Source organism: Equus asinus, chromosome X, assembly GCF_041296235.1.
Source record: "Equus asinus isolate D_3611 breed Donkey chromosome X, EquAss-T2T_v2, whole genome shotgun sequence".
Lineage (NCBI taxonomy): Eukaryota > Metazoa > Chordata > Mammalia > Perissodactyla > Equidae > Equus > Equus asinus.
Window position 1 is genome coordinate 66,635,038 of NC_091820.1, and position 288,358 is coordinate 66,923,395.

The 288,358-nt window shown below is 36.1% G+C and overlaps 1 protein-coding gene across 1 annotated transcript; it reads left to right on the forward strand.

Annotated features, from left to right (window-relative positions):
• Window positions 1–28,928: 28,928 nt before the first annotated feature.
• CYLC1 (cylicin 1) lies at window positions 28,929–197,762 on the forward strand. Its single transcript, XM_070501762.1, has 7 exons — window positions 28,929–29,421; window positions 29,635–29,702; window positions 185,685–185,736; window positions 189,848–189,880; window positions 191,407–191,525; window positions 192,817–194,538; window positions 197,757–197,762. The coding sequence occupies exons 1-7, from the start codon at window positions 28,929–28,931 to the stop codon at window positions 197,760–197,762; spliced, it is 2,493 nt and encodes an 830-aa protein (XP_070357863.1).
• The last annotated feature ends 90,596 nt before the right edge of the window (window positions 197,763–288,358 follow it).

A 288,358-nucleotide genomic window follows, 5' to 3' on the forward strand; every position in this document is an offset into this window, starting at 1 on the left:
AAACCCAGAGCTGGTTCTTTGAAAAGATAAACAAAATTGACATACCCTTAGCTAGACTCACCAAGAAAAAAGAGAGAAGGCTCAAATAAGTAAAATCAGAAACAAAAGAGGAGAGATTACAATGGACACCTCAGAAATACAAAAGATAATAAGAGAATACTATGAAAAGCTATGTGCCAACAAATTGGATAATCTAGAAGAAATGGGTAAATTCTTAGAAGCATACAACCTTCCAAATCTGGACCAAGAAGATGTAGAAAATTTGAATAGACTGATCACCAATAAGGAGATCAAAACAGCAATCAAAAACCTCCCAAAAAATAAAAGTCCAGGATCAGATGGCTTCCCTGGTGAATTCTACCAACCATTCAAAGAAGACTTAATACTTATCCTTCTCAAACTCTTCCAAAAATTGAAGAGGGAGGGAGGCTTCCTAACTCCTTCTACGAAGCCAACATTATCCTGATACCAAAACCAGACAAGGACAAGACAAAAAAAGAAAATTACAGGCTAATATCACTGATGAACATTGATGCAAAACTCCTCAACAAAATACTAGCAAATCGAATACAACAATACATTAAAAAGATCATACATCATGATCAAGTGGGTTTCATTCCAGGGATGCAGGGATGATTCAACATCCACAAATCTATCAACGTGATACACCACATTAACAAAATGAAGAATAAAAATCACATGATCATCTCAATAGATGCAGAGAAAGCATTTGACAAGATACAGCATCCATTAATGATAAAAACTCTAAATAAAATAAGTACAGAAGGAATATACCTCAACACAATAAAGACCATATATGACAAACCCACCGCTAATATCATTCTCAATGGAGAAAAACTGAAAGCTATCCCTCTAAGAACAGGAACCAGACAAGGATACCCACTGTCAGAACTCACATTTATCATAGTATTGGAAATCCTAGCCAGAGCAATCAGGCAAGAAAATGAAATAAAAGGGATCCACATTGGAAAAGAAGAAATGAAACTGTCACTCTTTGCAGATGACATGATTTTATATCTAGAAAACCCTAAAGAGTCCACTAAAAAACTTTTAGAAATAATAAAGGAATATAGTCAAGTCACAGGATACAAAATCAATGTAAAAAAATTGGTTGTGTTTCTATACACTAACAACAAAGTAGCAGAAAGAGAAATTAAGAATACAATCCCATTTACAATTGCAACAAAAAGAATAAAATACCTAGGAATAAACTTAACGAAAGAGGTGAAAGATCTGTACACCGAAAACTGTAAAACATTGTTGAAAGAAATCGAAGAAGACACAAAGAAATGGAAACATATTCTGTGCTCTTGGATTGGAATAATTATCATCGTTAAAATGTCCATACTTCCTAAAGCAATCTATACATTCAATGCAATCCCTATCAAAGTTCCAACAACAGTTTTTACAGAAATAGAGCAAAGAATCCTAAAATTTACATGGAACAACAAAAGACCCCGAATAGCCAAAGGATTCCTGAGAAAAAAGAACAAAGCTGGAGGTATCACACTCCCTGATTTCAAATTATACTACAAAGCCATAGTAACCAAAACAGCATGGTGCTGGCACAAAAACAGACACACAGATCAATGGAACAAAATTGAGAGACCAGATGTAAACCCACATGTTTATGGAGAGCTAATATTCAACAAGGAGCCAAGAGCATATGATGGAGAAAGGAGAGTCTCTTCAATAAATGGTGTTGGGAAAACTGGACAGCCACATGCAAAAGAATGAAAGTAGACCATTCCCTTACACCATGCACAAAAATCAACTCAAAATGGATTAAAGACTTGAATGTAAGACCCAAAACCATGAGACTTCTAGAAGAAAACATATGCAGTACGCTCTATGACATTGGTCTGAGCAGCATATTTTCAAGTCCCATGTCTGACCGGGCAATGGAAACAAAAGAAAAAATGAACAAATGGGACTACATCAAACTAAAAAGCTTCTGCACAGCAAAGGAAACCATCAACAAAACGAAAAGACAATCTAACAATTGGGAGAAGATGTCTGCAAACCATATATCAGATAAGGGGTTAATATCCAAAATATAAAAAGTCCTCATACAGCTCAACAACAAAAACCCAACAATGCAATTAGAAAATGGGCAAAACATCTGAACAGAGATTTCTCCAAAGATATACAAGGTGGCCAACAGGCATATGAAAAGATGCTCAACATCATTAGCTATCAGGGAAATGCAAATCAAAACTACAATGAGTTATCACCTCATTCCAGTCAGAATGGCTAAAATTAACAAGTCAGGAAGCAACAAATGTTGGAGAGGGTGTGGAGAGAAGTGAACTCTTATTCACTGCTGGTGGCAGTGCAAACTGGTGCAGCCATTATGGAAAGCAGTATGGAGTATCCTCAGAAAATTAAGGATAGATCTACCATATGAGCCAGCTGTTCCGCTGCTGGGTATTTATCCAAAGAACTTGAAAACACAACGGCATAAAGATACTTGCACCCCTATGTTCATTGCAGCATTACACACAATAGCCAAGACATGGAAGCAACCTAGGTGCCCATCAAGGGACAAATGGATAAAGAAAATGTGGTATTTATACATGATGGACTACTACTCAGCCATAAGAAATGACGAAATCCGGCCATTTGTGACAACATGGATGTACCTTGAGCGAATTATACTGAGTGAAATAAGTCAGAGGGAGAAAGTCAAATACCATATGATCTCAATCACAAGCAGAAGATAAAAACGATGACAAAAAAAACACATAGCATAGGAGATTGGACTGGTGGTTACCATTGGAGAAGGGGTGAGGGGGGAGGGCAAAAGGGATGATTAGGCTCACATGTGAGGGGATGGACTATAATTAGTGTTCGGGTGGTGAACATGATGTAATGTATACAGAATTCAAAATATGATGTACAACCGAAAAAAATAAAAATAAAAAATAAATTTAAAAAAGATACTTTAAAAAATAATATGAACCTTAATTGAATTAAATGGAAAGTCATGCATTTATGTTAAAAAAGATTGATTTCACATAAACAGAATTGAGGAGATTTACCATAAAAGCATTGGGGAGTTTAGTTGACAACAAGCTCAATATGAACCAAACAACACATCATGGCCTCCCACAAAGCTCATGCTAACTTAGGCTACATAAGTAAAAGCATAGAGTTCAGATCAAATTTGGAATGTTGTACCACATTTTTTAAAAGGGCATTAATAAACGGAGGCAACTAGAGAGAGGTAGCTGTGTTGATAAAAAAAAAATCTAGACCTATATTGCATGAGGGACTGTGAAAACTGTCTTCAAATATTTGAAAGGCCTGGCATATGCAGAAGTGACTGGGATGTCTATACGAACTAGACTAGATGACGAAAAGAATGTTCCACTAATCTTTCAGCCTCTCTTCTGACTCAAAGAGTCTATGATCCTATATGTTAAGCAAATAGATAACAGGACTATCCTGACATGATATTTCCTCTTGGATATCTATTAAAATGAGCTATGTGTGGAAATATCTTAAAGAAATACACTCTTCCTACTGTGAAATTTGAAAGTATCTTCGGTTAAAAAAGTGCAAGTGAGAGAAGAAGAGAAGAAAAGAGATACTTTTATTTTAGTATCTTATACATAGTAATAGGCCTCAGAGGTCTTTCTCACTGCAGATTTCTAGGCAGTAAATGAATAATTAGTGGAGCATGTTTTTCATCATTAGGAGCCTATACTTCATTCAAATCAGTTGGACAGGTCATTCTCTACCATTTTTCATGTGAGAGATATAATAATAAGCTTAGATTAATTGCTGTATATGATATTCCCGCATTGTCACCATCGAAAAAAAGACTGCTAAGGGACAAATGGAAAAATGCCTGGCAATGTTATTCAAGCTTTCATAGACAAAAATCCTAACCCGGAACGAATATATCCATATTATTTACAAGAAAAAAACTTCAGTCAAAGAATAAGTATATATTATCTGTTGAAGCATACTATTTAAAAAAATCAATATAGATTTTTCACACCTCCTTCGCTTCCAGCCCAGATAATGAGTGCTGCTACTTTGCTCAGGGTTAATGGCCTGAACCCTATTGTTTCTTCCCTTTTTTGCTTTTTTTCTCAGTCCATTCCTGAACTTGAAGATTGTTCTGTCTCTAGAATTTTCCCCTTATTTCTGATTTTGACACTGCCCTTCTGAGACTGACCTTGACTTTCTTCCTTGGCTCAGATTGGATATACCTAGCCAACTATGTTTTTAGCTACTAGGAGTTGCCATCTATCCAATAAAGCCCAGCCACTGGTGTTCTAACCTAACAGCAGTCCATGTGGCCATCATTCCCCCTAGGTTTGCCCTGACACCTAGGAAAGACCGTGGGACAGAGATAACAAAAGTGTAAATGTATATATGTTACTCTCCAGCTAAAGGGACACCCTGTTTTAAACTGTACATAAGATTTATTTTAATCAGGTATGGTAAGAAGTGGCAGACACAGAAATGACTGCTGTGAAGAAGTTTTTATACTTAAAAACTTCCAGAAACAGGCGACATGTTATGCCACAAGGGGGGACACCCAGTGAAGCACCAGGGTCAGTCAGGAGGCAGAGGCAAGGGTAAAAACATGGGCAAGAATCTTTATTATGATTTCTATGGGAAGGAACTGGTAAAGCAGAGTAAGCAGGTTAAGGATTAGCTAGAATAATTTTAGTAGGCTCTGGTGCATAAGTGCTGTCCCTAGTTGTCTGGTACCTGTCCCTAAGGTGATTAGGGCAATTGAATAGAGGCTCAGAGTTTGAGAGCCCTATAAAGGAGTTGGTTGGGGTATGAGCTCTAGATTGATTGGTTTATATATGAAAGGCACACTCACCAATGAGTTGTTCACTATCTCTAAGAATTGGCTAACTCTTAGAGGGGCAGTACCTCCAGGATCCGCAAGGATGTCAAAGCATCAAAAACACATGTTTAATATGCACATCTGTAATTAAAAACATTGGATTTATTTTTCAATTGAGTAAGGGAGAACGTACACCACGGGGAAGGACGAGGTGTCTCAGTAAGAGAGTGTTAGAAAGAACATATTCTAGGATTTAGGCTTTGGTTGGGTAATTTGGGGAAGCGTTAAGGAAGTTTGCTCCAGACTAGATGCTAGCAGAAAGCATAAGAGGGGGAGATTCTATGACTGGGTATCAGTAAATCTTATCTATGGGGAAGGGAGAGACCAGGATGAAGAAAAAGCTGTAAATGGTAAAGAAGTAGCAGTCATTCATTTTGACTGAGAGAGGGGGTGCTTGGTATTTTGTGTGTGCACAGTGAACTTGTTTTTGTCTGCTCTTAAGCAAAACTGTGAAACAGGCTTGCTTTCTCTTATTTTATTGTGGTCTCAGAATGACCTTGTCTGAGGCTGAAATTCTGTGAAATTGTTTATATCTCATAGAAAATATCTCAGAAAAGTATAAATAGGGTGTGATTGCATTATACAAGACTTTGGTTTTCCTTATTATACCCTATCACCTTTCTTAATTTTAATTCAGTCCTTGTAGTTTGAACAGGTATTACTTTTATAGTAAGAATTATTATTTCTAAAATAAAACAAAAGTAAAACCAAAGCAATTGTGACCATGGGGTGGGAATATGTAATGAGATTTTTTTAAATTATGGTAACATTGGTTTATAACATTATATAAATTTCAGGTGCAGATAATTATATTTTGATTCCTGTGTATACTACATCATGTTCACTACCCAAAGACTAATGACAATCCATCACCACACACATGTGCCTAAGCACCCCTTTCACCCTCCACCCTCCTCGATTCCCCACTGGTAACTACCAATCCAATCTCAGTTTCTATGTGTTTGTTTGTCGTTGATTTTGTCTTCTACTTATGAGTGAGATGATATGGTATTTGACTTTCTCCCTCTAAATTATTTCACTTATCATAATGCCCTCAAGCTCCATCCATGTTGTCACAAATGGCTGGATTTTATCATTTCTTAGGGCTGAGAAGTATTCTATTATGTATATATACCACATCTTCTTTATCCATTCATCCCTTGATGGGCACCTAGGTTGCTTCCAAGTCATGGCTATTGTGAACAATGCTGCGATGAACATAGGGGTGCATATATCTGTATGCATTCGTGTTTTCATGTTCTTTTGATAAATATCTAGCAGTGGAATAGCTAGACCATATGGTAGACCTATTCTTAATTTTTTGAGGAATCTCCATACTGTTTTCCATAGCAGCAGCCCCAGTTTGCACTACCATCCAGAAGTGTGTGAGGATTCCCTTCTCTCCACATCCTCTTCAACACTCATTGTTTCCTGTCTTGTTAATTATAGCTATTCTGACTGGAGTGAGGTGATACCTCATTTTAGTTTTGATTTGCATTTCCCTGGTTGAGCATCCTTTCATGTGTCTGTTGGCCATCTGTATATCTTCCTTAGAGAAATGTCTATTCAGATCTTTTGCCCATTTTTTAATTGGGTTGTTAGTTTTTTGCTGTTGAGATGTATGAGTTCTTTATATATTTTGGATATTAACCCCTTATCAGATACATGGTTTGCAAATATCCTCTCCCAGTTGTTAGCTTGTCTTTTTGTTTTGTTGATGGTTTCCTTTGCTGTGCAGAAGCTTTTTAGTTTGATGTAGTCCCATTGGTTCATTTTTTTCTACTGTTTCCTTTGCCTGGTAGGACATGGCACTTGAAGATATGCTTAAAAAACCGATGTCAAAGAGCATACTGCCTATGTTTTTTTCTAGAAATTACGTGGAAGTAGGTCTTACATTCAAATCTTTTTTTCTTTTTAAAGATTTTATGTTTCCTTCTTCTCCCCAACCCCCCCCCCCCCGGTACATAGTTGTGCACCTTCAGTTGTGTGCCCCTCTAGCTGTGGCATGTGGGATGCCACCTCAGCATGGCCTGATGAGGGTGCCATATCCACGCCCAGGATTCGAACTGGTGAAACCCTGGGCCGCAGAAGCAGAGCGTGTGTACTTAACAACTCGGCCACGGGGCTGGCCTCTACATTCAAATCTTTAATCCATTTTGAGTTAATTTTTGTGTATGATGTAAGTTAATAGTCTATTTTCATTCTTTTGCATGTGGCTATGCAGTTTTCCCAGCCCCATTTATTGAACGGACTTTGCTTTCTCCGTTCTAAGTTCTTGGCTCCCTTGTTGAAAATTAGCTGTGCATAGATGTGTGGGTTTATTTCTGGGCTCTCGATTCTGTTCCATTGATCTGCGTGCCTGTTTTTGTGCCAGTACCATGCTGTTTTGGTTACTATAGCTTTATAGTATATTTTGAAATCAGGGAGTATGATACTTCTAACTTTGTTCTTGTTTTTCCTCAGGGTTCCTTTGGCTAGTTGGGGTCTTTTGCTATTCCCACAAATTTTAGGATTCTTTCTTCTATTTCTGTGAAAAATGTTATTGGATCTTTTATAGGGATGGCATTGAATCTGTAGATTGCTTTAGGAAGTAGCAACATTTTAACTATGTTAATACTTCCAATCTAAGAGTATGGAATATCTTTCCATTTCTTTGTGTCTTCTTCAATTTCTTTCAACAATTTTTATAGTTTTCAGTGTATAGATCTTTCACCCCTTTAGTTAAGTTTATTCCTAGGTATTTTATTCTTTTTGCTCCAATTGTAAATGGGATTGTATTCTTAATTTCTCTTTCTGCTACTTCGTTGTTAGTGTACAGAAACACAACTGATTTTTGTATGTTGAGTCTATATTCTGCAAATTTATGGTATTCATTTATTATTTCTAAAAGTTTTTTGGTGGATTCCTTACAGTTTTCTATATATATAATCATGTTGTCTGCAAATAGTGACAGTTACACTTCTTTCTTTCCAATTTGGATTCTTTTTATTTCGTTTTCTTGCCTGATTGCTCTAAGACTCTAATACGATGTTAAATAAGAGTGGTGAAAGTGGGCATCCTTGTCTGGTTCCTGTTCTTAGAGGGATAGCTTTCAGGTTTTCTCTATTGAAAATCATATTAGCTGTGAGTTTCTCATATGTGGTCTTCATTATGTTGAGGCACTTTCCTTCTATACCCATTGTATTCAGAGTTTTAATCATAAATGGATGCTGTATCTTGTCAAATTCTTTCTCTGCATGTATTGAGAGGGTCATGTGATTTTTATTCTTCATCGTGTTAAGGTGGTGTATCACATTGATTAATTTGCGGATATTGAACCATCCCTGCATCCCTGGAATAAATCCTACTTGATCATGGTGTATGATCCTTTTAATGTATTGTGTTATTGATATGCTAGTATTTTGTTGAGGATTTTTGCATCGATGTTCATCAGTGATCTGGACCTGCAATTTTCTTCTTTTGTGTTGTCCTTGTATGGTTTTGGTATCAGGGTATTGTTGGCTTCATAGAATGAGTTAGGATACTTCCCCTCTTCAATTTTTTGGAAGAGTTTGAGAAGGATAGGTATCATCTTCTTTGAATATTTGATAATTCACCAAGGAAGCCATCTGGTCCTAGACTTTTAGTTTTTGGGAGATTTTTGATTACTGTTTTGATCTCTTTACTGGTGATTGGTCTATTCAAATTCTCTATTTCTTTTTCATTCAGTTTTTGAAGGTTGTATGGTTCTAAGAATTTATCCATTTCTTCCAGATTATCCAATTTGTTGGCATATAGCTTTTCATAGCATTCTTTTATAATCTTTTGTATTTCTGAGGTGTTGTTCTAATTTCTTCTCTTTCATTTCTGGTTTTATTTATTTGAGTCTTCGCTCTTTTTTTCTTGTTGAGTCTATCTAATTGTTTGTCAATTTTGTTTATCTTTTCCAAGAACAAGCTCTTGGTTAAATTGCCTTTTACTATTTTTTTTAGTCTCTATTTCATTTATGTTTGCTCTGATTTTTATTATTTCCTTCCTTCTACTGATTTTGAGCTTTTTCTTCTTCTTTCTCCACTTCCTTTAGGTGCACTGTTAGATTGTTTATTTGAAATTTTTCTTGTTTGTTGAGGTAGGCCTGTATTGCTACAAACTTCTCTCTTAAAAATGCTTTTGCTGTAGTGCACAAATTTTTGCATGTCGTATTTTCATTTTCATTTGACTCCAGGTATTTTTTTTTTATTTCTCCTTTGATTTCTTCATTGACCAAATCGTTGTTCAGTAACATTTTGTTTAATCTCCTCAAACTTGTGGCTTTTCTGATTTTCTTCCTGTAGTTGATTTCTAATTTCATACATTTGTGATCAGAAAAGAGGCTTGGTCATATTTCAATCCTCTTAAATTTATTTAAACTTGTTTTGTGGCCTAATATGTGATCAATCCTGGAGAATGTTCCATGTGCATTTCAAAAAAACTGTGTATTTTGCAGTTTTTGGATGTAATGTTCTGTATATATCTACTAAGCCCATCTGGTCTACTGTGTCATTTGAGACCAATGTTTCCTTATTGATCTTCTGTTTGGATGACCTATCCATTGGTGTAAGTGGAGTGTTAAAGTCCCCTACTATTATTGTGTTGCTATTTCTCCTTTTATGTCTGATAATGATTGCTTTATGTATTTAGGTGCTCTTATGTTGGGTGCATAGAGATTTACAAGTGTTTTATCCTCTTGTTGGATTGTTCCCTTTATCATTATGGAGTGCCCTTCTTTGTTCTTGTTAAAGTTTTTGTTTTAAAGTCTATTTTTTTCTGATATAAATATGGTTACTCAGCTTTCTTTTCATTGCTCTTTGCATGGAGTATGTTCTTGCATCCATCACTTTCAGTTTGTGACTGTCTTTAGGTCTGAAGTGTGTCTCTTGTATGCAGTATATATATGGGTCTTGTTTTTTTACCCAATCAGCCACCCTATGTCTTTTTCCTTTGTGAGGAAGATTAGCCCTGAGCTAACATCTGCTGACAATCTTCCTCTTTTTGCTGAGGAAGATTGGCCCTGAGCTAACATCCATGCCCATCTTCCTCTACTTTATATGTGGGACGCCACAGCATGGCTTGGTAAGCAGTGCATAGGTCCACACCTGGGATCTGAATCCGTGAACCCTGGGCCACTGAAGCAGAATGTGCGAACTTAACTCCTGTGTCACCACACTGGCCCCTACACTATGTATTTTGATTGGACCATTCAGTCCCTTGACATTTAAAGTAGCTATTTATAAATACGTACTTAGTGCCACTTTGTTACCTTTTCTGGTTGTCTTACTAGTTCTTCTCTGTTCCTTTCTTCTTTTCTTACTCTCCTCACTTGTAGTTTGATGGCGTTCCTTAGCATTATGTTTGAGTTCTTTTCTGTTAATGTTTTGTGTATTTATTATAGGTTCCTGGTTTGTAATTGCTGTAAGGTTAATATATAATAATCTATGTATTTAACATTCTATGTAAAGGTGATGGTCTGTTCAGTTTGAGTTTGACTTCTTTCTAAAAGCTCTACTCTTTCACTCCTCTCCTCCCACATTCCCATCTAACCTCTTCTTTTGCGTGTGCATATCCACTATCATGGAAATAGAAAATTTTAGTAAAAGTGTCTTTTGACCTTCATATTACCTTCATAGTTGGTTGATCTGCTACTTTTACTGGTTTTTTTTTTTTTTTGCCTTTACCAGTTACATGATTTCCTCTTTTTAAAAAATAGTTTTCTTCTTCCTATCTGTGGCCTTCTCTTTCCCACTTAAATAAGTCCCTTTAGCATTTCTTTTAAGATTGGTTTCTTAGCAATAAACTTCTTAAATTTTCACTTATCTGGAAAACTCTTTATCTTTCCTTCCATCCTGAATGATAACCTTTCTGGGTAGAATATTCTTGGCTGTAGGTTTCTTCTTTTCAGCACTTTACATATATTGTGCCCCTCCCTTCTAGTCTTTAAGGCTTTTTCTGAGAGGTCAGCTGAGAGCCTACAGGGTTTCCTTTATATGTCACTTGTTGCCTTTCTTTTGCAGCTTTTAAGATTCTCTCTTTATCTTTAATTCTTGACATTTTAATTATAATGTGACTTGGTGTGGGCCTCTTTGGGTTTATCCTGTTTGGTGCTCTCTGTGCTTCCTGCACCTGGATGTGTGTTTCTTTCCTTAGGTTAGGAAAGTTTTCAGCTATTATTTCTTCAAATGGATTCTCTGCCTCTTTTGGTTTCTTTTCTCCTTCTGGGGCATCTATAATACAAATTTTAGTGTGCTTGATATTGTGTGAGAGTTCCCTTAGACTGTTTCTTGTTCTTTTTAATTCTCTTTTCTTTTATCTGTTCAGCCTGGGTGATTTCCTCCAGTCTTTCATCCAGCTCACTGATTCTTTCTTTTGTATCATCTATTCTGCTACTGAGCCCCTCTAGTGAATTTTTCATTTCCAGTATTGTATTCTTCATTTCTATTGGTTCTTTTTTATATTTTCCAATCCATTGTTGATGTTCTCACTGACTTTACCCCTTCTTCTCCCAACCTTAGTAAGCAGCCTCATGAATTTTTGTTTGAACTCTTTGTTAAGTAGATTGTTTATTGCTGTTTTATTTAGCTCTTCTTCTGGATTTTTGTCCTTTCTGTAACTTGGAATGTATTCCTTTCCTTTCTCATTTTGCTTTTTTCTTTGTGCTTATATCTATATATTAGGTTGTTCAACTACATCTATTCATCTTGGAGAGGGGGCCTTATGTAAGAGATGCCTTATGAGGCCCAGCAGTGTGCTTCTCTCTCTTCACCAGTTCCAGATGTTCCAGGAGTGCCCCTTGTGTGGGTTACATGTGTCCTTCTGTTGTCGCAGGATTATTCTTACTGCAGGTGCCCAGAGAGGCTAGGCTGTCCCCCTGGTCATCTGGTTGTAATGCTGAGCTATATGTGGCTGCTATCGACCCTTCAGTCACTTTATTGGGCATGGGGGGCCTTAGCACATTTGCCTGCAATGTCTAACAGCACATTCCTATTGAAGCTTTTTGTTTAGTGAATAGGACCCCAGCATGTCTGGTTGGTAGGCTCAGGGGCTTATAATTGCTGTAGGCATCTGGCCTGCAAGGCTCTTGTCAGCTCTTTCAGGATTGCAGCTGTGTGGGTCTTGCCTCAGGCACAGGAGCACCCAATTGTTTCAGGCTTTGGAAGGTAGAGCCGATTCCCTATGTAGCTGTCTGAGAAGCATAAGTCTTTTCCATCTGACAAGCCCCACCAACCCTAGGGCAAGACAATGTGTCAACACAGTCCTGTCCCATGTGCATGCTCTGACTCCCTGAATTAGACTCAATTGCCTCATTGCAGAAGCCCTACATGCTCCACCAATGCCCTACACACTCCATCCACCCCTTGTGCATGCCCTACCCCACAGAGGTGGACCCAAACACTTGGCTACAGAGGTTCCAGGCACCCAACCTATGCAGGCCCACATATTGCCTTAGGGCTTGCTGTTGGGTGGGGCCAGTCCCTAGGGCAGGCACTCTACCCTGCTTGAGTTGGATTAAATCAGTGCTCTAGTAGGTGGGACAGACCCTGGGTTAACAGGCCAGGGGAAGATCTCCAATGGTGTCTGCCAGTGCCTGTGTCAGCACACCTGTACTGGGTCACATTAATGGCCTCTGCCAGTGTATGATTCTCTGAAGAGGTCTCACTTCTCACTGAGATGCACCCAGAGCCTATCAGGGGAGTCACTTTTCACCAAAGGACTGTACACCTTTCTTTCTGGTGATTTTAGGTTGCTTTCCATAATGGGTGAATTTGTGCATGGGCCTTATAAGAGCTGGCTTTTGTCCCTTATGACTGATAGCTTTTCTGGGGCTATTCCCCACTGTTGTTAGTGCCAGCAAAGCCAGATATTATGAAACTCATCTCGGTTGTGCTGAGCCCAAAAATGTTTATAGTGGTAACACTCCCTGACTCAGCTCCCTCATTCCTCCAGGGAACGCTGTATACATTAGGATTGCTCCCAGCTGGCCACAAAGCACGGTGGCTTGCAAAGGTGGCATTTTTTATCTTTAGAAAGGAATTTCTCCCTCTTCCACCTCAGTCAAGACTGTGTCTTGTTGCAGGGCTTCTTTTTATCCAGTTTTAAGTTGTCTCTCATGGTTAACTGTCCTCAGAAGATTTATAAATTTGTTGTGTCCCTGGGAGGAGGTGAGTTCAGGGTCTGCCTATGCTGCCATCTTGACACCCCTGTAATGAGACTTTTCAGATGACTCCTCAACATACATAGTTTCTTGTATAGTAAGCTTGGATGAGATAGAATGTGGTAAGAGCAATTATAGGCCACGTTTTACAAAATGATCTTTTGGAGTGAATAGAGTATAATTTCTTATAAAGAAAATAATGTTGTAACACGATTCTTTCTTTTTCTCGCCTAGTGGAAGAAGAGATCAGAGGATTATGAGTATATATTCCACTTCTCAGTGACACCAAAGAAACCATTTCATTTATAGAAGTCAAGATTAGAAAAAAATTGCTTATCAAAAATATTTAATTATAAATAAATCATCTGCAATTGTGTTTCAGCAATAATATATCTTCTCTGTCTAAAAAGCCGAAAGTATAAATAAAAAATTGTCATTAAACTTACCTATGCCTTTTAGTTTTTGTGGAAAAGTGTGCCTTGATGTTCAAAATCAGGAAACAAGAAGAGGAATGATCATTTTTATTGAAACATGCGTGTTGGTGATTCACAAGAAGAATAATTGAAAAGAATTAGACACCAAGTGAATGTAATGGTCTGCTGGTTTTCTCAGGAAACCACGTTTATGAACAAAGGGAAAAATGAGGAAAAGGTGTCAATCACATGCTAGAACTCCAGAGTCTCATTGTAACACATCTCACAAGCTTTCACTGTATAAGAACTGATTCTGCTTTTACCTATGTCAGCCTCAAAACATGGTCCTCAAATATCCAGATTAGTTACATGCTCAAACTGAAGAAGTATCCAAAACCACTAGAAAGGTTCCTGCATAATAATACCATTTCACATTATGACAGTGCACGGTTTACAAAGATATATCCACATATATTCTTCTATACTTTTTGCACAGCAACTTTTCAAGGTAGAAGAAGAAGAAAGATTATCCTAAATTCTCAGTAAACAAAATAAGCTTGAGAACGTCCTCGCCATTTTCCCAAGGTAACCCAATTGTTAACTGGTAAAATGAACATTCAAATACAGGCTTTCTGATAGCATGCCCTGTGCTCTATTTACTTTACTACAGAGGAAAATTAGTTGATTCTGAGGATCTGCAGATAGATAGTTATAAAATGCATCAGAGTGGGCAGTATCTACTCTCTGGAGATTAAACACGCTTTGAAACAGCTTTAACTTTAACTTTTACTTGAGTTAATTAGCTCTATTCAACATTTTTAATGGGACATTCATTACAGTCCAGGAGATACTGGTCCCTTTGAGTATGCTACTTTCCAAGAGAGATCATTGCTAGTGGATTTGACATAAATTTATCACGTGTAAGCAAAACACCTAGGTGTGGAAAGGAAAGAAAAAAATTATAGTATGTTTATGAAACAATTGCTATGTACCTGGCACTTCACCAACTTTATATACATCTTTTTAATCCTTACAACAGCTATAGGTGGTGAGTACTCTTATTATCCCCTTTATGCAGATGAGGAAACTGAAACCTATGAAAGTCAGGTAATTTGCACTACATCAGACAGCTAGTAAATGCTAGAGTTAGGATTCAAACTAGAATTTATATGGCTCCATAAACAATGTTTTTCCCACTATACAATGATATATAAATGTAAGAACTTGTTTTTGCAAAGTACTGTTTTATTTTCCAAACTATTTTTATATATTTTCACATAAACAATGTCATTTGCATCCCTCTCCAACATTCCCAACAATTGCTTCCTAAAAATAGGCACAGAAGGCAATATCCTCAATTGACAGATTAGGAACTTAAGAGTTAGAGAAGTCAAGTGACCTGCCAAAGGCTCCACAGAGATACAGTTGATAGTGCCATGACTCAATATAAGTGTTCTGTGCTTTTGACATTTAAACCATGGTGACTAACAGAGGAAGATAATCAATAAAATAAAGTTAGGCACATTATATGAAATGGTAAAAAGGGAAAAGAAACATTAGAGTTAGAAAAACTATACATGACATCATCAACATAGATCAAAAGGGGCAATAATTTTTGAAGTTTTGGCATTGGATGAAATACAAAGGAAAGGAATATATTAATCACAAGTTTTTAAAAGCATAAGTAATTGAAAAATACTTTCATATTGTGAAAAGGATAAAGAGAAGGAAGGATATGGGTTTGGAAACAGGAAAGGAGAATAAGGTAACAGAGATACAAGGTAAGGGAGAAAAAAAATGGAGCAATATTGGCTCAAGGAGGAAAACCTAGGACTGGTGGTTTGAAGTTACTGGGTGGAGAGTGGCTTTTGTTCAAGAAAGAATATTTTAATAATGAAAATTGTGCAAAAGTATAGTCTTAATTGCCTAATTCAATAGCTTCTTCTGAGTATTCATCAAGCTGAAGCCCTTTTCATCTTTTCTCAATATCCTTGCAATTAATCCTGTCTTCTCTATTTTTCTCTGATATGGGATTTTTCTGGTTCTTCCTCTTCAGTGTATCAGGGCTCCAGACTCAGCTTCATCAATAACGTATGCTGTGATCTTGTACAAGTCATGTCTCTCTGGAATGAATTTCTTTAAAATTAGAATGTTGGAGTACATGATCTTTAAGGTCCTTTACAGTTCTAGAGAACCATAATTCTATAATCACCTCCTGTAACGTAATTTTTCACAATCTTAAATCAGCATTTACTAATAGACTTTCTTATCTCACACTGAAAGCTATCATTTGGTAAAAAGGATTGATTTTCAAATCTCTGTCTGTCACTTTTTCTTCCAAATCCCAGACATCTTTATGCCAACCTCTTCACCTGATGCCCCATAGACATCTCAAACAAACTCGTCTTCTCTGCAAATGTGCTCTTCCTTCTGTATCCCCTTATGTCCTTAGTAATATCATAATCATCTCCAGGTCAAGCCTTTTAAGATGAATACCTTAGCAACAGCTTCCATTCTCCCTAACGTGATGTCAATTAACAATCCTATCAAGTTTAACTATGAAAGTCTCTTGTATTCATCCCATTTATGTTTTGCCAGTGCCCTGGTTTAGGTACTCACATTTCCTAGTGTTCAAAACTTTTGCAACTTTTATAATCTACACTTTCCATCTCTCCCTCCACCTTGATCTCCAGCCCTTTCTTCCAAGCCACCCCTTGTTGCAGCCAGAGCTAACATCCTTTATCAGAGGCCTAATGATGTTGATGAATTAGCACTCACAAAACACTTAGAATGGTGCCTGTAGCATAGTTAAGTGCTGTGTAGGTATTGACTATTATTATTATGATTCCCCTTCACAAACAAACTTTGAGAACTTTCCTTGAAACAGAGAAAAATTTTATGTATCTTAAATTAGCATTTAAAGATCATTACAGTTTGATATCAACTTATCTTTCCAGTTGTATATTTCACTGAACAGGAAAAAATTTTAATCACCTGACTTTCACATATATTAATTTTAAGGGGAAATTGTCCAACCCATGGTCACTGCTTTGTTTTGGGTCAAGTGACCCTATCCTCCTCCTCCTCCTTCTATCATACCATAGCTATTTGTATCATATTTAGGCATGGATCGTACTATACAACCTCCATTCTGGCTATCAATCTATGTCATATGGCCTATCACAAAAATATAAACTGGACCAAAGTCTAGCTTTCTTTTTCTCAAGAAATGGAACGAATAAAGTTGGAAAGTATTTCCCAGTTAACAGTAAGAAGGGGTAAAAGTGACAATAAAGGGAGAAGTAAACAGGATTGGCCATGATGAGCCATATGAAAGATAAAGTTGAGTATGGGAAGAAACTAAGCAGAAGCAGAATTAGCTGATTGAGATGGAGAAAAAAAGAAGAGACCATTTATGCTGAGAGGAGATATGTCATAAGGACCCAGGACCAACTGGCCCCTTAGAGAATTTGAAACAGTAGCTAGATCCTAGAGCAGCTTCTGTTTTGATGACTTCTCCATTTCAGTCCACATGCAATCACCATCCTCTTATTCTTGAGCTAATTTAAATGTTTCCATTCCTTGTAACAAACACCCCGTTTCAATCCTACCTCTTTCACAAAGCTAACCCAGATTTATTTGCTCACATTGAATCTCTTCTTATACAACAGCTCCACAAGGACATTGTTTGTATCTGAAATACCATTAATCCTACTCACCGTTGTATGAAAGTGGCACATGTGTCAGTGTCCCTGATTAGATTGGGATAGACTTTTACTCACATGGTGTTCTTTTAAGAGCTGATGCTGGGTAAGTATTTGATTAATTGAAAGGCTGCAATGGAGTGAGTGAACTGGTAGTCACTGAGGTCTTCAAACACAGGCCAGAAAACTTCCTTTTGGAAAGTCCGTACAGGGTATTCCTGCATTAAGAGAGAGAGTAGGCACAGAAGCTTATGTACATTATAGTTTTATGTCAAAATTATCTGCTATACCTGTTTAATTTGGATATTTCTCTGCCCAACTCCAGAGATTCTGATTTCTTAACTCTGGGTTCAGGTCAGGAAGAAGAATTATAAGCAAGCATACCAGGCAATTCTGGACTTTAAAAATCTCTACATATGTATTCTAAAAAATATAGCTTATGCTTCTGATTGCATTAATTAAGAGAAGCTAAGTTTAACACTGTCAATAGCTGCTAACTTCTTAAGTGCTATTCTGGCCAAAAGCTAGTTAGTCAATGATAGCCAACTAACAAAATATCTTAAAGGTAAACTTTGTGCATGGCCTGTACTAGGATAATTGAAAGACAACAAGAAAAAAATACCCTGGAATGCTCACTCCTTCCTTCAAAGACATTCCCAATTTAATAAGACTTCTAAACTATTAAATCATGTGTCTCCATGATTGTCCTTATAGCAGATTTATAGACTTTCAGATTAAGCTCATACTGGACTTCTCATTCTGCCTGATATACTAAAGTAGAAAGAGAGAAATTTGATAATATCAAAAGAAAATAGCCCAAATTTGAATGAAAATTTCCCAGGGTATTCTGACAAAAATATGCATTTATTAAGAGACCAAATTACATGCTAATTCAATTGCCCTATCACCCTGAGCAAAGCTTTCTAGTCTTTACTGATCACTGACAACTTTGCCATGGAGTATGTTGTGCATTCATAAAAGGGATCTGCCTCCACCACTTGCTAATGAATATTTAACACTTGATATATTTTCTCTAAACCATAGTGCATTTTCTACCACTAGTCTACCTTTGAGAGTATTTCTCTCCACTAGTGAGAAATCTAGAAGTTGGCGTCATGATCCTTTATTGTGAGCACCACATAATCTTTCCTCTGATTGATACATGATTATCGATTCCACCAACCGCTCTCCTTGTGGGCCTTTCATGCCATTAGAAATAGCCACTTGAAGTTCCCATAGAATACAACTCATTGCTATTTGCATACTATGTCATCTGACCACCAGGCAAGAAGATTGGACATGACTTATTATAACACAATTTTACAATGACTACGAGCACCTTTGATGATTTTGAATACCATTGTCTCAACTCATTTTGGGGGGAATAAGGTAGCTGCCTCTCTGATATCTTTATTTCTTGGAGACAGCTGATCAGCCTCTTTCTATACTGTATGTTCCACATTAAGTCATTATCTGTGCTGTTCACTCCATTAATTCTGCTACTTTTATTAGCAAAGTTTTGGTGTCTGGTCCTGCAGTAGTGACAAGCATTCCTAGAAGCTAATCTGACAGATAATGACTCCATTAAGTGTTGAATACTAATTGGTTTACATCAGAGGCCTGAAATTAATTGATGTAAATAAATTAGCACCTGAGCATGTATCACCTCAGCTTTGGATTTTCAAAATACCAATGATTTTTAAAGCTTGCATCTTCAGTAAAATACAATGTGTAGAAACTTCATGAGTAATTAAAATGTGGCAATGAGTCAAAATATCAAACAAGAGGAACACAGATTTTTATATCCATTTCTAGGCAAAGTGGTGTTTGTATATGAATTATGTCTTAATAATAATAACATATAAAAGCTGGATTTCAATGACCCTCCAAAGAGCATATTTCTTCACAGCAATTGTTCCTGGAATTAATAACCACTCCTTTAATGCCTTAAAAACTCAAAGAATGTGACTTTCAGAACTAAAAGAAGGCCTAATTATTTGACACAATTTGGCAAAACTTTTATTTTATTCCAACCTCAAGATCAAGTCCAGGTATATTTTATTTTCACTATTGGCTTTAAATTTAAATCTGATAAGCAACATAAGCAAATATGTTTATGGCAGAAAACTTAGAAAATATAGAAATGTCTAAAATAATTTAAAATTTACCATAATACTATTTCACAGAGTTAATAATTTTGTGTATCTCCCTTCTGCTATCAATATTTTTTATAGTTAAAATCACATGGATATTCACTTTATATCTTGATTTTTTCTTATATGTGTGTTTCTTGATTTCACTAAAACCAAGGTTCATTCAAGTTGTAACATGTATCAGTATTTCACTTATTTTTATGGCTTAATAATATTTCATTGTGTGTATATACCGCAATTTGTTTATCCCTTCATCCATTGATGGACATTGGGGTTGTTACTGCTTTGTGGCCACAGTAAATAATGTTGCTATAAACATTCATGTACAAGTTTCTGTGTGAACATATGTTTTAATTTCTCCTGGGTATATACCTAGAAGTGGAATTGTTGGGTCATATAAGAATTCTGTTTAACTTTTTGAGAAAGAGGCAAACTGTTTTCCATAGCCCCTGTATCGCTTTACATTGTCACCATCAATGTATAAGTGTTTTTATGTCGTGCTTTATTGCTTGTTAATATTTGGGTTTCTTTTCCCATTACAGTCATTTTACTGGGTGTGAAGTGGTATCTCATAATGGTATTGATTTGCATTTCCTTATGACCAATGAGATTGAACATTTTTCTGTGTTCTTGTTGCACATTTTTATATCTTGTTTGCAGAAATGTGTATTCAATTCCTTTACCCATTTAGAATTGAATTGTTTGTCTACTTTATGTTGAATTGTAAGAGTTCTTTACATATTCTAGATGCCAAATTTTACCAGATGTATGATTTGCAGATATTTTTTCCCATTCTGTAGGTTACATTTTTATTTTATTTATTTATTTTGTGAGGAAGATTGGCCTGAGCTAGCATGTGTTGCCAATCTTCCCCTTTTGTTTTACTTGAGAAAGATTGTCCCTGAGCTAACATCCATGTCAATCTTCCTCTATTTTGTATGTGGGACACTGCCACAGCATGGCTTGATGAGCTGTGTATAGGTCTGCACCTGGGATCTGAACCCATGAACCCCATGCTGCCAAAGCAGAGTGCGTGAACTTAACCACTATGCCATCAGGCCAGCCCCCCTTTTTATTTTTTGATAATGTGCTCTGTTGCACAAAACTTTTTAATTTTGGTGAAGTCCAATTTATGTATTTTCTATTTTGTTGCTTGTGCCTTTGATATCAAATCTAAAACTCAATTTCAAAATCCGAAGTCATGATAATTTACCTCTATTTTTAAAAATAATTTTATAGTTTAACTCTTATATATGAGTTGTCACTACATTTTGAGTTAATCTTTGTATGGAATGAAGGAGGAGTCCAACTTCACTCTTCTGCATGTGGTTATCCAGCTATCCAATAGGATTTGTTGAAGAGACTATTCTTTCCCTATTGAATTGTCTTGGAATTCTTGTCATACATCAATTGTCCATGTATATTTGGGTTGATTTCTGGACTCTCACTTTTATTCCATTGGTCTATACACCTATACTTATGCCAATCTCATACTGTTATGATTTCTGTAACTTTGAGTAAGCATTGAAATTAAGAAGTATAAGTCTTTCAACTTTGTATTTCTTTTCCAATGTTGTTTTGGCTATTTGAGGACCCTTGCAATTCCATATGAATTTTAGGATTGCCTTTTCTTTTTCTGCTAAAAACACCATTAGAATTTTGATAATAAATGCATTGAGTTTGTAGAACTCTTTAAGGAGTATTGCCATATTAACAATATTAAGACTTCCAATCCATGAAGATAAATGGCTTTCCAATTCATTAGGACTTAAGTTTTTTTCAGCAATGTTTTGTAGTTTTTAGAGCAAACACTTTGACCTCCTTAGATTTATTCCTAGATATTTTATTCTTTTTGACGCTATTATAAATGGAATAATTTCCTTAATTTCTTTTTCAGATTATTCATTGCTGGTATATAGAAACATAACTTTTTTTTTGCTTGAAGAAGATTAACCCTGAGCTAACATTTGTGCCAATCTTCCTTCATCCTTTTTTTATGTGGGACAGCCCAACAGCATGACTGCTGAGTGGAGTAGGTCCATGCCCAGGATCTGAACCCGCAAACCCGGGTTGCTGAAGCAGAGCATGCAGAACTTCCACAACTCAGCCATGGGACTGGGCCCAAAACATAACTACTTTTTGTATGTGAATTTTGTGCCCTGCAACTTGTCGAATTCATTTATTATCTCTAGTTGTTTTCCTGTGGGTTTTGGGGCATTTTCTATATACAGAATTATGTCATCTCCAAATAGGGATAGTTTACTTCTTCCTTTCTAATTTGTATGACTTTTATTTCCTTGTTTTTTTTCTGCTGCCTAATTGCTCTGATTAGGACTTCCAGTACAACTTTGAATAGCAGTAGTAAAAGCAGACGTATTTGTCTTGTTTCTGATCTTTGTGCAAAAGCCTTCAATCTCTTACCATTGAGTGTGATGCTAGCTTTGGGTTTTTCAAAAATTTCATTTATCATACTAAGGAAGTACCTTTCTGAGTGTTTTTATCACTGAAAGAATGAGAGAGTGTTGAATTTTGTCTGATGCTTTTTGCATCTATTGAGATGTTCATTCTGGGTTTTTTTCCTTCGTTCTATTAATATGGTATATTACATGGATTGATTTTCTTATGTTTCTTATGTTGATATAATCTTGTATTCCTAGGAAAATTCCATTTTTTTTGGTAATTTTTGTGATTCTAGGAATTCTCCCATTTCATTTAGATTATCTAATGTCACAGATTTACTGTAATGTAACTTTTTTAAGGTCACTTTCATTTCTGATTTTAGTTGTTTGTCTTATCTCTTTTTTTCGTAGTCAGTCTGCCTAAAATTTTCTCAATTTGTTTATCTTTTCAGAAGACCAATATTTAGTATTGTTGATTCTCTTTATCATTTTTTCTGTTCTCTCTTTGCTTTTTAAATCTCTGCTTTAATCTTTTTCTTTCTCTTCCTTTTATTGCCTTTGTGTTTAGTTTGCATTTCTTTTTGTAGTTCCTCAAGTTGTAAAGTTAGTTTCTTGGTTTGAGATCTTTATTCCTTTTTAATGTAGTGATTTACGGCTATAAATTTATTTCAGAGCACTAATTTCTTGTATTGTATAAGTTGATATTTTGTGCTTTCATTTTGACTTGTGTCAAATTATTTTCTAATTTCTATAGTGATCTCTTTTTTGACACATTTGTTGTTTAAGGGTGTGTTGTTTAATTTCCACATAATTGTAAATTTTCCAGTTTTTCTTCTGTTACTGCTTTCTAGTTTAAATCCGTTATGGTTGAAGAGTATACTTTGTAAGATTTCAAACTTTTAAAATTTATTGAGGTTTGTTTTATGCCCTAAAATATGTTCTAGTTGGAGAAAGTTGCATGTGTACTTGAAATGAATACTTATTCTGCTGTTGTCAGGTGGAGTGTCCTGTATATGTCCATTGTCTCGTTACTTTATAATATTGTTCAAGTTATTTATTTTTTATTGATCTTCTGTCTAGATGTTTTATCCATCATTGAAAGTGATGTGTGAAAGTCTCCAAATATTATTGTATTCTCCCTTCAATTATGTTAATATTTGCTTCAATTTCTCCCTTCAATTATGTTAATGTTCGCTTCATATATATTGGGTCTAAGGCATTTGATGTAAAAATGTTTATACTTGTATATTCTTGATGAATTCTTCAAGTAATCAAAATATAATATTCTCTTTGTCTTGTGTAACAATTTTGTCTTATATTACTATAACCACACCAGCTTTATTTTGATTATTATTTGCATGAAATATCTTTTTCTGTCCTTTCACTTTCAACATATTTGTGTCTTTTAGTCTAAAGTTAGTTTCTTATAAGCAACATACATTTGGATTATGTTTTTTAAAATCCATTCTGTCAATCCTCTCTTTTAATTGGTAAGTGTAATCTATTTACATTTAAAGTAATTATCCATAATGAAGAATTCAGTTCTGCCACTTTACTGTTTGTTTCTATATGTCTAAATACTTTTTGTTTCCTCAATTCCTCCAATACTGACTTCCTTCATATTTGATTTTCTTGTAGTGTAAAATCTTTATTCCCTCTTTGTTTCTTTTCTATATATTTTAAATTAATTTTCTTAGTAGTTACCATGAGAATTACCATTAACATCCTAAATTTATAACAATCTAGTTGAATTGATACTAACTTAGCTTCAATAACATAATTTAACTCCTGTGCTCCTATCCACATTATCCTCTTTATTTTATTGTTGTTACAAATTATATTATACATTATATGTCCATTAGCACATATTTATAATTATTATTTTATTTTGTCTCTTAACTCATGTAGTAAATAAAAAGAGGAGTTAAAAACCAAAAATCCAATAATGCTAGCTTTTATATTAATCTATGTAGTTAGTTACCTTTAATAGAGATCTTTATATGGCTTTATATGGCTTTGAGTTACCATTTATTGTCTTTATGCTTCAACCTTAAGAATTCCCTTTTGCTTTCTTATAGGGAAGGTACACTAGCAACCCACTCTCTTAGCTTTTGTTTATCTGTGAAAGTCTTAATTTTCTCTTCATTTTTGAAGGATAGTTTTGCCAGATATAGAATTCTTGGTTGAGAGTTTTTCTTTTAGCACTCTGAATATATCATCCCACTACCTTTTGGCCTCCCTGGTTTTTGATGATACATTTGCTGTTAATCTTATCATGGATTCCATGTATGTGATGAATTCCTTTTCTCTTGATGCTTTCAAGACTTTCCCTTTGTTTTTGGCCTTCAACAGTTTGATTATAATGTGTCTCAGTGTGAATATCTTTAGATTTATCCTATTTGGAGTTCATTGAACTTCTTGGGTATATAGATTCATAACTTTAATCAAATTTGGGAAGTTTTCAGCCATTATATATTCAAATATTTTTTCTGACCCTTACTTTTTTCTCTTCTCCTTATGGGATTCTCATAACGCACATGTTGATGTACTTGATTGTGTCAGATTTGTACCTTTAGATTTTATTTTTCTTCATTCCTTTTTATTTCTTCTCCTCAGACTAGGTAAATTTCATTACACTGTTGAAAAGTTTGCTGTTCTTTTCTTTTACCTGCTCAAATCTGTTGAACTTCTGTAGTATTATTTTCATTTCACCTATTACTTTTTTCAGCTCCATAATTTCTATCTTTGTTATGATTTTCCATGCTTGTTCACACATTATTTTCTTGATTGCTTTTAATTATTTGTCCATGAGTTCCTCAGCTCTTTGAGTATATTTAAGACTGCAAATTTAAAATCTTTGTCTAGTAAGTCCAAAGTCTGTGCTTTCTCATGGATAGTTTCTGTTTATTTCTTTTTCCCTATGAAATAGTTACACTTTCTTGTTTCTTTGTATGCTTCAAATTTGTTTTTTATTGAGAGTTGACATTTTGAATATTGTAATGTGGTAACCCAGGAAATCAACTTCTCCCTCAGGATTGTTGTTTTTGCTTGTTGACTGCTGCAGTTTTCTATTTTTTCAGTGACATTTCCAAGCTATTTTTGCAAAGATTATAATCTTTGTCTTGTGTGGTTCAGTTTCTTTCTTTTTTTGGTGAGGAAGATTCACCCTGAGCTAACATCATTGCCAATCCTCTTTTTTTTTGTTTTTGCTTGAGGAAGACCTACCCTGAAGTAACATCCATGCCAATATTCCTCTACTTTGTACGTGGGATGCATCCACAGCATGGCCAGAGAGTGGAGTAGGTCTGTGTCCAGCATCCAAATCCATAAACCCAGGCCACTGAAGTGGAGCATGCAGAATTTTAACCACTAGACCATGAGGGCAGCCCCCCAAGTCTTGTGTGGTTATTGAAGTCTCTATTCCATTATCACCATTCAGTCTTTCTATATTTCTATAGAGGCACACGCTATAGAAATTTCCTTGAATACCTGGACCACATGAGAAAAGAAAAAATAAAGAATGCATGATCTCTTTAAATTCTTTCAATATATGCTACCTGGGGAATCATTTCACCCTGAGGAGATTAAAACAATGGTCATATTGTGCTGGTCCTTCAGTGACCACCAAGCATATCAATCACACAGCTGCAACTTTTTTAGGACAAAGTCCTTTTGCCTACCCTGGTACCAGAAAGCCACAACAGTAATGTGGTCTATCATTCCCGTGTCTGTCTACTATGGGGGAAGGGAGTGGTAATTGCTATGAAAATGACAAAATTCACTGCAATTTACCAGCTTCTTTATTTATCTAGGACTCTCCTGGATACTGGAAGTGTTCAGCTGGACTCCAAAGCTCTCAATATAGTTCTTTCTGACATTTTTTTGCCGAATAAATTGTTGCGGTGTAAAGTATTGAATCCTGGAGCTTCCAATCTGCCATCTTCTGTGACATCATTCTCAGAGTCATTTTTCTAAATTCACTTTGTTGTTGTTGTTGTTGAAATAGTACTTTAGTCTTCTGGAAGAAAAACAATGGTTATGTTCTTTCACAAGCAGCGTGTGGATTGCTGAGAGGGTGTAGGAGGTGCTCTTGTCCCACACCCTCTCTGTGTCCATGGCTGGGTTTTGGTGCATCTCTTGGCTTCAACCATTGACACTACTGCTGCCACCTCAGTTGTGAGTTGCTCTTATACAAATCATTTATATCTGAGACTCTGTACTGTGGAAATAGGGTGAATCTCAGAATCTTGAGAACTTTCAGAAACAATTTAAAGAATAAGAAACTGAGGAGGACATAGAGGCACAAAAGTAATGAAAATCCTGTTGCAAGAAGACTCCAACTACCATCACAGCTTTTTAGGATAGTAGAAAAGTCTTCTTTAACTTATCATTTTTCAGTATCCCATGCTGAATTTGAGAAATAATCTAAAGTGAAGAAGAATCTCTCATGGGAAAAAGACACAAGTGGAGTGAATCTTGACATAGGACATTTTTAAAAAATCTCAGAAAGATTTGCAGAGTCCAAGCTCTGAAACAAAAGTTTCATACAACTTCAGAGGAACTTACACCTAGTCTCCACTCTCAAGTCAGTAGGTTACAAAAATAATAGACAGAACTTCAATACACTAGCCCTCAAAATACAACTAGAAAGGGAAGTGAAGATGAAGGTATCAGAAAAAGAATGAATAGTGTCAAATAAAACATATCTACACCATATAAAGGCAAATGTAAGAATTCCATAAGCTGCCCCTATAAAGTATAAGCAAGCTAAGACAAAACAAAACTCCATCAATATACTACAGAAAAAGTTGGAGGTGAGCATAAGGAACAAAATTGAGCATAGGATGGAAAAGACTGATGAAAATCCAATGTGTAACCCGAGGAACAGAAGCGAATTCAAATTCCCAGTGAATGCTTAGTTAATAGAAGAACTTATTAAAACTATGAGCTAAACATAAAAGGTGCTCAAAAGCCAGATAAAAATCAACAGATAAGATCAAAAGGAAAGATTCAGAGCTAAGGAAATAATTTGACAACCATAAAACACAATTTGAAAATGAACAAACTAGAAAATGCAAGGGGCTCAGTAGAATTGTTAAAAATCAAATTAATGAAATGGAGGGGAATTCTGAGATAGTCACAGTGGATGCAGAGGATAAAGGCAGAGAAATTAAAGTAATTAGAGAAAAAATAATAGAGATGAAGAACAAAGATGATCTAGTACAGATAATGCTGAAGTAGAATAACTTTTACTCTACAAATGGAGGACAAAACGTATTAGAAGATATAACAGCAAAAAAAAAATTCTAAGCTAAGGGAAGAACTAAAGTTGTAAATGTAAAGACTGCACTCTGTTTTCCAGCATAGTCTTATAGAGACTGATTAAAAACAAATTATCTCCTGTTTATATTATTAAATTTTAAGGATAAGGAAGACAACCAAGAAAAGAAGGAGTCATGTGGAGAAGGAAAAAAACCTGGCTGATATGGGACTTCTCCACAAATACAGCTAATGTCAGAAGACAATGGGAAAATGTGACCCAAGAATACTAGCTAAGTTTTAGATCAAATGTACATTTAATAGCAGACATTCTAAAGCATGAGAGAACTCAGGGTATATAGCAACTGTGATTCTTTCTGATGGGAGAAAAAATTACTGAAAGATGAAAACCAACTAACTAAAGAAGAATGGAGAAGTTGTAAAAAAAGAATTGGTAGTAAACATTTATTCTATTTATTTAATCATAGACTTAAGAATAAACTAAGGGTTTATGGTTACAGAATAGAATGCAAATGTCGTATATTCTGATTAAGTTGTGAATGCCATACATTCTCATTAAGATATATAACAAGCATACCTCATTTTATTGAAGTTTTCAGATATTGTTGGTTTTTTTTTTTTTTTTTTTTTTGCAAATCGAAGGTCTGTGGTAACCCTGCATTGAGCAAGTTTATCAGCACCATTTTCCCAACAGTATTTGTTCACTTTCTGTCTGTGTTACATTTTGACAGTTCTTGCAATATTTCAGACTTTTTTATTATTATTCTATTTGTACTTGTGACCTATGATCAGGGATCTCTGATGTTACTCCTCTGATTGTTTTGGAGCACCATGAACCACACACAGAGAAGACGGCAAACTTAATTGATAAATGTTGTGTGTGTCCTGCCTGCTCCACTGACCAGCTGTTCCTCCATCTATCCAACCCTCATCAAACCTCTCCATTTCCTAAGACATATTGAAATTAGGCCAATTAATAACCCTACAATGGCCTCTAAGTGTTCGAGTGAAAGGAAGACTTACACATCTCTCACTTTAAATCAAAAGCTAGAAATGAATAAGCTCAGTGAGGAAAGCATGTCAAAAGCCAAGATAGTCACAAAACTAAGACCACTTGTGCCAGTTAGCTGAGCTGTGATTGCAAAGGAAAAGTTCTTGAAGGAAATTACAAGTGCTACTCCAGTGACTACACAAATGATAATAAAGTGAAACAGCCTTACTGCTGACATGGAGAAAGTTTTAGTAGTGTGGATAGAAGATCAAACCAGCCACAACATTCCTTTATGCCAAACTTAATCCAGAGCTAGGCCCTAACTCTCTCCAATTCTATGAAGGCTGATAGAGGTGAGGAAGCTGCAGAAGAAAAGTTTGAAACTAGTAGAGGTTGGTTCATGAGGTTTAAAGAAAGAAGCCATCTCCATAACATAAAAGTGCCAAGTGAGGCAGCAAGTGCTGATGTAGAGCTACAGCAAGTTATCCAGAAGATTTAGCTAAGAAAATTAATGAAGGTCGCTATGCTAAACAAGAGATTTTCAATGTAGATGAAACAGACTTATACTGGAAGAAGATACCATCTAGGACTTTCACAGCTAGAAAGGAGAAGTCAATGACTGGCTTCAAAGCTTCAAAAGACAGGCTGACTCTCTTGTTAGGAGCCAAGGTAGCTGATGACTTTAAGTTGAAGCCAATTCTCGTTTACAATTCCAAGAATCCTAATGCCCTTAAGAATTATGCTAAATCTACTCTGCCTGGGTTCTATAAATGGAATAAAAAGCTTGGATGACAGTACATCTGTTTACAACATGTTTTACTGATTATTTTAAGCCTACTGTTGAGACCTACTTCTCAGTAAAAGATTCCATTCAGTGTATTACTACTCATTGACAATGCACCTAATCACCCACGAGCTCTGATGGAGATGTACAATGAGATCAATATTCTTTTCATGCCCGTTAACATAACATTTACTCTGCAGCCCATGAATCAAGGAGTAATTTTAACTTTCAATTCTCATTATTTAAGAAATGCATTTCATAAGGCTACAGCTGCCATAGATAGTAATTCCTTTAATGGATCTGGGCAAAGTAAATTGAAAACCTTCTGGAAAGGATTCACCATTCTAGATGTCATTAAGAACATTCATAATTCATGGGAAGAGATCAAAATAACAACAGGAACAGGAGTTTGGAAGAAGTTGATTCCAACCCTCAAGGATGACTTTGAGGGGTTCAAGGCTTCAGTGGAGGAAGTAACTGCAGATGTGGCAGAAATAGCAAGAAAACAAGAATTAGAAGTTGAGCCTGGGGATGTGACTGAATTGCTGCAACCTCATGATGAAACTTTAATGGATGTGGAGTTGCCTGTTATGGATGAGCAAAGAAAGTGTTTTCTTGAGATGGAATCTACTCATGGTGAAGATTGTTTAAATTACAATGAAAGATTTAGAATATGACATAAACTCAGTTGATAAAACATTGGCAGGGTTTGAGAGGATTGACTCCAGTTTTGAAAGACATTCTACTGTGGATAAAATGCTTTCAAACAGCAGCACATGCTACAGAGAAATCATTCATTAAAGGAAGAGTCAACCAATGTGTCAAACTTTATTGTTGTCTTATTTTAAGAAATTACCACATCCACCCCAACCTTCAACAACTACTACCCTGATCAGTCAGCAGACATCACCACTGAGGTAAGTCCCTCCACTAGCAAAAAGATTATGACCCACTAGAAGCTTAGATGTTGGTTAGCATATTTTAGCAATACAGGATTTTTTAATTAAGGTATGTACTTGTTTAGACATAATGCTATTTCATACTTAATAGATTATATATAATGTAAACATAACTTTTATATGCACTGGAAAACCAAAATATCTGTGTGACTCAATTTATTGTGATATTCACTTAATTGCAGTGGTCTGGAACTGCAACTGCAATATCTATGAGATATGGCTGTTTAATTATAGATATTATATATATGTATACATATATATAACAAAAATCAAGAAACGGTGAAGGGGAGTATAGGAAATGCATGTTATAGGGCTATTTCCCTCATCTTTCAGTGCAGGGAGTCAATACATATTGTCTAGGATTAAGGCATAAAGGTTAATAATTCATGACTCCATAATCTTACCGTTTTTCACTCTACATGTTCTTTTATATTGGCTGTTCATCAAACATTCTATGCATCATCACACCTCTACGACTTTGCTTATATTGTTTCCCTATCCATAACGCTTTCTTCTTGCCTATCCAAAAATTATTTCCTGTCTTTAATGTCCCAGTTTCTCTGATTGCTTGTCACATTCAATGTTTTTACCAAACATTTGGAAAAAATAGAAATAAAAATGATAATAATAACTATTATACGCTTATTACATACTAAACACTGTGGCATATATGTTACTTCATTTCTCTCGAGTCTTTACAGGTAGGTATAAATACCATTATTTCTTAAAGGAGGAAACTGGGGCTCAGAGAGGGTAAGTGATCTGCCTAAGGTAACTTGCCACAAAAATAGGAGATAAGTTTCTGAGCAGAGAAATGAAAGCAGGTTTCTCTGATTCCAAAGGTAATTTTATTTTTGCTAAATTATGCTGATTTTCAGAGACTTAGTCATATAACTGATTTTAAGATGTCTTATTACCTTGCATACCTTGGTATGCGAATTTCCTTTGACTTTTTGTCTCTTACATATCCTCCCCTCACCTCAAATCCTAGAAAATAGCAGAATACTATGGTTAATAGATGCTACATAAATAAAATACGCAATAAATGGCTGAGGAAGGGCTTTGGTTTCATTGTGATTTTATTTTCAAACAAACAAAAAAAATCCAACTAGATTAAGAACTTATTCCTGGAAATAACTCAACTCAACAGATACAAAATTAATTGTCCTGTTGGGTAAGTATACTTTTTATGTGCTGTCAGATTGGATAATAAAAATTGTATATTGATGTTTCTTTCATCATTTGGTGAAATCAACTTTCACATTCACCTTTTGTTGTCTGCATAGAAAGAAGTTACAAAAATTTTCACAATGCCTTGTAACATTTTTTTCTTAAGCAAAATTACTATAAAAAGTAACTTGGTTGGGGGCTGGCCCTGTGGCTGAGTAGTTAAGTTCATGCGCTCTGCTGCAGGTGGCCCAGTGTTTTGTTGGTTCGAGTCCTGGGTGTGGAAATGGCACTGCTCATCAAACCATGCTGGGGCAGCGTCCCACATGCCATAACTAGAAGGACCCACAACGAAGAATATACAGCTATGTACCAGGGGGCTTTGGGGAGAAAAAGGAAAAAATAAAATCTTTAAAAAAAAAAGTAACTTAGTTGATCCAGAAATGGAGATTCTTAGTGATGAAAATATTCCAGTTGTGATTACAAGGTTTACTTGAAATCTTACTGGGTCAAGACAATATCTGGCATGTCAATTACTTTTAAGCTTTTCATCCAGGCTTTTTATATATACAAGTATTTTGATATATCTCCATGAATTTCTGCCTGTTGGGACAGTTAAAAATACAAAACAAGCAAACTGTGATTGTACAATACAGATTCCTAGGGAATATTACTTACAAACTGAGAAGTAAAAATAATAGGAAGAAGAATATGGTAAGACAATTGTATAAATACATATATCCCAAGAAATTTTAGTGGCAAAATATTTTTTCTTACTAAAATTAAACTGGAGTAAAAGGAGCAAGATATTCTTAGAGAAATGGCTGATTCTAAAGCTGGAAAAAGGAAATTCCAAAATGAGCCTAGAAGAGCTTATAGTGCCAGAGAGTTAGGAAGTTCATAAAAAAAAAAGGAATGGGGTCATGTCAAAGGGACACAGTACCGAATCTGAAAGATCTCTTAATGTCCAAAGCTGGAACAACTTGAGCAACAAAATTAATAATATAATATTAGATTACAACCCAAAGTACAAAATAAACATTCATGTTTATACTGATATAAATAAAAGGTTGCATAGATAAATGGAGTGAGACAAATCTTTTTCACAAATTAATTTCAAATAACAAATAGCTATACTTCCCTCTCCAGGATGTAGAGATTAATTCTCCTCCTCCCATGGTGGGTAGCACTTAGTAATTTGCTTCAAAATAATAGAGTATGATAAAGAAAAAATAGTAACATTACAGTGAAAAAACTTGGAAAATACTACTCTAACCAAGTGATCAAGGTTAACATCACCAATGGTGTTATGGGGATATCATGTATCTTCTGATGTGATGTGATAAAAAGGGCACTGCACTTCTGTGTCATTCTCAAAAATACATAAACCCTGTCTAATCATAAGGAAAGCAGACAAACTCAGACTGGGGAACATTATGCATGATATCAGACCAATACTCCTCAAAAATATCAAGGATCTTGAAAGACAAGGAAATATTGAGAAATTGCCACAGACCTAATGAGATAGGACAACTAAATGCATGGTATTATCCTAGATTGGTTCCTAGAATGGAAAAAGAACATTACAGGAAAAACTGGTAAAATCTGAATGAAGTCTGAACTTTGGTTGATAACAATGTATCAAAATTGTTTTCTTAGATTTGAGAAATGTACCACGGTAACATAAGTGGTTAACATTAGGGTAAAACTGGGTAAGACATGTGATGTTGGCAAGATAGTATCCCACAGACACACTGATTTGACAAACCATTCAGGGATAAAAGTGCCTTTATGAGGACTCTGTAGTCCAATTGAGAGGTCCCAGCACCCCAGTGAAGCACAAAGTTCAAGATCAACCATGTTTAAAAGCGTAAGAACAACAGTTTCGCTTTATCTGCATTACCCCTTTCCAAATCTGGCACAGAGAACCCCTGGTTAGCAACTTCTTCCATAGAAAACGGAGAGAACAAAGTGAAGGTCTGTCATCCCCCGACTTTTGAGGTACTTCCCAAGAGGCCAGCTTCTATTCTGCCGCACCCAGAACACTGAGGAAATTGGTGTGGCTGAGCCATTTGGGGGCAACTAACAACAAAGAACAAAAAGAGGAGCTCACAGCAACCAGTGCACATATCTCAACAACCTCCCTCTGCACCCCTGCAGCTGGCAATCCATATGCCTCTGAATCCATCACACATCATACTATACACTCCCCACAAACAGCACATAGATCTCACCAGCTGGCATGTATCTCAGCAGCCAGCTCAAGTCTGGGATTGGGAGGAGGTGTACAACTTTGACACTGCTCTTCCTGGAGAGAGAGAGAATTGGAGATTGCGACCACCATCCCAGCATTTCACTGCACTTCCCTAAGGAAAATTAATGGGAAACTCTTGGTGCTTGATCCAGCTATGCAGGGTAAGAAGAAGGCACACAATCCTAAGACATCTCCTTTAGGACAGAGTCAGAGCTTGCACCCAATACATACAGACATCAGGGCACTGCCCCAAGGAAAAGATGTAGTGGTTCTCAGCACATGGAATGGCTTTGTGGGTACAAGGGAAGGTAAAAAATCTTAAGAAATCCCCCAAGGAGAGAATGATAGGAATGGAAGTGATATGTTCATAGAAAATATTTGAGAGAACCCCAGAATTTTTAGCCAGGCTGTCTGGTGAAGGCATTTCACTCCCAAAGCCAGTCTGTAAAGACTGAGAGAGTGACCACTTCTTCTAAAGCACAAATAACAATACAAGGCTAAAATGAACTTGAAGAACCAGGGAAACATAATACCATCAATGGAACAAAACCTCCCGTAACCAAGCCTCCCCAAATGGAGATCTACAACTTGCCTGATAAAAAATTAAAAACAATTGTCTTGGGCCAGTCCTGTGGCCTAGTGGTTAAGTTTGACGCACTCCACATTGGTGGCCTGGGTTCAGTTGCTGGGCATGGACCTACACCACTCATGGGCAGCCCCACTGTGTCAGTGACCCACATATAAAATAGAGGAAGATTGGCACAGATGTTAGCTCAGGGAAAATCTTCCTCAGTAAAAAGAGGAAGAATGGCAACAGATTTTTATCTCAGGGCAAATCTTCATCAGCAAATAAACAAAAACAAAAAAACGATAATCTTAAAGATCTCTGTGAGCTACAAGAGAACACAGACAGATAACTAAACAAAGTCGGGAAAACAGTACATAACCAAAGTTAGAAGATCAACAAATGCATATAAACCATAAAAAAGAACCAAACAAATTCTGGAACTGAAGAATGTAAAGAGTAAATGGAAAAATTCAATAGAGAGATTCAACAGCAGAAACTATGAAGCAAAGGAAAGAATCAGCAAACTCAAAGACAGGCCATTTGAAATTATACAATCAGAGAAATAAAGAGAAAAAAGTATGCAAAAGACTGGTGAAAGCTTATGGGACTTATGAGATATTAACAAGTGAATTAATGTACATATTATGTGAGTCCCAGAAAAAGAAAAGAAAGAGAAAGAGCCGGAAAGCTTATTGAAAGAAATAATGGCTAAAAACTCTCAAATCTGGGGAGCAAGATGGACATCCAGATTTATGAAGCTCAAATGGGTTGAACACAAACAGGGTTTCATCAAGACATATTATAATTAAATTGTCAAAAGCAATGAGGAAATTTTTAAAGCAGCAAGCAGAAAGTGACTCATCACATATAAGGGGACCCCCATAAGTCTATAAAAGGATTAATCAGCAGAAACCTTGAAGACCAGAAGAGAGTGGGATAATATCAAATTGCAGATAGAAAAAAAATGCCAAAGAAAATACTATATCTGGCAAAACTGTCAGTTGAAATTGAAGGACAGACACTTTCCCAGTCAAACAAAAACAGAGCGAGTTCACCACCAATAGACCTACCTGACAAGAAGTGCTAGAAGTTCTCAGTCAAAAAAAGGGGCACTAGATAGTAACATTAAAGCATATGAAGGTATGAATCTCACTGGTGAAAGTGAATATATAGAAAATATGTAAAAATATAATACTGTCATGGTGGTGCAAAAATGACACTTAATCCTAGTATAAAAGTTAAAAGACAAAAGTATTAAGAATAACTTTAATGACAAAAATCTGTTGGTGTGTGCACAATATAAAAGATGCAAATTGTGACGACAATAACATAAAATTTGTGTTGGAGGGAGAAGTAAAAGTGTAGAGTTTTTTACTGTAATTGAAATTAACTTGTTATCAGTTTAATATCCTGTAATAATTATAATGTTTTATGTAAGTCACATAGTATCCACACAGAAAATCTATAAAGAATATATACAAAAGAAGAAGAGAGAGGAATCAAAGCATTAGCAATACAAAACCTCCAATGAATCCCATTTTTTGATTGGGTTGTTTGATTTTTTGTTGTTGAGTTGTGTGAGTTCTTTATATAGTATGGAGATTAACCCTTCGTCGGATGTATGACTTGCAAATATTTTTTCCCAATTAGTGGGTTGTTTTTTTTGTTTCTATCCTGTTTTCCCTTGCCTTGAAGAAGCTCTTTAGTCTGATGAAGTCCCATTTGTTTATTCTTTCTATTGTTTCCCTTGTCTTAGAAGACATGGTGTCCGAAAAGATCCTTTTAGTACTGATGATTGGATAAAGAAGATATGGTATACACACACACATACACACACATACACACACAATGGAATACTACTCAGCCATAAAAAAGCATAAAACCGTCCCATTCACAGCAACATGGATGGACCTTGAGGGTATTATGCTAAGTGAAATAAGCCAGATAGAAAAAGACAATCTCTATATGACTCCACTCATATATAGAAGCTAAACACATAGACAAAGAGAACAGATTAGTGGCTACCAGGGGAAAGGCGGGGTAGGGGGTGGGCACAAAAGGTGAAGTGGTGCACCTACAACATAGACTGACAAACAATAATGTACAACTGAAATTTTACAAGGTTGTAAGCTATCATAATTTCAATAAAATTTTTTTTAAAAAAGCCAATGAATCACAAAGAATCAGCAAGACAGGAAAAGGAAAAATAAACTATAAAACAATCAGAATACAATTAATAAAATGACAATAGTAAGTTCTTACTTTTCAATAATTACTTTACTGAAAATGGTTTAAATTCCTCAATCAGAAGATATGGAATAGCTGAATGGATAAAACAATAAAACAACTATATGTTGGCAGCTGGCCTGGTGGTGCAGTGGTTAACTGCACACATTCCACTCTGGCAGCCCAGGGTACAGACATGGCACCACTTGGCATGCCATGCTGTGGTAGGTGTCCCACATATACAGTAGAGGAAGATGGGCACAGATGTTAGCTCAGGGACAGTCTTCCTCAGCAAGAAGAGGAGGATTGGCAGCAGATGTTAGCTCAGGGTTAATCTTCCTCAAAAAAAAAAAAAAAACCCAATAATACAAAAAATCCCAATGACATTTTCTACAGAAATAGAAGAAACAATCCTAAAATTCATATGGAAGTACACAAGACCCCAAATAGCCAAAGTAATTTTGGGCAAGAAGAATAAAACTGAAGGCCTCATACTTCCTGATTTTAAATTATATTTCAAAGCTACCATAATTAAAAGATCATGCAACGGGCACAAAACAGACATTTAGAATAGACAGCCAGAAGTAAACCCATGCATGGAGGGTGCTGATCTTTGGTAAGGATACCAAGAACACAAAATAGGGAAAGTATAATGTCTTCAATAAATGGTGCTGGGAAAACTAGATATCCTCATGCAAAAGAATGAAATTGAACCCTTATCTTACAACATAAATAAAAATCAGCTCAAAATAGATTAAAGACTTAAATGCAAGACCAGAAACCATAAAACTCCTAAAAGAAAACAGAGGAAAAGATTCTTGACATTGGCCTTGCAACTGATTTCTTAGATATGACATCTAAAGGATAGATAACAAAAGCAAAAAAAAATGGACAAGTGGGATTATAGCAAACTTAAAAACAAAGGGAACAAACAACAGAGTAAAATAGCAATCTATGAAATGGAATAAAATATCTGCAAACAATATATCTGATAAAGGGTTCTTATCCAAAATATATAAGAAATATATCTATCATCTATGTATCTATCTTCTATCTGTGGAATTCCATGTAATTATAGTTAACAATACTGTATTATCTTCTCGAAATTTGCTAAGAAAGTAAATTTCAAGTCTTCTCAGCACAAAAACTTGAAAAGTATGTGAGGTGACGGATGCAATAATTAGCTTGATTGTGGTAATCATTTCATAATGTTATACATATATCAAATATATTATAAAACTAAAGTAATTATATCAGTGTCATACTGGCATAAGGATGACTTATAGACCTATGAAACAGAATAGACAGCCCAGAAATAAAACCATGCATTTATAGTCAACCAATTTTTCTTTACTGAGATATAATTGGCATGTAACATTTTATAAGTTTAAGGTATACAAACTGTTGATTTGATACATTTGTGTATTGCAATATGATTACCACAGTAGCGTTGGAGAAATTCTCTATCGTGTCACACAATTATTAGTTCTTTTTTGTGGTGAGAACAATTAGAATCTAGTCTCTTAGCAACTTTGTATTCTACAATATAGTATTGTTGACTATAATCTCTATACTGTGCATTAGATCTCCAGGATTTATTTATCTTCTAGTTGCAAGTTTGTACCCTTAAACAATATCTACCCCCTTCTCTCTTCCTTTAGCCCCTGGTAACTTCCAATCTATTCTCTGTTTATACAAATTTGCCTTTCTTAGATTCCACATATAAGTGATATCATACAGTATTTGCCTTATTCTGTCTGATTTATCTACCTTAGCATAATACCCTCAAGTTCCATCCATGTTGTCGCAAATGGCAGAATTTCCTTCTTTCTCATGGCTAAATAATATTCTTATATATATAATATGTCATATATTATATATGTAGAAATGTGATATATATATCGCATTTTCTTTATCTATTCATTTCCTTTGGATATGAATCAACACTAGGGTTGCTGGATTATATAGAAGTTCTAGTTTTAATTTTTTGAGGAGCCTTTATCCTGTTTTCCATAGTGGGTGAACCAATTTACATTTACACCAACAGATTACAAGGGGTCCCTTTTCTCCACATCCTCACAACACCTGTAATCTCTTGTCCTTTTGATGATAGCCACACTAACAGGTGTGAGGGGATCAATTATCATTATGGGAACTTTTGAACTTCCCAAACTTACTTTGCCTAAAATCAAATTGAACAAACATAGCTCTGTAATTTCCAAAACTAAATGGAACACCTATTTCAATTGGTATTTTGAAACTTCCAAAGATTATCAGGAGTCTAAACTTTCCTTTTTGCAAAATAAAATTTTAAGATTAACTGAGACAAACAAGTAATTAAAGAAAGATAAAATGGCTTCTGAAGCCTCACGTTCCTCTTCCCTGGCTTCTTTGTCTTAGAGTCTGCCTCTGAGACAGACATATTCCTCTCCCTGGCTCCTTGTTCTCCGGCTCCACCTCTGATGCCATTTTTCTCCTTCCATTCTATACCTTTTATACCTCCTCTATACCCTCAGTTCCCCCATACAAACTCTTTCCAAACTTCTCTTTTCCCTGGACCTCTCCTCACTCCCTCTTCCTCTGAACCTATCAGAACCTGTCCTTTTTAACTTAAGCCTTCTGAGGATCCAAAGCCTCAACATTTAATTTTTTATATTCCCTGGGTTGAAGATGAACTGTGAGACAGAGTCAAAGATTTTCCCAAAGTAACCCAAGCTCCTCACAAATTTCCTGAGGAATTTAATAAAGTCACTCAAACTTATCAACCTGGTTTATTTGAATTTTATCAACTAGTTCTTATGCTTGTCAGTGAAGGCCAGGCCCATCCTTGGATGAAAATCACTAATTGGGAAAATCCTGAAAGGTCTCTTGAATTGCTACCAGGAAACTAACTGGCTGATCTATTGTGCCATTAAGTTTGGGCAATTGCTAGACACCTTCATGGGGTAATTCCTATGGTTTTCTCAAAGCTTGTTGAATGGAACAAAATTCAGGCTTGTGCACAAAAACTTGATGAACCTATTCAAGACTATTATAATTGACTTCAGATTTTTTGTTGTTGTTGTTTTGTTTTGCTTTTTTACTTAGATTGTTTTTCTAAAAAAACTTCTGATCTTCCTTCAGTCATTTGTTCCACCCAGGTAGCCTTTACCTCTATGTTTGTTAATGGGCTGAACTTGTACCTTTCCTTTCTGGGAAAAAGGAACAGGATGGAATGGGAAATTACGTCCACTCCAGATTAGTTAATCTGGTAAACCAGCTGTCACACACCCTAGATGAGTTGCCTAAAAGAAAGACCACTAAAATTCTTAATCTTCAACTCCAGCGAGTGAAGGCCCCTAAACAAAACCAAAATTCTCCTAGTTTCTATTAATACTGCAAAGAGCTAGGACATTGAAAAAGAGATTGTTACAAATTTAAGCACTTCAGGCATCTTCAGCTCTCTAACCAGGCCTTCCAATTGTCCTCCAAATTCCCAGTGAAAGGGCTCTGGGTAGCTACAGGGGCCCTTCCCAATCCTCCGTCTTAATAAACTTGGAGAAACATTTCTCCAGATTGGAGATGAATCTTTTTCTGTCCTAATTGACACTAGAGTCACAATCTTGGTGCTCAACTGTGCTACTACAAAGCAGCTCCTACCTCAGAATACTAAAATATTTCAAGTAGTGGGAATTTCTATTAAACATCAGCAGTCTCCTGTTTCTGAACCTATTCCATTTTGTTTAGGCCCTTTGAGAGACACACACTTTTTTATCCAAAGTTCCTTGACTCCTACTCATTTATTGAGCTGAGACTTCTTGGAAAAGTATCATGCCATAATTTCTTTCTCCCAAAAGGGGGAAATGATTCTAGAATTTGACAGCAGTTACCAAAACAAGCTAACCAAGTGAATTAAATGACCATTTGACATCTTTTATTTCCTTCATTCCTGATGGTACTAGAGCTGATTCTGAAAACGCTGATCATTTTTCTCTATTAAATCTGCTACCAGCTTCCTTATAGGCAAAATACCCAACTGACTGGTAAAATTCAAAGTGCATCTCCCATCAGGATTCAAATAAGTCTCTGAAAACTTCTCCCCCAAACTAATCAATACCCTATAAGTGAAGAAGCCCTTCAAGTTATCAAGCCCATAATAGAAGATTATAAGACTCAAGGCCTCATGATCCCTTGTACTAGTCCTTATAATACTCCTATTTTACCTGTGAGAAAACATAAGGGTAAAGGTTGGAGGTGTTCCCAGGACCTGTGAACAATAAACAACATTGTTATCCCTTGGCACTCTGTTGTCTCTAACCTTCTTACGTTACTGACATCCATTATCACTGGGAGTAAATTCTTTAGCTGATTTATGCAGTGCATGCTTTAGTATTCCAGTTGGTAAAGCTGGCCAATACCTTTTTGCCTTCACTTGGGAAGGAAAAAAATTAACCTGGACAATGATGTCTCAGGGTTTTACTCAGAGTCCTTCTTATTTCTTACAAATCCTCAAGTCTGGTCTGGATGATATAAAGTTCCCTAGGAGTTCTACTTTGTTGCAATATGTGAACTATTTGCTTCTTTCCTTCCCATCCCAAATCTCCTCACAGGAAGACATCTTTCACTTGCTAAAGATTTTAGCCTTAAAGGGACATCAGGTCACCAAAGAGAAATTGTAGTTTTCCCAGACCCAGGTTTGATATTTAGGGCATCTTATATCAAAAGACCTATATCCAGACAGGCTTCATGGTATCCTACATTTCTCAAAACTCAAAAGTAAGCACCTACTGTAAGGTTTTCTGGGGCTAGTTGGTTATTACCAAAATTGGATTCCAAATTTCTCTCTTATGGCCAAATCTCTGTATATTTTACTGAAGAATAACAACCCCAACCTAATTTTATGGGAAGAACCAGACAATGTAGACTTTAAGGCGTTAAAGTAGAGTTTGATGATCCTACTTGCATTTGACCATCCTAATTATTACATTGCACATTTCCTTTTTGTATAAGAAAAGAAAGGGAATGTCCCTAGGGTACTCACCCCAAATCTTGGGGAAGACCATTGACCCATAGGGTATTTTAGCCAGCAACTGGAGCCCATAGGCTGCAAAGCCACAGCACGGGGATACAGCCTTGCCTTAGAGTCATTACTGCCACTGCTCTTTTGGTTAAGAGCTCCAAGAAAATCTTTGTGATATCCCCTTTAAAAACTTTTGTACATCATGTGGTAAAATCCCTCCTGAATTCTTGTAAAACTCAACGTATGTCAGCCATCCACCTCAACTCGTATCAAACCCTTTTTTCAACAGCTCTTCATGTAGTAACTTTACCCCTGCTACTCTTCTCCCTACCATTACTAACAAAGTCCCTCATGACTCTTTGACACTAATGGATCACCACCTAACTCCTTGTGATGATCTGCAGAAAACCTTTTTGGGTAATACCAACTTCTCATGGTTCACTGATGGTTCTTATTTAAAATGTGGCAATGGCAAATATTGTGCTATTGCCCATATGTGGGAATGCTATTGCAACTCTTTTTGATATTATTGAGGCAGCACATTTACCTATGGCTACTTCAGCCCAACAAGCTAAATTATATGCTCTTATACAGGCTTGTACTTTAGCCAAGGTCAAAACTATCAACATTTGTACTGATTGTAGACATGCTTTTGGAGTAGCTTGTAATTTTGGAATGTTTTAGAAGCAATATGGCTTCCTTACTTCCAGCAGAAGTGAAATTAAAAATGCCACTTTAGAGCGAGCCCTGATGGCCTAGTGGTTAAAGCTCAGCGCTCTCACTGCTTTGGTGGCCTGGGTTCATTTCCTGGTTGTAGAACCACACCACTCATCTGTCAGTTGCCATGCTGTAGTGGTGGTTCACAAAGAAGTACTAGAAGGACATACAACTAGGATACACAACCATGTACTGGAGCTTTGTGGAGGGAAAAGAAAGAGGAAGATTGGCAACAGGTGTTAGCCCAGGGTGATTTCCTGCAAGGAAAACAAAAAAGCCACTTTAGTGATTAAGATCTCTGGGCATTCTCACCTTGACTCTGTGGAAGCTAAAGGAAATCACCTTGATGATCTATCTGCAAGAATGCTACCTTAAAGGAACCAATAGCAGTCAAGCCTCTGTCATGGTCTAAAGGGACATTTCTCCAAATTATAACAGACAAACTGACAAGTCCAACAATTGACCTCAGAAAAGGAAAAACAAGAGTGGAAATTCAACAATTGTTGGCTTGATAAAAAGAGAAATCTCTAATTTGGACCAAATAACAACCCAGTCTTACCAAAGACTCTAAAATTTACACTTCTAACCACTGTAACTGCATTTAACCCTTGGTCTACTGACAAAATCACAGCATTCCTGAATCAATATTTGTGGGGAAGTATTAACAAGGCCACAAAAAGTGCCTACCTCACTTTTCCCATTTGTCCAAAATACAATCCAAGGAAGCCTGATGGAACTGCTCCTGGACATTTTAAACTGCCTAATGGACTGTTCGAGGTTTGACAAATGGGTTTCATACTACTACCTCCATCTCATGGATATACATATGTTTTAGTCAGGGTCTGTATGTTTTCTCACTGGATTCAAACCTTCCCTTGCAGACAGGCTACTACCTCTTCTATGGTTAAAGACCTTTTGGAAAATATCTTTGCCTGGGAAACTCCTCTTGAACTTTATAATGATTGAGGAACCCACTTTACTGGTCAGGTACTTTGACAGGTCTTGCTCTTTGAGAGGTTTTATGATACTTTTACCGTTTTAGCAACCCTCAATTCTCTCATTTAGTTGAACACACTAACACCATTACTAAGACTCAGTTGGGAATATTTTTATAGACCCTTCAAATACCTTGGCCAAAAGCATTGTCATTGGTCTTTCTGATATCTCAGATCCATCTCTTTGGAAACTTGTACACTCTCACCCTTTGAGATAGTCACAGGTTGCTCAATGAATTTGGTTCCTACTTCTTTTGATCCACAGCTCATATAAGAAGATCTACCCCAATGCCAAAAGGGCCTAACTGCTTCCAGTAAAAATAACCATGTTTTGGTATGGCAATCTTTTCATAGTGCACTCCAGGGAGACAAAGACCTTAAGCATCACACCTTGCAACCTGGAGATTTCATATATTGGAAAACATACCTCCAGAAGAACTCTCTTCAACTTCACTGGAAAGGCCCCTGTCAGGTACTGTTATCTAACATTTTTGCTGAAAAACCCCAAGGAATAAACTTGTATTCATATGACACAGCTAAAGAAAGCACCAAATCCTGATTGGACCTGCACATGATCGGGTGACTTAAAAGTAAAGACTTCCCAGAATTGAAGCAGATGACATCTGATGAGACTGCTTTCCAAAGATGTCCAGACCAGGCCTGTTGGAAGTTTGCCTTTTAAACCTTTGATGATGACATAACATTTCAGATGATCTCCAATACCTATGATCTTGATAACATATAAACTTTAGGGAAAAAAATGCCTCAGTGTTCTCCCTCCTACCTTTCTTTGTTACTTGAATGTGACTGCAATAGTTTTCCAATCTGTGCACTTTCTCTCTGACGTGGGACATGACACCCAGGAAAGGTCTTTCCTGCCATCAAGGGACAAAAGGCCAATGAAACCTCAAAACTGTGACTCTTGTTCTGTTATGCTTTCAGATAAAGATCTTGATAAAAAGGGGAAAACATGAAAATTAATGAACAGATCCTTGTATTTGTTTTTTTAATTCAATGTAATAATGTGTGGTTGAGAATGTTTTCATCTATATTTATCAGGGATATTAATCTATAGTTTTCTTTTCTTGTAGCGTCCTTCTATGACTTTCGTATCAAGGTAAGGCTGGCCTCATAAGATGAGTTTTAACTGTTCCTTCCTCTTCAATTTTTTGGAATAGTTTGAGAAGGCTTGGCTTATACTCTTATTTAAATGTTTGGTAGAATTTACTATTAAAGTTACTATGTCCTGAGTTTTTCTATGTTGGGAGGCTTTTTTTGACTACTATTTCAAACTCCTTGCTCATTATTGATCTGTTCGGATTTTCTATTTCTTCCTGATTCAGTTTTTTGTAGGTTGCTTGTTTCTGGGAATTTATTAATTTCTTCTAGGTTATCCAACTTGTCACCATATTATTCTTCATAGTAGTCTCTTATTTATTTCCATAGTACCAGTTTTAATGTCTCCTCTTTAATTTCTGATTTTATTTATTTGAGTTTTCTTTCTTCTTGTCTTAGTCTAGTGAAAGGTTTTTCAAATTTATTTTTCTTTTTGAAAAACTAGCTCTTAGTTTTGCTGAACTTTTCTACTGCTTTCTGGTCTCTTATTTTGTTCCACTCTGATTCTTGTTATTACCTTTGTTTTCTTTGCTAACTTTGGGTTTAGTTTGTTCTTTTTGTAGTTCCTTGAGGTGTAAAGTCAGGTTGTGTATTTGCAATCTTTTTATTTTCTTAATACACACATTTACTCCCCTTCATAAGTGGTTTGTAGCTTCTCACGTGTTTTGGTATATTGTGCTTCCTTTTTCATTTGTTTCAAGATTTTTTTAAATTTCCTTTTTGATTTATTATTTGACTTATTGGTTGTTCAGGAGTATGTTGTTTAATTTCCACTTGTTTGTATATTTTCAATCTTTCCTGTTGTTTATTTCTAGTTTCATATCACTGTGGTTGGAAAAGATACTTGGTATGATTCAATCTTATTAAATTTGTTAAAACGTATTTTGTGTCCTAGCTTATGGTCTCTATCCTGAAGAATGTTCTGTGTGCAGTTGAGTAGAATGTAAATCTGCTGCTTTTGGATGGAATGTTCTATAGTTATCTGTTAGATCCATTTGTTCTAATGGATGGTTCAAGTCCAAAGTTTCCTTGTTGATTTTCTGTCTGGATGACCTATCCTTTGCTGAAAGTGGGGTGCTGAAGTCCCCTAATATTATTGTATTGCTGTCCCTTTCTCCCTTCACATGTATTAGTGTTTGTTTAATATATTTGGGTGCTTCCATCTTGATTGTGTATACATTTATGATTATATATTATTTATGACATGACATTTTATAATTATTTAATGACATTCTTTGTTTCTTGTCACCATTTTTGCTTTGAAGTCTACTTCATTCTATATATGTATAACTATCCCCACTTTCTCTTGTTTTCAACTCCCATGGAATGCCTTTTTCCACCCCTCCTCTTTCAGTCTATGTGTGTCCTTTAAGCTGATGTTCATCTCTTGTAGGAAGCATATAGTTGGATCTTTTTTTTTTATCCATCCAGCCACTCTGTGCCTTTTGATTGGTGAATTCAATCCACTTTCACTTAGAGTAATTGTTGATACATAAAGACTTATTAATACCACTTTATTAATAGCTTCCTGGTTATTTTATATTTTTGGTTTTTTCCTCTGTTTTTGTCTACTTTTGTAAATTGATGATTTTCCATTGTAGTGTGCTCTGTTTCTCCTTTTCTAAAATCCTAAATCAATCTATTCTATGTAATTTCTTTGTTGTTACCATGAGGCTTACATGGAACATCTCATACATGAGAGTCTATTTGAAGCTGAAAGCAACTTAACTTTCATTGTGTACAAAAGGTCCACCCTTTTATTCTCCCACCTCTTATATTTTTGATGTCATAGTTTACCTATTTTATATTGTTTATTCATTAACCAATTATAGTAGCTATAGTTATTTTTAATATTCTTTTCCTTTAATTTTTATACTATACTTAAGTGGTTAACACACCATCTAAATCACAAAATTAGAGTTTTCTAAATCTGACCATATATTTACCTTTCCCGGTGTGTTGTATACCAGTGTGTTGTTTATGTTTTCATGTCACTGATTAGTATCTTCTCATTTCAGCTTGAAGATCTCATTTTAGCGTTTTTTTCAAGGCAGATCTACTAGTGATGAACTCCCTCAGCTTTTGTTTTCCTAGAAAAGTATTTCTGTTTCATATCTGAAGGATAATTTTGCCAAATGAGTTTCTTCTTTGGCAATTTTTTCTTCCACCACTTTGAATGTGTCATTCCTAGCCTCCTAGGCTGTATAGTTTTTGCTGAGAAAATTGCTAATAGCCTAATAGGGGTTCTTTTGTTGGTTATAATCTTTTTCCTCTGGCTGCTTTTAGGGTTCTCTCTTTGTTTTTGATTTTCAACAGTTTCATTATAATGTGTCCTGATGAAGGCTTATTTGCACTGAGATAATGGGGTGATCTGTTAGCTTCATGAACTTGATGTTCATGTCTCTCCCCAGGTTTGGGAAGTTCTCAGATATTAGCTCTTTAAACAAACTTTATGGCCACTTCTTCCTGGAAGAAAGGTAATAATGTCAGTGACTACCTAGATTAAACTAAAAAAATTAGGAATAGAAGGAAAATTCTTTAACCTCATAAAAGTCATTTAAATATAACCCATTGCTTCTATCAATGTCAAAGATGAAAGACTGAATGATTTTCTCTTATGATGAACAAAAAGACAAGGATGACTGCTCTTGCAACTTATATGCAACATTGTTCTGGATATCCTAACTGGTACAATTAAAAAAGAAAAATAAAGAAATGATGTATAGATTTGAAAGGAAGAAATAAAACTGTGCTTATTTGCAGGTACCATGATTGTCTACATAGAAAATCACAAAAATTGACAAAAAATATTCTTTGAAGTAAAAAGTGAGTTTAGCAAAGTCACAAATACAAAGTAAGCACAAAAAAATCAGTCATATTTATACGCACTACCAATGAACAATCAGAAATTGATCTGTAAAAAAATTACCATTTAGGGGCTGGCCCCGTGGCCGAGTGGTTGAGTTCGCGCGCTCCGCTGCAGGCAGCCCAGTGTTTCGTTGGTTCGAATCCTGGGCGCGGACATGGCACTGCTCGTCAGGCCACGCTGAGGCAGCGTCCCACGTGCCACAGCTAGAAGAACCCACAACGAAGAATACACAACTATGTACCGGGGGGCTTTGGGGAGAAAAAGGAAAAAATAAAATCTTTAAAAAAAAAAAAGTCACCATTTACAATAGCTCTTTAAAAAATGAAATACTGGAGTGATGTCAGCAACATGATAGAGTGAGATTTTCCCTTTGTCTCCCCGCGTCAAACTGCGACTAAATGGACATTCACTAATGAGCAGAGGATACCCCCACAGTACATCAGGACTCCTGAGAGACTCACACAGCTATACATCTGAAGGTGGATGGACTAGCCCCAAGGAGGTGGTGGAGATAGGTGAGCAGTCTCTGGCCACCAGGCAGCCCAGTACATATGTGCAACTGCTCTCCCAGCTGGAGCAAAGATATCACCACTGCAGCCCTGAGGGTGGCAGCATGGCTTGGTGTGACTGCAGAAACATGTAACGGCAGACCTGAACCCCTATGTGATTGCTTCCCCATCTGGTGGGGGAGTCCACAGGGCTGCACAGTCCACAGGGAGCAGCTCAGGCTTGGACCCAGTGGGTAAACCTCATACACCAAGCACAAAAGCTGGTGCAACCTAGGAGCGACATAGCTACATAGCTGCAACCCCAGGGAGAATGAGCTCCAGTCTGCCTGGAATGCCCATAGTACTGTTGTGGCATGAAGGCAGAAGTGTTACTTAACGCAATTGGAGGAGCATGTGGCAGCAGCCCTGAGCCCCCATATGATCGTTCTCTGGTCAAGTGGGAGAGCCCAGAGTCCCACCATGGTCCCAGGGAGTGGCTCTGCCTCTCACCCAGTGGGAAGGCCCTGTCAACCAAGCACAAGAGCTGATGCAAGCTAGGTGCAGGCCTAGGAGCAGACAGCAGTGTGTCTGCGGCCTGGATGAATGAGCTTCTGGCTGCTCCAAATGGCCAAAGTACCACTGTTACCCTAAAGTGGGGAATGTGACTCACCAGGACTATGGGAGCAGACAGTAGCAACCCTGAGCCCTCAGATGATCACTCATCTGGTAGAACAGTCCACAGTCCTACTACAGTGCCAGGGAGTGGCTTTGGTCTGGACCCAGTGGGGAGGAGACTCCCCCAAGCACAATAGCTTGTGCAACCTAGGAACAGACAGCAGCAGAACTGTGAGTCTGGGAGAATGAGCTCCTGGCTGCCTGGAATGCCCACAGCACCACTGTGGCCCCAAAGAGTGCATCATGTCTTGGTGGGACTGTGGGAGCAGGCAGTCTCAGCCCTGAGCCCCCATGTGATTGCTTTCCCATTTGAGGGGAGAACCAACAGGGTCACTGTGATGCCAAGGAGTGGGCCAGGCTCAGACAGGCACAGCTGATAGGGATTGCAGCAGGCTCAGATTACACATCTTCTGCCTGAACCACAGTGGTGACAGGTGGAACCTCTGACCAGATACTATCACTAGGCAATGACACCAATTCACTCCATCCAATGGTATGAAGAAATATATTAATACTCCAGACCAGAAGGAAAAATGCAAACACCCAGAAGTCAATCCTGAAGTCACAGAAATCTACAATGTAAATGACAGAGAATTCAAAACAGTCATCATAAAAAATCTCAATGAGATATAAGACAATTGAAAAGACAGTTCAATGAAATCAGGAACAAAATTAATGAAGAGAGAGGAAAGAGTTTGAAACTATTAATAGAAAACAATCAGAAATGTTAGAGATGAAAAACACAATGAATGAGTTAAAGAAAAATCTGGAGTCCTTAAATAACAGAGCAGATATTATGGAGGATAGAATTACCAATCTAGAGGATAGGAATAGAGAAATATTTCAGAGGGAGGAGGACAGAGAACTAAGACTAAAAAGAAATCAAGAAATTCTCCAAGACATATATGAAAATTAGGAAATGCAACATAAGAATTATAGGTATTCAAGAGGGAGAAGAGTGGAAGAAAGGAGTAGAGAGCTTATTCAAAGAAATAATAGCTGAGACCTTCCCAAACCTGGAAAAGAAGCTGGAATTACATGTAAATGAAACCAATAGAACTCCTAATTAAATCAATGTAAAAAAAACCTTCTCCAAGGCATATATTAGTAAAGCTGGCAAAAAATGGCAAAGAAAAAATATTAAGAGGAGCAAAGCAGAAAATAACCTAGAAAGGATCCCCTATCAGGCTTTCAGCAGATTTCTCAGCAGAAACCTTGAATGCTAGGAGACAGTGGAATAATATACTCATAATTCTGAAGGACAAAAACTTTCAGCCAAGAATACTATATCCAATGAAACTATCCTTCAGATATGATGTAGATCAAAGACTTTCCCAGATAAACAAAAGCTGAGGGAGTTCATCGCCACAAGAATCCCCTACAAGATTTGATCAAGAAGGCCCTTGTACCTGAAAGAAAAGAAGAAAGTGTTTACAAAGCCTTGAACAAACAGATAAATAAGCATAAAATAATCAGAAAATTGCAACTGTCTATCAGAACAGATTAGCAAACATTTAATTATAACGCTAAATAAGGGAAGGATAAAGGGAAGGAAAACATCAAAAATAAATTTAATCACTTCATTTTAACCACAAATTCACAACACATAACAGAATAAGTTGTGACACCAACAACTTAGAAGGAGAAGAGGAAACAGATGAAACCTGCTTAGACAAAGGGAATAAGAGGATATCAGAGAAGGGACTATCTCATCTACGAGATCTTTTATACAAACATCATGGTAACCAGTAAACAAAAAATCAGAACAGAAACAAAAATCATAAATAAAGAGAAAACTGAGAACACTGTCACAGAGAGCCAGGAAACTGAATTGGCAGTCTGAAATACATAGGATGAGAAACAAGGGAAATACAAAAGGATTGGGGAAAAATTGATAAAATGGCAGCATTAAGCCCTCATATGTCAACAATCACTCTAAATGTAAATGGATTGAATTCCCAAGTGAAAAGACACAGAATGTCCAGATGGATTAAAAAACAAGACCCAACAATTTGCAGCCTCCAGGAAACACATCTCAGCTCTAAAGAAAAACACAGGCTCAGAGTGAAAGGGTGGAATATGATACTCCAAGCTAATGGTAAACAAAAGAAAGCAGTTGTTGCCATACTTATGTCAAAGTAGACTTCAAAATAAAAAAGATAATGAGAGACAAATAGTGGCAGCATATAATGGTAAAAGAAACACTAACCAAGGGAACACAATGCTTATAAATATATATGCACCTAACACAGGAGCACTAAAGTATATAAAGCAACTATGAATTGACCTAAAAGGAGACAGTAATAGCAACACAATAAGAGTAGAGGACCTTAACACCCCACTGACATCAATGGATAGATCAACCAGACAGAAAGTCAACAAGGAAATAGTGGAACTAAACGAAAAACTAGGCCATATGGACTTGATAGATATATATAGAACACTCTATCCAATATCAGCAGAATATACATTCTTCTCAAGTGCACATGGAACTTTCTCAAAGATGGACCATATACTGGGAAATAAGGCAAGTCTCAATAAATTTAAGAAGATTGACCTCATATCAAGTATATTTTCTGACCACAATGCTATGAAACTAGAAATCAAATACAAGAAAAAAAATTGGGAAAGTGCCAAACATGGAGACTAAACAACATGCTACTGAACAACAAATGGATCTTTTAAAAAATTAAAGGAGAGATCAAAGAATATATGGAAATAAATGAAAATGAAAATACACCATACCAATTCATATGAGATGCACCAAAAGTGATCCTAAGAGGGAAATTCATAGAAATACAGGTTGACCTTAACAAACAAGAAAAATCTCAAATAAGCAATCTAAAACCACATCTAACATAATTAGAAAAAGAACAAATCACAAAGTCAGCAGAAGGAGGGAAATAATAAAAGTTAGAGCAGAAATAAGTGAAACTAAAACCAAAAAAAAAAATAGTAAGGATCAATGAAACTAAGAGCTGGTTCTTTTTTTATTTTTATTTTTATTTACTTTTTATTAAGATTATGATAGTTTACAACCTTGTGAAATTTCACATGTACGCTATTGTTTGTCAGTCATGTTGTAGGGGGATCCCTTCACCCTTTGTGCCCACCCCATCCCCCCTTTCCCCTGGTAACCACTAATCTGTTCTCTTTGTCTACATGTTTAACTTCCACTTATGAGTGGAGTCATACAGAGATTGTCTTTCTCTATCTGGCTTATTTCACTTTACATAATACCTAAGAACTGGTTCTTTGAGAAGAGAAACAAATTTGGCAAACCCTTAGCCAGATTCACTAAGAAAAAAAGAGACAAGTCTCAAATAAATAAAACTAAAAATGAAAGAGGAGAAATTACAATACTTTGTGATTTGTATTACCACAGATACAAAGGATCATAAGTGAATACTATGAAAAACTACATGCCAACAAATTGGACAATCTAGCAGAAATGGATAAATTCTTAGACTCGTACAACCCCCAGAAACTGAACCAAGAAGAAATAGAGAATCAGAATACACAAACCACAAGAGATTGAAACAGTAATCAAAAACTTCCCATAAAATAAACGTCCAGGAACAAATGGCTTCCCTGGAGAATCCTACAAAACATTCAAAGAAGATTTAGTACTTATTTTCCTCAAACTATTCCAAAAAGAGGAAGAAGACAGAACACTTCTCAACACATTTTACAAGACTTACATGACCTTTATCCCAAGCCAGACAAGGACAACACAAAGAAGAAAAATTACATGCCAATATCACTGATGAATATAGATTCAAAACTCCTCAACAAAATATTGGCCAACCAAATATAGCAATATATCAAGAGGATCATACACGATGATCAAGTGGGATTTATACTAGGATTAAAGGATGGTTCAACATCTGCAAATCAAACAATATGATACACCGCATTAGCAAAATGAGGAATAAAAGCCACATAATCATCTGAATAGATGATGACAAAGCATTTGACAAGATCTAACATCTATTTTTGATAAAAACACTCAATAAAATAGGTATGGAAGGAAAGTACCTCAACATAATAAAGGCAATAGGTGCCAAACACACAGCCAACATCACACTCAATAGGAAAAAAACTGAACGCCATCCATCTGAGAACGGGAACAAAACAAGTGTGCCCACTCTCGCCACTCTTATTCAACAAAGTACTGGAGGTTTTGGTCAGACCAATTAGGCAAGAAAAAGAAATAAAATACATCCAAATTGTCAAGGAAGAAGGGAACTTCTTCCTGCTTGCAGACAATACAATTTTCTATATAGAAAACTCTAAAGAATCCATGAGAAAACTCTTAGAAGTAATCAACAAGTACAGCAGAGTTGCAAGGTTCAAAATCAACATACCAGAATCAGTATCATTTTTCTACTCTAATAACAAACTAACGGAAAGAGAACTCAAGAAAACAATACCATCTACAATGACAACAAAAAGAATAAAATATCTAGAAATAAATTTAACAAAAGAGGTGAAAGACCTATACAATTAAAACTACAAGACATTATTGAAAAAAATCGATGATGAAAAAAAGAATGGAAAGATATTCCATGTACATGGATTGAAAGAATAAACATAGTTAAAATGTCCATACTACCCAAATGAATCTACAGATTAAATGCAATGCCAATCAGAATCCCAGTGACATTCTTCATGGGAATAGAACAAAGAATCCTAAAATTCATATGTGGCAACAAGAGACCCCAAAGAGCTAAAGCAATCCTGAGAAGAAAGAATAAAGCTGGAGGCATCACAATCCCTGACTTCAAAATATACAAAGGTATACTAATCAAAACAGCACAGTGCTTGTACAAAAACAGACACACAGATCAATGGAACAGAATTGAAAGCCCAGAAATAAAACCACATGTCTGTGGACAGCTAATCTTCGACAAAAGAGCCAAGAACATACAATGGAGAAAGGAAAGTCTCTTCAATAAATGGTGTTGGGAAAAGTGGGCAGCCACATGCAAAAGAACGAATGTAGATCATTACCTTTCTATGGAGATTTCTCAAAAAATAAGGATAGAAATACCATATGTCCCAGCTATTCCACTAGTGGGTATTTATCCAAAGAACTTGAAATCAACAATTCAAAGATACTTATGCACTCCTATGTTCATTGCGGCATTATTCACAATAGCCAATGGGTGGAAGCAAACCAGGTGTCCATCAACTGATGAATGAATAAAGAAGATGTGGTACATGTATACAGTGGAATACTACTCAGTCATGTAAAAAGAAAAATTCATCCCATTTTCAACAACATGGAGGGAGCTTGAGGTTATTATGTTAAGTGAGATAAATCAGACAGAGAAAGACAAGCACTATATGATTTCACTCATTTGTAAAAGATAAATACATGGACAAAGAGAACAGATTACTGGTTACCAGAGGGTAAGGGGGTAGCGGTGATCATAAGGGGTAAAGGGGCACATAAATATGGTGATTGACAAATAACAATGTACAACTGAATTTTCACAATGTTGTAAACTATTATGACATCAATAAAAACCATGAAATACTTAGGTATAAATCTAACAAAACATGAAAAGGATCAGTTTGCTAAAAATTAAAAAGTACTGATAACAGAGATTTTTAAAAAACTTTAAAAATGGAGAAATACACTGTACTCATAGAAAGATTCAATAGAGCTATCATGTCAATTCTCCCAAAATTGACCTATTTATTTAATGCAATTTCAATCAAAATCCCAGCATAACACTTTGTAGATTTTGAGAAGTGGATTTTAATATTTATATAGTAATTCAAAGGGCAAAAATAGGTAAAACATTTTGAAAAAACGAAATAAACTTTGAACCTGCACACTACATGATTTTTAATACTACCTTTAGAGCTATAGTAATCAAGTTATTGTGATATTAGTGAAGATTTAAACACATAAAATGATGGAACAGTATAGAGAGTCCAGAAATAGACCCATACAACTATGGCCAATTAATTTTTTACAGAGGTGCAAAGGCAATTCAACAGAGTAAGAATAGTTCTTTCAATAATTAGTATTGGAACATTTGGACATCCTTATGGAAAATAAGCAAATAAATAAATGTACTTTGACTAAAATCCTACACCTCATACAAAATTTTTTCTTATTTAAGTATAATTGACATACAATATGCTATTCGTTTCAGGTGTACATCATAGTGACACAATATTTACATTCTTTATCGAATGATTACCACAATAAATCTAGTTACCATGTGTCACCATAAAAAGTTATTACAATATTATTAACTATATTCCCCATGCTGTATGATACATTCTCATGAAATTTATTTTATAACTGGTAGTTTGTACCCATAATCACCTTCACTTATTTTGCCTACCCACAACCCCTCCCCTCTTTAGTAAGCACCAGGTTGTTGCCTGTAACTGTGTTTCTGTTTTGTTTTCTTTGTTCCTTTGTTTTGATTCTTAGATTCCTCATATAAGTGAAATCATATGGTATTTGTCTTTCTCTGTCTGACATATTTCATTTAGTATAATACCCTCTACGTCCATCCATGTTGCCACAAATAGCAAGGTTTCATTCTTTTTTATGGCTAATATTCCTTGTATATATATATATATATATATATACACACACCCCTTATCTGTTTAATCCATTCATCTATTGATGGACACTTAGGTTTCTTTCATATCTTGGTTATTGTAAATGATACTGCAGTGAACATAGGGGTGCATATATCTCTTCAAATTAGCGTTTTCATTTTCTTTGGATAAATACCTGGAAGTAGAATTGCTGAATCGAATTGTCGTTCTATTTTTAATTTTTTGAGAAACTTCCATACTGTTTTCCATAGTGGCTGCACCAATTTACATTCCACCAAGAGTGTACAAGGGTTCCCCTTTCTCCACTTAGTTACTAACATTTGTTATTTTTTGTCTTTTTGATAATAGCATCCTGACAGGTGTGAGGTGGCATGTCATTGTGATTTTAATTTGCATTTCCCTGATGATTAGTAATATTGAACATCTTTTCATGTGTCAATTGGCCATCTGTATGTCTTCTTTGGAAAAATGTCTATTCAAATACTCTGCCCATTTTTTTATTGGGTTGTTTGTTTTTTTGATATTAAGTTGTGTAAGTTCTTTATATATGTTAGATGTTAACTCCTTATCAGGTGGATGATTTGCAAATATCTTCTCTCCTGTCCAGTAGTTGCTTTTTCATTTCTTTGATAGTTCCCTTCACTATACAAGAGCTTCTTAGTTTGATGTAATCCCATTTGTTTATTTTTGTTTTTGTTGCCCTGGCATGAAAACACTGGTCCAAAAAATTGTCGCTAAGACTGTTGTCAAGAGGCTGACTGCCCAGGTTTTCTTCTAGGAATTTTATGGGTTCAACTCTTACACTCAGGTCTTTAATCCATTTTTAATTTATTTTTGTATATTGTGTGACATTGTGGTCCAGTTTCATTCTTTTGCATGTAGTTGTCTGGCTTTCCCGGCACTGTTTATTGAAGAGAGTGTCTTTTCTTCACTGTATATTCTAGCCTCCTTTGTCATAGGTTAACTGACCGTATATTTGTGGTTAATTTCTGGGTTCTCTATTCTATTTCATTGATCTATGTGTCTATTTCCATGCCAGTACCATCCTGTTTTGATTACTATAGCTTTGTAGTAGAGTTTGAAATCAGGGAATGTGATACCTTCATCTTTCTCAAGATTGCTTTAACTATTTGGGGTCTTTTGTGGTTCCATATAAATTTTAGGATTCTTTGTTCTAGTTCTGTGAAAAATGCCATTGATATTTTGATGGGGATTGCATTGAATCTGTAGATTGCCAGTATAGTACGGACATTTTAACAATATTAATTATTCCAATCTATGAACAGGATATATCGTTCCATTTATTTGTGTCATCTTCAATGTTTCATCAATGTCCTATATTTTTCAGAGTACAGGATTTTAACCTCCTCAGTTAAATTCATTCCAAGATAGATTATTCTTTTTGATGAAGTTGTAAATGGAATTGTTTTCTTACTTTCTCTTTCTGATAGCTGGTTATACAATGTTTATATATTCATTTGCATCCTTCAACTTTACTGAATTCGTTTATTAGTTCCATTTGTTCTTTGATAGAGTCTTTAGGGTTTTCTATATATAGTAAGTATCATATCATATGCAAATAGTGACAATTTTACTCCTTCCTTTCTAACTTGAATGGCTTTTCTTTATTTTTCTTGTCTAATTGCTGTGGGTAGGACTTCTAATACTATATGGATAAAAGTGTCAAGAGTGGGCATTCTTGTCTTGTTGCTGATCTTAGAGCAAAAGCTTTCAGTTTTTCACCATTGAGTATGATGTTAGCTGTTGGTTTGTTATATATGCCCTTTATTATGTTGAGCTACGTTTCTTCTATAACCATTTTGTTGAGAGTTTTTATCATAATTTGATGTTGAATTTTGTCAAATGCTTTTTCTGCATCTATTGAGATTACCATATGATCTATAGTCTTTGTTTTGTTAATTTGCTACATCATTTTGATTGATTTGTGGATGTTCAACCAAACTTCCATCTCTGGAATAAATCCCACTTGATTGTGGTGTATGATGTTTTTAATGTATTGTTAAATATAGTCTGTTAAATTTCTTTTGATGACTTTTGCATCTGTGTTCATCAGGGATATAGTTACCAAGCAAGGGCTCAATCTGCTTGCCGCAAGATAAAAGCCAATCAGTCAAGAGGCAAGGCAGTGGTAGAGAAAGAACTTTATTAAGTGAGGAGCTAGCTGATCAGAAGATGGCAGACCATTGTCCCCCCAAAAAAATGATCTTAAAGGGGAACTGATTTGGAAATGACTCATATAAGGCAAATGAGGTTGGGGTCCCCTGACTCAGGAATGTCAAGTGATGAATGACTGCAGACAGTTGGGTGTCTCTCTATAGACAAAAAGTTTCAGACCTGCTGAATGCAACAATTCTGAGAAATCTAAGAAAACATCAATTATTTCTTTATCTGGGACAGAAGGAACAGTTTCAGTCAGAGGATATAAATTTTCTGCTAACAAGTTATTCTTTCTACTGGTTACTGATTAGCTTGCCTACATGGAGTTCTACACATTCTTCCAAAGCACATTGTGAGAATAAGACAGGGGGTCAGGAAAAGTTTAAAGCATGGAGTCTTGCATGCTAATATGGAGACAGTTTCAATATTGGACTGTAATTTTCTGTGTGTGGTGTCTTTGGTTTTGGTATAAGGATAACGCTGCTCTCATAAAATAAATTTGGAAGTGCTCCTTCTTCTTCAATTTTTGTAATAAATTGAGAAGGATACATTTTAAGTCTTCTTTAAATATTTGATTGAATTCACCAACCCAAACCATGAAGCCATGTGATCCTGGACTTATTTTCTCTTGAGTTTTAGATTACTAATTTAAATACCGTACTGTATTATATGCATTGTTAGATTGAGATTTTTCTTGTTTCTTGAGGTAGGCCTGTATCACTATGTGCTTCCTTCTTAAAACTGTTTTTGCTGTGTCCCATAGATTTTGGAAAGTTGTTTCCATTTTAATGTGTCTCAAGATATTTTTTTATTTCCTCTTTGATTTCATCATTGATCCATTGTTGTTTAGTAGCATGTTGTTTAGTCACCATGTCTTTGTGTTTTTTGCAGTTTTCTTCTTGTAGTCATTTCTAGTTTCACATCACTGTATTCAGAAAAGATGCTTCATATGATTTCAGTTTTTGTTAATTTATTGAGACGCTATATTGCCTAACGTGATCTATCCTGAAGAATGTTCTATGTGCACTTAAGAATAATGTGTATTCTGCAGTTTTTGGATAGAATATTCATTATGTATCTCTTGTCCATCAGTTGTAATGTGCATATAAAGCCAATGTTTTCTTATTCATTTTCTGTCTGGATGATCTATCCATTGATCTAAATGGGGTATTAATCTCCACTACTATTATTGGATTACTGTGATTCTCTCCTTTTCGGTCTGTTAATATTTTCTCTATATATTTAGGTACTCCTAAATTTAAGGTATAAAGAAGGTCACCTACATTTGAGTGCTTAGGTGTTGGGTGCATAAATATTTATGAATGTTATATCCTTTACTTGGATTGACTCCTTTATCATTATGTAATGCTTTTCTTTGTTTCTTGTAACTGACATTTTAAAAAATCTATTTTACCTCATATGAATATTGCTACCCCACCTTTATTTTCATTTGCATTTGCATGTATTATCTTTGTTTTTCCCTTTAATTTCAGTCTATGTCTTTATATCTGAAGTGAGTCTCTTGTAGGCAGCATATAGATGGGTTGTGTTTTTTTATCCATTCAGCAAAACTATGCCTTTTGATTGGAGCATTAGGTTATTTATATTTAAAGTAATTATTGATAGGTGTGTACTTATTAAAATTTTGTCAGTTGTTTTCTAGCTGCTTTTGTAGTTCTCTGCTTCTTTCTTCTCTTTTTCTCTTCCCCTTGTGGTTTGATGGTTTGCTTTAGTGTTATATTTGGGCTTTTTTTCTCTTTATATTTATGTATCTATTGCAGTTTTTCAGTTTGTGGTTACCATGGGCTTCATACATATTGACCTGTGTCTATAGCAGTCTATTTTAAGTTTAGTCACTTAACTTTGAATTTATTCTAAAAGCACTACATTTTTACTTCCCTCCCACATTTTATGTCTTTAGACATCATATTTTATGTATTTTCATTTTGTCTATCCCTTAACTATTTATTCTAGCTATAGTTGATTTTACTACTTTTGTTTTTTAACCTTCATACTAGCTTTTTATGTGGCTGATCCATTGCCTTTACTAAATATTTCTCTTTATCACTGAGATTTTTTCTTTTGTATATTTTCTTATTTCTAGTTATGGGTTTTCTTTTCCACTAAAGAACATCCTCTAACATTTCCTGCAAGGCTGAATTAGTGGTGATGAACTCCTTTAGTTTTTGCTTCTCTGTGAAACTTTATCTTTATTAATTAATTAATTTTTTTGAGGAAGATTAGCCCTGAACTAACTACTGCCAGTCCTTCTCTTTTTGCTGAGGAAGCATAGCCCTGAGCTAACATCCATGCCCATCTTCCTCTACTTTATATGTGGGACGCCTACCACAGCATGGCTTTTGCCGAGCAGTGCCATGTCCACACCTGGGATCCGAACCTGCAAACCCCAGGCCACCGAGAAGCAGAACTGCTGCACCACCAGGAAGGCCCCTCTGTGAAACTTTATCTTTCTTTCAATTCTGGATGACAACCTTGATGGGTAGAGTATTTTTCATTGTAAATTTTTTCCTTTTGGCACTTTAAATATATCATGACACTCCCTTTCGGCCTAGAAAGTTCATTCTGAGAAATCAGCTGATAATGTTACAGGGGTTCTCTTGTGTGTGACTTGTTGTTTTTCTTATGCTGCCTTTAAGTTTATCTGTTTATCTTTATTTTTTGCTATTTTAATTATAATATGTCTTAGTGTGGATCTCTTTGGGTTCATCTTATTTGAGACTCTGTGCTTCCTGGACCTGGATGTCTCTTCCTAGTCCCAAGTTAGGGAAGTTTTCAGCCATTATTTCTTCAAACAAGTTTTCTGCCCCTTTCTTTCTCTTTTCTCCTTCTGGGACACCTATAATGTGAATGTTAGTATGCTTGATGTTGTCCCAGAAGTCCTTTAAACTATCCTCATTTTTTTGTTTCATTTTTCGTTTTGCTGTTCTGATTGAGTGATTTCACTATTTTATCTTCCAGCTCACTGATCCATTCTTCTGTATCATCTAATCTGCTATTGATTCCCTCTAGTGTATTTTTAATTTCAGTTATTATACTCTTTGGCTCTGGTTCTTTCTTATATTTTTTAACTCTCTGTTGAAGTTCTCACTGTGTTCTGCCATTCTTCTCCTGAGTTCAGTGAGTATCTTTATGACCATCACTTTGAACTATTTGTGAGGTAAATTAATTATCTCCATTTCATTAGGGCTTTTTTTCCCCTGAGATTTTACCTTCTTCTTTCATTTGAAACCTACTCCTTTGTCTCTTCATTTTGTTTAACTTTCTGTGTTTGGTTCTACGAATTAGGTGAAACAGCTACCTCTCCCAGTCTTGAAGCATTGGCCTTGTACAGGAGCATCCCTTGCGTAGAATATGTGTGCTGGGTAGCTTTGGCATGCTGGCTGAAACTGGAGTGGGTATGGGCCTGGGATTCCCAGGGGGGACTGTGTCCAGGCTGCCTTGGTGGGATGGTCAGAATTGGAGTGGGCATGGACCAGGGGGTCCCAGGATGTGCCATACCTTGGCCATTCTGGTAGGACAGCTGAAGCTGGAGTGGGTATAAGCTGGGGAATCCCAGGGTTTGCTGTGCTATGGCCACCCTGGCAAGATGCCTGGAACTGAAGTGGGCACAGGCCAAGGGTTTTCTGTGGCATGCTGTTCTATGACCACTTTGGGGGAATGGCTGAAGCTGGCATGGGCCAGGGGCCCAGAGTGTGCTGTGGCAGCCTTAGCAGTTTTTTGGAGTTTCTGGACTGTGCAATCACCCATACTATCAAGGTGGAAGACAAATGCAAAAGATGGTACTTGCTGGTGCCTCCTACCTTGGAGAGTTCCAGCAGCTCCCTGTTCATTTGGCAGATGCTCTACAGTAAGTAAATAGATTTCCTTCCCATATATTCTAGGTGTCCTTTAAGTTGCTGGGGGTTTTTTGCTGTGCCCCTGAGCAGCAGACCCCTCGGTGATATCCTTCCCTGCTGCAGGTCACCCCATCAGGAGTGGGGTTCCCATTGATGTCATGTCTCCACATTTCTTACTCATCTCTATGTGGTCCCTCTATTTGTTTTACAGAAGCTGCTCAATCAGCTCCCATTTCTTTTCCAAGAGGAATTGTTCTACATGTAGGTGTAGAATCAGTGTGTCCATGGGAAGAGGTGAATTCAGGGTCTTTCTATGCTGCCATCTTGTACTATCTCTCCATCTCCTATTTAATTTAAAATGGATAAGAGATTTAGATGTAAAATGTAAAACTCCAAACCTTTTAGAAGAAAACATAGGAAAAAATCTTCATCTTAGGTTTGGGAAAGAGGTCTTGGACATGACACAAAGAGCCAGATCCATAAAATAAAATAAAAGATAAATTGGGCTTCAACCAAATTTAAATATATTCTTTAGCAAAATAAATTTAAGAGAATGAAAAGACTAGAAGGCTTTGCAAATTACATATAGGAATAAAGGATTTTTAACCAGAATACATAAACAATCTTCAAAATTTAACAATATGAAAACAAGTAAAAAATGGACAAAAATAATGAACAGATAAATCACCAAAGAAAATATGTTAACAGGAAATTATTACATGAAAATGTGTTCAATAATATCAGGGAAATACAATTTAAAACTGTAAAATGATATCTCCACACATCTAGTAGAATGACTAAAATATTACATTTTTAAATAAAAAACCTGACAATGCCAAGTACTGGTGGGTATGCACAGTAATTGCTTGTAGGAATGAAAAATAGTACAGCCACTCTGGAAAACACTTTAGCAATGCCTTATAAAGTTAAACTACTTGTGCTATATTATCTAGTAATCTCACTCCTGGCTAACTTGGAAAATGAAAACTTCTGCTCCTGAAAAAACCTATACCTAAATGTTTATAGCATTTAGTCAACCTTGCCAAAAACTAGAGAAAATTTAAATGTTCTTCAGTGGGTGAACACAAAGCCAAATAAGAAAGAATGTACTTTTGATGACCACAAAAATATATATGAAGTTAAAAGGCATTATGCTGAATAAAAGAAGCCAGACTCAAAAGACTACATTCTGTATGATTCCAAATGTACCACATCCTGGAGAAGGCATTGGGGGAATAAACTTGAAACTATACAGAGATACTACTACATGCTCACCAGAATGGTTAAAATTAAAAAGAATGACTATACCAAATGTTGGCAAGGATGTTGAAAAACTGGAATTCACATATACTGCTGGTGAGAGTGCAAATCGGTACAACCATTTTGGAGAACGACACTGGAGTTTCTTATATAGTTAAGATGTACTGTACTATATGACCCAACAATCCCATTCTTAGCTATTTACCCAAGAGAAATAAAAAATATGTTCAACAAATTCTTGTTCCCAAATGTCATAGCAGCTATGTATAATAGCCAATAATTGAAAACAATTCAAATGTTCATCAACAGATAAATGGATAAAAACCTTTTGATATACCCACACAACAGAATACTACTCAGTATTAAAAAGACTGAAACACTAAAAAATATAAATGAATCTCAAAAGCATTATGATAATTCAAAGTAGCCAGACCCAAAAGACAACATACTGCATGATTCTATTTACATGAAATTCTAAAAAAGTTAAAACTATCGAGATAGAAATAAGTGCCGTGGTTCCCAGAGATTGGGTTTTGAGAGAAAGATTTGACTTCAAAAGGGCACAAAAGAATTTTTTTAGATTATGGAAATTTTTTGTATCAGAGGTCAACAAATGTTTTCTGTAAAGGGTCAGCTAGCATATATTTTAGATTTGGTGGGCCATACAGTCTCTTTAACAAATATTGAAATTTGCCATTGTAGTACAAAAGCAGCCATAGACAACACGTAAACAAACGAGCATGGCTGTCTTCTAACAAAACTATATTTATAAAAACAGGCAGTGGGCCTATGAGTCATAGTTTACCAATACTTGTTCTATGTCGTGAATGTGATGGTTGTTATATGACTATACATTTGTTAAAAGGCATCAACTTATACACTCATAATTGGTGAATTTTATTATAACGTTACTGTATGTAAATCACACCTCAATAAAGCTGATTTTAAAGAAAGAATACAATTAAATCTGAGACAGCATCATCATCATTATCCTTTTATACTTGCACAATACTTTGTAGTTTATAGAGCACTTTCACATGCCTGATCTTATTTTGCCTTAAATAGGCAGAGTCCTAGAAGTATGACATTTAGAAAAATTTATGAAACATGTACAGCCCTTTTGAAATCTTTTGCTGTTTTTTCTTTTTATCTAAGTCTCATTTTCCTAAAAGATAGAAAAGCCAAGATTATTTTCACTGTATCATTCAGTATCTCAGCAGGAAACAAATGGCACACTCAAAAGGATTTAATTCAAGAGAATTTAATGAAGGTACTTTTTGCAGAGGTGTGGGCAGGATTAAAGAATCAATAAAGAATGATGAGATATCTAGAGTCTAGCAACAGTGATAAGTCTTTACTACTTGTAGGCCTGAAAGGTCCTGAGAAAGAACTGTTTTACTAGAATATGGCAAGAGCTAAAGCTGTGGGAGAGTAGCTGATCAACAGGAACTCTCATCACACAGCTATTGCAGAGAGGAAAGAATATACCATGACTTGTCTCTCCTCCTGTACCCCAATATCTTGCCTCCTATTGCTGAATCCAACTGGAAACTGGATTGCCCCGAAGGCAAGGGACTCTTGGTTATACAGTCCTTAGAGGTCAGTCTCTTATGACACAGAGTAGTATAGAGGAAGGTGGAGAGTAGATATTAGGGGGGGTAGGAAGTAAATAGACTACACAACACATCCATCATTTAATGAAGTTTTCCATTACTTTAAATAATCAAGCAAGGTAGAGAGAAATATACCTAAGTGGTATGACTGAGAAGGCCCCTGAAATTCTACTACGTAAGAGTCTTCATTTGTATTATAAAGAGTTTCTTCATCTGCAAGAAACTTCTTTCTTTTATGAAAAATATAAATGGCTCTGGAAGTGGTAATATGATGGCCTCGAGGAGCCAGTGTAGTTTGGCTAGCCAATTAGGGGACACAGAATGAGCCTGGCTTAACTGCAAACTATTTTTTACCATGCCCTCTTCTTAGGATGCCTAACTTGATTCCTCTGTGCTCCCCCTTGGCTGCCCAATGTCCAGGGCTCCTAACAAACCTGATTTATCTTCACATTTCTCATATCTAAAAACGATGTCTCCATCTTCCTCCACCTCTCTAAGTCAAATTTTACATTCCCTTGAATTCTGAGTTCTGTTAAGCAAGAGAAAAGGATTTCAACCTGGGGTGATTTTGCCCCCCAGTGGACATTTGGCAATGGCTGGAGTCAGTTTGATTGTTACAACTGGTGGGGATGGTGGGTGCTACTGGCATTTAGTCAGCAGAGGGCAGGGATGCTGGTTACGTATGCCACAATACATAAGACAGCCTCTATAACAAAGAATTATCCAATAAAGGATGTTAGTAGTACTGAGGTTGAGAAACCTTGTTACACATGACCTCCTGCTCTTGGAAGAGCTATGTGGGAATAATCCATTCAGGTTTCCCTCTCTATTATGGTCCCTCCTTTCTGTAGACATTTATCAATATTCATATTTGCATTTGGGTTGCAAATTTATGAATGTTTCAACAATTAGCTTAAATTTAGGTAGATTTAGGGGCCTAATTTGCAGGGCTGTGCTTATTTTTTCATTTCTAAAGATCAGTAACACATTTGTTTTAGCACAAAACTGAGAAGCCTCACCATGACTCCCAGATTTTTTAAAAGATTGGCTCCAGGAACTGCAGGACAGCATGCAACTAGGAGAATTGGAGGCCTCATGGTCTTGGTCTCATGACACATTACCTCAACCCAAGTTTTGACTACACATGAGTTATGAGACTGCTCAAGATAAAACATTTAGGTTTCAAATAGAATCCATCTGTGGGCTTGGGTTTCCTCCATCAGACCATTTTAAAATATTTTATACATAGAACATTCTTAGTAATGTAGGATCTCAGTGCACTCAATAAAACCACTCACTAATATCCTAAAAATATTTCTGATGAAGTATGTGCATAGCAATTATTGTCAATTTAGAGACATGGGAAGCAAGGTGATCATTAAGAGCAAACTTTCCTTCTATCAGTCAGGGCTGTAGCCAGGGATTTTAGTCTTAAATTTCTCAGTCAAACCTCTAATTACTCCATTATGCTTCCTCGCTTAGATAAAATCATTGATCACAGTAACTGGTTACTGACTTTAACAGACGCATACTAAAGAGACAAACATCTAAAACTGGAAGCAGAAGTCACTTTATTAATAGGTCTTGGGATTTTCAAAGGAGATAACACTAAAGGCAACATTTTGAGGAGACTCCTCATGGAGCAGATGGAGGAATGCAAAAGTTCATGGTTATATTTCTTCCTTATTAAAATGCAATGGTGACAGACCACAAATCACCACCTTTTGTATTATACTAACCTCATCCTCTAATACATCACAATGCTGAGTAATGAATGAGATCATTAACATTACTAAGCTTTCAGACCAAAATTTAAAATATGTTAGTACCTAAATCTCTAGGCAGCAGTGTGTTATTACATGAATCTTTGAGCGACCAACATTTCAGAAGACATGGAAGGCAGTGATGACAGTGTTTGCTCAGAATTCCATCAGGCCACAATGATAGTGGTTGAAGCCTGGGAACTTTGATATGAAATTTTAAAAGCAATCATTTCTTTTAAAGAGTATTCTGCTTTAAAATCTGGCTAGAGCAAGCTAAATGTAGCTAGCAGACCAGAGCCATTCCAGAGTATACAAACAAAATCATATATAAAGGCAATTGCACCTCAGGGAAGCAATCAGCATTCAAAAGCTAGAATTCATTTTTTCCCTGCTTGGGCCAGAACTTTGTAGACAGAATAACTGTTCAACTTAAAAGATGATTGCTTCTTCTTCAGGGGACTAAACGTGTTCTGAAGATGAGTATGACTAACACATGTTCAAGTTCACATTACAACAAAAGGAGAGTTGGATTCTACCTTTCCCTTCCACGAGGCTAAGGCTCAGGCTGTAGACAAAGGGAAGTAGATTGAATGATGAATGTGACTAGGGTGGACCAGTGCTAAAGTTTAACTGAAGGACTAACTCTCTCTCTAGGCACAGTTTACATTTATAGAAAACTACAAGCTTTTCAGGAAGGGTCACATCATATTTTTTCCTTATTTTTTCCTTACATCATGCTTTGCTGAGAAGGAGATCAAATATTCTCAAACCTGAACTGGTGTAAAGAGCATGAGCTTTGGAGTTAAATAGACCTAAATTTGAATCTTAGTTTCCCCATTCTGCTGTTTGATATTGAGCAAGATCCTGAGTTTTCTAATCTTTAAATGGGGATATAACATCTACTTCTCTGATATAAGGTAGAGAAAGCACACGGCTCTTAATGGACCTTCAAAAATGTACCCTTTAAGAAGAAAACTTCTTTGTGCACTTAACATTATTATCCACCTTTTACAGACAAAGAAAATGACATTAAAGAGGCAGTAAATACCTAGACAGTATTATTTGGAACTTGACAGTGGCCTAGTGTCAGCAAAGCACCCACTTGGGAGAAAGAGAAATCTGATAACCTGTAGGAATTGTATCTGTACACTACCCAGTCTACAGTGGATTCTTCCTAGAGAAAGGGAGCCACAAAGTTGGCAGGTGAATGAAATCAAAGTCAAGAGTAAAATCCTCATGCAACTTTAACTTAACATATCAGAGGAAGCAGATGATTAAAAGCATGGGCTCTGGAGCCAAAAATCTGGGCTTAAATCCCAGCTCTGTCATTTACTATCTGTGTGACCTAGGTCAAAAGTTATATTACTTAGCTTGTCTGAGTCCTAGTTCCTTCATTTGTAAAATGGAGATGATAGAATCTACCACATAGTGTACTGTAGTTGGATCATACCTGTTCATAAAGAATCAATTTTTAATTTTCAGATATTTTGTGAACTGGATATTAAATACAGTCATTATTAAAAATTGAATCACATAAATTTAAAATTAAGTAAACTGTATTAAAGAAAAAATGAATAAATACTCAAAGCTCATCACTTTTGTCCTAGCCCAATCAGCCGAAGGATATCAGAAACAAACTTACAGTCTGACAAAATCAGATTTCGTGACCCATTGCAATGAGAAAGATCACACACTGGAGGAATTTTGGAGTGTCTTCCTAACAAAGGAAAAGATGGGGCTTTAGAATTTTGGAGAAGAAGGGAGCATAGGTGAAATTTAAATGAAAGAGTGTTTTGACAGACTCAAAGTAAAGCAGGGCTGTGTGTAAAAGGGCCAATATCATGTATGGACTGCAACGTGGACTAAGGGTCCAGTTTCCTTGGAACTACTATACTATGTTAAGATAGATGTGGAATGTTTGTGTCTAGAAACTCTTCAGATGAATCTCTGTACCTGAGCTGGAAATCAAGCTGCATCTCTCAGCCAATGTGACTTAGATTTTACAGACAAGAGTGGGATGTTTCGTTCTTACTGATATAATTTCAAACAGCCAAATTTCTAAAATCTTTTAAGGAAGTATTCTCTAGTAAGGGAGCACTGGCCAGTCAGAGAAGGGAGATGATATGATGTTTTACAGTTGCAGAAGCCTGTGGGAAAAGTATTGTTTCCTATTAACATTGCAGCCAGCTTTATCTCTGTCTTTGATTCCAGCATGCTGAATAGCAGGGAGGATTTTTATAGTCCAAGTTAATTTTTATTTTCTACACTTCCTAATCACTTTACTATATTTTGCTATCATCTATCATCTTAAGGTTATTTATGTCTATTTTATCTGTATGATGGAAATACTATATAATGATGTAGTACTGAACAGCTCTTCCTAATTCTGCATTCAGTGATATCATGCTACTAGCTTGAAATTGACCATAATGGAGTAATTACATCACAGAAATCAGAAACATTACACATCAAGATTTTTTTTTCTCCACAGAGAGCTGGTTGTTAAAGATGTACCAGCACGTCACAGTTGATAAGGTTATTGTGAGGACTGAGTAAGTTAATACATGCAAAGTGCTACAATCGTGCCTGAATCCATAATAAACACAAAAAAAATGTTAGTTGTTGTTGTTAGTAGTATGAGGAGGTGGAGGAGAAGAAAAAGGAGTAGTACTAGTAGCAGTAGTAACCAACAAACACCCCCAGAATTTGTTAACATTTTATGGTAGCAGGGTAGGTAGAATTCTAAGATAGCCTCCAAGATCCTTGCTTTCTTATTTCTTATGTACATGCCCTGCATAATTCCTGGGGCTATGATGAATCTTTCTCCCATGATTAAATTGTGTTATATGGCACCATTGATTTTTAAATAGGGAGATTATCTGGGTGGGCCTGACTTATTCATGTGAGCCCTTTAATTCTGAGTCTAGATGTCAGAGACAGAGCAGGTCAGAAGTATGAAGCATGAGAAGGATTTGATCCATCATTGCTCGCTTAAAGATTGAGGGAACTATGTGTCAAAGAATGCGGGTAGCCTCTAGGAACTAAGAGCAGTTCCTGGCTGACGTCCAGAAAGGAAATAGGAACATTAGTCCTACAACTACAAGGAAATAAATTCTGTCAACAACAAGAATAAACTTGGAAGTAGATTTTTGCCTGAAATTCCTATACAAGAACTCAATCTGGCCAACACCTTGATTTCAGTCTGTGCACAAAACTTAGTCAAGTCCACTCACCTATAGAATTGTGAAGTAACAAATGCATGCTGTTTTAAGACTGTAATTTTGTAGTGATTTGTTATACAGCAATAAAGAAATAACAACCAAATATGCTTCCTCTCAATTATTTCTTTTTTGTTAGATCATCAGTTTCCCCAGTGTGAACTATAGTAAAACCCTTAAAGTAAAATGTCCGTGCACTACTCCATGAGAGCAGCAGAAAGGAAGGGTTGGAGGAAGAAAATGCACCATAAAAATATAGGAATCCTAACAAGAAAAAACAAACAACCCCAGTAAAAAATGGGCAGAGGACCTGAACAGACATTTTTCCAAAAAAGACATACAGATGGCCAATAGGAACATGAAAAGATGTTAAACATCACTAATTATTAGTGAGATGCAAATCAAAACCATATTGAGATATCATTTCACATCTGTAACAATGGTTATTATCAAAAAGACAAGTTCTATAACAAGTCTTGGAGAGGATGTAGAGAAAAGGGAACCCCTGTGCACTGATAGCGGGAATGTAAATTGATATAGCCACTGTGGAAAACAGTATGGAGGTTCCTCAAAAATTTAAGAGTAGAACTACGATATGATCCAGCTCGTCCACTTCTAGATATTTATCTGAAGAACACAAAAACACTAATTAGAAAAGATACATGCACCCCTATGTTCATGTTCATTGCAGCATTATTGACAATAGCCAAGATATGGAAACAACCTAAGTGGCCATTGATGGACGAATGGATAAAGAAGGTGTGATATATATATATATATATATATATATATATATATATAATGGAATACTACTCAGCCATAATAATAATGAAATCTTGCCATTTGTGACAACATGGTTGGATGTTGAGGGTATTATGCTAAGTGAAATAAGTCAGATGGAGAAAGACAAATACTGTATGATTTCACTTGTATGTGGAATCTAAACAAACAAACAAACAAAACAAAAACACAAACTCATAGATACAGAGAACAGATTGGCAGTTATCAGCGGGGAAAGGGGTTGGGGGGTGCGAAATGGGTGATGGGGGTAAATTGTATGGTGATGGATGGTTACTAGACTTTTGATCATGATCACTTTGTAGTTATACAGATGTCGAATTATAATATACACCTGAAACTTATATAATGTTATATATCAATTTTACATCAATAATTTAATAAAAGTGGGAATCTGCCCTGCACCCTGATTCCTAGCCTCAACATTTCTAAGTTTAGAGCACAAGCAAAGAATGGAGGAGAGGAGGAAACTTATTTCTTTTGACCATGTAGACCGATAGTTTTCCTCATTTTAGACTCTGGCTCCCTAGTCTAGAGTCAACTCTGCTATGGGGTAGAACTCATCTTTTCCAAGTTGGTACCACAACCTCTATCTCTTCAAACTCCACTGACTCAGACATGAATTCCACCCCAGAGCTAGGCTGAAGAAAAGAGGAGAGAGAAGGACACAAATGGTTTGAATGGTAGGTATTAGGTCCTAAAGGAGCAGAAAGTAAGACCCATGTAGCATCCTGAAGCCTTATACAAGAAAAGAAGAAGGATTGGAAGGAGAACAATGCCCTTTAATCTAAGTTTGAGTCCTGAGGCTGAGCAGTAGAGAAACCGTTTGGGTTTTCACAACAGATAAACAGTAAATCACCTTAGCCTCAGTTATTATAAGTTATTGTGAGCATTAAATAACATAATTTATACAGCATGGTTAACACATGGTAGGTGCTGATTTTCCTATTCACTCACATTTTACCAACTGCTACTACTACTACTACCACTACTACTACCACCACTATGTACTAATACTACTATTTGAATAATCTTTCATAATTTACCAAGCACTTTTATATATCACCCAAGGACACATCATGAGTTAGAGTAACAGCTAGGTCTAAAATTCAGGTCTCCTGTCTCAAAGGCTACACATTATAGCAGGGTAATAACAATACCAATAATAAATATCACTTATTGAACCTTTTATATGTGGCACCACTGTGTTAACACTTTCACATTTATTACATTTAATCGTTTCAACAACCCTATGAGGAAGGAGTCACTGTCTTTGTTTACTAGATGAGAAATTTGGGCTTTAGAAAACAGAAGTAAGGCTCAGAGCTTGAGGCTATGTCTGTTGGGCTAAAAAAATTCACCATACTATACTGCCACACTGAATCACTAATGCTTAGTCCGGATGAGTATTGTTCTGCTTTTTCCTCGTGGAAGAAAGCTAGTCACTATAAATATGAGCTAAAAAAATGGAGGCCAGGAAGCTGAAGGTAAATCTCTTTTTTTTTTCTAACTATTTTTACCAAGCCTGATGCTAGCTGTGATACATAAAATTTGTGCAGAATATTGATAAAGTAACCAATACTCATGCATTTCTAAAACTTGAAAAATATTTATATAAATCCTATTTTAGGTATATGTAATTTCATAGTATGTTAGTAGTATTATTATTGGATGTTTACAATGATTCAGCCCTACTTATGCCAAGCACCCTGCTAGGCATTTTATATTCTTCATGTTAAAATAACCTTATGTGATAGGTATTATTGTCTCCATTTTAACAGTGAGGAAGGAAATTTAAAGAGATTTATAACTTATTCCAGGTCATGTTGCCACTAAGTGGCTTGGGGTCAGGTATGACTGGCACGAAATTTCAGATGATGAACTACAACACTGCACTGATTCTCCCTGGACGGGATATACACTCAGTGTTCTTGGTAGCTGCACTGGTCCACGACAAAATGATTATCAACTTTTAAAGCACCTGGACCTGTATATAATCAGCAACATGCTGTACCTGTACATCAGGTTCTCATGACAGAGTATAACCTGGAACTTACTGTTGCTCGAGACTTACAAAATTCAAATGGAAAGAGATTATTTTTATAGAGAAGTCCTTAAAGGGGACTTCCTTTCTCTTGGATGCTTTACAATCTGTTGCTGGCTTAAGCAAGGCCACCAGAGAAATGTGAATATGGACTACTGACATAGTATACTAATGACATAGTATAGCTCATTAATCATTTTTTAATGGAATATCACTTTGGCATTATGGCATCAATTTACAATACAGTAATTACAAAGTGAAATTATTAGAAACAGGCTGTGTTTGCTGTAGAGGTGCCGTTGATAGTATTATTCACAACATCCTCTTCAAGAGTTCTTTGATCTTAGCAACAATAGCTCTGCTTCTTAGCAACTGGTCTATATTTGTTGTTTAGACAACGTGAATCATACAGTTGATGGGGTTTCCCTCTTTGCATTGAAAGCTTAAAAATGTGGAATCAAATTTGTAGCTCATGTTTAGAAACTGTGAAGAACTTTTTAAACATGCATTTTGCATGCTAACTGCATTCAGATATTGTTCATTCAGTCATCCAGTCACTGCTCTCTCCTCATTTCCAAAGCCATAAACTCTTCTCAAGCTTTTACAGAGGCAGTACGTATAGTGGTTACAATTACGGACTCTGCAGTTAGATTGTCTGTGTTTGAATCTACTTTCTGTCACTTACAATGTAACTGTGGGCATGGCATTTACTCTGTACCTCAGTTTCTGCATTTGTCATGCAGACTCAATAATAGTATTAATCTCCTAGGGTTGTTATGAGTACTATATTGAGATAATATATGAGAAGTGCTTAGAACATAGCCTGACACTTGGTACCACTGCATTGAATGACTGCAGAGGATACCATTTACATAGAATGCAGTGTGAATGGTACCCCCAGATTTAGACAATGTGGTGGCTCTGCTAACACACAGTGAGTGCCATATACCTGTTAGTCATTGTTATTGCTGTCACAAGCTCATAAAGCACAGAGTTTTAATGGAAAAATAAATGGAATTTCACTTATTTCCCTATCTCTGTGTTTCTACAAAGTGAGGTGGATGCATAAAACCCAGGCTGTCAGGCAACTTTCTAACACTTACTTGCAAGGCTGCCCGTCCAGGTCTAAATAGAGCTAGCTGCAATCTCATTTTGTTACTTTGTTGTCTACCAGGTTAGTGAGATGGGAGCAGAATGTGAGGTCCAATTAAGTCATGTAAATATGATGCTAAGTAGGCCATTTCATCAGGCTTGTGATTTTAACTTTAAACAGCAGTTACAACATAGTGGAATTTATTTTTGTTTGTTTTGTTTTGCTTTTAATTTAATTTTTATTTTTTCAATTGAGATTCATAATAGTTTACATCATTGTGAAATTTCAGTTATACATTATTTCTTGTCTGTCACTGCGTAAGTGCTCCCCTTCATCCCCTGTGCCCACCCTTCACCCCCCTTCCCCTGGTAACCACTGAACTATTTTCTTTGTCCATGGTTTGTTTATATTCCGCATATAAGTATAATTGTATGGTGTTTGTCTTTTCTCAGTCTGGCTTATTTCACTTAGCATAATACCCTCCAGGTCCATCCGTGTTGTTGCAAATGGAATAATTTTGTCTTTTGTTATGGCTGAGTAGTATTCCATTGTATATATTTATATATATATACCACATCTTCTTTATCTAGTCATCAGTTGATGGGCACTTCCATTGTTTCCATGTCTTGGCTATGGTGAATTGTGCTGCAACGAGCACGGGGATGCATACGTTACTTTGGATTGTTAATTTCAAGTTGTTTGGGTACATACCCAGTAGTGGGATAGCTGGGTCATGTGGTATTTCTATTTTTAGTTTTTTGAGGAATCTCCATACTGTTTTCTATAGTGGCTGCACCATTTTGCTTTCCCACCAGCAGTGTATAAGGGTTCTCTTTTCTCCACGCCCTCTCCAACATTTGTTGTTTTTGGTCTTGGTAATTACAGCCATTCTGACTGGTGTAAGGTGATATATCATAGTGGTTTTGATTTGCATTTCCCTAATGATTAATGATGTTGAGCATCTTCTCATATGTCTGTTGACTATCTGTATATCTTCCTTTGAAAACTGTCTCTTCATATCCTCTGCCCATTTTTTGATCGGGTTGTTTGTTTGTTTTTTGTTGAGTCGTGTTGTTTACGGTATGAACATTTTGACTGTGTTTATTCTTCCAACCCATGAACATGGAATGTCTCTCCATTTCTTTATGTCTTCCTCAATTTCTTTCAATAATGACTTATAGTTTTCAGTGTACAGGTCTTCCACCTCTTTGGTTAAGTTTATTCCTAGGTATTTTACTCTTTTTGTTGCAATTGTAATTGGGATTGTATTCTTGATTTCTTTTTCTGCTAGCTCATTCTTAGTGTACAGGAATGCAAGTGATATTTTAAAATTGACTTTGTACCCTGCAACTTTGCTATAGTTTTTGGTTATTTCTAGTATTTTTCTGGTGGATTCTTTAGGGTTTTTTATATATGGAATCATATAGTCTGCAAATAGTGAAAGTTTAATTTCTTCCTTTCCCATTTGGATGCCTTTTATTTCTTTTTATTGACTAATTGCTCTGGCCAATAGCTCCAGTGACTATGTTGAGTAGGACTGGCGAGAGTGGGCACCCTTGTCTTGTTCCTGTTCTCAGAGAGATGGCTTTCAGTTTTTTGCCATTAAGTGTGATGTTGGCTGTGGGTTTGTTGTATATGGCCTTTATTATGTTGAGGTACTTTCCTTCAATACCCATTTTATTGAGAGTTTTCTGATAAATGAATGTTGGATCTTGTCAAAGGCTTTCTCTGCATCTATTGAGATGATCATGTGATTTTTATTCCTCATTTTGTTAATATGGTATATCACATTGATTGATTTGTGGATGTTGAGCAATCCCTGGATCCCTGGAATAAATCCCCCTTGATCGTGGTGTATGGTTCTTTTAATGTATTGCTGTATTTGGTTTCCCAATATTTTGTTGAGTATTCTTGCATCTAAGTTCTTCAGTGATATTGACCTGTAGTTTCTTTCTTTGTGTTGTCCTTGTCTGGTTTTGGATCAGGGTAATGTTGGCCTCATAGAATGTGTTAGGAAGTGTTGTATCTTCTTCAATTTTTCAGAATAGTTTGAGAAGAATAGGTACTAAAACTTCTTGCAATGTTTTGTAGAATTCTCCAGAGAAGCCATCTGGTCCTGAAGTTTTGTTTTCTGGGAGGTTTTTGATTAGTGTTTCAATGTCTTTACTTGTGATTGGTCTGTTCAGATTCTCTCTTTCTTCTTGATTCAGTTTTGGGAGGTTGTATGAGTCTAGGAATTCATCCATTTCTTCTAGGTTGTCAAATTTGTGGACGTATAGGTTTTCATAGTATTCTCTTATAATGCTTTGTATTTCTGCAGTATCTGTTGTAATTTCTCCTCCTCATTTCTAATTTTATTTATTTTATCCTTCTCTCTTTTTTCCTTGGTAAGTCTGCCTAAGGGTTTGTCAATTTTATCTTCTCAAAAAACCAGCTTTTAGTTTCATTGATCCCTTTTACTGTTTATTTTAGTCTCTATTTCATTTATTTTTGCTCTGATTTTTATTATTTCCATCCTTCTGCTGACTTTGGGCTTTGTCTGTTCTTCTTTTTCTAGCTCTGTTAGGTGCATTTTAAGATTGCTTATTTGAGGGACCAGCCTGGTGGCACAGCTCTTAAGTTTGCATGTTCTGCTTTGGCAGCCCAGGGTTCGCCAGTTTGAGTCCTGGCTGCAGACCTACATACCACTTGTCAAACCATGCTGTGGCAGGTGTCCCACATATAAAGTAGAGTAAGATGGGCATGGATGTTAGCTCAGGGCCAGTCTTCTTCAGCAAAAAGAGGAGGATTAGCAGCAGATGTTAACTCAGGGCTAATCTTCCTCAAAAAAAAAAAAAAAGAAGATTGCTTATTTGAGATTTTTCCTGCATTTTGAGATGAGCCTGTATTGCTATGTATTTCCCTCTTATGAGTGCTTTTGCTGCATTCATAAGAGTTGGTATGTTGTATTTTCATTTTTGTTTGTCTCCAGGTATTTTTTAATTTCCTCTGATTTCTTAAATGATCCAATGGTTGTTCAATAGCATGTTTTTTAGTCTCCACATATTTCTGACTTTCCCAGTTTTATTCTAGTGGTTGATTTCTAGCTTCATAGCATTGTGGTCAGAAAAGATGGTTGGGACGATTTCAATCTTCTTGAATTTAGCAAGGCTTACCTTGTTACCCAACATATGGTCTATCTTTGAGAATGTTCCATGGGCACTTGAGAAGAATGTATATTCTGCTGTTTTGGGATGCAATGCTCTATAAATGTCTATTAAGTCCATCTGGTCAAATGTTTCATTTAAATCTATTATTTCCTTGTTGACTTTTTGTCTGGATGATCTGTCCATTGAAGTAAGTGGGGTGTTTAGGTCCTCTACTATTATTGTGTTGCTGTTAATTTCTCCCTTTAGGTCTGTTAATAATTGCTTTATCTACTTTGGTGCCCCTGTGGCAGGTGCATATATATTAATAAGTGTTATGTCCTCTTAGTGGAATGTCACTTTTATCATTATATACTGCCTCTCTTTGTCTCTCATTGTCTTTTTTAACTTGAAGTCTGCTTTGTGTGATAAAAGTATGGCAACACTTGCTTTCTTTCGTGGCAATTATCTTGGAGTATTGTCTTCCATCCCTTCACTCTAAGCCTATGTTTATCTTTGGAGCTGAAGTGTGTTTCCTGGAGGCAGCATATTGTTGGGTATTGTTTTTTTAATCCATCCAGCTACTCTGTGTCTTTTGATTGGAGAGTTCAGTCCATTTACATTTAGAGAGATTATTGTCATACGAGGGCTTAATGCTGCCACTTTATCTCTTGTTTTCTGGTTGTTCTTTGTTTCCACTGTTTCTCTTCCTTTGTATATCTGAATTCCATTTCATTTTATTGGTTTTCTGAGAGGGATTTCTCAGTTCTCTCTCTTTTCCTGAATTGTGGCTCTGCCCCAATGTTTTGTTTAGTGGTTACTGTGAGGATTGTATGAAAGATATTGGGGATGAGATAGTTGATTTTCTTACAGTCTCTTATCTCTATTTACCTAAGCAGGTTCCTTCCTTTTCCTCTACCCTTCTGAGTAATTGCTGTTACACATTGTTCTGTTTTAAATTCTGTGAGTTTCTGGCTAACTTGAAGTATTTATCATTACTTTTGATGCTTTCTTTCCCTTTCTCTTTGAAGTTGTAATTGACAATTTGCCTCCCTGTTCTAGTAGAGAGCTGCAGGTTTCTGATCACGTCTGTCTATTTATCTCCTTGCTCAGAGCTTTGCAGGCCTTTGCTTTTTTGTTCCCACTGTGAGGACATCTTTAATTATTTCTTGTAGGCGAGGTCTAGTGATGATGTACTCCCTCAGCTTTTGTTTTTCTCAGAAAGGTTTTATTTCTCCATCATACCTCAAGGAAAGTTTTGCTTGATAGAGTATTCTTGGCGGAAAGTTTATGTCTTTCAGTATTTTGAATATATCATTCCATTCTCTCCTAGCCCAAAGGGTTTCTGCTGAGAAATCTGCTGAAAATCTGATAGGGTTTCCTTTGTAGGTTGTTTTCTTCTGCCTTGCTTCTCGTAATATTATTTCTTTATCCCAAACTTTTACCATTTTTACTATTATATGCCTTAGAGAGGGTCTTTTAATGTTGGTAAAATTGGGGATTTGATTAGCTTCATTTATCTGTAAATCTGAAACCATCCCCACGTTTGGGAAGTTCTCAGCAATTATTTCTTTGAATATGTTCTATGCTCCTTTCCCCCCTCTTCTCCTTCTTGTATACCTATAATCCTTATGTTGCTTTTCCTAAATGAGTCAGACATTTCTCAAAGAACTCTTATTTCTGTCTCCTCTTCCACCTGTAGAATTTCTATGTTTTTATCCTCAAGAAGACTAATTCTTTTCTCCATAAGATCAATTCTATTTCTTAATTATTCTAGATTATTATTTGCTTCATTAATTGTGTTTTTAATATCCAGAATTTCCACTTGACTGTTTTTTGTAGTTTCAAACTCTTCAGTGAAGAGATTCATTTTATTGCTGAGCTCCTTGAATTGTATTTCTGTGTTTTCTTGTAAGTCATTGGGTTTCCTTATGATGGCCATTTTGAATTATCTGTCATTTAGGTTGTATATTTCTGTGTCTTCGGTGTTGGTTTCTGGAAAATTCTCATTTTCCTTCTGATCTGAATTGTTGTTGCAGTGTCTCATGGTGTTTGATGAACTAATCTTTTGTTGAGGCATTTCTTGTATTTTTAGGATTCCGATTCCCACTGTTACCACTAAGGGGGGGCAGAATCAGTGTTTCTGTCCCCACCTCATCTGCTGGAAGCTCTGGGGGTACTGTGGGTGCTTGTCCCAACATGGGATGTGTTCAGGCACTTATGTGGACCATCCTTGTTGGGTGGGGCTTCCTCGCTAGGCTAGGGCCACTCTTTGGTGCCTCAGAGGTGCTCTGAGCTCCTCCTTCCCACCAGAAAGTGATCTCCAGTGGGCTCAAAGCTGCCACGCCTATTCCCACAGCTGCCTGGACCCATTCCTTCTTTGGGAGTGCAGCTGTACTGAGAGCACTCATTTGTGCTTGGGAAGTGTTTGCCCCAGCACAGAAATCTGCTGAGGTCCCTATTTTCTATCCACAGTCCACAGGGACTCTGTGCTTGGTGGGTGGGATTTCCTTGCTGGGACTCAATCTATGGCTGCTCCTTGATGGTCCTTTGGGACAATGGGCTCCTCCTCCCTACCAGGAAAGTGAGCACGTGTGGTTTCAAAGCTGCCATGCCTCTTCCTACAGCTGCCTGGACCTGTTCCCTCTTTGGGAGCACAGCTGTCCTGCGAGCATTCACACATGCTTGAGAAGTGTTTTCCCCAGAGCAGAAATCTGCTGAAGTCCCTGTTTAGGATCTGTGGTCCACAGGCCACTGTGCTTGGTGGGCAGGGCTTCCTTGCTGGGGCTCAAGCTATGGCTGCTCCTTTATGACACAGGGGTGCAGTAGCCTCCCTCTTTCCACCAGGAGAGTGACAATGAGCGTGGACTAAGGATTACCACCTCCTCCTCTTATGGTTACCCTGCTGTGTGTCTCCACTTTCCATGCACTTGCAGCAGGTTTGAAAGTGTTCATGTGCATGCACTTGGCCACTGGGGGAGATCAGGGCATGTTCACATATCTCTGCCACTTCCTAGAGGGGCCAGTCCATCAGATGTATAGCTGCATGTGTCTTTCAGGTGTCCTGTTGTGCTGTGTGGGCTTCCTTCATTGGTCAGTAAATGTCCATTTAGTTGTAGTTAAAAAGAGGGAGAGACAAAGGGAACAGCTCACTCTGCCATGTTGCTGATGTCCCTCAGCATAAGGGGATTTTTAATTTGATCTGTGCTCACAAACTTTCTTAAGGATTTTCAGTGATTCTAACGCAAGGGTTGTAGTGGGTTAGACTTGACATTTTTTGGCTCCTTGGTTTAAAGTTTCATTTGGAGTTAAGAAGATATTTAAAAATTTAATGTCAAATAAGAATATACTTCCAATATAAATACATCATCTCCACTACCATCACCAATAATACCTTCTTTAATTTGCCTAATCTACCAAACTGCCTTACAATAATCAGCTTGAATGACAGAAACATTGGAATGCAGAAAGAAGCTTGGAGGGCTTTGAAAAACATAAATGTCAAAATGAAAATACAAAATATATGTATATATATTAATTTTAGTGATATAATAGTCACTTCAAATGAAACCAAACTTTAGAAAAGAGAGTTTTCCCTTCAGAAAACATTGACTATGTCTCATGACTGGCATCAAAGTCAGGCAGACAGGTCTACAGGCAAACATACAAGCCTCAGCCTTCACAAAGGATATTCCATTCTTTAGCAGGAAGGCAGAGTGGGACCATAGAGAGGATCACTGTACTCTCCCACCTTTTGGATTAATTGAGTCATTTTAAAGTATTTTGCAGGGGCTGTGAATGACCACTTGGCTTCACTCTCAGTCAGAATGAACTTTTAATTGGTTGAATGTGAGCTGCTATCTTCAAATTGTCCCTGGTTCATAAATATTAGAACAGCCTCTCTGTCTTCTTCAAGATCAACAATTGGCCTCCTCATTTTTTTCAGCCAGATTGCCAACTTTTTCTTCATAAGTCTCATTCAAGACTCTCTTATATTGTCTATTCCACTTTCATTCAAAGACAAAACTGAGAAAGAAGCTAAAATAAAACATTTCAAAACCCCATTTACTCACAAGTCTAGATTTCTGAGGCTAAGAGTACAGTGCAGGGAAACTGCTTAGCTCATTGTTCCAAGCCTTACACTCAGAAACTCTGTGTAAAAATTATTCTAAATAGGGATTCTGATAATTTAGTATGATTTCTATCTTAAACTCCCATAGCAGAATATCAATATTCTATTCCATCACGTTAAAAAGAAATAAAGCAACTTGGGAAAGCTCATGATGTTACCATTAAATTCCTCTGGACTATTATGCTTTTGTCCTTTCTTCAAAAATTTGTTGAATATTTATTGTGCACAAAACACTGATCATAAGACTGAGTTCATAATCTCTACCCCTTAAGAGTAAAACCAAAACTCATACTTAAAATTAAATAGACAATCTGGCTGATTGTTTATACAATATTGCTTAAAGATATTGAAATAAAAGCATATCATTGAAAGATAAGCATTTTATTTAAAAAGATCTCAATGTTATGGGTTGAATTGCATCCCTCTAAAATTCATATGTTGAAGCCCTAAGCCCCAGTACCTCAGAATATGACCTTATTTGGAGATAGGTTCTTTATCAAGTTAGAATGAGGCCAATAGAGTTGGCCTTGATCTAGTGTGACTTGTGCCCTTATAAAAAAGCAAAATTGTAGACAGACTTTTATACAGGGAGGGCATTATGTGGATGAATAGACAGGTATCTACAAGCCAAGGTAAGAAGCCTAGAATAGGTCCTTCCTTTACTACCTTCAGAAGAAACCAACTGTGCTGATACCTTGAGCTCAAACTTCTACCCTCCAGAACTTTGAGATAATAAATTCCTATCTATTGGTACTTTGTTACAGAAGTTCTATCAAACTAATACAGTTAATTAAAAAATTTCTTATTATGTGGAAACCTAAGTTTTCAACCTATTTAGAAGCATATTCACAACATATGTATATGTACACACATGTACATACATATACACATCTTGAGGAAACTTAAGGCAGAGCTCACTTGACTGCTTCTAAAAATTAACACTTCCTTTTTTTTAAGCAGAAAATTACTGTGGCTCTAATTCTATAAAGTGATAAAAACAAATGCATTGAAACAATCCCAAGAATGGTTTGTTTTATCAATGCTAAATCATCCTGGAAAATCATTAAAATTTGATGTGAATAACAAAAAGCAGAGAATTATGAAAATAGACAAACGTCAATAGACCTCAGATGCTGGCTGCTTTGGGAATGGCATTCTCATGGCTAAGTTTTTCTCTGGCCTATGTGTAATCTATGCATGGGGGCATTATATTTTTCGAGAGTAAAATTCTAGTGAGCCATCAAGTGTACTTCTCCCAGCTTCTCCTTAGGAGTAAGGAGAAGACGGAGGCATATATTTGACAGCAAACATTGAAGTTACTATAGATTGAATGACTTCTGAGTTATTCAGGGGAGATTCCTCAAGACAGCACTAAAATTAAAAATTATTTTTTTCTATCAAAAGTCAGGTTCATTTCAGGGCCGGCTTTGGTGGTGTAGTGGATAAGTTCACATGCTCTGTTTTGGCCGCCTGGGGTTCATGGGTTCAGATCCCTGGTGCAGACCTACACACCGCTCATCAAGCCATGCTGTGGCAGCATGCTGCATACAAAATAGAGGAAGATTGGCACAGATGTTAGCTCAGGGACAATCTTCCTCACCAAAAATCAAAAAAGGTACATTTCTAAAGCAACTGTGCAAGTAGACATATTTATAAAATTTCATATACCTACATATACTCATACACATTATTATGTGCCTTTTCATGATTATAGTGTCATTCTGTTAAATGTTGAAAGTTTTGAGGAGTGCGTGTGTGTGTGTAAGAAGGTCTTGTCCACTGTAGAAATGCAAATACTACAGGCAGGTCACACCAAGTCCTTAATCAGCAACCACTAAAATTATTAGTGAACGTTTCAACTGAAGAGACTTAGGAGGGGGCAGTTGGGAGTGAATTGAAGGCAGTCTAGGAAGGTAGGGCACTGTCTGATCATGTTCTTTGTCTAAGAACATTCTGAAATGGACCATATAGATTCAATATCAAAGGATACTGAACAAGTTGGTGAATCCTAGATAATCTTTTTATCACTCAATAGTCAGAACACACACTGACTTTCCTTGCTTCCCTCCAGGTACACCCCTGCAGAAAGTACCAGAGAGAACATTGTGTGGACAGGAATTTGTTTGCCTGGCTTTCTGTGGCTGAGTCAGGAGGATTGCAACTAATTAAAGTGTTTTAGAGTTGTTAAGAGTTTTCTGGACTTCTATCTTCAGCTCTTCATTGTAATATTGTCCTCCGATATGTTTTCTCACAAATATGCTTTAGCCCAAACCAGAACTTCACTTAATATTTGTGGATGTGTTTGTCTAGATATGGAATCTTTTTTTTTAAAGATTTTTTATTTTTTCCTTTTTCTCCCCAAAGCCCCCCAGTACATAGTTGTATATTCTTCATTGTGGGTCCTAGTTGTGGCATGTGGGACGCTGCCTCAGTGTGGTTTGATGAGCAGTGCCGTGTCCGCACCCAGGATTCGAACCAACGAAACACTTGGCTGCCTGCAGCAGAGTGCCGGAACTTAACTGCTTGGCCACCGGGCCAGCCCCAGATATGGAATATATTGTTATCTTAACTGGCTGCAGTAACCAGTTAAACTTTTCCTCTTCTAGTAGTATTAATAATTGTCAATATGTTGAGTGTCAGGTACTGCTATAGGCACTTCATATTTAACCTTCAAAACGACTCTATGAGGTAGATGCTATTGTTTTTATTTTACAAAGGCATTGTGGGTTTGAGGGTAAAGTTATATGCAGCTTGGATTCAAACTCAACTATTTTGATTCCAAAGCTGTGCTATTTGATTTCCAATATACCATAAATGATTGGGACCTATTTTTTAAAACTCTTAACAGTTTACATATTTTATAATATATATATTATATATAGAAATAAATAATCTTGTATTCTGTATTTCAGCAGACTTCACTGACAAATGGTTTCCCTTTAAGTTTCTTAAATTGAGTACAGACAGGGTCAGCATAAATTAGAGGCCATGAGGCATCCATTTTAAAAACTAAGGAGACTTGAAGGACTCTTTCCTTATCAGCTCTGCAAAGACTTTCCTAGGATTAGCCCCCAACAGAGCTCCAATTCTAGCCCAGAACAAAGGTTTGATATTGATGTCAGCCCGGTGAGAATGGCCATCAGCTTTTCATTAGAGCCAATCAAACTGAATAATTAAGAGAATGATGGGCCAAGCCTAGTTCCCAATAGACTACTAAGTCTTCTTCAGTGACCACTCGAGAGAATTTCTAGAACAATGTGGTTACCTCGATTTTCAGCAGCAGTCAGTCTCTAGAAGAGGATATCTGTGCATGATTTTTATTTTATCTGACATCTAGGTGTTGCTCAGGAGAGCAGGAGCCAAGCTGGTTTAAGAGAAGGAAGTCAGTGGGAGGCCACTTCAGATAGTGGAAAGGGCCCTTCAGTGGTAAGTTAGTTTAACTTTAGGGAAGAATAAAAGTAAACTGGATTCAACTCTCGCTCTTCCATCCAAGACAAACTTTCAAAGGACTCAGGTTTCCTCATTGGCAGATCTTTCTAGCTCCCTTCCATAATTATTAAATCTAAGACGGTTTCTGGGAGAGAAGTGGCTCCCTTTTCTTTCTTTGTGACAGACTTGGAGTTCGTAATTCACACCTCCCAAGGCAGAGGGGGTCTGCTTTGCTGAGAGACTTACTCTCCCTGGCACACTCTTCTTGCCACAGATAAATAGGAGACCAATGGCTCAAGGCTCTAGAGAGTTTGGCAGAACAAAATGATCAGTATTCCCAGCCCAGCCCCCCGGCAATATACACATACTCACCCAAGCTGACACTTTCTGTACAAACCTAACTTCCCAATTCAACTGTTTTTCTGCCTAATACTCTCTCATATGCTTATCTGATTTCATCTATCGAAACTGCTTTTATCAATGATCAATGCAAGAAACAGTTACTTGAAATATTCTGCAACTTGAGTGAAAATCACTATTATATAAGTTGTCTATTGTAACATTGTGTAATCCTACTATAATGATCCATCATCCCTCTTCGGAGGACCCAGGAAAATTCTCTCTTAGTGAGGGGTATGCCTCCTTGTATTGGATATAACTATAATATCCTTTAATATTTGCCTTTTTGTTTTGGTTGCCAGAAATCTCAGAACTAAGTCTGATGCTCAGTTGCCAAAAAATCTCCTTCTCCTTCATGTTTTCCTGTCTTTTCATTTTAGTTTTAAATGTTCATTATAACATGTGTCATTATTGTAAACCATTTCAAACCTTCTATGATATGTGAAAGTAGATAAGGGTATAAACTGTAAATATGCTAAGGGAAGAGACACTCAAGGCTTTCTTGTTTCAAGTATGGACTACTAATGGCTCCTAACTTATGGTGACACTTTCTATTCTCAATATACGGGGTTTTTTAAATTTAAAGTATAATCCACATACCATAAGATTCAGTCTTTTAAAGTATACAACTCACAAAATTGTGCACCAACACTACTATATAGTTCTAGACATTTTCATCATCTCAAAAAGATACTCTGTATCCATTAGCAGTAGATCCCTATTCTTCATTCCCCCATCCCCTGGCAACTACTAATCATTCTGTCTCAATGAATTTGCCTATTCTGGACATTTCATATAAATGGAATCATCATACAATGTAGCCTTTCGTGTTTTTTTTTTTTTACCTAGTGTAATGTTTTCAAGGTTTGTCTATGTTGTAGCATACATCAGTAATTCACTCCTTTTTATGCTTGAGAATTATTGCATTTGTGGATATACCACAATTTATTTATCCATTCATCCATTGATAGACATTTGGGTTGTTTCATTTGTTGGCTATTATGAATAATAATGTTATGTACATTTATATATAAGTTTTTTTGTGGATATATGTCTTCAATTCTGTTGTGTGTATCCCTAGGGGTGGAAATCCTGAGTCATATGGTAACTCCTGGTAGCCAGCCTTAGTGTTTTAGTGGTTAAGATTTGGCTCCCTCACCACCACAGCCTGAGTTCCTTTCCCAGTCAGGGAACCACATCACTCATCTGACTATTGTCATACTATGGCGGTTGTGTGTTGCTGAGATGTGGAAAGCTATGCCACCAGTATTTCGAATACCAGCAGGGTTGCCCAGGTGGACAGGTTTCAGTGCAGCTTCCAGACTAAGAGTAGAAGAAGGATCTTGTCACCCACTTTTGAAGCAATTGGCCATAAAAACCCTATAAATAGCAGGAGAGCATTGCCTGATACAGTGCTGGAAGGTGAGAGGATGGTGCAAAAAGACAGGACCGGGTTCCACTCTGCTGTACACAGAGTCACTAGGAGTCAGCATCAACTTGACCGCACTAAGAACAATGCTAACTCTGTTTAACTTTTTAACGAACCATTAAACACTTTTCCACAGGGGCTGCATCACTTACATTCCCACCACTGATGTACAAGCATTCCTATTCCTCTGCATCCTTGCCAACTCTTATTTTCTGTTGTACTTTTTTTGTTTCCTTTATAGTCATAGAAGTGGGTGTGAAGTAGTATCTTACTGTGGTTTTTATTTGTGTTTCCCTAATGACTTATGGTGTTGAGCATCTTTTCATGTGATTCTTGGACATTTGTAGACTTTATTTGGAAAAATGTCTGTTCAGATCCTTCACATTTAAATTATGTCTTTTTATTATTAAGTTCTAAAAGTTTGCTGTATATTATGCATACTAGACCCTTATCAGATAGATGATTTGCAAATAATTTCTCTCGTACAGTGAGTTGTCATTTCACTTTTAACAAAATGTCTCTTTAAGCAAAAACATATTTCAATTTTATTCAGTCTTATTTATCTAGTTCTTCATTCAGTGCTTGAATTTTTGTTGCTATAGCTAAGAAATCATTGCATAATTCAATGTCACAAATAACTATGTGAATGTTTTCTTCTAAGAGTTTTATAGTTTTCCTGAGTATTTCATTCTTTTTGTTGCTATTATAAATGGAATTGTTTCCTTAATTTCATTGTTTTTGTAAATCCTGTACACATTTTGTTGGATTTATACCTAAGTCTTTCTCTCTTTTTGGTGCTATTGTAAATGGTATTGTGGTTTTATTTTAAATTTAAAAAAAATTATTTTATTGAGGCCATATTGGTTTATAACATTGTGTAAATTTCAGGCATACATTATTATATTTCAGTTTCTGTATAGACTGTATCTTGTTTACCACCAAGGGTCTAGTTTTTGTCCATCACCATACATACATGCCCCTTTACTCCTTGCACACTTCCCACACCCCCTTCCCCTCTGGTAACTCCCAATCTGTTCTCCTTAACTATCTGTTTGTTTTATTCATCTTCCATGTATGAATGAAATCATATGGTGTTTATCTTTCTCTACCTGAATTATTTTGCATGACATAATACCCTCAAGGTCCATCCATGTGTCACAAATGGCAAAAAATAAATTGAACTTTAAAAATTAGAATAAAACATGCAAATGAGATTGGTGGATTGTATTAATAATATCCTGGTTGTGATACTGTTATACAGTTTTGTAAGATGTTACTTTTTGGGGAAACTTGGTAAAGGGTTTATGGAACTTTTTGTATTATTTCTTACTATTGCATGTGAATCTGCAATTACTTCAGTAAAAATTTCCATTGAAAATATATATAGACTTTAAGACAAAAATTGTTATTGGTGATGAAGAAGGACATTTTATAGTGATGAAATGGTGAATCTATGAAGAAGATATAAAAATTATTAACATATATGCACCTAACAACAGATCCCCAAAATGCACACAGCAAACACTGACATAACTGAAGGGAGAAAAATACAATTCAACAATCATCACTACAGACTCCAATTGCCCAATTTAAATAATGGGTAGAACAACTAAACAGAAGATCAACAAAGAAATAGAAAATTGAACAGCAGTATAAGCAAATTAAGCCTAAAAGATATCTATATAATATTCTACCCAGAAACAGCAGAATACACATTCTTCTCAAGTGTACATGAAATATTCTTCTGGATAGACCATATGTCAGATCATAAAACAAGTAACAATAAATGAAAAGGATTGCAATCATACAAAATACATGCTTCAAGTACAACAGAACAAACCTAAAATTTAATACCAGAAGGAAAATTGGAGCACTCAGAAATATGTAGAAATTAAAAAACACACATAAATAACCAGTGGGTCTAAGAGGAACTCAAAAGAAAAATCAGAAAATACTTTGAGGTGAATGAAAATGGAAACACAACATACCAAAACTTATGGGATGCAGTGAAAGCAGTTCTAAGGGAAAAAGTTATAGCTTTAAATGCTTACATTAAAAATAGAAAAGTGGAGTGTGACATCAGAATCATGGTGGAGTGAGTTGTTCCTTTTGTATCTCCCCTTTAGGTTACAACCAAATGGACATCTGTTAAAAACAGAGTATTTCCTACAGAACACAACAGGATGCCTGAGAAATCTATACATCTGACTGTGGATGAACCTGACCCTCAGGAAACAGTGGAACTAGGAGAGTAGCACTCTCCCCATCCCCAGTGGCAGCAATCCAGGTTGCAGATACTCACAAAGTAGCCAGTGTGACTGTCAGTGGAGGTGAGGGTGGCCTGGCCTGTGCACAAGTGTAGCTGAGCCCAAAAGAGCACCTATCGTGCCATGGTGACCCTGCCTGTGCAAACACTCCCCACTCAGAGGTAGCAGCTCAGCTCACATGAAGGCACCCTGCCTGAGTGGCAGCCTGACCTGCATGAACACAACCCACCTGCTGAGTGCACTGGCTCTACCCATGTGAATGTAGAGAAGCCTGACCTGCACAACTATGAGCAGATGGGATAGGAAAAGAAAAAATAGCCCCTCTCCACCCAGCAGTGGCAAGGGGAATCTGCAACCAGAAGCAACAGTGACCACAACAGAACCAGTGACCCAGCCTGCAATGGTGGCAAGCCCAAAACCAGCTCAACCAGCAACAAGGGCTGTATAAGTCCCTGGATCCCCAAGACCCTGCCAGCAACAGTGAGACCTGTGAACCTAGCACCTCTGGTAGTGGTGCAGCCAACACCCCAAGAACCTGAGAAAGGAAGCACATTTGGTGCACAGGACAGCAGAATTGGAGCCTTTGGACAGCCAGTGGAAGACCATGAGAACCAGGTGACCAGAACCAAAGTAAGCAAAGCCATACTCAAATTAGAAAAGATGATTACTACCACAAATGGGCTGGCAGAAGATCAATTCACCAAACACCATGAAGAACTACTGTAATACCAAAAAGCATAAGGAAAATGAAAACTCTCCAGAAACCAAACCTGATATCACAGAAGACTACAATCTAAATGGCAGAGAATTCAAAATAGCTGTCATAAAGAAACTCAATGAGTTACAAGAAGACTCAGGAAGTTCAATGAGCTCAGGAATAAAACTAATGAACAGAAAGAAACTTCACCAAAGAGAATGAAGCCATTAAAAAGAACTATACAGAAATTCTGGATGTGAAGAACACAAGTAATGAGATAAAAAATAATGTAGAAAGCATAAAAAATAAAGCAGACCTCATTGAGGAGAGAATTAGTGACCTAGAAGACAGAAATCTAGAAAGCCTTCAGGTGGATGAGAGAGAACTAAGATTTTTTAAAAATGAAGAAATTCTTTGAGGAATGTCTGACTCAAGTAAGAAAAGTAACATAAGGATTATAGGTATCCTAGAGGGAGAAGACAGGGAGAAAGGAGCAGAGAACTTATTCAAAGAAATAATAGCTGAGGACTTCTCAAACCTGGGGAAAGAACTGGACATAAAAGTACATGAAACCAATAGAACACCTAATTGTATCAATGTAAAAAGGCTTTCTCCAAGGCATATAATATTTAAAATTGTCAAAATCAATGACAAAGAAAAAATATTAAGGGAGGTAAGACAGAAGAAAATAACCTACAAATGAACTCTCATCAGGCTTTCAGCATATTTCTCAGCAGAAACCTAACAGGCTAGGAGAGAATTTAATGATATATTCAAAATCATGAAGGGCAAAAACTTTCAGCCAAGAATACTTCATCCAGTGAAATTATCCTTCAGATATGACCAAGAAATAAAATCTTTCCCAGATAATGAAAAGCTGAAAGAATTCATTGCCACTAGACCTGCCTTACAACAAACATTGACCCTTCCTACCTGGAACAAAAAGACAACGGTTTACAAAACTTTGAGCAAGAAGATAAATAGACAAAATCAGAAAGTTGCAGCTCTCTATCAGAAGAGGTTAGCAAACAATTATAACTTGAAAGGTAAAGGAAAACAGCATCAAAAATAACTATAATCATTTCAATTTAGTCAGAAACTCACAACACATAAAATAATAATTTGTGACAAGAATAACTCAGAAAGGGAAGAGGAAAGGGATGGAACCTGCATAGGCTAATGGAGATAAGAGGCTATCAGAAAATGAACTATATCATCTATCAGATCTCTTATACAAACCTCATGGTACTCACTAAACAAAACATCAGAGCAGAGTCACAATCATAAATAAAGAAAAAAACTGAGAAAACCATCACAGAAAACTGCAAAACTGAAATGGCAGTCAGAAAGACAAGGGAAAAGAAAAATGGAGATATAGAACAATCATAAAACAAGAAATAAAATGATAGCATTAGGTCCTCATACATCAATAATCACTCTAAATGTAAATAGATTGAATTCACCAATCAAAAGACACAGAGTGGCTAGATGGATCAAAAAGCAAGACCCAATAGTATCCTGGGTCCAGGAAACACATCTCAGCTTTAAAGACAGACACAGGCTCAGAGTGAAGGGATAGAAAATGATACTCCAAGCAAGTGGCAACAGAAGAAAGCAGGTGTTGCCATACTTATATCAGACAAAGCAGATTTCAAGATAAAAAAGATAATGAGAGACAAGGAGGGGCAGTACATAATGATAAAAGGGGCATTCCACCAAGAAGACGTAACACTGATGAATAGATATACACCTAACACAAGAGCACCAAAGTATATAAAGCAACTATTAGCAGACTTAAAGGGAAAAATTGACAACAACACAATAATAGTAGAGGACCTCAACATCCCACTTACATCAATGGATAGATCATCCAGACAGAACATCAACAAGGAAACAATGGCCTTAAATGAAACACAAGACCAGATGGACTTCATAGATTTATATAGAACATTCCATCCCAAAACAGCAGAATACACATTCTTCTCAAGTGCACATGGAACATTCTCAAACGTAGACCATATGCTGGGAAACAAGGTAACCCTCAAGAAATGTAAGCAGATTGACATCATATTCAGCATCTTTTCTGACCACAATGCTATGAAACTAGAGATAAACTACAAGAAAAAAACTTGGAAAGTCACAAATATATAGAGATTAAACAACATGCTACTGAACAACAATTGGATCAATGACGAAATCAAAGGAGACATCAAATAATACCTGGAGACAAAGGAAAATGAAAACACAGCATACCAACTCTTATGGGATGCAGGAAAAGAAGAACCAAGAGGGAAATTTATAGCAATACGGCCTACCACAACAAACAAGAAAAACATCAAATAAGTAACTTTTTTTTTTAAGATTGGCCCTGAGTTAATCTCTGTTGCCAATGTTTTTTTTTTATTCTTCTTCTCCAGAAAGCCCCCCAGTACATAGTTGTATATTTTTCTAGGTCCTTCTAGTTCTGCTAAATGGGATGCTGCCTCAGCGTGGCTTGATGATCAGTGCTAGATCCATGTCCAGGATCTGAACCAGTGAAACCCTGGGGCATCAAAGCACAGCACATGAACTTAACCACTTGGTCATGTGGCCAGCTGCTCAAATAAGTAATCTTAAACTACACTTAAGAGAACTAGGAAAAGAAGAACAAAGAAATCCCAAAGTCAGTAGAAGGAGGGAAATAATAAAAGTCAGAGCAGTAATAAAAGATGTAGAGACTACAAAAATAATAGAAAGGATCAATGAAACTAAGAACTGATACTTTGAGAAGATAAACAAAATTGACAAACCCTTAGCCAGGCTCACCAAGAAAAAAAGGGAGAAAACTCAAATAAATACAATCAGAACTGAAAGAGGAGAAATTACAAAGGATACCACAGAAATAGAAAGGATTACAAGAGAATACTATGAAAAACTCTATGCCTGTAAATTGGATCACCTAGAACAAATGGATAAATTCTTAGACTCATACAACCTCCCAAAACTGAATCGAGAAGAAATAGAGCATCCGAATAGACAAATCACAAGTAAAGAGATTGAAACAGTAATCAAAAACCTCTCAAGAATACAAAAGTCCAGAACCAGATGACTTCTCTGGTGAATTTTACCAAACATTCAAAGAAGATTTAATACCTGTCCTTCTGAAACAATTCTGAAAAACTGAAGGGGACAGGACATGTCCAAACTGATTCTGCGAGGCCAACATTACCCTGATGCCAAAACCAGATAAGGAAGACACAAAGGAAAATTACAAGCCAATACTGCTGACAAATATACATGCAAGAATCTCAACAAAACATTAGCATATCAAATACAGCAACAGAGGGAAAGGGTCATAGACCATGATCCAGTAGGATTTATTCCAAGGATGCTGGGATGGTTCATCATCCACAAATCAACCAATGTGATACAGCACATGTATTTCTACCACATTGATTTCTATGTGATGAATGAATGATGAATAAAAGTCACATGATCATCTCAATAGATGCAGAGAAAGCATTTGACAACATACGTTGGATGTTTTCCATTTATTATAAAAATTCTCAATAAAATGGGTATAGAAGGAAAGTGCCACAACATATTAAAGGCCATATAGGACAAACCCACAGCCAACATCATACTTAATGGTGACATATGAATTTTGAGGGGGGACAAAAGGTGCAGTCCATAGCAAATGGTGAAGCTACTTTGGAAAATAACTTGACACTTACATATAAAGTTAAACACACCCTACCATAAGATCTGGTCATTTCATTCTTAGGTATTTAACCAAGAGAAATGAAAGCATATGTATATGTCCATAAAAAGACTTGTGTAAGATTTTTCGTACTAACTTTATTTGTAATAACAAAAATTGCAAATTACCCAAATGTCTATCAATAAGTGAGTGGATAAATAACTTTTAGCATATCCATACAATGAAATGCTACTCACCAATAAAAAGACTAAACTTTTTTGTTGAATAAGTTTGACACTTAACACTGTATAAGTTTTAGGTCTACAGTGTGTTACTCTGATACATTTATATATTGTAACATGATTGCTGATTTAGCAACATTAATTACATTACATAATTATTGTACAATATTTTTGTCTATATTTGGCATACTGTACATTAGATCTATATGGCTTATTTACTAGTCATTACAAGTTTGTACCCTTAAACACCATCACTCTTATCGCTCCCATACACAGGTAACTACCATTTTACTTTCTGCATTTTACAGGTTTAACACTTCTAGATTCCACATATAAGTGATATGATACAGTACTTGTCTTTCTCTGTCTGGCTTACTTTTCTTAGCATGATGTGCTCAAGGTCCATCCATGTTGTCAAATGGAAAAACATCCACGTTTCACATGGCTGAATAATATTCCATTGTGTATATGTACCATATTTTTTTTGATGGGCCATCTGTTGATGGGCATTTGGGTTGTTTCCATATCTTGGTCATTGTGAATAATGCTGTGATAAACTTGAGAGCACATATATCTTGTCAAAATCCTGATTTTCATTTCCTTTGGGTATATACCCAGAATTGAAATTGCTGGATCATATGGTAGATCTATTTTTAAGTTTTTGAGGAACCTCCATATTGTTTTCCATAGTGGTTGGACCATTTACATTTACACCAATCATGTATAAGTGTTCCCTTTTCACCACATCTTCACCAGCACCTGTTTTCCTATGTCTTCTTGTTGATAGCCAGTTTAACAGGTATGAAGTGATACTTCATTGTGGTTTTGATTGGCATTTTCCTGATGATTAGTGATGTTAAGCATCTTTTCATATGTCTGTTTGTCCTTTTTATGTCCTCTAGAAAAATGTCTGTTTAGTTCTTCTGCCCATTTTAAAAAGTAATGAACTAGTGATTTGTGTAACAATATGGATGAATCTCAAAAATTATGCTGAATTAGGCTGAAATCAGACAAAAAATGTGCATGGTGTATGACAACCTTTAAATAAAATTCTCAAATATGCAAACTAATTTATAGTGATAGAAGGCAAATCAGTGGTTGACTGGGATCATGGGTGAGCAGAGAAATGATGGATTACAAAGTGACAAAAGGAAACTGTTGAGAGTGATCAATATGTTCAGTATCTTGATTGAGGTAGTGATTTAACAGATATACACCTACCTCAAAACTCATCGAGTTGTAAAATTTAAATAACGTGCAATTTATTGCACGTTATTTAAATCTCAATAAATCTGTAAAGAAAAATAGGTCAAAAAGAGAATAATAATTACCCTCTTCTACAGGTGCCTGATATGGGCTAAAATGTTTTTCCACAAAAATTAACCTGTTGAAACCCTAACTCCCAGTACTTCAAAATGTGCCCGTGTTTAGAGACAGGGCCGTTAAAGAGGTTAAGTTAAAATGAGGTCATTAGGGTGACCCTAATTCAATCTGTCCTTATAAGAAGTGGAAATATGAACATGCAGAAACCATAGATATGCAAACACGGAGAAAAGACCATGTGAGGGCACAGTGAGAAGTGGCTTTCTGCTACACTACAAGAGAGACCTGAGAAGAAACCAAACATGCTGATACGTTGACCTTGGACTCGTAGCTTCCAGAACTGAGAACATTGTTTTCTGTTGTTTAAGCCACCAAGCCTATGTTATTTTGTTTTGGCAGACCTATTAAACTAATACAATGCCCATTACAATTACTCAGGAAATTAAAAAAAATCCAATACGTGGGTCTCACTCTATACCAATTGAAACTGAAACTCTATGAATGGAATCCATGTAGTTATAATTTTTAAAAGCTCCCCATTTCAAGAGATCTAATGCCCAAGGAATGTTGAAAACCGTTGCTGTTCATGAATGGTTTTTATACCATTATGATTCACTCATAAGTGTCATTCTAGTTATTTATATCACCCTTAGCATAATCTTAAGCATCAATTAACCTCCAGAACATTTTTCTACATTCCATGAGGACTTTGGCTCTTGGATTAAAATTTTCCTCTTCACCTTCCAATATATTCACTCAACAAAAATGTATTGAGCACCAACTATTTGCCAGCTATTGTGCAATGCATTGAATACATAAAAAAATGACAAGTCTGTACAATCAAGAAGCTCAAAACTTACTGCAAGAGAAAGATATTTATAATTAGTACTATAAGTGTTTTAGTAGAGGAAAGCACAGAGGAAGGGCACCTAACTCAGACTGAGAATCTGTTGTAAGGGAGTTCTTCAGAGTAGGCTTCCCAGAAGGAAACCTGAAAATCTTCAAGAAAGCATTAAAGATGTATTTTAGGTGGGTGAATCATTATGTTGGCTTGTAGAGAAACATGAATCAGAGTGAGAACTTAGTGTGTAGGGATGTTAAGTAATTCATAGTAGCTGAAGCCTACCATGTGAAAGCTATGTCTTAATATGAACCTGAAGTGGCAGGATGCTTACAGATTATGAATGGCTTTCAATGCCATTCTAAGGAGTTTAGAATTTATTCTGTAGATTATTGAATAAACATTGGGTGGGATTTCCATGATTGGATTAGGCAAATTACTTGGACTGCAATTTAAAGAGTGAATTGAAATGATAAAGACTAGAGAAAAGGTATAGTTAGGAGGCTGTTGCAGAAGTCCAGATAAGGAATATGAAGGTTTAAATAAAGGTAGTGAGAATGAGAAGAAAAAATAGGCAGAAATGTTAATGATCTTAGTGGGGTGATGTCAGCATCATGGTGGAATAAGACATCCTTTGTTTTTTCCCTCTTCAACAACAAAAATTCAGCACTCATACGTGAACAGAAGTGGATTGAATCATACTTTAGACCAAATGGACCTAACAGATATATATGGGACATTCCACCAAACAGCAGCAGAATACACATTCTTCTCAAGTGCACATGGAGCGTTCTCCAGGATAGATCATATGATAAGCCACAAAACTAGTCTTAGAAAATTTAAGAAGATGGAAGTCATACCAAGTATCTCTTCTGAACACAGTGATATGAAAGTAGAAATCAACAACAAGAGGAAAACTGGAAAATTAAAAATATATAGAAATTAAACAATGCACTCCTGAGCAAGAAATGAGTCAAAGTAGAAATCAAAAGGAAAATCAAAAAACATCTTGACACAAACAAAAATGGAAACACAACATACCGAAACTAATAGGATGCTACAAAAGCAGTTGAAAGAAGGAAATTTATCACAATAAATACCTACTTTAAGAAAAAAGAGATCTCAAATAAACAACCTAACATTGCACCTCAAATAACTAGAAAAAAGAATAAACTAAGCCCAAAGTTAGAAAGGAGGAACTATAAAGGTCAGAGCAGAAATAAGTGAAATAGAGACCAGAAAAACAACAGAATGGATCAACAAAATTAAGAACTGGTGTTTCTGAAAAGACAAAGAAAATTATCTTTCAAAATTAAAGAGATAAAGACTTTCCCTAACAAACAAAGCTGAGCAAGTTCATCATTGCTAGAAATGCCAAATGGAGTTCTTCAAGCACAAATAAAATGATGCTAATTGAAATTGTGAAAGCATATGAATGTAGGTGTAAAACTCACTAGTAATGGTAAGTACGGAGTGAAGTTAAATTCTCTAATATTGTAATGGTTGTGCATAATTCACTTACAAACCTAGTCTAAAAGTTAAAAAAAGTATCAAAAGTAGCAATAACTACAATAATATGTTATTGGATGCACAATATAAAAATGTGTAAATTGTAACATTAGTAACCTAAAATGTGAGGAGGATAGAGTAAAAGCATAAAGTTTATGTATTTTATCAAAGTTAAGTTGTTTCAGCTTAAAGTAGGATGTATAAATAAAAGAAATTTTATGTAAGACTCATCATAACCACAAAGGAAAAACCTGTAGTGGTTACACAAAAAGATTATGAAAGAGGAATCAAAACAAACGACTACAAAAAGGTGATCAAATCACAGAAGAAGACAGCAAGATAGGAAGTAAGGAAAAAAGGATGTACAAATGGTCAGGAAACAATTAAAATAGCAATAGAAGTCAGCTGATAGCCTTTATAGGGTTTCTTTTGTATGTAACTCATTGCCTTTCTCTTGCAGCTTTTAGGATTCTCTCTTTATCTTTAATTCTTGACATTTTAATTATAATATGTCTTGGTGTGGACGTCTTTGGATTTATCTTGTTTGGGACTCTCTGTGTTCCCTGTACCTGGATGTGTGTTTCCTTTCTTAGCTTAGGAAAATTTTCAGCTATTATTTCTTCAAATTGATTATCTTCCCCTTCATTTCTGTCTTCCCTTTCTGGGACACCTATAATACAGATGTTAGTGTGCTTCATGTTGTCCTAGAGTTCCCTTAGACTTTCCTAATTCTTTTATCTGTTCATCTAGTGTGATTTCCTCTAGGCTTTCTTCCAGCTCTCTGATCCATTCTTCTGCATCACGTACTCTGGTATTTAGCCCCTCTAGTGAATTTTTTATTTTCAGTATTGCATTCTTCATTTCTGATGTGTTTTGTTTATATTTTCCAATTATTTGTTGAAGTTCTCACTGAGTTCATCCATTCTTCTCCCAAGATCAGTGAGCATCTTTATGACTCTTAGTTTTTACTCTTTGTCAGGTAAATTTCTCTCTCTGTTTTGTTTAGTTATTTTTCTGAGGTTTTGTCCTGTTCCCTTGCTTGGAATGTATTCCTTTCTCTCCTAAATTTGCCTCTTTCTCTTTGCTTTTGTTTATGTATTAGGTAGATCTGCTATGTCTCCTTATCTTGGAGAGGTGGCCTTATGTAAGAGATGCCTTATGAGGCCCAGCAGTGTGCTTCCTTCTCATCACCAGTTCCAAATGTTCCAGGAATACCCCCTGTGTGGGTTACATGTGTCCTTCTGTTGTGGCAGGGTTACTCTTCCTGCAGGTGCCCAGGAAGACTAGGCTGTCTCTCTGGCAGGCTGATTGTAATGCTCAGCCGTGTTTGTCTGCTGTGGACCCTTCAGGCACTTTATCAAACATGAGAAGCCCCAGTACAATTGGATGCAAGGACTAATAGCACATTCTTGTTTCAGTTTGCCTGTTAAGTGATTAGGTACCCACTCTGGCTGGTTGCTAGGCTCAGGGGATTACAATTGCTCTACACCTCAAGACTGCAAGGACTGCAGTTGATTGGGGCCAGCCCCATTCTTGGGTGCACCCAATTGTTTCAGGCTCTGGAAGGTGGAGTCAATCCCCCACATGACTGTTTGAGAAGCACAAGTTGCTTCAACTGACAAGCCCCGCTGCCCACAGAGCCACACACCCCATCAATACAGTCATGCCCCATGCACACACCCTGAACCACTGAAGTGGATCCAGTCACTGCCGACCCCCGCCCCTCCACTGCAGAGGCTCCACACAGTCCAGTAATGCAGGCCCTCCCCTCACATGTGCCCTTCCATGCAGAGGCAGACCCACCTGCCTGGCTTCAGAGGTTGCAGGCACCCCACTTATGTGGGCCAAGAAGTTGCCCGAGGGCTTGCTGTTGGGTGGGGCCAGTCCCTAGGGTGGGCTGCCTGCCCTAGCTGAGCTGGATGAAATCAGTGCTCTAGTGGGTGGGGCAGACCCCTGTGCTAACAGGCCAGGAAAATAACTCCAATGGCATCTGCCAGTGTCTGTCAGCACCTCAGTACGAGATGACAATAATGGCTGCCACTAATGTCTCAATCCCTGGGGGGTCTCCCCTCTCACTGAGATGCACCCAGAGCCTTTCAAGTGAGTCTCTCTTCACCAAAGGACTGTGCACCTTTATTCCTGGTGATTTTAGGTTGTTTCCCAAAATGGGTGAATTTGTGTATGGGCCCTTTAAGAGCAGGATTTTTTCCCCTATGTCCAATAGCTTTCCTGGAGGTATTCCCTGTTGTAGTTGATAGCCAGAAAAGCCAGACAGTATGCCACTTGTCTCAGTTGTGCTGAGTCCACAAGTTGCTTATGGTGGTAATCCTTCCCTACTCATATGCTCCACTCCTCCAGGGAAGGCTTCATACCTTAAGATTGCTTCTGGCTAGCCATGAGGTGCTGCAGCTTGAAGGTGAAAGGTGGCTTTTTTCTCTCCAGAAAGGAATTGCTGCCACTTCCACCTTACTCAGCACAGTCCCTTGTTGAGAGGGTTCTATTTATCCAGTTTTCAATTCTCTCTAAGGGGTAATTGTTCCGAGAGTAGTTGTAAATGTGTTGTGTCCATGGCAGGAGGTGAGTTCAGAGTCCACCTATGCCACCATCTTCACACTGTCTCTCCTAGTATTTCTTATAGGGACGATCTACTAATAATAAACATTCATAGCTTTTGGATATCTGGGAATTTCCTAATGTCTCCATAATTTTTAAAAGTCTCAGTTGATGGGTTTTTTTTTCTTTCACTCTTTTAAATACATTATCCCATTGCCTTCTGGCTGCAAGATTTCTGCTGTAAAATTCACTGATAATCTTATTGAGGATCCCTTGTACATGACAAATCATGTTTCTCTTGCTGCTTTCAAAATTCTCTGTCTTTGCATTTTTATATCTTGATTATATTGGGTCTAGGTGTGGCTTTTTTGGGCTTTGTCTTACTTGGAGTTCACTGAAGTCTTCCCTTTATATATCCATCTTCTTTCAAAATTGGGAATTTGTAGCTATTAATTCTTCAAATAAGCTCCGTGCTCCTTTCTCTCTTCTAGTTTTGGCATTCCCATAATGCATATATTGGTCCATTTGATGATATTATATTAGTCCCTTAATGTTTGTTCACTTTTCATCATTCCTTTTTATTTTCTCCTGCTCAGCCTCCATAATTTTGAATATCCTGTCTTTAAGTCCTCTGATTCTTTCTTCTACTTTATCATGGAATCTACTATTGAACTTCTCTAGTGAATTTTTCAATTCAGTTGTATTTTTCAGCTCCAGAATTTCTGTTTCGTTTCTTTTTATAATTTATATCTCTTTGTTGAAGTCATCGTTTGGTTCCTGTATTGTTTTCTGATTTTCTTTACTTCTCTGTGTTTCTCTTTAGTTCTTTGAGCATCTTTAAAACTGATATTTTAGAGTTTTTTTCTAGTAAGTCTGATGTCTGTGTTTCCTTAGGAATTGTTTCTGCCAATTTATTTTCTTGCTTGAGTATGACATTTTTTCCTGTTTTTTGGTTTGCCTTGTGATTTTTTAAATGAGCATTTAAAAAAAAGAAAAAAACAGTTCTCCCAGGATTGGCATACTGGCTCTGTGCCAGGACAGTTCTCCACTTATTAGCTGGCTGTTATCTAAGTGTTGATATCAGCAGGTTGTGAAGTCTTAAGGTCATTCCAAGTCTTTTCTAAATATGTGTTGCCTGCACATGTGTGTGCTTTTGTATGCCTTTGTGTCAATTTTACAATTTCCCCATATACACTCCTGCTTTTGTACTTATTATTTTTCCCAAGAGTCTCACAGTGGCTTCTCCTCCATGCCACAGATGTTTTATTGTATGTATCTACTAAGAATCTCTAGACCCAGGAATCTGCAGGTCTGTATGCCCCCTGAAGATTTTATGAGCAGTGTCCACTGCTTTCTGCCACTTTTCACAATCTGAGATCTATATTATACCACTTTCATCTGTTAATTTCTGAGTTAGGCAAAACAGAGACTAGTCTTTCAAGCAGCCCCCAAACCAGTGAGAACTTTGAAAGATAGGGTATGTACTGCTCCCTCATGTTTGAGAAAGTGAATTTGGAACTGGATTGCCACCTCCTCAAGACCAAGACAACAGTGCATCAATGAAGCATGGGCCAAAGATGAGTAAATATTCCATTAAATTTTTGCATTTTTCAGTGTGGCTGTTTCTTAATTGAACATTCACTTGATTGTTCTAGACTTTGACTATTTTCCAGAGCTCCTATTAAATTATTTAGCCAGTATCCAGTTGTTTTTTGATGTTTTCATGGGGTAATAAAGGTGTGGGTCTTCCTAGCCTTCCATTTCCCTGATGTTCTACTTAATTTTCAAAGAGGACTTTCCTTATACCCTTACGTTAGGGACCATTTAGAGCTTTAGGGATTCCTTAAAAACGTCATGCCAGGTTTCATCACAAAGTAAGACAATCTTTCAAACTACTATCTTCTACCAGGAACTGGTAATAATGTATTATAGTCCCTTCCAGAAGAAACGCATTTGGGGGCAAGACAGACATGGGCTTATGACTTGGTACTGTCTCTTACTAGATAGTTATTTGTCATTTTATCCCTCTCTCTCTTTGTCTCAATTTCCTTGTCTGAAAATTGATATCATTATAATACTACAATTCTCACTGCATAGGATTAATGGAAGAATTAAATTGGATAATATATTCAAAATGTTTAGCACACATCCTGCTACATAATAAGTGCATGAATAATCACTAATATTTTTAAAAATCAGGTTATGTTTGTCACTGGTCAATCTGTTACCACTCATTTTTAGAGAAAAAAATAAGATATGGGTCAAATTGTACAACCTTAGAATAGATTCTAGGCTACAGATTCTTCTTTGGAATAATTTTCACAATACCATGATTATAATAAAATTAGGCAGGAAGATAATTCCAATCTCCAAAAGTATTAGCCATGATTGCATTCTAGCAAACTTTCCTTTTAATATTTACTTTAGTAACTTCATACAGACAAGTTGTATTTTCTGTACTACAGTAAGGAATACTTGAAACTGTTGATCAGTTAATACCAGAAAGACCAACCTGTTTTAAATGACCCTTCTACTTGGTAGGTGTTTACCAACATTTTTGTGATCAATCTTAAGTAAATCCAACATGTGAAAACATTTAACTACAGGGAGGGAAATTTTGAAATTATCTCATTGCAGTCTCCTCACAGAAATCTTCTCATGTTTTATTAAATACTCTTACAAGAATCATCCCTTTGGAGAATATTTCCTTGCCTTTTGAAAATTTAATTAACAGTATTTTTTACTTTGCTATCTAATGTCCCATATATGTGTCTTTTAATTCGTCATATAATTAAAAATAATGTAATTTAATATATGTTTTCTTTCTGCTGTGGAATCTTAGAAACTGACCTACTGCCAAATTCAGTTTTGAAATGAATAAATTAGCTCATCTTATGTCAGAGAAAGAGAGTGAGGGCTTGCTAAAGATATACATTATTAGTATAGTTATAAATAGTAACAATAGGCCAGCCATACTCTTTTTTTTTTTTTTTGAGGAAGATTAGCCCTGAACTAACTGCTGCCAATACTCCTCTTTTTGCTGAGGAAGACTGGCCCTGAGCTAACATCCATGCCCATCTTCCTCTACTTTATATGTGGGACGCCTACCACAGCATGGCTTTTGCCAAGTGGTGCCATGTTGGCACCCAGGATCTGAACCAGTGAACCCTGGGCTGCTGAGAAGCAGAATGTGTGCACTTTGCTGCATCACCACACTGGCCCCCGGCCATACTCTTATATCTAGCATTTTTTAATTAGAATTTACCTTCATAGTCATTATTACCCACTTATTGATCTTTTTGTCCTACATGTTTTTCCTGTTGTTTTTCAAGATTATTTTCCCTTCCCTCAGTAGTTCACTTATATAAATGACATTATATTCACAGAAACTTTCAGAAGTAGAGATTAATTGTAGAACTCCGGGATCATGAGAATCTGGCTAAAGCCAACATTTCTAAATCCACTTCTAACTCCCTTAGGGGAAAAAAACCACAGTCAATTATAGGAGAAACAAGGTACTTTTCATGACTTGCTATATTCATTCTGGACCAATAAGATACCACTTATGAACTGGGAAGAGTTCCAACCAATGCACATTCTTTAGTATGCAAGACGATCCCACGGACATGATGAGAGGAAAAATACAAGTGGAGAAGTTATGCAGTAAGAGAGGACCTATGTCTCTTTTTGCTTTTTATTCTGAATAAAAATAAACTCTCAACCAGCTTCACATTTATGCTTCAAATAATGAGCCTCTTTAGAAATGTGAATCCCATCCTTCATTCTCCCAAAATCTATCAACTAGAGACTTTTCAAATTGTGAATGGAAGAAAATCATTTCAATTATTTCACTTAAAATAGGATGAAAGATAAAAACAGTTTTATTTTTACCTTTTCCCAAGATACTCAAATATTGTTCAACTAATAAAAATGACAAGTCTAAACTTATGAATGAGAATCTTCATGAAAAGGACATTATGAATACTTATTATTTGAAGGTTAGGGGTAAGCATGCCTCTTTCTTTGTGAACACAGGTCAATGTTTTTTAAATTTCACATTGGGAATAATCTCTAAAACACAGTCTCACAATATTTTGCATTCATTTAAAAGTGAAGTGTATTTTATTTGTCTCCTTGCCAACATTTTGAAGTCTCCCTCCCAGGTTCCTGTCCTTTTTTAAGAGTCCCTTAGGATTGCTTTGATGCTCCTCAAATGAAATATTCTACACCCTAGAAGACATGAGATTGTCAGAATTGGACTCTTTCCCAGAATGAAGATTTTTGGAGGGAGAAAAATTTAAATAGAACTATATCCACTCTATCCTGAGCTGGCATTCCTATCATCAATATTTTTAGAAACTGCTGGCAAAACCAATATTTACAGTACCAAACCTGCATTACTAAAGCAAGCATCATAACTTCCAAAAGTAAAAATATCATCTTTTCAACAACCTTTCCTTCCTAATGTCACACTTTGCCCCAATAATTTGTGGGTGAATGATCAGTGTTCTATGTTATAATCAGGGAACAAAATAATCCAGACCTACAAGTAAAATGTTACCTTTATCTAGCCCACTGGCTCTATTAATAATAACAACAAAAATATCTATAGCCCTTTCCTTATATACTGTTTTCTTCTCAATTTCAGAGAATACTCTGGTCAATGACCAAAAATATTAAACAAAATTTATAGTTGTATTTTTTAATTAAATGTGACCAGCTTTAATCCTCAATAAGGGTGTGTAAAGTGATAAATGCTTGTAAAACTGTTTTGAGGACTATTTTAAACCTGAGAGAAAGTGTTACATTATATTAAACTAAGGGAGGTAGCAGGCATAGTACAAAAGGCAATGGACTAGGCAATGAGAAGCCTCAGTTCTAACTTAGTTCCAAATCCAGTTACGTACTGGCATTATAACTTTGGGAAAGCAACTTACCCTATCTGACTTTCAGTTTACCAATTTGTAAAATGAGGATACTTATATGTTCAATGTCTACCATATGTGTTTGCTATGAGGATTAAATGAGGTAGTGTATGTGAAAGCACTAATGTGTATGGAGGTAATCATTATTATTATTTATACAACAAACAAATGGTTTGATTTACAAGGGGTTGTTAGCTGTGTTCAAATGTTATCACCAACTGAAAAAGGGATATATTTTCAATGGTAGATTTCACAAAAGTCGGTTTTTTGGCCCTGTCTTTGATTCATTGTACAAATGCCATTGAGCCATTGTCTCACTCTGTATCCATTTCCTTACTCAGAAAATAGGACTAATATTTATCACTCTGGTCACGATGAAACAGTTTTCACAATGGGATTTCAGAGAGTAGGTTGCATGATACTAAAAGATCAGCCTGAAATGTGAAAATTTTGTCAATCAGCCAGAGTTTTTCTCACTGACACCAGTAACAACAGGTTTTGTTAATGATTTCACAAAATTGATTAGTTACTTTTGGTTATCTGTAGTGAAATCCCAGTACTGTGTATGAAGTGTTACTATTTAGAATGAATGGATTTGCATTTTAGCCTCTGGTCTCCAATAGCTAGTGTCAGACTGCCCTCTGCAGCTCTCAGAGAAAGATCACATTTGCTTATGTTGTTTACGTTGAAGCAAGTGGAAACACTAAACTATTTATTTGAAAAATCAAGTATAAATCGGGATACTGAGAAATTATCTCTTAATCCACATTTTCACTTTTATTTTTCACCAAAGTTCCACACACACACACTTGAAGCAACTTGGCACCCTGAATGTTCCCACTGTTTTCTGTTTTCTGTTCATTGTAGTCCTGTCTGTGGTTCCTCTCACTACCTAATTCAGACCCTGGCCTCGTCTCAGCCTCCATCATCACATGGCATACTCTCCCTTTCTGTGTGTGTCTGTGTCCAAATGTCCCTCTTCTCATAAGGATACCAGTCATTGTATTAGGGCCCAACATAATCCAGCATGACCTCATTTTAACTTGATTACGTCTGCATAGATTCTATTTCCAAAGAAGGTTAAGTTCACAGGTACCAGATGATGGGACTTAAGTATATCTTTATGGGGGACACAATTCAACTCACAGCAATGGGCACTGGAGTTTTTCACTATTTAAGGATATAGCTCTGGGGCCAGCCCAGTGGCCGAGTGGTTAAGTTCTAGCACTCCATTTTGGTGGCCCGGGGTTTCGCTGGTTCAGATCCCAGGCATGGACATAGCACTGCTTGTCAGGTCATTCGGAGGCCACGTCCCACATAGCACAACCAGAGGCACTCACAACTAGAATATACAGCTATATACTGGGGGGTTTTGGGGAGAAGAAAAAGAAAAGAAGATTGGCAACAGTTGTTAACTCAGGTGCCAATCTAAAAAAAAAAAAGGATATAGCTCCTATAATTAATTCCTCTTCTAAATCATTTTTTTCTTTTTTATTCCCCAGCTTTACTGAGATAAAATTGACACATAACATTGTGTAAGTTAAAGGGGTACAATGTGTTGATTTGATGCACGTATGTATTGCATAATGATTACCAAAGTAGGGTTAGTTAATACCTCTATCACATCACAAAATTACCATTTTTTTTTTGTGGTGAGGACATTTAAAGTCTACTCAGCAATTTTCAAGTATATAATACAGTATTGCTAACTATAGTTACCACGCTGTATATTAGATCCTCAGAACTTATTCCTCTTATAGCTGGAACTTTGTACCATTTAACCAACATTCCCCCTCCCCCAGTCCATGGCAACCACAGTTCTACTATCTGTTTCTATGAGCTGGGCTTTTAGATTTCACGTATAAATGAGATCATACAGTATTTGCCTTTCTCTGTCTGATTTATTTCAATTAGCATAATGCCCTCAACATCCATCCATCTTGTTGCAAATGGCAAGATTTCCTTCTTTCTCATGGCAGAGTTATATTACATTATATATCACATCTTCTTTATCCATTTGTAGACTGACACTTAGATTGCTTCCATAGCTTGCTATTGTGAAAATGCTGCAATGAACATAGCAGTGCAGATATCTCTTTGATGGAATAATTGAATTTCCTTTGGATATATACCCAGAAGCAGGGTTGCTCTATCATATGATAGTTCTATTTTTAACTTTTAAAGAACCTTCATCCTGTTGTTCATAGTGGCTGTACCAATTTATATTTGTGACAAGAGATCACAAGCGTTCCTTTCTCTCCACAACATTGTCCACACTTATCTCTTCTCTTTTTGGGAAGAGCCATTCTAACAGGTGTGAGGTGATATCTCATTCTGGTTTTGATATGGATTTCCCTGATGATTAGCGATGTTGAACATCTTTGCATGTAACTGTTGATCATTTGTATGCCATCTTTGGAAAAATATGTATTTAGTTCCTCTGCACATTTCTAAATCAGAATTTCTTTGCTATTGAGTTGTATGAATTCCTAAAATATTTTAGATATTAACACCTGTCAGATAATTTGATTGCAAATATTTTCTCCCATTCTATGTGTTGCCGTTTCATTCTATTTTATTTTTTTTTTAAAGATTGGCACCTGAGCTAACAACTGTTGCCAATCTTGCTTTTTTTCCCCTACTTTTGTCTCCCCAAACCCCTCTTGTACACAGTTGTATATATCTGAGTTGCACGTCCTTCTAGTTGTGGGATGTGGGACGCCGCCTCAACGTGGCCTGACGAGCGGTGCCATGTCTGCGCCCAGGATCCGAACCCTGGGCCGACGCAGCAGAGCACGCAAACTTAACCACGCAGCCTTGGAGCCTGCCCCGCCTTTTCATTTTATTGAGTGTCCCTTGGCTGCACAGAAATTGTTAAGTGGTGTGGCTCCACATGTTTGTTTTTACTTTTTTCACCTGTGCTTTTGGCGTCATATCGAAAAAATCAATGTCAAGGGGATATCAAGGAGCTTTTTCCCTGTGTTTTCTTTTAGGAGCTGTAGTTTCAGTTCTTATGTTCAAGTCTTTAATCTATTGCAAGTTAATTTTCGTGATTTGTGTAAGATAGGGATCCAAATTTATTCTTTTGCATGTGCATATCCAGTTTTCCTAGAACCATTTATTGAACAGATTATCGTTTCCTTATTGTACATGCTTGGTGTCCTTGCAAATGATTAGTTGGTCATATATGCATGGGTTAATTTCTGGGTTCTCAATTCTGTTACATCAGTCTATGTTTTTGTTTTTATGTAGGTACCATACTGTTTTGAATACTATAACTTTGTGAAATCAGTTTACAATCAGGAAGTTTGATGCCTCCTTTTTGATTCTTCTTCCTCAGGAATGTTTTGGCTAATCAAAGTTTTTTCTGGTTCCATATGAATTTTAGAATTGTGTTTTCAATTTCTGTGAAAAATGCCATTGAAATTTTGGTCAGGATTGCATTTAATCTATAGATGGTTTTTGGAAGGATGGACATTTTAACAATATGAATTTTTATAATCCATGAACATGGCATATCTTTTATTTGTGTCTTCTTTACTTTTTTCATCAAAGTTTTATTGTTTTCAGCATACAGATCTTTAACTTCCTTTCTTATATATATTCCTAAGTATTTTATTGTTTTTAACTATTGTGAAGGAGATTATTTTCTTTTTTTATTTTTAAGATTTTTTTTTTTGAGGAAGATTAGCCCTGAGCTAACTACTGCCAGTCCTCCTCTTTTTGCTGAGGAAGCCTGGCCCTGAACTAACATCCTTGTCCATATTCCTCTACGTTATATGTGAGATTCCTACCACAGCATGGCCTGCCAAGCAGTGCCATGTCAGCACCGGGGATCCGAACCTGCAAACCCTGGGCTGCAGAGAAGCGGAATGTGGGAACTCAACCGCTGTACCACTGGGCCAGCCCCAAGATCTTTTTTTATTTAGTATAGAAACACAACCGATTTATGTATGTTGATTTGGTATTTTGCAACTTTACTGAATTAATTGATCAGTTCTAAAAGTTTTTGGTGAATCTTTAGAACTTTTTATATATAAAATCATATCATCTGCAAATGGCACATTTTTACTTATTTCTTTCTATTTGAATGCAGTTTATTTATTTTCTTGCCTAATTGCTCTGGCTAGGATTCTATTACCATGTTGAATAGGACTGGCAAGAGGGAACACACTTGTCTTTTCCTGGTCAAAGAGGAAAAGCTTTCAACATTTCACCATTGAGTATAACATAAGCTGTGGGCCTGTCATATATGGCCTTTATTACATTGAGCTACATTTCTTCTATAGCTAATTTGTTGAGAGTTTTTATGATGAAAGATTGTTGTATTTTGCCAAATGCTTTTCTGCATTTTGAGATAATCATATGATTTTTATCTTTCATTCTATTAACGTGGGGTGTCACATTTACTGATTTACATATGTTGAACAATCCTTGCATCCCATGGATGAATCCCATGTGATTATAGTGTATAGTCATTTTAATGTGCAATAATTCAGATTGCTAATATTTTGTTGAGGATTTTTGCATCTTCATTCATCAGGGATCTTGGCCTGCATTTTCCATTCTTGTAGTGTCCATATCTGGCTTTGGTATCAGAGAAATTCTGGCCTCATAAAATGTGTTTGGTATTATTATCTCCTCTGACTTTTTTGGAGGTGTTTAAGGAGGATTGACATTAGTTCTTCTTTAAATGTTTGGTGAAATTCACCAGGGAGGCCATATGATATTGGGCATTTATTTGTTGCGAGATTTTTAATTACTGAAACAATCTACTTACTTATTATTGGTTACTTCAGATTTTCTATTTCTTCATGATTCAGTATTGGTAGGTTGTATGTTTCTGGGATTCATCCATTTCTTATAGCTTACCAAATTTCTTGACATGTAATTCATAACAGTCTCTTATGATCCTTTGTATGTCTGTAAAATTAGTTGCTGTAATGTCTCCTCTTTCATTTATAGTTTTATTTGTTTGAATCTTCTCTTACTTTTAGTCTAGCTAAAGGTTTGTAAATTTCATTTATTTCTTTCAATAAACCAACTCAGTTTTATTGATCTTTTCTGTTGATTCCTGGCCATAATTTCATTTATTTCTGCTCTGATCTTTATATTTCCTTCTTTCTAAGTTTGAGCTTAGTTTATCTTTCTTTCCTAGCTGCTTGAGATGTGAATTTAGGTTGTTCTTTTGAAATTTATCCTTTTTCCTAATGTAGGTGTTTACTGTGATAAATCTCCTTCTTAGGATTTCTTTTGCAGCATCCCATAAGTTTTGGTATGTCATGTTTTCATTTTCATTTTTATCAAGGTATTTTTTTATTTCCCTTTCAACTTCTTTGACTTGGTTGGTCAGGAGTGTGTTGTTTAATTTTCACATATTTGTGAATTTTTCACTTTTGTTCTGTTATATATTTCTAGTGTCATACCCTGGTGGTTGGAAAAGATAATTGGTATAACTTAAGTCTTTTCAAACTTGCTAACACTTGTTTTGTGACCTAACATAGGATCTATTTTGTAGAATGTTTCATGTGCACTTGAGAATAATGTGTATTCTACTTTCCAGTGGATGGAATGTTTTGTATATGTCTGTTAGCTCCATTTCGTCTAAAATATAGTTCAAATCCAATGTTTTCTTAATTATTTTCCATCTGAATCGTCTATCCATTGTTGAAAGTGTCTTATTTCCTCTACTAATATTGTATTTTTATCTATTTCTCTGCTTAGATATGATAGTATATGTTTAATTTATTTAGGTTCTTCAATGTTGGGTGTATATATATTTGCAATTGTTATATTCTCTTGATGAACTGACTTCTTTATAATTATATAGTGAGTATCTTTGTTTCTTGTTACAGATTTTTTTTTCTGATATAAGTACAGCTACTCCTGCTCTCTTTTGGTATACATTTGTGTGACTACCTTTTTCCATCCTTTCCCTTCCATCTAATACGTGTCCTTGACTCTGAAGCGAGTCTCTTGTAGGCAGCATATAATTGGGTCTCATTTTTATCCATTCAGCCAATCTATGCCCTTCAACTGGAAAATTTAATCCATTTATATTTAAAGTAATAATTGATAGATAAGGACGTATATTGCCGTCTTGTTATTTGATTTCTGGCTGCTTTGTAATTACTTTGTTCCTTCCTCTCTTGCTATCTTCTTTTGTGAATCATCATTTTCCTTTGTGGTATACTTTGGTTTCTCTTCATCTTTTGTGCACCCACTATAAGTTTTTGTTTTGTGATTATCCTGAGACTTACTTGAAACATCTTGTAGATATAATATTCTATTTTAAGCTTATAACAAGTTAACTTTTATAACATAAGAAAACGCTATCCATTTACTCTCCCTTTTATATTTTAGATGTTATAATTTACCTCTATTTAATTGTGTTTCCATTAGCAAATCATTGCACCTGTAGCTATTTTTTTTAAAGTCAACACTTATTAAGAATTTAGAGTGGACCAGGCACTATTCTAAATGGTTTAAATGTATTTACTCACTTAATCTTCACAACAACCCTATGAACTGGTACTACAATCTGCATTGTAAAAGTGAGAAAATAGTTCCAGAAACATTATAAGACTTGCCCAGTATCACACATAAATGGTGGACTGCAATTTTCACCTTAGCAAATTGGTTCCAGAACAAATAATCTTTTTTTTTGTTAATTTTTATTGAGTTTATGATAGTTTACAATCTTGTGAAATTTCAGTTGTACATTATTGTTTGTCAGTCGTGTTGTAGGTGCACCCTTTCACCCTTTGTGCCCACCCCCCCATCCCACCCTTTCCCCTGGTAGCCACTAATCGGTTCTCTTTGTCTACATTTTTAAATTCCTCATATGAGTGGAGTCATACAGAGATTGTTCTTCTCTAACTGGCTTATTTCACTTAACATAATTCCCTCAAGTTCCATCCATGTTGTTGTGAATGGGACAATTTTATTCTTTTTTGTGGCTTAGTAGAATTCATTGTATATATATATACCATATCTTCTTTATTCAATCATCAGTTGATGGGCACTTAGGTGGCTTCCACGTGTTGGCTACTGTAAATAATGCTGCAATGAACATAGGGGTGCATGGGACTTTTGGAATTGCTGACTTCAAGCTCTTTGGATAGATACCCAGTAGTGGGATGGCTGGGTCATAAGGTATTTCTATTTTTAATTTTTTCAGAAATCTCCATACTGTTTTCCATAGTGGCTGCACCAGTTTGCATTCCCACCAGAAGTGTATGAGAGTTCCCTTTTCTCCACAAGCTCTCCAACATTTGTTACCTTTTGTTTTGGTTATTTTTGCCATTCTAATGGGTGCAAGGTGATATCTTAGTGTAGTTTTGATGTGTATTTTCCTGATGATCAGTGATGATGAGTATCTTTTCATGTGCCTACTGGCCATCAATATATCTTCTTTGAAGAAATGTCTGTTCATGTCTCCTGCCCATTTTTTCATTGGGTTGTTTGATTTTTTGTTATTGAGCTGTGTGCATTCTTTATATATTATGGAGATTAACCCTTTGTCGGATATATGGCTTGCAAATATTTTTCCCAATTAGTGGGGTTTTTTTGTTTCAATCCTGTTTTCCCTTACCTTGAAGAAGCTCTTTAGTCTGATGGAGTCCCATTTGTTTGTTCTTTCTGTTGTTTCCCTTGTCTGAGAACATATGGTGTCCAAGAAGATCCTTTTAATACTGATGTCAACGACTGTACTGCCTATATTTTCTTCCAGAAGGCTTATGGTTTCAGGTCTTACCTTTAAGTCTTTGATCCATTTTGAGTTTATTTTTGTGAATGGTGAAAAAGAATGGTTAATTTTCATTCTTTTACATGTGACTATCCAGTTTTCCCAGCACCATTTGTTGAAGAGACTTTCCTTTCTCCATTGTATGCCCTCAGCTCCTTTGTTGAAGATTAGCTGTCCATAGATGTGTGGTTTTATTTCTGAGCTTTCAATTCTCTTCCATTGTTCTATGCACCTGTTTTTGTACCAGTACCACGCTGTTTTGATTACTGTAGCTTTATAGTATGTTTTGAAGTCAGGGATTGTGATGCCTCCAGCTTTGTTCTTTTTCTCAGGATTGCTTTAGCAATTCAGGGTCTTTTGTTGCCCCATGTGAATTTTAGAATTCTTTGTTCTATTTCTGTAAAGAATGTCATTGGGATTCTGATTGGGATTGCATTGAATCTGTAGATTGCTTTAGGTAGTATGGACATTTTAACTATGTTTATTCTTCCAATCCATGCGCATGAAATGTCTTTCCATCTCTTTATGTCATCATCCATTTCTCTCAGGAAAGCCTTGTAGTTTTTGTTGTATCAATCTTTCACTTCCTTAGTTAAATTCACCACAAGGTATTTTATTCTCCTTGTTGAGATTGTGAATGGCATTGTGTTCTTGAGTTCTTTTTCTGTTAGTTGGTTATTAGAGTATAGAAAAGCTACTGATTTATGTAAGTTGATTTTATACGTTGCAATTTTGCTGTAGTTGTTGATTACTTCTAAAAGTTTTCCAGTAGGTTCTTTGGGGGTTTTCTATATATAACATCATGTCATCTGCAAACAGCGAAAGTTTCACTTCTTCCCTCCCTATTTGGATTCCTTTCATTCCTTTCTCTTGCCTAATTGCTCTGGCCAAAACCTCCAGTACTATGTTGAATAAGAGTGGTGATAGAGGGTATCTTTGTCTCATTCCTGTTGTCAGGGGGATGGTGCTCAGTTTTTGCCCATTGAGGATGATGTTGGCTGTGGGTTTGTCATATAAGGCCTTTATTATGTTGAGGTAATTTCCTTCTATCTCCATTTTGTTCAAAGTTTTTATCATAAATGGTTGTTGTAACTTGCCGAATCCTTTCTCTGCATCTATTGAGATGATCGTGTGGTTTTCATTCCTCAATTTGTTGATGTGGTGTATCACATTAATTGATTTGTGGATATTGAACCATCCCTGTGTCCCTGGTATGAGTCCCACTTGATCATGATATACGATCCTTTTGATGAATTCCTGAATGTGGGTTGTCAACATTTTGTTGAGAATCTTTGCATCTATGTTCATCAGTGATATTGGCCTGTAGTTCTACTTTCTTGTGCTGTCCTTGTCAGGCTTTGGTATCAGAGTGAGGCTGGCCTCATAGAATGTGTTAGGAAGTGTTCCATCCTCCCTAATTTTTTGGAATAGCTTGAAAAGTATAGGTATTAAATCTTCTCTGAAAGTTTGGCAGAATTCCCCAAGAAAGCCATCTGGTCCTGGGGTTTTATTCTTTGGGATGCTTTTGATTCCTGTTTCAATCTCTTTCTTTGTTATTGGTCTGTTCAGATTTGTCTGCTTCTTCTTGACTTAACTTTGGGAGATTGTCAGAGTCTAAGAATTTATCCATTTCCTCTAGGTTACCCATTTTGTTGGCATATAGTTTTTCGTAGTATTCTCTTATAGTCCATTGTCTTTCTGTGGAGTCTGTTGTTATTTCTCCTCTTTCATTTCTGATTTTGTTTATTTGAGCTTTCTCTCTTTTTTTCTTTGTAATTCTGGCTAGGGGTTTGTCAATTTTATTTATCTTCTCAAAGAACCATTTCTTTGTTTCATTGATCCTTTCTACTGCCTTTTTTTGTTTCAATAGCATTTATTTCTGCTCTGATTTTTATTATTTCTCTCCTGCTGACTTTGCGCTTTGTTCTTCTTTCTCTAATTAAGATAGGTGTAGTTAATGGTTGCTTATTTGGGATTTTTCTTGTTTGTTAAGGTGTGCCTGTATTGCGATGAATTTCCCTCTTAATACAGCTTTTTCTGTATCCCATATGAGTTGGTATGGCATGTTATGATTTTCATTTGTCTCCAGATATTTTTTGATTTCCTCTTTCATTTCTTCAATGATCCATTGCTTGTTCAATAGCATGTTGTTTAGTCTCCCCATCTTTGTCCATTTCCCAGCTTTTTTCTTGTAATTAATTTCTAGCTTTATAGCATTATGGTCAGAGAAGGTGCTTTTTATTATTTCAATTTTTTTAATTTATAGAGGCTTGCCTTGTTTCCCAACATATAGTTGATCCTTGAGAATGTTACATACGCACTTGTGAAGAATAGGTATTCTGCTATTTTTGGATGGAGTGTTCTATATATGTCTATTAAGTCCAACTGTTTTAGTGTTTCATTTAATTCCACTGTTTCCTTCTTGATTTTCCGTCTGGTTGATCTGTCCAATGATGTGAGTGGGGTGTTGAGGTCCCCTACTATTATTGTGTTTATTTTGATATCTTCTTCTAGGTTTGTTAATAGTTGCTGTATAAACTTTGGTGCTCCTGTGTTGGGTGCATAGATATTTATAAGTGTTATTTCGTCTTGATGTAGTGTCCCTTTGTATATTGTAGTGTCATCGTATATTGACCCTCTATGTCTCTCTTTACCTGCCTTATCTTGAAATCTACTTTGTCTGATATAAGTATTGCCTGACATCTGCTTTCTTTTGTTTGCCATTAGCTTGGAGTATCATCTTCCATCCCTTCGCTCTGAGCCTGTATTTGTCATTGGAGCTGAGGTGTGTTTCCTGAAGGCAACAAATTGTTGGATCTTGTTCTTTAATCCATCTTGCCACTCTGTGTCTTTTTATTGGAGAGTTCAATCCATCTACATTGAGGGTGATTATTGATGCATGAGGGCTTAATGTTGTCATTCTGTCACTCATTTTCCCATTTTCCTGCATTTCTTCTCCTTCTCATCCTGTGTGTTTTGGCCTACCCATTGACTTCTTCAGTTTCTTATGCTGGTTTTCTTAGCTTTTTCATTATTTATTTTTTGTGTCTCTGTTCTGTTTTTTAGTTTAGTGGCTACCCTGAAGTTTGTATTCAGAATCTAGTGCATAATATAGTACATTTTCTGTTGGCCTCTTATTTCCTTAGCCTAACCTGGTTCAGTTGCTTTCCTCTTGCCCTCCTAAGTTATTGTCTTCATCTCTTATTCCAACTTATGTTGTGAGTTTGTGGTTAAAGTTATAAAATTGACTTTGTTTTTGGTGTTTTCCTTCCCTTTATCCTAATGCTATAGTTGAATATTTGCTATCCTATTCTGATTCCATCTATTTATCTCCTTACTCTGTGTTTTGTGAAGCTTTCTCCATTCTTTTTGTTTTTTCATGTATGAGGGCCTTCTTGAGGATTTCTTGTAGGGGGAGTCTCATGGCTATGAAGCCCCTTAGCTTTTGTTTGTCTGGGAAAGATTTAATTTCTCCCTCATATCTGAAGGATATTCTTACTGGATAGCGTATTCTTGGCTGAAGATTTTTATCTTTTAAAGTTTTCAATGTGTCATTCCAATCTCTCCTAGCTTGTAAGGTTTCTGCAGAGAAATCCACTGAAAGTCTGATAGGGGTTCCTTTGTAGGTTATTTTCTTCTGCCTTGCTGCCCTGAGTATTCTTTTTTTGTCATCCATTTTTGCCACTTTTACTACTATATGCCTTGCAGTAGGTCTTTTTACATTGACATATCTAGGAGATCTTAAAGCTTCCTCCACACACATTTCTCTCTCATTCCATAGATTTGTGAAGTTCTCTGCTATTATTTCTTTGAGCACGCTTTCTGCTCCATTCTCCTTTTCTTCGCCTTTGTGGATACCTATAATTCTTATGTTGCATTTCCTCATTGAGTTGGCTATTTCTCAGAGATTTTCTTCATTTCTTTTTATTCTTAGTTCTCTCTTCCTCTGGAGCCATTCAACCTGTCTATCTTCGATTATGCTAATTTGCTTCTCTATGATGTGCACATGGGCATTCAGGGAATCCATATTTTGTTTCATCTGATCCATTGTATTTTTCATCTCTATTATTTCTATTGATTATTTTTTATAGTTTCAATGTCTTTTGTGAAGTAACTCCAGAACTTGTTGACTTGTTTCTCTATATTTTCCTTTACCTCATTGAGTTTTCTGACAATAGCTATTCTGAATTCACTGTCGTTTGGTTTACTTATTTCCAAGTCCTCAGGACAGAATTCTGTGTTTTTATTGTTTTCCTTCTGGTCTGGATCTTTTGTGAATTGTCTGATGCTAGAATAATGATTTTCCCTCATAGTGATATTATTCAGTTGCAGTTACAGCCTGTTGCCACTAGATGGGGGTTGAGAGCTGAGTACTCTGAACCCTCCAGCTTCAGCAGAGATGGCATGGCACAGCGCAGGTTGGGGGGCAGTTTCTCTTGTGTGCAGTCCCGGGTTTCCCGATCAGCTTTCGCTATATGGTCTCCTGGGGTCTTGGCTTGATGATGTCACACCATGTGAAAGCTTTTGCCCCACTAGAGGGTTCCCTCTAGGCTGCAAGGGCGCTGAGGAGTCCTGGGTGATCCTGTGGATGCGCAGCTCCTCCCCTGCTCCTTCCCTCATAGAGCCTCCTCCAGCAGCGATCCCAGTCTTTAGAGGAGGGGGCGAAGTTCTCTCTTACCCTGTTTCAGCTCCTCAGAGGGGGGCTCCAGCCTCTCGGCCCTCTGTTGTTTGGCTGCTGTGGGTCTCCCAGGATTCCTGTGCTATTAGGATACTTTGTTGGAATATTGTTTCTCCTTTTTGTTGTATGTTGGAGGGGAGAGAGTCCCCAGCAATCTCACTCCACCATGACACTGACGTCACCCCCCTGTAGCTATTTTTAATACTTTTGTCCTTTAACCATTATGGTAGAGGCACTTGCTTACCACAGCACCATATTACAGTATTAGAATATTCTCAATATGACAATATTCTTACCTTTAGAGGTGTGTTATATATTTTCATATATGTTTTCTTGCTACTAGTTATCCTCCTTTTGTTTCAGCTTGAAGAATTCCTTTCAGTATTTTTAATACAACATTATATTAGTTTTAGGTACACAACATAATAATTCAATATTTGTATATATGGCAAAATGATCACCACAATAAGTCTAGTTGACATGTCACCATACACAGTTACAAATGTTTTTCTTATGATAAGAACTTTTAAGATTTACCTCCTTAGCAACTTTCAAATATGCAATACAGTATTGTTATCTATAGTTATCACGGGGTACATTACATCCCCTTGACATACTTATTTTATAACTCAAAATGTGTACATTTTCACTCCATTCACTCATTTTGCCCACCCCCCATCTCTGACAACCCCCAATCTGTTCTCTGTATCTATGAGCTTGATTTTTTTGTTTAGATTTGACATATACATGAGATCATGTGGTATTTGTCTTTCTCTGTCTGACATACTTTGCTTAGCATAATGCCTTCAACGTCCATCCATGTTGTCACAAATGGCAAAATTTCATTCTTTTATGGACGAATAATATTACATTATGTGTGTGTGTGTGTATAACTTTTTCTTTATACATTCATCCAACAATGGATACTTAAGTTGTTTCCATATCTTGGCTATTATAAATAATGCTGCATTCAACATGGGGATGCACATACCTTTTTAGTTAATCTTTTCATTTTCTTTGGATTTCCACTCAGAAGTGGAAATGCTGCATTATACAGTAGTCCTATTTTTAATTTTTTAAGGAATATTCATACTGTTCTCCATAGTGGCTGTATCAGTTTATATTACCACCAACAGTACACAAGAGTTCTCTTTTGTGCACATCTTCAGCTACACTTATTATTTCTTGTATTTTTGATAATAGACATTCTAACAGGAGTGAAGTCATATGTCATTGTGGTTTTGCTTTGCATTTCCCTGATAATTAACAATGTTCAGCATATTTTCATGTACCTGTTAGCCATCTGTATGTCTCCTTTGGAAAAATATCTATTCACATCCTTTGCTCATTTTTAAATCTGATTGTTTTGTTTTTGGCTGTTGAGTTGTGTGAGTCTTTACATGTTTTGGATATAAACGCCTTATCAGATATATAATTTGCAAATATTTTCTTCCTTTCAGTAGGTTACATTTTCATTTTGTTGACATTTTCCTTTTATGTACAGAAGGTGTTTAGTTTGATATAGTTGCACTTGCATATTTTTGCTTTTCTTGATTTGCTTTTGGTATCAAATCCAAAAAATCATTGCCAAGACTGATATCAAGGACCTTACAGCTTACGTTTTCTAGGAGTTTTATGGTTTCAAGTCTTACATTGAAATCTTTGAACTGTTTTGAGTCAATTTTTGTGTATGATGTAAGATAGTGGTTCAATTTCATTCTCTTGCATGTTGCAGACCACTTTTTCCAACAACATTTATTGAAGAAACTGTCCTTTCCCTATTGTATGTTCTTGACTCCTTAGTTGTGAATTAATTAACTATATATGCGTGGGTTTATTCCTGGGCTTTCTCGTCAGTTCCACTGATCTTTGTGTCTGTTTTAATGCCAATACCTACTGTTTTGAATACTATAGCTGCGTAATATAGTTTGAAATCAAGGAATATGGTGCATCCAGGTCTGTTCTTTTCAAGATTTCTTTGTCCATTTGAGATCTTTTATGGTTCCATACAAAGAACTCCTTTTAGCATTTCTTGTAAGGCAAGTCTAGTGGTGATGAATTCCTTCAGCTTTTGTTTGGGAAAGTCTGTATCTCACCTTAATTTCTGAAGGACAGCTTTTCTAGGTAAGTTATTCTTGATTGGCAGTTTTTTCTTTCAGAATTTGAATATATCACCTCACTCTCTCCTGGCTTGCAGGTTTCTGCTGAGGAATTCACTGATAGCCTTATGGGGGGGGGGGTTCCCTTGTATGATAGAAATCTTTCTTCTCATTCTGACTTTAAAATTTTCTCTTTGTGTTTGATATTACAGATTTTTATTATAGTGTGTCTTGGAGAAAACTGTTTTGGATTGAAGTTATGTGGTGATCTCCCAGCTTCATGAATTTGGATGTCCAAACTACTCCCCAGGTTGATAAGTTCTCAGAAGAAAGAAATAATCTTTCTTCTCCCTTCTCATTGTCTTTCTCTTCTGGGACTCCAGTAATATGTAGATTGTTTCTCTTAACATGGTCCCATAAATTGTAGGCCTTCTTCATTACTTTTCATTCTTTTTTCTTTTTGTTCCTCTAACTGTATAATTTCAAATGCTCTGTTGTCTTTCTCACTGATTCTTTCTTCTTCTTGTTACAGACTTCTGTTTAATCTCTCTATTGAGTTATTCAGTTTATTAATTATACCCTTCAGCTCCAAAGTTTCTATTATATATTTTTTATCTCTTTGTTGAACTTATTTTACTTGTTAAGTAGAGCACAGAGCGCTGGATGGTGAGTCATGGTTCAACACCAGACCACAAAAGAAATTGAAGTAGAGAAATTTGTTAGTCACAGGTCCTAGAGGAAGTACACAGCCTCAATGAACTAGATAGGGAGGTCAAGGCAGAATGTAGAGAAAGACAGGACCCAGGGCTCATGTTTTTATTAAGTTTCATTGGTGGAGTTCTTTATGGTTGTTGGGCTAGGATTAGGATGTTCAATACAAGCCAAAAGAGAGGGTTTTGGCAAACGCCCTGGGCATCTTATCTAAGAGGAAAATAAAGCATACAGGCCCTAGGAAGCAGGAAAGACTGTTGATCACAAGGGCTGTTGGGGAAGTCATATCAGGAACTTATATTTGCTTATGACTCTGCAGTTGCTATCTAGAAAATGCACTTTCATGAAAGGATTATTGTCAATTTAAGGTATCTTCAGCCACATAGCAAACAAAATGGATGCTGAGGTAGTGATAACATGGAGTAACTTAGCTAAACTTTTAACATGGGGCCAGCTGCAGGTGTCTTTGTGGTGGTAGGAGGTGGTTACAGATGCACACTTAGTGTCAGAGGCCAGGGCCAGTGGCAAGGACCTTAGCCAACTGCCAGAAACCTGGCAGCTTCAGATGCCCTGGCTGTCAGAGTGCACTCCTGTGGATGCAGGGTTTACCCCAGCCATCCACATGGCAATGGAGGCAAGCGATGAGGGTTCATGGTCAGGCTAGGGGGCATGCAGGTGAACAGCTGGGGGGATAGCCACAGATTCACCTAGTGATGCAGGTCATTGCCAAGAGATGAGGATGAATCTAGTCCCACAAGCAACTGTAGGGACCTTGGGTGTTGGAATGCACTTCCATAGCTGCAGGATCCTGCCACTGGCATACACATGGCAATAGAGGCCAGTCATGAGAGTCAGGTCAGCAGCATGCAAGTGCTCACCTGGAGAGGTTAACCTCAAGTGCACGCATGGCAGTAGTGGTCAGCCAAGGGGATCTAGAGTCATGTCTTGCATTCACACAGCTGCAGATGCATGAGCTGGCTGCTGGTGTGGATCATATGTTCCAGCAGGGGCAAAGCAGGAAGGGAGCAAGAAGGGACTCAGGATGTTGGCATCTGTGATTGAGAATACCCATAGAATGAAGTCTGCAGTTGGTCCGCAGTGGGTCCACATTGGCTGTGCTGGTCTTTGGTTACTTCAGTGGTGGAAGCTGCTGGGGTTTTCTGCATAGTAGATTACTGACAACCACACTTGCTGCCACTTCGTGGTTGCTACTGGTAGTTCCTGCTATTCTTCCTTGTTGCTGGCTGTCTCTATATGTCTCAGTTTTGCTGTTCTCTGGGTGAGGTAAAACCAAAGTGGGTATTTCATACAGTGCTAGAAAAGGCTGGAGAAGCTGGTTGCTCACCCTGCTCTCCCTTTTCCAGTGAGGGGAAATCTTTTTAGCTGAAGAGTTCCCCCTTGGTGCTGAGCAGTGCCAGCCTGGGGATGGGATGATACAGGCAAAATGAAGCTGTTCTTCCTTCCCTTTTTGTGCAGTTTTTATCAGGTATTTCATTCCACCATGTTTCTGTAGTTGCTTAAGTGGACTCCTGTGCTCTCACAGAGCTATTGTTGTTTATAGATAACTGTCTAATTGTTGATCATTGTGATGGGATGGAGGCTGGGGACTCTTACTTTGCCATTTTGGTGATGTCACTCTTTTTGATAGTGTCTTACACTTGTTTCAATCTGCCTCATATTATTTATATGCATAGATGACTTTCTCCTTTCATTACACTGTAAGCCCCTAGATGGAAGAGATAGTAAAATACTCCTTTTTGTAACTTGTATAGTGCCGCATATAATAGAGATTCAATGAGCATGTGTTGAATTGAATTAAGTTGATGTTTGGTTAGGGTAACTGGGGGGGCTGGGAATTCCTATCATTTTTATTTAAATGAGAGCCTAAATTTATTTTGTGTAATCTAGTGTGACACATAAATTGTGGTTTCAATATTATTTTATTATGGCTTAGATATTATTTTTCCCCAAAACACATCCTTTTCAATTCTAAACACACAAAAGGACCAGAGTTGTTATGAGATTCCTTCTACTAGTGCTTAAATTCAACAAATTACTTTCCTTAGACTCCTTGCTGAATTGGGCTTATTTTTAAATTTATATGTTGACAGTATTCTTCACAGTCTGATACCAATGTCCCATTACCACGAATTATTTAGAATAATTACTCTTCGGAATGAAAAAAACTTTAAAAGACCAATTCACTCTGGTCTCTGCCCTCAAAGATATAGTTTTATTATCTCAATTTTATAGAAAAGGCAATTAAAGACCATAGATATTAAGTTACTTATTCAAGATCATACTCCTACCCAGAAGCAGATCCAGTCTCAGGAACCTTAATCAGAAGTTCTTTCCCTTATGACCCTTTACCTCTCTGTTGGAACAAAAGGAAAACATTATCAAAATTTCCGTTTCAGTGCACCAAGTGCTAGTGGTGGGCCGATGGAGTGATTGAAGTACATTAAATGGTACAATGGTTTTTTAGAACAAAGAGTTACTCAGGGTTAGTGTGTACTTACTAAAAAAAACTAACAAATAATACTCACCATACAATTAAATTCTGAAAAGGAAACCTCAGTTTAGCTTTCTATGATTCTACTATAAAAGCAAGATTAAATGTAAAAAGTTCTTAAACAGTGATCTTATAGATGGTAAGTAATAAGGAACATGTATAAATATAAATCTTTTATTCAACATTCAACATGTATGTATATTTTCTATACAATATATGAAGCTGTATAAGGCAGTATGAAGAGATGTGGCCGAGGGGATTCACACATCAAATGCAATTGGGACTAGATTACTTGTAAGGTTTTTTTTTTTTTTTAAACTCTGATGGTCTGTGAGTTTATATATGTATAAAATCCCCTCTGCCTTTCTGATATCTTTCTTTTTTGCTCTCTGCCAATTCTGCCTGCTCAAATCTAGGTTCTTGTGTTTGTCATCTTATCAAATTCTAGACTTTTCATACATTCCTGATTATTCAGATTTTACACTTATCCAACTGATCCAGTTAAGTTCAGGCTTTTGGTATCCCAGATCCATGCAGTGTTATAATACTGACATAAACGTCCCATCTGCCAAGGAGTGAAAACTCAATTAAATGCCATAAAATATATAGATGCATAATTATAACATAAGGGTGAATGCTAGATTTCACTTAAAGGACACAAGCTAAATGTTAAAGTTGTTCAGAGGATATGAAGAATGTCTTAGAGTGGAGGATCACAAAAGTATTATTTGGGCTGGCCCTTGAGATCAGTGGGAAGGAGCATCCTGGCCACAGATGTGGTGATGGGAAAATGTGATGTGTCTTTTAGGAAATGAGTAAAGGGAACATACAGAAGAGAGGAAATAAAAAGCTGGAAAAGGTAGGCTTGTGTCCTAATATGGAGATTTTTGAATTGCAGGAAAAAAATTTAGACTGAATTTGGTAGAGGATGGGAAACCACTAAAGATTTTTGAAGCTGAGGATATATTTTATGAAGAATATTCTATTGCTATTGAGGAGAGATAGTAGAAGAGGAGATCATTGCATGAAATTTGGAGGCTAATTCACTGGTCCAGGGGAGGGGGAATAAATTCCTAGTCTAAGATTCTAGCAGTAGAAATGAAAAGTAAGGAATGTACTTAATGGATATATACTAACTCCACAAATCATTTACAAATTTTAAGAATGTTGCCTTAGTAGTGGTGGGGAGGACAAGAGAAATGTGTATCCTTCTTGCAAATTAAGAAGGAATTTTGAGCATTTGTATGCTTATAGGACCAATCTGAATGGTAGGTGGAATAGGAAGTGTTATTAGAGGTAACCATTACCTGTGGTGTGATAGAAATACTCCCAGCTAAAAATATCTCCCCTTTTCAGGTCACACCAGATCTTCAGTTCTACTGTTAGAGATTGACCCCTTTAAGTTAAGCTTTGCCATTTCCATGCTCTTCTTTGAAAATAAATTTGAAAAGTATCACATTTATTTTCTTCTTGATGGAATGTCCCTTTGATCGTTATATACTGCCCCTCTTTGTCTCTCTTATCTTGAAGTCCCCCTTGTCTGATACAAGTATTGCAACACTTGCTTTCTTTTGTTTTCCATTAGCTTGGAGTATCGTCTTCCATCCCTTCACTCTGAGCCTGTGTTTGTCATTGGAGCTGAGATGTGTTTCCTGGAGGCAGTGTATTGTTGGGTCTTGTTATTTAACCCACCTCACCACTCTGTGTCTTTTTATTGGAGAGTTAAATCCATTTACGTTTAGGGTGATTATCAATACATGAGGGCTTAATGCTGCCATTTTATCACTCGTTTTCTCGTTCTCCTGCATTTCCTTTGTTTCTCATCCTGTGTATTTTGGTCTAACAATGAAGTTATGTAGTTTTCTTATGTTGTGTTCCTTTGTTTTTTCCTTATTTATTATTTATGTCTCTGTTTTGCTTTTTTGTTTAGTGCTTACCCTGAGGTTTGTATTAAAGATCTTGTGGATAAGATAACCCCTTTTCCGATGGCTTCTAATTTCCTTAGACTAAACTGATTCAGTCCCTTTCCTCTTCCCCTCCTAAGTTGCTTTCCTCACATCTTATTCCATCTTGTGCTATGAATTTGTGGTTAAAATGACAAGGTTATCTTTGTATTTGGTGTTTTCCTTCCCTTTGTCTTTAATACTGTACTTGAGTATTTTATATCCTGCTCTGATTCTGTCTACCTATTTAACTACTTACTCCATGCTTTGTAACCCCTTTCTCCCTTATTTTTTTTTTCCAGTTATGAGGGCCTTCTTGAAGATTTCTTGTAGGGGAGGTCTCATGGCTACAAACTCCCTGAGCTTATGTTTGTCTGGGGGAGTTTTCATTTCTCCATCATATCTGAAGGATATTTTCGCTGGATAGAGTGTTCTTGGCTGAAAGTTTTTGTCCTTCAATGATTTGCATATGTCATTCCGGTTTCTCCTAGCCTGTAAAGTTTCTACAGAGAAATCCATTGAAAGCCTGATGGGGGTTACTTTGTAGGTTATTTTCTTCTGCCTTGCTGTCCTTAGTATTCTTTCTTTGTCATTCAGTTTTGCCAGTGTCACTACTATATGCCTTGCACTAGGTCTTTTTACATTCACATATTTAGGAGATCTGGCAGCCCCTTCCACATGGATTTCCTTCTCTAGGTTTGGGAAGTTCTCTGCTGTTATTTTCTTGAACAAGCTTTCTACTCCATTCTCCTTCTCTTCTCCTTCTTGAATACCTATAATTCTTATGTTGCATTTCCTAATTGAGTTGGATATTTCTTGGAGACTTTCTTCATTTCTTTTTAGTCTTAGTTCTCTCTCCTCCTCTATCTGGAGCATTTCAACATGTCTATCTTCAATTATGCCGATACACTTCCCTATGGCATCTGCTCGAGTGTTCAGAGAATCCATATTTTGTTTTGTCTCTTCCACTGTGTCTTTTGTCACTAATATTTCTGATTGATTCTTCTTTATAGTTTCAATCTGTTTTATGAAGTAGCTCCTGAACTTGTTGAATTGTTTCTCTGCATTCTCTTTTACCTCGTTGAGTTTTTTGATGATACCTATTTTGCATTCTTTGTCATTTAGATTACATATTTCTGCATCCTCAGGACTGATTTCTGTGTACTTGTCATTTTCTCTCTGGTCTGGAGATCCAATATAATGTTTGATATTGCCAGATGGAGTTGCTCTGTTCTTTTGCATCCTGGCATTATTTGGTCACAGTTACCACCTATTGCCACTTGGTGGGGGGTCAAGAGCCATGTATTCTGAGCCCTCTGTGGAACACATCACATATATTTTCTAATACCTTAATGAAAATGAATTTATCAGATGCTTTCTGCCTGCTTCAAGAGACAAGTCAGATTGATAAAAAGTGGCAGCTAACATTTCTTGAATTTTTTCTCTGTGCCATTTACTGTGCTGAATACGTTGTACACACATTCTTATGTAATTCTCATAACAGCACTTTGAGAAAGATACTATTATAGCCACATTTTGCAGATGAGGAAATTGAGGCACAGAAGAATTAATTAACTTGCCCAAGAAACTTCAGCTAGTAAATGGCAGAGCCAGTATTTTATGCAAGGTCTTTTGGACACAAAGAGCACACTGCTAACCACCTCATTATACTGTGCAATACAGTAGTGGATTGAATGCTTGTTAGTGGGTAAGAGAGGGAAGACAGTGAATGGGGACAGAAAAAATTGTGGGGAATATTTCAAAACCAAATTATTCATTTGAGAAGTTGGCCAAGTGCCCACATAGGCTTCATTGAGAATTGGGGTTAGCCATGTCAGCAGAAAGCTAGAGGTACCTGTTGCCCTATTTACCCTAGTTGGTAGATTTCACTTTTACTCTAGCATGGGTGGAGTTCTGGGTTAGTCCACAGCCAAACAAAATTCTTACTGTTAGGCACAATAATTGCCCCTCAAAGATGTCCACATCCTAATGCCTGAAACCCGTGAATATGTAACCTTTGAGGGGAACAGAAAAACGAATTTTGCAGATGTGATTAAAGATCCTGAGATAAGGAGATTATCCTGGATTATCCAGGTGAAAATCTAATTACATGAATCCTTAAAAGCTGAGAATCTTTCCCAGCTATCTTCGCTCAGAGGGAGATGTGACTATGGAATAATGGTCAGAGAGGTGCAAAATTTCTGGCTGTAAAGATATAGGAAGGAGGTACAAACCAAATAATAGGAGCAGCCTCTAAAAGCCAGAAAGTGCAGAGAAATGGATTCTCTCCTACAACCTCCAGAAAATGATGCACCCCAGCTGAAACTTTAATTTTAGCCCATTAAGACTGATTTTGGATTTCTGACCTACAGAGCTATAAGATAACAAATTTGTATTGTTTTAAGCCACTGAGTCTCTAGTAATTTTTTATAGAAGCAATGAAAAAATAATACACTACTCAAGAAGCTGAATATCATTATCAACTGAGTAATAATCTCTGCATTCTTTTTAAAAAATAATTTTTCTTGAAAGTAAATTTACATAACATAAAATTAATCATTTTAAAGTGAAGAATTCAGTGAGATTTATTACATTCACAATGTTACTAAAGCACGCTTCTATCTATTTCAACAAAATTTCCATCACTAAAAGTAAAACCCTTTACTTGTTAAGCAGTATCTCCCCACTTCCCCTCCCCTTAAGCCCTGGAAAACTCCAATCTGTATTCTGTCTCTGGATATTTCATATAAATGAAACCATACAATATGCAATCATCTGTGTCTGGATTCTTTCACTTAGCATAATTTTTGGGAGGTTCTTCCACATTGTAGCATTTATCAGTATTTCATTTCTTTTTTATGGCTGAATAATATTTAATTATATATATATACATATACATATATATATATACACACACCAGAATCTGTTATCTGTTCATCTATTGATGGGCATTTAGGCTGTTTCTGCTGTTTTACTATTCTGAATAGTTCTTCTATGAACATGTATGTATATGTCTTTGTTTGAGTATGTGTTTTAAATTCCTTTGGTTATAAAACTAGAAATGTAATAATGGAGTCATATTAATGCCACATTTAAACTTTTAAAGAAATGCCAACAGTTTGAATAATTTTGCATTCCTACCAGCAAAGTAAAAGGATTCCAATATCTTCACATCCTTGCCAACATTTTTTATTTTCTTGGTTTTAAAAATTACTGTATTAATCGTTGTGTATGTAAAGTGGTGCCTCACTCTAGTTTTGATTTGCATTTCCCTAAAACTAATGATGTTGAGCATTGTTTCATGTGTTTAGTGACCATTTGTATATCCTCTTTGGATAAATGTCTATTCAACTCCTTTGCCCTTTTTCAGTTGGGTTGTTTGTCTTTTGTGTGTGTGTGAGAAAGATTTGCCCTGAGCCAACATTCATTGCCAACCCTCTGCCTCTTTTGCTTGAGGAAGATTAGCCCTGAACTAACATCTGTGCCAATCTTCCTCTGCTTTGTATGTGGGCTGCCTCCACAGCATGGCTGAAAAGTGGAGTAGGTCCACACCTGGGATCTGAACCCAGGAACCCAGGCTGCCAAAGTGGAGCATGCAGAGCTTTAACCACTTGGCCACAGACCAACCCTGGGTTGTTTGTCTTTTTGATGTTGAGTTGTAAGATTTCTTTATATAGTCTAGATACTAGACTCTTATCAGATTCAAAAATGTTGTCTCGCATTTTTGGGTTGACTTTTCACTCCTTTGATAATATCCTTTGATACACAATGGTTTTTTATTTTGATAAAGTCCAATTTATCTTTTCTTTTCTTTTGTTGATTGAGCTTTTGATGTCATAAAGAACCAATTGACAAATTAGAAGCTGGAAAAATTTATTCCTATTTTAAGAGTTTTATTGTTTTAACTCTTATATTTAGGACATTAGTCTGTTTTCAGTTAATTTTTGTATATGGTATGAGGTAGGGATCTAACTTCATTCTTTTGCATGTGGATATCCAGTTGTCCCACCATCATTTGTTAAAAGAGACTATTTACTCATTGAATGTTCTATCCTCCATTGGCTCTACTCTACTGAAGACGTTTTCATTGAATTTTTCATTTCATTCATTGAGTTCTTCAGATCTAGATTTTCTGTTTTGTTCCTTTTTTATTTCTACGTCTTTTTCTGTTTTATTTGTATCTCACTGGTAAAAATTTAATGTTGATCATATATAATTTTTGAGATTTTGTTGAATTGTCTTTTTGAGTTTTCGTTGAGATCATTGAGTTTCTTCAAAACTGCTATTTTGAATTCATTATTAGGTATGTCAAATTTTTTTGTGCTTTTGAGTTCAGTTATTGGAGAATTACTATTTTCTTTTTGCAATAGCATGTTTCCTTGATTTCTCATGTTCCTTATAGTTTTGCATTATTGCTTTCACATTTAAAGCAGCAGAAACCTCCTTACATCTTTGTTAGTTATATTCAGATGGGGAAATCTGTTCATTGGTGGTATTATTATCTGGGGTTTTTCATTCTTTGTATGGGCACACCACTCCACTATTTTTTCTCCCTCTTGTGGCAGAATTTGTAAGCTTTTATGTCTTTTCTGGTTCTTACATCTCACCAGGCTGCCTACTGGAAACCTCTCTTTCGTTTTCTAGAAAGCGACATTATAGCTCAAGTTTGTGTTTTCTCCCTTGCTCACAGACTGTGGCCTGTTTTCTGAGCACGTCTCTGATCTATTGTAGCTCTCTCTTGCCTCTGCACACAGAAGCATGCACAAGGAAGTGGTCACACAGTTGGAGGTGGTCTGAGTTTAGAACTCAGGGCATTGGGTGTGCCCAAAGACTGGTAGGCAGATCCCTGTTTATAGTATTCTCAGAGGCATGTAAGTAGAATTTCTGTTGAGCACAATCCTTTAATTCCCTTTGAAATTCGTATCTGCTTTTTCCCCAATCTCTTCCCTTGCCCCAGTCATGGAGGTCTCACTTCAGTGCTCTAGGTGCTGCAGGAGAGACAGGTTTTTTCCAGCCTCATCATACACAACTGAGTCATTCACTCACCAATCCTCTTTTTCCCACAGGAAAGGTCATTGCAGCTGGATAGATTAACCTCAAACAGCATTGCTTTGGGGGAGGTTCTGGGAAAGGTTTTCTTACTACTACCTCCACTGTGATCAAACTCATATTATTTTAGGGGATCAAATGGCATGCTGGAATCTTCCCTCAGGAAGGTTGGAGTTTTGGAAATTCCCTGTTGTGTGTTGGTATCTGCCCAGGTCAGCACTCTCCAGGTTTTTCCCTGAGTGAGAGGGTCCATGCAGGTTGACTGGCTCTGCTGGTTCCACAGCTCGTGCTGAGGTCTGTCTACCTATTAACAAATGCTCAGGTAGGCAAGACTCTTCCTGGATCCCTTGGCATATGGTGCTAGATCCCATGACACCCACAAAAGCATTTTCATTCATGGATGGATGTCTAATTTGTTGCTAAAAATGAGGAATGTCTTATGCCACCAAAATGCTGACATCATTCCAGCTAGTTTTAAATGTCTTAATTTTCCTAAGTGTATCTTACTTCTCCTCTGGTCCTTACATATTCTATTGTATTCCTTTGCCTGTCATCCATTGTCCCCAATCATTCATGAGCCTGTTTTCCCCGTGAACATTTTACAAATTCAAGCATCTGCCACTGCCTTCTGCAACTTCCAATATGAGATTCAAACTATGCTATTATTCTTGCTTGAACTCAAATTGAGGGAATACAGAAATCAGTCCCTCAGGAAGCTCACAGACAGATGAGAATATTGTACACATGTTCACTCATATCTTCCATCCTGAGGGAAGAAACCAGAAATTGAGCCTCTTTTTCCGAACTGTGCCATGCTGTGTCATGGAGAGAGTGGGGCAAGAGTGAGTAAACACAGCATGAAATTTCCTACCATTTTGAGTGTAGCTTTTTCTTGATTGGATATTTTCTTGGTTGCTGCATATCCTTGACTGGTTTCCATATTTACCCAAGGGGGTATTTGACTCAGTCTGTAGTTGTTTACTTGATGTTACCATGAGGGAAAAAATGACATGGATGTTCCTAGTTCACCATGTTACTGACCTTGCACTGGTCACTCTTTTGTTCCAGCTTTTTTAAATAGTATTGACAAATTAAAATTGTATACATTTAGTGTACAGTGTGATGATTTAACACATCCATCACCTCACATAGTTACCTTTTTTGTGTGTGGTGAGAATATTTAAGATATTATCTCTCACCAAATATGAATAATACAGTATTATTGACTATAGCCACCATGGTGTACATTAGATCACCAGAAATTATACATCTCATAACTGAAAATTTGTACACTTTGAACATCTCCACATTTCTCCCACCTCTCATCCCTTGGCACCCACTGTTCTACTCACTGTTTCTATGAGTTTGACTTTTTAATATTCCATTTATAAATGATATTATACAAGTATATATATATATAATATATATTTGTCTTTGACTTATTTCATTTAACATAATGTCCTCCAGTTTTATCCATGTTATTACAAATGGCAGAGTTTCCTTCTTTTTTATGGCTGAATAATATTCCTGTGTGTGTGTGTGTGTGTGTATAACAAATCTTCTTTATCCATTCATCTGTCAGTTGGCATTTAGGTTGTTTCCATATCTTGATTATTGTGAATAATGCTGCAATGAACATGGGAGTTCAGGTAGCTTTTTGAGATAATGATTCATTTTCTTTTGGATATATACTCAGAAGTGAGATTGCTGGATCATATGATAGTTCTATTTTTTAACTTTTTGAGGAAACTGTATACTGCTTTCCATAACGTCTATACAATTTTACATTTCCACCAAAAATGTGCAAGAGTTCCTTTATTAATACACCATCGCCAACACTTATCTCTTGTCTTTTTGGTAATAGCTATCCTAACAGATGTGAAATGATATCTCATTGTGGTATTTTTTGAGCATTCAATAAACATTCATTAATTATGTGAGTTTCACTTCCACTTGGAGAAAATGTGGTAATTGGTACATAGAAGATGACTGTACATTTATGAGAGAAAACATTTCATACACTTTAGTTTCTTCTCATTCCTCAGCCCAGAGGCCCAGAGTAGCTTTTGTCTGTACTCTTTGCTCATGTGGTTGACATCCTGTTTCTCAGAGGTCAATCATCTCTCCAAAAGGCATGCTTATCATTTCTCTCAAGAAGCCTTGAGTCACCATGAAAGTAGGACTCCTAGAAGTCTATCTAACATCCCAGAATTCTCAGAATATAGATTAGGTGTCAGTAATTCTCAAAGGATTGAAGATATATATATATTTTTAAATAAAAATTTAGTATATTTAAAGTGTACAACATGGTGATTTGATATACATATTTAAAGTGAAATAACTACTACAGTAATTAGTATATCATCTGTTATCTTTTTTTAATGAGTACACCTGAAATCTACTCTCTTAGTATATTACCAGTGTCTAATACAGAATTATTAAATGCAGTCATCATACTTGTACATTAGATCTCTAGACTTATTCACCCTACATAATTGTAATTTTTTACCCTTTGAGCAGTATCTCCCAATTTTCTCCAACCCGTAACCCCTAGTAATCACTATTATACTCTCTGCTTCTGTGAATTCACCTTTTCTTAGGTTCCACATATAGTTGAGGTCATACAGTATTTGGCTTCTTTACCTGGTTATTTCACTTAGCATAGTGTCCTCTAGGTTCATACATATGGTCACAAATGTCAGGAATTTCTTCTTTCTCATGGCTGATACACACACATACACACACACACCACATCTTTATCCATTCATCCATCCATCAATGAACACTAAAGTTGTTTCCATATTGTTCCTATTGTGGATAATGGTGCAATGTACATAGAAGTGCAGATATCTTTTTGAGATCCTGATTTCGTTTACTCTGGATATATACCAAGAAGTGGGACAGCTGGATCATGTAACACTTCTATTTTTAGTTTTTTGAAGAATCTCTATACTGTTCTCCATAATGACTTCACCAATTTACATTCACATAAACAGTATACAAAGGTTTACTTTTTTCCGCATCCTCACCATTTGCTATCATATTTTTTCTTGATAATAGCCAAAATAACTGGCATGAGGTGATAGCTCATTCTGGATTTGATTGGCATTTTTCTGATGATTGATGAGTTAAACCCCTTTTTATATGTCTATTGGTCACTTGTATGTCTTATTTTGAGATATGTCTATTCAGATTCTTTGTCTATTTTTAAATTGAATTGTTTGTTTTCTTGCTATTGAGTTTTTTTGTGTTCCTCATATATTTTGTATATTAAGCTCTTATCAGATGTATGGTTTGCAAAAATTTTCATCCATTCTGTAGGCTGTCTCTTTACTCTGTTGTTAGTTTCCTTAGATGTGAGGAAGCTTATTAATATGAAAATGGCACTGAATTTTCACAGGGATTGCACTGAATCTGGAGATTGCTTTGGATAATATGGACCTTTTGACAATAATAATTCTTCCAGTCCATGAACATGGGATATCTCTCCATTTATTTGCATCCTCTTCGATTTTTTTCATCAATGAATTATGGCTTTCAGTGTGCAAATATTTCACTCTGTTTAATTTATTCCTGAGTAATTTTTGTTGCTATTGTAAATGGACTTGTTCTCTTAATTCTTTTTCAGATTGTTCATTGTTTGTGTTTAGAAATGCAACTGATTTTTGTATTTAAAATACAAAACTGTATTTAATTACAATATGGTCAAATACAACATAATCGAAATTATATTGATTTTAAATCCAGCAATTTAATTGAATTTCTTCATTAGTTCTCATTATTTTGGTGGAGCCCTTAAGATTTTCTATATCTAAGATCACGTCATCTGCAAATAAAGACAATTTTACTTCTTCCTTTCTTATTTGGATGCCTTTTATTTCTTTTTCTTGCTTAATTGCTCTGACCAGGACATTCACTACTATATTGAATAGAAGTGCTGACAGTGTTCTTGTCTAGTGATCTTAGCGGAAAAACTTTCAGCTTTTCACCGTTGAGTATGATGATAACTGTGGTCTCATCATATACGGCCTTTGTCATGTCACAGGACATTCTATCTATGCCCATTTGTTGAAAATTTTTATCAGGAAAGCGTGTTGTATTGTTTCAAATGCTTTTCTGCCTCTATTGAGATTATCACATGATTTTTATCCTTCATTCTGTTAATGTAGTGGGTCACATATATTGATTTGTGTGTACTGAATCGTCAGTGTAATCCAGGGATGAATCCCACTTGGAAATGTTGTATGATCTTTTGAATGTGCTGCTGAATTTGGTTTGCTAATATTTTGTTGAGTTTTGCATCTAGGTTCATCAGGGATATTGGCTTTTAATTTTCCTTTTCGTAGTGTCATTGTCAAGGCTTTGGTATCAGGGTGATGTTGGCCTCATAAAAAGGTTAAATGTGTTCCCTACTCTTCAATTTATTTGAAGAACTTGTGAAGTGTTGATATTAATTCTTCTTTAAATGTTTGCTAGAATTCACCAATGAAGCCATTTTGTCCTAGGCTTTCATTTGTTGGGAAGTTTTAAATTAGTGATTCAATCTTCTTACTCATTATTGATCTGTTTAGATTTTGTATTTCTTCATGATTCAATCTTGGTAGGTTGTTTTTAGGAGTTTATACATTTCTTCCCTGTTGTTCAATTTGTTGGCTTATAAATGCTCACAATAGTCTCATAATCTTTTGTGTTTCTATGATATCAGTTGTAATGTCTCCTCTATCATTTATAATTTTATTTGTTTGAGTCCTCTCTTTTCTCTTAGTCTAGCTAAAGGTCTGTCACTTTTGCTTATGTTTTTTAAAATCAATCTTGAAATCATTGATGTTTTCTACTGTTTATTTTCTAATTTCTATTTTTATTCATTTCTGTTCTGATATTTAGTAATTCCTTCCTTCTCTAACTTTAGGTATCATTTGTTCTCACTTTTCCAGTTCCTAGAGTTGTGAAGTTAAGAGGCTTAGTTGAGATCTTTCTTTTTCAAAGATATAGGCATTTATCACTATGAATTTCCCTCTTAGAACTTTTGCTGCATCTCTTAAGTTTTACTTTGTTGTTTCCATTTTCGTTTACCTTAAAACAGTTTTTCATTCCTTGTTTAATTCCTTCTATGACTGATTGATAGTTCAGAAGTGTGTTGTTTAATTTCCACATATTTTCAAATTTTCCAATTTACTCACTGTTATTGATTTCTAATTTCATACCATTATGGTCAGAAAAGATATATGATATGATCACAATTTTCTTGAATTTGTTAAGACATGTTTTGTGAACTTACATCTTATCTATCCTGGAGAAAATTTCATGAGTACTTGAGAAGAATGTGTATTCTGCTGTAGTTGAATGGAATGTTTAGTATATGCCTCTTAGGTCCATTTTGTCTATAATGTCCAAGTCTACTGTTTCTTTATTGATTTTCTGTCTGGATGATCCATACATTATTTTAAGTGGGGTATTGAAGTCCCCCACTATTATTGTATTTCTATCTATTTCTCTCTTCAGTTTTGTTAATATTTACTTCATATTTTTAGGTGCACTGATGTTGGGTGCATATATGTTTACAACTGTTATATCCTCTTCACAATTGATCCCCTTATCATTATAAAATGACCTCATTTTTCTCTTATTAGTGCTTTTGACTTAAAGTGTATTTGTCTGATATAAGTATAGACACCTCTACTATCATTTACTTACTATTTGAGTGGAATATCCTTTTCCATGCCTTCACTTTAAGATTATGTGTGTCCTTAAAGCTAAAGTGAGTCTCTTATAGGCAGCATATTGCCGTATCTTGTTGATTTATCCATTCTCTCTATGGCTTTTGATTGGAGACTTTAGTCTATTTACATTTCAAGTAATTATCGATAGGTAAGGATGTACTATTGCTATTTTGTTGTTTTCTGATTGTTTTGTAGTTCTCTTGTTCCTTTCTTCCTCTCTTGCTGTCTTCCTTTGTAATTTGATAATTTTTAAGTAGTAGTATGCTTTGATTCCTTTTTTATCTTTTGTGTGTCTACTATAGATTTTTTGTGATTACCTTTAGGCTTACAAAAAACATCTTATAGATATAACTTTATATTTAAGCTGATAACAGATTAACTTCTACCACATACAAAAACTCTACACTTGAACTACTTTTCCCCTCACATTTTATGGTGTTGATATCAAAGTTTACATCTTTTATATTTAGTGTATCCATTAACACATTATTGTTGATATGGTTATTATAAGACTATCTTCCTTTAACTATTATATCATAGTTAAAAAGTGATTTTTGTACCACCATAAAGTATTAGAGTATTCTGAATTAAACTACATTCTTACTTTTTAGAGATTTTTATACTTTCATATATTTTCATGCTGTTGATATACTTTCATTTCAACTTGGTGACCTCCTTTTAGCATTTCTTGTAAGACAGGTCCAGTTGTGATGAATTCCAACAGGTTTTGTTTGGGAAAGTCTTTATCTCTCCTTGATTTCTGAATGACAACTTTGCTGAGCATTCTTGGATGGTGGTTTTATTCTTTTAGAACTTTGAATTTGTAATCCCACTCTTTCATGACCTGCAAGTTTCTGCTGAAAAATCCTATTTTAGACTTATGGTGATCTCCTTGTATGCGAGGAGTTTTTCTCTTTCTACTTTTAAAATTTTCACTTTGTCTTTGATTTTATATAGTTTTATTGTAATGTGTATCGAGAAGTTTATTGGGGGTCAAAATTGGGGAGGAGTCTATGAGGTTTATGAAGTTGAATATTCAGATATCTCACCAGATTTTGAAGTTCTCAGCTCTTGTTTCTTCAAATAAGCTGTCTGTCCTTTTCTCCCTCTCTTCTCCTTCCAGGACTCCAATTGCGCAGATTGGTTTTTTTTTTAATAGTATCCTATAATTTGTGACGGCTTGCTTCTCTGTTTTTTATTCTTTTTTCTTTTTGCTCCTCTGACTGGATGATTTCAAATGACTTTAGTTCAAGATCACTGATTCTTTCTCCTGCTTGGTTGAGTCTTCTGTTGAAGCTCTCTAGTGAACTCTTCAGTTCAATCATTGCTTCAAATCTAGGGTATCTGTTTGATTTTTTAATGGTTTCTATTTCTCTGTTGAACTTCTCATTTATTTCATGAATTTTTTCATATTTTGTATTCTTTTTCACAGAATTTAAGATTACTCTTTTTATTGAGGTAATATTGATTTATAACAATATATGAGTTTCAGATGTAGATCATTACAATTTGACTTCTATGTAAGATTACATCACATTCACCACATAAAGACTAATTATCATCCATTATCATACACATGTGCCTAATCACCTTTTTCATCCTCCTCCCTCCCACCTTCCCTTCTGGTAACCACCAATCCAGTCTCTGTCTCTATGTGGTTTTCTGCTGTTGTTTTTATCTTGTATATGTGACTGAGATCATATGGTATTTGAATTTCTCCCTATGACTCATTTCACTTAGTATAATAGCCTTAAGGTCAATCCATGAGGTCACAAATGGAAAGATTTTATCTATGTTTATGGCTAAGTAATATTCCATTGTGTATATATACAACATCTTCTTCGTCCATTCATCCCTTGATGGGCAGCTAGGTTGCCTCCAACAGTTGACTATTGTGAATAATGCTGCAATGAACATGGGGGGGTCACATATCTTTAGATATTCATGTTTTCATGTTCTTTGGATAAATACCTAGCAGTGGAATAGCTGGATCAGACAGTAGTTCTATTCTTAATTTGTTGAGGAATCTCCATATTGTTTTACATAGAGGTTGCTCCAGTTTGCACTCCCACCAGAAATGTATGAGAGTTCCCTTTCTCCACATCCTCTCCAACACTTGTTATTTCCCATCTTGTTGTTTAGAGCCATTCTGACTGGCCTGGGGTGATGTCTCATTGTAGTTTTGATTTGTATTTCCCTAATGAATATTGATGTTGAACATCTTTTCATGAGTGTGTTGGCCATCTGTGTAACTTCTTTGGAGAAATATCTGTTCAGATCTTTTGCTCATTTTTTAATTGAGTTTTCAGGTTTTTTTTCTTGTTGAGATGTATGAGTTCTTTGTACTTATTTTGATATTAACCTCTTATCAGATACATGGTTTGCAAATATCTTGTCCCAACTGTAAGGTTGTCTTCTTGTTTTGTTGGTGGTTTCTTTGTTGTGCAGAAGCTTTTTAATTTGATGTAGTCCCATTTGTTTATTTTGTCTATTGCTTCCCTTGCCTGGTCAGACATGGTACTTGAAAATATGCTTCTAAAACCGATGTCAAAAAGTGTATGCCTATGTTTTCTTCTAGAAGGTTTATGGTTTCACATCTTACATTCAAGTCTTTAATCCATTTTCAGTTAATTTTTGTGTATGGTGTAAGATAATGGTCTACTATCATTCTTCTGCATGTGTCTGTGTGTTATCCCAACACCATTTATTTAAGAGACTTTCCTTTTTCCATTGTATGTTCTTGGCTCCCTCATCAAAAATTAGCTCTCCATAGATGTGTGGGTTTATTTCTGGGCTCTCGATTCTGTTCCATTGAGCTCTGTGTCTGTTTTTGTGAAGTACCATGTTGTTTTGATTACTATAACTTTCTAGTATATTTTGAAATCAGGCAGTGTGATACCGCCAGCTTTGTTCTTTTTTTCTCAGGATTCCTTTGGCTGTTTGGGGTCTTTTGTTGTTCTGTATAAATTTTAGGATTCTTTGTTCTATTTCTGTGAAAAATGAGGTTGGATCTTCAATAGGGATTGCATTGAATCTGTAGGCTGCTTTAGGAAGTATTGACATTTTAAGTGTTAATTCTTTCAATCCAAGCACACAGAATATCTTTCCATTTCTTTGTGTCTTCTTCAATTACTTTGAACAATGTTTTATAGTTTTCAGTGTACAGATCTTTTACCTCTTTGCTTAAGTTTATTCCTAGGTATTTTATTCTTTCTTTTGCAATTGTAAATGGGATTATATCTTAATTTCTCTTTCTACTACTTTGTTGTTAGTGTATAGAAATGCAACTGATTTTTGCATGTTGATTTTGTATTCCTCAACTTTACTGGATTCATTTATTATTTCTAAAAGTTTTTGGTGGATTCTTTAGGGTTTTCCATATATAAAATGATGTCATCTGCAAATAGTGACGATTTCACTTCTTCTTTTCCAATTTGGATTGCTTTTATTTCTTTTTCTTCCCTGATTGCTCTATCTAGGAAGTCTAATATTATGTTAAATAAGAGTGGTGGAAGTGGGCATCCTTGTCTGGTTCTTGTTCTTAGAGGGATAGCTTTCAGTCTTTCTCCAGTGTGTATGATATTACCTGTGGGTTTCTCATATATGGCTTTTATTATGTTGAGGTACATTCCTTCTATATCCATGTTATTCAGAGTTTTTAACATAAGTTGGTGCTGTATCCTGTGAATTATTTTCTCTGCATCTCTTGAGATTGTCATGTGATTTTTATTCTTCAACTTGTTGATGTGGTGTATCATGTTTATTGATTTATTTGAAGATGTTGAACAATCCCTCCATCCCTGGAATTAATCTACTTGATCATGGTGTATGATCATCTTTTTAATGTATTGTTGCATTCAGTTTGCTAGTATCTTGTTGAGGATTTTTGCATCGATATTCATCAGTGATATTCGCCTGTGATTTTCTTTCTTCGTTTAGCCTTTCTCTGGTTTTGGTATCAGGGTAATGTTTTCATTGAATGAGTCCAGAAGATTCTCCTCCTCTTCAGTTCTTTGGAAGAGTTTGAGAAGGATAGATAGCAAGGACTTTTTTTTTTTTTTGGAAGGTTGTTGATTACAGTTTTGATCTCCTTACTGGTGATTGGTCTATTCAAATTCTCTGTTTCTTCTTGATTCAATTTTGGAAGGTTGTATGATTGTAAGAATTTATCCATTTCTTCTAGATTATCCAATTTGTTGGCATATAGCTTTTCATAGTATTCTTTGATAATCTTTTGTATTTCTGAGGTGTTGTTCTAATTTCTTCTCTTTCATTTCTGATTTTATTTATTTGAGCCTTCTCTCTTTTTTTTCTTGCTGAGTCTATCTAATTGTTTGTCAATTTTGTTTATCTTTTCCAAGAACAAGCTCTTGTTTACATTGCCTTTTACTACTTTCTCTTAGTCTCTATTTCATTTATGTTTACTCTGATTTTTATTATTTCCTTCCTTTTACTGATTTTGAGCTTTTTCTTCTTCTTTCTCCACTTCTTTTAGGTGCACTGTTAGATTGTTTATTTTAAATTTTTCTTGTTTGTTGAGGTAGGCCTGTATTGCTACAAACTTCTCTCTTAAAAATGCTTTTGCTGTAGCCCATACATTTTTGCATGTCATATTTTCATTTTCATTTGACTCCAGGTATTTTTTTTATTTCTCCTTTGATTTCTTCATTGACCAAATCGTTGTTCAGTAGCATTTTGTTTAATCTCCTCATACTTGTGGCTTTTCTGATTTTCTTCCTGTAGTTGATTTCTAATTTCATACATTTGTGATCAGAAAAGAGGCTTGGTCATATTTCAAGCCTCTTAAATTTACTTAAACTTGTTTTGTGGCATAATATGTGATCAATCCTGGAGAATGTTCCATGTGCATTTCAAAAAAAATGTGTATTTTGCAGTTTTTGTATCTAATGTTCTGTATACATCTACTATGTCCATCTGGTCTAATGTGTCATTTGAGACCAATGTTTCCTTATTGATCTTCTGTTTGGATGACCTATCCATTGATATAAGTGGAGTGTTAAAGTCCCCTACTATTATTGTGTTGCTATTTCTCCTTTTATGTCTGATAATAATTGCTTTATATATTTAGGTGCTCTTATGTTGGGTGCATAGAGATTTACAAGTGTTTTATCCTCTTGTTGGATTGTTCCCTTTATCATTATGGAGTACCCTTCTTTGTTCTTGTTAAAGTTTTTGTTTTAAAGTCTATTTTTTTCTGATATAAATATGGTTACTCAGATTTCTTTTCATTGCCATTTGCATGGAGTATGTTCCTGCATCCCTTCACTTTCAGTTTGTGACTGTCTTTAGGTCTGAAGTGTGTCTCTTGTTTGCAGTATATATATGGGTCTTGTTTTTTTACCCAATCAGCCACCCTATGTCTTTTTCCTTTGTGAGGAAGATTAGCCCTGAGCTAACATCTGCTGACAATCCTCCTCTTTTTGTTGAGGAAGATTGGCCCTGAGTTAACATCCATGCCCATCTTCCTCTACTTTATATGTGGGACGCCACAGCATGGCTTGGTAAGCAGTGCATAGGTCCACACCTGGGATCTGAATCCATGAACCCTGGGCCACTGAAGCAGAATGTGCAAACTTAACTCCTGTGTCACCACACTGGCCCCTACCCTATGTATTTTGATTGAACCATTCAGTCCCTTGACATTTAAAGTAGCTATTTATAAGGATGTACTTAGTGCCACTTTGTTACCTTTTCTGGTTGTCTTACTAGTTCTTCTCTGTTCCTTTCTTCTTTTCTTACTCTCCTCCCTTGTGCTTTGATGGCTTTCCTTAGTATTATGTTTGAGTTCCTTTCTCTTAATGTTTTGTGTATTTATTATAGGTTCCTGGTTTGTAATTACTGTAAGGTTAATATATAATAATCTATGTATTTAACAATCTATGTCAAGGTGATGGTCTGTTCAGTTTGACTTCTTTCTAAAAGCTCTACTCTTTTACTCCCCTCCTCCCACATTCATATCTAACCTCTTCTTTTGTGTATGCATATCCATTATCATGGAAACAGACAATTTTAGTAAAAGTGTCTTTTGAGCTTCATATTATCTTCATAGGTGGTTGATCTGCTACTTTTACTGGTTTTTTTTTTTTTTTGCCTTTACCAGTTATATGATTTCCTTTTTGTAAAAATAGTTTTCTTCTTCCTATCTGTGGCCTTCTCTTTCCCACTTAAATAAGTCCCTTTAGCATTTCTTTTAAGACTGGTTTCTTGGCAATAAACTTCTTAAATGTTCACTTATCTGGCAAACTCTTTATCTTTCCTTCCATCCTGAATGATAATCTTTCTGGGTAGAGTATTCTTGGCTGTAGATTTTTTCTTTTCAGCACTTTACATATATTGTGTCACTCCCTTCTAGCCTTTAAGGCTTTTTCTGAGAGGTCAGCTGAGAGCCTACAGGCTTTCCTTTGTATGTCGCTTGTTGCGTTTCTTTTGCAGCTTTGAAAATTCTCTATCTTTAATTCTTGACATTTTAATTATAATGTGTCTTGGTGTGGGCCTCTTTGGGTTTATCTTGTTTGGTGCTCTCTGTGCTTCCTGTACCTGAATGTGTGTTTCTTTCCTTAGGTTAGGAAAGTTTTCAGCTATTATTTCTTCAAATGGATTCTCTGTCTCTTTGAGTCTCTTTTCTCCTTCTGGGGCATCTCTAATACAAATGCTAGTGTGCTTGATATTGTGTGAGAGTTCCCTTAGACTGTTTCTTGTTCTTTTTAATTCTTTTTTCTTTTATCTGTTCAGCTTGGGTGATTTCCTCCAGTCTTTCATCCAGCTCACTGATTCTTTCTTTTGTATCATCTATTCTGCTACTGAGCCCCTCTAGTGAATTTTTCATTTCAAGTATTGTATTCTTCATTTCTGATTGGTTCTTTTTTATATTTTAGAATCCATTGTTGATGGTCTCACTGAGTTGATCCCTTTTTCTCCCAACATCAGTAAGCATCCTTATGAATTTTTGTTTGAACTCTTTGTTAGGTAGATTGTTTATTGCTGTTTCATTTAGCTCTTCTTCTGGATTTTTGTCCTTTCTGTAACTTGGAACGTATTCCTTTCCTTCGTCATTTTGCCTCTTTCTCTGTGCTTATATCTGTGTATTAGGTAGTTCAACTACATCTATTCATCTTGGAGAGGTAGCCTTATGTAAGAGATGCCTTATGAGGCCCAGCAGTGTGCTTCTCTCTCTTCTCCAGTTCCAAACGTTCCAGGAGTGCCCCCTGTGTGGGTTACATGTGTCCTTCTGTTGTGGCAGGATTGCTCTTACTGCAGGTGCCCAGAGAGGCTAGGCTGTTCCCCTGGTCATCTGGTTGTAATGCTGAGCTATGTGTGGCTGCTATTGACCCTTCAGTCACTTTATTGGGCATGGGGGGGGGTGGCCTCAGCACATTTGCCTGCAAGGTCTAATAGTACATTCTTGTTGTAGTTTTTCTGTGAAGTGAGTAGGCCCCCAGCGTGGCTGATTGGTAGGCTCACGGGCTTACAATTGCTGTAGGCCTTTGGCCTGCAAGCCTATTGTCAGCTCCCAGTAGTGCGGCTGGATGAAGTTGGCCTCAGGCATGGGAGCATCCAATTGTTTCAGGCATTGGAATGTGTGACCAATCACCTATGTGGCTTTTTCAGAAGCACAAGGCTGCTGCAGCCAACTAGCCCCACCACCAGCAGGCTCACACACCTCACCAACACAGTCCTTCCCCTTGCACATGCCCTGACCCACTGAAGTGGATGCATTCATCCCATGGCAGAGGCCTCATCCACTGGCCAATGCAGGCCTTCCTCTCACTCACACTCTGCCCCACAGAGGCTGACCCACTCAGTCCACTGCAGAGGTCCCACATACCATGCCTATGCAGGCCCACAAGTTGCCCAAGGGCTTGCTGTGGGTTGGGGCCGGTCCCTAGGGTGGGCTGCCTACCCTGGCTTATCTGGATGAAGTTGGTGCTTTATTGGTTGGGGTGGAACCCTGTACTAACAGCCCAGGGGAAGAACTCCAATTGCATCTGCCAGCACCTGAGTCAGCACACTTGTACTAGGTCACAATAATGGCTGTTGCCAAAGTTTCAGTCCCTGGGGCACTGGTTCCAGCCTGGGGAGGTCTCACCTCTCTCCAGTATGTCCCCAGAGCCTATTGAGTGAGTCACTTTTCACCAAAGAACTGTGCACTTTTCTTTCTGGTGATTGTAGGCTGCTTTCTGAAACAAGTGCATTTATTCATGGGCCCTTTAAAAACAGGCTTTTCTTTCCCTTACATTCAATAGCTTTTCTGGGGGTATTCCTTGTTTCTATTAATAACTAGCAAGACCAGATATTATGCCACTTGTCTCAGTTGTGCTGAGTCCAAAAGCTCCTTATGGTGGTAACACTCCCCTGGCTCAGATCCCCCACTCCTCCATGGAAGGCTTCACACCTTAAGATCACTCCCAGCTGGCTATGAAGCACTGCAGCTAGAAGATGGCTTTTTCCTGTTCAGAAAAGAATTTCTGCCTCTTCCACCTCAGTCAGCGCTGTCCTTTTTTGTGGGAGTTCTTTTTATCCAGTTTTCAGTTCTTTCTCAGGGGTAAAATTGTTCCAAGAGTAGTGTAAATTTGTTATGTCTGTGGAAGTAGGTGAGTTCAGAGTCCTCTTATACTGTCATCTTGACACTGGATTCAAGAAGATTATTCTTAATTCTTTGCCAGACAGTTCATAGATCTCCACTTCTTTACGTTTGCTTATTGGAACTTCATTAGTTTCCTTTGGTGCTGTCATGTTTACTTGATTATTTACAATCCTGTGGCTTTTCATTGCACACTGCACACTTAAAGAAGTAAACATCTTTCTCAGTCTTTACAGACAGGCTTCAGCATGTAATGCCCTTGACCTAGCAGCCCATCCAGAGATTCTGGATGAGCCATTGGGTGGTATCCATACGCGGACTTGCTGCTGAAGTCCTTGGGTGGGCAGATCTGGTGCCTGGGTTAGCAGGTGGTTTTGCCTGGTGCCTGTGTCCATGGAGTGGGCCTGCAGCCTGGGGCTACACCCTTTCACTTGGGTTCACAAGGTGGGTCTCTTGCTTGAGTTTGCAGTGATGGACCTGGTACACGAGTCCATGTGGGCAGGCCTGGACCCTGGATCCAGACGGGTCAACCAGGCTCTGGGGATTACTGGGGTAGGCTTGGTAAATGGGTTCATGCGGGGTAGTCCTAGTGTCTGGATCCACAAGTGCCAGCTTGGAGGCTGAGTTTGCCGAGGTCAGCCAACCATGGGGGCTTGTCTGAAGGCTGAGTCTACAGGAGATAGCCTAGAGGCTAGGTTCATGGGGCTTGTCCTGGCACTGGGGCAAGACTGAATACTGGGCCACAGGACTCAGCCTGGTACTAGGGTGGGCTGGGAGAATTTGTCCATGTGAGCCAGCTTGGACTCTGTGTATATATGGGCCAACCTGGTGCTAAGGTTAGCCTAGAGCCTGGGACTGCAGGTGCAGGCCTTGTGGTTGGGTACATAGCGGCCAGCTGCGTGCTGGTGTCATCCAGGATCCTGAGTTCACAGGAGATGGCTTTGAGGCTGGTCTGTAGGGCCTGGCCTGGAGCTTAGGGAGCCAGGAACCTGGGGACATGGGAGCCTGTAGCCACAGAGGTTGGTCTGACACTGGTGCTAAACTGATGATGGGGTCTGTGATGAAGTCACGTGCTCACTTAACTCTCTGTCCTCCATGAAGAGAGTGTGCCTTTTCATGCTGGGCTACTGAGACTTGGAGGAGGGGTGTTGGGGGTAAAGTGAACTTGTCTTTTCTACTGTCTTCAATGTGTCTTTTCTTAATCTGTGCTCCACCAGGTGCTATAATCCATAACCTGGAATTCTTTGCTCTTGTGAAGGTATTTTTGTGCATAGGTGACTGTTAAAATTGCTGTGGCTATTTGTGATATTTTTATGGCTCCATACAAATGTTGGGTTTTTTTATTTCTGTGAAAATGCCATTGGAATTTTGGAAGAGATTTCATTGAATCTGTAGATTGCTTTGGGTAGTATGGACATTTTACAGTATTGTTTTCCTACATGAATGTGGGATATCTTTCCATTTATTTGTGTCTTCTTCAATTTCTTTCATCAATGTCTTATAGTTTTCAATATAGAGATCTTTCACATCCTTGGTTGAATTCATTCCTAAGTATTTTATTCTTTTTGATGCTACTTTAAATGAGATTGTTTTTAATTTCTCTTTCAGATAGTTTGCTAATGTATAGAAATGCAACTGATTTTTGTATATTGATTTTGTCTCCTGCAACTTTCTTGAATTTGTTTATTAATTCTAACAGTTTTCTTGTGGAGTCTTCAGTGTTTTCTATATGAACTATCATGTCATCTGCAAACAGACAATTTAACTTCTTCGTTTCTGATTTGATGCCTTTTATTTCTTTTTCTTGCCTAATTGCTCTGGCTAGGACTTCTTATACAGTTGAATAGAAGTGTTGAGAGTGAGCACTCTTGTCTTTTTTTTGACCTTAGAGTAAAAGCTTACAGATTTTCACCATTGAGTATGATGTTAGCTGTGAGCTTCTCTTATATTGGTCAGGATTACCTTTAAAGACAGGAAATAAACAGCTTTAAGATTTCCATTAGAATCTAGAAACATTTGGACATGTTTTGTCAACTCCAAACAGCAACTCCATAAAGTCAATAGTTTAGTAGTTAATTTCTCTTGTGAAACAGTTTTAATATTTTAAAATGTAATTTTAGCGTGTACTTTTTAGATGAGGCAGACTCCTACAAAGGCAGAAATTTTTAATGAAGCACTAAGTCACTAATAATTATTCTCTTCCTAGAGATTGCAAAATGCTTAATATCTTACTATCTGAACTACAGAACATCTCATTCTTTCTGATGCAATGTAAACTATTGTTGTAAACATACCTTTATATAGCCCTCATGCTTGTAAAAGATTAACTTTTTTATATTTTTGGGTTCAGTCTCATTGTAAAGTCGCTATGAATAATCCAGAATCAAACCATGGATAATTTAAATTTGACAGAATAAATTAATAGTGGGATGAATTTCCTAAATCATCCATAGACATATCATCAATTTTTGGAGCTATATCTTTATTCACATAATAGACCAAACCTCATCAAGAAAGCAATTGAGTTAGGCTATGACCAGAAGATTGGCTAGGTTCACAGTCCCTCTAAATGTGAAATCTAGTTTAGGGCTCAATTTAAGAAACCAAGCAGGGGCCGGCCCAGTGGCGAAGTGGTTAAGTGCATACATTCTGCTTTGGCAGCGCAGGGTTCACTGGTTCAGATCCTGGGTGTGGACATGGCACCACTTGGCAAGCCATGCTGTGGCAGGCACCCCACATATAAAGTAGAGGAAGATGGGCACAGATGTTAGCTCAGGGCCAGTCTTCCTCAGCAAAAACAAAGAGGAAGACTGGCAGTGGATGCTAGCTCAGGGCTAATTTTCCTCCAAAAAAAAAAAAAGAAAAGAAACCCAAGCATACCTCAGTAGTTGAACAAGTAGAGTTATAAAACAAAAATAAATCAAGTAATTAAGCAAAACCCTACAGTAAGTCTACTTGGTGACCTTCAAATGAAATATTATCTAAAAAAATTAAACCCAAAAATACGAACTATAATACATAGTAAGCCTATGTATTCTGTAAAACCATTGAAATGATACAACCAGTCCATCAGAATTTGTTCCACACAAAACTTGGATTTAATTAACTGTTTCATTTTGATACAATTCTAGGCTGAAATACAATTTCAATTTTTCATTATCGATTTAGATATTTCTTAGGTAGGTAGCTGAATCCTTAGTTAAGGATGTAGGGGATAGGTTCAATCTTAAGTATTGAATGCTTTCAACATTTGGAATGATTTTTGAATATTCCAAATAATAAAAAAAGTCAGTGTTTTGCTGAATGGATTTAGGACATGATTTTTTTTTATGAAGTTGAGAGATCTAAATTATGCATATGCAAAAAATCCTAGTATTTGAATAGAATATGTGTAGTATTAGAGGGTGAGATGGATGAAATAAAAGAAAATTAGACACATCCAATGTAAGAGTCACAGCCCATAAAGTAATGTAAAAATAAAACAATAAATTTCGACTTTTCCCTCGAGGCGTTTGTGTCATGACAGTTCTTGGTGGATAGTTGTCCACATCATAAATGACTCTTTTTTTTTTTTTTAATTTTATTCCTTTTTCTCCCTAAAGCCCCCCGGTACATAGTTGTATATTCTTCGTTGTGGGTCCTTCTAGTTGTGGCATGTGGGACGCTGTCTCAGCATGGTTTGATGAGCAGTGCCATGTCCGCGCCCAGGATTCAAACCAATGAAACACTGGACTGCCTGCAGCGGAGCGCGCGCACTTAACCACTCGGCCACGGGTCCAGCCCCCCATAAATGACTCTTTATGTTATTTGACCTTGAAGACGGGATTTCACCCCATCTGTGCCTCAGTCTTTACTACAAAATATAGATCTTCTAATGTCTCAACTATTTATCATTAAGAAATCCTTCAAAGATGAATAAATCAAAGCTATGTAAAAATGAGGAAATATTTTTAAGATGTGTCTGTTAAGAAAAGTGAAATGGATGGTCAAATACCCATATTCCAGAGTTCAATTTTATGAGTTAATCCAAATTCAAATTCTCCAAACCTCTAATACAGGTATACTTTATACTTTGTACTTTATACCTTGTTTATTCAGATTTTGGAGCAGATGACAGATCAACAAAACTAAAAGATGCATAGATTTAAGATCCACTAAGCAGTTGTTGATAAATGTGGAAAGTTTTATTTCTAAGAAGAGCTCCTAGGTCACTGTACAATTATCATGGTAACTCAAAAGTGTGCATTTCATATTCTATGATATTGTGTCACTAGAGAAAGAGTTATTTGGCCTGTAGATTTTCACAGATATAGGATTTCATTGATTGAGGTGGAACCCCAGGTCAAAATCTTAAAGTCTAAAGCAGCCATTTAGTCACCACAACAAAATTTTCTCCATTCTGGACTTAACACCTTAATCAAGGTTCTGCATTTTAAGTTAGGTAAATGACTTTGGGCAAACACCTTATTTCTTCACACCTACATTTATTTCATCATCAAAAGGGCATCATATTGCCTGCTCAACTTAACTTATGTAATGGTTGAGTAAGTGGATGTAAAGCGCTCTGAAAAATGTAAAAGCACTATTCACATATAGTTTTGAAGGTCAGCCTATCTACATCTTACTACATCTTCACATCCTGTATTGTCTCATACCCTTTGAAAATCCCCCCAGAAAGTAGCAGCTCACATTATGCTCTGATCTATTTCCAATATTGCTTGCTATTGAGTCATGTACTTATATTTTCTCTTCTTCATCAGACTACAACTTGACAATAGAAATGAACATATCTTATAATTCTTTGGTATTCCCTACTTCACGTAGCACAGGCCTAAACAGATATGTACACTTAATATTGTTTTTTTGTTGTGGTAAAAAAAAACCCTACACATGACATTAAACCAACCTTATTAAAAAATTTAAATGTTCAGAATAGTATTGTTAACTACATGCACACTGTTGTGCAGCAGAGCTCAGGAACTTTTCCATTTTGCCTGACTGACACACTATACTCATTGTACAGCAACTCTATGTTTCTCCATCTCCCCAGCCCCTGGCAAACACCATTCTTCTTTAATAATTGTTTTCTGATATATAAAATAAAGTAATTTGACTAAAAGATCTGCAAGGTCCTTAACAAATCTAACAGGCTATGGGTCTATGACTCTCCAAGACACTGTCAAAGTAGATTATTTAGCCAGAGATAAATAGAACCTTCCCTCCAGCTTTCTCTCATATCTTCTGGGCGTGGGGGTCATTTTTCCTTCTTTGCAGCTACCTGGCTGCTCATGTACCTCTCTTACACTTCAATTTTCTGTCTCCTTGAAGTAAGAGCATAATGTGACATATTCTGGTTTTCAGGGTCACTGCTAAAGACAATACTTTTGAATGTGAAATTTATTGAATAATTGATGGGCATGTGAAACATATCTCTTATCTCTATACTCTATTTTCCATTCCTTCTGTCTCCTAACCCACTCCATTACATCTTGATTTCTTCTGGCCTGACTTGTTGTAAGACTCCCAACAGGTCTATGATTCTAATACAACTTATTCATTGCCAGTACAGTGATTTCCCTAAAGCATTTTGTTTGAGCATGTCACCAACCTGTTCGAAACCATGCAATATCTTCCCATTGCCCACAGAATCAAGTCCAAACTCTTTCACATAAAGTTCAAGTACTCCATGATTGAGCCTAAACATATTATCCTCCCAGAATTATTCTCTATTGCATATCTTATTTCTACCTTTCATGTTAGTCAAATTAAATGGTTTGCAAATCTTGTGATTCCTCTCCCCGAGCTTTACTGAATTTACATTTGTTACTAATATTCCTTTCTTCTGAAATCTTCTTTTCCTCTCAGGTTGTTGAAATGTCACTTATTTTTCTGGATTTAATTTAAACAATACTTTACCAATTGCTACCAAAGCATATTTAGACCATTATTACATTATTACACTCTGCTTTGTGTTACATTTATTTGTATATAATTTTTATATAGTTTTCACCTCTACTTGAGGGCAGAGATCATTTTTTGTTCATCTGTGTATTCCTCTACAGTGCCTAGTACGTAGAGACACTCAATAAATATCCATTAAATTGAATTTAAACTGACAATATATTTTCTGTCTTGCCAAAAGCAGCTTTTAGGAAAATTATAAAGAAATTCAACATATAAAATTAGGACAAATTACATTAAGAATGATGTTAGTAGCACATTTGTGGTTGCATATTAGAAGGGGCAGAGCATACTTCATGGTTTAATAAAGTATGCTATTCTAATAACCATGAAAATGTATGCTGCAGTAAGAAACAGCGTATATAAAAAATATGTAGAGAGTTCAAGTTCTACATATGACATAAAAATAAAAGCTCAAGGGAATGTCATAATAGAAAGAAAATACTTTCAAAGCATATTATAGTTCCAGTTCAAGATGGCAACATAGGACTATTCTGAACTCACTTCCTCCCAAGGAAACACTTAAAATCTGCAGCTACATGTGGAACTACTTCCTCTGGAAAAAAACCTAAACACTGAGAGACAACTACACATCGAGCAAACAAAAGAAGGCCTACATCAAAGTAGATAGGAGAGGCTGGGACATGATCTTCCCATGAACCCCATCTCCCTTGCGGCAACCCAAAATTGGGAGGGAACTCAAAACCCAGAGCTTCTCCCTGAGAAGCAAAGAGTTTGAGCCCCACACTGGGCACCCTAATTTTTAAGACCTGCACCTGAGAGATGAGCACTCAAAACATCTAGCTTTGAAAACCAAGAAGATTCGCATCCATGAGATCCACTAAAGCTATAGCAAACTCAGAAATGGCTCTTAAAGGGCTTGTGTACGGACTTACCCATCCCAAGGCTCAGAGCAGAGGCAGCTGATTGAGAAGTGCCCAGACTTTATGTGAAAGAGGCTTATTTGCTAATCTTGAAGCATAGGCCTGAGGGCAAGCATCTAATTTAACACATATCTAGTGGCCTGCTGGCTGGCGGTTACCATCTTCATGCTCTTCATCTGCCTTGCTCCAGTTCGTGGGTGACATCTTTTTTTTAATTTTTAATGTAGGCTCCCCTCTTGTGTGCCATCTATACAATCTTCCTCTGCTTCCTTCGAGCCAGTAGGTGTCATCTCCACACACACTCTCTGCTGCAATCCAGAGAGCCAGTTCTCCTGGAGGGGAGTTTTTACACGTGTCTAGTGCCCTGGTCTTTAAATCTGGTGCCCAGTTTTTGTGGCTGCCACCAAGGGGACACACCTTGATTGTTGGCTCTGGAGGCTAGGGAGGCTTGTGTTTCTGGGTCCCATGGGACTATAATAATTGGAGAGAAAGTTTTTGGCAGGCTACCATCCCCAGGGCACTGCACAGACAGCAGACTGAAACACACCTTCAGTCTATCTGTGAAAGAGGCCTACTTGCTTGTCCTGGGACTTTGGTCTTAGAGGCAGGCTTCAGGTTTGGCACATATCTAGAGGCAACTGAGATCCTCTCAGGGAACATAGGCTGGTGGATGCCATTTTTGCACTCTCCTTCTGACTCACTACAACTCACTGATATCTCCCATAAGGGAGGTTATACACTTGTCTGAAGCCCTGATTTTTAAAACTGCTGCCCAGGGGACACCTCCAGATTGCCTGGCTCTGGTGGCCAGCAAGACATGCTCGTGGTCTCACAAGACTCTATATATTTTCATACTTTAAAAGATGATGCCTGAGAGTCTGACTTCTAATCAGCCTGAATCTGCGTGCTGACTGAGATCTTCCCCTTTGGAACATAGAAGGTCTTGGCACATCCTCAACTACTGGGGGCCGTTAAAAGTGCATTATATATATATATTTAAAAGTCTCCATTCCCTTATTATAGATAGAATGGGGCGGAGGGAGGAGGGATATATAAAGGGCAATGGGAAAAATGTGCCTTGGAAGAGAAGGTCCTGAAAAGTTATAAAGTCAACATTAAAGAAGCTACAACAATAGACATATAAATGGAGAAAGAAGTGAAAGTGTACATAATAGAAATAATACCCTCACCAGGTTTAATGGGATATGTTAGGTATTTAAAGTTAATTGCAAATTAGTAGCATTATGATGCTGAAATATTTTTATGCTGGCATCTATTGTCTTCCATATGAAAACGATAATTAACTTCAAAGCATAGGGACCCCTCCTCCTCCCTCACGTTACTCACCCCTAGCCTGACAATCCTGCTGCCAGAGTTTTACTCAAGGAGAATAACAGCTTATGGGTTTCTTGAGTGAAATGTTCTTGGCCCCTTCTGACTCAGCCTACCGGGCTACTGTTTCTGTCCCCTTTGGTGGTGTAGACTCAGCAGTGACCAAAGATGCAGCCTTGGGTCACCATGGTAATGCTAGTCTCACTTCTCTTTTCTGGCACATGAGCTTTTGTTGCTCCCAGGCTGGCAGAGTTAATACAGTTAGGTAAAGTAGCACATGTCAATCTCTTGATGTCCTGATTTCTGTGATCATCATGTTGCTCTGACCTGTGGAGAACAAAAGCTGGCTTCTTCATTCACGTACGTATGAAGCTTCACTTTTATTATCTCAATAAAACCTAACTGAGGTAGGTAGGGTGGGATATTAGAAAAGAGCACTGGACTATGAGCAAGAAGTACTGGCTTCTAGTTTCTGTAGAGACCGAGTAAGGTTTTGAGTAGGAGTGGGCTTGAATGGCATTGACAGCTTTGATATAGTGGACAGTGAATGAGCTTTGGAAGCAACAGATGTGGTTTTAACAAGTTAAACTCACTTTGGCTTAGTGGCTTTTAAGTCTTCCCACCATAGTTTCCTCTAAAGTAAGATTAATAATACTAAACGCTAAAGAGTATGATTACAGGCAAATGAGATAAAAAAAAGTGAAAGTGCTTCCTAATAATTAACTAAATAATTATATGAATGCTATTATTAACTCACTGTGGGACCTTTATAAGGCACTCTGTTGATCTGGAATTTGCTTTTTTACCTGTAAAATGAAGGCAATTGAATGAGCTTGTGTCTGGGACAAATATATATAATATGTGTATATATAATTCAAGTAAAAACATATGTGTAAATAATCTGGGAAAGGGGAAAGAACTGTAGTTTCTTTAAATCCTCTTAAAAATCTGCCTTCTTCATGTCTTATAAACCACTGCCCCAAAACAATGTTCTTCTAAGCAGGGCACATGAAAGAAAAAATACGTTGGGTATGAAAAGAAAATACTAAACGTTTTATTCATATTTATTTGTAAATATTATTTGTGACTTGTATTTTTATACATGTTTTATTGTGCATAAAATACTTTAAGTAAAAATATATCTAATTAATATTTATAAATAACATATACAGAGGACGTAAGTTCCTTTTAAAAAAAAGCTAATATGGATATACAATCATCTTAGGTAATTATTTAGGTTGCCATATTTGTGTGTCCTGACTATAAGCTACTTTAGAACAGGGATCAGGCTTTAGATCTCTGTATTTCCAGGATGTAGTATAATGTGTCTTGCATATAGTATGTGTCCAGTACATGCTATGATGATACCTCCAGAAGTTCAGCAATCGAATGAGGCCTCAGTAAATTGAAAGGAGAAAAGTTCAAATTACTTATATGAGAATCACCTAAAGAATTATCTTGCGTCCTGCTTAATAAATCTTTCTTCTTTGTCCATACAAAGGAATCTGCTAAATCTTTTTTATTCTATAAAATAAATATATTTGGCTTCTCCTTAGCCAAGATGGGAGTAATTGGGACAGGCAGAGGGAAGAGAGGTAATTATAGCAGATAACTCAGGAACAAATCAATCAATTAAATTAAAGGGAGGAAGGAGGGGAAAGGAGTTAAAGATTACAATTGCATTGTTTTGTGATAATGTTTTTCATGTCCAATAATCAAATTTTTTTCAAAATACGTACTTTAAATCACTACACTAAAGAAATCTGTTCAAGAATTTAAAAAATGGATGATTCAAAATTTTGAGTAAAATCTAAAAGATCCTGCAGTTTCTGTCATTCCACATAGAGTTCCAATAAGTAAACTTCCAAAAGTAAGTCTTAAAAAATATCTACACAAAAATAACAAACAAACAAACACACAGATATGGAGAACAGATTGGTGGTTACTAGAAGGGAACGGGGGGAGAGGGCAAAAGGAGTAAAGGAGCACATATAGATGGTGACAGATAGAAACTAGATTTTTGATGGTGAACATAATGTAGTCTATACAGAAGTCAAAATATAATTACGCATACCTGAAATTTATGAGATGTTATCAATCAATGTTACCTCAATAAATAATAATAATAATAAAAATCCACACAGGAGTTACTTTTAAGTAAAAGATCCATACTAAGCCTACCACACAAGTGAGCTGGAAGCTTCAGTGAGATTTTAAAAAGCTGAACAATTCTTTTACGTTCTGCTTTTTCTAGGTTGAAAGAGGACTGTTTTGATACAAGATCATATATAAATACTGAACCTGAGGAAACAGAAAAATAAGGAAGAGAGTGGTGATGAACTTTTGATGCATTGGAAACTCTGGAAGATGAGCCACTTCACCAAAATCCTGAAAAAGTAACTGCTCCACAGGAGATAGATGATACAGCATGTACGACCTATTTCATATTACTTAGTTTCAAGATGAAGATTATAGAATAAAAACAAAATTCTCAGCATTTCCCCAGTATAAGGCACTTAAAAAAATTAGGTCATGTCTCTTTAATAAAAACTTAAAGACTTTTATAATTTTTATTGCCTTCTTAGAAAGTATTATTTTTTTTAATTTTAAATTTTAACTACCAAACTGTGCAAGAGATGACAAAGTCAAGATTTCCTAGTTCTTTTCTGGATTTGATATCAAGTTTGCAATAGAATTATAAAGATAGAAAGAACCTAGATCTCAGGTTGAACTAGATAATCGTGATATAAGCCCCCTACAAACTCTCAAAATCTGTGGTTTCGTGAAGTGTCAAGGATTCAAAAAATTTTTTCACCCTCTTTTACTATTTCTCATTTGTTTGGATCTGTGAAAAAAAAGTCAAGTACTTCAAACACATAAAAATGTCATTTGCCCACCCCAACATCATCCACATATTCTTCACAGAGAACTATAGTATAGGACTTTAGCTAAAAGGACAGCCAATTAAAAAGGAAGAATTTTCTAGTGCACTCTCCCTCAGTACAAGAAAAGTTTTCTATCTGAAATATTCAGTGAAACTTTTCCATGGGTAGAGTTAGTTTCCCTATTGAATAATCATCAACAATATTTTGACATTTGTTTTACTGCCCTTTATATAAAATTTCAATAGTGTTTTTATAGCACCAGAGTGGCCAAAACAGGAAGAAAAACTTCATAGCAAAAATAAAAGGCTCACAACCGATTTATTTAATTATCTAAATCTCTGAATCAAAGTCTCTAAAACTAGTGACCTAAAAAATTACAGTTCTTTAAAAAAAGATATGAAAACAAATGCATATGTTTAAAAAAATGAATTATATGTTTTAGGCCCCTGACTCATATGGGACTTATTGATGCTAAAAGGTGATACAAGCATAAAATATAAAGCATATGATAATAAGAAAGAAATATAAGGAGTTATCTGTCAGAAAACCTGGCCTGGGGTTCTTAATTTCATTAGTTTGTTGTATGTCCTTAAGCAAATCATTTCTGCTTTCTGGGGCTTAAGTTCTTTTCTATTAAATGAGGAAGTAATGTTGAATGAAGTCTAAGCTCTCTTCAGTCACTAGGATTCTATTAAATCCGTAGAAAGTTTAAGGAGTTTCAGGAAAAGCTTAGATAAACTAATGGATGATAGATCATAAGGGATTTTCTGAAAGACTTTAAAGATGTTTGAGGGACATTCCTAATCTTTGGAGTATGACATCACAGAAAGTAACACAGAACAGTATTCTCACACAAAAGATCTTTGGTGCCTCTGACAAAGAAAAAACAATAGATGGAAACACCAAAATTGTGACCCAACACAGCCATGCTTAGGTTCTCACAATATTTACTTTTAAGGCTGAAGAGAACTTCTGTTATGTGGATCATAATTTGGGAACTTAGTACATTTCCCATTTGTGTGAAAATAAACTGATATCAATTGGTGCTTAGACAGGAGAGCTACCCTGTGAAACTTTTATTTTCTTTAGAAGCAATATACTTCTAAATGTTTAAATTTCAGTGTCATAATCAGAAACATCAGAAGAAACAGTTAAATGTACTGACCTAGCCATATTTTTAATTTAAATCATCATTACATGACTGATTACATGACATGATTACATTACAAAACTCATAATGATTTGCCAGACATTACTGTCATTGATTTCATTCACAATTGTTAATTTTATGCATAATATTGGTTTTATAAGGAAAGTTGAGTTTTGGTCACTACATTCATGAAATTAAAAGAATAATAAGTCTATTGCTTCTTTCCTAGACCTAGATTCCATTTTTGATGAATTACTTCTAAAGTTGACCATTAAAATCAGTCTTGCCTTTCTGAAGTCTGCTTGTCCTCAAAGAAGAGCTAAATCTAAGTGTTTTGTCAAGAATGCAAAAGTTTAGTATTTAGCATCTAAATTATATTTTACACAACAAAATAAGATCTCCTTTTCATTTTGACCAGTACTGTTTATGGCAGCAGCAACTGACAAAAGCCAATGTGGTTTAGCCTCACTTTGTCCCATTAATCCTTCCTGAAAACTTCTATGTGAACTAAAAATTGTTTATGTTGAATCATGCTTTCCTTTTGCTTTTCCAAAGATCTATTACAACACAGGGGGAGAAAAATAACCTAAATAGAAAGAAAATCGCAATGAAGAATTCTAAGTTTCACTTTGCATATTTTGCCTTTTAAAATTCTTAATGTGCTTAAATCTCCCACACAACATCTGAAGGAATTAGTCAAGTGACCAATCAATCCATGTGAAGAATTTTACACTTTTAAAAGCACCATGTTAAATATATTCTATCAATTAGTACCCATTTCATTGAGAATTTCCTCTGCTTGTAACAACTGTGTTGCCAAATTGCTGTGGAGCTTGTTTTCATGGCCTGGTAGTGCCTTAGCTATAAAACTTTGTACTTAAACATTCAGAAAGTTCTAAGATACAGTGTATTTGCGCAGCCATTAAAGTTACATAAAAGGGAATACTCACAGGCTTTGCCAATCACCAGTCATGGTAGCTTGGGCTATGGGGAGAAAAACACAGCGAAACCAGTCTACTGCACTAACATAGAATTTTTCACTCAGTGGAAGAAAATTATGGCCATGGATTTGTGCAAGATTGAAATTAAACATCTCAGGGGTGTTACTGACCACTATTATTAAAAATTCATTTATGTAGCTACAATCGCAATATCACTATCCACATTATGTTAGTCAACTGTCAATTATAGACTGGTGGAATCTAAATGAATCAAGAGGGAGTCTTTGAAACTCATTTTGTAATGCCTCTTCAGATTACTTGGAGTTTTGTTTGGTTCAGTATGGCTCAGAGTAGAGATCAGAAAAAAGCCTACCTGAGGGACAAGTGTATATATCAACTAAACTGATGCTTCGATGGATTTTTTAAAAATGAAAATGCAATGAACAAACCTGTGAAAGTTCAAGTTAAAACAGCTAATATTAGTTTTCTATTATATTACTTTTTTCTTTTATGTCATGTTTTGCCCATATAGTGATTGGTCAACTCTTTTGAATTACATTTTAGATAGCAATTTGTTAACATACCTCTATCTCAAGGAACACATTTTATTGAAATATAATGATAATCTCAATCAAACTATAGAGTCTGTACCTACAGAAGCCAAAAGTCAGTTGAAAAGAGAAAACTCCAGTCAATATATTAATTTGATCTAAATAATAATAAAGAGCTCACTTGATTTATCGTTTCATTAATATGGTTCCAAAAAACAATCCACTGGATTTTTTGTGTGTGTGTTCATTCTGTAGAGAGACTCACAGGGAGATTCACCACCCTGCCTCTTCAGTGAAGACAAAGACATCCTTGCAAAGAAGCAAAACACATTCCATTGACTATCTCTTTGCTGCTGTCATATTATTTAATTCAATGTTTTTTTAAACATTGATGATACTATATCATCGAGTTCTTGAAGCCTATGTGCAACTGCTTCTAGCATTATTTGTACTCTTACCACCACACCTGAAACTGTCCTCAAGTTTTGTCATTAAAATATAAGAAGCATATTGAACTTTTGTATCTTGCATTTATTCTATTACTTATTCTAGATTGTTTAAAAACACTGAACAAAACAGTACAAATGCACATACAATACATCTATTTCTCATCGATGCATCATTTATGGAACGTTTCTATCTTTATTAGTCTATGAAAACTGCAAAAGCAGACATCTGACATCTTAGTGAACAGCAGACAATAGAATAAAAGCAAGACACTGTCATGCATAGATCAAGAGGAGACAGTGTAGTATAGAGGCAAGAATATTAGAGTGGAATCACCATATGAGGTCTGTAGAGAGTTTAGTTAAGCTATTTCATGGTATTGCTGCCTCAACATCCATTTTGTTTGGCCAAGCAGCCTACAGGGACCTTAAACCAACAGCAGCCCCGTCATGCAAGCACATGCCCTAGATACCAGCCAACAGAGTCACAAGTACATGTAAGTTCCTGATATGACTTCCCCAACAGCCCTTGTGATCAACAGTCTCCCATGTCTCCCAGTACCTGTATCCCTTATGTGACCCTTAGATAAGACCCCGGTGGGACTTACCAAAATCTCCAATCTGACCCTATCCCAGGAACCCCAAAACACTCCACCTGTGGACTCTAATACAGGCCTGTGTACCAGGCTGTGCCTTTTTACCTGTCTGCAGTCTGCATTGATCTTTCCCATATGGCCCATTGAGGTGTGCTGTGTACTTCCTCCAGGACCCATGAGTAACAAATTTGTCTATTTCAATTTACCTTGTCTGTTGTTGAAACTCAGCTTGCTATCCAGCACCCTATGCTCCACTTTGATAAAGTCATAGGAAGGTCCTAGTACCATCTCTGATCTTGAGAAAAGTCCCTTACACTCTGAGTCTCTATTTTTTATGCCTTTGATAATCTGGATAATGGAGAGTTTCCCAAACTTTGTGAGTTCATGTCACCTTAGTGTTTCAGTAATTTTTTTATGATGCCCTTAGGCCCAAAGAAACACCTAACACTCTTGTTTATCAGGTAATTAGAATCAAACAACTTGATAAGTATATATGCCCAAACAACTCAGTTAGCTGTTTGAAAAAACAATATGCATGAATGGAAAGAAAAAACAATATTTTTATTTTATTCTTATATAACCAGAATTACTTACTAATGGGATGAGGGTGCCTATCGGACACTGCACAACTTCTGAAAACCTGCAGCTAGATTGCACACCACCACTCTCATTAACTATTCCATATTGAATTTCATACAGTATTTGCTTTTTTATCACAACTGCCATAAACCCAGCTTCTAATGATAAGATGTTATCAAACGAATGTATTTATATTGAATGTTGACACTGTGAACTACCTCAGTGTTGAATATCACTGTTTCCCTTGAAAATTAAAATCATCCCATGGCACCCCTGTGAGCTTGTTGCGGTGCCCCAGGGCCTTCAGTGCACTGTGATATCTGTTCTACCTATTTTATAGCATCAGTGTGAGGATCAAGTTAAATAATGGATGTGAGATTGCTTTGAAAACTGTAAAATATGTAAGTACAAAGAATTTTTATCACTTGGCAGACATCAACAGCCTATCCCTAAAACAGAGAAAATAATCACAAATCTCAGAACCATCTGTGGGATGAGATATGGGAGGGGTGATTGTCATCTTTAGTTAATTTTATTCAGATAAGCACCTTTGTGCATTAACACCACTGAATATACATACTTTTGAACTCCATAATATCCTACTGTTCTGTTTATAACTTGTGTCGTGTTACTAGGAATTTCTTTTCTAGTAATGTCTAACAGATTAATGAACGGATAGATGTAGTATGTTCTATTTTCCCTTCACTCGATTGGAAGGAAGCTGTTGAGAGCAGAGACCATAATCTCATACTTCTATCTCTTCATCAATTTCTCATATAGTACTAGGTACATAGTTGAAACTCAATCTGGTCGATTTGGTGAATTAGTGAATGAATGATGTCTTTCAATATTAGCCACTGCTGTCAGTCATTGACACACAGGTAGTACCAATGCATAAAGTGTACTGAACAACTATAAGGTACAATATACTATACTAGATTATTTGAATATAGACTTACAAATGATCCCTGTCCCCGTCAGTTGTCTAATAGGAGGAAAAAAATCACTGAAAGGAAGTAGAATGATTATGAGTAATGTTTGTTCATTGTCATTATTTTCTTCATTAGAAAGCACATCAAAGGAGTTCCTATCAAACTCACACTGCATTCTTTTTCTTTCTAACCAAAAAAGAAAAAAAATTCACCTACTGACTTAGTTTATTGTTGGCTCTGCAAACCATGTGCACTATGACCCTGAACAGCTTGTAATCTTGTATTTCAAGTTCTACATCTGTAAAATGTGCATAATTCTATTTGCACCTCCTCCCTTGTTTCCCATTAATCTTATGATATTAAATAAAAAATGGCTGCTGGGGGCACTGAGTTCCTTGAGAAAGATATCAGCCAACTAGAAAATGCTATAGTTAGGCCCAATACTGAGTTAAGAGCAGCTTGAATGATGACAGGAACATAATGCCACTGTCATCATCACCATCAGTAAGTATAAAGTTGTAGGGGAGGAAGACATTTCCTCTACCCTCTCTGGGTCCTTCTGGCCAGACAATGAATTAAATTCACATGAGACAGAATAACAGGAGAAAATTAAACAAAGTTTTATAACATGTGTACATGGGAGAGGCTCAGGCAAACTGAGCAACTCAACCAACTGGCCGAGGCTACCTGTTTAAGTATCTCCAGCTATAGACAAGGAGGACGTTTTGGGTAGTGGTTTGGGTCTTCAAAGTGGAGGAAGGCAACCCACATGGAAATGGAAAAGGAAATGTTTGGTACATAGAACTTTGATAAGAGTGGGCTTAGCAAGGATCTTCCCAGTCTACCCGAATCCAAAGTTATCTATGGTGATGACCTGTCCTGAGTACAGGCCTTTATTATTATTTTTTTCTTTTAGGCAGTTAGGGGGGAAAGGTCGAATGTTCTTGCTGAGTCTGAGCCTCTATTGTCTTCAACTCGAAATAATCTGAATACCAGAGTGGCGCATCTTGGGGTGACCTGCCCTGAACCCCATCAAAGTTATTTTTTCTGAAAGATATTGTGTTTAAATTAAAAGCAACAGTGAATTGGTCCTCATCGAGTTATGAAGAGTTACACATTGCTTTCTCTCTTATATCCCACCTCACCCTCATCCCTACACCCTTGAGCCAATTTGAACCAACTTTGGAAAGATCTGACTAAGGATCTCCTATTTCAAAAGGATTAATTACACAACTACACACACACATCCCTTGGTCTTTTGCTCAGTTAGTCTATCTTGGGCAATTTGTAACTATTGCATAAGTAGATAAATTATTTAAATACTTTCCCTTCACTCTAAAATTGTCTCTCTTCTTATTTTCATTCTATTTGCGAGATAATTTAGTGTGGAGGATGGAACACAGGCTTTGGAGTCAAATGGTTTAGGTTATAACTCCCAGCTGTGCTCTTTATTATTGAGTACCCTTGGATAAGTTTCTTATCCTCTCTCTGAGCTTCAGTTTCCTTATACGCAAAATTTGTGACTAAGACTCCCCTCATGGGATCATCGTGAGACTTAAAGAAGACAATTGTATAAAAACGCCTAGCACAGTGCTTGACAAATGGTATGTATATGATAAATACAACTAGTATTATTTATGATTTAGAAAGAACTCTAATTGTGATTATAAACAGCAAGAAGATTTAAAATTATACTCTCATCACAAGGAAAAAGAAAGCATTGACTTTTGAACTGAAATTAACAACAATAAAAGACCAGCATTATCAACTTCCAAAACTCTTGTAAGTACTCAGAAGATGCTTCAGAATCTGAAAAAATATTTCCAGATTTTCTTATTCTTCTATAGTAACCAACTTTTCTTTTTAAAGCAACCAGCATTTATATATCAATAGAGCATTAATAAAATACTTATTTTCAAGTTTCTTATGTTTTTCCATTTTGTTTATTACTAGCACTGGAACCACATTGTCTTAGTTTTTTTTTTTTTTTTTACTATCTTTCATTGCAAATGTACACAATTTCATGTACTTGTGGATCACAAATGGACTTTAGAAAAGTATCTGGTTCCTAATTTTGGAACTACCTGGGCATCTCTTGCTTCATTCAGTTCTAAGGGAGTCAGATTCTTCTAATATTCAGGCAACATATTAGAAGCCATACTAGCTTTCTACCACTGAAAGAGATTTTCATGCCCAACCAGCAGAATTAATGTAGCTACCAAAGAGGTTTGACTTATAATTAGAAATGTATAATCAGAGACAGCATAATTATCTGCTTTGTGATCCAAAAGAGTAACTATCATAAACTCATAGAAGAAATCTTCCTGAAATTTTATGAGCTATACATACTCTTGGTGATCAAGGTTTAGAACACTGACAAGATAAAAACAGGTAGAAAGGAGTAATGATAAACAGAGAATATTTCTTGACTTGCTCATTGAACACCTTACCTTCTATGATAGAGTCTATCACCAAGAGAAGTGACTCTAGTAAATGAACTTTACGAATAAACATCTCAAGAATTGCTGTATTCATTTTGTTCTTAAAACATTTAACTCAATCACCTTCATATGGCATCTGCCATGATTATTCTACTCGTTGCTCTCTTGAGAGCTGTCAGTGAGCATCTTGCTAAATCCACTGGCTTTTGCTCTGTTCCATTTCTTAAAAACTTGATTGCATTTGACATTGTTTGCCATTTTATACTCCTTGAAACTTTTTCTTCTTTTGGTTTTAATGACATATAGTATCTTGGCTTTTCTCTTTCTCTAATCATTTTTAGAACTAAAAACTTCTTCTTCCTACCATCACCCAAATATGAGGATTCATTAAAGGTTCAGTCTTTAAACTTTTGCTCTTCTCTACACTATTCCTCTAAGAGGTATCATGAATTCAAATACCATCAACTATCACTTCTTCCAAAGTATCATAAGTCTATACATTAGATCCTGTATTTTATGCCAGAATCTAGTTTCCTTCATGTAGGCTTCCTCCTTCCAGTTTCGTTAAAACAAAGGCGCCAGCATTTTTTAAAACACCTAGCTTTCTGACCTTAGTCGTATTTGACTCATTCCTCTCTTTCATAACCAATACTTACCTTATTCATCAGTACTGTCAATCCTTCGCTCAAAATGTGTATTATTTGTTCTTCCTTCTTAACTCCCACACTATCTCAGTATTTTGTAATTTCATTCTAAATACCTCATAACTTTCATTACCTTTTCTTTAATCCATTAATTTTTAGTAGTACCTACATTTATTTTCCAAACGTAGGATTCTAAAATTTGGGGAGTTTTGTTGATTTCAGTTTTTATTGCATCTTTATGAGAGAGCATGATCTTTATAATTTTGGTTCCTTGAAATTTTGTGAGACCTCCTTGTGATCTATTTTTAGTAATGTTCTATGTGCATTTGAAAGAATGCCTATTCTCTGTTTGATTCAAGCTTCTCTATATTAGATTAGATAAAGTATTTCTCTCTTTTTAGAAGTCCTATTAGGTGAATGATGGTACTTCTTAATTCTATGTATTTATTAATTTAACCTTTCAAAAATACCTTCCATCTCTTTATTCATTTGTGCTGCATTATTTGAGAATTGCTTAGCCAAATTGTCCAGGTTACTAACTCTCTATTCGTGTGGCTTTATTCCACTATTCAATCCATCTATTGAATTTTCATCTCAAAAATTATATAATTAGATATATTAATTTTAATTTTTATGACTATTCTTTCTTTCTTCATGGATGCCATACCTTCTCTTATTGCTTTTATATTTATATAATCATACCTATTTGTAGTCCTATTCTGCCTGCTCTATTACTTGTGTTTTCTCTAGTATGTGTTGTCACTCTTTTGTGGTGTTCCCATTTCTCAAATGACCTGTTTTTTTTTAAATTGTGAGCTCATCCTTATAGTTGAGATTCACTCCAAGACAATCAGCTGACTCTGATTATACAGTCTGCTTTGGGGCACAGGGAAGATACTTTTAAAGAGAGGGATGAATGGGTGGAATATACTGCAGATTGAATAGTTCCACCACAATTGATCTTCTGGGAATCTATATATATCATTGTTTCTTAGCATAGACAGGTACCTGAGCCCCTGTGCTCTTTCTCACTCCCAAGCACTCCTCTCTCCTGGAGATAGATATGCTTGTCCTTGTCTCAGCTTCCTGAATCATAAAGGAATTAGAGAAAGAATGGTCAGGTATAAACCAGCCTTGTTGCTCTCTCCTGCTCTGCTCTTACTAATCATTTGTCTTTTACTAACCATTCGTCTTAGTGTAAACAACCTCTAAACATGAAGCTTCCTTTGCATTGATTCTATCTTTTTAAAAAGTCAGTACTCTCCCACTAGATCCTACATGGATCCTAGGCTGTGAGGTTATGGGTTCTCTCTTTGATCAAATCCTATCCGTTTTTTTTCCCTCAGGAATTATTGATAAATTCTTTTCTTCTATGATTTCTCTTTTCTATATTTGAATATAGGCATACCTTAATTAATTTTTAAAATATATTTTTCTTGAATTTTTAGAGATTAATGTAAAGGTAGAAGCTGCAGCATGTACTTTGTAAACCAACTGCAAACTACTGCTTCCACCTCTCAAATTCTTGTTAATGTTCAATATTTTAAAATTTTCTGTAAATTATAGTGCATTAATTGAAAAATAAACATACCACTTATAAACTCACCAAAACATCCCATGAAGACAGGACCCAGGAATGTATTACACTTCTCCCATATTTCCCACATGAGATGAAACACATAGAAGCCACTCAATTATTATTTTGTTCTTGATTAATAGATTCACTTATTCATTATGGAGATATTTCCTGAAAAAATGTTTTAAGTTCTAATTTGCATAGGTATGAGAAAGATAACAGGAAACATGATACAGTGGAAATAACAAGGATAAGGAAATCAGGAGACCAAATTTGGAACTTCAGCTCTACAACTAGCTTGCTGTGTGATTCGGGGCAATTTCTTACCTTCCTCTAGTTCTGCTTTCATCATTTATACAGTGAAGTGGGTGATTAGTTAATCTCTAAGTTCCATTTTGGCTATAATATATGTTACCAAAACAAATACTTTGGCAAGATATGGTTTAACAGAAGCAAAGTTTTTGTCCTACATTACTTATTCATCTCCCTCACTGCACCCCCACTAACTCTATGACTCCAGTACATGAAATCATCTCATTAGAAATTTTTCTGAGAAGTCAAATGTCCTGGGTGACCTTCATAATTTGCTTCTCTATATACTGAAGGCAATAAAGAACCATTTGAGGAGAGAATAATTAAATCATATTGAAAAACTACTACCTGCTAAACATTGTATATGCACACATTACATGTGAAGTACAGTATCCAGCATATAGTAAGTACTCATAAGTATTTGTTATTATTATTATTATTATTATTATTTTAGAAGGGAGGCAGAATAGCATAGTGGTTAAACACATCAACTTTGGAGTAAGCAAAACCTGGATTCTAGTCATATTTTCTCTGCAGACAAGCTATGGGATTTCAAACAAGTTATTTAACCTCTCAAAACTTCAGTTACTGCATCTATGAAAGGGGGATAATTATATCTGTGTTAGTTTCCTAGGACTGCCATAACAAATTACCAATAACTTGGTGGCTTAAAACAATAGAAATGTATTCTCTCACAGTTCTGGAGGCCAGAAATCCTAAATCAAGATGTCAGCAGGACCATGCTCCATTGGAAGGCAATACAAGAGAATCTTTCTTTGGCTCTTCCAGTTTCTGGTTGCTCCAGGCATTCATTTACTTCCTTAGATACATAACTCCAATCTCTGCCTCTATATTCACATGGCTTTTTCCTCTGTGCCTGTCTGTTCTCCTCTTCTATTTCTTATAAGAATACTTGTTATTGGATTTACAGCCTGCCCAGATCATCTAGGATGACCTCACCTTGAGATCCTTCACTTAATTACATCTGAAAAGACTCTTTTTCTAAATAATGTCACATTCAATATTATTCTGATGGTTAGGAAATGAACATATTTTTTTGGGCCACCATTCAACCCACTATAATATCTAACTGTGGGAGACTCTGCTCCTCATCTTTCCAACAGCCACTCCTCTGATTCTTTTTCAGGAGAGTCTACTTCCCGTTACAGAGACTGAAAATGCCAAGTCCACATTTTAAAAGTGACTCTTGTATCCAGGTCATAGACATGTGTCGTATGTCTGTCTGATATGTAAGTAAAAGCCTGCTGGGGGCTTCTGCGGAAATATTTTTCTTCCAAATAAAAAGTGAGAAATGTGAAAAGATACCCTGTCCCTCCCTTCCTACTTTTGAATGCTCTTTTGTGAGGACATGACATTTGGAACATTTGCACTTATCTTGTATCCATACGGTGAGCGCCACAAAAATCACAGAAATCAATCCAGAACCCTGACATAATTGAGCTGACAAATTAATAAAATATGGAACTTCCTCACTTCTAGACTTCTTATTATGTGTGAAAAATAAATTTGAATTATTTTGAAGTCAACTTTACTTGGGTATTCTGTTGTAGCAGCTAAAGACATTATAATGCATGTACCACTTCAAGAAAGTTTTCTGGAGTTTAAATGTAAAAATGTAAGCATGTAAAATGTTTAACATGTGCCTGGATTATAGTAAATGCTTAATATATTTTAGCTATTACTACGAGTGTATTAAATTAGTAATGCCTTTCAAGCCCTTGACCCCTGACAGTGGCTAGAATTAGGAATAGGAGAGCATAGGTTTCCTTCCATTCACAACACCAGAGGATGCAGTGAGGTGCTATACTGATTTGAAGGGGGAAATCTAAACCTAGCTGTTTGCTTACCTGGATTGTTTTCCTCTGTTGGACCTTCAGCTTTAAGCCCTTCTGGAAGAAGTTGAACTGAAAGAGAACTTTAAGATTCTGGAGAATAAGATCAAAGTGAAGAATTGAAGACTTGCATGCACTTCAATGGCAGCTAACTCATTCCTCTGTCACCAACTGATGTTTTTATCTCTATTAAGTATGACTGATGGACTCAGAACCAGGAGCTACAAGACAGAAATACTTTTTTAGTAGTATCTTCCTACTTAGATGATAAAAATGTGACAACTCTAGTGAGAACTCATATCGGAATGAAAGAGAAGTTCAGTAATTTATATTTTAATTCCTGGAATTGTCAGTACTTGCACATCCTGACCTGTGAGGCACTTTAAGACCTCGACAGGGGTCCTGGAGGGAAAAGTGAGTATTTTATGGATGCTTCTGGATAAGCTAAGAGGTCTGATTCCCAAGAATGATGGCCAGCAGTGCCTAAAGGATTACAGCATACTTGTTTTTGAATCTGTTTTGTGGAAGCATGGCTGCAAGAATCTTCGTGGTACATGGATGGAATCCACAGTCTGTTGAATGGCAGTATCATTAATTCTCATACCATCAGTCTGTATTAAAACAGAACCCTAGTCAGCCTAAAACGAAAATAGAAGCCCATCCAACAAACTGAGCACACTTGGTGTGGCAAAAAGGGAAAGTTGTTGCTAGGTGGGCATAAGGGTACTGGGAAGCTTACTTAAAACACGCTAGATTAGTGATCCTCAAACTGAAATGCCCATTAGAATCACATAGAGGGCTTATGAAAAAGCATATTCCTGCACCAAAATTCCCTGACATTTTCATTTAATAGATCTGGAGTTGGGCCTAAGGAGACGTATTTTCAATAAACACTCTGTTATGAAATAAATTGCATCTCCTCAAAATTCATATGTTGAAGCCCTAACCCCCAACATGACTGTGTTTGGAGATAGGGCCTTTAAGGAGGTGATCAAGGTTAAATGAGGTCTTAAGGATGAAGCCCTAATCCAACATGACTGGTGTCCTTATAAGAGGAAGAGACATCAGACACCTCTCTCTCTCTGCACTTGCACAGAGAAAAGGCCATGTAAGAACACAATGAAAAGATGGCCTTCTACAAGCCGAGAGGCCTTACCAGAAAGCAAAACTGCTGGCATCTTGACCTTGCCAGTAATATTCAATGTGAACTATATTGAACTTTACATTTGAATAAAATGCCTATCTAGACCCTTCAAACAGCCTTCAAATATTTGACTGTAACCGTCAAAGTTTAGGCAGAAAGTATGTGGGAGATTCCTGCTCGTCTCCAGTTGACTTGAGAGTTAAAATCTGAAAAATATTTCTGTTAACTATTATAAAAGAATTAAAAATTATATTTTAGTTTCCACTAGACAACCTATTTTTAAATTTTTTCCAGCATTATATATATATTTTTGAGATATAATTGCCATATAAAATTGTGTAAGTTTAAGGCCCCTGGCAATCACTATTCTACTCTCTGTTTCTATGAATTTGTCTTTTTTAAATTCCACATATAAGTGAGATCATATAGTATTTGTCTTTCCCTGTCTGACTTTCACTTAGGGTAATGACCTCAAGATCCATCAATGTTGTTGCAAATGACAAGATTTTCTTCTTTTTATGGCTGTATAATATTCCAGTGTGTGTGTGTGTGTGTGTGTGTGTGTACTACATCACCCTTATCCAATCATCTATTGATGGACACTTAGGTGGCTTCCATATCTTGGTTATTGCAAATAATGTTGCAATGAACATGGGGGTGCATATATCTTTTTGAATTAGTGTTTTTGTTTTCTTCAAATAAATACCGAGAAGTGGGATTACTGGATCATATGGTAGTTCTATTTTTAATTTTTTGAGAAACCTGCATGCTGTTTTCCACAGTGGCTGTACCAATTTACATTTCCATCAACAGGGTACAGGCTTCCCTTCTCTCTACATCCTCGCAAATGCTTGTTGACTCCTGTCTTTTTGATAATATCCATTCCAATAGGTATGAGGTCATAGGTCACTGTGGTTTTGATTTGCATTTCCCTGATGATTAGTGATATTGGGCATCTTTTCTTGTATCTGCTTTGCTATTTATATGTCTTCTTTGTCAAAATGTCTATTAGGTCCTCTGCCCATTTTTTAATCAGATTATTATTATTTTTCTTTTTTTACCATTGAGCTGAATTAATTCCTTATATATTTTGGATACAAACCCCTTACCTGATATATAGTTTACAACTATTTTCTTCTATTCTATAGGTTGCTTCTTCATTTTGTGGATTCTTTTGCTGTGCTGAATCTTTTTGTTTGATGTAGTCCCACGTGTTTATTTTGCCTTTTGTTGCTTGTGTTTTTGGTGTCATGTCCAAGAAATTGATGCCAAGATCAATGTCAAAGAGCTTTTCCCCTGTTTTCTTCTATAGACAGTCTATTTGTTAATTACTGCCTTGACTTACTCTCTTGTGGTATGTTGGATACTTTCCTTTCTTTGAGATGTTTCCTTTTATCCAACCAAGGGCTAGTAAGGAAGAATGGGGAAATGGACGTTGGTATATAGCTAATTATATACACTATGAACTGTAAGTTTCAGACGAGTCCCTTAAAAAAGGTTAAATCACTAGCATCTGATACAATGTCTGTCACAAAGTAGGTTCTCAATAATTGCTTTCTGAATTAATCACCAACTCTGCTTGGCAAACTACTAACTCTGAATGACTTCACAGAGCAAGTGATATTTTATCGGGTTCTTGATGGAAAATAGTATGGAGAACAGAGAGAGAGACTATTTTAGACAAAGGACAGACACTGCAAAAAGACAAAAAGACATAAACTGGCATGGAAGATTTGATCAGTTAATATTACTTTCTGACAGAAAACTCCATTAATAACAGCTTAACACATAAGGATATTATTATTTTCTTAAAAAAATTTCTGAAAGGAATATTTCCATGATTGATTTGGTGGCTTAACAATGCCATCAAGACCCAGGCTCCTACAATCTTTCTGCTGAGTTATCTTTGGTGTTGTCTATATGTCTCCTCATGTTTGCAAGATGACTGCTGCACTTTCAGTCATCATGCCGTTACATAACAATACACAAAGCAGGAAGAAAGTAGGGCTTTTATCATAAAGAAAAATGCTAGACACCTCCTAGAAGTATTTTTCTTATTTATAATTGGCCTAATGTAGGTCAGGTGGCCACTCCTAGGTGAAAGGAAGATGTGGAAAGTAGGTATTTGGCGTTTCTAGCTTTTATGGTAATAACAGGCAAGGAAGACAGAGAAAAGGAAAAATGTTGAGTAGGCAACCAATAGGGCCTATTACAGTATCTTTCAGTGTATTGGATACACATATTCATCTACTGAAATACAGAAGATTCATGTGTAGTATTTATATTCATAAAGAAGAATTTAAAAAGAAGTGCATGGGTGTAGCCCCTCTATTCCTCTGATTCTTTTGCCTTTTTGAAATTTCTCCATTTGAACAAAGTAAATATCTAATGAACTCCGTCACTAACCTTCAGTTATAGTCTCAAAATTTAGCCACCATTTAGCTGTTATGGTCTTATATATAAAGACAACATTTAGTGAAGTTCTCTCATAATATGTATAAAATTGTCTTTTTTGAATGATAAGTTCTTCTGATTCTATGATTCACAATTTTGAGTGTGTGCATGTGTTTATAGCACGCATTTGAAAACAAGAATTTCTGAGCACACATTTTAATAAAGATTCTAACTAAAACTATACAAGACCACAATAATTGTGACACAATAACTACTTTAGTGCTAAATGTCACTTGAGATTTATAAAAACATTTAAGTTGTTCCCTGTCAGTCCTTTTTCTCTACCTGAGTACAACTCTTTCCTGATTACATACTCTCTTAACGTATTTATGCATTCAACAAATATTTCTTGAGCACCTACTCTGAAGCAGCACCCTGCTGAGCGTGAGAGATTTCATTATGAACAAGAAGAAAAAGAAACTAACAAAAAAAAGCCAACCAGAAATAGCCCTACCTTCATGTAGGGCTTGCCTTGCATATTTCAGGAAACAAGATTGTTGGCTCAAGTTTGACATACAACTTTGCCCCTTCTCATTTGTTGCAAGTTTTATCCCACTCAATATCAGATGACTCATTCACCTCCCTCCTTTTGACAAGCTTTGAAGTCTGCATCTTCACTTGTAACAATCATTTATGTTATCTGTTGATCAATGTTTGAGAGTGTACTAATGAATAATTAGGATATAAGAGATAAGAACCACTATTCTAACTAGGTGAAGATACATCACATTCCGCTTAACGTAATGGAGATTCCTGAGTAATGGTGGGAATAGGGGTGGAAGGGCTATTTCAGATTTTACTTTTTACCTTAAACTCTGATGTCCATAAACTTGTAGTATTAACAAATATTCTCATTACATATAATTGCCAATTAGAATGTCTTATCAGTATGAAATAGTAGTGTTACCTTTCTGGATCAATATATTATATTGAAAAGCATTCAGATTACTTTACACGGAATATATAAACACAGAATGCAACTTATTTCAGTTTTTGAAAAGTGGAGTATAGCTCTGGATCATTCTAGTACTACCATCCTAGATCCTTAACAGTCTGCATCACCCCAGGTAAATCGGTCATCTGTTCCATCCCTATTACAGATTAAGACAGTAAGGGAAATCTAGTTGGCTTGTCCAGGGTCATGCAATTAGTGACAAGGCCAATAGTTGAACATTGGTTTCCTGAATACCAATTTATTATGATTTTACTCCCAAGCACACCCTTTCAAAACACTTCCAATCTCACCACCAGGACCAGCAGGGGACCAGCGCAAAATGAAAATGCAACGTAGTTATAAATTCTGGCTCAAAATTAATGGCTAACTTAGTCCTATAACTGGCAGGTGGCAGAACACTGATAATTTCAGTCTCAGTTTTTCAGTGGCTACAGACATTAATGATGCTTTCTAGGTGAAACAAAACACCTGAGATATCCAACATTTCCTTACATAATAATAGTTTAAATTATAGCATTTATTTGTTCATTCAATAAATATTTCTGAGTACCATCTACTTGCCAAGCACTGTTTTAGGTACTGGGGATGCATCAGTAAATAAATCAGACAAAAATCCCTGCCTCTCATTATGTTATAGTAATGGGAGATAAACAATAAATAAACAAATCACATATAAGGTAATAAGTGCTATGGGGAAAAAATTAAAGGAGACAGGGTGATAAGGAGGGCCAGGGTAGGGGATAAGTTGGGATGGGGGCTTTAGGTTCCATTCAAGGTGTGATCTTTGCCAGTCTGCCTGTGAATGTTGTTAAAGACTAAAATTGGTGACTGAAAAGACAAAACGTGTTTTTTTCTTCTTCAAAGCTCTAGGCCATCCATGGAGAAGCCCAGGGCTGAGGCCAAAGCTCATTGTATATGTGTATATCTTTCCGCTCTTCCCTGCTTTATATCCAGGTAAAATCTCATTAAAATAAATTTCAAAAAGCTTTGAGGTGGAAAAATAAGGGAACAGATATCACAAAAGAGAAAAGGAGGCGGGGACAGGCTAGCCTCAGTCATGCCTCGGTATCGCCTTGGTGATGGGGTTGTACAGAAGAGGTGCTCTACTTAAGCCCTAGATCTTTTCTAGCACCTACTACAAGGCCCTTATCCGGTTTCTCTTATCACTCATTTTCTTCTCTATGATTCAAATCTCAAATCAATAACTATGTACAAATGAAAAATCAAAAGTTTGAGCATACTCTTCACAAGAGTTAGAATAAGTCATTTACAGCTTTATATGTTCATAGATATTACTTACTTAGTTAATATTCCTTAACTAACTCTTGGAAATTTTTACAGTAATTTTTGTCCATTAAAGCTATATTTATATCAATTTGACTACTTAATAGATTTAAAGTAAGTGAAAAAAGTTGAAGCAGTCATTTGTCAAGATTATTTTTTTAATTGGCTTTACTGCAACATTTTTTTAAAGTAATGCTTATTTTCTTATCAGCACCGATACATCAAGAATATGAATGTTCCAAATATTATTTCTATTTGCACTTGCAATGCTTTTTATATATTTTTAATATTAGGTTTTTAAAAATTTTTATTGAGATCACCATAAACATATCATAAACATATTTTTTAGAGAAAAAAAACTGAATGTAAAGAAACTGTATGGGGTTACAGTTGCTCTTTTTTTATTTTTTTGGGGAAGATTAGCCCTGAGCTAACTACTGCCAATCCTCCTCTTTTTGCTGAGGAAGCCTGGCCCTGAGCTAACATCGTGCCCATCTTCCTCTACTTTATATGTGGGACGCCTACCACAGCATGGCATGCCAAGCGGTGCCATGTCCACACCTGGGATCCGAACCGGGAACCCCGGGCTGCTGAGAAGCGGAACGTGCGAACTTAACCGCTGCGTCACCAGGCCGGCCCCTACAGTTGCTCTTTATAGAGGAATATTTATATTATTCTATTTTCCTTTCAGCCCATATAGCTCTCTCTCACACACATGTATATATGTCTGTGTGTGCACATGTATGCTCAAAACTAGTGTTAAAATAGGCTGATACCAATTCGATGTTTATTAAACAACCAGATAGATTCAATCAACGAAAAACTGATTCAGTTCAAGCTGTAAAACATTTTGTGTGAACCCAGCTACAATTTTATAATAGATTTCAGAAGCACCTGTGTCCTGTAAAATATAATTACTGTCTTTCCCCTTTAACTTCCTGTTGTTCACAGTCTCTTTATGATGTCATCACCCAACATTACCAGTTTGAACTTACACTGCTAAAGTCCTGGCAACATACAGGCAGGGGAAATGTCTCTTCTAAGATTGTAAGTTCTCTTTTTAACACATTTTAGTGTTTTTAATGACCAACACGGTCAATTTAGCTACATACTTATGTTTTTAGATGTAAGTAATGTGCCTCTCATGGTAATTTTGTTTAAAGATTAAAATTTGTATTTTAAACAGAGATGTGAAATTACCATCTACATCTTGAGTGTTTTGCTTTGAGATTTAGCTAGTTCAGGCTCTTTCACAGAAGAGCTGAATGGCCTTGACCATTTTATTTCTCTGAGTATGTGTGTATGTGTACTCATAACAACATCTTATTTTAGGGAGAAGGGAAATAATTAGTGTGTGTGAAGGCACTTTAAAACGTAAAGCAGGATACAACCTAGTAAGACTTTATCATACTACTTTGGTGTACTTAATTAATCATACTAATTTGGTATACTTTAATTTTATGTATAAGGAAAATTAGACAGCTCTATTGTTCTGATACAAAAGAAGATGGTGTTATTTCCAATCAATAAAAGTATAGTGAGTTGATTTTTTAAAGGAGTTTTTAAGTGGATCGTGAAATATTATTCATGTGAAATTAAACAACAGTATTTGTGCAGGCTTTAGTGGCTGCATGTTTCATGTTGGTCTTTGATTTAAATAGCCAATCTCCTCTAAAAGAATATTGCTGAAAGTAATACAAAACATTAGAATAATATGAGTCATATTGACTTAGAACTACCAGCTAATATCTATGTGTATTAAGTTAAACAATATGAGACTGTCAATATTCAGCGATTTTTGACCTACGAAAATGGAAATCTCTTAGGGTACAATCTAATATTAAAAGCTTGTAAAAATCAATAAGAAAGATACAATTAAGGTGGCATAAAAGTAGTTGGAGAATATGAACAGACAATTTACAGAAAAAGAAATGTGAATGACCAGTAAACATATGAAAAGGTGCACAACCTAAATAATGAAAAGAAAATTTAGAAAATCTTCGACTCAGGGGCCAGCCTGGTGGCACAGCAGTTAAGTGCGCACGTTCCGCTTCTCAGCGGCCCAGGGTTCGCTGGTTCGGATCCTGGGTGCCAACATGGCACCGCTTGGCACACCATGTTGTGGTTGGTGTCCCACATATAAAGTAGAGGAAGATGGGCATGGATGTTTGCTCAGGGCCAGGCTTCCTCAGCAAAAAGAGGAGGACTGGCAGCAGTTAGCTCAAGGCTAATCTTCCTCAAAAAAAAAAAAAAAAACAGAAAAAGAAAATCTTCGACTCAGAAATTCAAATTCCAAAAAAATTAACAAGGATTTCCCCTTTTATGTTTTTTTTTTAAGATTTTATTTTTTCCTTTTTCTCCCCAAAGCCCCCCGGTACATAGTTGTGTATTCTTCGTTGTGGGTTCTTCTAGCTGTGGCATGTGGGACGCCGCCCCAGCGTGGTCTGATGAGCAGTGCCATGTCCGCGCCCAGGATTCGAACCAACGAAACACTGGGCTGCCTGCAGCGGAGCGCGCGAACTTAACCACTCGGCCACGGGGCCAGCCCCCATGGATTTCCCCTTTTAAATGATACAATTCTGTAGTGTTTGTATTTTATCAATGAGTATGTATTACTTTTAGAATCAGAAAATTTAATGCGGTTTGAAAGAAAAAGAATAATTTGATCTAGAAATAAAAATTGAGCCCCCTAGTGCTTTTATACAGATATTTCTAGTTTGGTGCTGCCTACATTTGATCTTCCCTCTTACATCATAAAGGCCTCAGGATTATGTCACCATTGGGCATCATCTCTTTGAAACACACTGTCTTCAGCAAACCCCTCTATATCCTCCACTGCCTCCTATCTGAATGATACCTCTGCTTTCTTGCTCTATCTGAAACCTGGCTCTCTCTCAAATACACTGATTTTCCTGAGGCCCTCTCTAGTGGGGGATATTTTCCTTCACACATCACCTCCTACCACTGGATTCAAAGGTGCAGAGGTGTCTGGTTGGCTCCTCAATGGTGTTTGCAAGTCCCTACTCCCTAAAAATAGCCAGATTTGAATCTCAAAGATTATATCTTTGAGATATAATCACATCAGATTATATCACCTGCTACGACTTCCAGGTCACTCCCCTTTATTTTGCCATGATTTTCTCTCTGGCCCACTGTCATTCCCTCTAATAGTCTTCTTGTCTTAATTCCTGGTGATTTTTCTACGTAGATAATCATTTTCGTACCTTAACATCTCAATCCTTGGACTTTATCTTCTCCAATTATCTTGTCTTTCATATTATCTCAGTGGCTAACTCCTATACATATCCTGTCAAAATCTCAATTTCAAACATTTCACTCTCCAACCACTGCCTCAGGTAATACTAATACCCCTACTTCAACAATTCTTCCACCCCTCTAAGACATACCATTGAGTTTACCACCTTTGAACTATCACTCATCAATCCCCCCACCCATGGCTTTACTTATGTTCTTACCCTTTACAGATCCTCGCCTATCCTAGATTGTTATGGGCTCATGATGAATCAGCACAAATACTTCCCAGCATACACCCTCAATTCCCTTTCCCCACTTTCTTTTTGACGTCTCAACTGACAAAACCCTAATTTTAGATAAATCCAACTCTCCCATTACTCCACAGGGTACCTTTGCAAGCTGAATGTGGTTGAGGAAAAACATGTAACCAGGATAATTGGCTTCAATTTAAATTTATGATGACAATACCATATGATCTCACTCATAAGTAAATGATAAAAACAATGAGAAATGATCACATAGAGACAGAGATTGGATTGGTGGTTACCAGAGGGGAAGTGGGAAGGGAGGAGGGCGAAAGGGGTGATTAGGCACATGCGTGTGGTGATGGATTATTAGTGTTTGGGTGGTGAACATGATGTAATCTACACAGGAATCAAAATATAATGATGTACACCCGAAATTTACATAATATTATAAACCAATATTACAGCACTAAAAATTTAAATAAAATTACTTGATTAAATTTATGATGACAAAGTGCAAGTGGGTCATTAATGCTAACTGGAAATGGTATTAAACTTCTCGTTTGTTCAAAGCTCTCCTACTCTTGAAGATGAATATTTCTCACCTTTTCCTCTCTTCTCAAATCTGCACCTTCTCTCTTCTCCACTCTCAGCTAATAGAGATAAATAGGGCAAATTTTCACCATTAACAAAACTGAATATACTAGTCTACGTGCATCTTTACAACTCTATTCTCTGCTTTCCCTCCTATTAGAGTGGATGCCCTCTTCTTGCTCATACCAAAGCATAATTTAGGGTATATTAGTTTCCTAGGGTTGCCAAAACAAATTACCATAAACCAGATGGCTTAAAACATCATAAGTTTATTGTCTCACACTTCTGGAAGCTGGAACACCAAAATCAAAGTAGCAGCAGATGTGGCTCCTTCTAGAGGCTCTGAGAGAGAATCTGTTCCATGCTTCTCTTCCAGCTTCTGCCAGTTGCTGGCAATCATTGTCATTCCTTGGCTTGTAGATGCATCACTCCAATCTCTGCCTCTGTCATTACATGGCACATTCTCCCTCTCTGTGTATATCTGTGTGCAAATATCCCTCTTCTCATAAGGACATCAGCCATTGTATTAGGGCTCACACTATTCCAGCATGACCTCATCTTAACTCGATTACATCTGCAAAGACCCTATTTCCAAATAAGGGCAAGTTCACAGTTACCAGATGGTAGAACTTGAATATAACTTTGTGGGGGTCACAATTCAACTCATAACACTGGGCATTAAATTTTTTTCACTACTTAAGGCTATGGCTCCTATAATTAACTCTTTTTCTGTATCTTCAGTTTTTTCTCCCCCCCCCCCGCAGCTTTCTTGAGCCATAATTGACACATAACATTGTGTAACTTTAAGGGGTACAATGTGATGATTTGATACACGTATATATTGTAAAATGATTACCACAGTTAGATTAGTTAACGCCTCCATCACATCACATAATTACCATTTCTTTTTTGTCGTGAGAACATTTGAGGTGCACTCTCTTACCAAATTTCAAGTATATAATACAGTATTGTTAATTATAGTTAACAATAGTTAACACACTGTATGTTAGATCCCCAGAGCTTATTCATCCTATAACTGCAAGTTTATACCCTTTGAATGACATCTCTGCATTTCCCCCAACCCCCAGCCCCAGAATGGTAAACACCATTCTACTATCTGTTACTATGCGTTCAGCTTCTTTATTTTTTTTCTTTATTTTTTTTTTCTGCTTTATCTCCCCAAACACCCCCTGTACACACTTGTATATCTTAGTCGCAGGTCGTTCTAGTTGTGGGATGTGGGACACCGCCTCAACGTGGCCTGATGAGCTGTGCCATATCCGCGCCCAAGATCCAAACCCTGGGCCGCGGCAGCAGAGCACGCGAACTTAACCACTCGGCCACGGAGCCGGCCCTGAGCTTCTTTAGAATCCATATATAAGTGAGATCATACAGTATTTGTCTTTCTTTGACTTATTTTACTTATCATAATGCCCGCAAGGTTCGCCTATGTTGTCATAAATGACAGAATTTTCTTCTTGCTCATGGCTGAATTATATATATAAATATCTCACATCTCTTCAATAAAGTAATTTCATTTGCTTTAGATATAAACCCAGAAGTGGGGTTGCTGTATCATATGGTAGTTCTATTTTTAATTTTTGTAGAACCTCCACTTTGTCATCCATAGTGGCTGTACTAATTTATATTTGCACCAAGAAAGCATAAGAGTTCTCTTTTCTCCAAAGCGTTACCAATGTTTATCTCTTTGCTTTTTGGTAAGAGCCATTCTATCAGATGTGAGGTGATATCTCATTCTTGCTTTTGACGTGGATTTCCCTGATGATTAGGGATGTTGAGCATCTTTTGGTGTGTCTTTTGGCTATCTGTATGTCTGTTTTGACAAATGTGTATTTAGTTCCTCTGCACATTTCTAAATCAAATTTTGTGGTATTTTGCTCAGTTGTATGAGTTCCTCGTATATTTTGGATATTAACCCCTTATTAGATATTTGGTTTGCAAATATTTTCTCACATCCCACATGTTGCCTTTTCATTTTATTGATTGTTCCTTTACTGTGCAGAAGCTATTAAGTTTGATGTAGTCCCACTTGTTTGTTTTTGCTTTTGTTGCTTATGTTTTTGGTGACATATCCAAAACATTACTCAAGAGAAGATCAAAGAGATCTTTCCCTATGTTTTCTTCTAAAAGCTGACCAGTTTCAGTTCTTGTGCTTAAGTCTTTAATCCATTTCAATTTAATTTTTGTGAGTTGTTTAAGATAGGGTTCCACTTTTATTCTTTTGCAGGTGGACATCCAGTTTTCCCAGAATGATTTATTGAAGAGATTATCCTTTCCCCATATTGTGTTCTTGGTGCCCTTGTAAATGTTTAGTTGACCATATATGCATGGGTTTATCTCTGGGTTCTTGATTCTGCTCCACTGATCTATTTTGTCTTCATGTTAGTATCATACTGTTTTGATTACTATGACTTTGTAGTATAGTTTGCAATCAGGAAGTGTGATATCTCCAGCATTATTCTTTTTTCTCAGGAATGTTTTGGCTATTTGTAGTCTTTTGTGGTTCCACACCAATTATAAAATTGTATTTTCTATTTCTGACAAAAATGCCATTGGAATTTGGATCAGGATTGCATTTAATCTATAGAAGGCTTTTGGTAGCATGGGCATTTAAGGAATATTATACTTCTGATCCATGAACTTGAGATATCTTTCTGTTTGTGTCTTTTTCATTTTCTTTTATCAAAGTCTTAGAATTTCACTGTACAGACCTTTAACTTCCTCGGTTAAATATATTTAAGTATTTTATCATTTTTAAATATTGTGAATGTGATTGTTTTCTTTCTTTATTTTCCAGATGTTTGTTTCAGGGTATAGAAATTCAACAAATTTCTATATGTTGATTTTGATATCCTACAACTTTATTGAATTCATTGACTAGTTCCAATAGTTTTTTGTTGAGTCATTAAGATTTTCTATGTATAAGATCATATATCTGAAAACAAAAATAATTTGACTTCTTTCTGATTTGGATGCCTTTTATTTATTTTCTTGCTTAATTTCTCTGGCTAGGACTCTCAATATCTTGAATAGGAGTGGCTAGAGTGGGAAAACTTGTCCTGTTCCTCATCTTAGAGGAAAAACTTTCAACATTTCACCCTTGAGTATAATGTAAGATGTGGGTTTGTCGTACATGGCCTTTATTATGTTGAGCTACATTTATTCTATGGTCTATTTGTTGAGAGTTTTTATCATGAAAGAATGTTTTATTTTGTCAAATGCTTTTTCTGCATTTTGAAACAATCATATGATTTTTGTCTTTCATTCTATTAATATGGGGTATCACATTTACTGATTTACATATGCTGAACAATCCTCACATCTCAAGAATGAATCCCACTTAATCATGGTGTATAATCATTTTAATATGCTGTTGAATTGATTTTTTAATATTTTGTTGAGTAACTTTGCATCTATATTTATCAGGGATATTGGCCTATATTTTCTTTTTTTGTAGTTTTCTTATATGGCTTTGGTATCAGGGTAATGCTGGACTTGTAAAATGAGTTTCATAATTTTATTTCCTTTTCAATTTTTTGGAAGTGTTTGAAAAGGATTGGATTAATTCTACTTTATATGTTTAGTAGAATTCATCAAAGAAACCATATGGTACTGCACATTTCTTTGTTAGGATTATGTTGTTTAATGTCCACATATTTGTAGATTTTCCGGTTTTCTTCTGTTGTTGATTTCTAGTTTCATGCCATCATTGCTGGAAAAATATTTAGTATGATTTCAACCTTCTTAAATTTCCTAAGACTTATTTGACCTATCACATAATCTATTGTGGAGACTGTTTCATGAGCTCTTGAGAGGAATGTGCATCCTGCTGCTATTGGATAGAATGTTTTGTATATAGCTTTTAGGCCCCTTTGGTAGAAAATATAGTTCAAATCCAATAGTTTCTTATTGACTTTGTGTCTGAAGGATCTAGCCATTGTTGAAAATGGGCATTGAAGTGTCCTAGTATTATTATATTGATGTCTACTTCTTCATTCATATCTGTTAGTATTTGCTTAACATATTTAAGTATTCTAATGTTTACTGCATATATATTTACCATTGTTATATCCTTTTGATAAATTGACCACTTTATCATTATATAATGCCTTCTTTTTCTCTTGTTACAATTTTAGGCTTAAAGTCTATTTTATCTGGTATAAGTATAGTCCCCCCTTCTCTCCTTTGGCTTTCACTTGCATAGAATATGTTTTTGCATCACTAGTCGGTGAGCCTATGTGTGTCCTTAAAGCTGAAGTTAGTCTCTTGTAAGCATGATATAGTTAGGTCTTTTTTTATCTGTTCAGTCACTCTAAGACTTTTGTTTGGAAAATTTAATCCATTTATTTTTAGACTAATTGATGGTGGATAAGGACTTATTAATACTACCTTATTAATTGTTTTCTGGCTGTTTCATAGTTCCCTTTTTCCTTTCTTTCTCTTACTGCCTTCCTTTTTAAATTGATGACTTTCTGTAGTAATGTACTTTGGTTCCATTCTTTTTATCTTTTGTGAGTCTATTGTAGGTTTTTGCTTTGTGGTTACCATCAGTCTTACAGAAGACAACTTATAGATATAACTCTATTTTATGCTGAGAAGTACTTAACTTCAATTTAAGCAGTTTTTAACATGCCGTCCTATTACAGTATTAGACGATTCTGATTTTGGTTATACACTACTTTTACCAGTGAGTTAAATATATTTATGTGCTTTAATGTTACTAATTAGTGTCCTTTCTTTTCAGCTTGAAGAACTCCTTTCAGCATTTTCTGTAAAAAAAAAAAAGGTCTAGTGGTGGTGAACTCACTCAGCTTTTGTTTGTCTGGGAAATTCTTTCTCCCCTTCATTTCTGAAAGACAGCTTTGCTGGATAGAAGTTTTTGGTTGGTAGGGTTTTTTCAGCTCTTTTAATATATATTAACCCATTTTCTCCTGGTTTGTAAGATTTCTAACTTCAATAATTCACAAATTGTTTCTTTTGGTAGCATCCCATAGATTGCATGGCCTTTCTTCACTCTTTTTCATTATTTTTTCTTTGTTCTCTTCTGACTCGATAATTTCAAAGGTCCTGTCTTCTAGTTCATAGATTTTTTCCTTATGTTTGATCCATTCGGCATGATGGTCTCTATTGTACTCTTTATTTCATTCACTGTGTTATTCAGCTCCAGAATTTCTGCTTGTTTCCTTTTTTGTGATTTCTATCTCTTTGTTAAACTTCTCAGTTTGTGTATTGTTTTCCTGATTTTGTTAAATTGTCTTTCTGTGTTTTTGTAGCTCATTAAGCTTCTTTAATACAGCCACTTTGAATCTTTATTAGGTAAATTACAAGTCTCCATGTCTTTATTGTTGGTTCTTGGATTATTGTGATCATTTTTTGGTGTCATGTTCCTATGATTAAAAAACATTTCCTTGGCCACAGCCTCCTCCAGCTACCATCCCATTATGTATCGCCTTTATATGACAAAATGCTTTGAAAGAATTATCCATATTAGTTATCTCCATTTCCTTTTCTTCTATTAACAATCTCTATTCAACTAGATTTTAATTTAAAATTTTAATACATACACATTGTAGAAAATTCAAAAAGAACAAAAGAGCAGGTGGTAAAAAATGACTCACTGTCCCATATTAGATCCCCAACCCACCTCCTTTGATCCCCAGTCCATTCACTATTGCTAGTTTCCCTTTTCTCTCTAATTTGCCTGAGACTTTTGTCCTTACCATTCCATGGAAATGCAGTTCTCCAATGACCTTCTCATTTTCAAACTCACTGGCAGCATTTGATACAGTTGGTTCTCCTTTGTAAATTATCTTCCATGGTTACTCTGCCACTATGCTTTCTTGTTTTCCATTCTATCATGCTAGCTAGTCCTTTTCAACCTCTGTTGCTGGTTTTCCCTCTCTCCAATCTTTAGATGTTGGAAAGCCCAAAAACTCAGTCCTTTGGCCTCTTCTCTTTCCTTCCTATAACCATTCAGTACACAATATCATCCAGTCCCACAGTTTTATATGCCATCTATATGTTTATGAATTCCATATTTGTATCTCTATCCCAGTCAGACCTCTCCTCTAATTTCCAAACTCATATATGCAATTGCCTTATTGACATCTCCACTTAGATGTCTAATAGATATCTCAGACTTAACATGAAAACAAAATTCTTGCTTCATTCTAAACCTGCTCATCCATAAGTATTCTCCATTTCAGCAATTGGCACCACTATTCACTCGGTTTCTTAAGTAAACTCTCTCTCTCTCACACACACACACACACACACACAGATACAAACATATCAACATATCTTTTGTGTCATCCTTGACTTCTCTCTTTCTCTAGCGGCTAACATCCAGTGAGCAAATTCTATATGGATTACCTTCAAAATATGTCTAGAATTTAGTCATTTCTCATCACCAATTCTAAATCATCTTGATCTCTTATCTAGATTATTGTGAAATCTTCTTAATTTATTACCCTGTGTATTAGTATCCAATTGCCTTTGTGCAAATTACCATTAATTTAATAGATTAAAATGACAAATTCATTCTCTTATAGTTCTGGAGGACTAAAGTCCAAAATGAGTCATTTTGAGCTAAAATCAAGGTGTTGGTAGAGCTGAGTCCTTCTGGAGTCTTCAGGGTAGAATCCATTTGGTGCTCCCTCCAGTTTCTGGTGGTTAGCAGCTTTTCTTGACTTTGTGACTGCATCACTCCCACCTCTGCTCTGTTGTTATGCTGCTTTCTCTCTTTCTTTAGTCAAATCTCCCTTTCCCTCTTTAAAAGGCAATTGTGATTACACTTAGGACCCACCCAGATAATCCAGGCTAATCTCCCCAATTCAAGATTCTTAATCACAGCCACAAATTCTGTTTTGCCATATTAGGTGATATTCATAAATTCCAGGGATTGAGAAATGACATCTTTGGGGTTTATTATTCAGTTTACCACAGTCTTTTCTGGACCCCAAAGGTTTATGTCCTTCCCTCATGCAAAGTACATTCTCCTCAACCCAACATCCTCACAAGTGTAAGCCCATTCCAGCATTAACTCAAGTCCAAAATCTCATCTAACTATTATCAACAAAAGTTCAAGATCCCATAATCTAAATCAGGTGTAGGTGAGATGCCAAGTATGATCCATCCTGGGGCAAAATTTCTCTCCATCTATGGAGACCTGCAAAATTAGAAAACAAATTCTCTGCTCCCAAAATACAATGGTTAGACAAGATAGTGTAACAGTTATAGAAACTCCAATTCCAAAAGGGAGAAAATGGAAGGCAGAAAGGAGTAACGAACCCTAAGAAATTTCTAAATAAGACTTGACAAACTCCATTAGGTTTTAATGCCTAGGAATAATCCACTGTGGCTTGAGGCTCTACCCTCTGGACCTTCAGCTCTGCCTTCAGAGTTATCCTTCCTATTTCTTGAAGGGTAGCACATGTTTGCAACTAAGTAGTGTTGCCCACCTGTTTCCTGCCTATAAAATTTTAGCAGTTTAATGGCCTTCTTTCATTTTTCCTGTCTCTCTTCCTTTTCATCCAAGCTGGAAGTGTTTCTATTTGTATGTTCTCAAAATATTTGTGAGTCTCATGTACATCATGAGGATTCGTGCAATTAGACAAGAGGCTCCACTGTGTGTTTTTCCTGTATAATCTCATCTCTATTCCTGACGTTTGCTGAGCTGGCTAAGTAGATCCTTGAGTCACATGTTAAATGTCTTTGTTGTCCAGCCACACTTGGTTTTCTCTTCAGAGCATACTTTCCAGCCAGTGAACTTCTTAATTTTAGCATCTATTAAAATCTGGATAAGCTGACGTTTTCCCAAATTATCAAGTTCTGGTTCTTTTTTCTTAAGAATTCTTCCATCAATTTTATCACTTTCCTTTCACATTTTACTATAAGCAGCAAGAGAAAATCACATTGCATCTTCAATGCTTTGCATGAAAATATCCCTAGCTAAATATCCACGTTATAATTTCTACTTTCCATATAACCATAGAACTCAATTCACTTACACATTTACAACTATAGAAGGGATTCCATTTTCTCCAGTCTCCTAACCTGCTTTTCACTCCTCCTGAGCACTAACATTCCATGCCTTTAATATTTGTATTTCAATCAAAATGTTCTTTATGACTATTTAGGTATTCTCTAAGATGATATAGGCTTTCTCTACTGTGCTCCTCACTTCCTTCTGAGCCCTAATCATCAACACCTTTAACATCAATACTTCACCAACAGTCCTGTTTATGGCAATTTAGATATTCTAAAAGATGATATAGGCTTTTTCTATCATGCCCCTAACTTCCTCCAGAGTTCTTGTCAGCAGAGTATTTAACATCCATATTTCTACCAACAGTTTTTTCAAGGCAATCTAGGCTTTTTCTATCATACACTTCTAAATTCTTTCAGCCTTTGCTCACTGCCAAATACTAAAGTCATTTTCATATTTTTAGATATTTGTTACTGCAGCCTTACTGCTGGTGTGTTAATTTTCTATTTGCATTAATTAATTTGTACTAATTTTCTAGTATTGCTGTGGAAATATACCACAACCTCAGTGGATTAAACAACACAAATTTGTTTTCTTACAATTCTGGAGGCCTGAAGTCTGAAATCAATCTTACTAGGCTAAAATCAAGGCATCAGCAGGGCAGGTTTCTTCTGGAGGTTCTGGGGACAGAACCCATTTCCTTGCCTTTTTTTAGCTTCTAGTGACCACCTGAATTCTCTGGCTTGTGTTCCCTTTCCCTTTCTTCAAAATGCATCACTCCAATCCCTGCTTTCATCATCAGAATGCTTTCTCCTCTGACTCTCTTGTGTCCCTCTAATAACAACTCTGGTAATTACATTTAGTGCCCTCCTGGATAATCCAGAATAATTTCCTGATCTCAAAGTTCTTAACTTAATCACATGTACTATTCTTTTTCTCCATATAAGTTAACATTCACATGTTCCAGGGATTTGGATATGGGTATTTTGAGGGGTCATTTATCAGCCTTCCACAGTGCTCAATATTTATTAGTTGAATGAATAAATTAATCAAAACCACATCATAATTTTTAATTCAAATTTGAAGGATTGACTCATTCAATTACCAGGGAATACAATTTCGAGAAGAGTAATAAATGAAATAAAAATGCAGCAAAAAAAATAGGACAAAAAGGAAGTCATGTTTGTGAAAAGTAGATTTGAAGTAGAGGATACATAAAGTGGGAAGGAATAAAGAATTTTGACAGCAGGATTTTACCCAGAACAAATCAAGCAAATTAAAATTACTCAATTATATCAAACTATATATTTGAAAGTGAATTTTAAACAGTAAAACAGTGTGCCTTTTCCTCTATTCATTATTTTTTTACATTTCCATCATTGAAAAAAGAAAGAGTGATAGATAATTCATAATCATTGGATAACAGAAGCCCAATATGTCATTCTATTCCATTACAGTTATAGACTTTTGTGTTCTGTTTAAGAAGTATGTAGGGGCCCACCTGGTGGCACAGTGGTTAAGTTCGCATGTTCCACTTCTGTGGCCCGGGGTTCGCCAGTTCTGATCCCAGGTGCAGACAGGGCATCGCTTGGTAAGCCATGCTGTGGCAGGCGTCCCACATATAAAGTAGAGGAAGATGGGCACGGAGGTTAGCTCAGGACCACTCTTCCTCAGCAAAAATAGCAGGATTGGCTGCAGATGTTAGCTCAGGGCTAACCTTTCTCAAAAAAAAAAAAAAAAGAAAAGAAAGAAATATTTATCTACTCCACTATCATTAAGATATTCTCCTGTGCTACCTGCTGGAAGCTGTGCTGTTTTACCTTTCAGCTTTAGGTCTACACTACATCTAGTATTGATTTTGGTGCCTGATGTGAGACAAGGGTCAAGAATAATGTTTTGTCCCTTGAAGATACTCAAATTACTAGTACCATTTATTGAAAAATACCATCTTTCCCCAATGTATAACTACTTTGGGATAATTCATGTGACCATAACTATATAGGTGTCTTTTTGTGGTCCTTCTTCTTTTCTATTGGTTATTTGTCTTTGTGCCAATACTATGTTGTCTTAATTGCTGTAACTTTATAATAAGTTGTTATATTGATATTTGGTAATGCATATCCTTCACATTTATTGTTTTTCTTCCAAATTGTTGTGTATATGTTTGATTCTTTCATTTCTATATAAAATTTGGAATCAACTAGTCAGTTATCACAAGAAGCAAAAAAAAAAATTTATTGGGATTACACTGAATCAATATATCAATTAGGGAAGAATTGCTGTACTTATAATATTGAGTCTTCCAATCCCCGAACATGATATATACCTCCATTTATTTGTGTTTTCTTTAATTTATCTTAATATTTGCTTCTATTCTTCAGTGTAAAGGTATTATACGTTATATTTTTAGATTTATTCCAAAGTACTTGGTGTTTATGATATCATTTACATGGTATTATTAAAATATTTTCTAATTGTTTTGTTGGACATAGAATTATAATTAATTTTCACATTTAGTTTTTGTATCTAACAATTTTACTAAATTCATTTATTAATTCTAATTGTGTGCCTGTAGCTATTTTAGATTCTCTATGTAAGAAATAATGCCCTCTGTAAATAATAACAGTTTTATTTCTTCTTTTTCTATTTTTAGACTTTTTACTTATTTTTTTCTTGCCTTGTTGCACTGGCTAGGACCTCCAGTACAACGTTAAATTGAAGTTGTACTAGGGGACATGTTTTTATTGTTCCTGAGCTCAGACGGAATGTTTACAACACGTTACCATTGAATATTACATTTTTTTCTAGTTTTCTTTAGATTCTTTTTATCAGACTAAAGAAGTTCCCTTCTATTCCTCATTTGCTGAAAAGTTTTACCATAAATGAGTGTGAGATTTTATCAAAGGCTTTCTTTATATTGAGATGATCATATTACTTTCCCTCTTTTATTCTAATATGTTAATGTGGTGAATTTCAAATCTTAAATCAACCTGAAATAAGCCTCATTTGGTTATAGTAATGCTTTCTATGTATTGAATTTGATAAAATGTTTAAGGATTTTGGCATCTATGTTTCTGAGAGATATAGGCCTGTAATTTTATTTTCTGTTAATGACTTTGTTAAATTTTGTTATTGAGGTTATGCTCTTCTCATGGAACAAATTGATATGTTCCCTCTTTTTATGTTCTTTGGAAGAATTTGTGAATAATTGTTATTTTTTCTTCCTTAGGTGTTTGGGGGAATTGATCAATGAAGACATCCAGACCTGGAATTCTCTATGTCGGTAAGTTTTAAATTATGAAGTCAAAGTTTTTAGTATATATACGACAATCCAAATTTTTATTTTTCACCTTTTTAAGTTTTCATGTGTTCTTTTTCAAAGAATTTGCCTATTTCATCTAGACTTTCAAATATTTTGGCATAAATCTTTTGTTTTCTCTTTCATTACTTTCTGTTATTTTTATTATTTTTTTCCTCCTACATGCATTGGCTTCAACTTGATGTTCTATTTCTGACATCTTGAGATGGATACTTAAATCCTTGATTTTCAGCCTGTCTTCTTTTCTAATATATGAATTTAAAGCTATGAATTTCTAAATAGGTCTTTACATCCCACAAATATTTAAATATCATTTTCTTTATGATACTGAAAATATTGTTTAAGACATTTTCTAATTTTATTGTGACTTCTTCTTTAACCCATAGATTGTATTCTTAATTTCCCAACGTTTAGGTAATTTTTAGTTTAATTTTTGTCATTGGTTTCTAGATTTATTTAACTGTGGTCAGCAAACACATGCCATATAATCTTAGTACTTTGACACATGTTGAGACTTGCTTTATGGCCCAGTCTGTGGTCACTTTTGTTAAATGTTCCATGTGAACTTGAAAAAAATGTGTATTGTGCAGTCGTCTGGTGTAGTGTATTTGTATTAAATCAAGTTTGTTAATCATGTTATTCAAATTTTCTATATTTCTACTGATATAGTTTTGTCTTCTTGGTCTCTTAGTTACTAAAATAAGTATGCTAAAGTCTCCAACTATAATTGTGAATTTGCATATTATTACTTTTAGTTTTATAAAAGTTTGCTTTATGTATTTTAGAGCTATGTCAGTGGGTACATACAAACTTAGAATTGCTACATTTTTCTGTTGGATTAACCCTTTTACCATTATAAAGTGTCCCTATTTATCTTTATCTTAAAGTTAACTTTCTTTGACAATAGTATAGCTCCATGAGCTTACTATCCATTTGTGTGTACACAGTATTTCTTCTCCATTTTCTTTTTGTTTTTAACCTTTATGTGTCCTTATATTTTAGGTGTATGTCTTATAACCTACTGTGCCATCTTTGTCTTTTAAATGGTGTATTTAATCCATGAAATTTTTTGTAGTAAGAACACTTAATATGAGAGCTATCCTCTTGACAAATTTTTAAGTATACCACACAGGATTGTTAACTATGGGCACATTATCATACAGGAGATCTCTATAACTTATTCATCTTAATCCAGTTGCTTTTTATGTAATTATTTTTGGATTTAAATATGACAACTCATTTTTTATTTAGTATTTGTCCCATATTTTTGTTCCTTATTTCTTCTTTCTTGCTTTCTATGTATTAATCAAACATTTTTATTACACTTCTCCCTCTATTATCTGATTAGTAATACATTCTGTCATTATTCTTTTGTAGTTATCTTAGAGATTACAACATAATTTTTTGATTTCTTAGAGTTTAATACAAATTAGTATTTTTACATCTCCCTAAACAATGCAAGTACCTTACAACACTTTAACTCCACTTATTACACCCACTTTCATCCACTGTTACTACTATAAATTTTATCTTTCATAAAATTTTAATTTTATTTTGAACTTAACATATTAGTATATTATTATTTGTAAATACTTAACATTTGTGTTCTATGTCCACATATTTGCTCTTTTTGCTGCTCTTTATTTCATCTCGTATTAACAGTGCCTCATCTTGGGTCATTTCTTTCTACCTGAAGAAATCCCATTTGTATTTATTTTAGTGCTTTTTGCAGCAGTGAAATTCTCACAGTTTCTGTTTGTGTAAAAATGTCTTTCTGTTCATTTTTGAAGAATACTTAAGCTGTGCTAAAAATCTCCAATTGGCAGGGTTTTTTCTTTCAAAACTTTAAAAATATCATTCCATTGTCTTCTAGCTTCTGTCCCTCATTTTTCCCTTGACATATATAGGTTAGGATCACCTATGTACCAAAGGAATATACACATAATCATTTAAAAAAAAATAATAAGCTTTGAAATAAAGAAAACTACTCAGAAGTTTAACTTATTTGAACTTCCAATAATTTGAGACTGAGGCCACATCTATATAAAACAGGTATCTTATGATATTTCACTAAATTGTTCCTTTTCTCACTGTTCCTTGGTTGCCTTTTCTAGTGTTCTCCAAAGTGAAGTGCATGTGCAAGACAATCCATTGGAGTGTGGAAATAAGACAATATAACTTCAATTTATATATTTTGCTTCATCTTTTGAAATTTTCTGCTTAATGTATGATTTATGAGGCTTAAGTAGAATATGAATTATACACGCACATATTCAGTTGTGCTCAAAAGAAAATTTGGAGCATAATATTTTAAACTGTAAGAAGGAAGTCAAAATCAATACAGGTGTAAAGTCTTTTTCCCAGAATATGAAAGGAGTGATCCAGCATGTCACACTTTCAAACTGCTAAATTTCCAGGATCCCAGGCCTTAATATCTTCTAGCTACTCTATTGAATGAATCTGGTTTGATCAATTGCTTTTTGGAAAGGCAAAAGTACAAGTTTTAACTATTTCAAGAAATCTATGAAGTTTTGTTTTTCAAGACCATTCAGAGCAGTGGTTCTTAACCAGAACTGAGTATCCAAACTACCTGGGAGGAATTTTAAATATAGATTTTATTAAGCTACACCCGGAGATTATGCTTCATGGGTCCAGGAGCAGTACTCAGCCACATTTATATTTTTTAAATTTCCAAGTAAATTCTGATGTTTACTTCCAGTTGAGAACCTCTAGACTAGATATTTTTCTTACTCAGTGTCTCCAAAATCTTTTCTAAGTAAATCAGTGGTTATTTAATGATGAATATGGGCCAGACTTTGTGCTGGATACTAGAGATTCACTTACGAAATAAAAATAGACTTGACTGAAATATAAATACATTTGACCATTTTGATTTATTTTATTTTTACTTATGAACTTGATGGTTTAAGCAAGTCAAAAGGAAAGCTCTAGGGTATTTGTGTATATAAGTACAATCTCAGAATTATCCATGGTCACAGCTCATTGTCCTTGGGAAATAATAAAGAAGTAATATTTTTTAAATAAATTATGCTATGTATATCCTCAGTAGATAATATGATTATTATCAAATCAAATTGGCACTTTCAAAATGAAAAATATCATGGACCAATTTTCTCTTTGTATAGCAACAATTTAAAATCTAGATAAACATTCATACGTGTCCCTCTCACACATGACTAGTGGTTTGATTTAATATAAGTTCTGATAATATTAAAAACTTGTGGGGTTTTTTCAGAACTTATTTGGTGAACTTAGAAAATATGTGGGTTTACTACTGGTTTAGACTTTTTCACAAGAGGATTGGGGCATTGGTTCAATTTACTGTTCTATATAATTAAATGAGATATTTTATATACTTTAAAATTTGTCAAGTTATTGTTTTTATTTCAGCTTTTGGTCCACAGTTTATTTTCATTCAAGTTACTGATGAAAATACACATTTGTTCATCTATGATTTGCTTTAGACGAGGGTAGCTGTGATGTGAATTACAGGTAGACATTCTTAGATAATGGAGCTCAGAGAATGCATAAGATTTCTCAAAGTGTTACTGTAGAAGTGTTATTAATAATAATAATTATTATTATTTTATTAGCCATTGTACAAGTTTATTTAAAGCATTTTTCTTTTAACAGACAAGAAGTAAACATGAGAACATATGATAATTTCATACCAAGTAAGAATTTAGTCTTTGGAATTCAATATTATTTAGATTATATTTGAAAATAATTTTAAGGACAAATGACTAGCATCTTCCATTCAATGTGATGAAGCATAAAGTGCCTTGAATTTTTATTAAAATTTACAAGAAGCATGTATGTATGTGTATGTTGGTATGTGTGTGTTTAAAATAATTCTGGCTTTAACGTGGGTTTGTAGTAGATATTTTAAAAGGAAATATTTAGTTTGTTCTTTCTCATTACAAAAATCAACCTTAATTGCATAAGGTTCCCTTGTGTTTAAAATTCGTAATTACAAAGCCAAAGTAGAGACAAAAAATATAGCCAGAGAGATGAAAGTAGGCAGTCCATCTGTTGAACAGCTACAACTTTAGGAAAGTTCTCCTTAATACATTGAGCTGAAATCTGCCTGCACTGCTACAACTTTTACCCATTGCTTCTAGTTCTTCCCTCAGGAAACATATAAAAGACGACTCTAACATTGTGATTAAGAGCGTGGACTCTGGAGCCAAACAGTGTTTCAATCTTAACTCTTCTACTTACTTTATGATTTGGGGCGAGTAATTTAATCTTTCTCAGTGCTTCATTTTTCTACATCTGTACAATGAAGACAATTATAAATTATATTATCTAATTCAAAGGGTTGTCATGAGGATTAAATGAGTTGATATGTACAAAGTGCTTGAAACACAGTCTGAAATATAGCAAGCACTATAACAGTTGTAGCTATTCTATTATTACTATTTCTACCACTCTTCCATATAATAGCTCTTTAAATATTTAAATATAGTGATCACATCTCTCATTAATCTCTTCATCTACAGAACTATCCTGAGTTAGCTTACCAGTTTGTCTTTTAACATAGCTTCCAAATAGCTTGATCTCCTCGTCACTCTATTCCTCAAGTGTGTATATGCCCTTCTTTAAATAGGGTTCCCAGAACTGAATGCAGTATTTTGTGGCCCTAATTCTGTGGCCCTAAATTCTGTGGGTTAGGATGTCACCGAGATCAGAGGAGGGCTAAGATAAACACTTAGATTTAATCAATCAAGATTTTTACTGACTACTTTATGCTCAGCATTGTGTTAGCTATTATGGATAGAAGAAGTCATATTATCTGCAGTCTAACCAAAATGAAATAAAGAAAAGAAACCAAGATGGAGGAGATGATGGAGATGTTTTAAAGGAAACAGTGAATCTTTCTCTATTTTCTATTCCTACTGTGTGACTGTATTAATTTAACCATTATGATTTAAGTAACTCTCTCTCTGAAAATTGGTTTAATCTAGAAAATAAAATTACCAATGTCATTTTAAACATAATTTAGCACTATATGGGGAAATCAGCTTTAACTTTTCCTAATTTATATGCAAATAAACTATAAAGTCCAGGGAGAAAAGCTACCTTGTGAGTTATAACTTAGTTTAATTCAAACAATATATTTCTTACTCAAGAATATTTCAGTCCTGATGAAAATTTTGCTATTAACTGAAAATTGTTTATTGTCCTCTCTCACATTTAGTCAATGAATCAAGCAGGCAATTATGGAATCAAGAATACTTCACTTTGACATTTCCCAAACCACCCCAGCCAGGTAGAAAAAAAATATCAAGACCTTCAAAATTACAAGTCACAGTTCCTGTAAGTATTTAAAAGGTAATTTTTAAACTAAATCTATGACAATCCAACAATATGTAAATATAAATTAGATGTATATAATCCAAATTTTACTACCTGTTGGAAGCAGATATTTTAAAATTTATAATCCCCTGTACAACGGATTGCCCCCACCTGTTTCAGATTAAACTTATTTTTATACATGATTCTCCATTTCAAAGACATTATATAGCTAATAGGCTAGGCACGCTGGAGAACCTAATGCTGCAACTGGTGGACTCTCTCAAGAAATGTTTACCAGCTACAAAAACATCTAAAATTTTAATTTTAGATCAGGAGCTGATCTTAATGAGGTTTCAGGGCTTCTCCATTTTCTTTAATCTGGAGCTCTGGACACTAGATAATGGGAGATTCAGGTTTTCTACTGCTTTTGTAAAGTGGAGTTATTCTATCAACTGGATAAAAGAAAAAACAGCCTACACAGGTCACCCATGGTGATATCAAAATATGTTTTGCAAGCACTTCCCAGAGCAGAGTTACAGTCAATACCTTTATTCAAGGGCCATTCATTACATCTGTAGTGATCCAAGTTTAATATTTCTCTTCATGTTCCTCCTTTAATTCCATATGACCATTTTATTGACTAATGATGTCCATACTGGATAGTTGAAGGAATTTAAGGAGTAAATGTAAAATTAGTCTATGTTACTACTATGACAATCAGATTTTACAAATATTTGGGTGAGAGTTAAAAAAAATTATACTACTGCTAGTGTGGATCAAACATTTGTTTCATTTTTATGTCCTTGTTTTTGGCAGTACTTCACAGCAGGGCTCTTAGGCTCTCAATTTGATCAGAGACCTTGAAAGCAGGAGTAAAAATCAGGCTAGGCCTGAAGCCTACAGTTATCATGAGAATTGTCATGACAAACTTCAAGGGCATCAGCTTATTTTTGAGATAATGTGGGGGTGAAGGGTGCACAAAAAGTTCCAAAAGATGTCTGCTATATAGGGCTCCACATGGAACACACTGTCGACTGTAAGAATAGTCCCTGAAGTGTCATGGATCATTGTGGGCCTGTTCCAATCCCAATATGAATCATTGAGGAAATCCTAAGGTTCCTCCTAAAGTCATTTTATTTCCAAAGTGGAGTTATCTCACATACACACACAAATACACAGAACGTTGAAAAAGAAAAACATTTTTCAATTTTAAATAGATGGTTAAAGAAAACCTAGACTATTTTCATGTTTCAATATAAAAAGATATAACTCACTCAGAAATGCTCATCGTTATTCTAACTAATATTTTCAGAGACATGACAAAAGAAAATTAGAGGAAGTTCAGAAGCCAGCTCATATATGGATAAGGCATTCTTTAGGAAAGATTTTCCAAAGACCATCTATTTACTCAACTTTCAGGAGACAGCCTCCATTCAGCCATCCTTATACTCCTAAAACCCATTCTGAAAAGGCAGAATATAAAAAGTACAAAGACGTCAAAAAAGGAATAACTTTGAAGAAAGGTTCCAAGAAAAATATAGGCCCACATGAAACAACTCTAGAATCCAAGAAAACAGCAAAAGAGAAACGTAAAAGAGGAAATAAAGTAGGTAAAACTCCAATAAAATCATCACATGAAAGTGAACTATATGAGAAGTCAAAGTCCAAATCAGAAACAAACTCAGACTCCAAAGATTCTGAGGCAGTCTCAATGACAGATCCAAAAAAAGATAAGAGAGATTCAAAGAATTCCAAGGAGACTGACGTTGAATCCGTACGTACAAAGAAGGATTCTAAGAGCACAAAGAACAATTCTGATGCCAAATCAGAGACTTGCTCAAAAGATAGTTCAAATGTAGATTTAATGATGCACTTAGAGGAATCTGGTGCTGAATCCATGGAATTTGATATGTGGTTAAAGAATTACTCACAGAATAATTCAAAGAAGCCTCCGAAGGACTCAAAGAAAGATGCAAAGAAGAGCTCTGATGCTGAATCTGCAGATTCAAAAGATGCAAAGAAAGATAAGAAAGGTGCAAAGAAAGACAAGAAGGATGCAAAGAAGGACACAGAGTCTACTGATGCAGAATCTGCAGAATCAAAGGATGCAAAGAAAGATTCAAAGACCAAGAAAGATGCAAAGAAAGCTGACAAGAAAAAGGATGACAAGAAGAAAGATGCAGAGTCTACTGATGCGGAATCTGTAGACTCAAAGGATGCAAAGAAAGATTCAAAGAAGGATAAGAAAGATTCAAAGAAAAAGGATGAAAAGAAGGATTCAGCGTCTACTGATGCTGGATCTGAGTCTGAATCAGAGTCAAAGAAGGGTAAGAAAGATGAAAAGAAGGATAAGAAAGGTTTAAAGAAAGATGACAAGAAAAAAGATGCAAAGAAGGATACAGCATCTACTGATGCTGATTCTGATTCTGAAACGGATCCAAAAAAGGATAAAAAAGATGAAAAGAAGGATAAGAAAGATTCAAAGAAAGATTCAAAGAAAGCTTCAAAGAAAGATGACAAAAAGAAGTCTGCAGTGAAGGCTGAAGAGTCTACCGAAACTGAATCTGATTGGGAGTCAAATAAGGGTAAAACTGATTCAAAGAAGGCTAAGAAAGATTCAAAGACAGATGCCAAACAGCAGGCTGCAAAGAAGGACATAGTGTCTACTGATGCTGAATTTGATGAGTCTTCCAAGAAAGACCCAAAGAAGCCCAAAACATCCAAAAGTTCAGATGCTGAATCTGAAGAGTCACTAGGTAAACCCTGGGCTAAAAAGAGAGGAGCTGATGAGTCAGATGCCACATCTACAGATTCAAAGAAGGAAGCACCGAAACTAAAGAGAGGTTTAAGACTTTCATCCAGAAAGACTACATTCAAAGAAAAAGGAAAAAAACCAAGGGTGGGTGGAATTCCTGTATTAAGAGAAAGACCACCACTACCTCCTTGTGAGCCTTTCCTACCATCACCTAAGGTCAAACGTCTCTGTCGGTGCAAGATGCCACCTCCCCCTCCAAAACCAAGATATGCTCCTTTGGTATGTTTACTTCTGTTTTACTTTTAGAGAAAATTGGGTTTAAAAATGAAAGATATTTTGAAGTTTTGAATTTATGTTTTCTCTAAGGAATAGTTCTCTTTTACTGGAATATTGACAAGTTTGGAACTTGCAGGCAAGAAATATGAAGAGTACTTCAAAATGACTCAAAAGAGTTGCAAAGCAAATGTCAAAAAGTTAAGAATAAATTTAGACTGGAGCAGAGAGAACTGGCTTATGATTTAAGAAAACATTTAAAATTATTTGTAAAGAGAGTCATATTACAAAAATGATTAACTGTTTTATATTTAAAGAACAAAAATGAAAATTAACTAAAACTTCTACAGGGCAGATTTAAGTGAGATATAATGACATTCCTAGAAAGTTACTGAATATAGTAAAATCTCAATCAAAAAACAGACATAGCAGGGCAGAAATATAACATCCCAGGATTCAGATATACAAAATCTATATTATTTAATACATATCAAAACTAAACTTTACTGTGAGCTGTCATTCTTAGTGATAATCAGGAAAAAAGTTAACTTACCAGAAGTAACGAGACTCTCTATGATCTTTGGTTGAGGTGTAATTCATTTGCATGGTTTCTGGGTATCAGCCTGTGTTTCCTCTACTTTCACACAGTGTTCATTGTTTATTCTCAGTGTGATAGGGCTGATGCCCTCTGTCCTGCTAAACTCAGAACATCTTTAGATATGTCTGGGTTCTGACCTTGAGCTTCTCATTTTAATTAATTTCCTCCCTGCCTTCCTCCTTTTCCTCCCTGTCCTATTCTTCTTCTTCTTCTCTCTCAAAGGGCTCCTATTTCCTCTTCTAGTCTGGTGAGGATCTCCAATTACCTTGTATTCCAAGTTTTTTCTATCCTTGGTTTATAGTAAAACTTCAGGTATAGACCTCCATTAGCTCTTCATTTATTTTCCTTTTTTCTTTGGAATTTAGAAATCCCTTTTCTCTCTCAAAAAAAGCCTGAATTTCAAGTCCATTCTTCTCCTAGTGGACTCAAAAAGTCAGCTTCTCAAAGCTGATTAAGGACTCCCTTGTGTGAGGGTTAGTCTTAGAGGTTGAGTCAATGGGTAACAACTAGGGCAACAAGATTTACAAGGAATGAAAATACATTGGTGGATAATTTCTAAGGTAAAAAAAAAAAGAACCCTCAAATAGCTGGATTCTTTTGCACAAGCAGTTTTTATGAAAAATAACTAAAATACAGGAAAACAAGTTGGGGCCAAGGATTAATTTTAATTGTAAAAAACAACTTTCAAGATATGTTCTGTGCTTGTATGCATTCACACCAAGTCCCTTTAATAAACTTCCATACGCATAACTACTATCCAGTCAGGCCCTTCCATCCCTACCACTTGACTAAAACTGCTCTTTTCAAGATTACCAAGTAGCTTCTTGTGGTCACATCCACTGGTATCTCCTATCTCTTCAGCTTATTTTACAATTCAACAGCATTTAAACTAGCTTCTTCCTCTTTCTAAAAACACTTACTTTACTTGGCTTCTATGACTCTATGCTCTCCTGTTTTTCTTCCTACTTACTGGTAACTTTTCACCACCTTTATTGCATTCTCCTCGTCCTCACATTTATTGTCAGAATGACCAAAGACTTGGTCCCGGACCTTCTCTATTTACAGTTCTCCCTTGGTGAGTTCACCCAATCCAGTGGCTTTAGAAATCATCTATTTATTGATCACTCCAAAATTAATATATCCAGCTCTGTTCTTTCCATTGAGTTCCCAATTCTTATATCTAACTAGCTACTTGAACTTTTCAGTGTAGGTTCTACTAGGCATCTCAAACTTAACATATCTCAACAATACTCTAAACCCATCCCAAAATTTATTCCTCTCCTGTCTTCTCTATCTTAGTAAGTAGCACCACCATCCACCCATTTGATCTTTTAAAACCTGCATATCATCTATGATTCCTCTTTTTTCCTCATTCCCCACATGTAATCAATCAGTAAGACTTGTCTACCTTACCTCCAAAATATATTCTGAATCAACCCACTTCTCTCCATCTCAATCACTACTACCTTATGGTCTCAATCACCTTCATCTTTCCTGGAATACTGTAAGAGTTCCTAACTAGTCTTTCTATCTATTTTCCCCTGCTTAAAACACTCTAGTCATTTTCCATTATATTCAAAATAAAACTCAAATTTCTTACCCTGACTTTTAATGCCTACATTATCTAGCCCTTATCTGTTTTCCACCCTCATCTTATATCACTTTTTTCCCTTTTTTATGATCTAGCTGAACTGCCATTCTTTTTGTTTCTCATATACAACAAGATTCTTTTCTTGCCAACACTTTGCATATGCTGCTCCATTTACTGGGAATGCTCTTCCCCAGATCATTGGATGACTAGTCTTTCTCATCATTTAGTTTTTCAGTTTAAATGTTCTTTCTTTAGAGAAACCTTTCTTGATTACTTTATGCAATGTTATCCTCTCCCGTAACAACTGTCTAGTCGCTCTCCTAACCCTGAATCCTACTTTATTTTTCTTTGCAGAATGTATCTAAAATTTTATACTTATTCATTTTTTAATTATTTTCACCATTAAAATTCAGACTCCATGCAGGCAGTGAGCCTTATCTGTTTTTAAATTCCTGTATCCACAATTCCTCAAGCAGCACCTAGCTACATTTGGTCGGTTAAGAATTTGGTCTCTCTAAAGAGCTGCAGATCATTTCAAACTAATAGACTTTCTGATATATGTTTTTTCCAAGCATTTCTACTCCAGCAATATCAGACTATAAAGAAAAAACAGCAAGGCATGTTGGAAAGTGGGGAAATCACAAAAGTTCACCTTACATTCTAAGTGGATGTCTGAAAAGGATACATATGTATCCTTCACATTTGTGTGGGGGAATTTATGAGCAGACTATGTTAATGCATCATAGATGTTTTTTAGCATGGGCTTGAAAAACCGTGTCCTTATCCCTTACTCCCCCACCAGAGTCCTATTGATTCTCACAAAAGCATACAAATAGGGCTAGGGCCATGTTTCAGGTTCTGCTCTATTTACATTCCTGGGTTAAAAGAATTCACGTCTGAAATTTGGTTTGTAAGCTTGACATGATTCTCAACCATGGATAAAGAATTCTTTATACTCCACTTATTGAGGTAGAAAACCAGAGTGTTAGAATGTTTTGTTTTCCATTCTAATTTTTTTTCTTTTCCTTTTTTTAGATATAATTGACATATGACATTATGTTAGTTTCAGATGTACAAATATTCAATATTTGTATATATTTAGAAATGATCACCACAATAAGTCTAGTTGACATCCATCACCATACATAGTTACAAAGTTATTTCTTGTGATGAAAAATTAAGATCTACTCTCTTAGAAACTTTCAGATATACAATACAGTATTACTAACTATTGTCACCTTGCTGTAGGTAACATCTCCGTGACTTATTTATTTTATAGCTGGAAGTTTGTACTTTTTAACCCCTTTCACCCATCTCACTCACTCACCACCCTTCCCACATCTGACAACCAACAATTTGTTCTCTATATCCATTAGCTCATTTTCATTGTTGTTGTTTTTTTCTGGTTTTATTTTATTTTCCATGAATAAGAGAGATAATACAGTATTTGGGTTTTTTCTGTCTGATTTATTTCACTTAGCATGAGATCCTCAAGTACCATCCATGTTGTTGCAAATGTCAAGATTTCTTTCTTTTTTATGGCTGAATAACATTCCTCTGTGTGTGTGTGTGTGTATGTGTGTGTGTGTATAATGTTTTCTTTATCCATTCATCCATCGATGGATACTTAGGTTGTTTCCATATCTTGGCTATTGTAAATAATGCTGCAATGAACATGGGGTACATATGTCTTTTTGAGTTACTATTTTCATTTTCTTTAGATAAGTATCCAGAAGTGGAATTGCTGGATCATATGGTAGTTCTATTTTTAATTTTTTGAGGAAATTTCATACTGTTTTTTCACAGGCTGCACCAAATTATATTTCCACCAACAGTGCACGAAGTTTCCCTTTTCTCCACATCTTCACCAACACTTGGTATTTCTTGTCTTTTTGATAATAGTTCTAAGAGGTGTGAGGTGATAACTCATTGTGGTTTTGATTTTCATTTCCCTGATGATTGGTGATGTTGAGCACCTTTTTATGTACCTATTGGCCAGCTGTATGTCTTCTTTGGAAAAATGTCTATTCAGATCCTCTGCCCATTTATTAATCAGATTTTTTTTTTTTTGCTATTGAGTTGTATGAGTTCTTTATATATTTTAGATATTAACTCCTTATCAGATATAAGAGATTTTGATTTGCAAATATTTTCTCCCATTCTGTATGCTTCCTTTCCATTTTGTTGATGGTTTCCTTTGCTGTGCAGAAGATTTTAAGCTTGATGTAGTCATGCTTGTTTATTTTTGCTTTTGTTGCCTTAGCTTTCGGTGTCATATCCAAAAAATCATCACCAAGACTAATGTCACGGAGTTTAGCACCTATGTTTTCTTCTAGGAGCTTTATGGTTTGAAGTCTTACATTCAAATCTTTGATCCATTTTGAGTTAATTTTCATGTATTGTGTAAGAAAGTGGTCCAGTTTCATTCTTTTGCATGTGATTGTCCAATTTTTTCAACACCATTTATTGAAGAGACTGTTTTTTTCTCATTGTATATTTTTGGCTCCTCTGCTGTGAATTAATTGACCATATATGCATGAGTTTATTTCTGAGTTCTCTATTCTGTTTCATCGATCTATGTGTCTGTTTTTCTGCCAGTACTGCACTGTTTTGATTACTGTAGCTTTGTAATATAGTTTGAAATCAAGGAGCATGATGCCTCCAGCTTTGCTCTTCTTTGTGGAGTTTGCTTTGGCTATTCAGGTTCTTTTATGCTTCCATTCAAATTTTAGAATTGTTGTTCTATTTTTGTGGAAAATGCCATTGGAATTTTTAAAGGATTGCATTGAATTTGTAGATTGCTTTGGGTAGTATGGAAATTTTAATAATACTAATTCTTTCAACCCATGACCACAGACTATCTTTCCATTTATTTGTGTCTTCTTCAATTTCTTTAGTCAGAGTCCTATAGTTTTCAGTGTGCAGGTCTTTCACCTCCATGGTCAAATGTATTCCTAGGTATTTTATTCCTTTTTATACAATTGTAAATGGAATCATTTTCTTAATTTCTCATTCAGATAATTCATTATTAGTGTATAGAAATGCAACAGATTTGTGTATATTGATTTTGTATCCTGCCACTTTACTGAATTTGTTTATTAGTTCCAACAGTTTTTTAGTGGAATCTAGGGTCTTCTATATATGATATCATGTCATCTCCAAATAGTGACAGTTTTACTTTTTCCTTTCTAATTTGGATGGCTTTTATTTATTAGTCTTGCCTAATTGTTCTGGCTAGGATTTCCAATATTATGTTGAATGGAAGTGGTGATAGTGGGCATTTTTGTCTTGTCTCTGATCTTAGAGGAAAAGTGTTCAGCTTTTCACCATTGAGTATGATGTTAGATGTGGGCTTGTCATATATGGCCTTTATTAAATTGTTTCATTTCCTATATACGCAAACTTTTGAAAGATTTTATCGTAAAGAGATGTTGAATTTAGTGAAATGCTTAGTTTTATCTATTGAAATGAGTTTTATCCTTCTTTTTCTTAATATCATATATCAAATTGATTTGTGGATGTTGAACCATGCTTGCATCCCTAAAATAAATCCTATTTGATCAAGATGAATGATCCTTTATTTCTTCTTCTTTTTTTTGAAGAAGATTAGCCCTGAGCTAACTACTGCCAATCCTCCTCTTTTCACTGAGGAAGACTGGCCCTGAGCTAACATCTGTGCCCATCTTCCTCTACTTTATACATGGGACGCCTACCACAGCATGGCTTGCCAAGCAGTGCCATGTCTGCACCCGGGATCTGAACCAGTGAACCCCGGGCTGCCAAAGCAGAATGTGTGAACTTAACTGCTGCACCACTCGGCCAGACTGAATCATGATGAATGATCCCTTTAATGTTTGTTGAATTTGGTTGGCAAATATCATATTGAGGATTTTTGCACCTATGTTCACCCAGAATATTGGCAAATAATTTTCTTTTGTCGTTTTGTCCTTATGTGGTTTTAGTAGCAGGGTAATGCTGGCCTTGTGATATTACTTTGACACTGTTACTTCCTGTTTTATTTTTTAGAAGCATTTGAGAAGGGTTGATATTAGTATTTCTTTAAATGTTTGGTAGAATTCACCAGTGAAGCCATCTGGTCATGGACGTTTGTTCACTTGGAGATTTTTGATTACTGATTCGATCTCCTTACTAGTATTGGTATATTCAGATTTTCTGTTTCTTTATGATTCGGTCTTGGCATGTTTTGTTTCTAGGATTTATCCATTTCTTCTAGGTTGTCCAATTTTTGGTATAAAATTATTCATAGTAGTCTCTTATGATCCTTTGTATTTCAATTTTATCGGTTGTAACATCTGTTTTATTTTCTGACTTTATTTATTTGAATACTCTCACTTTTTTTCATGGTTAGTGTAGCTAAAGATTTGTCAATTTTGTTTATCTTCTCAAGGAACCAGCTCTTAGTTTCATTGATCCCTTCCACTGTATTTTTTTGTTTCAATTTCATTTATTTCTGCTCTAATTTTTATTCTTTCCCTCCTCCTGCTGACTTTGGGCTTTATTTGTTATTCTTTTTTAAGATTTTATTTTTTCCTTTTTCTCCCCAAAGCCCCCCGGTACATAGTTGTGTATTCTTCGTTGTGGGTTCTTCTAGCTGTGGCATGTGGGACGCTGCCTCAGCGTGGTCTGATGAGCAGTGCCATGTCCGCGCCCAGGATTCGAACCAACGAAACACTGGGCCGCCTGCAGCAGAGCGCACGAACTTAACCACTCGGCCACGGGGCCAGCCCCGTATTTGTTATTCTTTTACCATGTCTATAAAGTGTAGTTTGAGATTGCTTATATGAGATTTTTCTTGTTTGTTAAGGTAGGCCTGTATTGCTATGAATTCCCTTTTTAGGACCACTTTTCCTGCATCATATATGAGTTGATATGGTGTATTTTCATTTTCATTAGTCTCCAGATATTTTTTTTTATTTACCCTTTTATTTATTTAATGATTCAATGGTTGTTCAGTAGCATGTTGTTTAGTCTCCACATATTCCTGATTTTCTCAGTTTTGTCTTGTAGTTTATTTCTAGTTTCATAGCATTGTGGTTGGAAAAGATGCTTAGTATGATTTCATTCTTATTAAATTTCTTAAGGCTTACCTTATTTCCCAACATAAAGTCTATCTTTGAGAATGTACCATGTGCACTTGAGAGGAATGTGTACTCTGCTGTTTTTGGATGAGGTGTTCTATATATATCTATTGAGTCCCTCTGGTCTAGTGTTTCATTTAAGTCCACCATTTTCTTGTTGACTTTCTGTCTGGATGATCTGTCCATTGATGTAAGTGGGGTGTTAAGGTCTCCTACTATTATTGTGTTGCTGTTAATATCTACTTTTAGGTCTGTTAATAGTTGCTTTATGTACTTTGGTGCTCCTGTGTTAGGTGCATATATATTCATAAGTGTTATGTCCTCTTGCTGGAGTGCCCCATTTATCACTATATTCTGCCCCTCTTTGTCTCTTGTTGCCTTCTTTATCTTGAAGTCTACTTTGTCTGATATAAGTATGGAATCAGCTGCTTTCTTTTGTTTGCTGTTAGCTTGGAATATTGTCTTCCATTCCTTCACTCTTAGCCTGTGTTTGTCTTTAGAGCTGAGATGTGTTTCCTGGAGACAGCATATTATTGGGTCTTGTTTTTTAATCCATCCAGCCACTCTGTGTCTTTTGATTGGAGAATTCAATCCACTTACATTTAGAGTGATTGATATATGAAGGCTTAATGCTGCCATTTTATCACTTGTTTTCTGGTTTTTCTACATTTCCCTTGTTTCTTGTCCCGTATATTTTGGACAGCCAATTAAGTTTGGTGGTTCTCTATGATGGTTTTCTCAGTTTTCTCTTTATTCATTATTTGTGTCTCTGTTCTGATTTTTTGATTAGTGGTTACCATGAAGTTTGTATAAAAGTTCTCATAGATGAGATAGTCCATTTTCTGAGAGCCTCTTATTTCTTTTCTCTAAGGTTCCATCCCTTTCCTCTTCCCCTTATAAGTTACTGTTGTCAAAATTTATTCTGTTTTGTATTTTGAGTTTGTGGTTAAAATGAAGTCATTATGGTTATTGTTGATGTTTTCCTTCCCTTTATCTTTAATGTCATAATTAAGTGTTTGCTAACCTGTTCTGATAGAGACCTGCAATTTTCTGATTTTGTCTATTTATCTCCTTGCTCAAGGATTTGTAAACCGTTTCTTTTTTTCACGTATGAGGGCCTTCTTGATCATTTCTTGGGGGGGGGGCATCTTATGGCAATGAACTTCCTCAGCTTTTCTTTATTTGGCAATGTTGTTATTTCACCATGATATCTGAAGGATATTTTCACTGGATAGAGTATTCTTGGCTGAAAGTTTTTGTCTTTCAGAATTTTGAATATATCATTCCATTCTCCCCTGGCCTGTAAGGTTTCTGCTGAGACATCTGTTGAAAGCCTGATAGGGGTTGCTTTGTACATTATTTTCTATTCCCTTCTTGCCTTTAATATTTTTTCTTTGTCATTGACTTTTGCCAGTTTTACTAATAACTGCCTTGGAGAAGGTATTTTTACATTGATGTAATTAGGAGTTATACCAGCTTCTTTTACTTGTAGTTTCAGTTCCTTCCCCAGGTTTGGGAAATTCCCTGCTATTATTTATTTGAACAAGCTCTCTACTCCCTTCTCCCTCTTGGATACCTATAATTGTTATGTTGCATTTCCTAATTGAGTTGGATATTTCTCAGCAAATTTCTTCATTTCTTTTTAGTCTTACTTCTCTCTCCTCCTCCATTTGAAGCATTTCTATATTTCTGTCTTCTAAATTACTAAGTCTGTCCTCCACAAATCAGCTCTGTTTTTAAGTATTCTAGATTCTTTATCTCATTCATCCCCAACATTTCTGATTGGTCTTTCTTTATAGTTTCAATCTCTTCTGTGAAGAATTCGCTCTGTTCACTAATTTTATTCCTGATTTTATTGAACCATCTGTCTGAGTTTTCTTGTAACTCAAGTTTTTTTTTATGAAAGCCATTTTTAAGTCTCTGTCACTTATTGTAAATTTCTTTGCCTTCAGGATTGGTTTCTGGGTGTTTGTCATTTTCCTTCTGGTCTAGAGTATTAATATACCTCTTCATACTATTTGATGGAGTGGATTTGTGGCTCTGCATAGTGGTAGTATCTCTTTGAAGATTCCACCTGCCACCACTGGGGGAATGGGCAGGACCTGTGTATTCTGAGCCCACCATGATCCCTGGCAGCTGTGCCTGCACCTTGGAAGTTATGCTGTCAGAGCCCATCTGTTTTTTCCCACTGGCCACCCCTGCTTTATATGCATACGTGCCAACTTTGTGGCAGAGGTCCCTTGCTCTAGCCACCTGGCCTAGCTGGTATGCCTGGTGGGGGGAGGGGTACTTTCTTTTGCGTGTGTGATCCCAAAGGTGCTCTCGCTCCATCCTCACTGTGTACCTTCCTGGGATGTTCTGCTTGGTTAATATACCCCCACAATTGCTTAGTCTCCTTGGTGTGGAGCTTTCCCATGAATTGGGAGGCAACTCAGAGAGCAAAGCCATTCTCCCAGAGGATTGCCCACTGCTCCCTCCTCTCAGAGCTATGCATGGTCCCATGCCCCAGGCTGCTGCCATTAGGGGAGGGAATGGAGATCTTCTTAGTTCCTTCTGCCTCCCAGAGGGTACAGCACCTCCACCTTCAGACATATGGTGCGTGGGTCTCTTAGATGTCTCTTGTGTTGTGTGAATGTCCTCTGTTGGTTTATGAGTGTCCTTTTCATTGCATCTTTTGGGGGAGAAATGTAAGACAAGAGCTCACTCTGCCATGATGTTCATGTCCTGTCTGTAAATTTTTATGTGTATTTTTCTAACAAAGGTAATACAAATTTATTATAACAACTGAAAGAATACAAAATATGTAAAGAAAATCATTTATATCTTTATGCCCATTCTTCCACTTCATATTTCCCTACACTTTCATCCTCTTGAAGTAGCCAGTGCTGGAAGTCTAGTGTCCATTTTTCTTTTACACCATTTCCTTGTATATACAAGCATATGCAAGCATATAGACAAATAGATATTTTGTTTTGACTGAAATAAAGTTGTGCATATGCCAGACTCTATAACTTACTTTTTCATTTGACCTGTCATCCCTATAAGTCAGTAGATATATATCTAATGCTATTCTTTTTATTTCCAACTTATTTATGAAAACATACCCATAATTTTACATGACAAGATATCATACATTCAGATTTCTTTTACTTTAGTCCTTTAATTTCTTATTTTTGCTTGTTTCCTCACTCACCATTCCTCCATTGCTACCCTCATCCATTTCTGGCTTTTATCTCTTCCCCATATAGCACTTATCAACAGCTTACTATGTATAATTCCACACTGTTCTCCAAGAGTCACTTTACCATGTCAAACCTTCAAACACACACACACACACATACATACAGGGGGGTGAGGAGTGGTACAGAGAGAAGAAGGGAAACTTAGGTTTTGTTACTGTTTTATTTAAAGACAATGAAATAATACATGCTTCTCTGCATCTTAGTCAGCAATAGATGTTACAGCTCTTCCGTTTGCCATTCTAGTAGATACGAAATGGCACCTCATTGACATTTCAAATTGCATTTCCATGACTTTTAGTGGATTTCAAACATCCTTTGAATGTTTTTTGGATACTTGGGTTTGATCAATTGAGAAATGCCTTTGTATCGTTTGTTCATTTTTCTCATGAGTTACTTATATCTTTCTTGTCAATTTATAAAATACTCTTTGTATATTATAGATACTAATTCTTCATCTGTCTACGTTTTCTATATTTTCCCCAACTCTTACATATGTATTGATTTTTTTCATGGTTTATTTTGCTTTGCAAAAATTTTTAATTTTTATATAATTGAATGTATCTATAGTTTCTTTGTGTTGATTCTTGACTTATTTATTGATGAAAATTATCTTCTTCATAGGGTAGTTTTCAATAGGGGCTAAAAAAACAAAAATTAATACTCAGTAAATAATACACTATCATCAACTCCCAAACTCTGAGCATTGTGTCAAAGTTTTATTGTACTGAAATGCATTAACAAAGGATATTTCCTAATCTCTCCCAAAAGAACTAAAAAGTGGTCTTAAAATAGAAAGTGCCATGCATGTTGTATAATCCAGTGGCTACTACCTACAGATTTAGAATCAGACAGTTTTAGTTTAAATCTTTACCACTTACTAGCAGGATACCTTGGGGGACCTTTCTTAATTATTTGGGATATCATTTTCTTCAAGTGTAAAATGGGACATTAATAGGACCTTTCTTACAGGGAAATTAAGCATGTAAAGTGGTTCATATAGTATCTGGTATTGCATTATGCATATTCATGGAGCCCCACTCCTAAAAAGATTCCTCAAATAATGACATATGTAGCTTTTATTTACATTCAGGCTATATGAACACAAGATAAAAGAAACAGATTCATTAATATATATTCAGGTTATTAAATAAACCAATCAATATTTTAATTATCACTCTCTCCTCAATAAAATCAGTGGATTGATAGCTTATTTCATTTTTCCAGTAGGATTTGTCATTTATTCAGCCCCTGGAAATTACAAGGCATTATACTCAATACTAGGTATTTGATTAAATAGCTTATCTTGTCAACTTCTACAGTTAATTAAGAGTTAAAAGAAGGCAAACCAAATAACCAGAAAATCCAATAAAGGAGGCTACAAGATGATTCGTTGATCCTTTTCAAAGAAAGTAGATGTTGTTTGTACAAAACTGGAGTGCACTTCAAAGTAATTATTCTATGTGAAATCAGCCAAAACACAAATTGAAGTTAAACACCTAGGAACTGTTTAACTATGAGTCCTGGTTAAGTCTATATGCTTTTCCTAAAACACATGTTGCTTCATGATAAAATAAAACAAATAAATCCCTTTCCTCTTCTGAGCCTGCTTCTTCATCTCCAAAATGAAGACCTGAACTAGATGAGCTATAAATTAAAACTGGTGTGAATAATACAGTAGAAAGTGTTTGGTGTATTCCAGTGGTGCCTGAGAGAGGTAAGCCATATGTCTGCCCATAATTGGGATGGAATAAGGATGGAATACCCTTAATGAGGTAGCATAGGTAGCTGAATTACTAGAACAATGATGACACTGAGTGAAAAATATCACCTCATGGAATCCTTAGGAAAGGATAGAGGAATTTTTAAGTATCATTCTGATTTCTAGAGCCTTTTGAATAGGCATAAGATTAGACATGAAATTAGAGATTTTAGACATGTTTGTACAATATATCATCATGACTTAGGAGGTCATTTTTTCTGGCACTATCATTATCTGATCTGATCTATTTTTTCTTCAGGAAGATTGGCCCTGAGCTAAAACCTGTTGTCAATCTTCCTCTTTTTGCTTGAGGAAGATTGTCCCTGAGCTAACATCTGTGCCAGTCTTCCTCTATTTTTCGTATGTGGGATGCTGCCACAGCATGGCTTGATGAGCGGTGTAGGTCTATGCCCGGGATCCAAATGCATGGACCCTGGGCCGCTAAAGTGGAGCACACATATTTAACCACTATGCCACCAGGCTGGTCCCCTGATTTAATCTATTTTTAAAAGTACAGTTGCTATAATTTTAAACCATCTCACTGTATTTGATAAGGAGGTATTCAAGTACAAAAATGATTTAATGGCCCAGACAGACAGAAAGACATACACTCATGTTAATGTGTTTTTGTTTTTATTTCATTTGCTAGTTACTTCCATATCTATAATACATTTATATGGTTATTTCTCAGTTTTATACATTTTCTATTAGTTTTCTTCCATAGTGAATGAAGATTTTGTTCCTGTGTATCATCCCCTCTCCTTCTCTTTTCATAATATGGTTCTTTGTTTTAGTTTCTTTATTAATTACCATTGTAACTTTAAATATTTTATTTGCAGCCTTTTCCTAGTACTCTTACCTTTCAGTTCTCCTTTCCTATCTCCTTTCTCTAGTCCTTCTTTTAAAAGTGCTCTTTATTCATTGAGATAATGTTGGTTTATAATATTATATAAGTTTCAGGTGTATAGTATTATAATTTGATTTCTGTATAGACTACATGTGTTCACTGTCAAAAGTCTAGTTTTCATCCATCACCATGCAATTAACTCCCTTCACCATTTCAGGCTACCCCCACTCAAATCCCTTCTAGTAACCACTCAGCCATAAAAGTGCTCTTTTAATGGGCCCCCTGTAATGACCTTTCACCAAATACTATGGCCTTATCTCCATCCTCATTCCCTTGTGACCTCTTGCTTTCATCAGAAATGTGTCTCCTCCTTTAACTTCCCTGAATTTCTACTACTATTATTTTCTGTCTTTCTCGCTGACTACTATTTATCTATCTTCATTTCTGGCACTTTTTCTTTTCCCTATGTCCAACTCAAAGTTGTTTTCTATGGTACAGTTATTGGACCTCCATTCTTCTCTACATGCTATACTTGGGAGCATTCACCTATTACTATGGCTTCAATTTTCACTTCTGTGTAGTTATTTCAAAATCTATATCCCTAGCCTATTTTCTTATTCATACTCTTGTCTAGTATCTCCTATAGTCAACAAATTTCTAAGTTACAGGGGACCAGAAAAATGGATTTGAGACTGAACTCCACTAGTAAGTAGTAGTTTTTTGTGATTTGGTTTAAGTCATCTGGAAATGAGAATAAGAGTACCTAACCTACTCATTATAACAAATTATTCTTAGGTTTAAATAAGAAACAGGGTCTGAAAGGGTTTTTGAAATACTAAATCACTACGCAAATGTAAGACTTCATTATTGCTATTATTACTTTTATGCCTTCACTTATGTTACTCTCCTTTTTTTCTGCAATTTATTTCCCCTTCTGTAGTTGTCATTTTCAAAACTCAACTTCGCCTAAAAACACTATAACGCTTATATTGTTATCTATTAGTTGAGTTGATGTTAATATTGTCTTCCAACCAGACTGAAAGCCCTTAGAAGTCAGGGGTCAAATCATTTCTATTCACCACAGCACTCAGAACATTGTTTGGCATGTAGAAGATGGTTAGTAAATATTTTTGACTGATTACTTTTGAGATTTTGCCACAGAAAGCCTTGGTTTTATTATTTTGTAAATTAGAAGTTTATATTTAGAAGAATTTGTGGTATTTAGTAGAATCATCCATCTTCATTTCTTTGTTTTATCTGTCAAGAAATATTTCTTGAGCAAATATTCTGTGTCAAACACTGAGCTAAACAGTGGAGATACACAGTGCATGCCTATTTCTGCCATAGAACTTAGACTCTTCCCCTAGGAAATGAAAATGCCTGTAACTTGTCTTTCAGTTGTCCTCTCTTTTGAAACTACTTTTCCCTGAGAATATGAACACGCAAAATATCACATAAACATTCTACCTGTACATTCTTTCCTCATCTACTTCATTCCTGAAAACTAGACAGGTAGGTCTTTGGAAAAGTATTTTATAATTTTCAGCATTTATTTAAGATGAAAACACTCATTAAAAAAGAAATAGAGAATTGTCTTGATAATAACTATCAAAAACTTACAGAAAATGTCACACAATAAAATAAAGACACATTCCCATTAAGATCAAGAATAAGATTAGGATAAATTAGAGACATCTTTGATTCTTCTTTTCTTTCACAACCCTTCTTGGATCCTATTGACTCAAAATGTATCTAAAATCTGACCACTTCTGATCAACTACACTGCTAATGCCCTGGTCCCAGCCACTATTATCTCTCTCCTGTATTACTGCAATAGCCTCCTAAAAGATGTTCCTGCTTTTACCCTTTCCCCTCTATATTCTCAGTGCTGCAAATAGAGTAAGTCTTTGGAAAATGTGCATCAGATTATGTCACTCTTCTGTTTAAAATTTGCAATGTAGGGGCACATAGCACCTTTTGGGAACGATTGAAGTGTTCTGAATCTTGATTGTGGCAGTGTTTTGACAGGTGTATATATGTCAAAACTCAGCAAGTTGTACAATTTAAATGGATTCAGTTTACTGAACATCAATTTAATCAATAAAGTTGATTAAAAATATATTTAGGATTAAAGAATTTCAATTAAACCTAAGAGAAGCAAACTAACCTGCAAAAAAAAAAAAAAAAGAAAAAAACTTCTAATACCTCACCATTTCACTCAGAGTAAGAGTCAGAATGCTTACAATTGCCAACAAGGTCCTAAATAATATGACTTTTTATTCTCCTTGATCGCATCTTTTCTCTTCAGCAATCTGATCCAGCCATATTGGCATCCTTGCTGATCCTCAGCCATCCTAGGAATGTTATTTAGGGCTTTTGCACTAGTCTGTCCCTCTATCTAGAATGTTATTTCCTCAGATTTCCATGCGGCTAATTCTCTCCTTCGAATATTTGCTCTAATATCAATTGTTCAATCAGGCTAATCTGACCACACTATTTAAAATTGCAACAATCCCCACCCCCTGCACTCCAATCCTCACCTCACCTACTTTTTTTCCTATAGAATTTGATACCTTCCACTATATAATTTATTTATTTATTTTGTTTATTGTGTGTATATTCTGGTAGAAAGTAAGTTCTCTGAGGACAAAACTCTTTGTTTTGTTTACTAATATAGCCCAAATGCCCAAGACAGCGGCTGGCACTCAATATTTATTGAATAAGTAAATTAATGTGGCACTTATTAGATAATTAGTTAGAAAAGAATGAAATAATTGCTGGGAATTTTAACAATCCAGATGATACTGGATAGTATAAAGTTATAAAGTTTTAGTGTGTCCAGTTCACGAATTAACTTATTCGTTCACTCACTCAACAAAGGTGAAAAAAAGTGATATTTGAGCTGGGTCATGAAAGATAATAAAAATTTCATAGGTAGAGACATTGTAGAAGTTTCTAAGAATAGTCAACTACTCAATAGCAGAGCCAGGCTAGGAAACTGCATCATGAGATAGAAGATAAGAGCATGATCTTGAAAGATGATATTGACTGATGGAAGAAAGAATTTCCAGCCCAGAAGCCAGACAACGTGGATTGTGGGGGAGACACAGGGTTGGCAATTGGCATAGTGAGGAAAATGAAAGGCTAAGGAACAAAAAAGCAGCAGTAGAAGATTGAGGTGCCTTGACATGAGTTTGCTTGTTGTTGTTGTTGGAGAAATTCTAAGCTATAGAATAAATAGAAGGAAGATAAACAAAGTTCTGATTTGTACCATGAGGATTTCTTTGACATTTTTATTTTTCAATCATATAGTTTCAAAATATTTTTTTGTCTGTTGGTAACTGTGTTGATATGCTGCTTCTTTGCTGTACTCTAAGCATGCAACTAGTCCACTCCTTTCCCTTCACTCATCATTAAGTTTGATATCTTCTTGTTGACCTCTGAATGTCAAGAATAAACTCTAATTCCAGGGTCTGCCTTACTTAAACAATGTTCAATTTTCTGGACATTCCAAAAACTCTTTCCCATGTGGAAAAAAATTCTACCACTTGCTACTATTCCCTGAATTTTCAAGCTAATTCCTCTTTAATGTACTACAAGCTTAATTTTGATTACTGTCTTGGTCATCTCAGGCTGCTGTAACAAATACCATAGACAGGGTGGCTTAAACAACATTTATTTCTCACAGTTTGGGAGGCTAGAAGTCCAAGATCAGGGTGCAAGCATGGTTGGCTTCTGGTGAAGGACCTCTTCCTGGCTTGTAGACACCACCTTCTTGCTGTCTTCTCACCCAGCAAAGAGCGAGCTCTGGTCTCTTCATTCCCTTTAAGAGCACCAATCCCATCATGGAGTTCCACTCTCATTACTCCATCTAAACCTACTTACTTCTTAAAGGCCCTACCTCCAAATACCATCACATTGAGGATTCAGAGTTCAAAATATGGATTTTAGGGGGACACAAACATTCAGTCCATAGTAATTACTCTTCCAGTATTAACCATAGTTTAATTGAGGCCTTTAGAGATCTTAAATTCAAAATACAAATGAATGAATTTCAAATGTTTGGATTTGGGGTAATTTGAAGTGCTTTAGAAAGTGGCATTTCTAGTGTCTCTCCTAAATCGCAATATATACATAGACGTTATTCCACCTACATTTAAGGCTAGATCCAGTCAACACTTACTCCTAATTATTTGGGAAGCATCATGATGTAAGAAAGAACACTGAACTGTAAATCAAAATTGTTAGTGATAAGACACAGTTCTGAAAATAAAATCAAGATTCTTATAGTCTATGGTCAAAATAATAGGAACAGATAACTTATACAGAAGGAAATAAATATAAGAAACAAAATCATGAAAAAATATTGGCCATGGTCAATAACGAAAGCAACTCTCAGATCATTTCTCATCTAATAATGCAGTAAAAATATATATACCTATATTATATAAATGCATAACATAAATGTTATATGTATTATGTATGCAAGATATCTACATAGAGATTATATATATTGTTATATATATGTATTTATATATATATATATTATATGTATATCTTATACAGAGCTGTTGAGGTTTCAGGAACAGTGGCACATTTATCCACTGCTTACTGCAAAAGAAGAACAGCATAAACTCACTTAACTTTCCTCTGGACCTACATGTGACTATGTAGGAAGAGTCATAAATGGGACAGCATTATATGATCAGTAATCCCATTACTAGAAATGTGTTATAATTTAAAAAATCAGCAGAAGGAAAGACAAACTCTAGGTATAAAGATGATGATTGTCAAACTGTTTAAAAGAGAAAAACTTTGGAATTAAATTAATGTATAAAATTAGGAGAATAGTTTAGTAAAATATAAAACACAGAACAGTATGAATTCTTTGAAATGATAATTATAAAACTTTGAGAATTGCGGGAAGCATTCATACTACAGTGTTAAGAGAAAGAAGTAGGAAAAGAATACTATGAGATTGCGACTAAGTAAAAATCTGCATGTTTGTGGACAAAGAGTAGACTGTAATATGTAAATGTGAAAATGCTCGTATTATTCTGGTGGAATTTGGAGTGACTATCAGTTATTTTTTAATGTGCTTTTATGTTATTATATTAAATTATCAATTTTAAAAGTGTTAGTCTATTACAGTAGTTGTGAGAGCTTAGACTCACACATAATGTAACATTGTTAAGACTTGGTTCCTACAAAAATGCTGGTGGTTGGACTAGCATTCAGTACTTCTCACCTTTATGTGGACATTGAGATCACCCAGGGAAACTGTTGAACATGCACATCACTGACTCCATCTCAGATTTTCACTTGGTAGGTCTGAGGTGGTGTCCAGGGACCTGAATTTTTAATGAGAAATAATAAAAATGATATCCAAGTTTCCTTCCACCTATGACAGTCTGTGTTTTGGTTTGGTCCTTGACACACAAGGAACTCTCTATAATTAATAAATAAATAAAGTTTTACTTATTTTCATTTTTTTACTTTATTCCTCAGCCTGAAGCAAAGTGGATTCATAAGCTGCTTTAAAGAACAACTGAGCGCTTGGTTTCACAGAATGGCCTTACCACAGTAAACACTAACTACTCTCAAATGAGCATTTCTACTTCTGTGGAACTGTAATAAATAAAAACAAGTCTTCCATGAGTACCAGGAGTTGATTTTCTTTTTGCACATAATTTATAGGGGTGTGTGCTTTATTTATTAAATGCATGAACTACTCAAACCAAAATGCTGTAACATTTTATCCCATGTTCTGAGGCTTCACTTTGGAAGCTATTTCTGAGTTTAGGTTGAAACTTAGCCATCTTCCTTTGGATGTCCTTACATGCATATCATGTTTTGTTAAATTTCTCTTTTACTTAGCATTAAGGAAAACTAAACAGAGGATGGAAGGAAGAAATCAGATCTTTCACACCTTAAAAAGAAATAGCTATATGGAGATAGTAATACCCACCTCCTACATACCTATACAGAGAGTTCTAAATGTAATCATCTCCCTTTAGACATCTTTTCTTTAGTTTATTACTATATTTAAAAAACAGCAAATTCTCCTGGAAGAAACCCACATTTATGAATTATTTTATATATATCTATCAATACGCTTATCACATTCTTTCCTGAGAACAAGAAAGGAATGTGGAAGGAAAGAGGATAGATAATAGATAGATAGATAGATAGATAGATAGATAGATAGATAGATAATTGTCTTACTCTGTTCGGGCTGCTATAACAAAAATTCCATAAACTGAGTAGGTTATAAACAATAGAAATTTATTTCTCACACTTATGGAGACTGGCGAGTCCAAGATTAAGATAAAATTTGGTTTCTGGGAAGAGCCCACTTTCTGGTTCATAGACAGCCCTTCTCACTGTGTTCTCGCATGGTGGGAGGAGACTAGGGAACTCTGTGGGGTCTCTTTTATAAAATCACTAATCCCATTTATGAGGGTCCCACCCTCCCTAAGGCCCTACTTTTGGGATATTAGGCCCCACCCTAATACTATCACAGTGGCATTGAGATTTTAACATATGAATTTTGGGAGGATACATTCAATCTATAGCAATGATAGATATAAAGTTACAGATAGATAGAAATATGGAGACCTCCTTCACTTCACAGAGTCTGCTTTCCGCCTTTTTGTTATTGTCTTGACTTCCAAGTGTAATCTCAGAAATTACTAGATTTCAGATCCAATTCTTAAAGATGTGTCATTTTTCTAACTCATTTGATAACCTTACACATGCCCTAAATGACATATTTTTATTTTTTATTGCAACATTGTAAATAAGAAAAGTTTAGAAACAATCCAGTTATCTGTCAATAAGTAATTGGTCGAATATATAACAGTACATCTTCACAATGGAATGCCATGTGAATGTGAAAAAGAATAAGAATAAGGAAGCTGTCTATGTAGTGAGGTGGAAAGATCTCCAATATAAATTTAACTGAAAAAAAATCAAGGTACAGAAGATAGTCTATGCTGTATCAGCTACAGTATTTTTTAAAAGTGGGAGAGAGAATATATATATTTGTATTTGCTTGTCTTTGCCTAAAGTAACTCTGGAAGGATACAAAATAAAATAATAAAACTGATTACCTTTAAAGGAGGAATGGTGTTTGGAAAAATGAATAGATGAGGGACAGGGATGAAGTTTAGACACAATATTGATATTCAGCCAGTACACAAGGATAGAGCTGTACTGGCTGGTAAAATATTTCCTAAACAGGTGGCAGCTAAACTGTTCACCCTCCACCCTAAATATTGTTCTGGCCTTCTCCCCTGGAACACCAGAGATCCTCCAGGAATCAAAAGCTAAGACATAATGAGAAGTATAAGAAACTTTTTAAGGGCAACATTGGTGAAAATTACAGGAGAAAGAGAGCAGGGGTAGGTGAGTAGAGCCTTCAGACTACCATGCAGTTCTAACCATTGTCAAAGAAGAAAGGAAAGAAAGGAGAGCTGGGTAGGAAGAGCCTCAGACTGAGCTACAGCACAGAGAAAGTCTCAATAAGGCCAATGAGAAGCCCTGAGGAAAGACTGCTCTTTAGAGGAGTCTGTTTTGGGCAGGAATACCTTGACCTTAGTACCCCATGGTGCTCAGCCACCAGCTGTGAGTAGTCTGGTGAGAATGTGGCCCCGGCCTGCACACTGGTGGATCACAAATTTTCTAGCAGATAGAGGCTGTCAGGTGACTTCAGCAGGATCTGTCTTAAATTGAGATCTGAGCAACAAACTCCCATGACTGTCACTACACAGATCCACTTCTCTCTCTGTCTTCACTTCTCCAAAGTTCCTGGGCTTTTCCTCCTTAGGGGAAACTTAGAAGAGGGGATAGTAGAAAAACTATAGCCTCCATCACTGCAGTTGATCTTAGGATCACAGTTGTTTGGCTTCTACACTGTCCATTCTAAATTTCCCTCATCCTCAGCTATTACTTCTATGGGTCTTGATACGTTATCTGGTGTTATGATCCCAAATTCATTCCTAAAGGGTCTGAATTCCCAGTAAGCATACCCTCTTCAAACTCCATTTACAGTTAAAATTTGGCAAGGGAGTACCAAGAGATACCCAAGTGGATCATGTGACTTCTGCAGATATTTTTTCCTTCTCATATTGTGAAAATCAGTTCTACCTCCTTCTGCTCATCAGCTTAAATTACTCCTCTGAAGATAGTGACTAACCTTCACAACAGCTGGCCTCTAGGCATAAAAAGTCCAAAGTTCCCTGGAAGCAGCCATAACTTGTACTTGGGTTATCTACTTGGGATTATTGCTTTCTCTCCTGGCAAGAGTATGCCCCTGTTTGGGGATCAGGACCTATAACTCTGCAGCAGCCAGAGCTGATGCAACAAGAACAGGAGCCCCTAGTGAGTCATTGGAAGTGATGGTAAGTGAGGTCACTCAAATATATCCCTTGGTTTCTGGGCACATGTGTTTTTCCTACTGAAAACACAATATTATATAGAAGTTTCTGCTTTAATGTGTATACTGCATCTTGAACGATGGCACCAGATCTTGCAGAGTATTGCATCCAAGCTAACACTTCATCGTGCTTTCAGTAGGTCATTCTATCTCTCTCCGATGTCAGCTGCTTCTGGATAGTGCAACATATAGTATGACCAGTGGATCTCAGAGTGAGGAGCCCGTTCTTACACCTCCTTCACTGAGAAGTAGATCTCCTGGTCAGATGCTATATTCCTCCAGGCCACGCCTGAGTGTTGCTGTAATGTAGGTGCCATCCATTTTCAGCTCGAATCCACATACCAAGCCAACCTATTTATAAACCAAGCTCAGGCTTTCTCTCCTCCTTCATATATCAGAGGTGCAAGCTGAGGGAGGGTGCTGGTACAAGTATGTTGGATGGCATGAAGGTCTGTTTTACCTGGTCATGCAGCTTACTTATACTCTGTGGTCCTGTTCAGACTTGATCCAAGAATGACAATGTCTATTTTATCATGGACAGCTGCTGGACGTGTATGATTTTTTGACTTGGTGGGTCCAAAAGAACCTGGCTTATAATTGGCAGTTCTGGATGCATGATCATTTGGTGCCCTACAGTATATCATTTTGTCTCTATTATGTCCCAGTACCATGCCAGGAGCAGTCTCTCAAAGGGCACATAATTCTCTAATATAGATGGCATGGCCTTGCTCCAGAATCCCAGGGGCCTGCATTGAAATTCTCACAGTGGAGCCTGTCATATGCTCCTTCTTGCATCCTTTCCCACTGACATCTTCAAAACCGTAGTATCTTCTTGATTATGTGGCACAAGCAGCAGGATTACCCATAACCTGGACTTGCTGCCAAGCCCTTTTCTGTTTTCAAGACCAATTGAAATCTGACAGCCTTTAGCGTTGCCCAGTAAATGGAATGGAGCAGCATTCTTGGGTGTAGAATATGTTGCTCCAGAATCCAAAGAAGCTCACGAGGCATTGTGTTTCCTTCTTTGTAGTAGTAAATGCAAGATGCAGCAAATTTTTTTTCTCTTTAGACGAGGCAATGTCTCAGCATGTCCTTGACCTCTGGATTCCTAAAAAATTTACCGAAGTTGCAAGTTTCTGAATATTTTTAGGATTCATCTTCCATTCTCTGGAATACATATGCCTTAATAAAGTCTTACAATATACTATTCACCTTTTTGATTATTCTGCCTAATCAGCATAATGTCTTCAATGTAATGGATCAGTGTGATATTCCACACAGTGTCCAGGTGTTCCAGAATTTTTTGACTATACAATAGTCCAAAATGAGAGATAATGGGAGATTTAACATAAAACCCTGAGCAAAACTATAAATGAATATTTTCTGTCCCATGTGAAGATGAGCTGTTTCTGTTTCTCTCTTCTAATTGGATAGAAAAGAATTCATCACCCAAATCAGTGCACCTGAGGTCTTACTAAGCTGATCTAGCAATGATATTACGTCTAGCAGGGCAGCTACAGTTGGGGCTACTATGACCTTGTGGTAGTCTAAAGTCATTCTCCACCATCCATCCAGTTTCCTCAGTGGCCAAATTGGCAAATTAAACAAAGATATGTGTGGGACTGTCGCCCCTGCATCCTTAGATCTTAAAAGTGGTACAAATCATTACCAACTGGACCCAGGGATGCTAGATTGTTTTTCCTTTCTCTCCTAAGAAGGGAGGGGAAGTTTCAAAGATTTCCACTTGGATTTACCTACTATAATTGCTCCTACCCCACAGTTCATGGACCATATAGAGGATTACTTCAACTGTCGAGTATGGGATTAGCAACTATACACTTAGGAGTTGGAAAAATGACCATTAGGTGGGTTTGTGAGATCCATTAGACCCATTGTAAGCTGAACTATAACAGGACTCTGTTTGTTACCTGTCCACATGTATTAGTTTTCTAGGGCTGCCTAGAAAAGTGGCAGATGCCTAACCTACCACAAACTGAGTGACTTAACAGAAATTTATTCCCTCACCATTCTGAAGGCTAGAAGTCAGAAATCAAGGTGTTAACAGAGTTTGTTTCTTCTGAAGGCTAGGAGGGAAGGACTCTCTGCTTGGCTTCTAGATGGCTGTCTTCATGTTCACATGGTTCTCCCTCTATGCATGTCTATGTATCCAATTTCCCACTTTTATAAGAACACAAGTCATATTGAATTAGGATCTATACAAGTGACCTCATTTTACCTTGATTACCTCTGTAAAGACCTATCTCCAAATGAGGTCATGTTCTGAGGTACTAGGGGTTAGGGCTTCAATATACAAATTTGGGGGGGAACACAATTCAACCCATAACACACCCCCAAGTCCTTATAAGAAGGATACCATGATACTGGTGCTTCAGTTCTCTGGATATCAACACCAAGTCAGATCCTGTGTTCAACAGTCTTAAAAATATCTGGGTATTCTCCTTTCCATCATGTACAGTCACCCAAGTAAATGGCTGTAGGTCTCATTGAGAAAGGACTGGAGGGAGCTTTACAATATATACTTCTTGCTGTGTTGCAGGGTTCTTTCTCATAGGGATGTGGCCATATCTTCAATGGGTTCTGGATTTAAATATTAGCTCATATTCAGGTACTGTGCAAGAAATCATGACTTTTTTATGGTAGCAACAGTCCTCAGATTCTCCTCCCCCATTCTTGTCTTCTCCTGATTGTAGGTATTAAGTAGCATTCTCATCACCTGCCCAGATATTTTGCCTCTAGGGATGCCACGTTTTATTAACCATCTCCATAGCTCCCTCCAGGTTAAATTACCATTGATGCCCCTCCAACCTTGCTGATTATCACAGTAATCACAACTTCCCGGCTTCTGGCGGTTAAGTGCCATCACCCGGCCTCTGTTAGGCGTTGGGACTCAAAAATTCTCGTGTTTATTATCAAGTCCACTTCTGTGATGGCCCCTCCTACCAGCCCTGGCCTTTTGAATGAACCACTACTAAGCTCTTTTTAGTGATGCCAGTGCCTCTTTAACCAGTGCATTCCTGATGGCCCTGGTGAAAGATATCCTCTGGGCCCTCCTGTGGAACACTATCCTCTGCTGTAACTTCTGATCTCACACAATATAACTATTCCAGCATGTCCACTTCCTTCAGCACGTTTTTTCCAGCTTTATTGAAGTATAATAGACAAAATTATAGTATTTAAAGTATACGAAGTGATGAGTTTGATATACATATACAGTGTGAAATTATTACCACAATCAAGTTAACACATCTATCACCATCACATCCTTTTTTAGTGAGAATGCTTAAAATCTACTCTCTTAGCAAATTTGAAGTATGCAAATAGTATTATTAAATATAGTCACCATGCTGAACATTAGATCATCAGAACTTGTCCATCTTATAACTGAAGTTTTCATACTGAGACCAACATCTCTCCATCTTGCCCACCCACCAGCCCCTAGCAACCACCATTCTATTTTCTGTTTCTATGAGTTTGACTTTTTTTGGGTTCCACATGTAAGTGAGATCATACAATATTTGTATTCCTCTGTTGGCCTAATATCATTTAGCATAATTCCCTCTAAGTTCATTCACATTGTCACAAATGGCAGAGTTTCCTTCTTTTTATGGCTTTATCCATTCATACATTAACGGACACTTAGGTCAATTCCGTATCTTGACTATTGTAAATAATGCTGTGAACAACATAGGAGTACATATAACTCTTTAAAGTAGTGACTTTATTTCCTTTGGATATATAACCAGAATTGGGATTGCTGGATTATATGGTATTTCTATTTTTAATTTTTCAAAGAGACTCAATACTGTATTCCATAATGGCTGTACCAAATTACATTCCCATGAACAGAGTACAAGAAGTCTGTTTTCTCCACAGCCTCACCAACACATTAGCTCTTGTCTCTTTTATAATAACCATCATGACACGTGTAAGGTGATAACTCATTGCGGTTTTGATCTGCATTTCCTTCATGGTTAGTGATGTTGGGCATCTTTTCACTTACCTGTTGGCAATATGTATAACTTCTTTGGAAAAATGTCTACTCTGAATCATTTTCCACTTTTTAATTGGATCATTTCTTTTTTGCTATTGAGTTGTATGAGTTCTTTATTTTGGAAATTAACCCCTTATTAGAATTATGGTTTGCAAATATTTTCTCCCATTTCTTACATCGCCATTTCATTTTGTTGATTGTCTCCTTTGCTATGCAGAAGATTTTTATTTGAGTAATTCCATTGTTTACTTTTGCTTTAGTTGCCTGTGGTTTTGATGTCATATCCAAAAGAAATTGCCCAAATCAATGTCAAGTAACTTTTTCTCTATGTTTTCTTCTAAGAGTTTTATGATTTTTAAGTCTTACATTTATCCTTAATCCATTTCAAGCTAATTTTTGTGGTGGTGCAATATAGTCCAAATCCATTATTTTGCATGCGAATATCCAGTTTTCCAAATAACATATATTAAAAAGAATATCTTTTCTCCATTGTATATTCTTGGCACTCTTCTCAAAAATTACTTGAGAGTATGTGCATAGGTTTATTTCTGAACTCTCTATTCTGTTCCACTGGTTTATTTGTCTGTTTTTATGCCAGTACTATACTGTTTCAATTACTATAGCTTTTGAATATAGTTTGAAATCAGGAAGTGTGATGCCTCCAGCTTGGTTCTTTTTGCAAGACACCTCTGGCTATTCATAGGCTTTTGTGGTTCCATACGAATTTGAGAATTGTTTTTTTTCTATTTCTGTGAAAAAAGCCATTGGACTTCTGATAGGGATTGCATTGAATCTGTAGATTATTTTGGGTAGTCAGGACATTTTAACAATATTAATTCTTTCAATCAAAGAACAAGAGATATCTATCCATTTATTTACGTCTTCTTCACTTTCACGAATGTCTTATAGTTTTCAGTGTATAGGATTTTCACAATTTCATGGTTAAATTCATTCCAAAGAATTATTGTTTTTGATGCTACTGAAAAGGGAATTGTTTTCTTAGTTTCTCTTTCACAAAATTCATTGTTAGTGCATAAAAATGCAACTGATTTACTGTTCTGCAACTTTACTGAATTTCTTCTAACACTTTTCTGGTGGAGACATGAGTTTTCCATCTATAAGATAATGTCATCTGCAGACAGAAAAACTTATCTCCTTCCTTTCTTTTTTTTTCTTTTTTGTCGAGGTAACATTGATTTATAACATTGTGTAAATTTCAGCTGTATGTTATTATATTTCAGCTTCTGTATAGACTGCATCATGTTCACCACCCAATGTCTACCTGTCATCTGTCCCCATACATATGCACCCCTTTACCCCTTTCACCCTCAACCCACGCCTTCCCCTCTGGTAATCACCAATCTTTTCTCCTTATCTATATGTTTGCTTGTTTATCTTCCACATGTAAGTGAAATAATACATCATTTGTATTTCACTGTCTGAGTTATTTTGCCCAGCATAATACCTTCAAGATCCATCCATATTTTCACAAATGGCATGATTTTGTCATTTCCTATGCCTGAGTAGTATTCCATTGTGTATATATACCATGTCTTCTTTACCCATTCATCCATCGATGGGCACTTAGGTTGTTTCCAAGTCCTGGCTATTGTGAATAATGTTGTAATGAACATAAGGGTGCAGAGATCACTTTGTATTGTTGATTTCATGCCCTTTGGATAAATATCCAGTAGCAGAATAGCTAAATCATATGGTGGTTCTACTCTTAATTTTTTGAGGAATCTCCATACTGTTTTCCATAGTGACTGAACCAGTTTACTTCCCCACCAGCAGTGTATGGGAGTTCCCTTTTCTTGACATCCCCTCCAACACACGTTATTTCTTGTCTTGTTAATTATAGACATTCTGATGGGTGTGAGATAGTATCTCATTGTAGTTTTGATTTGAATTTCCCTAATAATTAGTGATGTTTGACATCTTTTCATGTGCCTCTTGGCCATCCGTGTATTTTCTTTGGAAAAATATCTGTTCAGATCCTCTGCCCATTTTTTAATTGGGTTGTTTGTTTGTTCTTGAATTCTATGAGTTCTTTATATATTTTGGATTGTAACGCCTTATTGGATATATGATTTGCAAATATCTTCTCCCAACTGGTAGGCTGTCTTTTCATTTTGTTGATGGTTTCCTTTGCTGTGCAGAAGTTGTTAGTTTGATGTAGTCCTGTTTGTTTATTTTTTCTTTTGTTTCCCTTGCCTGAGTAGACATGGTATTCAAAAAGACACTGCTAAGAACAATGTCAAAGAGTGTACATTCTATGTTTTCTTCTAGAAGTTTTGTGGTATCAGCTCTTACACTCAAGGTTTTAATCCATTTTGAGTAGTTTTTGTGTATGGTATAAGATGATGGTCTGCTTTGGTTCTTTTCTATGTGGCTGTCCAGTTTTCTCAACACCATTTATTAAAGAGACTTTCCATTCTCCATTGTATGTTCTTCGCTCTCTTGTCAAAAATTAGTTGTCTGTAGATGAGTGGGCTTATTTCTTGGATCTAAATTCTGTTCCATTGATCTGTGTGTCTGTTTCTGTGCCAGTGCCATGCTGTTTGATTACTATAGCCTTGTTGTATATTTTGAAATCAAGGAGTGTGATATTTCCAGCTTTATTTTCAGCTTTATTTAATTTTATTTTCTTTTTTTTTCAGGTTTTCTTTGTCTATTGAAGGTATGTTGTTGTTCTACATAAATTTTAGGATTCTTTTTAGATTTCCATGAAAAATATCATTGGGACTTAGATAGAATTGCACTGAATCTGTAGTTCACCTTAGGAAGTATGGACATTTTGACTATGTTAATTTCTGCCAAACCACAAGCATGGAATACCTTTCCATTTCTTTGCTTCTTCTTTGATTTCTTTCAAAAATATTTTATAGTTTTCAGTCTATAAGTATTTCATCCACTTGGTTAAATTTATTCCTAAGCATTCTGTTCTTTTTGATGTGATTATAAATATGATTGAGTACTTAATATCTCTTTCTGATATTTCATTGTTACTGTATAGAAACACAATCAATTTTTGTATGTTGATTTTGTACGCTGCAAATTTACTGTATTCATTTATTATTTCTAATAGTTTTTTGCTGGATTCTTTAGGGTCTTCTATATATAGAATCATGTCATCAGCAAATAGTGACAATTTTACTTCTTCTTTTCCAATTTGGATCTCTTTTATTTCTTTTTCTTGCCTGATTGCTCTGGCTAGGACTTCCAATATTATGTTAAATAAAAGCGGCAAAAAATTAGCATCCTTTTCTTGTTCCTGTTCTTAAAGGAATAGTTTTCAGCTTTTCACTGTTGAGTATGATGTTATTTGTGCCGTTGTTATATATAGCCTTTATGATGTTGTGGTAATTTCCCTTCTATCCCCATTTTATTGAGAGTACTTATCATAAATTGATGTATCTTGTTGAATTCTTTCTCTCCATCTATTAGGATGATCATGCGATTTTTATTCTTTTTTGGAAGAGTTTGAGAAGGCTAGGTAATAAGTCTTCTTAGAATATTTGGTTGAATTCACTGGGGAAGCTGTCTGGTCCTGGACTTTTGTTATTTGGGAGGTTTTGTTGTTGTTGTTGTTGTTGTTGTTTTTTAAAGATTTTCTTTTTTTCCTTTTTCTCCCCAAAGCCCCCAGGTACATAGTTGTATATTCTTCATTGTGGGTCCGTCTAGTTGTGGCATGTGGGATGCCGCCCCAGCGTGGCTTGATGAGCAGTGCCATGTATGCACCCAGGATTCGAACCAACGATACACTGGGCCGCCTGCAGCGGAGCATGGGAACTTAACCACTCGGCCATGGGGCCAGACCTATTTGGGAGGTTTTTGATTACCGTTTCTATCTCTGTACTAGTGATTGGTCTATTCATATTCTCTATTTTTTCTTGCTTCAGTTTTGGAAAGTTGTATGATTCTAAGAATTTGTCCATTTCTTCCAGATTATCCAATTTTTTGGCATATACCTTTTTGTAGCATTTTGTTATAATCCTTAGCATTTATGAGATGTCTGCTGTAATTTTTCCTCTTTCTTTTATGATTTTATTTATTTGAGACTTGTTTGGTTTTTTCTTGGTGAGTCTAGCTAATGTGTTGTCAATTTTCTTTATCTTTTCAAAGAACCATCTCTTAGATTCATTGATTTTTTCCTGTCTCTTATAGTCTCTGCTTCATTTGTTTCCACTCTGACTTTTGCTATTTCCTCCCTTCTACTGATTTTGGGCTTTGTTTCTTCTTCTTTTTTCTAGTTCCTTTAGGTGTACAGTTAGATTGTATATTTGAGCTTTTTCTTGTTTCCTCAGGTAGGCCTGTATTGCTATAAAATTCCCTTTTAGTACTGCCTTTGCTGTATCCCATAAATTTTGGCATGTTTCATTTTCATTTGTGTTCAGGTATTTTTTTGTATGCCCTTTGATTTTTTTATTGTCTATAGTTTTCAGTAGAATTTTGTTTAATCTCCACATATTTGTTACTTTTCCTGTTTTCTTCTTGTTACTGATTTTTATTTTTATACCATTGTGGTCAGAAAAGATACTTGGTATTATTTCAATCTTCTTAAATTATTTATGTGAAGACTTGCTTTGAGGCCTAATATGTGATCTACCCTGGAGAATGTTCCATGTGCATTAGAAAAGAATGTGCATTCTGTGGGGTTTGGATGGAATTTCTGTAGAATCTACTAAGTCCATCTGGTCTAATGTGTCATTTAAGGCCAATGTTTCCTTACTGATCTCCCATTTGGATGATCTATCCATTGATGCAAGTGGAATGTTAAAGTCTCCTACTATTATTGTGTTACTGCCAGTTTCTTTTTTTATGTCTGTTAATAATTGCTTTATATATTTAGGTGCTCCTAGGTTGGGTGCATAGATATTTACAAGAGTTATGTCCTCTTATTGAATTGCTCCCTTTATTATGTAGTACCCTCCTTTGTCTCTTGTTACAGATTTTGCTTTAAAGTTTATTTTGTCTGATATAAGTATTGATGCCCAAGTTTTCTTCTTGTTTCCCTTTACATGGAGTATCTTTTTGATCTCTTCACTTTCAGTCTGTGATTGTCTTTAGATATGAAGTCTATCTCTTGTATACTTCATATATATGGGTCCTGTTTTTACATCCATTCAGCCACCTTAAGGTTTTTTTATTTGAGCACTTAGTTCATTAACATTTAAAGTGGCTATTGATAAGTATGTGCTTATAGCCGTTTTGTTACTTTTTCCTGAGTGTTTTGGTTGTTCTCTGTTCTTTTCTTCTTTTCTGTCTCTCCTCCTTTGTGATTTGATGGCTTTCTTTAATATTATATTTGAGTTCCTTTCTCTTTATTTTTTTGTGTATTTATTATTGGTTTCTAGCTTGTGATTACCATGAGGTTCATATATAATAATCTACATAAATAGCAATCTATATTAAGTTAATGGTCTCTTAAGTTTGACCTCTTACTTAAAGCCCTAATCTTTTGATTTCCTCCTCCCATATTTTATCTTTTTGATATCATGTTTAAGCTCTTTTTTGCGTCTATAAATCCCTTAATCTCTTATCATAGAGATACATTTTTTCAGTACTTTTGTCTTTTGACCTTCATACTAGCTTTATAGGTGGTTAATCCACTACATTTACTGTATATTTGTCTTTAACAGTGATTTTTTTCTTTGATAATTGTCATATTCCTGTTTGTGGTCTTTTCTTTTCCACTTAAATAAGTCCCTTTAACATTTCTCGTCAGACTGGTTTAGTGATGATAAACTCCAGTAGATTTTGCTTGTCTGGAAAACTCTCTCTCCTTACATCCTTTTTTTTTTTTAAATAAAATTGGCACCCGTGCTAACATCTGTTGCCAATCTTCTTTTTTTCTTATTATTCTTCTCCCCAAAGCCCCCCAGCACATAGTTGTATATTCTAGTTGTGAGTGCCTCTGGCTGTGCTAAGTGGGATGCCACCTCAGCATGGCCTGATAAGCGATGCCAGGTCTCTGCCCAGGATACAAACTGGTGAAACCCCAGGCCATCGAAGTAGAGCACATGGACTTAACCACTCAGCCATAGGGCCAGCCCCTCTCCTTCCATCCTGAATGATAACTTTGCTGGGTAGAGTATTCTTTACTGTAGGTATTTTTCCTTTCAGCACTTTTAATATATCATGCCACTCCCTTCTAGCTTGTCAGTTTTCTGCTGAAAACTAAGCTGATAGCCTCATGGAACTACATTTGTATGTAACTTATTGCCTTTCTCTTGCAGATTTTAAAATTCTCTCTTTAACTTTAATTCTTGACATTTTAATTATACTGTGTCTTGGTGTGGGTCTCTTTGAATTCATCTTGTTGGGAGCTCTCTGTGTTTCCTATACCTGGGTGTCTGTTTCTTCCTTAGGTTAGGGAAGTTTTAAGCTATTATTTCTTCAAATAGGTTCTCTGTCCCTTTGTCTCTCTCTTCTGGGACACCTATAATATGGATATTAGTACACTTAATGTTGTCCCAGTGGTCCCTTAGACTGTCCTCATTCTTCTTAATTCTTTTTCCTGTTTGACTTGGGTGAATTCCTCTATTCTTTCATCCAGATAACTGATCCATTCTTCTGTGTCATCTTCTCTGCTATTGATTCCCTCTAGTGACTTTTTCATTTCTATTATTATATTATTCAGTTCTGATCGGTTCTTTTTTATGTTTTCCAATTCTTTGTTGAAGTTCTCACTGCTCCCCCACTCTTCTTGCAAGATCAATGGGCATCCTTATGACTATTAGATTGTGCACTTTAGCAGATAGATTTTTTATCTCTGTTTCATTTAGTCCTTTTACTGAGGATTTGTCCTGTTCTCTTATTTGGAATATATTCCTTTGTCTCCTCATTTTTCACATTTCTCTGTGCTTATATCTGTGTAGTAGGTAGATCAACTGTGTCTTCCAATCTTGGAAATGTGGGCTTATGTAAGAGATGTCTTATGGGGCCCAGCAATGTGCTTCCTTCTCATCACCTGTTCCAAATGTTCCAGAAGTGTCCTCTGTGTTTGCCACATGGGTCCTTCTGTTGTGGCAGAGTTGCTCTTGCTGCAGGAACACAGGTAGACTAGGCTGGCAGCCAGATGAACTAGTTGTAAGGTTCAGTCATATGCAGCTGCTATGGTCACTTTAGTCACTTTGTTGAGTGGGGCAAGCTCATGCACGACTGGCTGCAAGGTCTAATAGCACACAACTGCTGCTATTTTGCTGTTAAGTGAGTCAGGTCCCCAGCATGCCTAGTTGCTAGGCTCAGAGGCTCACAATTCCTGCAGACCTCTGGTGAGGTTCCCTGTGGCATGAGGCTATTGAGAGTTCTCTCAGGAGCACAGATGGGTGGAGGTGGCCCCAGGCATGGCAGTACACAATTGTTTCAGGCATTGAAAACCAGGGAAGATCCCCTGTGTGGCTGTTTGAGATAGCCAGCAGCACATTTGCAGCCAACACTCCCCACTGCCTGCAGGCCCCACCACTCTGCCAATGTAGGCCCACCCTGAGTTCACATGTCCCACTGAGGCAGACCCACTTACCCCACTGCAGAGATCAAACCCACCTGCCTGCACAGGCCCACAAGTTCCCTGTGGGCTTGCTGGTAGATGGGCCAGTCCCTAGTGTGGGCTGCCCACCCTGGCTGAGCTGGATTAAATCAAATCGCTGCTCAAGTGGGCTGGGTAAACCCCTGCACTAACAGGCCAGAGGAAGAAATACAATGACATCTGCCAGCATCTATGTCAGCATGACTGCACTAGAACACAGTAATAGCTGCTGCCAGTGTCTCAGTCCCTGGGGAGGTGTACCCAGCCAATGCCTGACTCTCTGGGATGCACTCATAACTTAGCAAGTGAGTGTCTTTTACTAAAGGACTATGCATCTTTCTGGTGTTTTTATATTGGTTTCTGGGATAAGTGAATCTGTGCATGAGCCCTTTAAAAGCAGGTTTTTCTTTCTCTGAAGTACAATAGTTTTTATGGTGTTATTCCCCATTGGTTTTAAAAGCCAGCTAAGCCAGGTATTATGGGAACTCATTTCAGTTGTGCTGAATTCAAAGGCTAGGATGCCTATTGTGGCATACCTCTCCTAATCAGATTCCCCTCCTCCTCCAGGAAAAGCTTTGTACATTTAAGATTGCTCCTAGACGTGAAGGATTGTGGCTAGGATGTATTTTTCTAAGCAGAGGTGTGTTTCTGCTCTTCCACCCATATCAGTGTTGCCCCTTATTGTGGGAGTTATTTTTATTCAGTTTCAAGATCTCAGAGGTAATTGTTCCACAGGTAGTTGTAGATTTGCTGGGTCCATGGGAGGAGGTGAGTTCAGAGTTCTCTTATGCTGCCATCTTCCAAGAATCACCATTCCTTTCTGATTTGGATGCCTTTCATTTATTTTTCTTGCCTCAGTGATCTGGCTAGGACTTCCAGTACTGTGTTGAATAAAAGTAGAGTGAGCATCCTTGTCTCGTTCCTGATCTTAAAGGAAAAGTATTTAGCTTTTCACCATTGAGTGTAGTGTTAGCTATGGGTTTGTCATAAATGGTATGGGTTATTTGAGGTTCATTTTTTCTCTACCCTGTTTGATGAGAGCTTTAATCATAAAAGAATGATGAATTTGGTTAAGTCCTTGTTTTCATCTATTGAGATAATCGTGTATTTTGTCCTTCATTCTGTTGTAGTGCTTATCACATTTATTGATTTTCATATGTTGACCAATCCGTCCATCCCAGGGATAAATCCCACCTCATCATGGTGTATGATCCTTTTATTGTACCATCAAATTCAGTTTGCTGGTATTTTATTGAGGTTATTTTAATTTTTCTTCATCATAGATATTGACTTATAATTTTATTTTCTTGTAGTGTCCTTGTCTGACTTTGGTATCAGGGTAAAGTTGGCCTTGTAAAATGAAATTTGGAATGTTCCCTCCTTTAGACTTTTTGGGAGAGTTTGAGAAAGATTGGTATTAACTCTTTTTTAAATATTTTTTAGAATTCACCAATGAACCCAACAGGTCCTGGGCTTTTGCTGTTGGAAGATTTTTGATTACTGATTCAATCTCCTTGCTAGTTATAAGTCTATTCAGATTTTCTGTATCTTCATGATTCAATGTTGGTAGATTGTATCTTTCTAGGAATTTATTCATTTCTTCTAGATTGTCTAATTTGTTGGCATATAGTTGTTCATAGCAATCTTTTATGACGTTTTGTATTTCTGTGGTATTGGTTATAATGTCTTCTCTTTTTTTTTTTTTTTGAGGAAGATTAGCCTTGAACTAACATCTACCACCAATCCTCCTCTTTTTTGCTGAGGAAGATTTGGCATGAGCTAACATCTGCACCCTTCTTCCTCTGCTTTTATGTTAGACACCTGCCACAGCATGCCTTCATAAGTAGTGCATAGGTCCGCACCTAGGATGCAAACTGGTGAACCTCAAGCTGCCAAGGCACAGCACACAAACTTAAATGCTACGCTACCAGGTTGGCCCCTCTAATGTCTTATTTTTTATTTCTGATTTATCGATTTCAGTCTTCTCTCTTGTTCCTTAGTTTAAATAAAATATTATCTATTTTGTTTATCTTTACCAAAATACAACTCTAGTTTGCATTGATCTTTTCTATTGTTTTTCTAGTCCCCATTCCATTTATTTCTGCTCTGATCTTTGTTATTTCCTTCCTTTGCTAACTTTGGGCTTAGTCTGTTCTCCTTTTCTAGTTCCTTGAGGTATAAAATTAGTTCTTTATTTGAGATCTTTCTTTTCTCTTAATGTAGGCATTTGTCACTATCAACATCCTCTTAAAACTGCTTTTGCTCTCTCCCATACGCTTTGGTATATTGTGTTTATATTTGCATTTATTTCAAGATATTCTTTGATTTCTCTTTTTATTTCTTTTTTAACCTATTGGTCATTCATGACTATGAAGGTTAATTTCCACATTGTCGGTGTCACAATCCAATGTACACACCAGGATAGATGCAGAGAGGGCTGATGGCCACTGTGAGTTTATTATAACCACCTTTTCAATATATACATAGATTACATCTGTTAAACATACACAGGTGTTCTGGACAATGTAATTAGCAGATGCCAAGAATTCTTAGCGATTTCTCAAGGAGCCCTCCCTTGGCCTCTGTTTTTATATTATCATGTTTTTGCTGTGCTTGTATATTCTTATCTTGGAGCATACAAGTTCTCCTAGGCAATGGCCCCTCCTGCTCCCGATATCATGTCTCCATCTGTGCCCCTGGGCGACCGTGCCTGGCTTAAGTTGCCTCCCTCTGGAGATCTTACCTATCTTTGGCTAACCGGCCTTCTCACTGCCAGGTCACAGTTTGTTGGCAAGCCTTTTCCAGTGATTATTAACCCTTCCTGCTTCAGGGGCAGTTACACACATGTTTGTGAATTTTCCAGATTCCTCCTGTCATTGATTTCTAGTTTTATACAATGCGGTCTGAAAAGATACTTGGTATAAATTCAATCTTCTTAAATTTGTTAGGAACTCATTGTGTGATAACAGATACTCTATTGTAGTGGATGTTCCTTGTGAACTTGAGAAGAATGTGTATTTTGCTGGTATTGGATGGAATTTTGGGGTTTTTTTTTTTTGGTTGTCTCTGCTGAGGAAGATTAGTCCTGAGCTAACGTCTATTGTCAATCTTCCTCTTTTTTTTTTTCGCTTGGGGAAGAGTAGCACTGAGCTAACATCAGTGCTAATCTTCCTCTATTTTGTATGTGGGTTGCTGCCACAGCGTTGCTGGATGAGTGGTGTAGGTCCACATCCAGGTTCCAAACCTGTGAACCCAGGCCACTGAAACAGAGTGTGTGGAAATTTAACCACTCGTTCATGGAGCCAGCCCATGAAATATATTGTATATGTCTGTCAAACACATTTTGTCTAAAGTATAGTTCAAATCTGACGTGTCCTTTTTGATTTTCTTTCTGCATGGTCTATCTATTGTTGAAAGTTGTGTATTGAAGTTCCCTACAATTATTGTAGTGTTGTCTATTTCTCCCTTCATATCTGTAAGTATTTGCTTAATATATTTAGGTGTTCCAATGTTGGGTGCATATATACTTAGAATTGTTGTATCTTCTTGATAATTTGATCCATTTATCATTGTGTAATGAATTTCTGTGTCCTTGTTATAGTTTTTCACTTATCTATTTTGTCTAAGTTTAGTTACCTCCTCTGTCTTTTGCTTACCGTTTGAATGGAATATATTTTTCCATCCCTTCATTTTAGCCTATTTGTCCTTGAAGCTAAAGTAAATCTCTTGTAGGCAGCATATCATATAGTTGGGTGGTTATGCTTTTAGTTTTATTTATATTTTATTTACTCATCAAAGTAATCCAAAAAGGCAGATACTATGTACTCTTTGTTACTGATTAGAGACTGAAAAACACAGATTAAGAAAATGGCCACAAATTTTAATTAAACTCAAGTCACTTTCCAATGTGAAACAGCATCTATGGAAGTAAACCCACCATGAAATAGAAGACATATTGAAAAGTAGTTTATAAACTACAATGAGCTTAAAAATATAGATGATTTTACTGCCTGAATGACAGGGAAACATCAGTGGTTTTTGGTTGTGTTTTTTTCTCTAAGAGCTATATTTTAATTAGTAAAATAATAAATCATATTTTTATTGTGGTCATAATGGTTTATAACATTGTGAAATTTCTGTTGTACATTATCACTTGTCAGACACTATATAAATGTACTCCTTCACCCCTTGTGCCCATCCCTGACCCACCTTCCCCCTAGTAACTACTAAACTGTTCTCTTTGTCCGTAAGTTTATCTTGCATAAATGAGTAAAATCATATGATATTTGTCTTTCTCTATCTGGCTTATTTGGCTTAACAAAATATCTTCAAAGTCCATCCATCTGGTTGCGAATGGGACAACTTTGTCTTTCTTATGGCTGACTCATGTTCCATTGTAAATATATACCACATATTCTTTATCCAATCATCAGCCAATGGGCACTTGTGTTGCGTCCATGTCTTGACTATTGTGAATAATGCTGCAATGAATATGGAGGTGCGTAAGTCTCTTTGTATTGTTGAGCTCAAGTTCTTTGGATAAATACCCAGTAGTGAGATAGATAGGTCATAGGGTATTTCTATTTTTAATTTTTTGAGAAATGTCCATAGTGTTTTCCATAGTGGCTGCACCAGTTTGCATTCCCACCAGCAGTGTATGAGGGTTCCCATTTCTCCACAACCTCTCCAACATTTGTTATTTTTTCGCCCTGGTGATTATAGCCATTCTAATGGGCATAAGGTGATACATAAGTGTAGTTTTGATTTGCATTTCTCTGATGATTAATGATATTGAGCATCTTTTCATGTGCCTATTGGTCATCTGCATATCTTCTTTCAAAAAATGTTTGTTCAAATCCTCTGCCCACTTTTTGATTGAGTTGTTTATCTTTTTGTAGTTCAGTTGTGTAAGTTCCTTATATATTATGGACATTAACCCCTTGTTAGATATACAATTTGCAAACATTTTCTCCCAGTTAGTGGGTTGGTTTTTCATTTTGATGCTGATTTCCTTTGCCTTCCAGAAGCTCTTTAGTCTGATGAAGTCCCATTTTTTGTTGTTTCCCTTGTCAGAGTAGACATGGTATTTGAAAAGATCCTTTTAAGGCTGATGTCAAGTGTATTGTCTATATTTTCTTCTAGAAGTTTTATGGTTTCAGGTCTTACCTTCAAGTCTTTGTCCATTTTGAGTCTATTTTTGTGTATGGAGAAGGATAATGGTCTACTTTCATTCTTTTGCATGTGGCTGTCCAGTTTTGCCAGCACCATTTATTGAAGAGGCTTTCCTTTCTCCATCACATGTTCTTGGCTCCTTTGTCGAAGATTAGCTGTCCATAGATGCGTGGTTTTATTTCTGGGCTTTTGATTCTGTTCCATTAATCTGTGTGGCTGTTTTTGTCCCAGTACCATGCTGTTTGGATTACTATAGCTTTGTAATATATTTTGAAGTCAGAAATTGCAATGCCACCAGCTTTGTTCTTGTTTCTCAGGATTGCTTTGGCTATTCAGGGTCTTTTCTTGCCTCATATAAATTTTAAGATTCTTTGTTTGATTTTTGTATTTCCATGAAGAATGTCATTGGGATTCTGATTGGCCTTGCATTTAATCTGTAGATTGCTTTAGGTAGTATGGACATTTTAACTATGTTTATTCTTCCAATCCATGTGCGTGGAATATCTTTCCATTTCTTTATGTCATTATCTATTTCTTTCAGTGATGTCTTATAGTTTTCCTTGTATAGATCTTTCACCTCCTTGGTTAAATTTATTCCTAGATATTTTATTCTTTTTGTTGCAGTTGTAAATGGGACTGTATTCTGGAGTTCTCTTTCTGTTAGATCATTATTGGAATATAGAAATGCCACTGATTTTTGTGAGTTGATTTTGTACCCTCAAATTTGCTGTATTTTTTTATTATTTCTAATAGTTTTACAATGTATTCCTTAGAATTTTCCATATAAGAAAACATGTCATCTGCAAACAGCAAGAGTTTCACTTCTTCATTGCCTATTTGGATTCCTTTTATTTCTTTTTCTTGCCTAATTTCTCTGACCAAAACCTCTAGTACCATGTTGAATAAGAGTGGTGAGAGCGGGCACCCTTATCTTGTTCCTGTTCTCAGAGGGACGGATTTCAGGTTTTGCCCATTGAGTATGATGCTGGCTGTGGGTTTGTCATGTATGGCCTTTACTAGGTTGTGGTACGTTTCTTCTATACTCATTTTATTGAGAGTTTTTATCATAAATGGATGTTGGATCTTGTCAAATGCTTTCTGTGCACCTGTTGAGATTATCATGTGGTTTTTCTTCCTCATTTTGTTAATGTGGTGTATCACGTTCATTGGTTTGTGAATGTTGAACCATCCCTGTGTCCCTGGTATGAATCCCACTTGATCATGGTGTATCATCTTTTTAGTGTGTTGCTGTACTCAGTCTGCAAATATTTTGTTGAGCATTTTTGCATCTATGTTCACCAGCAGTATTGGCCTATATTTTTCCTTCTTTGTGTTGTCCTTGTCCAGCTTTGGTATAAAGCTGATGTTGGCCTCATAGAATATATTAGGTATTTTTCCGTCTTCCTCAATTTTTTGAAAGAGTAAACGAAAGATAGGTAATAAATCTTTGAATATTTGGTATAATTCTCCAGAGAGGACATCTGTTCCTGGACTTTTATTTTTTGGGAGGTTTTTGATCACTGTTTCAATCTCTTTACTTGTGATTGGTCTATTCAGATTCTCTATTTTCTTGGTTCAGTTTTGGAAGGCTGTAAGAGTCCAGGAATTTATCTATTTCGTCTATATTGTCCAGTTTGTTGGTATATAGTTTTTCATAATATTCTTTTATAATCTTTTGTATTTTTGTGGTGTCCATTGTAATTTTTCACCTTTCCTTTCTCATTTTATTTATTTGGGCCCTCTCTCTTTTTTTCTTAATAGGTCTGGCTAAGGGTTTGTCAATTTTGTTTCTCTTCTCAAAGAAACAGCTCTTTGTTTCATTGATCATTTCTACAGTTTTTTTTAATTTCAATTTTATTTATTTCTGCTCTAATTTTTATGATTTCCCTCCTTCTGCTGAGTTTGGGTTTTGTTTGTTCTTCTTTTTCTAGTTCTGTTAGCTGTAGTTTAAGGTTGCTTTTTTGAGCTTTTTCTTGTTTGTTAATGTGGGCCTGTATGGTTATCAATATCCCCCTTAGGACTGCTTTTGCTGCATCCCATATGTGTTGGTATGGTGTGTTTTTGTTCTCACTTGTCTCCAGATTTTTTTTATTTCACTCTTTATTTCTTTGATGATCCATTCGTTGTTCAGTAGCATGTTGTTTAGTCTCCACATTTTTGTTCCTTTCCCAGCTTTTTTCTTGTAGTTGATTTCTACTTTCATATCATTATCATGAGAAAAGTTGCTAGATATGATTTCAGTCTTCTTAAATTTATTGAGACTTGCCTTGTTTCCCAATATATGGTCTATCCTTGAGAATGTTCCATGCACACTTGAGAAGAATGTACATTCTGCTGTTTTTTGATGGAGTGGTCTCTATATATTTACTAATTCCATTTGGACTAGTTTTTCATTTCATTTCACTATTTCCTTGTTGACTTTTTGTCTGGATGATCTATCCATTGATGTAAGTGGAGTGTTGATGTAACGTACTATTATTATGTTATTGTTAATATCTCCTTTTAGGTTTGTTAATGGTTGCTTTATGTACTTTGGTGCTCCTATGATGGGTGCATATATGTTTATAAGTGCTATGTCTTCTTGGTGGAGTGCCCATTTATCATTATATAATGCCCCTCTTTGTCTCTTTTTACCTGTTTTATCTTGAATTCTACTTTGTCTGATATAAGTATGGCAACATCTGCTTTCTTTTATTTGCTGTTGTCTTGGAGTCTCATCTTCCATCCCTTCACTCTAAGCCTGTGTTTGTCTTTGGAACTGAAATGTGCTCTCTGACTAGTGAAAGATCTGAAGTGCCAGGAAGGGGGAGGAGTGCTTTTTTTTTTACCTGTGCTTCCACTTGCCACTGCTTTCAGCCATTCACAGGGTTGGAGTTCCTTTGTGCCTCCCCTACCTGCTGCTTTTCTCACTTCAAGGCACTGCTAGCTTGCTGAACACCCTCAAACATCAGCTCAGTCTCCTCTATGCCTTGGGCTCTCCCTCAGGCTGTGAGGGAACAATGAGTGCAATGGTGTTTTGACAGAGGGCTGCCTCTCCCCCTTTTCTCCTCAGAGCCATATTCTGACCCAAGGTCACTGGCTGCTGTTGGGAAGATAGAAGTCCTTGTTACCAGCTGCCCCTTCCTCTGTAGTATCCAGCCCCACCACCTTCAGACATATGGTTGTGTGGGTCTTTCAGATGTCTCTTGTGTTGTGTGAATGTCCCCTGTTGGTGTATGAATGTCCTTTTGGTTGTATTTCACAGAGGAGTGCTCAAGGGGAGATCTCACTCCTCCATGATGCTGAGGTCACTCCTCCTAATTGGTGTTTTTTTTTTATTTTAATACTTTCAGACACTCTATTTCTTTTGATTGGAGAATTTAATCTGTTTAAATTTAAAATAATTATTGATAAGTAAGGATTTACTATGTCCCTTTTGTTCATTGGTTTCTGGCTTTTTGTAGTTCCTTTTTCCTTTTCTTCCTTTCTTGCTATCTTCCTTTGTGAATTGAATATTTTCTGTAGTGGAATGCTTTGGTTTCTTTCTCTTATCTTTTGCATATCTACTATAAGTTTTTGAGTTGATGTTACTATAAGGCTTATTATACAAAACATTTTAGGGGATTGGTATCAAGATGGCGGGATAGGTGGGCTCTGAATTCATCTCCTTCCAGAAATACAACAAAGCTACATCTATGCTTGGAACAATTATCCCTGATAGACAATTGAAAACTAAATAAAGAGAACCCCTGCAATAAGGGACAGTACTGACTGAGGCAGAAGAGGAAGAAATTCCTTCTGGACAGAAAAAAACCAACTCCGTAAGCCATAGTGCTTCACAGCTGTCCAGGAGCAACCCTACACTATGCAGCCTTCTGTGGAGCAGTAGGGTAACTGAATGGGGAATCATTACTGCTATAAGCAGCCTTCTGATGCAGCACAACAAAGATGAGTCTCATAATATCTGGCTTTGCTGCCTAGTAACTACAATAGAGAATACCCCTAGAAAAGCTCTCAGACAGAAGTGGAAAAAACCCGACTCTCAAAGGGCCCACCCACAAATTCACCCATTTCTGAAAGCAACTTAAAATCACTGGAAAGAAATGTACATGCTCCTTTGGTGAAAAGAGACTCACTTTATAGGCTCTGGGTGCATCTCAATGAGAGGTGAGAACTCTCCAGGGACTAAGACATTGGTGACAGCCATTATTGTGACCTCATACTGTGTTGCTGACACAGATGCTGGCAGACGCTGTTGGAGTTCTTCCACTGGTCTGTTAGCCTAGGGTCTTCCCCACCCATTAGAGTGCTGATTTAATCAAACTCAGCCAAGGCAGGCAGCCTGCCCTAGGGACTGGCCCCAAGCCACAGCAAGCCCTCAGGCAGCATTTCAACCTGCATGAACTGGGTACCTGGATCATCTGCAGGCAGGTGAGTGGCTGTGCTTCTGTGGGGCAGGGCATGAATGAGGAGCAGTGGAATGGGTGGGGTCTTGGTGGAACATGTGGGAGCCTCTGCAGTGGGGCTACTGGTTACACTCCAGCAGTCTGTGATGTATGCATGGGCCAGGACTGTATTGACAGTGTATGTGGACCTGTGGGCTGTGGAACTTATCAGCAATAGAAGACCTGAGCTTCACAAACAGCCACTGAGAGGATTGGCCCTGTCTTCCAAAGCCTGAAACAACTGTGTGCTCCAATGCCTGGGGCCAGCTCCACTCAGCTGCAATCTCGAGAGAGCTGACAACAGCTTTATAGGCCAGAGGCCTACAGCAATTGTAAGCCCCACAGCCTATAAACGAGCCATGCTGGAGGCCTACACGTTTAACAGAAACACTGCAACAGAAATGGACTATTAGACATTGCAGATAACTGTGCTGGGGCTCCTCAAGCTCCAGAAAGTGACTGAGGAGTCCATAGCAGCCACATGCAGGTGAGAATTACAACCAGCCAGCCAGGGGGACAGCCTAGATTCCATGGGCACCTGCAGCAAGAGCAACCCTGTCACAACAGAAGGACACATGTAGCCTGCACAGGGGTCACTCCTGGAACATTTGGAACTGGTGGTAAGAGGGAAGCACACTGCAGGGCCTCAAAAGACATATCTTACATAAGGCCACTTCTCCAAGATCAGGAGATATAACTGATCAACCTAATACATAGATATAAGCACATAAAAAGAGGCAGAAAGAGAAGACAGAGGAATACATTCCAAGCAAAGGAAAAAACCTCAGAGAAAGAACTAAATGAAACAGAAATAAACAATCTACCTGACAAGGAGTTCAAACAAAATGTCATAGGGATACTCACTGATCTTGGGAGAAGAATAGATAAACTCAGTGAGAATGTCAACAAAGAATTGGAAAATATAAAACAGAACCAACCAGAAAAGAAGAATACAATACTGAAATTGAAAAATTCACTAGAAGGACTCAATATCAGAGTAGATGATACAGAAAAAGGGATTGGCTAGCTGGACAAAAGACTAGAGGAAATCACCCAAGCTGAAAAGAAAAAAGAATTTAAAAGAACAAGAACAGTCTAAGAGAAATCTGACAATATCAAGTGCACTAACATTTGTTTTACAGGTGTTCCAGAAGGAGAAGAGAATCTATTTGAAGAAATAATAGCTGAAAACTTTCATAACTTAAGGAAGGAAACAGACATAGAAGTACAGGAAGCACAGAGATCATCAAACAAGATAAACCTAAAGAGGCCAACACCAAGACACATTGTAATTAAAATGTCCAAAATTAAAGAGTGAATGCTAAAAGCCACAATAGAATGGCAACAAGTGACACACAAAGGAAACCCCATAAGACTATCAGCTGACTTCTCAGCACAAACATTACAGGTTAGAAGGGAGTGACATGATATATTTAAAGTGCCAAAAGGAAAAAAACTTACTGCCAAGAATACTTTACAAGGCAAGGTTATCCATCAGAATAGGAGGAGATTTAAGGAGTTTCCATGACAAGCAAAAATTAAAGGAGTTTATCAATAAGAAAGGAGTTTTTGGAAATGCTAAAGGGACTTATTTAAGTAGGAAAGAGAAGACCATATATAAGAACAAGAAAATTATCCAAAAAGGCCATAAAATCACTAATAAAGGCAAACATACAGTAAAGGCAGCAGAGCAACCACCTATGAAGATAATATGAAGCTCAAAAGACAAAATTACTAAAATTACCTATTTCAATGATAAGAAGGTAATGAATACACACGCACAAAATGAGAGGTCAGATATGATATCAAAACATAAAATTTGGGAGGGGGAGCAAAAGAGTAGAGCTTTTAGAAAGAGGTCAAACTAAAGAGACCATCAACTCCATTTAGACTGCTATATCCATAGATAATTACATAAGAACTTCATGGTAATCACAAACCAGAAATATATAATAAATACACAAATAATTAAGATAAAGGAACCCAAACAAAATAATAAGAAAACCATCAAACAACAAGCGAATAGAGAAAGAGAAGAAAGGAACAGAAAAGAACTACCAAAGCACCCAGAAAAAATTAACAAAATGGCAATAAGTAATATTTACCAACATCTTCTTTAAATGTCAATGGACTAAACAATCCAATCAAAAGCCATATGGTGGCCAATAGGATAAACAACAGGACCCATCTATATGCTTTATACAAGAGACACACTTCAGACCTAAAGACACTCACAAACTGAAAGTGAAGGGATGGAAAAACATACTCAATGCAAATGGCAAAGAAAAGAAAGTGGAGGTAACAATACTTCAGACAAAATAGACTTAAAAACTGTAAGAAGAACCAAAGAAGGGCCCTACATAATGATAAAGGAAGCAATCCAACAAGAGGATATAATACTTGTGAATATCTATGCACCCAACATAGGAGCACCTAAATATATAAAACAATTATTAACAGGCATAAAAGGAGAAATAGACAGTAATACAATAACAGTAGGGGACTTTCTAGTTCCAATTACACCAATGGATAAATCAACCAAACAGAATATCAATAAGGAAACATTGGCCTCAAATGACACATTAGACCAGATGGACTTTGATATATAGAGAACATTACATCCAAAAACTGGTGAATACACATCCTTTTCAAATGCACATGGAACATTCTGCAGGATTGATCAAATATTAGGCCACAAAACAAGTCTCAATAAACTTAAGAAGATTGAAATAATACCAAGCATCTTTTCTGACCAAAAAGATGTGAAACTAGAAATCAACTACAGGAAGAAAATCAGAGAAGGCACAAATATGTGGAGATTAAACAAAATGATACTGAACAATGTTTGAGTCAATGAAGAAATCAAAGGAGAAATCAAAATATCCCTGGAGACAAATGAAAATGAAAATACAACATGCCAAAATCTGTGGAATACAGCCAAAGCCATTCTAAGAGGGAAGTTTATAGCAATACAGGCCTACCTCAATGTACAGATTTCATTGACTTCCCTGACTTCCAAAGACACTGGGCCTGGGCCCTACATGAAGGAATGTGTCTGGGCTCAGGGCCAAAAATGGCCACTTTGGCCCTGACTCTAAGGCACAAGTTACAAAGAATATGTCCTGTGTCATGTTCCTTGTCTGGGCTGCCCACGCTGACAGGCACCTGACTGGACTTTAGAAACATCTCATCCATGGGGACAAAAAAGATAGAAGCACCCCACCCGTGGGAACAAGAAGAAATAACTCAAATTATCCAAATGTCTAAAACCCTGAGTCAGAACCTAGAGAAAGCTTAGGATAAAAGGGTATCACGGGCATAGAACAATTGGAAGTCTCACTGAGGAGAGGATGCTTTGCCTCAGACCCAGACAATCAGCACTCCTGCCTTCTGTACAAACTATTGGGACTTCCCTGACTGATTGTGGTGTGGATGTTGTAAGTACTGATTTGTTCTTTGTTTCCGTGCTCCTTGTTCTGTTTCCCTTTATCAATTAACTCTGATTACTTAAAGAACCAAGTAGCCTTGGTGGTACCTGTCATTCCTTGCCCTTTGCAGCTGCAGACAACACTTAACAAAAAAGAAAAATACCAAATAAACAATCTAACAGTGCAGCTAAAGAAACTGAAAAAAGAAGAATAAACAGCCCAAAATCAGTAGAGGGAAGGAATTAATAAAATATTGTTTTATTATTGTTTATTTCTGCTTTTAACACTGTTTGTTTTACTTCATATATTTAGGGGTCCCAATGTTGGCTGAATTAATATTTATAATTATTATATCTTCCTGATTGATTGACCCCTTTATTATTATATTTTTCTGTTTTTATCATTTTTAGTTTACAGTCTATTTTGTCTGATATAAGTATAGCTACCTCTGCTTTTTTTGGTTACCATTTCTTGAAATGACTTTTTCTATCACTTGACTCTCAGTCTATGTGTGAATTTAAGGCTAAAGTGAGTCTCTTGTAGGCAGAAAATGGTTAGCTCTTGTTTTTCTCAATCCATTCAGCAATTTTATGTCCTTTGATTAGAGAATTTAATCTGTTTATGTTTGAAGTAATTATTGATAGGTAAGTACTTACTATGGCCATTTTGTTAATTTTTTCTGGTTGTCTCGTAGGTCCATTATCCTTTTTTCTTATCTTGCTGGTTTTTTGGTATATTTTGATGTCTTTTGCTATTAGTATATTTTGACTTCTTTATTATGTTCTTTTGTGTAATTAATTACTATAGGTTCTTCTCCTGTGGTTACCGTGAGGCTTACATAAAATACCTTAAAATCGTAACACCCTATTTTAAGCTGATAACAACTTAACTTCAATATATTTCCTAAACTTTTCACTTTTACTTCTCCTCCTCACATTTTAGATTATTGCTGTTATGAGTTTCATATTTTTATAATGTGGCTAATAACAGATTATTGTAGTTATGGTTATTTTTACTACATTTATTGTTTTAACTTTAAAACTAGAGTTGTAAGTAAATTATGCATCACCATTACCAAATTGCAGAATCCAACTTTGAGTATATATTTACCATTACCAACGAGTTTTACACTACCTTTTCATGTTTTTATGATATTAATTAGTGTCTTTTTACTTTCACTCAAAGAACTCCCTTTAGAATTTCTTGTAAGTCAGGTCTAGTGGCAATGAACTCCCTAAGATTTTATTTGTTTGGGAAAGTCTTTGTCGCTCCTTCATTTCTGAAGGACAGCTTTGCTGGGCATAGTATTCTTGGTTGACAGTTTTTCTTTCAATATTTTGAATATGTCATCCCATTCTCTCCTGGCCTGAAATGTTTCTGTTGAAAAATCTGCTGATAGTCTTATAGGGGTTACCTTGTATGTAACTTCTCCTTTTCCTCTTTCTGCATTCAAAATTCTTTCTTCATCTTTGACCTTTGGCAATTTAATTGTAATGTGTCTCAGTGTAGCCCTATTCAAGTTCAACCTATTTGGGGTCTTTTGGGCCTCATGTATCTGGGCATCCATTTTCCTCCACAGTTTTGGAAAACTTTAAGTTATTATTGCTTTAAATATACTGTCTGTCCCTTTCTCTTCTTTTTCTTTTCTTGGAATTCCCATAATGTGAATATTGCTTGTTTTCACTTTTTCCATAAGTCTCATAGGCTTTCTTTGTTATTTTTCACTCTTTTTTTCTTTGCTCCTCTGACTGGTTAGTGTCTAATGACCTATTTACCAGGTTGCTTATTCTTTCTTTTGCATGGTCAAGTCTGCTTTTGAAACTCTCTATTGAATCCTTCAGTTCGATTATTGTATTTTTGAACTCTAGGATTTCTGTTTGAGGTTTTTTTTTTTTGATGGTTTCTGTTGCTTTATCAAATTTCTCATTTTTATTATGCATTTTTTAATTAATTTTGTTTAGTTTTCTGTGTGAGTATTCTTGTAGTTCAATACACTTCTTTAAGAGGATTATTCTGAATTCTTTGTCTGATAGTTCATAGATTTCCATTTCTTTTAGAGCAGTTATTAGAGATTTATTAGTTTCTTTTGGTGTTTTCTCGTGATCCTTTATTCTTTATGTTGGTATCTGCACATTTGGATAATCAAGCTCCTCTTCCAGACTTTACAGGTTTGCTTTGGTAAGGCCAGTGAGCTCAGTTTGGGTTTGGGGGAAAGTCTGCTGGTAATGTCCTTGGGCAGGTGGAGCCTGCTATTATGTCCTATTTTGGAGTCAGTCATCTATTTGAGCTCTGAGGTTGGGGATGGAAGGGTGTGCCATTGGCTGAGAATAGTTGGATAAGACTGCTTGGTTGGTTTCTTATCCAAGTGAAGTTGTAGGATGGGCTCTGCAGTTGCCTGTATTCTCTTGTCAAGCTTACCAGATGGTTGTGAGTACTATATTTAGTAGAAGGGGCTATGAATTATCTTCCCTTCCCTGGCAGATCAGCAGTATGGAATTGAAGGCCTGTATTGCTTTTCGTTTGAGTACCTGAATCAGGCAAGGGGGTACACTGAATTCCCTAGTCAGGTAAGGCCATCAGTTTTGCTCTGCAGATGGGGAAAGCCACAGGCTGTGCTCTTTGTTCAAGTGGTAGTGTAAGCAGGGCTGTTGGATGAACTATGCAGCTTACTGTGTGCTCTGGTTAGGTTCCCTGGCCAGGCAGTCTGGAGGCTGTAGTCAGCAGTGAGTAGGGCTACTAATTAGTTTCATTGCCTGGGTGCAGTTGAATAAGCAGCTCTAAAGCTATAAAGCTCTTTGTTGTGTTAACTTAAGCTGACTCATGTCCCAAGCTTTTTGTGCATTGCAGGAGAATGCTTCACACCCAGCACTGGCTTAGCTCTGTGGGTGATTAGTTCTGTCTTCTGCCCACCATTTGGCTGCAGCGCTGCTGGGTTTCACAGCTTCCAGGTGTTTCCACCAGCTCCTCTGGTTATATGTGTAAGGGAGACACTCTCCACAGTGGGTGGAGCTGTAATTCAGCTCCTTATCTGGGCAGAGGTAAATCAGGTACTAGGGTTGACAAAACTCCTCATTTGAGGATTCAAATCAGGCATATCTGTACTCCACCAAGTTCCCTGGTGAGAGTGCACTACTGACTTGCTTCTGCACATGAGCAAAACTGCTGGTTTGTATCACTACTTGGCCACTGAAGGTGTGAACTAAGCCTGCCAAGATCTGTGTGTTCATTGTTGCAAGCCCCTCCCCACTTCTCTGTCACAGTCATATTCCCAGTGGTTAAGCCCCACAAAGTACCTTGAAATCCCCATGGAATGAGATCAGAGTAGGGGCTCCTTCAGGGGAGACCTCTTCTCATGGTGGTGCACTGGCATACATGATGGACAATGTGCCCAATGGGTAGCCTTTACCTTTCTAATGCTGTCTATCTTGGTCTCTGTGGTGCAGAAGGGTACTTCAGCCTCACCCCCACGTTTAGGATTCTCTCAGTGATGTCTTGTTCTTGAATAGTTGTTAGTTGTTCTTCTTGTGAGGTGGAGAAAAGTCAGTAACAACCTATGTCACCATCTTGCTGACATCACTCCCATTGTCTTTATCCATTCACCCATCAACAGACTTTAGATTGCTTCCATATCTTGGCTATTGTGTGTAAAACTGCAATGAACATGGGAATGTTAATATATCTTGAAGATCGTGATTTCAATTCTTTGGATATATACACAGAAGTGGAATTGTTGGATAAGATAGTTCTATTTTTAAATACCATACCATTTTAGTTATCACTGCTTTGTAATAAGTTTTGAAGTTGGTAAGTTTAAGTCTTGACTTTATTTTTCTTCTCCAAGATTGTTTTGGCTATTCAAGGCCCCTTGCAATTCCATATGAATTTGAGTATTGGCTTTTCCATTTCTGCAAAAAAGACTTAGAATTCCGATAGGGATTGCATTGAATCTGTGCATTGTTCTGGATGGCACTCATATATTAAAAATATTATCTTCAAATCCACAAACATGTGATGTCTTTCTACTTATTTGCATCTTCTTTAATTTCTTTCAGCAATGTTTGCATTTTTCAGTGCGCAAGTCTTTCACTTCCTTAGATTTATTTCCAAGTATTTAATTCTTTTTGATGCCATTGTAAATGGAATCGCTTTCCTAATTTCTTCTTTAAATTGCTCATTGCTGGTGTATAGAAACACAACTGATTTCCATGTGTTGATCTTGTGCCTTGCAACTTTACTGAATTTATTAGCTTTAGTAGTTTTCTCATGGATTCTTTGTGATTTTTCATACATAAAATTGTATATTCTGTAAATAGAGGCAGTTTTGCTTCCCCCTGTCTAATTTGGATGCTTTTTATTTCTTTTTCTGGTCTAATAGCTCTGGATAAAACTAATATAATGTGGAATTGCAGCCATGAAAGTGGGCATCTTTACCTTATTCTTAATCTTAGGGGGGAATGTTGTCAGTCTGTCACCTTTGAATATGATGTTAGGTGTGAGGTTTATAAATACCTTTTATCATGTTGAGAAAATTTTCTTCTATTCCTAGTTTTCTAAGAGTTGTTTTTATGATGGAAGGGTGTTGGATTTTGTCAAATGCATATTCTGTATCAATTGAGAAAATCATGTGTTTTTTTTTTTCATTTATTGTATTAATGTGATACAAATATTTGTTTTCTTAGGATGAGATATACTTGCATTCCAGGGAGAAATAACACTTGATTGTGGTGAATAATACTACTTTAATATGCTATTGGCTTCTATTTGCTAATATTTGGTGAGAAATATTGCATCTATATTCATAAGATCTATTAATGTGTAATTTTCTTTTTCTTGTGATGTCTTTATATGTCTTTGACCTCAGTAATGTTGACCTCATAGAATGTGGTAGGAAGTATTCCCAGCTCTTCAGCATTTCAATATGTTTAAGAAGGATTGGTGTTTATTCTTATTTAACTGTTTGGTAGAATTTACCAGTGAAGCCATCTGATCCAGGACTTTTATTTCTTGGACGGTTTTGATTACTGATTCAATCTCATTACTTGTTGCAGGTCTGTTGAGATTTTCTATTTATTCCTGAGTCAATGTAGGTAATTTGTGTGTTTCAAGGAATTGTCCATTTCTTCTAGATTATCTAATTTATTGTCATACAATTGTTCATAGTATGCTTTATAATCTTTTATTCTATGTAAGGTTTGTAGTTGTTCTTTGTCAATCTAGCTAAACGTTTGAAAAAGGTTGTCAACTGTGTTCATCTTTTCAAATAAGAAACATGATTTTACTAATTTTCTCTATTGTTTTTCAATTCTTTATTTTGTTTATCTCTCTTCTTATCTTTATTATTTCCTTTCTTCTGCTACCTTTGGGTTTAGTTTGTTTTGTTTCTATAATTTTTAAGGTGTAAAGTTAGGTTACTTATTTAAGATCTTTCTTCTTTTTTACTGTAGATGTTTACAGCTATATTTTTTCCAGTGAGCACTGTTTTCACTTCACACCATGTGTCTTGGTATGCTGTTCTTTTGTTTTGATTCATGTTATAAGTACTTTATGATTTTTCCTTGTTATTTCATATTTTATTTGTTGGCTATTTAAGTGTGTGTTGTTTGTTATCCACGTATTTTATAATTTTGAATCTTTCTTTCTGATGTTGATTTCTAAATTCATCCTGTTGTGATCAGATAAGATAGTTTGTATGAAATAAACCTTTATAAATTTATTAAAACTTGTTTTGTGGCACATGGCTTATTCTGGAGAATGTCCATGTGCACTTGAGAAGAACGTGTATTATTCTGTTGTTGGGTGGAGTGTTCTGTTTATGTATGCTAGGTCTAGTTGGTTGTTTTTTTCTTCAAGTCCTTTATTCCCTTACTTATCATTTCTGGTTAATGTATCCATTATTAAAACTGGATACAACTATTATTATAGAACTATCTATTTATCCCTTTCATTTTGTCAATTTTTCATATATTTTAAGGGTCTATAGGTGCATAAATCTTTATATTTTGTATATTTGCTGTATCGAACCTTTCATTAATATATAATGCCCTTCTTTGTCTCTTGTAACTCTTTGGATTTAAAGCCTATTTTGTCTGATATTAGTATAGCCACCCTGAGCTTTCCTTTGGTTACTGTTTGCATGGAATATCTCTTTCCCTACTTTCACTTTCAACCTATTTGTGTCTTCAGATTTAAAGTGAGTCACTTGGAGATAGCATATGTGTGGATCATGGTTTTTATCCATTCTGCCAATCTCTGTCTTTCAATTGGAGAATTTAATCCACTTATATTTATAGTAATTACTGATAAAGACAGACTTAATTCTAAAATTTTCTGTTTGTTTGCTAAATGCCTTACAGCTTTTTTCTTCATTTCCTTAATTACTGCCTTCTTTGTGCTTACTTGGTTTTGTGTAGTAAAATGTTTTGATCCTCGTATTATTTCCTTTTGTATACATTCCATAGATATTTTCTTTGTGGTTACCATGGGGATTACATTTAACATCCCAAAGGTATAGCTGTCTAATTTGAATTTACACCAACTTAACCTTAGCAACTTGCAAAACATCTGCTCCTATACAGCTCCATCTTTCCCCTTTCTATTATCACAGAAGACATATTTATATGTTGCATACCAAATAACATAGATTAATGATGATTTTTGCATTTGTACTTTAAATAATGTAGAAAATAAAAAGTGGAGTTACAAAGCAAAATCATAATACCAGATTTTATAATTGGGTATTATTTAAATTTACCAGAGATTTTTTTCTTCATGCAGCTTGAAGTTACTGTCTAGTTTCCTCTTATTTCTACCTGAAGAACTCCCTTTAACATTTTTTACTTGACAGGTTTAGTGGTAAAGAGCTTCTTTTCTGATTTTCTCTGAGTCGGTCTCTTTTCCTGGGCATTCACGATGGCTTTCTACATTTCCCCATGAAAGCAGTTAATTTTGAAGGTTAAAAAAAAGGTGCAGTTCCTTGAAATATCCTAGAACCAGCTTTGCTCAGTGAGGATTGGAATAACAGAGGTCAACTCACACCCACACATCAGTGGTTAGAGCAACAATCCACAATCAGAAGACAGAACCCCAATATTTGAGAACAGGTCCTTATTTCCCAACCCAGATCCAGCAAGCTACATCAGAAATACAGGTTACATTCCTCTCAGCTGCCTTCCACGCAGCTTAGAGTAGAGACATGAGTAGCTGCCACCACACTGATAACTGAAGTAGACCAAAATTAATCATAATTTACCAGCCTTACTGTCCCCTGGAACTTGCAAGTATTAAAATAAACTCCAAAGTTTCAAAATATTCACTTTAGTTTCTGCATATACAATTGTTGTTCAGGTGGCAAGATAGATTCCTTGTGCTTCCTACTACACCATTTTTCTTGATGTCACCCAAAACTGTAGTCAATTATGTTTTAAAGAGATTTAATTAATAAGTAAGTAACTATATTTACCCATATATTTATCACATCCAACATGTTTCTGTTAGAAAGACTTCCTTTAATATTTCTTGTAGTCCTGGTCTGCTGGTGATAAATTTTTTCAGCTTTTGTGTATTTGAAAAAAACTTTAATTTTCCCTTAACCTTTAAGACATATTTTTATGGAGCAAAGAATTCTAGGTTAACATCATGTTTTTAACGTTCAAAAATTTAAATATGTTGCTACACTGTATTATAGGTCGTGTTGTTCATGATAAGAAATCTACCTTTACACTTAGTTTTTGTCCTTAGTATTTAATATACCCTTCATTCTGATCACTTTTCAGATTTACTCTATTTCTGGTTTTAATCAGTTTTATTATTCTGTACCTTAGAGTAGTTTCTGTTGGTTTTTCTTCCCTTGGACTTATTGATGTTATTGGATTTGTTGATTTACGCTTACCAGATTTTGGGAAAAAATAGCTATAATTTCTTCAAATATTTTTTCTGCCTTCCTTTCTATGTCACTACTTAACATGCTATAGCTTTCTTCTAGCTTTATGAACATGTGGAATACAGTTATAATAATGGTTTCAATGGCCTTGTATAGTAATTCTATTATCTGTATCAATTCTGGGCCAGGATCTATTGACTGAGTTTTTCTTGATTATGGGTAGTATTTTCCTTCTTTGCATTTCTGATTATTTTTTATTGAACTCCAAATATTGTTAATTTTACCTTGTTGAGTGCTTGGCATTTATATTCTTATAAACATTCTTGAGCTTTGTTATGGAATGAACGATTCAATGAAGTTACTTGAAAAGGTTTGATCATTTTGGATTGTGCTTTTCAGGGTTTTTTTCAGTGTGATTAGAGCAGCATTTAAGCTAGGGATCATTTTTTGCCACCACTGAAGCAAACCTCTTCCGAGTATTTTCTGTCATGTCCCATGAATTATGAGGTTTTATGCTCTGGCTGGTGAGAACAGGCACTATTCCTAATCCTATATGAGCTCCAATGATTCTTCCAATAGCGGTGAATGATTCTTTCCCCACCTTAAGGTAGTTTTCTTATGTGCTGTTCCAATTAGCATTCAACTGAATGCTTAAGGAAAACTTTCAGGTGATCTGTTGTTCTTGCTCAGGCTAGTTCTCTCTTCTCTGTGAGAATTCTGTGTCCTATGAATTCTGATTGCCTTGGTATTCCTTGACTCTCAGAGACATCTCCTCAAATTAGGGAGACTGCCAGGCTCCACCTAAGTTTATCTTTCCTTAACCATGTCCTTGAAATTCAAGTCAGTAAGCTGGGCAACCATAGGGCTCACCTCATTTGTTTCCCATCTCTTAGGGTTCACTGTTCTTTGTTGCCTAATATCCAACGTTTTGAGTAATTCCAGTCCCTGTTACTCTTTTTTTGACAGAAGCAGAAGTTATTGTTTTTTCTTAACATGTAGTCTAAAACATTTGTATTTACAGTTAAACACATGAAGTAATATGTTGGTATATGGATGAGCAGTTATATGTATTGGGATGTCTTAAAAGAGTAGGGTCAAAATTGCCAAAGAAAAAGATCCAAACTCCGTAATTTGTTATTCGAAGATTTCACATTCTGAATTAAATCTACCTTTCTAAGCGAATTTTCCAGAATTCTCACTCTACTGCTACACATTTCCTCACTTGGTATGATGTACTATCCTTTTATATACTGCTAGATTGCTTTGCTAATATTTTGTGAATAATTCTTGGGTCTATATACATAAGGAATATTTCTCTGTAGTTTCTTGTAATGTCTCTGTCTGATTTTCGGTATCAGTGTGATGCTGCCCTCGTAGAATGATGAGAAAGTGTTCCCTCAACTATTTTCTGGAACATTTTGCCTGTAATTGGAATAGTTTCTTTTTTAAAAGTTTGGAGTAATTCACCCAGGAAGCACTTGGGCATGGGGTTTTCTTAATTGGTAAATATTTGCATGAGTTTCCTATTGTTGCTGTAACAAATTAATCACAAACTTAGTGACAAATTTACAATCTTAAAGTTTTTGAGGTCAGAAGCCAAAAATGGGTTTCACTGTGTTAAAATAAAAGTATCAGCAGGAATGCAGTCCCTTCGAACACTTTAGAGGAGAATCCATTTACTTGTCTTTTTCAACTTTCAGGGGCTATCTATAGTCCTTGGCTTATGGCTTCCTATCCCCACCTTCAGAGTCATTATTTCAGCATCTTGTCTTTTATCTCTACTCTGCTTCCACTGTCGCATTACCTCTTATCTGACTCTGACTCATCCTGCATCCCTCTTTAAGTATCTTTGTGATTATATTGGATCTACCCACATAATTCAGGATCATTTCTTAATCTTAATATCTTCAATCACATCTGTAACATCCCTTTTGCCATGTAAGGTAACATTCACAGGTTCTTGGAATTAAGACACAGACATATCTTGGGGCCACTATTCAGTCTACTGCAGTCTTTTTTTTCCCTTCCATGTCCACTTCATGCTCATTCTCTCCTCTGTTACTTTGCTCTTAACATTGCTCTAGTACCTAGAAAACATATCCAGACCATAATTCAGGGCCCCAATAAAGCCTCACCTCAATCATGAAATTCTCCATGACTAGGAGTGTCCGTATTGTTCTTTCCCTCCTTTGAGATTCTGCAGCAATCAGAACCTATACCAAATATTTTGTTTTTCTAACACCTCTTATATAGTTTTACTAAATCATTGTCTAATATTTGATGTCTGTATGTGTTATCTCTCCAATACAGTCAGAATTTCAGAGAGAAAGGATAATGCCTTATTAATGTCAGTTTCTCCACCACATAATTTGTGCCTGGGATATACTTGGTATTTAATCAATATTCATGGGTTGCTTGGTGATTTGAATTAGAGTGAATGATTTAAAGAATCAATCAATGAAAAACCCATGTTTTATGCATATTATTTAATTCACTCTTTCAAAAAATATTTACTGTGCTCCTACAATGTGGTAAGCACTGTGGTAAGTACTATTGATACTGATGTCAATAAAACAAAATCTATGCCTTCAAGGTATTCATAGGCTTGTGGAAGAAACAATGTAAAATGATATTTACAATACAGTAAGTATGATATACAAAGTAAGTGCAAGGTATAATAATAGCATATGTACTTGGTCAACTCTGTGGTGAGGAGTCTGAAAAGCAAATCATGGAAAGCACTTTAATTAAACTTAATTAACATAACATAGTCTCAGAGGTCAAAAGATATCTTTGTAGGAAAATAAAAAGTGTGAAGGACCCCAGCTTCTGAAGTGAAGTTTGTGGAGCATTTTTTCTCATCTTATTTTCATGTGTGAAAAATATAGAATGAGACATTTACCCTTCTCTCTCTCTTTGTAGCGTAGCTCAGAATTTTGGCAGCCATTGCTTTGTTCTGCATCATAGGATACAAGTAATTTTCACCCAAGGTATAATCTTGAGAGGAAAAAAAGGAAGGGAAAGTAGGAGGTATGGAAGAAAGAGGGAGGAAAAGAGAGATTACATTGATGTTGTGGGGGAAAAGACGATGAAGGAGAAAGGCTGAGAGAAAAAGGAAATAAAGGAAAGGAAAGGAAATGGAGGGAGGGAGGGAAGAAAGAAGGCAGGAAGGAAGGAAGGAAGAAAGGAAGAAAGAAAGCAAGAAAGCAAGCAAGCAAGAAAGAAAGAAAGAAAAAGAAATAGTGAGTTAAGCACTATGTGCCTTCAAATAAATAGAAGCCTATTTCTCAGCCTAAACAACTTTTCTTCAAAACAAGGAGGAGCTCACTGTCCACCTACCACTAGTCCAGAGATTTCAATGAAGTCATAAATCCATTAATGATTTAATAAATCTTTGGTTGAGTCATTTTGTTATTGCATCCAAAATGATTTAGGACCATGTTTTAAATGAAATGGAGTAAGGAAAACTATATTTTTTATAAAATAAATCACTTGTGGCACGTTGGTTATTCATTTTTGCTTAAAAAACATTTTCTAGTCTGTTAAAGTACCTTTAAAAACATAATTATTTTTTCTCCCTAAGGCTTACAGTGTGTTTTTGTTAAAAAATTAAGCTTAGTACTAAACGTTAAAGTATTGGACATTTTCATTTGGCCTGTAGCAGCAAATATATTTATTTGCACTCATTAATTGGGAACAGAATTAATCATGTTTTTGACATCTATGAGGAAAATTCCAACTATAAATCTATTGGTTCTAAATTCTTCTTATATTTTCCACTATTGGATAGCATTTCCAGGTGTTCACAGTGTGTTCTCTGGCTTAAAAAAGAATAGACTTGTTCATGAAAATAAAACTTTTAATGAGATTGCCAAAAGAGTTTGGGGCTGACTGTGGAAAATCATATATTAAATTCAATTTCTAGTGAAACTGACAGTAAGGTAGCTCTGGTGACTACGTGAGAAATAGGTTGTAGAGGCAAGACATAGGAGGCAATGTAGTTAAGTTCATGAAGGTCTGGATTAGGCCAATGGGAGTGGGAATGAAAAGGAAGCATAACCCAAGTGCGCAGGTCTCATCAACCTGTAAATAGCACAATCTGGGACTGGGAGTAACAATGAAAACAGTAATGGAAATAGTTTGTAATCAAAGGTTCAACCTACATTATTGGTATAACCCAAGATCCATAATAATCTCCCTTTTACTGATAAGATGTTGAGGTAATCACATATGTTTCTTGCAGTACAAAGCACTAAACTACCTACTTCGTGTCATATCATAAGACTTTCTTTCCCACATCAAATAATGTTTTCTTACATGGCTCCAACAACTTTTAAGTTTATGTTACTGTTTCTTTCTCCATAAAAAGCTCAACACATTGTTGTCTTTCACTATGGGGGTACCTTCATTTTATTATATTGTCTTTATTGTTTCAACTCCCTTCTTCAATTTAATTTAATATAGCTATGTTTTATGATCCCCAGGACAACAACACAGTTGAAAAATAAATTTAACTTCTTTTTATAATTGAACTTAATTTCAAATTCAAATTCTTAATCTTCTTGTTGGCAGAACCTTAACCTCAGTTAATTTGACATGTTTTTCTTAATTAATGGCACCACACATTCCACTGCTCCTTTTGCCCAGGGTAACATGTACATTCTTGGAAAGAGGTTATATGAAGTCACAGCATCAAAGAAGTCTGGCAATATCTAATCTTCTGTCACCCTTGAAACCCATTGAGATCTGGTCAAGATGGTGGTGTTAGCAGACTTTGAACTCATCTCCTCCCATGAACACAGCCAGGTTACAACTATTTTTCGAAAAATTACCCCTGTTTGAAAACCGAAAACTGAATACAAAGAACCCTCACAACATGTGACAGTCCTGACGAAAGCAGAAGAGGCAGAAATTCCTGCTGGAGAGGAAAAAAGCCACCTTTGGGAGCAATGGAGCTTCTCAGCTGGCCAGCCGGGAGCCACTCTAAGGTAGGCAGCCCTTCATGGAGGAGTGATGTCCGGAGCGGGGCGATACTGCTATAAGCATACTGCAGACTCAGTGCAACTGAGATGCGGGTCTTACTGTCTGGCTTTGCTGGCTATTAACTGCAGTGAGCATATGCCCAGAAAAGCTATCGGCCAAAAGCCAAAAAGACCCATGTCTTAAAGGGCCATGCACAAACTCACTCATTGCAGCAACCCAAAATCACCAGAGAGAAGGCTGACAGTCCTTTGGTGAAACGAGACTCACTTGGTGGGCTCTGGGGGCGTCTTGGTGAGAGGAGGGACCTCTCTGGAGATTGAGACATTGGTGGGGGTCACTGTTCTGAGCTGGTCCAGGCGTGCTGATACAGACACGTGTGGGGGCTATTGAGGTGCTTCCCTTGGGCTGTTAGCCCAGGGGTCTGCCACACCCACTAGAGCACAGATTTGATCCAGTTCAGCCAGGGCAGGCAATCTGCCCTAGGGACTGGCCCCACCTAACAGCAAGCCCTCAGGCTACTGTTCATCCTGCATTGACTGGGTGCCTTGATCCTCTACAGGCTGGCAAGGGTGTTTGCCTCTGTGCGGCAGGGCCTGTGTGAGGGCCAGGTGAACTGTGGGGCCATTGGTGGAGAGTTGGTGGCCTCTGCAGTGCAGCACTGGGGCATGCTCCAGGGGATTGAGAAGTGTGCACGGACTAGGACTGTGTTGACAGTGTATGTGGTTCTGTGGGGGGTGTGGCTTATCAGCGGCAGAAGACCTGTGCTTCACAAGTAGCCATAAAAAGGATCAGCCTTATCTTCCAAAGCCTGAAACAATTGAGTGGCCCCCTGGCCAAGGGACAGCCCCACTCAGCAGCACTCGTAAGAGAACTGACAACAGACTTGTAGGCCTGAGGCCTGTCACAACTGTAAGTCCTTGAGCCTAGCAACCAGCTACACTGGGTATCAACCCAATTAAGAGGAAAACTGCAATAGGAGGGTGCTGATAGACTTTGTAGCCAACAGTGCTGAGGCTTCCCAAACTAGATTTATAAACAGCTGGCCAGGGAAGGAAAGATTAGACTCCCTGGGCACCTGCAGTGGGAGCAGCTCTGCCACAGCAGAAGGACACAATTAGCCCACAAAGGGGTCACTCCTGGATCTTCTGGACTGGTTATGGGAGGGAAGCACACTGCTGGGCCTCATAAGGCATCTCATACATAAGGCCACTTCTCCAAGATGAAGAGACAGAGCCAACTCACCTAATACATAGAAATAAGCACAAAGAGGCATAACAAGGAGACAAGGAATACTTTCCAAGCAAGGGAATAAGACAAAACTCCATAAAAAGGACTGAATGAAACAGAAACAAGTGACCTACTTGACAGAGTTCAAACAAAATATCATGAGGATGCTCACAGATATAGGGAGAAGACTGGATGAACACAGTGAGCATATTAGCAAAGAACTAGAAGATATATTTTAAAAAATCAGAAATGAAGAACACAATACTGGAAATGAGAAATTCATTAGAGGGACTCAGTAGCAGAGTAGAGGATGTAAAGAATGGATCAGCAAGCTAGACAAAAGACTAGAGTAAATCACCCAAGCAGAACAGAAAAAAGAATTAGACAGAATGAGAACAGTCTAAGTGAACTCTGGGACAATATCAAGTGTGCTAACATTCAGATTATAGGTGTCCCAGAAGGAGAAGAGAGATACAAAGGGGCAGAAAATTTATTTGAAGAAATAATAGATGAAAATTTTCCTAATCTGAGGAAGGAAACAGACATTCAAGTTCAGGAAGCACAGAGAGCTCCAAACAAGAGAAGCCCAAAGAGGCCCACACCGAGACATATTATAATCAAAATGTCTAAAATGAAAGACAAAGAGAGAATCCTAAAAGCAGCAAAAGAAAGGCCACAAGTGACATACAAAGGGAAGCCCATCAGGCTATCAGCGGACTTCTCAGCCGAGACCCTACAGGTGAGAAGAGAATGGCATGACATATTTAAAGTGCTAAAAGGAAAAAACCTACAGCCAAGAACATTCTATCCATCAAGGTTGCCATTCAGAATGGAAGGAGAGATAAAAAGCTTCCAAGACAAGCAAAAATTAAAGGAGTTTGTCACCACGAAATCAGTTCTGCAAGAAATACTGAAGGGACTTAAGTGGGAAAGCAAGGACCACAAATAGAGATTTAAAAAATTATCAAAATAAAACAACAACAAAACAACAAAACCAGGCAGTAAAATCATTTGTAAAGGTAAAAATATAGTAAAGGCAGCAGATCAACTATCTGTGAAGATAATATGAAGATTAAAAGACAAATGTACTAAAATCAACTATTTCACTGATAAGAGAGTAATGAATAGACACACGCTAAGGAAGAGACTATATATGATTTGAAAAACATAAAATGTGGGGGGAGGGGAGTGAAAAAGTAGAGCTTTTAGAAGGAGGCCAAGCTAAAGAGTCTATCAACTCAATATAGACTGCTATATACATAGAATATTAAATAGGATCCTCATGGTGATCACAAATCAGAAACCTATAACAAGCAAGAAAAAAAGTAAGACAAAAGAAATCAAACATATTACTAAAGATAGCCATCAAACCACAAGGGAAGACAGCAAGAGAAAAAGAAAGGAACAGAGAAAAACTACTAAAACACCCAGAAAAAAAGTAACAAAATGGCAATAAATACATATTTATCAATAGCTACTTTAAACATCAATGGACTAAATGCTCCAATCAAATGCAATAGGGTGGCCAATTGGACAAAAAAACAAGACGCATGTACATGCTGCATACAAGAGACATACTTCAGTCCTAAAGACACTCACAAACTGAAAGTGAAAGGATGGAAAAAGGCAAAGAAAAGAAAGCTGAAGCAGCAATACTTGTATCAGAAAAAATATACTTTAAAACAAAAACTGTAACAAGAGACAAAGACGGGCACTACATAATGAAAAAGGGAACAATCCCACAAGAAAATATAACACTTCTAAATATCTATGCACCCCACATAGGAGCACCTAAATATATAAAACAATTATTAACAGAAATAAAAGGAGAATAGACAGCAACACAATAATAGTAGGGGACTTTAACACTCCACTTACACCAATGGATAGATCATCCAAACTGAAGATCAATAAGGAAACACTGGTCTTAAAGGACACATTAGACCAAATGGACATAGTAGATGTATACAGAACATTCCATCCAAAAACCACAGAATACACATTCTTTTCAAATGAACATGGAAAATTCTCCAGGATTTATCAAATATTAGGCCACAAAACAAGTCTCAATAAGTTTAAGAAGATCAAAATAATACCATGCATCTTTTCTGACCACAAAGGTATGAAACTAGAAATCAACTACAGGAAGATAACTGGAAAAGCCACAAAAAAGTGGAGATTAAAGAAAATGCTACTGAACAACGATTGGGTCAATGAATAAATCAAAGAAGAAATCAAAAAATTCCTGGAGACAAATGAAAATGAAGACACGCATGCCAAAATCTCTGGGATCCAGCAAAAGCAGTTCTAAGAGGGAAGTTTATAGCAATTCTGGCCTACCTCACAAAGAAGACAAATCCCAAATAGACAATCTAAAAGCGCATCTAAAGGTACTGGAAAAAGAGCAACAAACAAAGTCCAAAATAAGCAGAAGGAAGGAAATAATAAAAATCAGGTCAGAAATAAATGATATAGAGACTAAAAAACAGTAGAAAAAATTAATGAAACCAAGAGCTGATTCTTTGAAATGATAAACAAAATTGACAAACACTTAGCTAGACTCACCAAGCAAAAAATAGAGAAGGCTCAAATAAATAAAATCAGAAATAAAAGAGGAGAGATTACAAGGGACACCTCAGAAATACAAATGATAATAAGAAAATACTATGAAAAGCTGTATGCCAACAAATAGGATAATCTAGAAGAAATGGATAAATTCTTAGAAGCATACAACCTTCCAAAACTGGACCAAGGAGAAGTGGAGAATTTGAATAGACCAATCACCAGTATGGAGATCGAAACAGCAATCAAAAACCTCCCCAAAAGTAAAAGTCCAGGACCAGATGACTTCCCTGGTGAATTCTACCAAACATTCAAAGAAGACTTAATACCTATCCTTCTCAAACTTTTGCAAAAAATTAAAGAGGAGAGGAGGCTTCCTAACTCATTCTACAAAGCCAACATTATCCTGATACCAAAATCAGACAAAGACAAGACAATAAAAGAAAATTACAGGCCAATATCACTGATGAACATCTATGCAAAACTCCTCAACAAAATACTAGCAAATCGAATACACTAATACATTGAAAACATCATACATCATGATCAAGTGGGTTTCATTTCAGGGATGCAGGGGTGGTTCAACATCCACAAATCGATCAACATGACACACCACATTAACAAAATGAAGAATAAACGTCACATGATCATCTCAATAGATGCAGAGAAAGCATTTGACAAGATACAGCATCCATTTATGACAAAAACTCTAAATAAAATACGTATAGAAGGAAAACACCTCAATATAATAAAGGCCATATATGTGAAACCCACCACTAATATCATTCTCAATGGAGAAAAACTGAAAGCTATCCCTCTAAGAACAGGAACCAGACAAGGATGCCCACTGTCACCACTCTTATTTAACACAGTATTGAAAGTCCTTGCCAGAACAATCAGGCAAGAAAAAGAAATAAAAAGGATCCACATTGGAAAAGAAGAAGTGAAATTGTCACTTTGCAGACAACGTGATTTTATATCTAGAAAAGCCTAAAGAATCCACTAAAAATCTTTTAGAAACAATAAAGGAATACAGTCAAGTCGCAGGATACAAAACCAATGTACAAAAATCGGTTGCGTTTCTATACACTAACAACGAAGTAGCAGAAGGAGAAATTAAGGATACAATACCATTTACAATAGCAAGAAAAAGAATGAAATACCTAGGAATAAACTTAACGAAAGAGGTGAAAGATCTGTACACCGAAAACTATAAAACATTGTTGAAAGAAATCGAAGAAGACACAGAAATGGAAAGATATTCCGTGCTCTTGGAGTGGAAGAATTAACATCGTTAAAATGTCCATACTTCCTAAAGCAATCTATAGATTCAATGCAATCCTATCAAAGTTCCAACAACATTTTTCAAAGAAATAGAACAAAGAATCCTAAAATTTATATGGAACAACAAAAGACCCCAAATAGCCAAAGGATTCCTGAAAAAAAAAACAACAACAAAGCTGGAGGCATCACACTCTCTTATTTCAAAATATACTACAAAGCCATAGTAACGAAAACAGCATGGTACTGGCACAAAAACAGACACACAGATCAATGGAACAGAATCGAGAGCCCAGAAATAAACCCACACATTTACAGACAGCTAGTATTCAACAAGGGAGCCAAGAGCATATGATGGAGAAAGGAGACTCTGTTTAATAAATGACATTGGGAAAACTGGACAGCCACATGCAAAAGAATGAAAGTAGAACATTCCCTTACACCTTGAACAAAAATCAACTCAAAATGGATTAAAGACTTGAGCGTAAGCCCAGAAACCATGAAACTTCTAGAAGAAAACATAGGCAGTACACTCTTTGACATCGGACTTAGCAGCATATTTTTAAGTACCACATCTGACTGGGCATGGGAAACAAAAGAAAAAATGAACAAATGGGACTACATCAAACTAAAAATCTTCTGCACAGCAAAGGAAGCCATCAGCAAAACGAAAAGGCAACCTAGTAATTGGGAGAAGATATTTGCAAACTATGTATCAGATAAGGGGTTAATATCCAAAATATACAAAGAACACATACAGCTCAACAACAACAAAAAATAACAATCCAATTAAAAAATGGGCAAAGGATCTGAACAGAGATTTCTCCAAAGAAGATATATGGAGGGCCAACAGTCATATGAAAAGATGCTCAACATCATTATCTATCAGGGAAATGCAAATCAAAACTACAATGAGGTATCACCTCACTCTTGTCAGAATGGCTATAATTAACGAGACAGGAAACAAGAAATGTTAGAGAGGATGTGGAGAGAAAGGAACTCTTGTTCACTGCTGGTGGGAGTGCAAACTGGTGCAGCCACTATGGAAAGCAGTATGGAGTATCCTCATAAAATTAAGAATAGATCTACCATATGATCCAGCTATCCCACTGCTGGGTATTTATCCAAAGAACTTGAAAATGCAAAGGCATAAAGATACTTGCACCCCTATATTTATTGCAGCATTATATACAATAGCCAAGACATGGAAGCAACCTAGGTGCCCATCAAAGGATGAATGGATAAAGAAGATGTGGTATTTATACACAATGGAATACTACTCAGCCATAATAAATGATGAAATCCAGCTATTTGTGACAACATGTATGGACCTTGAGGATATTATGCTGAGTGAAATAAGTCAAAGAGAGAAAGTCAAATACCATATGATCTCACTCATAAGTAGAAGATAAAAACAACAACAAACAAACACATAGCATTGGAGATTGGATTGGTGGTTACCATAGGGGTAGAGAGGAGGCAGGAGTGCAAAAGGGGTGATTAGGCTCACATGTGAGAGGATGGACTATAATTAGTTTTTGGGTGGTGAACATGATGTAACATACACAGAATTTGAAATATATTATGATGTACATCTGAAAAAATAAACAAATAAATAAATAAAAAGAATTCACCAGTGGGAAAAAAATAAAACATCAGCAAAAAAAAAAAAAAAAAGAAAACTTTCAGCTCTCTCCATTCTCCTTCTGTCTAATACTTTGAAAGTATTTTCCTTAATATTTGTGCTTTTCACGTGTGTTTTTTGAAATATAAACTATACCAGTAATAACAATAAAGCATACGTATACTCAAAAAAAAAATAAACCCATTGACATCTGTTAAAATGTGCACTTACTCATTTGATTCTCTATTCACACAGGTCACCGCTACATCATCTCACATTTAATCAAGCCTTCTCCAAATCCAACTCTGTTGTAGTTACTCTGTAACCCTGTTGAAGAAATGTTTTATTACTCACTCACTCCACTGAGAGACTACTGGTAAATTTCTGAAGTCGTTTCAAGCCCTCTCTATCTAAATGTACCACTCCAGGTGTCTTAGTCAGTTGTGCTGTGATAATGCTACATAAACATAAAAACAAATCTCAGTGGTTTGCAGCAACTATGTTACTTTTCTTTCTCACAGGCCTGTCAATAAGCTTGAGGTGACTGTGTTTCAGGTTTCAGGTAGGTTTGGGTCTACTCCCCTTGTTAAAACCAGCTGTAACAGGGCATGTCCTTAACTATGGTAGATGGCAGAAGTGCAAGAGCACAAGTCAAACCACACAGGCATATTTAAAATTTCTGCTCAATCATACCTACTAGCACTCCATTGGTCAAAGCAAGACATATAGCCAAGCCTGGAATCAGTGACACAAAGAGGTGTTTTCCATCGACTCTATTTGGAGGCTCTGCAAAATTATATAACAAAAGGTATGAGTGTATAATCTCATTAAGGGAGATATTTTATAAAGTAATAAGAATAATCCTTCTACCACAGTTTTCACTCTTGGGCATAATTATTCATTTTCTTTTCACATGCCAAGTATATTCACTCTTTTCACAAAACACCACAGACATCTTATTTAATCATGGCAACAGTTCAAAGTCCAGGATCTTTGTAATCAAAAACATGAAATGTGTGTGGGGACAGTAAAAATATAGAACTTTAGAATGCATTCAAAGTTAAGTTATCAACTTAAGAAAGACTGTTGTAAATGTAAGTAAGTTGTCAAATTCAAGCCTCACGGCAACCACAAAGCAAAAACTTATTGTAGATACAAACACACACACACACACAGAAAAGAAAGTAATCTAAACATACCACTACCGAAAACCATCAAATCACAAAGAGAAGAAGAAAAGAACAGAACTACAAAACAGCCATAAAAAAATTAACAAAGTGGCAATAAGTACATACCTATCAATAATTACTTTAAATTTAAGTGGACTAAATTCTCTAATCAAAAGACATAGATTGGCTGAATGAATAAAAAAGCAAGATCTGAGTGACATCAGCAACATGGCAGAGTGAGCTGTTCCATTTGACTCTCCTCTGAATTACAATTAAACAGACATTCAATGACCAATAGAGGATATTCACACTGCATCACAGGACAACTGAGAGGCACACATAGCTATACATCTGAAGGTGGATGGATTATATCCACAGGAATGAGTAGAGATAGGTGAGCACTCCCCAACCCCTCCCCAGCAGCAGTGAGCCAGTTTGCAGGTCCTCATACAGCAGCTGGTGCTACTCTAAGAGGAGGTGGGGACAGCCCAGTCTCCATGCAATTGCTATCCCAGCCTGCAGGAGTGTCCACCATGCTACAGCAGCCAAACAGAGTGGCCCTGGCTCAGGCTTTGTTAATGAGCCCCACCCACCAAGCACAGCAGCTGGCATGACTATAAGCAGAGGCAGTGGCCATCAGGCACATACGACAATGTTATCCCAGCCTACAGCAATGTCCACTGTGCTGCGGCAGCCCAGCTAGTGGGAATATACCCTGGCATGAATATAAGAGGAGGTGACAGCAGTCCTGAACACATGCATGCTATCCTTGCCTGTGAGATCACCCACTATGCTGCCGTGGCCCCACGAAGTGGTTCCAGCCCAGACCTCACGAAGGACCTCTACCCACAAAGCACAGAAACCAGCACGACTGTGAGCAGAGGCAGCAGCAGACTGGCAACAGTGAAAACACTATCCTGGCCTACAGGAGCACCCACCATACCTGCACAACTTCCAGCAGACAGAGTGGGATCACAAACACAGCTCCTGCTCCCACCCAACAGTGGCAGGTAGAATCTGCAGCCTGATACTACCACAAACGCACTGGCAAAGGATCAGTTCATTAAACACCATGAAAACTTAAAGTAACACAGTAGGAAAATGTCAAGTCTCCAGAATCCAAGAATGAAGTCACAGAAATTTACAATCTGAATGACAGAGAATTCAAAATAGCTGTCATAAAGAAACTCAACAAGTTACAAGAAAACTCAGAAAGACAGTTTAATGAGCTCAGGAATAAAATTAATTCACAGAAGGAATACTTCACCAATGAGATTGAAACTATAACAAAAAACAAGCAGAAACTCTAGCTATGAGGAACACAATCAATGAGATAAAAAATAAGGGAGAATCCTTTAAAATAGAGCTGATATAATGGAGGACAGAATTAATGGTTTAGAGGATAGAAATATAGCAATGCTTCAGGTGGAGGAGAGAGATAACTAAGATTTTAAAAAAATGAAGGAATTCTTCGAGAAATACCCAAGTCAATTAGGAAAAGCAACATAAGGATTGTAGGTATTCAAGAGGGAGAAGAGGGGGAGAAAGGAGCAGAGAGCTTGTCCAAAGAAATAATAGCTGAGAGCTTCCCAAACCTGGGGAAAGAACCAGACTTACAAATACATGAAGCCAATAGAACTCCTAATTACATCAATGCAAAAAACCTTCTCCAAGGCATATAATAGTAAAACTGGCAAAAGTCAGCAACAAAGAAAAAAATATTAAGGGCAGCAAGGCAGAAGAAAATAACATACAAAGGAAATCCTATCAGGCTCTCAGCAAATTTCTCAGCAGGAACCTTACAGGCTAGGAGAGAAAGGAATGATATATTCAAAATACTGAAAGGCACGAGTACTCTATCTTGAGGATCTTGAATACTTTATCCAGCCAAAAATACTTTATCCAGCAAAGTTATCCTTCAGATATGATGGAGAAATAAAAACTTTCCCAGATAAAAAACAGCTGAGGGAGTTAATCACCACTACATCTCACTTACATGAAATGTTGAAACAAGGCTTCATACTGGAAACAAAAATAAACGTTTACAAAGCTTTCACCATGGAGACAAATAGACAGACAACATCAGAAAACTGGAGCTCTTTATGAGAAAATGTTAGCAAACATTTAATTATAACATTAAAAATAAAGAGAAGGAAAGCATCAAAAATAACTATAAACGTTTCAATTTAGTCACAAACTCACAACACAAAACAGAATAATTTGTGACAAGACTAACTCAGAAAGGGAAGAGGAAAGGGATGGAAACTGGTTAGGCTAATGGAGATAATAAGCTATCAGAAAACAGACTACCTCATCTATGAGATCTTTTATACAAACCTCATGGTAACCACTAAACAAAAAATTAGAGCAGAGCCACAGTTCATAAAAAAAGACAACTGAGAAAAGTCACAGAAAACAGCAAAGCTGAAATGACAGTCAGAAATGCATGAGAAGAGAAAAAATTGAAACAGAAAACAACTGGAAAACAGGAGACAAAATGGCAGTATTAAGCCCTCAAATATCAATGATTACTCTAAATGTAAACAGATTGACTTCTCCCATCAAAAGACAAAGAGTAGGTGAATAAATTAAAAAACAAGACCCAATAATATCTTACCTTGAGGAACACATCTCAGCTCTATATACAAACATAGGGGATGGGATGGAAGATGATAACCCAAGCAAATGGCAAACAAAAGAAAGCAAGTATTGCCACACTTATATCAGACAAAGCAGACTTCAATATAAAAAAGGTAATGAGAGGGGCCAGCCAGGTGGTGTAGCAGTTAAGTTCATGCACACCACTTTGGTGGCCCGGTGTTCACCAGTTCAGATCCTGGGTGTGGACCTTCACACTGCTTATCAAGCCATGCTGTGGCAGGCATCCCACATATAAAGTGGAAGAAGATGTTCATGGATGTTAGCTCAGGGCCAATCTTCCTCAGCAAAAGGAGAGGAGGATTGGTGGCAGATGTTAGTTCAGGGCTAAGCTTTTGCAAAACAAAAAAAAAGATGAGAGACAGTGATGGCCATTAAAAAAAGTGATAAAAGGGCCTTTCCACCAAAAGGATATAACACTTATGAATATACATGCAACTAACACAGGAGCATTAAAGTATATAAAGCAACTGTTAACAGACCTAAAGGGAGATATTAACAGCAACACAATAATACTAAGGGAGCTGAAACCCCACTTACATCAATGGATGGATCATGCAGACAAAGTCAACAAAGAAATAATGGATTTAAATTAAATACTTGATCAGATGGACTTTGTTTTGGTATCATGGTATTCTTGGCCCCATAGAATGAGTTAGGAAGCATTCTGTCCACTTAAATTTTTTGTAATAGTTTGCGAAATATATGAATTAAACTTTCTTTGAATGTTTGGTAGAATTCTCCAGAGAAGGCATCTGGAAAACAAAAAGAAGGAAAATTACAGGCCAACATCACTGATGAACATTGATGCAAATATACTCAACAAAATATTGGCATACCAAATACAGAAATACATTAAAAGGATCATACACCATGATCAGGTTGGATTTATACCAGTGATGCAGAGGTGGTTCAACATCTGCAAATCAATCAATTTGCTACACCGCATTAACAAAATGAGGAATAAAAATAACACGATCGTCTCAATAGATGCCAAGAAAACATTTGACAAGATCAAATATCCACTTATGATAAAAAAAAAAAACCTCTCAATAAAATGACTATAGAATGAAAGTACCTCAACATAATAAAGGCCATATGTGACAAACCCACAACCAACCTCATACTTAATGGTGAAAAACTGGGAGCCATCTCTCTGAGAACAGAAACAAGACAAGGGGGTGCACTCCTGTCACTCCTAGTCAACGTAGTACTAGAGGTTTTGGCCAAGCAATCAGGCAAGAAAAAGAAATAAAAGATATCCAAATTGGAAAGGAAGAAGTGAAATTCTTGTTTTTGTGGACAACATGATTCTATACATAGAAAACTCTAAAGAATCCACCAGAAAACTATTATAAATAATCGACAACTATTGCAAATTTGCAGGGTACAAAATCAGCTGAAAAAATCAGTTGTGTTTCTATACACTAATAATGAACTTGCAGAAAGAGAACTCAAGAATACAATCCCATTTACAATAGCAACAAAAAAGAATGAAATAGGAATAAATTTAGCCAAGGAGATGAAAGACCTATACACTGAAAACTATAGGCCATTATTGAAAGAAATAGAAGTCAAAGAAATGGAAAGATCTTCCATGCTCACGGATTGTTAGAACAAGCACAGTTAAAATATCCATATTACCTAAAGCAGTCTACAGATTCAATGCAGTCCCAATGACATTCTTTATGGAAATAGAACAAAGAATCCTAAAATTTATATGGAACAACAAAATACCCTAAATAGCCAAAGCAATCTTGAGAAAGAAGAACAAAGCTGGAGGCATCATGCTCCCTGATTTCAAACGATATTACAAAGCTATCATATTCAAAACAGCATAGTATTGGCATAAAAACAGACACATACACTAATAAAATAGAACAAAGAGCCCAGAAATAAACCAACGCATATATGGCAATTAATTTATGACAAAGGAGCCAAGAATAAAGAAAGGGGAAAGAACAGTCTCTTCAAAAAATGGTGTTTGGAAAACTGGACAGCCACATGTAAAAGAATAAAATTGGACCACTATTTTATACCATACACGAAAATTAACTGAAAACGGATCACAGATTTCAATGTAAGCCTTGAAACCATAAAACTCCTAGGAGAAAAACATAGGCAGTAAAGTCCTTGACATCATCTTCTAATGATTTTTTTGGATTTGACCCTAAAAGCAAAGGCAACAACAGGAAGAGTAAACAAGTGTGACTACATGAAACTAAAAAGCTTTTACACAGCAAAGGAAAACATAAAAAACTAAAAAGGCAACCTACAGAATGGGAGAAAACATTTGCAAATCAGATATCTGATAAGGGGTTAATATCCACAATATATAAAGAACTTATACAACTCTTTAGAAAAAATATAATCTGATTAAAATAAGGGCAGAGGATCTGAATAGACATTTTTCCAAAGAAGATATACAGGTGGCCAACAGGCACATGAAAAGATGTTCAACATTGTTAATTATTAGGGAAATGCAAATCAAAAATATATAGAGAGAGACATATATATGTGATATGCACATATATATACAGGTATATGTATATATATAATACAGGTATATATATATATATAATACAGATATAGATACATAGATAGATGGACAGATAGATAGATATATAGATAGAAAGAGAGAAAATACAGATACTTTGAGCATATCAAGTTTCTTATTCCACTTTTTCAGAGTTAATTTTCCGGCTGAAAAAATATCCTAGGCACCAAAACAAAGGATGTAATGGCCACGCTCTTGATTTGGTCTTGGCCCTGGGACTGTGTGTTAATGGCCACATGCTTAATTTGCTGAAAAATGCTTACATTTTCCTACAGGAAAGTTGTAATTTCCGTAGGCTTATATTTTATCCCTGATTCAAACAGGCCAAGTCATTTTTCATCTCAACTCTTTCTTGTAGTGTGGCTAATAATAGACAGTTGCACACTACCACACCTTTCACCTCTAAGCCACCTTGCCCAATACCACAAATTACTAGGTGCATATTCTTCCAGGTTATTGCAGGCAACAGTTTTACCAAATGTTTTGCATAAGATGGGCCATCTTTTTCCAAGACTCCAATAGTAGTTTTGTTGATGATCATTGACTAATCCCCAAGCTAATTTACGTATTTTAGGTTTTTCTATAGCAAGGTATCTCTTCTAGTATCACTTTTTGTGTTATTTCGTTACTGCTGGAATAATGTTATGTAAGAAACTCCAAAATCTCAGTAGCTTTCAATAATAAAGGAGAGAGCTCTACTTCACTATGTGGGCCAGGATCAACTCTAGTCAACATTTTTCAAATTACGGAATCAGCAGTGACCCAAGACATGATTTTCTCATGATGGGAGCACAAAAATGTAAGCCAGGAGCTGTCCCCATGGTGGAGTGGTTAAGTTCGTGTGCTCCACTTAGGTGGCCCAGGGTTTTGCTGGTTCGGATCCTGGGCGCGGACATGGCACCACTTGTCAGGCCACGTTGAGGTGGCATCCCACATGCCACAACTAGAAAGCCGCACAACTAAAAAGAAAATATATACAACTATGTGCTGGGGGAATTTGGGGAGAAAAAGCAGGAAAAAAAAAGATTGGCAACAGTTGTTAGCTCAGGTGCCAATCTTTAACAAAAAAGAAAAGTAAGCCAAACCATACAAGCACATCTGTGTATTTACTAACATTCCATTTGCCAAAGCAAATCATGTGGCCAGCCACCAAATCAATGGTGAGAATGAGTATCTATTAGACCAGGAGCCACATGGCAAAGGGTGTGAACCTATAATCCAATCAAAGAAAGAGGATGAAGCATTGGGAATGATAATTCAATCTAAAACACCAAATATTACAGGCAGAATCTTGTTAGCCTTGCCAACCCCCCAGGACTCATTCATGAAATAAAGCTTAAGTCATTTTTGCAGAAATCCAAATCTTCAAAATTTATCTAGGCTATCATTCCTACAATTCATGTCATGGAAGATGGATTTTACTTAGGAATTTAAATAAATTATCACATTTAATCCTCAGAACAACATTATGAGGTAAGTAGTAGTGGCATTCTTATTTAATATAAGAGGAAATGAAACTACAGAGTGTTTAATTAACTCACCAAAGAATAAACAGATAATACAAAGCAGAGCAAGAATCTGGAGAAGAGTTTTTATTTACTTGTCTTCTTAATATCAATGTATAAATGCATACAGACAAGAGCACATAAGTGTACACCTCAACACCTTTTCACAAACTGAACAAACTCACATAAATCAGCACTAAGTTCAAGAAACAGATACCTGTAGCATGCCAAAAGCTCCTCCCTGTTACTACACCCCAAATATAACCATGTTATTGCCCAAAGGATAGTTTTGTCTGTTCTTGGACTTCATAAAAAACGAAAAGTGCAGCATGTACTTTTTCTGTCTGGCTCAATATAATATCGGATACATTCATCCACATTGTGTGTAACAGCAGATCTTTTTTTCATTGCTGTGTGGCATTCCAATGTATGAATATACTTCGATTCACTTATTCACTCTACTGTTGGTGAATATTTGCATTGCTTTTGGGTTTTGTCTACTGTGAAACATACAGCTATTAACATTTCTGTGCATGCCTTTTGATGAGGATATGTATTCATTCCTATTGAGCTCCTAAGACAGAATATGCTAAGCATATGTTCATGTTTGATTACATACTGAAACAGTTTTCCAGTGACTGAACCTGTTTACATGTTCCCATGCTCCACATCCTCTCCAAGCCTTAAGTTTTCTATCATCTTTTTAAATTTAGCTATTTATGGGTGTGTAGATGTAACTTAGTGTGATTTTTTCCTGTATTTGCCTATTAACTAATGAATTTGAGTACTCATATATTTACTGGTGATTTACATATATTCTTTTGTGAAAACATTTGCTCAAGCTTTTGCCCATTTTTCTTTTGAGTTGTGTTGTCATATAGTTGTTATTACTATTATTGATATGTAGGAATTAATAATAAATGCTGGATATGAGTCCTTAGTCAGCCATGTGAAGCAAATGCCTTCTGACAATATGCATGCTATTTTTCACCATTTTTTCTAGCTTTACTGAGGTATAATTGGCAAATAAAAGTTACATATATCTAGGTGGTACAATGTGATGTTTTGATATATGTATACATTGTAAAATGATACCATAATCAAAGAAATTAACATATCCATTACCTCACATAGTAACCTTTATTTTTGGTAAGAACACTTGCGATCTACTCTCTTACCAAATTTCAAGTGTGTAATACATTATTGTTACCTGTAGTCATCGTGCTGTACATTAGGTCTCCAAAACTTATTCATCTTGTAACTGAAAGTTTATACCCTTTGACAAATATCTCCCTTTTCCCCCCAACCCCTGGTAACCAGCATTATACATTCAACTTTTCTTTTTAGTTACCATATATAAGTGAGATCATGCAGTATATGTCTTTTTATGTCTGATTTACTTCAATTAGCATAATGTCCTCCAAGTTCATCCATGTTGTTTGAAATGGTAGAATTTTATTCTTTTAAGGGTGAATAATATTCTTTTTTTTTTTTTTGAGGAAGATCAGCCCTTAGCTAACTACTACCAGTCCTCCTCTTTTTGCTGAGGAAGCCTGGCCCTGAGCTAACATCCGTGTCCATCTTCTTCTACTTTACATGTGGGTGCCTGCTACAACATGGTGTGCCAAGCAGTGCCAGGTCCGCACCCGGGATCCGAACCAGCAAACCCCAGGCCGCCAAGAAGCGGCACGTGTGAACTTAACGACTGCACCACCAGGCTGGCCCCTGAATAATATTCTTTTTTACATGTATATCGTATTCTCTTTACCCATTCATCTGAAAGACACCTAGGCTTTTTTCATATTTTGACTATTGTGAATAACGCTACAATGAACATGAGAGTGCAGATATCTCCTTGATATACTGATTTATATACCTAGCATATACCTTCAAAAGTATATACCCAGAATTTGCATTTCTGGATCATATGGTAGTTCTATTTTTAATTTTTTGAGGAACCTCCAGACTTTTTTCATAATGGCTGTACCAATTTACACTACCACCAGGAGTGTATAAGGGTTCCCTTTTCTCCACAGCCTCACCAAGACTTGTTTTCTTTTGGCATTTTGAAAATACCCACCCTAACAGGTGTGAGGTGACATCTCATAGGGTTGATTTGCATTTCCCTGATGATTAGTGATGTTGAGCATCTTTTCATATACCTGTCGTCAATTTGTATGTCGTCTTTGAAAAATGGCTATTTAGATTTTTTTTTTGCCCATTTTCCAGTCAGGTTTTTTTGCTATTTAGTCATATGAGTCCCTTAAATATTTTGGATATTAACCTATTATCAGATATATGGTTTGCAAATATTTTCTCCCACACCATATGTTGCCTTTTCATTTTGTTGATTAATTTTTTGCTGTTCAGAAACTTTTTAGTGTGATGTAGTCCCACTTGTTTATTTTTGCTTTCATTGCCTTTTCTTGTGATGTCATATCCAAAAGATCATTGCCAAGACCAATGTCAAGGAGATTTTTCCCTATGTTTTCTTCTAGGAATCTTATGGCTCCAGGTTTTACATTTAAGTCTTTAATCTATTTCAAGGTAATTTTTGAGACTGATATAAGATAAGGGTCCAATTCATTTTTTTGCATGTGGATATCCAGTTTTTCTAACACCATTTATTGAAAAGGCTATCCTTTTCTGCTGTGTATTCTTGGCAACTTTATCAAAGACCACTTGACTGTATAACCATGAGATTTCTTCTTGTCTCTATTCTATTCCATTTTTCTATATGTTTGTTTTTACATCATGACCATACTGTTTTGATTACTATAACTTTGTAGCAAAGTTTGAAATCAATAGGTGTGATGTCTCCAGCTTTGTTCATTTTTGTCAAGATTGCTTTGGCTGTTTGGGGGTCTTTGTGGTCCCATATGAATTTTAGCATTGTTTTTATTTTTCTGTGAAAAATGCCATTGGAATTGTTTTAGGGATTTCATTGAATATGTAGATTGACTTGGGCACTATGGACATTTTAACAGTGTTGAATCTTCCAATCCATGAACACAGGATATCTTTCTGTTTATTTGTGTTTTCTTCATCAATATCTTACAGTTTTCACTATACAGATCTTTCACCTGCTTGGATAAATTTATTCCTATGTATTTTATTCTTTGGATGTTATTTTAAATGAGTTTTCTCAATTTATTTTTCAGAGATTTTGTTGTTGCTGTATAGAAATGTAAATGATTTTTATGTTGATTTTGTCTTCTGAAACGTTACTGAATCCTTTATTAATTTTAACATTTCTTCCAGATCCAGTACTAGAAAAGCAGCCCCATATTTCAGGAATGCTGCCATGAACCAAGGCCTCCAGCCATCCCTAGCACCAGACAATTCTCTGTAGACCTAGCTGCTACTGCACCTCCTACAGACGCATACTCCCAGCCCACACCAAGCTAACATTCACAGCCTCAGGCTCCTGCGGTCCCAGGCTCCTGAAAGTCCTCCTCAGACACATGCTTCCTGTTTTCCCCTGAACAAGACTGAACCCAATGGCCTGAGGCTCCAAGCAGACTCTAAAAGACACAGGTTCCAGGCTAGCCAAGCACTAGGCCAGCCTCTGTGATCTCAGGTTGCAGGTAGACTCCCACAGTTCAGGGCCCCAGGTTGACTCCTACTTACCCTGACTCCTGGTCTGCCTCAGTGCTAAGGCAAACCCTGTGGCCCCAGCCTGAAACAAGCTCCTACAGATCCAGACTCCTGGTCCACCCTGGCAGCAGCCAGCCCCTGTAGTTCCAACCACCAGGTTAGCCCCTAAGGACACAGGATACAGGCTGACTCCCATGGACCAGACTTCATGCTAACTCAAGTATGAGGCAGGTCCCTATAGCCCCATCCTCCAGTCTGCCCCCCTATAAACCCCAGGGTCCCAGACCATCCCAGGGTCAGGCTGGTCCCCATGGACCATGGTAACCCCAGTGGTTCCTGGATTCTAGTTGGCCCCTTTGGACCCAGGCTCCAGACTTGCCCCCATGGTTACATGCATCAGGCTAGTCCCCATGAACCCAAGCCCTGGGCTTTCCCACCTAGTGACCCAGACATGAGATATGCCAGCTCAAAAAATCTATCAGCAAGCCTACTTGTATACACCACCAGATGGCCCACTCAGAATCTCTAGATGGGCTGATGGGTGAAGGGCCTTCACTGCCAAAGCCAGTATCTGAAAAGCAGAAGAGGCACAATCCTCAAATGTGCAGACAGCACAAGGCTACAATAACTGACCCTTAAAAATAATCTATCAACTATCTGACAAAGAATTAAGAATAGTTCTTTTAAAGAAATTCAATGAACTATAGACAAACACAGATACACAACTAAATGAAACTTGGAAAACAATGCATGATCAAATAAGAAGTTCAACAAAGAAATAGAAATCACTAAAAATAAAAATCCTAGTGATGAATAACACAACGAATAAACTGAAGAAATCAATAGAGAGCTTCAACAGCAGACTTGACCAAGCAGAAAAAAGAATTGATGCACTAGAAGAGAGATCATTCTAGTCATTTAGTCAGAGAAGTGAAAAAAAAAGAATGAAAACAGGTGAAGAAAGCTTATGTGAATTATGGGATAGCATTAAATGAAATAGTGTATATCTTATCAGAGTCCAAGAAGGAGAAAAGACAGAAAAAGGGTTAGAAAGATTATTTAAAGACATAATGGCTGAGAATATCTCAAATCCAGGGAGAGATTTGGACATCCAGGCGCATGATGTTCATATATCTCTCCAAAATTACAACCAAAAATTATCTTTTCCAAGACTTATTATAATAATATTGTATAAAATTAAGCACGAAGAGAATTTAAAAGTCACAAGATAAAAAAATTCTCACATACAAGGAAACCCCCATAGAGCTATCAGTGGATTTTTCAGCAATGTTTCAGACTAAAAGAGAGTAGGATGATATGATCAAAGTGCTGAAAGAAAAAGAAAACTGCCAAAGAAGAATAATTCACCTGGCAGGGTTGTCCTGCAAAAAGAAAGGAGAGATAAAGACTTTCCCAGACAAACAAAACCTGTTGGAGTTCATCACAACTAGACCTGCCCTACTAAAATTGCTAACAGAAGTTCTTCAAGTTGAAACAAAAGGAGATCAACAACATGAAAACATCTGAAAGTATATAAAAATTACCAAAAGGTAAGAATATAGTCAAATTCAGAATACTCTGATACTGTATGGTGGTATGTAAATCACTTTTAACTATGATATAAAGGTTAAAAGATCAAAATATTAAAAATAACTGTAGCTGCAATCATTTTCTAGTGAATACACAGCAAATAAAAGATGTAAATTGTTAGACCAATAACATAAATTGTGGAGTGAAGAGAAGTTATTTTTGTAAGCAATTGAAGTTAAGTTGTTATCAGTTTAAATATAATGTTATACCCATAAAATGTTTTATGTAAGCCATATATTAACCACAAATTAAAAACTGTGGTACAAACAACAAAGGAAAACAAAAAGCAATTAAAGCATACCCTAAAAAATCATCAAACTACAAGGAAGACAACAACAGAAGATGAGAGAAACAAAGGAACTGCAAAAATGTCAGAAAAAAATTAACAAAATGACAGTAGTAAATCTTTACCTATCAATAATTACGTTAAATATACATCAATTAAATTCTCCAATCAAAAGACATAGAATGCTTAAATGGATTTTAAAAAACAAGATCCAACAATATGTTGCCTATAAGAAATGTACTTTAGCTTTAAGGACACACATAGTCTCTAATGAAAGCATGGAAAAGTATATTCCACTTGAAAATGTAAGCAAAATACAGCAAGTCTATACTTATATCACAAAATAGACATTGAGTCAAAAGCTACCAAAGTGACAAAGTGAATCAATATATAATGATAAAGGAATAAATTCATCAAGAAGATATAACAATTGCAAATGCTTATGCACCAAACAGTGGCACACTTAAATGTACAAAGCAAATATTAGAGAATTGAAGCAAGAAATAGATAGCAATACAATAACAGTAAGGGACTTCAATACTCCACTTTCAACAATAGACCTATTATCCAGAGAGAAAATCAATAAGGAAAGAGCAGACTTAAACAACAATATATACAAATTGATTCTAGTATACACACACAGAACATTCCATTCAACAGCAGGAAAATATACTTTCTTCTCAAGTGCACATGGATACTTTCTCCAGGATAGATCATGTGTTAGTTCACAAAATAAGACTTAACAAATTTAAGACATTGAAATCAAATCATCTATCTATTTGGGCCACAATGGTATGAAACTAGAAATGAATAATAGGAGGAAAATTGGAAAATATGTAAAATATGTGGAAATTAAACAACATACTTCTGAAGAACCAATGAGTCCATGAAAAAATTGAAGGGATATCAAAAAATATCTAGACGAAATAAACAAGTGGGACTTCATCAGACTAAAGAGCTTCTGGGGGGCCGGCCTGATGGCCAAGTGGTTGTTTGTGCACTCCACTTCAGCAGCCCAGTGTTTCACTGGTTCGGATCCTGGGCACAGACATGGCACCATTCATCAGGTCATGTTGAGGCAGCGTCCCATATAGCACAACCAGAGGCACTCACAACTGGAATATGCAACTATGTACCAGGGGACTTTGGGGAGAAGAAGAACAACAACAAAAAAATATTGTCAACAAGTTTTTGTGCAGGTGCCAATCTTTAAAGAGCTTCTGGAAGGCAAAGGAAACCAAGATCAAAATGAAATAATCCACCAACTGGGAGAAAATATTTGCAAATCGTATATCCAATAAGACGTTAATCTCTATAATATATAAAGAATTCACACAAATGAACCACAAGAAAAAGAAACAACCCAATCAAAAAGTGGGCAGAGGATATGGACAGACATTTTTTCAAAGAAGATATACAGATGGCCAATAGGCACATGAAAAGATGCTCAACATCACTCATCGTCAGGTAAATGCAAATCAAAACTACACTTAGATATTATTTTGCGCCACTTAGAATGGCTATAATCACCAAGACAAAAAACAACAAATGTTGGAGAGATTGTGGAGCAAAGGGAATACTCATACACTGCTGGTGGGAAAGCAAACTGATGCAGCCACTGTGGAAAACAGTATGGAGATTTCTCAAAAAATTAAAAATAGAAATACCATATGACCCAGCCATCCCACTACTGGGTATTTACCCAAAGAACTTGAAATCAACAATTCAAAGAAACTTATGCACCCCTATGTTTATTGTAGCATTATTCAAAATAGCAAAGATACGGAAGCAACCCAAGTGCCCATTGATGGATGATTGGATAAAGAAGAAGATTCCACACAATGGAATACTACTCAGCCATAATAAAAGGCAGAATCATTCCATTTGCAATCACATTGGACGGACCTTGAGAGCATTATGTTAAGCAAAATAAGCCAGACAAAGACAAACATCATATGATTTCACTCATATGTGGCACATAAACAAACTTACAGACAAAGAGAACAAATTAGTGGTTACCAGGGGAAGGGGGGTGGAAGGTGGGCACAAGGGGTGAAGGGGCATACTTATATGGTGTATGACAACTAATAATGTACAGTTGAAATTTCACTATGTTATAAACTATTACAACAACAATAAAAAATATCTAGAGAGAGGGTGGCCTGATGGTTAAGTTTGCACACTCCACTTTGACAGCGTGGGGTTCACAGTTTCAAATCCTGAGTGTGTGGCTACAGGCCGCTCATCAATCCATGCAATGGTGGCATCTCACATACAAAATAGAGGATGATTGGTATAGATGTTAGCCTATGGCTAATCTTCCTCACACACACACACACACACACACACACACACACACACAAACACTAAAGACAAATGAAAATGGAAACACAACATACAAAAACGTATGAGATGCAGCAAAGGCAGTTCAAAGACCAAAGTATATAGTGATAAACACCTACATTAAGGAAAAAGAAAGATCTCAAATAAAGAACTCAACTCCACACCCCAAAGAACTAGAAAAAGAAGAACAAATTAAAGTTAGCAAAAGAAAGGAAATAATAAACATCAGAGAAGTAAATGAAGTAGAGACCAGAAAATAACAAAAGAATCAGTGAAACTAAGAGCTGGTCTTTTGAACAGATAAAAAAATTGGCAAATATTTAGCTAGACTAAGAAAGAAAAATAGAAGATTCAAATAAATATAATCAGAACTGAGAAAAGAGACATTACAAATGATACCACAGAAATATAAAGGAACATAAAATACTACTATGAACATTTATACACCAACAAACTGGATAACCTGCAAGAAAAAGATAAGTTCCTAGAAACATACTTCCTACCAAGACTGAATCATGAAGAAATAGAAAGTCTGAACAGACCAATATTGAGTAAAGGGATTGAATCAACAAATAAAAATCTCCCAATGAAGAAAAGCCCACAATCAGGTGGCTTCACTTATGAATTCTACCAAACATTTAGAGGAGAATGAGTGCCAATCCTTCTCAAATGCTTCTCAAAAAATGGAGAGATCATTCCCAAACTCATTTTATGAAGCCAGCATTATCCTGATACTAAAGCAAAATTAGCACATTAAAGGAAAGGGTACTACAGGCCAGTAAAAGTTCGCAACAAAATACTAGCAAACTGAATTGAATAGCATATTAAAAGGATCATACACCATGAACAAATGGGATTCATCCCACAGATGCAAGGATGGTTCAATTTACACAAATCAATAAATATGATATACCACATTAATAAAAGATAAAATCATATCATCATCTCAACAGGTGTAGAAAAATCATTTGACACATTTCAACTTTCCTTCATGATAAATACTCTCAACGAAGTATAAAAAAATACCTCGGGGCTGGCCACATGGCCTAGTGGTTAAGTTCAGCATACTCTACTTTGGTGGCCCAGATTCAGTTCCTGGGCACAGACCTACACCATTCATCCATGGCCATGCTGTGGCGGTGACCCATATACAAAGTAGAGGATTATTGGCACAGATGTTAGCTCAGTGCGAATCTTCCTTAAGCAAAAGGAGCTAGATTGGCAATGGATGTTAGCTCAGGGCGAATCTTCCTCAGCAAAGAAAAAGAAATACTGCAACATAATAAAGGCCATATGTGAATAAGATGAAAAATTGTCTCCATTTGCAGATGGCATGATTGCATATATAGAAAATTTCAAAGATTCTATAAAAACTATTGAAACAAATAAATGAATTCAGTAAAAATGCAGGATACAAACTAAACATACAAAAATCAGTTACATTTTTATACACTAACAACAAACTGTATTTTAAAAGAAACTTTTAAAAATCCCATTTACAATAGCATCAAAAATACTTAGGAATAATTTAACAAAGGAGAAGAAAGATCTGTACACTGAAAGTTATAAGGCATTTATGAAAGAAACTGAAGTAGACACAAATATATGGAAATATCCTGTGTTCAGGAATTGGAAGAATTAATATTATTAAAATTTCCCACTACCCAAAGCCATCTATAAATATAATGCTGTTCGTATCAAAATTCTAATGGCACTTTTCACATGTAAAGAAAAAACAAACCAAAAATTGATACGGGTCTATGACAGATCCTAAATAGCGAAAGCAACCATGAGAAAGAGGAACAAAGTTGGAGGCATTACACTTCCTGATTTCGAATTTTATTACAAACCTATAGTAATTAAAATAGTATAGTATTAGCATAAAAAATGGACACAGACAAATGGAAAAGAACAGAGTGCAGAAACAAAACCACACATATATGGTCCAATGATATTTGATGGGGGAGCCAAAAATATTCAATGGGGAAAGTATAGTCTTATCAATACATGATGCTAGGAAAACTGGATATACACATGCACAAGAATGAAACTGGTCATCTATCCTAAACCAGTCACAAAAATTAAACTAAAATGAATTAAAGATTTAAATGTAAGACCTGAAACCATAAACCCCCTCCCCTAAAAAGGGAAAAAGTTCTTTAACATTGGTCTTGACAATGATGTTTTGGATATGGCATAAAAAGCACAAGCCACAAAAGCAAAAATAAAGAGTGGGACTGCATCAAAATAAAGAGCTTTTGCACCAAAAAAGTTTCAGCAAAATGAAAAGGCAACCTGCAGAATAGAGGGTAATGTTTGCAAGCCATATATCTAATAAGAAGTTAACATCCAAAATATATAAAGTACTCATTCAAATCAATAGCAAAAATACAAACAACGTGATTAAAAATTGAGCAGAGAAGCTGAATGGACGTTTTTTAAAAAAAATACAAATGGTCAACAGATTTATGAAAAGATGCTTAACATCACTAGTTATCAGGGAAATGCAAATCAAAACCTCAAAATCGCACCTATTAGAATGGTTATTACCAATAAGACAAGAGACAAAATGTGTTGACAAGGCTGTGGAGAAAAAGCAATGCTTTTGCTCTGTTAGTGGGAATGTTATTTGATACAGCCAACATGAACAACAGTATGAAGGTTCCTCAAAAAATTAAAAATACAGGCTGGCCCAGTGGTGTAGTGGTTAAGCTCTTGCAGTCTGCTTCGGCAGCCCCAGGTTTGCAGATTTGGATCCAAGACGCAGACCTAGCACTGCTGGCCAAGCCACACTTTGGCAGCATCTCACGTAAAATAGGGGAAGATTGTCACAGATATTACCTCTGTGAAAATCTTCCTCATACACAGAAAAAAATTACAAATGGACCTACCATCTGATCCAGCAATCCCATTTCTGGGTATATATACAAAAGTATTGAAATCAGGTTGGGAGGAGATAACTACACTCCCATGTTCATTGCAGCATTATTCACTATACCCAAGACATGGAAAGAACCAAGTATCCTTCTTCAGCTCAATGAATAAAAAAGATGGTTTACATGTATATATTAATTATTAATTAATATATAATAGACAATATATTAGCATACATGATTAATGATTATTAATATAATGTTATATAATATATAACATTCCATTGTGTATTATATATAATAATGTAATAGTAATATATGTAATATCTATGTATATATGTGTTATATATGTATCTAATTATGTATATATGTAATATATAATACTAAATATACAGTACATAATATAGATACTAAATATATACATAGATATAATACACAATATATATTATGCATATTATATATTATATACTTATATAAACATTATATTATATAATTCATATTTATGTACAATTTATACATATATTGATTTAAAATTAATTTATAATTTGTATATAATATGGTTTATATGTAATTATATATGTATTATATAATACATAATATAATAATCATATTATAATTATAATAAAGAATATATAATGTGCAATTAACATTATATATTATGTATAATATATATTATAATGTATATAATAATTATATGTAATATAACAGTATGATATGTTATATATATTGTGATATTCTACGTTATACAAAAATAACCCATAGTGTCTTATAGTAATTGTAATATATGTAATATATATAATAATAATGTATGCATTATGTCTAATTTATGTGTATATATAATACATAATAATTATAATAGTAATATATGAGATATATATGTGTATGTGTAATATATACATATGTAATATACATACATATATAATAGTCCCTTGTGTGTGTCTCTCTCTATATATAGAGACTTTTGAGAGAGAGACACACACAATGAAATATTATTCAGTCGTGAGAAAGACGGAAATCTTCCTTTTGTAACAACATGGATGGACCTTGTGGGCACTATGCTAAGTGAATTAAATCAGACACATAAAGATAAATACTGGATATTCTCACTTATATGTGGAACCTAAAAAAGTTGAACTCATGGAAATAGAGAATAAAATGGAGGTTTCCAGAGGGCTGGGGGGTGGAGGAAATGGGAAATATTAGTCAAAGGATACAAACCGTCAGTTATGAAATAAGTAACTTCTGAGGATTTAAGGTACAGCTTGATGAACATAGTTAATAATACCATTTTATATCCTTGAAGGATCTTAAGAGAATAGATCTTAAATGTTATCACCAAAAAAATTGTAATTACATGTGGTGATGGATGTGTTAACTCATCATGGAAATCATTTTGCAATATAAACATATATTGAATTATCATGTTGTACCCTTCAAACTAAGATGATGCTATATGACAGTTATATCTCAATAAAGCTGGAGACAAAAAAAGAATAACTACAAAAAAATGCAAGTCTTTCTTTGATATAGTCATATGTCATCTGGACTTAAAGAGAGATGTGGACAAATTCCACTAATATTCGAGAAAGTAGGCACCATGTGACCGTGTCCACATAAAGAATACGTAGGGATTTTTCTTAAGAAGGCATTGATTGGGAAGTGTGCCTGACGAGTCAAGTAAATTGATCCATATGATGACTTGGACTCATTATTAGGAATATACATGTACTTTAATTATTCTGGATTATAGGATATTTTCAAATGAAGACTTTTTTCACACGTGTACAGTATCTCCAGTTTGCCTAACAAAACATTGCACAAAAAATCTTTGTTGAATCCACTTTAATCTCTAAATATACCCTTTCTCAAAAAACATATTAAATATTTTAATTAAAGCTGTTCTTTTAAAAAAGAGCTTCTTTTGTTACATTCTACAAGTTTTGGTATGTTGTGTTTTCATTTTTATTTGATTCAAGACATTTTTATAACCCTTTTGATCTTTGACCCATTGGTTGTTCAGGGATGTGTTGTTTAATTGCCACCTATTTGTGAATTTTCCAGGCTTCCTCCTTTTATTGATTGCTGTTTTCACATCATTGTGGTCAGGAAAGACACTTGATATGATTTAAATATTCTTAAGTTTGTTACTACTTGTTTTGTGACATAATGTAAGATCTATCCCGGAGAATGTTCCATGTACACTTGAGAAGAAAGAGTATTCTGCTTGTGTTGGATGGAATGTTCTATATATGTCTTTTAGGCCTATTTGGTCTAAAATGTAATTTAAGCTTGATATTTTCTTAGTAATTTTCTTTCTGGATAATCTGTATATTCTTAAAAGTAAGATATCAAAGTTCCCTACATTACTATCTATTTCTGCCTTAAAATCTGCTACTGTTTGCTTAGTACTTTTAGATGCTCTGATATTGGGTACATATATATTTAAAATTGTTATATCCTCTTGATAAGTTGATCCAGTTATCATTATATAATGATCACCTTTGACTCTAGTAGCAGTTTTTCACTTTAAGTATAATTTTTCTGATATGTGTACAGCTACCTCTGCTCACTTTTGGTTTCCATTAGGTGTAATATCTTTTTCTATGCCTGAACTTTCAGCTTATGTGTGTGCTCAAAGCTGAGCTGAATCTCTTGTAGGTAGCATATACTTTAGTCTTGTATTTTTATCTATTGAGCCACTCTGTTTCTTGATTGCAGAATTTAATTTATTTACATTTAAAGTAATTATTGATAGGTAGGGACTTACTATAGCCATCTTGGTACTTGTTTTCTGGATGTTTTGTAGTTCCTTTGTTCCTTTCTTACTCTTTTGCTGCATTTCTTTATGATTTGATGATTTCCGTAATGGTACTCTTTGATGCCTTTCCTTTTCTTTTGTGTATTTACTATAGGCTTTTGTGTTGTTGTTACCTGAGGCTTACACACAACATACTAAAGTTATAACAATCTACTTTAATTTGAATACTTAACTTTGATTATGTATAAAAACTCTACCCTTTTAATCTCCAATGACATTTTAATATTTTGATATTATAATGTACTTCTCTTTATATTGTGTATCCATTAACAAATTATGGTAGTTATAGTTATTTTTAATACTTTTGTCTTTTAAATTTTATGCTACAGTTAAAAGTCATTTATACACACCAATGCAGAATTAGAATATTCTGAATTTGACTATAGACTTACCTATAACAGTGAGTTTTATCATTTCATGTCACCAATTAACAATTTTTCATTTCAGCTGAAGAACTCCTTTTGAAATTTCTTAATATGGAGGACTAATGCTAATGAGTTTCCTCAGCTTTTGTTTGTCTAAGAAATTCCTTCTCTCTCCTTCATTTCTATAGGACTACTTTGCTGGGAAAGTATTCTTGGTTGATAGGTTTTTTGTTTATGCACATTGATAATATCCCACCTTTTCTGGGCCTGCAACAATTCTGCTAAGAAATCTGCTGATAACTTTACTGGGAATTAATTATATGTCATGAAATTCTCTTCTTTTGCTGCTTTCAAAATTCAGCCTTGTCTTTAAAATTGACAATTTTATTATAATTTTTTTCAGTGTAAGTCCCCTCGTTTCAACTTATTTGGTGACCATTTGGTTTCCTGGATGTTGTTGCCTATTTCCTTCCCTAGATTTGAAAAGTCTCCAGCCATTATTCCTTTAAATAAGCCTTTTCCCTTCTCTCTCTCCCTTGTCTTCTTGTGGGATTGCCATAATGCTTCTAGGGTTTCTTTTAACGGTGGTCCATAAATCCCATAGGCTTTCTTCATGATTTTTTATTCATTTTTCTTTTTCTTCCTCTAAGTAGGTAATATCAAATGACCTGTTTTCAAATTCAAAGACTTTTTCCAATGCTTGATCGAGTCTGCTGTTTACGCTGTCTTTTGCGTTTTCATTTCCTTCATTGTGTTATTTAGTTCCAGAATTTTTGTTCAGTTCTTTTTTTATAATTTCTATCTCTTTGTTGAAATTCTCATTTTGTTCCTGTGTTATTGTCCTGATTTCATTGAGTTATCTATCTGGGTTCTCTTATTGCTCATTGAATGTCCTTATAACAATTATTTAGATTTCTTTGTCTGGCAATTTGTAGATCTCCATTTATTTGTCATTGGTTACTGAAAAATTATTGCATTTATTTGTTGATGTCATTTTCCTTGCTTTTTTGTGTCTCAGGGGCCTTCATTGATCTCTGCACATTTGATGGGAAACTCAGCTCTTCCAGTCTTTATGAATTTGTTTCAGTGGCGAAAGCCATTCACATATGAGTGGGGACAAGGGCACCAGCTAGATTTGTGGGATTGAATGAAGGCATACAACCATAATAATTCCTCCAAAGAGGGAACAAGAATTGTGGAATAGGCATATCCATAGAAAAGACCTGAGAATTTCTAAGTATCCCTAGCAAGAATTACCAGTGAAGCTATTTCTTTCCTAAAGAGAGGCAGTAGAAAATGAAGAGGGTAATACTTCTTCAAATGTGAAAGCAGCAATGCAAGATCAAAGAACATGACTAATCAAGGAAAAATGACACTATTAAGGAAAATCAATAATTTTCCAGGAACTGATCCCAAAGAAGTGGAGACATATGAATCGCCTGAACAAAAGTTCAAAATAATTGTTTTAAGAAAACTTGGTGATCTATGAGACAACTCAGACAGACAACAAAGTGAAATCAGGAAAACAATAAATGAACAAAATAAGAAGTTCAAAAGAGAGACAGAATTCATAAAAAGAAGCAGAAATTATAAAGTTGAAGAATACAATAATATGAGGAAAAACTTCCAAACTCATTTCACAAGGCCAGCATGACCCTGGGACCAAAGCCAGACTAGGAAACTACTATAAATGAAAATTGCAAATTAATATCCCTTATGAAAATAGACACAAAAATCCTCCATAGAATACTAGAAAACTACGTTCAATAGTACCTTAAATGGATTGTACACCATGACCAAGAGGCATTTATCCCTAGAATTCAAGGATAGTTCAACATATGCATATCAGTCAATGTGATAAGCCACATTAAAAGAACAAAGGATAAAAATCACATGATCATCTCCATAAATGCCAAAAAAGAACTTGACAAACTTCAATACCCTTTCATAATAAAATCTCTGAATAAATTAGATATGGAAAGAATGTACTTTGACACAAAAAAGTCTATATATAAAAACACATAGCTGAGGAGTTTGGAGGATGGTGGCATAGGAGGATTCTGAGCTCACATTCTCCCGTGGACACAATAAACTTACAATTACCTTTAGGACAATTTCCTCTGAGAGAGATATGAAAAGAACCTCCAAAACAGTGGACAAGATAGAAGAAGTGGAAGAGACAGAAATACAGTCCTGCTCAGGAAAATACTACACTCCAGTTGCAGCACTGCATGGTTGGGAGTGATCTCAAAGTTATGGAGCTTTTCCTGGAGGGGTGGAGGATTTGAGCTCCACATTAGGCACCCTAGTCCTTAGATCCAGCACCAGAAAGATGAGACCCAAAAACACCTGGCTTTGAAAACCAATAGGGAATACACCCAAGAATACTATAAAATTTCAAGGAAATGAAAATATGCTTTTAAACGGCCCATGCACATACTCACTTGACCTGGAAACCAGCACAAAAACACCAGATAGAAAAGTGTGTAGTCAAAGAGACTCACTAACTAAGCTCAGAGTACATCCCAAAGAGGCAGGAGGTGGCTAGGGCCCCACCCCCATGGACTGAGACACTAGTGGCAGCCATTTTATGACCTAGCTCAGCCCTGGTGACAAAGATACTGTCAGGATGTCAGGTGCCACTTGAAATCCTCCCTCTAGCCTGCTAATGCAGGAGCCTGCCCCAGCAATTCAAGCACCTGAGGTAATTAATCACAGCAAGGTAGTGTAGGCAGCCTGCCTCAGGGACCTGCACTGTCCACCAGCACCTCAGGCAGTTGTACACCCCTCAGTCACAAAGCCAGCCCATGCCAGGGGTCTACTCTGCTAACCAGCATGCCCAAGGAAGTTGTGCACTACCTGGTTGCATAGGCATAGGCATCCTGCACCTGAGGTCTACCCTAAACAAGAGTAAACAAGCAACAACCACACTGCCAGACTGTATACCCAGCCACACTGGAGGACAGTCCAGCCTATCTGCACATGTGCAACAATAGCACCCCCGCCACAACAGAAGGGCGCATCTAGTCCACACAGGGGACACTCCTGGATCATCAGGAATGGATGATGACAGGGAAACATACTGCTGGGCCCCATAAGACATCTCTTACATAAGGTCACATTTCTATGTAGCTGATCTACCTAATACATAGAAATAAACATAGAGAAGTGGGTAAAATGAGGAGACAATGGAATATATTACAAACAAAATAAAAGGACAAACATTCAGAAAAATAACTAAATGAAACAGAGATAAACAATGTACCTGATAAAGATTACAAAATAGCAGTCATAAGGATGCTCACTGATCTGGGGAGAAGAATAGATGAACACTGAAAACTTCAACAAGGAATTGGAAAATATAAAAAGAACCAAACAAAACTGAAGAATACAATAATGGAGATGAAAAATTCACTAGAGGGAATCAACAGCAGAGTAGATGACCTTTTCTTGTGACCTTTTCTTTTCCACTTAAAGAAGTAAGTCCCTTTAACATTTCTTGTAAGGCCAGTTTAGTGGTGATAAATTCCTTTAGTTTTTGCTTGTCTGGAAAATTCTTTTTTTAAAATTATTTTATTGAGGTCATATTGGCTTATAACATTGTTTAAAGTTTATGTGTACACTAATATATATCAGTTTCTATATAGATTTTTCAGAAGAAAGGATCAGTTACCTGGATGAAGGAGTAGAAGAAATCACCCAAGCTGAACAGAAGAAAAAAAGAATTAGAAAGAACAAGGACAGTCCAAAGGGTCTCTGGACAACATCAAGCATACTAATTCCCATATTACAGGTGCCCCAAAATGAGAAGAGAGAGAGAAAGAGCAGAGAATATATTTGAAGAAATAGTAGCTGAAAATCTCCCTAACCTGAGAAAGGAAATACACATTCGGGAAAGAATAGAGAGTACCAAACAAGATGAACCCAAAGAGGCTCACACAAACAAACATTGTAATTAAAATATCAAGAATTAAAGATAGGGGTCAGCCTAGTAACATAGCAATTAAGTTCATGTGCTCCACTTCAGCAGCCCAAGGTTCATGGGTTCAGATCCTAGGAATGGAACTACACATCACTCATCAAGCCATACTGTAGGGTGTCCCATATTCAAAATAGAGGAAGATTGTCACAGATGTTAGCTCAGGAACAATCTTCCTCAAGCAAAAAGAGGAAGATTGGCAACCGATGTTAGTGGCCAATTATCCTCACACAAAAAAAAGTAAATGATAAAATCACAGTCCTAAAAGCTGCAAGAGAAAAGCATGAAGTTACATACAAGGAAAACCCTATAAGGCTATCAGCTTACTTTCCAGCAGAAACCTTACAAGCTACAAGGGAGTGGCACTCTATATTAAAAATGCAGAGGGAAAACCTACAACCAAGAATATTTTACCTAGCAAGATTATCATTCAGAATGGAACGAGAGATAAAGAATTTTCCAAACAACCTGATCAAAAACTGGGCAGAGGATATGAATGGATATTTTTTCTAAAGATATACAGATGGCCATCAGGCACACGAAAAGGTGTTCAAAATCACTAATTATTAGGGAAATACAAATCAAAACTACAATGAGATATCACTTTACAATCCATAAGAATGGCTATAATTAACAAGACAAGAAATAACAAGTGTTGGAGAGGATGTGGCCAAGAGGGAACCCTCATACATTGCTGGTGGGAATGCAAACTGGTGCAGCCACTATGGAAAACAGTAGGGAGATTTCTCAAAGAATTAAAATTAGAAATACAATATGATCCATCTATTGAACTACTGGATGTTTATCCAAAGAACATGAAATCACCAATTCAAAGAGATGTATGCACACCTATGTTCACTGAAGCATTATTCACAATAGCCAAGATGTGGAAGCAACTCAAGTGCCCATCAATGGGTGAATGAATAAAGAAGAGATGGTATATATACAGTGGAATACTACTCAGCCACACAAAAGCTATCATGCCATTTGCAACAACATGGGTGGACCTTGAGCATAATATGCTAAGTGAAATAAGCCAGATAAAGAAAGACAAAGACCATACGATTTCACTGAAATGTGGAAGATAAACACATTGATAAGGAGAACAGATTAGTGGTTACCAGAGGGGAAGGGTAAAAGCACTAAAGGGGCACATATGTATGGTGATAGATAAAAATTAGACTATTGATGGTGAACACCATGCAGTCTATATAGAAACTGATATATATTAGTGTACACATAAACTTTAAACAATGTTATAAGCCAATATGACCTCAATAAAATAATTTTAAAAAAAGAATTTTCCAGACAAGCAAAAACTAAAGGAATTTATCACCACTAAACTGGCCTTACAAGAAATGTTAAAGGGACTTACTTCTTTAAGTGGAAAAGAAAAGGTCAAAAATAGAATTAAGAAAATTATCAAAGAAAAAGTATCACTGGTAAAAGCAAATATACAGGGAAAGTAGTGAATCTACCTCCTATAAAGCTAGTATGAAGGACAAAAGACAAAAGTACTAAAATCATCTATACCTTCAATAAAAGTATAAGAGATATACAAAACCAAGAGACAAAATATGATTTCAAAAACATAAAATGTGGAGGGAGAGTAAAAGTGTAGGGCTTTTAATATGAAGTCAAACTTAAAAGACAATCGACAATACAGATTGCAATATACATAGCTTATTATATATGAACATCATGGAATCATAAACCAAAAACCTATAATAAATACAAAAAAAAGAGAAAGGAGGGGCTGGCCCCATGGCCAAGTGGTTAAGTTTGCGCGCTCTGCTGCAGGCGGCCCAGTGTTTCATTGGTTCGAATCCTGGGTGCGGACATGGCACTGCTCATCAAACCACGCTGAGGCAGCGTCCCACATGCCACAACTAGAAGGACCCGCAACGAAGAATATACAACTATGTACTGGGGGGCTTTGGGGAGAAAAAGGAAAAAATAAAATCTTAAAAAAAAAAGAGAAAGGAAATCAAACATAACACTAAAGAATGCCATCAAATCATAAGGAAATAAATCAAGAGAGAAAGAGGGGATAAGAGAAGAACTACTAAAACATTCAGAAAAAAAGTAACAAATGGCAAAAATTACATACATATAGTTACTTTAAATAGAAATGGACTAAATGCTCTATTCCAAAGACATCAGGTAGGGGCCAGCCCAGTGGCACAGTAGTTGGGTTCACGCTCTGCTTCAGCAGCCCGGGTTTCACAGGTTCAGATCCCAGGCATGGACCTACACATCACTCATTAAGTCATGCTGTGGCAGCATCCCACCTACAAAGTAGAGGAGGATTGGAACAGATGTTAGCTCAGGGACAACCTTCCTCACAAAAAAAAAGACATAGGATGACAGATAAAAAACAAGACCTGTAT

Bases quoted from the DNA above. Each gene is read 5' to 3' on its own strand.
- CYLC1 (XM_070501762.1), top strand. From the start codon at position 28,929: ATGTACAATGAGATCAATATTCTTTTCATGCCCGTTAACATAACATTT. The intron at 185,737-189,847 runs GTTTTACCATAA...ACAGACAAGAAG, and splicing joins TATTCCTCATTTGCTGAAAA to TAAACATGAGAACATATGAT. The intron at 191,526-192,816 runs GTAAGTATTTAA...TAATATTTTCAG, and splicing joins AATTACAAGTCACAGTTCCT to AGACATGACAAAAGAAAATT.